The 288358-nt window shown below is 47.7% G+C and overlaps 1 protein-coding gene and 1 long non-coding RNA gene across 7 annotated transcripts; both read right to left on the bottom strand.

Annotated features, from left to right (window-relative positions):
• Positions 1-105081: 105081 nt before the first annotated feature.
• LARP1 (La ribonucleoprotein 1, translational regulator) lies at positions 105082-250368 on the bottom strand. Of its 6 annotated transcripts, none has more exons than XM_063928359.1 (19): positions 249880-250368; positions 199187-199248; positions 180886-180951; positions 164411-164582; positions 158333-158461; positions 147231-147380; positions 146759-146921; positions 145520-145664; positions 145172-145346; positions 144638-144810; positions 143500-143886; positions 140698-140821; positions 118219-118424; positions 117457-117563; positions 117052-117209; positions 116818-116962; positions 116537-116646; positions 116299-116426; positions 105082-108700 (listed from the first exon to the last, which is right to left on the bottom strand). In XM_063928359.1, exons 1-19 carry the CDS (start codon positions 250115-250117, stop codon positions 108494-108496), a joined length of 3045 nt encoding a protein of 1014 aa, XP_063784429.1. In that variant the 5' UTR covers positions 250118-250368; the 3' UTR covers positions 105082-108493. The 6 variants fall into 6 exon arrangements, with proteins under 6 accessions (XP_063784429.1, XP_063784430.1, XP_063784431.1 ...); XM_063928360.1 differs by having other exon boundaries at positions 143500-143883; XM_063928361.1 differs by having other exon boundaries at positions 164423-164582; positions 249880-250367.
• A 33021-nt stretch (positions 250369-283389) lies between these two features.
• LOC134935601 (uncharacterized) lies at positions 283390-285717 on the bottom strand. The gene is made up of 3 exons (XR_010180281.1): positions 285606-285717; positions 285319-285532; positions 283390-284723 (listed from the first exon to the last, which is right to left on the bottom strand). It is a non-coding gene; the product is annotated as an uncharacterized LOC134935601 (long non-coding RNA).
• Positions 285718-288358: the final 2641 nt, after the last annotated feature.

Genomic DNA, 288358 nt, shown 5'->3' with positions numbered 1-288358 from the left:
GTAGTAAAGTGGAATAAAATCTTTACAATAAGACAAAAAGAAAGTGAATCCACACCAGAGTATTTTCATCGGGCTCTGCGGGATATGGCTAGGTACACTGGTATAGATGACATTGAAACTAATGTACACCACAGAGAGGTAGCTGTGTCTGTATTAATGGACGGCTTAAAAGACACACTAAGAGTCAGGGTACAAACATCTATACCTCACTGGAGAGGTATCTCGGTGGCTGCATTAAGAGAGTCCGCTATCGAGCATGACCGCAATATCCAAAGAACCAGGGAAGCGCAGGGAGAGCGGTTGATGGTAATGAGCATCCAAGCACTAGAGGAGGCATCAAGTCGACCGAAACCCCAGGCCCCTAGCACATGGAGGAAGCCAAGGATTTGTTATCTTTGTAAAAGAGAAGGGCATTATGCCAGCAACTGTAACAGCACACATAAAGTCAGACCCCCTAGACAAAGAAATGAGCAAAGTTATGACACACCAAATTATAATCAGGGATCATATAGGAAGAATTTTGGGCCACACTCATAATATATAGTCAGGAAAGGTGATCATTAGGACTGATGGTAAACCTGAGGTAACGGTTAATAAATTGGGAGGTCATTCCCTGAAGACACAGGAATGACCGGGTGAAACGTTGTAAATGTATCTGTAAAATGTTTTCTTCTCTCCCCATCTCTGACGATTATTGGTAGGACTCAAACATTGCATGTCTACTTGGTCTTTGCAGAAGTCTACCAAACCCCAGCATGACCTACCCACATCAATGTATCCGGGCCAGATACAAAGGGTGGAGTATGGAGGTGCTGGTGGGTGGGACTGCGCAAGGAAACCATTGGACATGTAGATATGACAGCCTGATGAACAATGTTTTAAAGTGTTGAAAAATTTTTTTTTTTCCTGTGGTTGTTTATTGTTGGTTTATGTGATATATACATATATGAATTGTTCTCTCTTTCTTTGTTTTTTTTTTATTTTCTCTCTCTTCTCACTCATGTTTTCATGTTTTAAAGATGGTATGTCACACACCAGTTAGACAAATGGTAATGCAAGATTTTTGCTCCTTACAGAAAGATCGCTGGTTTGGAAGGAATATTGCATCACCGGAATGTTCGGTTGGAAGACTGAGAGACAGCACCTTTGAGATGACAGCAGAACAAGAAGAACAACAAGACTAGAGAACTAATTATCGTAACAAGTTTCTCTCCCCCTCAAACTGTTTTTCTGTACCCCCATTACAAATTTCTTCTTTTCTCCTCCTGTAAGATGGACTTGCCCCAAGAGACTGTGATACGGATTTTCCTGTTGACCATGATGTTAACCAGAGCAGTCTGTTTCGGTGAGAGTACCAGTGAGGTCGAGAAAGGATCCAGAAAGGTTCTGATGACTGAGACGGAGGTGTAAAGTTCCAATAGCAACACAATCACCAAGCAAAGGCGAGTACCGGAAACGATCTAGCAGCCATGTTATTTGTAAACATTGTGAAGGATTGTTAGCTAAAAAGAACTGTATCTGTAGACTCTGTGACAGTGTAGTAGAGGATGGGTGCATCAAGAAATGTCAGTCCAGTTTTAATATCCACATGGACCGGCATCCATTGAGTGACTATCACTCCTTAGTGGGTAAAGTGTTAAATCAGACAGATTGTTGGGTATGCTCTCAAGTACCTCAAGGCCATAGTAAATCAGGCTTAGTACCATTCCCTTTAACGATAGGGGAGGTACTTGAGCTAAAGGGTGGGAGACCGGTGGACAGGAGGTTTAATATCTCCAGCCCTCCTAGTTTGAAGCTCCACCAATATCATGTGGATAGATCCCTAATATGTTTCAACATCTCCAATCCCCGAAAGCCGGGAAATTGGGAAGTGTCATGGAGTAACCAAACCATGACCTTTTCATATAGAGCAGATAGAATGCCTACAGATACAGAGCTTATACGCCACATAGCCAGTAGAGAAAAATCTTTCCGATATAGGTATACCCTAGGAAGTAGGATTACGAGAGTTGGAGAGGTATCACCAGGATACTGTGCACATATCATACAAACTGATACGTGTACTAGACAGATGGGAGAATTAGGGTTAGGAGATTTCACATGGAAGATGTGTAATATGGTTATGTCCTACTCCGTCCCATATGTTCTCCCCGATGATGCATATTTCATATGCGGGAGGAAGGCGTATAAGTGGCTTGCCCCAAACTCTGAAGGATTGTGTTATATTGGAAAAGTACTGCCTGAGGTAATGACTGTATCACATACCAAAATGAAAGATATACACCGTGGTGCCCAAGCTCCTTATACTCACACTCATTACGAGCACGTCGTTAAAAGGCAACTGACAGAAAGGACAGAGCACCCGGCCTCTGCTCTGATCCATGAATCCACCGGTATTCAATTCCTAATCGCGTTAGATATCACTCGCACCGCTAGAGGAGTGCTGAACTATAGATATATATCTGCGCTTGCAAATTTATTAGACAATATCACTGAAATGTATGACGACACTTTTAGGTATACTGGAAGGGAGCTTCAAGCTTATAAAACAGAACTGGTTCAGCATAGAATGGTTCTTAATTATCTCACAGCAGTGACAGGTGGATATTGTGTCACACTGGCAACGCAGTACGGCGTGAAATGCTGCACTTATATTACAAATAGTACCGAGGATCCGGTCGAGGTCATAGACCAAAAGATGGACGATATTCTCCAATTAAAGTGGGAATTTCGCAGGAGACACAATCTCACCCTTGCTGCTGTGGGTAATGAGCTGACTGGTTGGGTGTCATGGTTGAACCTGCGAAATTGGTTCTCTGGTTTAGGAGAATGGGCTCAAGGAGTCATAATGGATGTAGGGAAGTTTCTCCTATGTATCTTGGGTGTCGTCATATCGATTGGCTTGATATTTAGATGCGTTCAGGCTTTAACGAAGTGCAAACGTAGTACCAGGGTAATGAGTCTAAGGAGTGAGGAAATTGTAATTCCAACGGATTTGATTTATGACCCAACGGTAGAGACAATGATGTGATGAAAATGCGATTATACGGTCCGTTTCTTTCACCTGTTTCTCCGTTTTCTCCAAGGTAAAAAGACCCACTTGGACGAGGAATTTGACGATCCTGTATACAGACAACAGATGGATTAAAGAAGAAGTTTTGACAACCTTGTACACAGATAATTGATGAACTATGCCATAGACCCCCAGTTTCCCTAGAAATTTTAAATTTACGCTAGCCCAACACTTTTGTAAGTCTATGGACATTGACAAAGCTTTTTGCTCGCACTTTTTGGCAAAAGCCCAAAGAAGACTGCATTCAACAGACACCAGACAAGACTTCAACCGACAAATGTTCATTAACCTGACATAGAATACCACTGCATTTACCATAATTGTTTCTTATCTTCATCTCTACAACCTTCAGGTAATGACACACATAGTCGATAGGGAATACAGGCACAGATATCAGCAATCACATATTCCCCCCCATTCATGTATCATCAACTAAAATGTGCTCCCCCATTTTGTTGCAACCAAAAGCCGAAAAGAGCTCGGTAACGTTTGACAGCCCATCCACAGACCCGTACCGCGGGATAAGAAGGAATTCAAATGTATACTTCGCAATACCTCGAAGCTTGATTTAAGACACGTACGGCACGATGATACATGACCCCCCAAACATGGATTCATACACACATGCTTCTGCTATCTCACTAGGTCATACCCTTTTCTCTCCTTCTCCTCTCCTCCCCTACCCAACCATAGAAATGTATTTACACATGACATATATTTTTCTCTTTTTGAAATGTTTTAGGAAGTGGCAGTTATTGGTGACTGCCAAAGGGTGGACTGTCAAAGTCAGAAAAATATCATGATGCACACTGCCATATTTGCACCTCATACATGTCCGCGCTGCGCATGCGTGCGCTCTCCTGTGCGTACGCATACCCACTGTTACGTGCACCCGCAGGCGCACGGTATGCGCATTTACGGTACAGTTTATGTGCGCCTAGCGTGCGACTCGATCGTTACATATTTTAACCATATAATGTATTTTGTAGATTATGGTCCCTTTGATAGAATCTGAAAGTTTAGTTAATGTAGCATGTTCATGAACAAAGAGATCCCTCTTTGTTTGATACGAAGGGTTGGACAAGGGTTATACAGTGGAGTTTAGTATCCATCGGAAGAGTATTTAATTAGCAATATTCCGGTGTTGGTTTGAAGCGGATTAATCGCTCGTGCGAATAGTTATGGACATAAGAAGTTTATGGACTTTTACTATTATTTGCACTTTATTATCCATGCGGCGGGAAACCTAGTTTCCCACCCACCTGAGCAGTTGGAAATAGTCACAGCCCACCTGTATGAATCAACCTATGACCTTTTGTTATAATGCGAAGACGAATTCCTGTGTCCAATGAACAATGAGATTGTAGGGACCATTGTACTGTATTGTGTGTAGTGTATAAAAGGACAAGCCGATCTGATCCAGCTCTCTATTCTCTTCAACGGTTCTCACCACTGATAATCGGGAGCTGGATATCCAGAGGCGCATGCGATTGTTTCCTTTGTGCGTAAGTTTTCTCCGCAATCATATTGTCTTTATTGTTATTGTGAGCCATATCTCTCTCTCGTCTCCTCTTTCTCTCTCATTTTCCCTTAAACGTAATTGTATTGTATTGTATTTCATTTGTAGTTATCTGGTTAGTTAGTCTATGTTATATTGGTAGTGTATGACTTGTATTGTATTATTCTTTTGCAAATAGAACGTTCATAGAAGGTGTTAGAACCTAAGATCGGTATCTGTGTATTTCTTATATTTCTAAGTATTCTCAGAGCGTCGGAGACGCTCGAACAGCTTTTAAGTTAATAAGGTTACACTGTGTTACATTTACACCCTATCACTACACCAAGGTTTACTGCATAATACATTGTTTTATGGTATAGATATAAAGGTTTTACACTGTGAGCGTCAGCGCCGCTTGTGATCTCCTCGTGGTCCCGAGCGTCCGCTACGCTAATAGCGTATCATTACGTTAGTCGGCAGCCAATAGCGTGCCTGCCTGTGATCTCTTGGCCGTGAGCGAACGTGACGCTTGAGCGTCTCGACTACGGCTAAGCGATTGTTACGCAACGTGCGTACCCTTACGGTATTCCATACGTCAATAGCGTACAGTGTTCTTAGACCTCTTAAAGGGTTTTAAGTAAGATAAATATTTAGCTTTATCAATATATATATATATACATACATATACAGTGGGGCAAAAAAGTATTTGAACAGCCACCGATTGTGCAAGTTGACCCACTTAAAAAGATGAGAGAGGTCTGTAATTACCATCATAGGTACACTTCAACTGTGAGAGACAGAATCTGAAAAAAAAAAAAAAAAAAAAACTAGGAAATCACATTGCATGATTTTTAAACAATTTATTTGTATATTCATGCGGAAAATAAATATTTGGACAATCAAAAAGTTTAACTCAATACTTTATAATATAACCTCGGTTGGCAATTACAGAGGTCAAACGTTTCCTGTAGTTCTTGACCAGGTTTGCACACACTGTAGCAGGTATTTTAGAGCACTCTTCAATGCAGATCTTCTCTAGATCTGTCATGTTTTGGGGCTGTCGCCAGGCAACACAGACTTTCAACTCCATCCACAGATTTTCTATTGGGTTGAGGTCTGGAGACTGGCTAGGCCTCTCCAGGACCTTGAAATGCTTCTTACAGAGCCACTTCTTAGTTGCCCGGGCGGTGTGTTTGGGGTCATTGTCATGCTGGAAGACCCAGCCACGTTCCATCTTCAATGCTCTTACTGAGGGAAGGAGGTTTTTGCCCAAAATCTCACAATACATGGCCCCATTCATCCTCTCCTTAATAGTCGTCCTGTCCCCTTTGCAGAAAAGCAGCCCCTAAGCATGAGGTTTCCACCCCCATGCTTCACAGTGGGTATGGTGTTCTTGGGATGCCATTCATCATTCTTCTCCCTCCAAATACGGCGAGTGGAGTTTATACCAAAAAGTTTGATTTTGCTCTCATCTGACCACATTACATTCTCCCAATCCTCCTCTGGATCATCCAGATGGTCACTGGCAAACTTTAGACGGGCCTGGATATGTGCTGGCTTAAGCAGGGGGACCTTTCGGGTGCTGCAGGATTCAATCCATGACGACGTAGTGTGTTACTAATGGTAACCTTTATGACTGTGGTCCCAGCTCTCTTGAGGTTATTGACCAGGTCCCCCCGTGTAGTTCTGGGCTGATTCCTCACCGTTCTCAAGATCATTGATAACCCACGAGGTGAGATCTTGCATGGAGCCCCAGGTCGAGGGAGATTGTCAGTGATCTTGTATTTCTTCCATTGTTTAATAATTGCACCAACAGTTGATCTCTTCTCACCAAGCTGCTTGCCTATTGTCGAGTAGCTCATCCTAGCCTTGTGCAGCTCTACAATTTTGTCCCTGGTGTCCTTAGACAGCTCTCTGGTCTTGGCCATGGTGGAGAGGTAGCAGTCTGACTGTTTGAGGGTGTGGACAGTTGTCTTTTATACAGATAACCAGTTCAAACAGGTGCCATTAATACAGGTAACGAGGGGAGCATAGAAGAGCTTCTTAAGGAAGAAGTAACAGGTCTGTGAGAGCCAGAAATCTTGCTGCTTGGTAGGTGTCCAAATATTTATTTTCCACAAGAATATACAAATAAATTGTTTAAAAATCATACAATGTAATTTCCTGTTTTTTGTTTTTTTTTCAGATTCTGTCTCTCACAGTTGAAGATTACCTATGATGGAAAATACAGACCTCTCTCATCTTTTTAAGTGGGTCAACTTGCACAATCGGTGGCTGTCCAAATACTTTTTTGCCCCACTGTGTGTGTGTATATATATATATATATATATATATATATATATACACAAATACACCTGTGTGGCTAGCAAACCCCTAATTTGGAGTTGGGGGTGGACTTGGACGGGATGAGAGGGGGGCAAAGCATTTTGTTGCACCTGGGCCCACCGTTCGCTAGTTCCACCACTGTGTCAGCCTGTGTCAGGAGGCTCTTGCAATTCACCCCCAGAAGCTCCACTAGTTTGTGAGGGCTGACTGCATTGTTTACACATGAGGGAATCTGCAGGAGAGGGGAAAATCTGGTGTGACAAACAGCACACACAACTTTTTTCACCATGCTGACAGAGGACGTTTACACACACACACACACACACACACACACACACACACACACACACACACACACACACACACACACACGGTACAAGCAAGCCTGCCCAGCCTAGTATGTGTGGAGAGACACAGAGATGAGGAACCAGCACACAGCCTGATACTAACAAATGAACTGCTAGGAGAAGGCAATTTAGTGTACAGTGTGTGAGGAGCTGTTATGCACACCAGTGCCTGCAGGAAAGTACTGGTGTCAGAACAGTTACGCTCTCCAGTGCCTGCAGGAATGTACTGGTGTTTGAACTGTTATGCAAAACAAATGGACTAACAGACAGACTGGGGAATATGACATAACGTACACAGAAGGTGATAGGGTAACAAAATACACACAAAGTGAACAGAGAAGCCCAGAGGCTAAGGAACTGGGTATCTCCCTTGTATTAGAACTGCTCAGATGGGAAAAGCAAGATGTTGTGTTTTAATACGTAGAGAACCCAAAATGCTGTTGCTAAGGGCAACAGCAAAACCCTAAAGGGTTACCAACGGGTGTGGCAGTAAACTCCTTGGTCAGAGATGGAATGATAGACACAAGGAGAGTCTCCACAATCCTAATTCTCACTTGCAGGGCCCAGGTTCAGCTTACTGCCACTAAACTGACCCCTGACACCTAGCACAGTGAGACAGGATTAGACAGGCAAGTCTTAGAATACAGCCGCAAACTTGCTAAATTCACAGAGTAGTAACAGAACCCCAGCAAGCTAAATGACTGACTCCAGTCTTACTGCTAGGTCTGGATTGGCAGAGTGTAATACCAAATCCCCAGGCCTATTTGCAGTAAGCAACAAACAAATACAAAGCTACACAGTACTGGCTAACTTTCAGAAACTGACTAACCAACAAAGATTCAGCAGCATCTGCTTACCCTGAGAAGAGGCCTTATAAAGCAGGTGCTGTCCACGCCCCACTCAGACCTCACAGACTGTGAGCACAAAAACCAGCACCGGATCCCCTGCCGTGCACAGAGCCTATAACCACTGCACAGCAAAAGACCCGAACCGGAGTATCAGCTGCGCTCAGGTTACTCCGCTAGCACTTGTCTCCCGGTTGCCATGACGACGTGGCAGCACAGGGCAGGAGACCCTAACAGTATACCCCCTCTGACGAGGGGTCAAAGAACCCCTACCACCGGGTTTATCGGGGAACTGCGAGAAGAAAGAGCGTATCAGTCTGGGGGCATGAAGATCACAACTGCGCACCCACGACCGCTCCTCCGGGCCATACCCCTTCCAGTGCACCAAAAATGACAGCCGACCCCGAACCACCTTGGAGTCAAGAATCCTTTCAACAACAAACTCCCTCTGGCCACGTATCAGAAGAGGGGAAGGTCTTCCACTGGAAGAAGGATTACTAATCGCCCGTTTTAAAAGGGAACAATGAAATGTTTTATTGATACCCAAAGAACGGGGCAGATATAACTGAAATGCCACCGGATTGATAACCCTGGTGATCTTATAAGGGCCGATGAACCGGGGGCCTAACTTAGGAGATGGCTGTCTCAACTTCAAATTCTTGGTAGACAACCAGACGAAGTCTCCTAATTTGAAGCTGCAGGGTCTTTTCCGCTTATCAAAAACCCTTTTGGTCACTAATGACACAGACACAAGGGCTTTCTTCACTTTCCGCCAAATACCTCTAAGGACCGAAACCACAGAGGAACCACCAGGCGTGGAGTCCAGGGGGTCAAAAGAATTGGCCTTAGGATGATGCCCATACACACAAAGGAAGGGAGAGATCCCTGTAGCAGAGTGAGCCGCGTTGTTATAGGCAAACTCCGCCATGGACAGATGAGTAACCCAGTCAGTCTGACACTTGGAGACATAACACCTGAGGAACTGCTCCAAGGACTGGTTCACCCTTTCAGTCTGCCCATTAGACTGCGGATGGTAGCCTGACGACAAGCTGACAGAAATCTGGAGATCGGAACAAAATGCCCTCCAGAATTTGGCCACAAACTGGGATCCGCGGTCAGAGACCACATCAAGTGGCAACCCGTGGAGACGCACAACATGCAGCATAAATAATTCAGACAGGCGTCTGGCCGATGGCAGCCCAACCAGTGGAACGAAGTGCGCCATCTTCGAAAACCTGTCAACGACAACCCAGATGGCTGTCATCCCCGAGGATTTGGGCAAGTCCACCACAAAATCCATTGAAATGTGGGTCCATGGCTTAGATGGGATAGAGAGTGGATGTAATGGGCCAACAGGAACCCCTCTAGGAGTCTTATTTCGGGCACAGATGTCACATGCCCGAACCCACTGATCCACATCCTTAGCCACCGAGGGCCACCACACCGCCCTAGATAGCAACTCCCGAGTTCTGGCAATACCCGGGTGACCTGCCGACTTCTTGGCATGGAATTCCAGGAACACTCGCTGTCTTAACCTAGGAGGCACAAACAAAAGACCTACCGGAAGGTCTGGAGGAGCCTGCTCCTGTGCTCTAAGGACTAATGATAAGAGGTCCTGGGTAATGCCCACTTTAATACATGATGGGGAAACAATGGACAACGGCTCCTCGGTGGTCTCCTGGATTGGAGCAAAACTCCGCGAGAGCGCATCAGCCTTGATGTTTTTTGACCCAGGGCGATATGTTATCAAAAAATTAAAGCGAGCAAAAAACAAAGCCCATCGTGCCTGCCTGGCATTGAGACGCTTCGCTGACTCTAAATATGCCAGATTCTTATGGTCAGTGAGAATTGAGACCACAAACTTAGCCCCCTCAAGCCAGTGTCTCCACTCCTCGAGTGCATCCTTAATAGCCAACAATTCCCGGTTACCCACGTCATAATTCATCTCGGCAGGCGAAAATTTACGGGAAAAGTAAGCACAGGGATGAAGGCGATTATCAGACACTCCCATCTGAGAAAGCACCGCCCCAATACCCATCTCAGAGGCATCCACCTCCACCACAAAAGGACGCTCTGGATCTGGGTGTCGCAGCACCTTGGCCGAAACAAATGCCCTTTTGAGACGGGCAAAAGCCGCTTTAGCCTCACAAGACCAGTGAGCAACATCCGCCCCTTTCTTAGTGAGTGCCACCAAGGGCGCCACTATAGACGAAAATCCAGCGATAAATCGTCTATAAAAATTCGCAAAGCCCAGGAAACGCTGAAGCGCCTTCAAACTAGTGGGCTGCACCCAATCCAGGACTGCCTGTACCTTGGAACCCTCCATTTGGAAACCTTCTGGGGAGATAATATATCCTAGAAATGCGATTTGCTGAACTTCAAATTTGCACTTCTCCAGCTTCGCCCCAAGCCGGTGGTCTCTGAGTTTCTGGAGGACTAAGCGTACATGCTACCGATGTTCCTCCAGGGAATGGGAGAAGATTAGGATGTCATCTAAGTATACAACTAAGAATCTATCCAAATATTCCCTGAGCACATCATTCATGAAATCCTGGAAGACTGCCGGGGCATTACAGAGCCCAAAAGGCATCACCAAATATTCATAATGCCCTGAGTGGGTATTAAAGGCAGTCTTCCATTCATCCCCCTCTCTTATTCGGATTAGATTGTACGCACCGCGTAGGTCAATCTTAGAAAAAATGGTGGCAGTACGAAGCTGGTCAAACAAGACCGAAATGAGAGGCAGTGGGTATGAGTTTTTAATCGTGATACGGTTCAATTCCCTGAAGTCGATGCAGGGTCGCAACGAACCGTCCTTTTTACCCACGAAGAAGAACCCCGACCCAACTGGAGACTGTGAAGGTCTGATAAATCCCTTAGCCAAGTTCTCCTGAATGTACTCTGCCATAGCCTGAGTCTCAGGACGTGACAGGGAGTACAACCTGCTCTTGGGAAGCTTAGCATTTGGCAACAAATCAATGGCACAGTCATAGGGGCGATGGGGAGGTAGTACCTCTGCAACTTTTTTGGAGAACACGTCCGCAAAATCTGCATAACACCCTGGCAATCCTGGCAAACTTAGCTGCGAGAGCCTGACTGGAAGGCTCAAGCAACTCCTGAAACAATCAGTACCCCAACTAAGAATCTCCCCAGAGACCCAGTCAAATTGAGGATTGTGGGCCCTTAACCAGGGTAACCCCAACACCAATGGGGCAAAAGTACAGACAGTCACATAAAAGGACAATTTTTCAGAGTGTGTGGCTCCAATAAACAAAGAAATCTGGCTAGTGCAAGAGGTAATTTTACCTTGGGATAATGGTTCCCCGTTTAACCCACAAATCTCAATTCCCGATGCCAAGGGTACTAAGGGAACAGAGTGTTTCAGGGCGAATTGGCGGTCCATAAAAACCCCGTCGGCCCCACTGTCCACAAAGGCCTCAGTCTTGACAGTTTGACCGAGGATCTTCAAGGTCACCGGAATGATAAAAGTCTTCTTGGGAAATTCTGACTTCTGGCCTGACAGGATATTTCCCATCACCCTCAGGCCCTGAAGTTTTCCGGCTTTTCTGGGCATGATACTACCACATGACCTTTATTCCCACAGTACAAACACAACCCCTGCTGTCTCCTCCGCGTCTTCTCACGCGAGGAGAGGCGGGTAGCCCCAATCTGCATAGGCTCCTCGGAAAATTCCTCAGAGTCTGAGATTTCCTTGGGAAGGAAATCTCAGTCTCCCTTTCAAGCCTACGCTCTCTCAGCCGTCTATCCACCCGGATGGATAACTGCATGAGCTGATCCAAGCTATCAGGCAAGGGATATTGTACCAGTTGGTCCTTTATCTGGTTAGAAAGACCTCTTCGGTACTGGTGTCTCAGGGCTGGGTCATTCCACTGGGTATCATGGGCCAACCTCCGAAACTCCGTACAGTAAACCTCAACTGGCCTTCGCCCTTGCTTAAGGATCGAAATCTGAGCCTCGGCTGAGGCCGTCTTGTCAGGGTCATCAAACAACATGCCCAGTGCCGTAAAAAAAGCATCAACACTTTTAAGCGACGGACAGTCAGGCTGCAACCCATATGCCCAGACCTGTGGGTCTCCTTGTAGCAAGGAAATCACTATGCCCACCCGCTGAATCTCCGACCCAGAAGACTGAGGCCTAAGCCGGAAGTATAGCTTGCAGCTCTCCTTGAAACAAAAGAACTGCGAGCGATCTCCAGAAAAACGATCCGGGAGATTTACTTTCGGCTCCTTAACCCCTGCAGGTGCTGCTGCTGCGGGAGCTCCGCCAGCAGCCTGGGAGGTGTGCATTTTAATGGACAAATCATTAAATTGTCGAGTCAGGACCTGCACCTGATCGACCACCTGTTGCAACGTATTTTGAGGGGTATGCTCCATATTCCCACAAAATTTCAACAGGAGTATTAGGCTGCTGAATATGTTATGCACACCAGTGCCTGCAGGAAAGTACTGGTGTTTGAACTGTTATGCAAAACAAATGGACTAACAGACAGACTGGGGAATATGACATAACGTACACAGAAGGTGATAGGGTAACAAAATACACACAAAGTGAACAGAGAAGCCCAGAGGCTAAGGAACTGGGTATCTCCCTTGTATTAGAACTGCTCAGATGGGAAAAGCAAGATGTTGTGTTTTAATACGTAGAGAACCCAAAATGCTGTTGCTAAGGGCAACAGCAAAACCCTAAAGGGTTACCAACGGGTGTGGCAGTAAACTCCTTGGTCAGAGATGGAATGATAGACACAAGGAGAGTCTCCACAATCCTAATTCTCACTTGCAGGGCCCAGGTTCAGCTTACTGCCACTAAACTGACCCCTGACACCTAGCACAGTGAGACAGGATTAGACAGGCAAGTCTTAGAATACAGCCGCAAACTTGCTAAATTCACAGAGTAGTAACAGAACCCCAGCAAGCTAAACGACTGACTCCAGTCTTACTGCTAGGTCTGGATTGGCAGAGTGTAATACCAAATCCCCAGGCCTATTTGCAGTAAGCAACAAACAAATACAAAGCTACACAGTACTGGCTAACTTTCAGAAACTGACTAACCAACAAAGATTCAGCAGCATCTGCTTACCCTGAGAAGAGGCCTTATAAAGCAGGTGCTGTCCACGCCCCACTCAGACCTCACAGACTGTGAGCACAAAAACCAGCACCGGATCCCCTGCCGTGCACAGAGCCTATAACCACTGCACAGCAAAAGACCCGAACCGGAGTATCAGCTGCGCTCAGGTTACTCCGCTAGCACTTGTCTCCCGGTTGCCATGACGACGTGGCAGCACAGGGCAGGAGACCCTAACAGGAGCCTAATACAAGGGTCCCACAGCAGTCTCTCCCCCTTAACTACATCCCTGTACCAGTGTCTGGCCGTCGAGTATCACTTGGAGGAGCTGGCAGTCCTGCAGCAGCGCTGTGAGTGCAGGAAATGGCGCCAGGAATCCGCTGGTCCCGCTCTGATGAAGCTCCGCCCCCTGTAATGGTGCCAGAGCTAAGCTTAAGCTGGGTCCCCGGTTATCACTCACCACTCCGACGACCTTCAGGCTCTGTACTGGGGGTGTGCGGCGTGCTGCGTGTGTGTGTGCGAGAGTGCAATGCCTGCGGTACACGAACCCTCAGGACCATTGTCCTGTCAGCGGGATCCAACTCAGCACCTCCAGGAGGCCGGTGTCGGTTTCCCCTGGTGTCCCTCGGTGCAGGTAAGCTGTTGCCCAACAGCTTACCTGAAAATAACAAGCAGAAATTAAACTGAAGAAAAACTCTCTCTGGATTCCAGTGTGTGCATCCTCTCCTGATGGCACATTTTTCTAAACTGAGCTGTGAAGGAGGGCATAGAGGGGAGAAGCCAGCACACCCTGTTGAAGAAATTTAAAGTGCACCATCTCCTTTGGACCCCATCTATACCCCATCGTAATCAGTGTTCCCAGTATCCCTTATGGATGATAGAGAAAATACTGCCAGTGGGGATCCCGGCGGTTACAATACCAACAAGAGGTGAAATATCGTCGACACAGGCTATTCTCCCTCTGTGGGTGTCCATGACACCCATAGAGAGAAAATATAACCTTTGGCGAGCGCAGCCAATAAGAGGGAACTGTACTAGCAACTTGGTAGACCTGCACATTTGATAACACAGTTCTCCCTGCTGTGTGTAGAAGTCACTCACTTGGGCTATTGAGGTACACAGAAAAGTAATCACTTTTTCACTACTTCTGAGACAGGGGGGTAAATTTACTAAGATTCGTGTTTTCCCGTTTGAGGTCAAAGTTCAATCACGAATGACATCGAAAGTGTAAATATGCAACTTTTTGAATTGATTACGACTAATTTACTAAGCTGCCGTATTCTGCATTTTCGGGTTTTCCGATGTCGATGTCATTCGTTTTTTTTTGGCAGTGTTTTACGTGAGTGACTTGTAAAACACTGCCGACTTTAATACAATGAATCTCGGCCGGATCTGAGAGATCCGTGCTGGGCTTCATTGTGCACTTTGTTAAAAAAATAAATAAAGTTTAAATGTAAAAAAAAAATTGCGTGGGGTCCCCCCTCCTAAGGCAAACCAGCCTCGGGCTCTTTGAGCCGATCCTGGTTGCAGAAATATGGGAAAAAAATGGACAGGGGTTCCCCCATATTTAAGCAACCAGCATCGGGCTCTGCGCCTGGTCCTGGTTCCAAAAATACGGGGGACAAAAAGAGTAGGGGTCCCCCGTATTTTTGAAACCAGCACCGGGCTCCACTAGCTGGACAGATAATGCCACAGCCGGGGGTCACTTTTATACAGTGCCTTGCGGCCGTGGCATCAAATATCCAACTAGTCACCCCTGGCCGGGGTACCCTGGGGTAGTGGGGACCCCTTCAATCAAGGGGTCCCCCCCCCCAGCCACACCAGGGGTGAAGCCCGAGGCTGTCCCCCCCATCCAATGGGCTGCGGATGGGGGGCTGATAGCCTTTGTGATAAGTGTTTGATATTGTTTTTAGTAGCAGTACTACAAGGCCCAGCAAGCCTCCCCCGCAAGCTGGTACTTGGAGAACCACAAGTACCAGCATGCGGCGGAAAAACGGGCCCGCTGGTACCTGTAGTACGACTACTAAAAAAATACCCCAATAAAGACAACACACACACCTTGAAAGTATAACTTTAATACATCCATCCACACCTCCATATACACATACTTACCTTATGTTCTCACGCAGGTCGGTCCTCTTCTCCAGTAGAATCCATGGTGTACCTGTAGAAAAAATTATACTCACATAATCCAGTGTTTTCGGCTCCTCGGTAAATCCTTTTGTAATCCACGTACTTGAAAAGATAAAAAAACGAATACCCGACCACGAACTGAAAGGGGACCCATGTTTTCACATGGGCCCCCTTTCCCCGAATGCCAGAAACCCACTCTGACTGATGTCTAAGTGGGTTTCCTCAGCCAATCAGGGAGCGCCACGTTGTAGCACCCTCCTGATTGGCTGTGTGCTCCTGTACTGTATGACAGGCGGCACACGGCAGTGTTACAATGTAGCGCCTATGCGCTCCATTGTAACCAATGGTGGGAACTTTCAGGTCAGCGGTTGACCGAAAGTGACCTCACCGCTGACCTGAAAGTTCCCACCATTGGTTACAATTGAGCGCATAGGCGCTACATTGTAACACTGCCGTGTGCCGCCTGTCAGACAGTACAGGAGCACACAGCCGATCAGGAGGGTGCCACAACGTGGCGCTCCCTGATTGGCTGAAGAAACCCACTTAGACATCAGTCAGAGTGGGTTTCTGGCATTCGGGGAAAGGGGGCCCATGTGAAAACATGGGTCCCCTTTCAGTTCGTGGTCGGGTATCCGTTTTTTTATTTCTCTGACGTCCTAGTGGATGCTGGGGACTCCGTAAGGACCATGGGGAATAGACGGCTCCGCAGGAGACTGGGCACATCTAAAGAAAGATTTAGGACTATCTGGTGTGCACTGGCTCCTCCCCCTATGACCCTCCTCCAAGCCTCAGTTAGATTTCTGTGCCCGGCTGAGCTGGATGCACACTAGGGGCTCTCCTGAGCTCCTAGAAAGAAAGTGTTTGTTAGGTTTTTTGTTTTCAGTGAGACCTGCTGGCAACAGGCTCACTGCATCGAGGGACTAAGGGGAGAAGAAGCGAACCTACCTAAGTGGTGGTAGCTTGGGCTTCTTAGGCTACTGGACACCATTAGCTCCAGAGGGATCGAACACAGGACCCGACCTCGTCGTCCGTTCCCGGAGCCGCGCCGCCGTCCCCCTTACAGAGCCAGAAGCAAGAAGGTGGTCCGGAAAATCGGCGGCTGAAGACTTCGGTCTTCTCCAAGGTAGCGCACAGCACTGCAGCTGTGCGCCATTGCTCCTCATGCACACCACACACTTCGGTCACTGATGGGTGCAGGGCGCTGGGGGGCGCCCTGAGCAGCAATACTGACACCTTGGCTGGCAAACTGGCACCATATATAGCCCCAGAGGCTATATAGGTGCTTTTTAACCCCTGACAGAATCCATAAAAATGCGGGAGAAAGTCCGCGAAAAAGGGGCGGAGCTATCTCCTTCAGCACACTGGCGCCATTTTTCCCTCACAGCTCCGTTGGAGGGAAGCTCCCTGGCTCTCCCCTGCAGTCAATAGACTACAGAAAGGGTTAAAAAGAGAGGGGGGTCACAATTTAGGCGCAGTATACAATATATATAGGCAGCTATAAGGGAAAACACTCTTATATGTGATATCCCTGTGATATATAGCGCCCTGGTGTGTGCTGGCATACTCTCCCTCTGTCTCCCCAAAGGGCTTTGTGGGGTCCTGTCCTCTGTCAGAGCATTCCCTGTGTGTGTGCTGTGTGTCGGTACGGCTGTGTCGACATGTATGAGGAGGATAATGATGTGGAGGCGGAGCGAATGCCTGTAAATGTGATGTCACCCCCTGCGGGATCGACACCGGTGTGGTTGGACTTATGGAAGGATTACGTGAAAGTGTCAACTCCTTACACAAAAGGTCGACGACACAGAACAGCCGGCTACTCAGCTTGTGCCTGTTCCAGCGTCTCAAATGTCATGGGGGGCTCTAAAAACGCCCGCTACCTCAGATGGCAGAAACAGATGTCGACACGGATACCGACTCCAGTGTCGACGACGATGAGACTAGTGTACCCTCCAAATAGGTCCACCCGTTACATGATTGAGGCAATGAAAAATGTATTACACATTTATGATAATACCCCAGGTACCACATAAAAGGGTATTATGTTTGGTGAGAGAAAACTACCAGTAGTTTTTCCTGCATCTGAGAAATTAAATGAGGTGTGTGGGGAAGCGTGGTCTTCCCCCGGTAAGAAATTGATAATTTCTAAACGGTAATTGGCAGCGTACCCTTTCCCCCCATAGGGTAGATACAGCGCTTACACGCTTATCAGAAAAGGTGGCACTACCGTCTCCGGATACGGCCGCCATGAAGGAACCTGCTGATAAAAAGCAGGGGGTTACCCTAAAAGATATAGTCACACACTTGGGCATTATATTGCGACCAGCCATTGCTTCGGCATGGATGTGCAGTGCTCCCGCTGCGTGGTCAGATTCCCTGTCGGAAAATTACTATGGATAGGGACAATATTTTGCTGACAATAGAGCATATAAAAGACGTGGTCTTATACATGCGTGATGCACAGAGGGATATTTGCCGGCTGGCATCAAAAATAAGCGCTAGGTCCATTGCCGCCAGACGGGGGTTATGGACGCGGCAATGGTCAGGCGATGCCGACTCGAATCGGCACATGGAAGTTTTGCCCTATAAGGGGGTAAAACTGTTTGGGGATGGTCTTTCAGACCTCGTTTCCACAGCTACTGCTGGGAAATCGACTTTTTTGCCACAGGCTACCCCACAACAAAAGAAAGCACCGTATCATCAAGTACAGTCCTTTCGGCCCCAGAAAAGCAAGAGGGCTAGAGGCTCATCCTTTCTGCCGAGAGGCAAAGGTAGAGGAAAAAGCTGCAGCACACAGCTAGTTCCCAAGAGAAGAAGTTCTCCCTGCGTCCGGTAAGTCCACAGCATAACGCTGGGGCTGCTCAGGCGGACCCGGGTACGGTGGGGGCCCGTCTCAGAAATTTCAGCGCCCAGTGGGCTCTCTCACATGGATCCCTGGGTCCTTCAAGTAGTATCTCAGGGGTACAGGCTGGAGTTCGAGACGTTCTTCCCCCCGCCGTTTCCTAAAATCTGCCTTACCGGCACCTCCCTCTGCCAGGGAGGCGGTGTTGGTGGCTATTCAATACTATAATCACAACAAGTGATTGTCAAGGTGCCCCTCCTTCAGCAAGGAAGGGGGTTACTATTCCACAGTGGTTGTGGTACCGAAACAGAACGGTTCGGTGAGACCCATCTTAAAATTAAAATACTTGAACTTTTATATCAGAAGATTCAAGTTAGAGATGGAATCGCTCAGGGCGGTTATTACGAGCCTGGACGAGGGGGATTACAGGGTCTCCCTGGACATCAAGGATGCGTACCTGCATGTCCCCATTTACCCTCCTCACCAGGAGTACCTCAGATGTGTGGTACAGGACTGTCACTATCAGTTCCAGACGCTGCCGTTGGAGTTGTCCACGGCACCGAAGGTCTTTACCAAGGTAATGGCCGAAATGATGATACTCCTTCGCAAGAAGGAAGTTTTTATTATCCCGTACTTGGACGATCTCCTGATAAAGGCGAGGTCCAAAGAACAGTTGGTAGTGGGGGTAGCACTCTCTCGGGAAGTGCTACAACAGCACGACTGGACTCTCAATATTCCAAAGTCACAGCTGGTCCAGACGACACGTCTTCTGTTCCTGGGAATGATTCTGGACACAGACCAGAAAAGAGCGTTTCTTCCAGTGGAAGCACACGAGTCCTGAAAAAATATGGTAGCTTCGTACGAAGCATAATTCCATTTGAAAGGTTCCACGCAAGGACGTTCCAGTGGGACCTGTGGGACAAATGGTCCGGGTCCCATCTACAGATACAACAGCGGATAACCCTGTCTGCAAGAAACAGGGTGTCGCTGCTGTGGTGGCTGCAGAGGGCTCATCTACTAGAGGGCCGCAGATTCGGAATACAGGACTGGGTCCTGGTGACCACGGAGGCCAGCCTTCGGGGCTGGAGTGCAGTCACACAGGGAAGAAATTTCCAAGGAGATTTCGCTTCACATAATTATCTGGAGCTAAGGGCCATTTACAATGCCCTAAGCCAAGCAAGGCCCCTGCTTCAGAACCAGCCGGTACTGATCCAATCAGACAACATCACGGCGGTCGCCCATGTAAACAGACAGGGCGGCACAAGAAGCAGGATGGCGATGGCAGAAGCCACAAGGATTCTCCGATGGGCGACCTACACCCGGGAGAATGGGGACTTCTTCCAGAAGTTTTCCAAATGCGGGTAAACCGTTGGGAATGACCACGGGTGGACATGATGGCGTCCCGCCTCAACAAAAAGTTGAAAACATATTGCGCCAGGTCAAGGGACCCTCAGGCGATCGCTGTGGACGCTCTAGTGACACCGTGGGTGTACCAGTCGGATTATGTGTTTCCTCCTCTACCTCTCATACCCAGGGTACTGAGAATAATAAGAATGCGAGGAGTGAAAACCATACTCGTGGTTCCGGATTGGCCAAGAAGAGCTTGGTACCCGGAACTTCAAGAGATGCGGGCAGAGGACCTTTGGCCTCTGCCGCTCAGACAAGACCTGCTGCAGCAGGGACCCTGTCTGTTCCAAGACTTACCGCGGCTGCATTTGACGGCATGGCGGTTGAACACCGGATCCTAAAGGAAAAGGGTATTCCAGAGGAAGTCATCCCTACCCTGAGCAAAGCCAGGAAGGATGTCACCGCAAGACATTATTACCGCATTTGGCGGAAAAATGTTGCTTGGTGTGAGGCCATGAAGGCCCCGAAAGAGGAATTTCAACTGGGTCGATTCCAACACTTCCTGCAAGCAGGGGTGACGTTGGGCCTCAAATTGGGGTCCATCAAGGTCCAGATTTCGGCTCTGTCGATTTTCTTCCAGAAAGAACTGGCTTCACTGCCTGAAGTTCAGACTTTTGTCAAAGGAGTTCTGCATATTCAGCCTCCTTTTGTGCCCCCAGTGGCACCTTGGGATCTCAATGTGGTTTTGGCATTCCGGAAATCACATTGGTTCGAACCACTTAAGACTGTGGAATTAAAATATCTCACGTGGAAAGTGGTCATAAGATGGATATGGCAGAATTGAGGACTAGTCCTCAGTTTCTCCCGAAGGTGGTCTCAGCTTTTCACTTGAACCAACCTATTGTGGTGCCTGCGGCTACTAGGGACTTGGAGGATTCCAAGTTGCTGGACGTAGTCAGGGCCCTGAAAATTTATGTTTCCAGGACGGCTGGAGTCAGAAAAACTGACTCGCTGTTTATCTTGTATGCACCCAACAAGCTGGGTGCTCCTGCTTCTAAGCAGTCTATTGCGCGCTGGATTTGTAGCACTATTCAGCTGGTGCATTCTGCGGTAGGATTACCGCAGCCTAAATCAATAAAAGCCCATTCCACAAGGAAGGTGGGCTCATCTTGGGCGGCTGCCCGAGGGGTCTCGGCTTTACAACTTTGCCGAGCAGCTACTTGGTCAGGGGCAAACACGTTTGCTAAATTCTACAAATTTGATTCCCTGGCTGAGGAGGACCTGGAGTTCTCTCATTCGGTGCTGCAGAGTCATCCGCACTCTCCCGCCCGTTTGGGAGCTTTGGTATAATCCCCATGGTCCTTACGGAGTCCCCAGCATCCACTAGGACGTCAGAGAAAATAAGATTTTACTCACCGGTAAATCTATTTCTCGTAGTCCGTAGTGGATGCTGGGCGCCCATCCCAAGTGCGGTTTGTCTGCAATACTTGTACATAGTTATTGTTACAAAAATCGGGTTTTGTTGTGAGCCATCTCTTCAGAGGCTCCAATTGTTATCATACTGTTAACCGGGGTTCCTATCACGTGTTATATAGTGTGATTGGTGTGGCTGGTATGAGTCTTACCCGGGATTCAAAATCCTTCCTTATTGTGTCAGCTCTTCCGGGCACAGTTCCTAACTGAGGCTTGGAGGAGGGTCATAGGGGGAGGAGCCAGTGCACACCAGATAGTCCTAAATCTTTCTTTAGATGTGCCCAGTCTCCTGCGGAGCCGTCTATTCCCCATGGTCCTTACGGAGTCCCCAGCATCCACTACGGACTACGAGAAATAGATTTACCGGTGAGTAAAATCTTATTTTTTCAAATACGTGGATTACAAAAGGATTTCAAGCAGAGGAGCCGAAAACACTGGATTATGTGAGTATAATTTTTTCTATAGGTACACCATGGATTCTACTGGAGAAGAGGACCGACCTGCGTGGGAACATAAGGTAAGTATGTGTATATGGAGGTGTGGATGGATGTATTAAAGTTATACTTTCAAGGTGTGTGTGTAATGTCTTTATTGGGGTATTTTTTTAGTAGTCGTACTACAGGTACCAGCGGGCCCATTTTTCCGCCGCATGCTGGTACTTGTGGTTCTCCAAGTACCAGCTTGCGGGGGAGGCTTGCTGGGCCTTGTAGTACTGCTACTAAAAACGATATCAAACACTTATCACAAAGGCTATCAGCCCCCCATCCGCAGCCCATTGGATGGGGGGGACAGCCTCTGGCTTCACCCTTGGGTGGCTGGGGGGGACCCCTTGATTGAAGGGGTCCCCACTCCCCCAGGGTACCCCGGCCAGGGGTGACTAGTTGGATATTTGATGCCACGGCCGCAAGGCACTGTATAAAAGTGACCCCCGGCTGTGGCATCATCTGTCCAGCTAGTGGAGCCCGGTGCTGGTTTCAAAAATACGGGGGACCCCTACTCTTTTTGTCCCCCGTATTTTTGGAACCAGGACCAGGCGCAGAGCCCGATGCTGGTTGCTTAAATATGGGGGAACCCCTGTCCATTTTTTTCCCATATTTCTGCAACCAGGATCGGCTCAAAGATCCCGAGGCTGGTTTGCCTTAGGAGGGGGGACCCCACGCAATTTTTTTTCTGAAAATTTAGAACATTTCACCCCCCTTCCCACTGAAAAACATGCACGGATCTCATGGATCCGTGCATGCCTATACAAACACGGGATAAAAAAGCAGGTCTGTTTTTTTTTTTAGCACTTTTTCACGATTTGTATTTTATCACGGCAGTGTTTGGCTATTGTCGGCAGTGTTTGTGTTTTGCACTTTTTAGTAAATTCCCGATTTCTAGCAAATTGCAGGCGTATTTGACCGATGGTGTATTGATTCGTGATTTTTTCCTAGGACTTCCAAAATATTACGAATGCCCTCATCACTGCCGTGATTTTTGCTTAGTAAATTACCGAGATGACACTTTGATGAAAAAACGGCATCTCGGTCCAAATCGGGACCTTAGTAAATATACCCCAGGGTGGTTGGCTCACATTTGCCTGTGCATTGCAAGTCTTTACGGAGAATGGGGTATATGGGGTATATCATTATACAACCTTGTACCTCACTGTTTCTGCACCTGTCTCAGCCTCACTGTCAAGTCCCTAGCACACTGTATGCTGCCTTTGTGTTTCCTTGCACAGCTGCACTGGCTTTCATGAAGACTAGTCAGAGAATACAGAAGGTGTGTGGCACTGTAAGTACCTGTCTGCGTCGATACTGCTCCTGTCCTTGCTCTCACTCCCCACTTTCTAGGCTGTCTGTAAGGCTGGTCCCGGCAGGATGTTACTAACTGGCTGTAAGTAACAAGGGGACCGATTCAGACCTGATCGCTAGGCTGCGTTTTCTCACAGCCTGCGATCAGACCTGAACCGCGCAAGCACACGCAGGCGCGACGGATCGTAGCAACAGGGATCACCGCTCAGCGACGAGATGGTGCAAAATTTCCAAACGCACAGGCGATCGCAAGGAGATTGACAGGAAGAGGGCGTTTGTGGGTGGCAACTCCAAAACATTGGTCTCTCTAGCACTGTCCTTGACTGGTTTACCTCTTACCTCACTAACCGCTCCTTCTCTGTGTCTTCCTCCGGCACCACCTCACAGCCTTTCATCCTTCCTGTCAGTGTCCCTGAGGGTTCTGTACTCGGCCCCCTTCTGTTCTCCCTGTACACCTCTTCCCTTGGTGTGCTCATTAACTCCTTTGGCCTTCAATACCACCTCTATGCTGATGACACACAACTCTTACCTCTCTCCCCCCTCCTGATCTGTCCCCCTCTGTCCTCTCTCAGGTTTCCATCTGCCTCTCCGCCATCTCCTCCTGGATGGCTGAGCATTCTCTGAAGCTCAACATGGACAAAACTGAACTCATTATCTTTCCAGCCGGAGTAACACCCCCTACCAATATCTCTATCACTGTTTACAACACCATCATCTCCCCGATTCCCCAACTCCACTGCTTGGGCGTCACTCTTGACTCCTCCCTCTCCTTTGCACCCCACATCCCAGCTCTTGCACCTCATGTCATCTGTCTGTCGACGCTTCCTGCTAGATTGTTAGCGCCTCAGAGCAGGGCCCTCTTTCCTCTTGTTGTCAAAACCCTCTTCTCGACACATATCACTCACAGCCCTCTCCTACTAAGCGACCATCTTTACCCGCTTTTTCTCCTGCTGGTAAAGGCTCATCTCTATCTATGGCCACCAGCTCCTAGTAATACGATGATCACTCCCTCACTACTTAGATCCAAGATGTATAGTGTTTTAAGAATTGTGGTGCTCTTTGTTACCTGTACTGTATTTTGTTAGTTATTTACTGTAATGTTAAGTATTGTCTCCCTGTGCCGTCCTTTGTACGGCGCTGCGAAACACTTGTGGCGCCCTATAAATAAATTGTAATAATAATAATAATAATAATCATAATAATAACTGACCGTTTTCTGGGAGTGTTTGGAAAAATGCAGGCGGGATCAAGTGTTTGTAGGGAGGGTTCCTGACGTCAATTCCGGTCCCAGACAGGCTGATGTGATCGTAGCGGCTGAGTAAGACCTGGGCTGCGCAGAGACTATGCAAAATCTGTTTGTGCAGCTCTGCTACACATGCGATCGCACACTTGCACAGCTAAAATACACTTCCCCCCCATAGGCGGTGACTATCCGATCGCAGGGCTGCAAAAATCGTTTCCCAGCGATCAGGTCTGAATTACCCCCAAGGCCTCGTGCTGACTGGGATCAGGGTCTCTCAGTATAGGCTGAGCGCTAGCTGACGGGTAGCCTCTCACTGTCTGGCTAAAGCTGGAGGTAGTGGCCACAGACTGACTGGCTGCTGGGATAATGAGTAACTGGCTGGGGTGAACGATGCCGTGGTTTTGCACTATATTTCCTGTGAAGGGGCAGGTACCCTACTCATTGACAGTCTTTCCACCTGGGTTGACACCCTGAGGGTTCTCTCTCTCGCTCTCCCACACAGCTCCCCTCCTCCACTTACTCAACTCCCCTCAGGGCTCTACTGGGAGGAATTGGCCAATAGTGGGGCGCCAGTCCTCCCACTCTCCAGGCACCGGATCCTAGTGTCTGCCGGGTTATGTTGTTCATGTCACGGGAAAGGAGGGATTTGTTAACCCCTGCAGCGTCAGTCTGCTTCCTGACGCTGGGAGCACAGGATCCATACAGGGCTTGTATGACCTGACCATGAGAGTGAAGTAAACAAGGAGACCAGAGACCATTTTTCTCTCTGGAGACAAGCTGAGGCAGGCAGTTTCTAAAATGGCTGCTCAGCATTTCTGGTAGAGAGGGGAGAGGGAGGAGAAACACAGTGGTGGAATGCCTGCATAGAGAGAAAGCACCAAACAGGTGGAGGTCCTGCCTCCCGATTCCAACATAGACACCAGAGCAAATGGTCGCCTACCATGTCGTGCCCTGTTGCCTAACTGCCCTGGTGGTCTAGTGGGGGTGCAGGCAACTTGGACGCCCACTGTCCGCACCACCTTTGCACTTGCTCACTGGCAGTAAGAGCCACAACAATATGGCTCCCTTCAAGTAGGGAGCTGCTTTAACTGTCCTGCTGCGGCTCCTGGAGAGTGCTCTGGAGCCTGGCCGAAGCCAGTGACACAGTCGCCAGGAGCTGGAGAGGACAGAAGGAAGAATGGTACACTCAAGAAACACACTCTAACAGGAGACTGGAACTGGTGACCAAGAAGAGTAACCATTGAAGCTAGGAGCGTCAGGGTGGGTGACATGTTGATGCTATGAACCTCGAAGAAAAACAGTTAACAAAGGTAAGTTTTACCGTAACTTATTTTCTTCTTCAAGGTTCATAGCCACCCACAGGTAATATGCTGGGATGTCCCAAAGCAGTTGAATTAGGGAGGAGACGCTCTTAAGCTGAGAGGAGAACTTTGCGTCCGAACGAGGCATAGAACCTAAGAAACGTATGGACAGTGTACCACGTGGCTGCTTTGTATAGCTGTTCAGCAGACGCACCATGACGTGCTGCCCATGAAGGTCCCACAGAGTGAGTAGAGTGAGCAGAGACTGTATCCGTTATGGGTAGGGCAGCCTGCGTGTAAGCCTGTGACATAGTCATGAGAAGCCATCGGGACAGAGTCTGCTTGGTAGCTGACCAGACCAGCTTATGGAATCCATAGAGGATGAAAAGTGAATCCATTCTACTAATATCACTAGAATGGTCCATGTAGATTTTGAGAGGCCGGACTACATCCGAGGAGGCCTCATCTACCGTGAGGTTTGGAGACTGGAAAGCAGACACTAATATTTCTGCATTCAAATGGAAGCATGAGAGGTCACCGCAGTTTGTCCTTAGTACTGCTCTGTCTTGATGAAAGATTTGGCGCTCCCAAGTCAGATACCCTTCTCGTTGAGGCTATAGCCAAAAGTCTTTGCCTATAACCACTTGAGGTCAATAGAATCCAGAGGTTCAAATGGTGACAAATCCCCTGTGGCCACTGGAGGCACAAAGGGAGGTTGAATGCACAGTACTCCCTGTAAGACGGTACACACATCTGGCAAGCAAGCTTTTCTCTTCTGGAACCAAATAGACAGAGCTGAGACCTGCACCTTGAGGGAAGCAAGGTGGAGGCCTACTGTATAAGAGAAACCCACCTGGAGAAAGGCCAGTATTCTAGAGATCCAAAATCTTTGCGAATCATATGGTTGTTGAGCACACCATCGAAAGTAAGTATGCCAAATCTGGTAATCGATCTGGACTGAAGCAGGTTTCTGTGTCTGGAGCATAGTCTGAACCACTGAACAGGAGAACCCTTTAGATCCTAGGAGGGATGATTCAAGAGCCACCCCAACAAAGAGAGACGAGCCAGCTCTGGGTGCAGACAGGGACCGTTAGACAAGAGGTCTGGTCGTAGTAGAAGTGGAAAAAGAACGTCTATGGAAAGACCATGAAGATCCATGAATCAGTGATGCCTGGGCCAGGCCAAAGTTATCAAGGGGTGCTGCCTTCCTGTTTAAACTTGCAAAGCACTGTGAGTGCCTCCTTGTTGATTGATATAGGCTACTGTTGTGGCATTGTCTGACTGAACTTGGACAGGACAGCACTGAAGAATGTTCTGAGTCAGAATGAGACCCCTGTAGACAGCCCTTAGCTCCAGAACATTGACTGGCAATTCACTGAGTCCCATTGGGTTTTCTGTTGACTTAAACCCTTGGCCTCGTTGTGACGTTGGTACAGGAACAATGACGCCACCCTGCTGCAAGGAGTGAATAGCCGTCCGGAGAGCCTGAGCTTTGAGTTCTTCGGGAGGTCTTGTAAGAAATTATTGTCTGGTGGGGGGGGTCTTCTCCTAAAGAAGTGAGCGTACCCGTGAGAGACTACTTCTTGCACTCAGGCGTCTGATGTGATCTGATGCCAACTGAGTGCAAACTGCAGAAGGCAGCCTCCCACCTATGAGGGGGCCCATCCCATTAGGCCAAGGGTTTATCCTCGTGGTTTGCCCTTTGGCGCTACCTTGGGGGCAAAAGGAACAAAAGAGGAAGTCCTAGGCCATGAGGAGGAGGCTGAAGGCAGGAAGACTGTTCTGTAGACAGCTCGTAGTTCCAGGACGTTGATTGGGAGTCAACTTTAGGTGGGAGTCCAACGGCCTTGAAAGGAGTGTTGGATGGTCACTGCCCCCATCCGCGAAGACCGCCATCCATTGTAAGGAGCACCCAATGTGGTGTCCAGAAGGGGTGACCCTTGTTCAAGTGAGACGTCTGGAGCCACCAGGCTAGGGGCAGTCGAACTTCCAGAGAGAGGACCTGATGAGATACGGTTGTCCATTCTATCTGGACAGGATTAGGTGTTGCAGAGGTCTGGAGTTGAACTGGGCATACTCCACCATGTTGAAGGAGGATACCATGGACCCAAAGACCGGCATGGCTGAGTGAATCGACACACTGCGATTGAAGCAACTTGCATACTCGTTGCTTTAGTGAGGAAATCTTGTCTGCTTGCAAGAAAAAATATTTGTACCCGAGAATCCAGAGGAGCTCCCAGATGTAACATCCTTTGAGAAGGCGTAAGGCATGGGACTTCAACCTGCGGCCCTCCAGCTGCTGTGGAACTACACATCCCAGCATGTGAGCTATCACCGAGGTAACCAATGCCTTGGAAGCCAGGATACCAGTATCCAAAACCGCTTCACCTAGGTAGGAGGCTGCATCTTTGAGTGATGTGGGACAGATGTTCCCGGGTAACCTCAGAGGGTAGGGACTCTGCCCAGCGCTCAATAGCATTAGCCAACCAGGCTTTGGCAATAGCTGGCCGAGTAATAGCTCCTGTAAGAGAATAGACAGATTTGAGACAGGCTTCAATCCTCCTATCCGTAGTCTCCTCTAAGGAAGATGCAGTAGGGATAAGTAAAGTAGACGTTTTAACCAGATGTGCCACATGGGAATTCACAGCTGCGGGAACCTCCCACTTAGCACAACCAGCCACTTGAATAAGGTAAAACAAGGCCAGGTGCTTAGGTAGGTGGAACTTTTTACCAGGGGTATTCCATGCTTCCCGCATGAGTCCAGTAAATTGCTCAGAGTGAGGAATTTCAGCCTTAACTCCGTTCTGCTCCCCTGGAGGTTTCTGTCCTCCCTGAGCTCGCCTTAGGACACCTGCGTTACGGTTTGACAGGTGTGCCAGAGGACTCAAGTGAGAGACATCTGCCTCTACAGATAATGCCAAAGCTGCGTAGACTGATGATGACACAGCACGCTTAGTGGCTTCAGTGGGCAAGGGACTTTCACCCTGTAACATCTGTTGAAAAGCCGTAGAGGTAGTTGCAAGACTGAGGTAGAGCGCACATCCACCCAGGGAGGGGGCATAGCTATGGCTGGTATAGCAGGATGCACCTGCTGGGGAATTCCTATAAGGGTAACCACTGCAGGGGTTGCTAGACGGTCTGCTATCTGTGCCAGCAACTGTGTAAAAGAATCCCAGGGTGATCCTGCACAGGAGTTTGCTGATTAGGTGGGATATAGCAAGACGCACACAAACCATCCTGTACCAAGTCCTGAGGGGATAATCCTGCTGAACAGGACTTGCATGAAACCAGCATAGGAGCAGCAGCCTCCTTGTGACCCTTGCCTTTGATAGACTTAGCTGCAGGGATAGTATAACAAACAATATGGCACTAGACAGTGTGCAACAACAGCAGTACTGTGACAACCTTCACAAAACTGTATATGTGAAGTATAATGAACCCCTATACACCTGTATCTTATAGATTTTGGGAAGCAAAGGAAATAGAAAAAGCAGACAGCAGAGCTAGCACAAGTCACAGACAATGCAGAATACTATATATAACTGCAATGGGCACTAAATCAACTACACAGACCGCAGTGGCTGGTAGGATACAGCGCTGTATCACCTGGCTCCTAAGAGAGGTATACAGGGAGACTGGACCCAGCGTTCCCAGAGAATTGTAGCTGCTTTGAAGAAAATGGCTACTGTGGGTCTCTGAGGGAGAGGAGGGTGAGGGAGGAGCAGCTCAGAGGCAGGGCTGTAACTACGTGTGTGCCAAGTGGGCTTGGCACACAGCGCAGTTGCCCTGAGGGCGCACGGCCAGCGGCATGTAATGAGTCAAATTGACCCATTACATGCCGCCTCTGCTGTGTGCGCCGTGAGCCGCGCTGTGGAGGGAGAAGAGACTAGCGCCGGGCAGCGGAGAAGGAGGAGGAGGGAGGGGGAGCAGGGAGCCGCAGCAGCGCTATTTCATTGGTAGTAAGCGCCGCTGCAGCATCCCCCTCTCCTTCTGTATTGGCTGCCCGGCGCTGCTGTGGATGCTGGGATGCGGTTCCTCCATCCCAGCATCCACAGCAGCGCCGGGCAGCCAATACGGAAGGAGAGGGGGATGCTGCAGCGGCGCTTACTACCAATGACATAGCGCTGCTGCTGCTCCCTGCTCCCCCTCCCTCCTCCTCCTTCTCACCTCACTGCCTGCACCGAGGGAGCTGCACGAGGAGCCTGACTGCCAGCAGGGAGATGGTAAGTATCTCTCTCTCTCTCTCTGGGACACCGTCTACCGCAATGTGTAAAAAGGGGGACTGGCTGCCGCAATGTGTAAAAAGGGGGCCTGGCTGCCGCAATGTATAAAAAGGGGGACTGGCTGCCGCAATGTGTAAAGAGGGGGCCTGGCTGCCGCAATGTGTAAAAAGGGGGACTGGCTGCCGCAATGTGTAAAAAGGGGGACTGGCTGCCGCAATGTGTAAAGAGGGGGCCTGGCTGCCGCAATGTGTAAAAAGGGGGACTGGCTGCCGCATGTGTAAAAAGGGGGACTGGCTGCCGCAATGTGTAAAGAGGGGGCCTGGCTGCCGCAATGTGTAAAAAGGGGGACTGGCTGCCGCAATGTGTAAAAAGGGGGCCTGGCTGCCGCAATGTGTAAAAAGGGGGACTGTCTGCCGCAATGTGTAAAAACGGGGACTGTCTGCTGTAATGTGTAAAAAGGGGGACGCTGTCTGCTGTAATGTATAAAAGGGGCTCTACCTGGTGTAGTGGCGCTACTGTGCAGCGTAATTTGAATAATGTAGACTACTGTGCACCGTAGTATGAATTGCTATTATTTTGTGGCCACGCCCCTTCCCCGTGAAGCCACACCCCTATAAAATTTGCACGCGCCTACGGCGCGCACTGCCCCTGTCTTCCATGGGGGGGGGGGGCGCCACTGTCGTTTCTTGCACACAGCGCTAAAATGCCTAGTTACGGCACTGCTCAGAGGTGTTAAGACTGCAATGGAATGGCACCTTGATCTGTGGAAGGGGCCGCTGGAAGAAAGATGGCTTCCCCTATGCGCACATCAACCACCAGGTTCCCTGGCCTCAATAAACTTCCCGGCACCGTATAGTTAGTCCTGCTGCTCTATTGGGGATTAACTGGGGCACACATCAGCACCTCCGATCTGTCTCCAGTCCTCCCACTCAGTCTGTAGTCCGTGGTTTTTCCGTGTAGCCATGTCCCGCCGGAATCACCAGAACGATTATTGGTGTTGCGGTGTCGGAAGGACGTTGATGGAGCAGCAGCACTGACATCCTGAGGACTGCCAGCGCTGCTAGCTGTCTAGTAGTAAAAATAAAAGAAATCATAAAATTAAAGCTAGGGCTGCTTAATAGCAGCCTAACTGTTTGAAGGCGAACCAGCTCCTGCTGGCACCAAAACTAAACGGAATAGCCTGGGCTGTGGGCGGGGCATGGGGGAAAAGGACTGGAGAATCCTGGGATATGATAAAGCTTTAACTGTTTGGTAGATATTTAAAACATCGCGCTGTGTGTTACTGATTGTTTTGCTTTCATAAATATAGGCAGTATTGAATTATATATATATATATATAAATAAAAATATAAACATATATTATAGGAGTGGCTCTGTATAAATCAGTGATGAGATCGGGAGACGTCCGCAAATATCTCAAATAACATTTATTACATATACATACATAAAAACATGCATCTAAAATGTAAAACAATAATCACCTTTCATGCATGCATATAGCCAGTTTTAACTTGAACAATGGAATAATCCTTAATTAGCATAAAAAATGTATGATTGATTAAATAGCTGCCTTGGTGACACTTTATGTGAATATATGCTGAAGTCCTTCACCACCGGGTGAAGAAAAGGGACGGATACGTCATCCTAGCAGGGAGAATCAGTGGTAACTATAAATACTGCTTTCAGTTTCACACTGAACTGTTTCTATCACAGCCGGGACGCCGGCATACAAAGTAGCAATTCCGTGTGTGGACCCAGTATTAAAGACTGTTCAATACAGTGTTACACACTGTTTATTCAGGACTTCAGCATATATTCACATAAAGTGTCACCAAGGCAGCTATTTAATCAATCATACATATTTTATGCTAATTAGGGATTATTCCCTTGTTCAAGTTAAAACTGGCTATATGCATGCTTGAAAGGTGATTATTGTTTTAGATTTTAGATGCATGTTTTTAGGTATGTATATGTAATAAATGTTATTTGAGATATTTGCGGACGTCTCCCGATCTCATCACTGATTTATACAGAGCCACTCCTATAATATATGTTTATATTTTTATTTATATATATATATATATATATATATAATTCAATACTGCCTATATTTATGAAAGCAAAACAATCAGTAACACACAGCGCGATGTTTTAAATATCTATCTATGTATGTACCTGTATGCCTAAGACTCTAACTAAGTCTTAAAAACATACGCTGTAGTGTGTTGAATTTTTCTTTTATATACATATTCATTTGTGAGATATCTTTAATTAGTGCCGGGAGGGTGGAATTGGCATACCACCAAGAGACAAGTTCTCTTTATCCTTTCCATTTAACTGTTTGGTGCCAGGTCCTCTCCACCACCTACACCCCCTCCTCTCCAATTGAAAAAAGAAAAGGTAACCATTTGGTGCCCAGACATCTACTCGCCAGATTATACCCAGCGTAAAGTCTGTATCCCCTGTGGCGGAGGAAGAAATCTCTAATTTATTCTGCAATGTCTATTTTCATCTAATTGTGTTACCCCAATCACAAGTTTGGGGAAAGTGATACATCCATCAACAAGGACCGTAATTCATAAAATGACAGTAAATTCATTTTACTGCAAACTGTGGGGGGAAAAAATCAGATCATCTCAAGATGGAAAAATGACACAGAAGGAGGACAGCTAAGTGCATATTCTTACTGCTTCCTACAGTTCTTGGCACTGAAGTGAATATTAGGCAGTAGCTGGTAAAAAGAAGCATTATGGTAAACTTAACCTTGTTAACTCTCTCTTCGAATTTCATAGGTTCCACAGGGGACATCAGGGTTGTAGGTGGTGAATGAGTTTCAGGCACCAAACAGTTAAAGCTTTAGCTTGTCCCAGAATGCTTGGCTCCTCTCTCCTATAACCCCACCTCCATGGTCAGGGATTCCGTTTTTGTTAACCAGCGCAAAGCAGGCAGAGGAAAGGAGAGAAGAAAGATATTAGGCATATAAGAACACATTCTCTCAGACAGGAGAAATGAACCAGAGGCCAATGCCACAAAAAACCCAGAGAGGCCATGTTACTGGAGTTAACAAAGGTACGTCTACTATAACTTTCTTTTCTTCCCACTGAGAGGCCCTGGAGATCGGATAACCAATGTCATCTGGGCCACCGGAATGAGGTTGCTTCCTACTTGTTTGAATTTCCGAAGGACCCGAGGTAGAAGGGATACTGGAGGGAAGATATATGGTAGATGAAGGGTTCACAGGCCGGACAGGGAGATGAATGCTGACTGAGGATCTGTGGTTCAGGATCCAAAGACTGGAACCTTGTGGATGTGGCGTGAGGCCATGAAATCCACGTCTGGTAGGCCCCATTTCTCCACCAGAAGTTACGTCTGCGTGAAGAGCCCATTCTCCTGCGTGAACATCCTAACGACTGAGGAAGTCCGCTTCCCAGTTGTGTACGCCTGGAAGGAATACCGCTGATATGGCTGATAGATGATGTTTGGCACATCAGAGAATTTTGGAAACTTCCTGCATTCACCATCTTGCTGCGAGTGCCTCCCTGATGATTGATATATGCCACTATTGTGGCGATGTCTGACTGAACCTGGACTGGTCTGTCTTTGAGGAGTGTGTGGGCTAGAGTCAGTTCCCTGTACACCGCCCTCAACTCCAACACAATGATTGGCAACTGTAACTTCGCTAGGCTCCTTCATCCCGAAAACGAATGTTGTTCAGTTACCGCTCCCCAGCCACGAAGGCTGGCATCTGTTGTGAACAGGACCCATTGGGGGACCCAGAAGGGGTATCCCATGTTCAGTTGCTGGTCTTGGAGGCACCAAGTCAGTGACAGCCGAACCTTTGGAGTCAGAGTTATCAGTTGGGATCTAATGCGATGAGGCTGGCTGTTCCACCTGGAAAGAATCAGTCTTTGCAGAGGACGAGAATGAAACTTTTTTTTGAATAGAGTATTTTTATTCAACAAGAATGAACTTATTACAGACATTTCAGTTTACACCAGGAGCTTCAATTGTTGTTATACAATATAGTCATGCACAGATCCTTCTCAAACAATATGTGCATATGCGTGGTTTAGCAAGTGGTCGCAGATCCATAGAATGTCAACCCACAGATGCCAGTGTCTCTGAAGTCTGCAAGCAAGGTCAAAACACATACTAACATTTCTTGTTTTCTCTCCGAAATACTTCGGTAAACCCCCCCAACTATGGGGCCTAGTAAAGCCTGCCCGAAGAAAAAAAAAATATATAAAAAAAAAAGAAGGAGATGGAAAGCAAAAAAAAACATAAATAAAACAGACCAAAACAACACCAGCAATCCTAGATACCTACAGTTGTGGGAGATGAGGTGCATTATCCCTACAGTGTAGAGTACGGGAGAAGAGCCTGGTTCGTCCCCGCGGGTCCAGAGTAGCCGGGCCGCCGTAAAAGACATACGACAATTTAAGTTAAGTTATAAATCTTCAAATTCTAAGGGCAGGGGAGGAGTATGTAGAGTTAATCCAGGAGGACCATATCTTCTCATGTTTAGAAAGGGCATTATTTTTCATATAAATGTACCGATCCTTCAATACTGTGTCATTCACAAGGGCTTTAAATGCAGACATCTTAGGGGAGTGTGAAGCCATCCATGTCCGCGCAATGCACACCTTGGCGAGGGCGCATATACTGCGAGCATACAAGTCCTCCCACTTAGTCCCAAAGTCAGTTCCTCCTACTCCCAGAATGCAAAATCTTTGAGTCAGCATGCCACTCGGTATCCCCGTGTGTTCCAGAATCGACCCGACCCTAGCCCAGAACGCCTGCAAGGATGGACACTCCCACACCAGGTGCCAGAATGATCCGCCAGCGGTCCCGCACTTAAGACAGGCGGCGTCGCCACCGGCCCCAAATCTGGCCAGCCTGTTCGGAGTCATATATGATCTATGCAATATAAAGAGTTGGATTTGTTGGAACCGTAGTGATTTGGTGACTTGGCTCGAGTTCCCCAGCGCCACCTCCCAGTCCTCCACATCCATGGGGCCCACGTCACGCTCCCAGCGTTCCCGAAGGTTCGAGCGCGGGTCAGCGTGCATTGTTTTTAAAAGGTACGAGTAAGTGAAGGAGATCACCTTGACCCGACCCAATGGTGGTCATTCCGAGTTGATCGCTCGTTATTTTTTTTTCGCAACGGAGCGATTAGTCGCTAATGCGCATGTGCAATGTCCGCAGTGCAACTGCGCCAAGTAAATTTGCTATGCAGTTAGGTATTTTACTCACGGTATTACGAGGTTTTTTCTTCGTTCTGGTGATCGTAATGTGATTGACAGGAAGTGGGTGTTTCTGGGCAGAAACAGGCCATTTTATGGGAGTGTTTGAAAAAACGCTACCGTTTCTGGGAAAAATGCGGGAGTGGCTGGAGAAATGGAGGAGTGTCTGGGCGAACGCTGGGTGTGTTTGTGACGTCAAACCAGGAACGACAAGCACTGAACTGATCGCACTGGAAGAGTAAGTCTCGAGCTACTCAGAAACTGCACAGAGAAGTCTTTTCGCAATATTGCGAATCTTTCGTTCGCTATTTTGATAAGCTAAGATTCACTCCCAGTAGGCGGCGGCTTAGCGTGTGCAAAGCTGCTAAAAGCAGCTTGCGAGCGAACAACTCGGAATGAGGGCCAATGAGCATAGAAAGGTCTTTATAGGAAAGGGGAGAAGCACCGGGGGGGAATCCCCGAACTGTGATTGTAAAGCGTGCCTGAACTGTAAAAATCTATAAAAGTAAGAGTTCGGGAGACCAAACTCTTCCTTTAGTTGCTGAAAGGACTTCATTGTACCATTGTTGTACAACTGGAATATGGAAGTTACTGAGTACGGGGCCCACACCACCACCCCCTCCAGAGACCCCAGTTCATGGAGTGATGCAGAGTGCCAAAGGGGAGTATCCGGGTCCATACCATCATACCCAAGCATACGTATCAAAGCCATCCAGATCTTCATGGCCTGAAAAACAATAGGAGGGGACAGCCGAGAGGCGCTCCCCCCCACTAGAATCTGTGTCGGAGAAAGGTCCGGGTAGTAACATTGGAGAAACGCCCAGCACAGACCGGCCTCCACTCCACCCCGCAACCAGATACCGATGTGTGCCAGCTGGGCCCCTTAGTAGTATAACTGGAAGTGAGGCAAGGCCAAGCCGCCATCAACTTTTTGTCTAGTGAGGGTATTTAACTTTATTCTAGGCCTTTTATTGGCCCATATCAGAGATGATAGTATACTGTTTAATTTCTTAATGAAGGCCGGGAATATGTATACAGGGGATTGCGAAAGAACATACAGTAGTTTGGGCAAAACTATCATCTTAATAAGGCTAACCCTACCTGTCATTGTCAGCGGGAGTTTACACCAGGCCCTCGACTTGCGTACAATCAGCTGTACAAGTGGGTCAAGGTTCAAGGGTATAAAATCCGAGGGGTCATTAGTAACCTGGATCCCAAGATATTGAAACTGGCCTGTCCAGCTCAGCGGTAGGGAAATCTTTGGGACCCGGGGAGGAGAGCCCAGAATGGGCATTATAAATGATTTGGACCAGTTGATGCGGAGACCAGAAAAGCCGCTAAAGGTCTCTATGACCTGCAACACTACAGGCATATCCACACTGTAGTCGTGTAAAAAGAGTAATAGGTCGTCTGCATAAAGGGCTATTTTGTCAGTACATGGGCCCGTGTCAACTCCCCCAATGTCCGGGTGCGATCTGACCAAACAGGCCAAGGGTTCGATGGCTATGGCAAATAAGGCTGGGGAGAGGGGGCATCCCTGTCTGGTGCCCCGAGTCAGAGTAAAGGAGGAAGAGACATAGCCATTAACCAAGATCCTGGCGCGTGGCTTTGATATAGCAGTTTGATCCATCGTATAAAATTGGGGCCGAAGCCCATACATGTCATGACCCCCCACAGATATGGCCATTCAACACTGTCGAATGCCTTAGCCGCATCTAAGGAAACCACAACCGCGTCCGAGGGGAAGTCATGAGGAGCCTGCCAAATAGTGTATAGCTTGCGCAAATTAATGGACGTGGATTTCCCTGGCATGAAGCCAGATTGATACTGGTGTATTATAGATGTAATGACCAAGTTGAGCTGGACCGCAAGGATTTTTGCCAGGATCTTGGCATCGGTAGCGATAAGGGAGATCGGTCTATAGGACTCTACTAGTTTGGGGTCCTTGCCGGGCTTTGGCAGTACTACAATTACGGCCTCGGACATTGAGGGAGGAAGTTGATTAGTGGAAAATATGTATGTATACATCTCATGCAGCTTGGGACCAAAGAACTGTATGTATTATTTATACAGCTCAGTGGGGATGCCATCGCTTCCCGGAGACTTGCCACTGGGAGACAAACCCACCGCTGCAGTCACCTCCTCCAAAGTTAAGGGCACGTCTAGAATATCCCTAGCCTCGGGGGAAAGCTTGGAAAGGGGTATATTGGACAGGTACAGTTCTAGGTCCTCCATGGAGCACGTCGACTGAGAGTCATAGACCTCTTTAAAGTATGAAAAAAACATCTGTGCTATGTCGGGGGTATTATCTACTATGGAGCCATCAGGGTCAGACATCTGCACTATCGTGGACCCAGGACGGTCATAGTGCACCAAATGGGCCAATAAACTACCTGGCCTGTCCGCCTGCATATATATATTGGTGGCCCTGAACAAAAGGGAGCGCGCATTTCTATCCGAGAGGTGAGCTAGCCAGGCCTCTTGAGCTAGTAGCCAACTTGCCTTTAGCGCAGAGGTACCCTGAGCTAAGTAGCGGGTCTCTAGATCCCTATATTCAGATTCAAGCCGTCTCTCCGTCACTTTGTACTCTATCTTGCGGGCAGCTATTTTGCCTATCAGCGTACCACGTAAATAAGCTTTGAATGCATCCCATATAACCGGTGTCGGGGCCGAGCCCACATTATCCTCAAAGAAACCCTCCCACCTAGGCGGTAATTCCGGGCACTCTCCCAGCTGAATCAGCCAGGACGGGTGTAACTTCCAATAAGACTGTCCCCTCCGGCACTCCACATCGAGAGACAGTAACAGGGGCGAATGGTCGGACACCCCCCGTGCCTCATAATGAACATCCGTTATACTAGGTAGGAGCACGGGCGAGAGCAGGGCCAGGTCGATTGTGGAGAAGGAGCCATGCGTACCGGAGAAACATGAGTACTGCCTAAGCGTAGGGTAGCGAGCCCTCCATACATCCACCCACTGCATGCTATCTATAAAATCCGCAAACTTAGATTCAGATATAGATTGGCCACCCCCCGCCCCCGAATCCCGAGAAGACCTCCATCTATCCAGAGAGGCATCCAGCACGTTGTTAAAATCCCCAACACAAATAACAGGAGTATGCGGAGAGGCAGCAATAAATGAGGCCGCCTTCTGCAGGACATCATACGAGAATGGGGGAGGAACATAGACAAAATAAAGAAACTACGGGAGTTCAGCTTGCATTCCAGAAACACAAACCTACCATTTGGATCCATGTTTACCGTAATTAATTCAAACTGTACAGTTCTCTTTATCACGACTGACACCCCCCTGGAAGAGGAGGAGAGAGAGGAATGATACGCCCAGCCTACCCAAGGCCTGCGGAGCGACAATAGTCTATTCCCCTCCAAATGAGTTTCACTCAGACAGATAATATCCGGGCCATATTTCTTAATCATTTGAAATACTAAGGATCGCTTTACTTTATTATTAATGCCCCGGACATTCCATGCCAGAATCTTTAAGGCAGACATGTCGTCCTTTGTACCATCTGGGACACAGCGTGCAGAGACCCTACAAGGTGAGAAAGGAGACCCCCATCACCATTATCCAAGTTTCTATCTGCCCGTACACGGTACCATCCCTGGAACCATATCGCCCGCAGGCCCCGGGCCCCGAGCCAAACCCCTCTAAATAGCACAACATCACCTCGCAGTTTGATAAATGGTCATATGAAAAACAAAAAATTGAAAAAAAGAGAAATAGGAAAACAGAAAAACAAACATCATCCCAACAACAGCCCCCCTCCCCGTATACCTCCCCGAACTGTGGCATACACATATCCCTAACAGAGCTCTAACCTTGGCGATCCGAAAGCCTACGGCAGTGCTATGCGTATCATACAGATTCAAACAAAAAACCCCAATACAAAACCCAATGTGTAAAAGTCACTACCCAACAAAGTCCAGAACAACTAGTACAAAAGGAAGCTCCCCGGACTTATACTTGCATATCGTAGGCCCATATAGAACGGACACTGGATGTCAGTCCGGAGCCATCTGGCGGGCACCCGGAGCGTATCTGTCCAGCCAGGCCGCCGCCTCCCTCGGAGAACTGAAGAACTTAGTTTCTCCGTCCGACACCACACGCAGCCTGGAGGGAAACAGCATCGAATAGGGAAGATTCAGGTCACGAAGACGCCGCTTGATGGGCAGAAACTGGGCCCGATCCTTCTGGACATCCGCTGCAAAATCTGGAAATGCCAACACCCGAACACCATTTCGAAGCAGGGGGCCCTTCACGCGGCCCAGGCGCAGGACGGAGTCCCGGTCTTTGTAGTGCAGAAACTTGGCTATAAATGTTCGCGGAGGTGCACCCGGAGGCAGAGGCCGGAATGGCACTCGGTGCGCCCACTCCACCGCAAATTGAGGCGTAAAGGATTCAGCGCCATACGCCTCTTTTAGCCAGGACTCCAGGAAATCCTCGGGATGTGCCCCCTCCTCCTTTTCAGGCAGGCCCACGAATCTCACGTTGTTTCTGCGAAGGCGTCCCTCCATATCCAGGAGTTTAGTTTGCATAGCCGAAACTTGCTGGGAGACAGCCGACACAGACCGCTGCAAGGGGCCAGTGAGGTCCTCTAGGTTGGAGACCCGCGTCTCGGTTTCGCCCACTCTCTCTCGGACGCGCTGGACATCCTGGCGTAACAGTGATAAATCGCACTGCACCTTCTCCATTTTGTCTGACAGGCGTTGTTCGCTGGCCGCTATGGCCTCCAACACTTGTTGAATGGAAGGAGCAGACGGCTGCATGTCCGCACCCGTATCGGCCCCAGCCGGGGGAACGGGTCGGGTAGATGGGGAGGTTTTAGGAGAGGATTGCGTCGGCTGGGTGGGAGGCTGACGGGCGAACTTCTCCAATTTAGCCGTCGCCGCGCTTTGACCACCCCTCACCATAATATCAATGTTCAAGCAGCACTCAAAGCCCAGGTAATTCAGTGTCAGGAGGTGCAGCAAAGGACAGTAATTGCAGTGTCAGCAATGTACCAGGGCCCCAGGTGTCTTATAGTGAAACAGAGGGGGGATGGGGGCCAGGGGGACCCAAGAGGAGGTGTTATAATATAATATAGGCTGGGCAAAGAAAGAAAAACAGGGCAGCGTGTCCTGGGTCACTTTATTCAGCCCTGCAGCTCCTGTAAAGTCCCAGAGCAGTGCAGTGCAGAAAGGGTTAATGCAGGGAGGAACTTCCAAAATGGCCGCCGGGCCCACTGCCTCACCTCCCTCACTCAGGGACACGGATCTCGGGCTCCAGGGGACAGGAGCAGTCAGGTATGGAATCCAGGTGGTGCAAGGGGAGGGCGCCGCTCACCCCACGCCGCCGGCAGCGGCAATCTTCACCGTGGGTCCGCGCGCGCCCGCGGCAGTGTCCCGCAAATCGAGGCCGGGGATGTGCTGGCAGCCTAGGCTTGAGAACCGGGCGGCAGCCGGCGCTGGCCGGAGACACGGGCAGAAGTCTCACAGTGATGCCCGCCGCCTCCCCAGAGAGACTGTGAGAGTTAGGAGCCGGAAAGCAGGTTTAGGGGAGCCCAAGGAGTTGATCAGGATTAATTATCCAGGGAGCTCCTGTATCCTGCTTCCTACCCGCTTGCCGCCGTGGCCCCGCCGACGAGAATGAAACTTAGCGAATTCGACTATGTCGAATGTTGACACCATTAGCCCAAGGATTTGCATTGCTGAACGCACCGACACTTGAGGACGGTGAAGGAAGGGCCGTACTTTGGTCTCCAGTTTCAAAATCTTGTCCAGGGATAGGTAAAGTCATCGACAGTGACCGTCTATAAGTGCTCTCAGATGCAACAACCGTTGTGACGGCGTAAGGGAGAACTTTTTCCAATTTATTAGCCATCTGTGACGTTGTAGGAAGGCTACTGTCAGTTGGGAAATGACTGAGGAGAACATTTGTGAATTTGCCAGGATCAGCAGATCGTCCAGGTGCGGGAGAATTCAAATACCTTGGCAGATGTGTGCTGCCATGACAGCCATGACTTTGGTAAAAGTTCTGGGTGCCGTAGCTAGGCCAAACCGCAGTGCCTGGAACTGATAATGTTGGTTGCATATAGCAAACCGCAGGAATTACTGGTGGGAAATAGCAGTAGGAATATGCATATATGCATCCTGTATATGCAGGGTAACAATGAAGTCCCCAGGTTCCATGGCTAGAACTATGGTTCACAAGGTTTCCATGCAAAACTTGTTTAAAGATTGAGGTTGAGAATTGGCCGTGTGACCCGTTTGGTTTTGGGACTACTTGGGACTAAGAACAGGGTCAAATAGTAGCCTCTGCGCCATTGGGACGAAGGAACCGGCACCATCACTCCTAAATGTAGAAGGAAACTGACCACGTCTTGGGAGTATTTGAGCCTTTATCGGATCTGAAGGTAGGCCTGTATTGAAATACTGTCGAGGGAAGCGCCCCTTGAAAGAGACGGCATACCCACCAAGAGACATTTTCTTGCACCCAAGTGTCTGAAGTGGTCGTGATTCAAACCTGCGCAAAGTGCAGAAGTCGGCCTCCCACCCTGACAGGCTGCAGGTTGACGAGCTGACCGGGGTTACTTGACCTTGGGCTTAGAGGGCTTTGCTGGGCACATTGGTCTAGGAAATGACTGTTCTTTAGCTTTTCCTTGAGGACAAAAGGAACAAAAAGTGGTACTTTTTAGTAGGGGCAAAAAGGCTGTTTTGGCAGCAGCCAAGGATGTCGAAGTTTTATTTAGTTCCTCACCAAAGAAAACGTCACCTGTGAAGGGAAGGATTTCCAAAGTTTTCTTGGAATACAAATCCACCTTCCAATAACACAGCCAAAGAATACATTGTGCCAACACAGATGTAGCAGACGCCTTTGCTGTGATAGGGTATATTAACCTATTCAGGTCTGATTATGAACTCTCTTCAGTCATCAGTCAGAATGCTGTTCCCCTTTAGCAACCGGTTGGAGGTCAATGAATGATAAGATGACACAAATTTATGCGTAACCGAAGCAAATCATAAGTGACCCGCTCGGGGGCCGTCATGGCTTTATTATTTATAGCTTGAACACAAAGGGTTTATGCTTGCCAATACATTTTAGCCAATCAGAATACACCATGTATGTCTTGAATACATCGATTGTCATACAATGTTAGAAGTGGCAACTAGGACAGCCTTGAAAATGGTTATTATTTCGTTTATCAGTCTTTCGGACATAAACTCAAAAGATTTCTTTCTTTATTCTTCTCAATTAGCCTTGGATATATCTGGTGTTGCTTTGTCCGTCTTGGATACATTTCCAATACATTTAATGTTGCATTTGTCTTGTACAAGTCATGCCTTAAAACAAGATTATTCAGCAAATATAGTATTCTGACCAGCTCTGCACATTTTTCTTAAGGACATATCAACTCATTTTGTGATTAACAGTAAATATCTTAATAAATGCGAAAAACGTGAATCAATATATATATATACTATACTGCGGAAGCTCCTACACTATCAGCTGCTAAAACAACAGCCTCAGATAAGGCTGACTTAACATGCGTGAGATACTTCCTGCATTCCTCAGACATATCTAAAGGCAGTTCTCTTTAACTGCCTGCACCCATGCTTCAATAGCCTTAGTTGCCCATGAAGCTGCCACTGTGGGTCTATGTATAGCCAATGCGAGCGAATAAATAGATTTCAAACAGTTTTCTATACATCTACAGTATCTGTAGGGTCCTTCAATGAGAAGCCAGTGGTGACAGGCAAAGTGGACGACACTACAAGATGTGTAACATTAGAGTCCACCAGAGGCGAAGTTTTCCACTTTGCATATACAGGTGCTGGTAAAGGATAGCGCGCCAATGCACGCTTAGACAAAGAAAACTTTTACCAGGAGTATTCCTGGGTTCCTGCCTAATTTCCATTAAATGATCAGAATATGGGGATTCAGTTTTAATTATCTTTTTTGCTTTTTAAACAAATCAGTTTTCTTAGAAACAGGTGTGGGTTCCTCCTCATCAGAAAGTTGAAGAATATTTAATAGCTTCAATTAGCGCAGGTACATCCACCAGAATGGGAGCTTCCTCCTCTGCTGCACAGGAGTCTATGGGGTTCATTCCGAGTTGATCGCTCGCTAGCAGTTTTTAGCAGTCGTGCAAACGCTAAGCCGTCGCCCTCTGGGAGTGTATTTTAGCTTAGCAGAAGTGCGAACGAAAAGATTGCAGAGCGGCTACAAAAAAAATTGGGCAATTTTAGAGTAGCTGCAGACCTACTCAGCGCTTGCGATAACTTCAGACTGTTCAGTTCCGGATTTGACGTCACAAACACGCCCTGCATTCGGCCAGCCATGCCTACGTTTTTCCTGGCATGCCTGCGTTTTTTCGAACACTCCCTGAAAACTGTTAGTTGACACCCAGAAACGCCCACTTCATGTCAATCACTCTGCGGTGGCCATTGCGACTGAAAAGCTTCGCTAGACCTTGTGTAAAAAAACATCGTCTGTTGTGAAAGTACGTCGCGCGTGCGCACTGCGCAGCATACGCATGCGCAGAAGTGCCTTTTTTTTACTTAATCGCAGCGCGGCGAACATTTTCAGCTAGCGATCAACTCGGAATGACCCCCTATGTCAGAGAGCTGTATTTTACCCCTCTTCCTCAGATGACACATCTGGTAAAGACTGGGATTGAGGGGATGAAGTAGCCTGCCTCGAGAAACCAGTGGTATATTTATGCCCCGTCAGAACCTTTTATCTCGTCAGTTTGCGTTAGTTGTTGCACTTGAGTAGACAGCGTATCCACCCAAGGTAGATTAACTATTGGTACTATATTAAGTGACATGGGGGGGCGCAATGGTAGGAGTCAGTTGGTCCTCCAAGTACCAGTTAGGGAAGGTTCGCCGAGGGAGGCTCCTGCGTGGTGGCAGGAGGTGTGGACTGACTAGGAGGTGTATAACAGTTTGCATAGAGACCATCTTGTATAACATCCTCTGCAGATAACCCTGGTGAACAAACTCTACATAGGAATAACACGGGATTGCACTTGTTTGCGACCCTTTTTGTTAGACATATTAGTGAAACAATGTAGGCGCCCCTGAACTCTGAATACAAGGATATAAACAGTGCGGAATGTGGTATGTGTCTGAACACAGCCAATATGTGCTGTGAGAAATAACCCTGGTAGCACCTGTGCCCTGGGTACAGAAACAGACAGTAATATACAGTACAGCTGAAAAGAGAACTCAGAAAGCAGAAGAAGCACACAGTCACATACAATGCAGATAAAACGAGATTTATGGTAAGAACTTACGTTGTTAAATCTCTTTCTGCGAGGTACACTGGGCTCCACAAGGATTAACATCGGGGTGTAGAGTAGGATCTTGATCCGAGGCACCAACAGGCTCAAAGCCTTTGACTGTTCCCAAGATGCACAGCGCCGCCTCCTCTAAAACCCCGCCTCCGTGCACAGGAGCTCAGTTTCGTTAACCAGCACAATGCAGTAGCAGGTACCAGAGACAACAATCGCTCATAGCCAATTACACCACACACTCACCACAGGAGAGGGTGTCAGTGGCTATGCCAATACCAACCCAAAGAAGCTAAGTGCGTCAGGGTGGGCGCCTTGTGGAGCCCAGTGTACCTCGCAGAAAGATATTTAACAATGGTAAGTTCTTACCATAAATCTCGTTTTCTGCTGCGGGGTACACTGGGCTCCACAAGGATTAATATCGGGGATGTCCTAAAACAGTTCCTCATGGGAGGGGACGCACTGTAGCGGGCACAAGAACCCGGCGTCCAAAGGAAGCATCCTGGAAAGCGGCGGTATCGAAGGCATAGAACCTTATAAACGTGTTCCTGGAGGACCACATTACCGCCTTGCACAATTGTTCAAGGGTCGCAACCACGGTGGGCCGCCCAAGAAGGTCCAACCGACCGAGTAGAATGGGCTTTAATGGTAGCAGGAACCGGACGATCAGTCTGTACATAAGCATGTGCAATAACCATTCTAATCCATCTGGCCGTAGTCTGCTTAGAAGCAGGCCAGCCATGTTTGTGAAAACCAAACAATACAAAAAGAGAATCAGATTTCCTAATGGAGGAAGTTGCAGATTTCCTAATGTTCTCTTCACATAGATACGGAGAGCCCGTACCACATTCAAAGATCGCTCTTTGGAAGACAACTGAGGAGAATTAAAGGCCGGAACCACAATCTCCTGGTTAAGGTGGAAGGAAGAAACCACCTGAGGTAAATAACCTGGCCGCGTTCTAAGAACCGCCCGGTCACGGTGAAAAATCAAATAGGGAGACTTACAGGATAAGGCACCCAAGTCCGAGACCCTTCTAGCTGAAGCGATCGCCAGCAAGAATAGGACCTTAAGGGAAAGCCACTTAAGGTCAGCAGAGGCAAGAGGCTCAAACGGAAACTCTTGCAATGCCTCCAAAACCACCGACAAGTCCCAAGGGGCCACAGGTGGCACATAAGGAGGCTGAATCCGCAACACACCCTGAGTGAATGTATGGACATCAGGTAGGGTAGCAATTTTTCTCTGAAACCAAACCAACAAGGTAGAGATGTGAACCTTGAGGGAGGTCAGACGCAGGTCAAAGTCCAGGCTGTACTAAACTTGAAAACGTCATGATTGTGAGACGCAAACCAAGTAAAGTAAGCATTCCAGACCCTATGGTAGATCCGAGCAGAAGCCGTCTTACGGGCCTTCAACATAGTTTGAACGACCGCCTCAGAAAAACCCTTGGCCCTCTGGACAGAAGCTTCAAGAGCCATGCCGTCAAAGTCAGACGGGCCAAATCCTGGTAAACGCAAGGGCCCTGAATGAGGAGATCTGGTCATTGTGGAAGCAGAAGGGGACGATCCCACGAGAGACCCAGGAGATCGGAGAACCAGTGCCGTCTGGGCCATGCTGGAGCGACCAGAAGCAGGTTTCCTCCTTCTTGCTTGAACTTCCGTATTACTCTAGGCAGGAGTGACACAGGAGGGAACACATACGGTAGCTGAAAGTTCCATGGAATTTCCAGAGCATCCACGAACGCAGCTTGAGGATCCCTTGTCCTTGCTCCGAAGACCGGAACCTTGTGATTGTGTCGAGAAGCCATCAGATCCACATCTGGAAGACCTCACGTGTCCATGAGAAGTTGAAACACCTCCGGATGGAGGCTCCACTCTCCGGCGTGTACGTCCTGACGACTGAGATAGTCCGCTTCCCAGTTCAGGACGCCCGGAATGAACACTGCGGATATGGCCGGCAGATGGCGCTCCGCCCACTGAAGAATCTGTGAAACTTCCCTCATTGCCATGCGGCTTCGTGTGCCGCCTTGATGATTTATGTACGCCACCGTTGTGGCGTTGTCCGACTATACTTGAACAGGTATGTTCTGTATCAGATGCTGGGCCATTGTCAATGCATTGAACACTGCCCGCAGTTCCAGAATATTGATCGGGAGTAGAGACACCTCCTTGGTCCACCGACCCTGAAGAGAGTGTTGTTCCAACTCCGTGCCCCAACCTCTCAGACTGGCATCCGTCGTCAGAAGGACCCAGTTGGATATCCAGAAGGGCCGGCCCCTGCTCAATCGTTGGTCCTGAAGCCACCAGCTCAGTGACAGGCGGACCTCCGGAGACAATGAGATCATGTGAGATCTGATCCGGTGAGGCAGGCCACCCCACTTGGTCAGAATTAACTTCTGAGGAGGGCGAGAGTGGAATTGAGCATACTCCACCATGTCGAAAGCCGACACCATGAGACCCAGCACTTGCATTGCGGGATTGGCAGGTCTGGAAGCACGAGCTTGCTTTGGGTATGCCTGACCTTTTGCTCTTCTTGGAGGACGAAAGGGCCGAGGGAAAGTACTTTTAGCCTTCTGAACGGAAGGAGCTGTACTAGGTAGGCAAGCTGTTTTAGCAGTAGCCAGATCAGCCACAATCTTATTGAGGTCTTCTCCAAAGAGAATGTCGCCCTTATAAGGGAGCACCTCCAGGGTTTTCTTGGAATCCATATCCACCGACCAGGATCTCAACCAAAGGATATGTCTGGCCAAGACGGACGTAGTAGCAGCCTTGGCCGCGAGCACCCCGGCATCGGAGGCCGCCTCCTTAAGTTACAAAGAAGCCATGGCAATATATGAGAGACATTGTCGAGCATGCTCAGATGCTTTGGAAGGCAATTCCGCCTCAAGCTCCTGAGCCCACGCCTCAACAACTTCAGCAGCCCAAGTTGCTGCAATGGTCGGCCTATGCACAGCCCCCGTTAGGGTATAAATCGCTTTTAAACAACCCTCCACACGTCTATCCGTCGGTTCCTTCAGAGAGGTGACGGTAGTTACTGGCAGAGCAGAGGAAACAACCATACGCGCCACATGAGAATCTACAGGCGGAGGAGTTTCCCAATTCTTACATATCTCCGCAGAGAGGATAGCGAGCCAACAGTCTCTTATTCGGTGTGAATTTTGTCCCCGGATTTTCCCAGGAATCTTGACGTATGTCAAAGAGGTGTTCAGAGTGAGGTAAAACTTGGTTAACCACCTTCTTACGCTTAAACCTATCCGGTTTCTTAGAGACAGCCTCAGGCTCAGGATCATCAGACACCTTAAGAATGAGCCTAATTAATTAAATCAAATCCGGGACATCCACCAATGACTTCCCTTCCCCATCAGAAACATCTGTGTCAGTGTCTGTGGGATCAGTATATGCACCATCCTCCTCAGAGGACGTGTCAGGGATAGCGGTGGATTGGGAGGAGGCAATGGCACATTTAGAAGACGACTTAGTCTTAGGCGGGCAAAAGTGACATTTAGATTTAGTCAGTGACCGGTTCAAATGCTGTAACTGAGAGGAGATTTGATCTGCCCATGGCAGATTAATAGCAGGGACCATAAACTGCTGCATTGGCACAGGTGATCCCACAGGTGGCGCCAATTTAGTTACAAGCGTGTTTAACAGCGTGGAAAACGTAGCCCAAGGTGGGTCCTGTGATGTCCCAGGTGCTACCGACCCACTGGGGGGTAAGCAACCCCCTGAACCTGAACTCTCAGCTGCCATATTTTCCTCCATCACATCTGCGGCCTCACTGCCACGCAATGTGGGAGAAGCCCCAGCATCGTTGCAACGTGTAGCAGACATAAGACTGTGCACAATATAGGGCAACCTGGTACAAGGTGTAGCAGCAATACACCTAGCAAGAACACCCGGTGAAATGTGACTATGACAGCACAAACCGGGAGTCCAAGAGATATATAGGGCGACTATGAATCACAAGTAAAAATACACAGCAAGTATATTTTGTGATACAATCCTATGTCATACAGAAAGAAACCTGAAACACTTAGCCCCCTCAGGTATAGCAATATAGGAGTAGCCCACTGAGTGCAATACCCTTCAATAAGGCAACCACGCAGCAGCTACATGCACACACACATAGTCACAAGCGTACCATGCAGAAATTATGTACCATAAAACTGCACTGGACTAGCAATACAAAGTAATACTCAGTATGGCTATATGTGTCAACAATACATATAACAAAGCACAGTATATACTGGATGTATATCCAGTGCCGTAACTAGACATTTTAGCGCTGTGTGCAAGAAACGGCATCAGCGCCCCCCCTTTAACGGAAACCGGCGGCAGTGCGCTCCGTAGGCGCGTGCAAAAATATATAGGGCGTGGCTTCACGGGAAAGGGGTGTGGCCACAAAATAATACCAATTCATATAATGGTGCACGGTAGTCTCCATTATTCAAATTACGCCGCACAGTAGCGCCACTACACCAGGTAGAGCCTCTTTTACACATTACGGCAGACAGCTTCCTCTTTTTACACATTACGGCAGACAGCGTCCTCTTTTTACACATTACGGCAGACAGCGTCACTTATTATACATTACGGCAAACAGCGCCCCCTTTTTTACACATTACGGCAGACAGAGTCCCCTTTTTTTACACATTACGGCAGACAGAGTCCCCTTTTTACACATTACGGCAGACAGCGTCCTCCTTTATTACACATTACGGCAGACAGCGTCTCATTTTTTTTTTACACATTACGGCAGACAGCGTCCCCCTTTTTACACATTATGGCAGACAGCGTCCCCTTTTTTAAACATTACGGCGGACAGCGTCCCCTTTTTTACACATTACAGCAGACCGGGTCCCCTTTTTACACATTACGGCAGACAGCGTCCCTCTTTTACACGTTACAGCAGACAGCGTCTCCTTTTTTACACATTACGGCAGAGAGCGTCTCCTTTTACACATTACAGCAGAGTCCCCCTTTTACACATTATGGCAGGCAGAGTCCCCCTTTCCCCCTTTAATACAGTATGGCAGCCAGTCCCACTTACACCCCCCCTTCCTACCCTTACGGTGTAGTGTAGTATAGTGAAGTGTACTGTGGTGTAGTGTAGTGTAATATAGTGTAGTAGTGTAGTGTTCTGTAGTGAAGTGTAGTGTAATATAGTGTAGTGTAGTCACTTACATGCTGTTGCGGGCGGGTAGCGGCGGCTTCATGGGGACACGGGCGGGCAGGTGGCGGCTTCAGCAGCAGGAGTCTGGTGTGCGGCAGCAGATTCTGTATTGCAGGGGAGGGGAGCCGGGCTGCCGCTGGGCCATTGAGAAGGCTGCACAGACGCCGCAGCGGCTTGAAAACTTCCTCTGAACTTGAAGCCGCCCGCCTGCCTGTGTCCAGCGCTGAAGCTGTACACAGGCGGGCGGGCGGCGGCTTCAAGTTCAGAGGAAGTTGCGGAACACAGTTGGGCGGGTGGCTTCAGCGGGACACGGTTGTTTCCAGGCGGGCGGGTGGCGGCTTCAGAGGGACAAGGGCGGGCGGCGCCGCCATCAGCGGGACACAGGCGATGCCGCCTTCAGCAGTCTGGGCTCGGAGCTAGCAGGTGTGATGCCCGATGGTGCGCCCTCAGTGCATTTGCGCTGTGGGCATGGCACCATCGGCACACACCTGCTAGCTCCGAGCCCAGACCTAGTTACGGCTCTGTGTATATCACAGGGTGTTTGTACCACACAACCCTGAATGTATGCACTCTTTCTTAACTAACACTGTCCCAGTGACAGGTAGAATACTTAAGTGTCCTGTATGAAGCACAGCGCTGGCAATCAGGCGGTTCTACCGAGGAGGATTTGCCTCAGCAGTCCCAGGAACAGTTCAGCTCTGTCTGTAATGGCTGCTGGCCGGGAATGAAGGGGAGAAATGCAGCTCCAGGGCGGGAACATTTGCAGAAATGGTGCCCTGGGGCTGGGGGGAGGGGCCACAGGTCCGACCTGCTCCCCCTGCTGGCGTCCCCACCGGGCGCTGCAGGCAGTGAAAAGCGGGGTTTATGTACAATACAAAAAACCCCAGACCTGTGCCCATTAATTGTCCCTGGAGGCCAGTAGTCAGTGTCCACGGCCGCGTTGGATTGCGGTAAAGTGCGGTCAAAGAGACCCCTTACCTCCCCCGTACCTGCGGCCCCACGATCCAGGAGGACGGCGGCGTGTGTATGACTGATGTTGTGAAGGAACCAGAGCATCCGCTGCAGTGACCCGGCAACCAGGGCGCGGGGGTATACAGCGCCGCTGGGGGCGACAGAGCTGCAGACAGAAAAGTCTATGAGACTGTGCCTGGTGCAGCACTTGTAGTCTGTCAGAAGAATCTTCAGTTCTTTTCTTTCAAATAAGCTATCAATAGGCTGCCTAAGGCAGCCCACCTGTTGAGTGCTTGCTTACTGCATGGCACCAACTTACAAACCGAGCTCCTGTGCATGGAGGCGGGGTTATAGAGGAGGCGGCGCTGAGCATCTTGGGAACAGTCAAAAGCTTTGAGCCTGTTAGTGCCTCTACACCCCGATGTTAATCCTTCTGGAGCCCAGTTTACCCCGCAGCAGAAATATACAATATTTTTGCAATGAACACTTGAATAAACTACTCAGCTTATTTTGAAGCAGGAAGGATATAAGTGGATGTAAAACCTGGCGTGCTGCTGACGTTTTTACAGGGAGAATGAGCCCAGTGTTCCCGCAGACCTTGCTGCTGCCTGTGCTGTAAGATTACTGCCCGGGTCTCTGAGGGAGAGAGACAGCTCAAAGGCATGAAGACTGCTGTAGACTCCAGCCCAGACCAGCACCGCCTACCCCCTACCCTATGCTGGTCTTCCACCCCAGGTACTTTGTGGGCCTTATGAAATAAGAGTTTGCATACCCAGACCTGTGCCCTATATTGCCATGGTGGTCTTATGGAGTCCCTGTTCGGTGACAGCGTCCACACTAGTGCCGCGGTCCGTCGCCCCGATTTGTATGCGTGTCCCGGGAGAAGGTACCCTCTTACCTGCCCCCTGATTTGCCAGCCACGCAGTCCTGGGGTCCCCACAGGCAGCGGTGCTAGTCGCCCTGTATGCCCCCTGCCGCAAGTTCCCAACTGAGGTCAAGCGGGAATTTTCACGCCAGCAGAGGTGGTGATGGAGTTGCAGCGCTGAATCACACTGACTTACATCGCTGACAGCCCAAGACAAAAATACAAAGTAAAATAATGAAAAATAAAAAGCTTTGGGGCTGCTGAGTAGCCCCGTCATGGTGCATCTGCTTCTTGCAGGCACCAAGTTAAAACTGAATCCCTGAGCATGGAGGCGGGGTTATAGGAGAGTGGAGACAAGCTAAAGCTTTAACTGTTTGGTAATCTACAAAAAAAAAAAAAAAAGTGATACTATAGTAACATCAGACATACAACGCAATTAATGTTACAAGAAATGTTCTATGCTATTATTGTGTACACTAGCTGTGACTAATTAGCTCCCGGAAGTATTATTTGTATTTTTATACGTGATTTTTATATTAATAAAACATTTATTTTATTGTCCTGTGGATTGTGCCTTACTGAAGCACCAGGTGTAACACTTTTTTTTTTTTTTTTTTTAGAGATTACCTTAGTTTGGGAGGTTAGACACACATTGCCTGCATCAGGAATCAGGCATACCAAAGTTTTCTTCTCTGTGCAGGTATTAGCGCCGCAGGGTCAAATTTCTTTTAACTGTTTGGTGCCTGACTCTCATTCACCACCTACAACCCCGATGTTCCCTGTGGAACTTATGAACCCTGATGAAGAAATAAACGTTATGGTAAGAACTTACTGTTGATAACGTGATTTCTCTTATGTCCACAGGTATCCACAGGATAACATTGGGATATTGTCGAGCGACAGCGAAAATGGCACCAACACGGTCACGAGCTTTCTGGCCTCCCAGGATGCATTGGGGCCTCCACTATATAGTCCCGCCCACTGACTCAGTCAGATCAGTTCTTTCCACAGCGAATTTAGGCAGGAACATTAGGTAGAGACCTGTACAGGCGATAAGAACACACATGCACACCCTTCCATACAAGAAGGAAGAGGTTTTTAGTGTTTGTCTAGATCCTCAAATCAGATGCGTCAGGGTGGGATCCCTGTAGATACCTGTGGACATAAGAGAAATCACGTTATCAACGGTAAGTTCTTACCATAACGTTTATTTCTCTGGCTGGGTCCACAGGATTATCCACAGTATAACATTGGGATTCCCAAAGCCATTTTAGTGGTGGGGACGCTCCTGATTGCACAGGAGGACCTTTCGCCCGAAGTCTGCGTCATGAGAGGCAAAAGTATCCAAGGCATAATGTCTGATGAATGTGTTTATGGAAGACCATATGGCTGCCCTACATATCTGTTCTGCTGATGCTGTTGTGCTGCCCAAGAAGGACCTACCTTACGTGTAGAGTGTGCAGAGACATTAGCCGGAATAGGGAGATCTGCATGAGAATAAGCTTCTGATATTACCATTCGGAGCCATCTCGCCAGCGTCTGTTTACTAGCAGGCCAACTTCTCCTATGGAATCCGTAGAGGATGAAGAGGGAATCTGTTTTCCTGATGGCACTAGTACGATCTATGTAGATTTTTAAAGCCCGGACCACGTCCAGTGACGCTTCTCCCGCAGATAGTCCCGATACCTGAAAAGCTGGGACTACAATCTCTTCATTCAGGTGAAACTTTGACACCACCTTTGGAAGATAACTAGATCTCGTTCTGAGAACTGCTCTGTCTGGAAATAAACTTAGGAAAGGAGACTTACATGATAATGCTCCTAAATCTGACACTCTTCTGGCTGACGCCATTGCCAGTAAAAAAAGAACTTTAACCGTTAACCACTTAATATCCGCTCTCCCAAGTGGTTCAAACAAAGGACCCTGGAGAAATTTAAGAACTAAATTCAAATCCCAGGGAGCTGCAGGAGGAACAAATGGAGGTTGAATATGTACTACTCCTTGGAAAAATGTACGTACATCCTGTAGGTCAGCAATCTTCTGCTGAAACCATACAGTCAACGCCGAGACTTGCACCCTCAAGGAAGCAATCTTCAACCCTTTATCCAATCCTGCCAGCAGGAAATCCAAAATTCTAGCTACTTTAAAAGATCTCGGATTGTAATTTTTTCCAGAACACCAATGAATATAGGCTTGCCATATTCTATGATATACACGGGCCGAAGAAGGCTTTCTTGCTCTAAGCATGGTTTGGATTACCTGCTTTGAAAATCCTTTAGCCTCTAAGATAGAGGTTTCAACAGCCACGCCGTCAAAGACAGGCGATCCAGATGACTGTGACAACAAGGACCCTGCATTAACAGATCTGGACGTTGAGGGAGCAGTATCGGTGCTTCCACGGACATTCTCAACAGATCTGTGTACCAATGCCTTCTTGGCCAAGCTGGAGCTATTAGAATGATTGCTCCTTTTGCCTGTTTTACCTTTCTCACTACTCTGGGTAACAGAGATATTGGAGGGAACAGATATGCCAGCCGAAACCTCCATTCTACTGACAGTGCGTCTACCAGGATCGCTCCTGGGTCCCTTGTTCTTGATCCGTACCTCGGAACTTTGTTGTTTAGACGAGACGCCATATGGTCTATCTCCGGTAGACCCCATCTGTTCACCAGTGTCTGAAACACTTCTGGGTGTAGTGCCCATTCGGTTTCCTGAATGGTGTGCCGACTGAGAAAATCCGCTTCCCAATTTAGTACACCCGGGACAAATACTGCTGACAATGCTGGGAGATGGAGTTCCGCACATTTTAGAATGGGAGTTACTTCCTCCATCAGACTCTTGCTGTGAGTTCCTCCTTGATGATTGAGGTATGCTACTGCCGTCGCATTGTCTGAGCGGATCTGGACTGGTCTTCCTTGTAAATTGTTCTTTGCCTGAACTAGGGCCAAGTAAATGGCTCTTATTTCTAACAGATTTATCGGCAGGCGACTTTCCCTTGTGGTCCATTTTCCCTGGAACCATAGGCTTCAGAGTACCGCCCCCCAGCCTTGTAGGCTGGCATCTGTCGTCAGGACTTGCCACTCTTTTATCCAAAAGGGTCTCCCCTTGTTTAAATGGTCTGTCTGTAGCCACCATGCTAGAGACCTTTTTACATTTACTGGAATCTTTATCATCTGCTTCTTTATTGTTTGATGATTTCCTTTCCATTTGGTCAAAATGAGATGCTGCAACGGTCTGGAGTGGAATTGCGCATATTCCACCATGTCGAACGTTGATACCATCAGACCCAACAGTCGCATTGCTGCATGGACTGACATTGTCTGGGCTTGCAACACTTCCTGAGCCATGACCTTCACCTTGACTATTTTCTTCTCTGGTAAGAGAACTCGCTGTAGGTCTGAATCCAATATGGCTCCCAAATGAACCATCCGCTGTGACGGATTCAGGGACGACTTCTCCCAATTTATGAGCCACCCGTGTCTCTGTAAACAAACTATCGTCTGTTGGAGATGGCTCAACAGTAAATCTTGCGACTGTGCTAAGATTAATAGGTCGTCTAGGTATGGGAATATTCTTATCCCTTGTTTGCGCAGACAAGCTGCCATAACCACCATGATCTTGGTAAACACCCTGGGTGCTGTAGCTAGCCCGAAGGGCAGAGTTTGGAACTGGAAGTGTTCCTTGAGGATGGCAAACCTGAGGTAACACTGATGTGATAGTGCTATAGGCACATGTAGGTAAGCATCCCGTACATCCAGAGATACCATATAGTCTCCCGGTTCCATAGCCAACATTATGGAGCGTAACGTCTCCATGTGGAACTTCGGGATCCATATGTAATTGTTCAACATCTTCAGATTTAAAATTGGTTGATATGACCCATTTGGTTTCTGGATTAGAAACAGATTGGAGTAATACCCCTGTCCCTTTTGTGATGGAGGTACTGGGACAATCACACCTGACTGCAGTAATTTTTGGACTGCTTCTTGCAGGGCATTGGCCTTCGACTCTATACGAGACGGGCTGGTGCAAAAAAATCTTTGAGGAGGCTGCCTCCTGAATGGGAACCCATACCCCTGAGATACTACCTTCTGCACCCAGGCATCTGCTGTTGACTGTTGCCATATGTGTGCAAATTGCAGGAGTCGGCCCCCAACCCTGGAATCCTCCAGGCGGAGGCCCGTCTCTTCAGGCTGAGGGTTTCTGTTCAGGTTTGGAAGCAGGCTTTTTGCTAGCCCACTGCTTCCTACCCCTGGATTTAAACTGGGGTTGTTTAGGCTCCTCTTTACCTTTCACTTTGCTTTGCCAGCGAAATGAGCGAAATTTTAAACCCTTGGACTTAGGGTTATAGGTAGCCGGAAATCTGACCTTCTTCGATTCAGCCTCTGACTTTAGGATATCCGATAAAGGTTTTCCAAATAATATATTACCCACGAAAGGCAATGCTTCCAATTCCTTCTTGGACTCCGCATCTGCCTTCCAGGTCCGTAGCCAGACTGCTCTGCGAGCGACTACTGCCAGGGCTGAAGCTTTAGAAGCAACAGTGCCTACATCAATGGCTGCTTCTTCTAAATACTGGGCAGACTGTCTTAAACGGCAAAGACGATCCTCTTGCTCCCTAGTAGGAGAGGGGATGTCATTCTCTAGTTCCTCTATCCATTCGCCCATTGCCTTTGCTACCCAGGCCGAAGCCATAGCAGGTCTTACCACTGCACCCACAAGAGAAAAAATATTTTTCAATAGGCTCTCTACCCTCCTGTCTGTGACATCATTCAAAGAGGTAGATGACAGTGGCAAAGCAGATTTATGCACGAGTCGCAGAACATGTGCATCTACTTTTGGAGGAACTTCTCTCTTCGAACAATCTCCAGTAAGAAATGGATAATAAGTGTCACAATCCTGACTGTAGGTTTTATATTTGGTGACTTACCCCTGCCATCTGTCCTGGATCCTGTGTCTTTTCACTCACGGAGTTAAACAGCTTGTCAGCACTATGAGTTTTCCTGAGTTCTCTGCCTGAGAGGTAATAGTTAATTAGCTCCACCTGTGGTGATCTCCTGTGTGAGGCTGAATTCAGTAATCTGAACTTTAGGTCTAAAAGCAAGCATCCTGTGTTTTGCAGAAGTTCAGGCTTCAGTGTTCTCTCGGCCTGCTAGGCCTCATTCTACATCACAGCCTTGGCTAGAGTAGTCACATGACAGTGACTGTTCACCTGACCCAGAGTTGTTCAATCCTCTGCCAGCCTGAGACTCTCTGCATCACCTAATCCTGCTCACCAATCACCAGGAAGTATAAATCAGGAGGCTGAGTTAGAAACTGGGCCAGTTCCTCGTGTCACACACAGCTTTGTGTGAGTCTTCAAGCTGAGCTCTCTAAAGGTAATCTTTGTACCTAAGTTCCTGTGGAAACTCTGTTCCCTTGTTACCGTTTGGTTTACTTTTGTGTTGCCATTGATTTCACCATTTCCATGAGTCTCAATTTAAAGGCACAGTACTGTATTCCGTATTCTCCACTGAAAACCACAGCTGTCGTGTTTCAGTTTTACTGCTGTTGTAGTTGTGATCTCCAGAGCTCCCGTATCCCTGTGGCTTCTGTGTCTCTGCACCTCCGTGCCTCAGTACCTCCGTGCTTCCAGCATCTCCGTGACTCAGTACCTCCGTGCTTCCAGCATCTCCGTGACTCAGTACCTCCGTGCCTCAGTACCTCCGTGCTTCCAGCATCTCCGTGACTCAGTACCTCCGTGCTTCCAGCATCTCCGTGACTCAGTACCTCCATGCCTCAGTACCTCCGTGCTTTCAGCATCTCCATGACTCAGCACCTCGTGCTTCCAGTACCTCTGTGCTTTTGGCATCCCGTGCCTCAGCACCTCCGTGCTTCCAGCATCTCCGTGACTCAGTACCTCCGTGCTTTCAGCACCCCGTGCCTCAGCACCTCTGTTCCCCCCAGCATCTTCGTACCTCCAGCACCTCGTGCCTCCAGCACCTCCGTGTCTCTACGCACCCCAGTGTCTCTACGCACCCCAGTACCTCCAAGCACCTCAGTGCGTCCAAGCACTTCCGTGCCTCCAGTACCTCTGTGCTTTCAGCATCCCGTGCCTCAGCACCTCGTGCCTCCAGCACCTCCGTGTCTCTACGCACCCCAGTGTCTCTACGCACCCCAGTGTCTCTACGCACCCCAGTACCTCCAAGCACCTCAGTGCATCCAAGCACTTCCGTGCCTCCAGTGCCTCTGTGCTTTCAGCATCCCGTGCCTCCAGCACCTCCGTGTCTCTACGCACCCCAGTGTCTCTACGCACCCCAGTGTCTCTACGCACCCCAGTACCTCCAAGCACCCTCAGTGCGTCCAAGCACTTCCGTGCCTCCTAGTACCTCAGTGTCTCCAAGCGCCTCCGCGCCTCCTAGCACCTTAGTTTCTCCAAGCATCTCAGTGTCTCCAAGCAACAGTGCACTTTAGCACAGTTGTACCTGGTATCTTCACTGATTCATCAGCACCTTTCCAGTTCTGTCTTTCAGGAGACCTTCAGCGTCCACACGTGCCTCCTGTCTGCCGACCTAATCCTGCATGAGGAGAACCTAGATTCGGCCATCTCTGCTGCGGTTCCTCTTCCCAGTCACCGGAAGAAACCCCGAGTTCACAACACTCCCAAACCAGGTCAGTGGTAGTATTCATATAATCCTCCAGTCGCCCGCACAGACTTCACTAACACCGGGTTCACAAAACCACAGTCATGACAATAAGAATCCCATCTCCTAGGAAACTTATACTTTTTACCGGGCGCTGCCCAAGACTCATCCATCATTTCCGTCAACTCCTCTGACACTGGAAATTCAGCTTTCACTGACTTTGTTCGTTTGAATACAGGTGCTTTTGCTTTTAACGCTGTCTTGGCTGGTTCTTCCAGAGAAAGCACAGCCTTTACTGCATTAATGAGTTCAGCTACATCATCTGAACTAAAGCTCTGCGACTGATCATCATATGGAGTTGAATCTATTGTTTCCGCATCATCATCCGATGTATCCTCTTGTGTAGTCTGCCATACAGACGTATCTGTCTTAGTCTTACCTGCCCCTTGGTTGCTTGTAGAGGCTACTGGAACCAAACCATAGGAAGGGAGCTGCATGTATGGGTTCATAGTGTAACCTAACCCTTGAGGTGGTGCTACTGGAGCTAACCTGTCCGCTATTGAAGACAGAGTCTTTGCGAACATATTCCATGGTGGCTTTACTGGAGGTTGAACTAACTCCTGTTTTTTACTTCGCTGAAAAACAAAACAGTTTGCACACAAACCCTCATAAGTGACCAATTGATTCATATCAATTACCCCTGACTTACAAGATAAGCATGTTAGGGCTATGGGAGGGCTTGACAAATTCTCCTCTTCACTTTTGCCGCTCACAGACATTTTTTATGATATTGACTACACAATTTTGTGACTGAAAAACACCCTATAATCAGTATATAGAGGTGAAATCAATCTGACCACAGTGCACCTGATTTGAGGGTCAGAACAGGACTGACATTACACAGAAAAGTAAGCACGCATACTAGCAGTCAGTCACATGTTAAAGCATTAGACATTGTCATATGAGAATACAACCTCCATAATAACTTATACATAAGTAGGAAAATTGTACTTCTGTTTAACTGGTTCTTTTTTCAACATTACATGCAGAAAACACAGTAATATACAGGTCTCATATGCAATAGGTACTAAAAATTAACAATGCACACTAAGAAGTAGAAGGAATTTTTAGTACTGTATACCCTGCCTCCAGAGAGCGGGATACAGGGAGACTCACCACACTTCCATATCCAAGCAAAGACTCTCGTAAGACGCTGAGTGGATTCAGATGCTACTGGTGTACACTGCCGCTTTTGGTAACTGATAACGGACACGGACGCTGAGCGACTCCACGTGCATGCAGACGCTAAAGGCCTGCGACTCGGTCTGGGCGGGTTTATATCCAGTGTACACAACCGCAGCGTCTAAGCTGCGATCGAGTACCCCCGTGGTAGCGTCTGACCGGAAGTGAGGTCATTCAGTTCATGAAACGAGAGACACGCGGGAACTGGCCATGAACTCGGAGGAAGGACGGCCAGGAGAGCGTCTGAAACCCCCTGTTGACTTAAACTCCCAGGATCGCGGCCTCACCTAGTCCTGGCGCCTATGATCCCCAGAGCGTAGCGCTGTCACACTCGAGATGTTCGGCGCATCAACACACTGTTTGCAGTCTCCACCAAATCAGTGTAGCTGTGTCCTGACCCCTCTAGTAAGAGGAAGCCCATATACTCACTGTCTCCCCATGCTCCGGCCACAGCCTGGTAACGTCTGCTGGACCTGCTAGAACATCCGACACAGACGCCCATCGAGACAGCACTGTACCGCGAAGGTAAGCGTTGTTGCGACCCGGTGGGGAGTTGTTGGAGCAACGCTGTCTAATATGCGTTTAAAACGCTGTTAAGAGAAGTCGCTCAAAAACCAAAACTGTAAGTCTATAAAAATAAAGTAATGAAAACTTGAGGCTGCTTTCTCAGCAGCCCTGTGACCATGCGGCTTCCTGCCGCACCAAGCAAAAAACTGATCTGACTGAGTCAGTGGGCGGGACTTTATAGTGGAGGCCCCAATGCATCCTGGGAGGCCAGAAAGCTCGTGACCGTGTTGGTACCATTTTTGCTGTCGCTCGACAATATCCCAATGTTATCCTGTGGACCCAGCCAGAGAAAGATTTTTCACTTTTCTACCCTAATTTTAACCTTGAAAAATTTTGTGGTATCAGTGACAGGCTTTTGAGTTTAAAAAGTGCACAGGATATCACAATTTAGGTGGAAGACCCCACTACCCTAATACAACTTTAACACTGAACCACAGACCCAGGATATTGACGGGTCAACTCGGGTTGTGCGTTATGGGACCTCGACGAGGGTAATTTTCGGGACTAATCCGGGTAGGCTATGGCATGAAAGTGGGGGTCAAGGTTACGTTAATGCCACTGTAACATTAGAAATATAGAATTTGACAGCCAATAAGAACCACTTTGGCCCATCTAGTCTGCTCCTGTTTTTTTTTTTTTAACCTTATGGTAATCTGTAACAATTTTTGATCCTTATTTCTTTGTAAGGATGTACAGTACTTATGTCTAGCCCAAACTTATTTTAAATGCACTATTGTAAAAGCCTCTACCACCTCTGATGGGAGGCTATTCCACTTGTCCACTAACATTCTGTGAAATAATTGTCACATTTCCCCTGAATCCATCTACCTCCGGTTTCAGTGCCTGTCCTCGTGTTCTATTTCTTCTCTAACCTGGGTCAAAACTATTCGCACAATGCTGGTTGCCCTGGCAATATCAGACCTAAATCCTGGGTCCTTGCTGCTGTGTGAAAGGGTCTGAAACAGGTATCAACGCAGCTTGAAAGCAGGATCAAGACCCAATATTTTGGCCTCTAGTACATGTCCACGTTTCACAAGGTGATTTGTATTCTCATATGCTATGCCACAGCTAGTCACTTAAAGGTGACAAATGTTAATGGGGCCTGCCATGTAAGATGCTGTCAGCAACAGTAGTTTACGTAAAACTCCCATATTTGCTTAAACACATTCTGCACATGTGCAGATCGGGTCTCGTCTGCCGTTTGAGGGCAGGGAATGGGTGGCACTGACCAGCATAAAAATAGGATTTTAATTACCTACCGGTAATTCCTTTTCCCGTTGTCCGTAGAGGATACTGGGGTCCATTTATAGTACCATGGGGTATAGGCGGGTCCACTAGGAGCCATGGGCACTTTAAGAATGTGATAGTGTGGGCTGGCTCCTCCCTCTATGCCCCTCCTACCAGACTCAGTCTAAGAAACTGTGCCCAAGGAGACGGACATACTTTGAGAGAAGGATAGATAAGGATAATGGCGAGATACCGAACCAGCACACACACAACAAGAGGAAAGCCAAGCTAACCAAACTTGAAACCGAAACAGCAGCGGCTGAACCAACATTACTTAACCAAGTAACATTGCAGGAAGATTGAAGCACTGGCCGGGCGCCCAGTATCCTCTACGGACTATGAGGAAAGGATTTACCAGTAGCTAATTAAAATCCTATTTTCTCTTACGTCCTAGAGGATACTGGAGTCCATATTAGTACCATGGGGATGTACCAAAGCTCCCAAACCGGCTGGGAGAGTGCTGAGGTTCCTGCAGAACTGATTGACCAAACTGAAGGTCCTCAGAGGACAAAGTATCTAACTTGTAGAACTTAGCAAACATGTTTGAACCTGACCATGTAGCTGCTCGGCAGAGCTGTAAAGCAGACACACCCCGGGCAGGCACCCAGGAAGAACCCACCAACCTAGTAGAGTGGGCCTGTACAGATTTTGGACATGGCAAACCTGCCATGGAATAAGCACGCGGGATAGTAAGTCTGATCCAGTGTGCAATTGTCTGCTTTGAAGTAGGACACCCAATCTTATAGAGATCATAAAGAACAAACAGCAAGTCAGTTTTCCTGTGATGAGCGGTTCTCTTCACATACACCTTCAAAGCCCTCACAACATCCTAAGACTTTGAAGCAGCAGAAGTGTTTATGACAACCAGAACCACAATAGGTTGGTTGATGTGAATTGCAGACACCACTTTAGGAGGAAATTGCTGATGAGTTCTGAGTACAGCTCTGTCCTCATGTAAAATTATATAGCAAATTTTATGAGACAAAGCACCCAACTCCGACACACGTCTTGCTGAAACCAAGGCCAACAGTGTGACGGTCTTCCACGTAAGATATTTTACGTCCACCTCCTGTAACGGTTCAAACCAGTCCGATTGGAGGAACTGCAGCACCATGTTGAGAAGCCAAGGTGCTGTGGGAGGCACAAAGGGAGGTTGGATGTGCAGAACACCTTTCAAGAACGTCTGGACCTCAGGGAGAGAAGCCAATTGTTTCTGAAAGAAAATGGACAAGGCCGAAATCTGGAGTTTTATGGAGCCCAGACGCAGGCCCACATCCACGCCTGCCTGCAGAAAAAGCAGGAAATGCCCCAGATGAAATTCCACCGCAGAATAATGTCTGCTCTCACACCAAGAGACGTATTTCTTCCAAATACAATGGTAATGCTTAGACGTTACCCCCTTCCTGGCTTGGATCATAGTCAGGATAACCTTTTTAGGGATCTCACTCCTGGCTAGAATCAGCCGTTCAACTAACATGCCATCAAACGTAGCCGCGGTAAGTTCTGATAGACGAACGGGCCCTGTTGCAGAAGATCCTAGCGAAGAGGTAGAGACCACGGATCTTCGAGGAGCATCTCCAGAAGGTCCGCGTACCAGGCTCTTCTTGGCCAGTTGGGAGCAATGAGTATTGCCTGAACCTTTTCCATTTTTATTCTCTTTAGAATTCTTGGGATCAGAGGAAGTGGAGGAAACATGTACACCATCTGATAGACCCATGGAGTCGTCAGGGCATCTACTGCCACCACTTGTGGGTCTCTCGACCTGGAACAATACCGCTTGAGCTTCTTGTTGAGCAGAGAGGTCATCATGTCGATCTGTGGATATCCCCATAGACCTGTCAAGCACCTGAACACTTCCGGGTGAAGGCCCCACTCCCCCCGGGTGCGGGTCGTGTCTGCTGAGGAAGTCTTCTTCCCAGTTGTCTACTCCCAGAATGAAGACCGCTGACAATGCCACAGTGTTTCTTTCTGCCCAGAGGAGAATCCTTGACACCTCTGACATTGCTGCTCTGCTCTTTGTTCTGCCCTGTCAGTTTATGTACATCACTGCCATCACATTGTCCGACTGGACCTGAATGGCCCAATCTTGAAGAAGATGTAAGGCCTGCAGAAGGGCGTTGTATATGGCCCTGAGTTCCAGAATGTTGATTGGAAGAACGACTTCCTGACTTAACCATCTTCCTTGAAACTGCACCCCCTGAGTGACTGCTACCCAACCTCTGAGGCTTGCATCTGTTAACAGAATCCAGTTCTGAATTCTGAACCTCCGACGTGTTGAGAAGTCTGTAGCCACCATAGAAGGGAGATCCTGGCTTTTGGCGACAGACAGATCCTCTGGTGCATATGAAGATGCGATCCGGACCAATTGTCCAACAGATTGAGCTGGAAGGGTCTTGCGTGAAACCTTCCGAATTGAAGAGTCTCTAAGAGGCCACCATTTTCCCCAGAAGGCGAATGAACAGGTGCACCAACACCAGGGTTGGCTTCAGGATGTCCCGAACCATCGACTGGATCACCAATGGCTTCTCCAATGGAAGGAACAGTTTCTGCGACTCAGTGTCCAGTATCATTCCCAGGAATGAGAGCCTCCTTGTTGGCTCTAGGTGAGATTTCGGAAGGTTCAGAATCCACTCGTGATCCTGGAGGAGTTTGGTTGAGAGACTAATGCTGTCCAGCAACCTTTCCCTGGATGGTGCTTTTATCAGGAGATCACCCAGGTACGGAATTATGTTCACTCCCTGTTTTCAGAGTAGAAACATCATCTCTGCCATCACCTTGGTAAACACCCTCAGTGCTATGAAGAGACCAAAGGGCAGGGCCTGGAACTGGTAGTGAAAGTCCTGCAGTGCAAACCGTAGATAAGCCTGATGAGGCGGCCAGATCGGAATGTGAAGGTATGCATCCTTGATATCCGGAGACACTAGGAATTCCCCCTCCTCCAGACCTGAGTTTACCGCTCTCAGAGACTCCATCTTGAATTTGAACACCCGTAAGTACGGGTTCAAGGACTTGAGGTTCAGAATCGGTCTTGCCAAACCGTCTGGTTTCAGTACTATAAACAAGTTGGAATTGTATCACTTGTTCAGCAGGTGAGGTGGAACTGGAACAATGACCCGAGTCTGTACCAGTTTTTGGATGGCATACTGTAAAGTTATATTTGCCTCTTGTGAAACTGGCAAGCCTGATTTGAAGAATCTGTGAGGTGGGAGCTCTTGAAACTCCAGTCTGCAGCCCTGGGAAATAAGATCTATGACCCAGGGCTCCTGGCACGAACTTGGCCAGATCTGACTGAAGAATTGTAGTCAGGCTACCACCTGACAGTCTTCCAGGCATTGCGGTCCACCGTCATGCTGAAGTCTTTGAGGAAGCAGAGCCTGAGCTCTATTCCTGAGCACCTGCAATGGCTGGTTTGCGTGCTGGAGGACGTAGAAGCACCTCTGGATTTGCCCTTGAACTTGGCCGTCCGAAAGGACTAACTTAGAAGCTGAATAAGTTGATAATGTCGATATTATCTTAGACCGCAAAGCTATACCTCTAAATACACTTTTACCGTGGAGCCGTTATGGCCGCTGGACTGACTACACGTGCTACGCACTTTGCACGCTATTTGCGTACAGAGTCCCGCACGTGGTACGTACTTGGCGTACACACGCCGCGCTGAGTATACAGAGTACACACAGCGAGCGCACACACAATTGATAACCTTTAAACCTTGTTAATGATACAATGTAATGATATGCTTACACTTTAAACCCTTAACAGCGAAGTACTGTAATGATGTAATACCTTTAAACCTTAAGTGGCGGTACAAAGTACCCGCAGTGCGTACACCTTATCAATGCTTATACAGATTATACAGATTAATACACTATAAAGCCCCTGCAGGAAAGTGAAAACACCACACTGATTTGTAGTTGCAACCACAGGGTTCTAAGGCCACAGTGGATTAATTCCAAAAAGGTAAAACAATACAAATCATACACTACAGGCTAACAAGTAAATCTAAACCGAATAATGGCTACAGAGAATGTACATACGTGAGAATGTTCGCAAGCGCAACCCGGACGGTCCTCCGCTGGTCATACAGATAGCGTTCAGAGTCTTCTGATCGGCCAGGCAACAATGGTCTTTTTATACACTACATGCATACACAATACAATGGTCACTGTAATCTCATTGTCCATTGGACACAGGGATGTGTCTTTACATTACAGAAGAGGTCATAGGTGGATTTGAAAGGGTGGGCGATGTCTTTCCCCAACTGCTCTTACCGGTTGGTATCCTCTGGATTCCCGCCGCATACATAATAAACAGTAAATACAGTTAATGTTCATATTCTACTTTTGTACATAACTATACGCAGAAACAAGCAATCTTTCTCTAACCAACACCGGAATGTTACCCTCAAAATACCCTACAGCTGGATACTAGGCATCACCTTCCAACCTTTATCTGACCCTTCCTATCATGCAAAGGCGAATCTCTCTGTCCAGGAACTGTTTAAACTATTAATACTCGCTGACATGGTCTAGGGGAACTATATCTAAAATGTACACTATTTGGGTTAAATATGTAATGTTCTAATAACCCTCTATGCGTTCACAAACTCTACCGTAAATGCGCATACCACGCGCTAAGGCGCATGCCATGAAAAGCTCCGTTACGCAAATTGCGGATATGCACACGCACGGCAGACTGATTGCACGCACAGCGGGCATGTGCCTGGGGTTAGTACGTGGGGCATGCATTACAATATTTTTCGACTTTGACAAAGTCTTCTTGGTTGGGGGGGCTGCGGAAGGAGGATACGTAGACTTACCCGCAGTAGCTGTGGAGATTCATTTGTAAAGTTCATCTCCAAACAAGGCCTTTCCTGGAGTCCGCATCAGCAGTCCACTGGCTTGGCCACAAGCCCCTGCGTGCGACACTGCCATAGCGGTGGTGCATGCGTTAAGCAAGCCTCTCTCTTTTATGGCTTCCACCATAAAGTTAGCAGAGTCCTGTATATGCTGCCGGAGTAAAACATCTCCCCTAGACAAGGAATCTAATCTCTCAATTAGGTTACCTGACCATTTTGCAATGGCTTTTGTGATCCACACACATGCAATAGTGGGCCTTTGGGCCACCCCAGCAGCTGTGTACAATGATTTGAGTGTAGTCTCCGTTTTATGATCATGTTATGCACACCAGTGCCTGCAGGAATGTACTGGTGTCTGAACAGAGAGGGATGCAAAACAAATGAACTCACAGACAGACTGGGAAATATGACATAACGTACACAGAAGGTGATAGGGTAACAAAACCAACACAGAGTGAACAGAGAAGCCCAGAGGCTAAGAAACTGGGTGTCTCCCTAGTATTAGAAATGCTCAGATGGAAAAAGCAAGATGTTGTGTTTTAATACGTAGAGAACCCGAAATGCTGTTGCTAAGGGCAACAGCAAAACCCTAAAGGGTTACCAACGGGTGTGGCAGTAAACTCCTTGGTCAGAGATGGAATAATAGACACAAGGAGAGTCTCCACAATCCTAATTCTCACTTGCAGGGCCCAGGTACAGCTTACTGCTGTCACAACTGAGGGCCTGAGCTGACGGGAGGCAGCCTCAGTTGTAGGGGCTGAGATGTAACGGAACCTGGGAGGTTGTATCAGACCCCTAGACATGTAAGTAACATGTAGAATAACTGCCCGAAGGCGTGACCACGACAACCAGGATAAAAGTCAATGATGTTTATTATGACAAACTCCGTAACACAGCAGCAGTAAAAGGAAACATAAAAGTCAACAGAGGATAAATACTATTCCTGGGTACTACAGGGTGGCAAGGGCCACAGGCACTGGTAGTGTGAGACAGTTCTTATAATCTTCTAGTTGGAAAGTCCTTACCAGGCCTGACTGTAGCAATGGAGAGAACCCAGGATCGTACCAGCTGATGTTCCAGGAAAGGCTGGGCTGCTGAAGGTAAAACGGCTGCTGTGGATACTGGCTGGAACCAGACTGTTGTTGGTACGGAGTGGATACTGGCTGGAACCAGTTAAATAATAAACGAACTTGAGAGCGATGAAATAATAATGAAGTTTGGAGTTTGAGAGCGGTGAAATAATAATACCGGTGGAGAGTGGTAAACTGCAGAAAAGGACACCGGCCCTTTAAGAGAAGCTATACACTGCTGGAAGCTGGGCTGGAAGCAGGTGATTGTTTGAGAGCGGTGAAATAATAATACCGGTGGAGAGTGGTAAACTGCAGAAAGGACACCGGCCCTTTAAGAGAAGCTGTACACTGCTGGAAGCTGGGTTGGAAGCAGGTGATTGTTGTAGCTGGAAACAGGTGAGTCCAGAATGGATCGGGGAGTCAGGCTACACCGCAGATGGAATGCTGGTGCGGGTCTCTATAGCAGAAGTCTGGAGACAGGAGCTGGAACCTGGAAGACAACCACAGGAGAGAGACAAACTGGAACTAGGTTAGACAACCAAAGCACTGACGCCTTCCTTGCTCAGGCACAGCATACTTATACCTGCAGCAAGGAAGGGGTTGGCTAGGCAATTATGCAAATCAACAATACAGACAGCAGATTGGTGGAAATAATCAGATGACAAAATCCAAGATGGCTGCGCCCATGCAGACACTTGGAGGGAAGTTTGGTTTGTAATCCATGTGAGAATTGAAACAGTAATGGCGACGCCGGCCACAGGAGACAGGAGACGCCAGACTGACAAGCGCACATTTAACCACGCGGGCACAGCGGAGGCCGCGGCTGATGAAATCACCACTCTGACATTCTGCATGTGGAAACTCAGGAACAGCGGAATCCGGTCCTGGAACGCTGAGCCAGCCTTAGGAGGCATCTGAAGGGTAAGTAATGGCGTCCAGATACCCGGATCGTGACAGCACCCCCCCCTTTAGGAGTGGCCCCAGGACACTTCTTAGGCTTTAAAGGAAACTTTGCGTGGAAATTTCGGACCAAGGCAGGAGCATGGACGTCTGAGGCATTGGTCCAAGAGCGTTCTTCAGGACCATAGCCCTTCCAGTCAATGAGGTATTGTAACTGACCGTAACGGAAACGTGAGTCCAAAATCTTGGCCACCTCGTACTCGACTCCCCGTTGAGTCTGAACTTTGGGAGCTGGAGGAAGTGCGGAATGAAACCGATTCAGGATCAGCGGTTTCAACAAAGAAACATGAAATGTCCTGGGTATTTTCAAGAAGGATGGTAACTGTAACCTGTAGGCAACAGGATTGATGACTTGTTCAATCTTGAAGGGTCCGATGTAGCGAGGTGCAAATTTCATGCTGGGAACTCTCAACCTCAAATTCTTCGTGGACAGCCACACACGATCACCCACCTTGAGAGCAGGAACCGCTCTACGCTTCCTATCGGCAAACTTCTTATACCTGAATGAGGCTTTAAGCAGGGCTGCGCGGACGTTCCTCCAGTTATTTGAAAACTGACGCAAGGTGACATCCACTGCTGGAACAGAAGTTGCGGGAAGTGGTTGGAATTCTGGGACTTTAGGGTGGAATCCATAATTAATGAAGAATGGTGTAGAAGAAGATGAGGAATGGTATTGATTGTTGTGGCTGAACTCGGCCCAAGGAAGGAGTTGAACCCAGTCATCTTGAGAGGAAGACACATATATACGGAGGAAGGCCTCCAAGTCCTGATTCACCCTCTCGGTTTGACCATTGGTCTGAGGATGGTAAGCCGTGGAAAACTTTAACTTGACTTGGAGGGCTTGACACAAACTTCGCCAAAATTTGGCTACAAATTGTACTCCACGATCCGAGATGATCTCTTCAGGAAGACCGTGAAGTCGGAAGATCTCTTGTATAAACACTTGAGCCAACTTGGAAGCTGACGGAAGACCGGTGAGAGGGATGAAATGTGCCATCTTGGTGAACCGGTCAACTACCACCCAGATGGTATTAAACTTGTTGCAGATAGGTAGATCGGAAACAAAGTCCATCGACAAATGGGTCCAAGGTCGACGGGGAACAGATAATGGAACCAGTTGCCCCGCAGGCGACTGGCGGGAGACTTTGTGTTGGGCACACTTTGGGCAGGAGGCAATAAATTCCATAACGTCCTTCTTCAGAGTTGGCCACCAGTAGGACCTAGAAATAAATTCAAGGGTTTTCTGAATGCCTGTATGTCCAGCAAAACGGGAAGCATGGGCCCAATGCATGAGCTTCTTCCTTAGAACTGGCTTAACAAAACTTTTCCCTGGTGGAGGCGTAGAGTCCATCCCTACCGTGGAGAATGCCAACGGATTAATAATAGGATGCTTGTCTGCAGACTCGGACTCATTTTCTTGCTCCCATGAGCGGGAAAGGGCATCGGCCTTACGATTCTGAGAACCCGGACAGAACTGGAGTTTAAAGTCAAACCTAGAAAAGAAAAGTGCCCATCTGGCCTGACGAGGATTCAGACATTGTGCGCCTTTGAGATATAAAAGATTTTTGTGGTCGGTAAGTATGGTGATTGAGTGGGAAGCTCCCTCCAACAGGTATCTCCACTCCTCCAGAGCGAGCTTGATGGCTAGCAACTCCTGATCGCCAATGGCATAGTTGCGCTCAGCTGGGGAGAACTTCCGGGAGAAGAAACTGCAAGGATGTAGATGTCCATCTTTGGCCCTCTGGGATAACACCGCTCCTACTCCAACGGAGGAGGCATCTACCTCTAAGATAAAAGGAGAGTCGGTGTCGGGCTGTTTCAGAACTGGTGCAGAGATGAACCGTTGCTTCAGAAGGTGAAAGGCCTGTGTAGCTTCCTCGGACCACTTGGACGGATTAGCACCTTTCTTGGTTAATGCAGTGATAGGCGCCACGATGGTGGAAAAGTCTCGTATAAATTTTCTATAATAATTGGCGAACCCTAAGAACCTCTGGACCCCTTTGAGGCTTAAGGGTATAGGCCAATTCTGGATTGCTTGGAGTTTCTCAGGATCCATCTCTAGTCCGGAACCGGACACAATGTAACCTAGAAACGGAATGGTTTTAACTTCAAACACACACTTCTCCAATTTACAATAGAGGTGATTGACACGGAGACGGGAAAGAACCTCTTTTACCCAGAAACGATGATCTTCGAGATTATTAGCAAAGATGAGGATGTCGTCTAGATAAACCACGACATGGCGGTACAAGATGTCCCTGAAAATCTCATTCACGAAGTGCTGGAAGACTGCTGGAGCGTTGCTCAATCCGAAGGGCATGACGAGGTACTCATAATGTCCGTCACGGGTGTTAAAGGCGGTCTTCCACTCGTCACCCTCACGGATTCGGATGAGATTGTAGGCACCCCTCAAGTCCAGCTTTGTGAAAATAGTTGCACCACTAACTCTATCAAAGAGCTCGGTAATCAGGGGTAAAGGGTATCGGTTCTTGACGGTAATGTCGTTCAGACCTCTGTAATCGATGCACGGACGCAGACCACCGTCTTTCTTCTTAACGAAGAAGAAGCCTGCGCCGGTTGGAGAAGAAGATGGTCGGATGAAACCCTTCGCCAGATTCTCTTTGATGTACTCTTCCATGGAGTGTGTCTCAGGCAGAGACAACGGATAAGTTCGACCTCGCGGTGGAACCTTCCCTGGAATGAGGTCGATTGGGCAGTCCCATTCTCTATGAGGAGGAAGGATATCAACAGAGGCTTTACTGAACACGTCCGTGAAGTCTTGATATGGAGGAGGCGGAACATCAGATGACCTGGGGAAGGAAGAACAAACAGGAAGAACTTTGGCTAAACAAGTCTCAGCACAGGAGGGACCCCATGCCAGTATTTGCGTAGTCGTCCAGTCAATTGATGGGTTGTGGAGACGGAGCCATGGAAGGCCTAAAACCACTGGATGTGTGGCTCTTGGAATCACTAAAAAAGAAATATACTCAGAATGAAGAACTCCCACTCTCAGACGAACTGGAAGAGTCCTTAAGGAAATGACTGCGTCAAAAATCTTGCTGCCATCCACGGCAGTCAAAGAGATGGACGAGGACAGTCTCTCGGTGGGTAGGGACCACCGTTTAACATAAGCTTCGGTTATGAAATTCCCAGCTGCTCCGGAATCAAGGAGGGCAATGACGTTCCTGTAACGTTGAGCAATTTGGAGCGACACTGGGAGGTTACAGTCATGAGGAGATGGAGAGGAGATCATTACTCCTAGCCGGCCCTCTCCTTGGCGAGCTAGGATCTGGAGTTTCCCGGACGTTTGGGACAGGCATTGATAGTGTGCGACGGAGCTGCACAGTAGAGACAGAGAGACTCAGAGAGACGTCTTCGGCGCTCAGCGGGAGATAGACGGGAACGACTAATTTGCATAGGCTCATCCTTGGATGGAGATGGTTGACGAGGAGGAGGAGCAGAAGATTTAGGAGTAGATGATCTTCCTCGCTCGGTTGCTCTCTCTCTGAAACGTAGATCAACCTTCGTGCAAAGAGAAATTAGCTCATCCAACTTAGAGGGCAAGTCTCTGGTAGCTAACTCATCCTTGATGCGTTCTGATAAGCCATGCCAGAATGCAGCATACAGGGCCTCGTCGTTCCATGCCAGTTCGGATGCCAGGATTTTAAACTGTATAAGATACTGTCCCACAGTACGTGTTCCCTGGCGTAAACGGAGAATCTCAGATGAAGCAGATGTTATCCGGCCTGGCTCGTCGAAGATGCGCCTGAATGTAGCTACAAAGTCAGTATAGGAGGATAGCAGGGGATCAGACTTCTCCCATAAAGGTGATGCCCAGTCAAGGGCTGAGCCACTGAGAAGGGACATGATATAGGCAATTTTGGTACGGTCACTGAAGAAATTGCCAGGTAGAAGCTCAAAGTGGATTTCACATTGATTGAGAAATCCCCTGCAGAACCTTGGAGATCCATCAAATTTTGCTGGCGTTGGAAGATGAAGATGTGGACTGGAAATGGGTAAGGTGGGTGGGGTTACAGCTGGTGTCACTGTAGTGGACGCACCGGACGTGCCAGGTCCACGGAGGGTTGTCTGAATCCCATCCAGCCGAGTAGAGAGATCCTGGAGACAGCGGATGATGTGGCCCTGTGCAGCCTCCTGATGTTCAAGTCGGCCTGCCAGTTCTTGCATTGGCCTAGCCGCTTGATCCTGGTCTCCGGCTGGATTCATTAGGTCAGTGCTTACTGTCACAACTGAGGGCCTGAGCTGACGGGAGGCAGCCTCAGTTGTAGGGGCTGAGATGTAACGGAACCTGGGAGGTTGTATCAGACCCCTAGACATGTAAGTAACATGTAGAATAACTGCCCGAAGGCGTGACCACGACAACCAGGATAAAAGTCAATGATGTTTATTATGACAAACTCCGTAACACAGCAGCAGTAAAAGGAAACATAAAAGTCAACAGAGGATAAATACTATTCCTGGGTACTACAGGGTGGCAAGGGCCACAGGCACTGGTAGTGTGAGACAGTTCTTATAATCTTCTAGTTGGAAAGTCCTTACCAGGCCTGACTGTAGCAATGGAGAGAACCCAGGATCGTACCAGCTGATGTTCCAGGAAAGGCTGGGCTGCTGAAGGTAAAACGGCTGCTGTGGATACTGGCTGGAACCAGACTGTTGTTGGTACGGAGTGGATACTGGCTGGAACCAGTTAAATAATAAACGAACTTGAGAGCGATGAAATAATAATGAAGTTTGGAGTTTGAGAGCGGTGAAATAATAATACCGGTGGAGAGTGGTAAACTGCAGAAAAGGACACCGGCCCTTTAAGAGAAGCTATACACTGCTGGAAGCTGGGCTGGAAGCAGGTGATTGTTGTAGCTGGAAACAGGTGAGTCCAGAATGGATCGGGGAGTCAGGCTACACCGCAGATGGAATGCTGGTGCGGGTCTCTATAGCAGAAGTCTGGAGACAGGAGCTGGAACCTGGAAGACAACCACAGGAGAGAGACAAACTGGAACTAGGTTAGACAACCAAAGCACTGACGCCTTCCTTGCTCAGGCACAGCATACTTATACCTGCAGCAAGGAAGGGGTTGGCTAGGCAATTATGCAAATCAACAATACAGACAGCAGATTGGTGGAAATAATCAGATGACAAAATCCAAGATGGCTGCGCCCATGCAGACACTTGGAGGGAAGTTTGGTTTGTAATCCATGTGAGAATTGAAACAGTAATGGCGACGCCGGCCACAGGAGACAGGAGACGCCAGACTGACAAGCGCACATTTAACCACGCGGGCACAGCGGAGGCCGCGGCTGATGAAATCACCACTCTGACATTCTGCATGTGGAAACTCAGGAACAGCGGAATCCGGTCCTGGAACGCTGAGCCAGCCTTAGGAGGCATCTGAAGGGTAAGTAATGGCGTCCAGATACCCGGATCGTGACAACTGCCACTAAACTGACACATGGACACCCTGCACAGTGAGAGAGGATTAAGCAGGCAGGTCTGAAAGTACAGCCACAAACCTGCTGGGTTCACAGAATATCAAAAGAACCTCAGCAGGCTAAACGACTGACTCCAGTCTTACTGCTAGGTCTGGATTGGCAGAGTGTAGTACCAAATCCCCAGGCCTATTTGCAGTAAGCAACAACAAATACAAAGCTACACAGTACTGGCTAACTTTCAGGAACTGACTAACCAACAAAGATTCAGCAGCATCTGCTTAACCTGAGAAGAGGCCTTATAAAGCAGGTGCTGTCCACGCCCCCCTCAGACCTCACAGACTGTGAGCACAAAAACCAGCACCGGATCCCCTGCCTGTAACCACTGCACAGCAAAAGACCCGAACCGGAGTATCAGCTGCGCTCAGGTTACTCCGCTAGCACTTGTCTCCCGGTTGCCATGACGATGTGGCAGCACAGGGCAGGAGACCCTAACAGTACCCCCCCTCTGACGAGGGGTCAAAGAACCCTTACCACCGGGTTTATCTGGGAACTGCGAGAAGAAAGAGCGTATCAGTCTGGGGGCATGAAGATCACAACTGCGCACCCACGACGGCTCCTCCGGGCCATACCCCTTCCAGTGCACCAAAAATGACAGCCGACCCCGAACCATCTTGGAGTCAAGAATCCTTTCAACAACAAACTCCCTCTGGCCACGTATCAGAAGAGGGGAAGGTCTTCCTCTGGAAGAAGGATTACTAATCGCCCGTTTTAAAAGGGAACAATGAAATGTTTTATTGATACCCAAAGAACGGGGCAGATCTAACTGAAATGCCACCGGATTGATAACCCTGGTGATCTTATAAGGGCCGATGAACCGGGGGCCTAACTTATGAGATGGCTGTCTCAACTTCAAATTCTTGGTAGACAACCAGACGAAGTCTCCTAATTTGAAGCTGCAGGGTCTTTTCCGCTTATCAAAAACCCTTTTGGTCACTAATGACACAGACACAAGGGCTTTCTTCACTTTCCTCCAAATACCTCTAAGGACCGAAACGACAGAGGAACCACCAGGCGTGGAGTCCAGGGGATCAAAAGAATTGGCCTTAGGATGATGCCCATACACACAAAGGAAGGGAGAGATCCCTGTAGCAGAGTGAGCCGCGTTGTTATAGGCAAACTCCGCCATTGACAGATGAGCAACCCAGTCAGTCTGACACTTGGAGACATAACACCTGAGGAACTGCTCCAAGGACTGGTTCACCCTTTCAGTCTGCCCATTAGACTGCGGATGGTAGCCTGACGACAAGCTGACAGAAATCTGGAGATCGGAACAAAATGCCCTCCAGAATTTGGCCACAAACTGGGATCCGCGGTCAGAGACCACATCAAGTGGCAACCCGTGGAGACGCACAACATGCAGCATAAATAATTCAGACAGGCGTCTGGCCGATGGCAGCCCAACCAGTGGAACGAAGTGCGCCATCTTCGAAAACCTGTCAACGACAACCCAGATGGCTGTCATCCCCGAGGATTTGGGCAAGTCCACAACAAAATCCATTGAAATGTGGGTCCATGGCTTAGATGGAATAGAGAGTGGATGTAATGGGCCAACAGGAACCCCTCTAGGAGTCTTATTTCGGGCACAGATGTCACATGCCCGAACCCACTGATCCACATCCTTAGCCACCGAGGGCCACCACACCGCCCTAGATAGCAACTCCCGAGTTCTGGCAATACCCGGGTGACCTGCCAACTTCTTGGCATGGAATTCCAGGAACACTCGCTGTCTTAACCTAGGAGGCACAAACAAAAGACCTACCGGAAGGTCTGGAGGAGCCTGCTCCTGTGCTCTAAGGACTAATGACAAGAGGTCCTGGGTAATGCCCACTTTAATACATGATGGGGACACAATGGGCAACGGCTCCTCGGTGGTCTCCTGGATTGGAGCAAAACTCCGCGAGAGCGCATCAGCCTTGATGTTTTTTGACCCAGGGCGATATGTTATCAAAAAATTAAAGCGAGCAAAAAACAAAGCCCATCGTGCCTGCCTGGCATTGAGACGCTTCGCTGACTCTAAATATGCCAAATTCTTATGGTCGGTGAGAATTGAGACCACAAACTTAGCCCCCTCAAGCCAGTGTCTCCACTCCTCGAGTGCATCCTTAATAGCCAACAATTCCCGGTTACCCACGTCATAATTCATCTCGGCAGGCGAAAATTAACGGGAAAAGTAAGCACAGGGATGAAGGCGATTATCAGACACTCCCATCTGAGAGAGCACTGCCCCAATACCCATCTCAGAGGCATCCACCTCCACCACAAAAGGACGCTCTGAATCTGGGTGTCGCAGCACCTTGGCCGAGACAAATGCCCTTTTGAGACGGGCAAAAGCCGCTTTGGCCTCACGAGACCAGTGAGCAACATCCGCCCCTTTCTTAATGAGTGCCACCAAGGGCGCCACTATAGACGAAAATCCAGCGATAAATCGTCTATAAAAATTTGCAAAGCCCAGGAAACGCTGAAGCGCCTTCAAACTAGTGGGCTGCACCCAATCCAGGACTGCCTGTACCTTGGAACCCTCCATTTGGAAACCTTCTGGGGAGATAATATATCCTAGAAATGCGATTTGCTGAACTTCAAATTCGCACTTCTCCAGCTTCGCCCCAAGCCGGTGGTCTCTGAGTTTCTGGAGGACTAAGCGTACATGCTTCCGATGTTCCTCCAGGGAATGGGAGAAGATTAGGATGTCATCTAAGTATACAACTAAGAATCTATCCAAATATTCCCTGAGCACATCGTTCATGAAATCCTGGAAGACTGCCGGGGCATTACAGAGCCCAAAAGGCATCACCAAATATTCATAATGCCCTGAGTGGGTATTAAAGGCAGTCTTCCATTCATCCCCCTCTCTTATTCGGATTAGATTGTACGAACCGTCCTTTTTACCCACGAAGAAGAACCCCGACCCAACTGGAGACTGTGAAGGTCTGATAAATCCTTTAGCCAAGTTCTCCTGAATGTACTCTGCCATAGCCTGAGGACGTGACAGGGAGTACAACCTGCTCTTGGGAAGCTTAGCATTCGGCAACAAATCAATGGCACAGTCATAGGGGCGATGGGGAGGTAGTACCTCTGCAACTTTTTTGGAGAACACGTCCGCAAAATCTGCATAACACCCTGGCAATCCTGGCAAACTTAGCTGCGAGAGCCTGACTGGAAGGCTCAAGCAACTCCTGAAACAATCAGTACCCCAACTAAGAATCTCCCCAGAGACCCAGTCAAATTGAGGATTGTGGGCCCTTAACCAGGGTAACCCCAACACCAATGGGGCAAAAGTACAGACAGTCACATAAAAGGACAATTTTTCAGAGTGTGTGGCTCCAATAAACAAAGAAATCTGGCTAGTGCAAGAGGTAATTTTACCCTGGGATAATGGTTCCCCGTTTAACCCACAAATCTCAATTTCCGACGCCAAGGGTACTAAGGAAACAGAGTGTTTCAGGGCAAATTGGCGGTCCATAAAAACCCCGTCGGCCCCACTGTCCACAAAGGCCCCAGTCTTGACAGTTTGACCGAGGATCTTCAAGGTCACCGGAATGATAAAAGTCTTCTTGGGAAATTCTGACTTCTGGCCTGACAGGATATTTCCCATCACCCTCAGGCCCTGAAGTTTTCCGGCTTTTCTGGGCATGATACTACCACATGACCCTTATTCCCACAGTACAAACACAACCCCTGCTGTCTCCTCGGCGTCTTCTCACGCGAGGAGAGGCGGGTAGCCCCAATCTGCATAGGCTCCTCGGAAAATTCCTCAGAGTCTGAGGTTCCCTTGGGAAAGAAGGAAACCTCGGTCTCCCTTTCAAGCCTACGCTCTCTCAGCCGTCTATCCACCCGGATGGATAACTGCATGAGCTGATCCAAGCTATCAGGCAAGGGATATTGTACCAGTTGGTCTTTTATCTGGTTAGAAAGACCTCTTCGGTACTGGTGTCTCAGGGCTGGGTCATTCCACTGGGTATCATGGGCCAACCTCCGAAACTCCGTACAGTAAACCTCAACTGGCCTTCGCCCTTGCTTAAGGATCGAAATCTGAGCCTCGGCTGAGGCCGTCTTGTCAGGGTCATCATACAACATGCCCAGTGCCGTAAAAAAAGCATCAACACTTTTAAGCGACGGACAGTCAGGCTGCAACCCATATGCCCAGACCTGTGGGTCTCCTTGTAGCAAGGAAATCACTATGCCCACCCGCTGAATCTCTGACCCAGAAGACTGAGGCCTAAGCTGGAAATATAACTTGCAGCTCTCCTTGAAACAAAAGAACTGCGAGCGATCTCCAGAAAAACGATCCGGAAGATTTACTTTCGGCTCCTTAACCCCTGAAGGTGCTGCTGCTGCGGGAGCTCCGCCAGCGGCATGGGAGGTGTGCATTTTAATGGACAAATCATTAAATTGACGAGTCAGGACCTGCACCTGATCGACCACCTGTTGCAACGTATTTTGAGGGGTATGCTCCATATTCCCACAAAATTTCAACAGGAGTATTGGGCTGCTGAATATGTTATGCACACCAGTGCCTGCAGGAATGTACTGGTGTTTGAACTGTTATGCACACCAGTGCCTGCAGGAATGTACTGGTGTCTGAACAGAGAGGGATGCAAAACAAATGAACTCACAGACAGACTGGGAAATATGACATAACGTACACAGAAGGTGATAGGGTAACAAAACCAACACAGAGTGAACAGAGAAGCCCAGAGGCTAAGAAACTGGGTGTCTCCCTAGTATTAGAAATGCTCAGATGGAAAAAGCAAGATGTTGTGTTTTAATACGTAGAGAACCCGAAATGCTGTTGCTAAGAGCAACAGCAAAACCCTAAAGGGTTACCAACGGGTGTGGCAGTAAACTCCTTGGTCAGAGATGGAATAATAGACACAAGGAGAGTCTCCACAATCCTAATTCTCACTTGCAGGGCCCAGGTACAGCTTACTGCCACTAAACTGACACATGGACACCCTGCACAGTGAGAGAGGATTAAGCAGGCAGGTCTGAAAGTACAGCCACAAACCTGCTGGGTTCACAGAATATCAAAAGAACCTCAGCAGGCTAAACGACTGACTCCAGTCTTACTGCTAGGTCTGGATTGGCAGAGTGTAGTACCAAATCCCCAGGCCTATTTGCAGTAAGCAACAACAAATACAAAGCTACACAGTGCTAGCTAACTTTCAGGAACTGACTAACCAACAAAGATTCAGCAGCATCTGCTTAACCTGAGAAGAGGCCTTATAAAGCAGGTGCTGTCCACGCCCCCCTCAGACCTCACAGACTGTGAGCACAAAAACCAGCACCGGATCCCCTGCCTGTAACCACTGCACAGCAAAAGACCCGAACCGGAGTATCAGCTGCGCTCAGGTTACTCCGCTAGCACTTGTCTCCCGGTTGCCATGACGACGTGGCAGCACAGGGCAGGAGACCCTAACAGATCAGCCACATCTTTTAGGGAGGCTGCACCAGGGACAGGCAACACAATTTTTCGTGACAGCCTAGAGACTGACGCGTCCACTATCGGTGGATTTTCCCATTTTTTTCCTATACTCCAGAGCAGGCATTCCCAACCACGGTCCTCAAGGCACACCAACAGTGCAGGTTTTAGTGATATCCAGGCTTCAGCACAGGTGACTTCATTAGTACCTCAGTTATTTTGATTTAATCATCTGTGCTGCAGCCTGGATATCACTAAATCCTGCCCTGTTGGTGTGCCTTGAGGACCGTGGTTGGGAATGCTTGCTCCAGAGGAAAGGGAAAAGATGAGAGTAACCTTTTAGGGATCTGAAATTTTTTATCAGGATTAACCCACGGTTCTTCAAACAGGGTATTCAATGCCTTTGACACAGGAAAAGTGACTGAGGACTTCTTTTTTTTACATTAAAATAAGTTTCCTCACACTCCTCTGACACCTTATCAGGAATATGCAGAACATCTCTGATAGCGTCTATAAGAGCCTCTATTCCCTGTGACAGAGCCGCATCCCCCCCTACAAGTCTACCTCTCCCTCCTCCAAGTCTGACCCTTCAGCGTCAGAGTCAGACTGCAGGATATGGGCCAGAGATCGCTTTTGCGGACAAATAGTAGGGGATTGAGTCTCTGCTCATAAACTCATCCAGTCTTTAAGTATTGCATCTCTTTCTCATTGCGGGACAATTTTGTAGAAAGAGTGGAGATCATTCCGTTCAGAGAATTAACCCACTCTGGTTCAGTCCCACTATTCTGTAAACCCCGAGTTCCCAGTATTGAGCCCCCTGGTGAAGAGGAACACTCCGCTGTGCAAGAAACTGACCTTTTGCCTGACAATGTAAATGTGACAACACACACACACACACACACACACACACACAAAGAATAAACACAATTAACCCACAAAGAGCCCTTCAGGGAAGAGTTGTTTGGAGCCAGCCCCCACTGTGCCATTACCGCTAATGCCAAGCTTAGCCGGGTCGCAGACTAAGTACCCTGATAGGGGACTTAGTACACTAGTAATCGCTCCCCCCCTTCTATGGTACCGCTGAGGTAATTTGGAGTCATACTGGGGGAGCAGCGCGTCCTTGTCAGTCGGCGTCTGTGTCCACTGCAGAGGGAAAATGGCGCTGGTGAGCTGCTGGATCCTCTCATAGTGAAGCCCCACCGCTTCAACTGTACGCGGTCTTCACGCTTTTTTTATACTGGCTGAGGAACTTGGTGCTTAAAATGGACAGAAACCGTTTTAAGGCTGTGTTGCCAGTATGGTTACTGTGTGCAATGTACCGAGACGCAGTTGTGTACTGCGTCTGGAGACGCATTCCGCCCCATTTAGAAGCCGTGCGTCTCCGTACCCTCGTGCTGACATAATGGCCGGTGCCCCGCTAACCGGGACGCCGGCTCAGTACTCACCACTCTTCTGGCTCTGTTAGTGGTGGCGGCGTGCCGCGGGAATGTATGCTCGCCGTGGTGGGGCTTGCGAATAGTTCCCTCAGAAGCTCAGTGTCCTGTCAGCGGGGAAAGGGACCACTAACCCTTCAAGAGGTTGGCCCGTTCCCCGCTCCTAAGTCCCACGGAGCAGGCAGGCTGGTGCTACCCAGCCCTGCCTGAAAAGAGGATTTTGGTACTTACCAATAAATCCATTTCTATGAATCCACTCGGGGACACTGGAACAGTCTCATACAGTAGGGGTGTGAAGCTTGCAACCGGAGGTGTGGCACAATCTAAAAATTAGCATTGTCTGTACAGCAGGCTCCTCCCCCTTCATATCCCTTATGCCTCAGTTTGGAAAATTTGACTGAGAGAATAGGACATGAAACTATAGCACATGGCGAGGAACCGAACCATACAACATATCTAACAGCATCCAAGAAACTCTTTTAACAGAAAACCTAACGCTGTTTGCACGAACTGTTGTAACAAGAACCTTGAACACAGCAGGTTGACAGCACCGAGGCGGGTGTCCAGTGTCTCTGAGTGGATTCAGAGAAATAGTTTTATCGGTAAAATCCTCTTTTCTCTTTCATCCACTAGGGGACACTGGAACAGTCTCATACAGTAGGGGACGTCCCAAAGTTATCCCCCAGGAAGGGAGTGCTGTCAGCGGCCTGTAAAACTAAACGTCCGAACTTAGAATCCCCGGACGCAAAGGTATCAAACTTGTAAAATTTCGCGAACGTGTGGGCTGAGGATCACGTCGCCGCTCTGCAAAGTTGAGTAGTGGAAGCACCTCTGGCAGCCGCCCAAGAGGTACCCACTGATCTGGTGGTATGAGCACCCGTCTGAACCGGAACCTGTTTACCACAGTAAATATAAGCTTGCCGAATGGCAAGTCTAATCCATCTAGACAAAGACTGTTTAGATGCAGGCCAACTCTTCTTTGGCCCATCATAAAGAACAAACAAATGGTCCGACTTTCTGAAGGACAACGTAGCTTTTACATATAGTCGTAAAGCTCGGACAACATCCATAGACACGTCCCCATCTGCAAAACCCTGAAAAGATGGGACTACAATTGGTTTACGTGAAACCCCGAAACAACCTTAGGAAGGAAATCCGCTCTTGTTCGAAGTTCTGCCCTATCTTCATGGAAAATTAAAAAAGGACTCTTACATCATAAGGCTCCTAACTCAGAAACCCTTCTGGCCGAAGCCAAGTAATAGCGTGATCTTCCAAGAAAGAAATTTCAGGTCTGTTCTTTCCAACGGCTCAAAAGTTGGTGACATCAAAAATTCCAACACCAACTTTAAGTCCCACGGCGCAGTGGGAGGGCGGAAAGGAGGCTGTATCCTCAGAACCCCCTGTCAAAAGGTTTGAACCTCTTGTAAGGATGCTAACCGCTGTTGAAATAGGATGGAGAGAGCCGAAACTTGAACATTCAAGGAATCTAGTCTTAGTCCTACATCTAAACCAGCTTGAAGAAAAAGTAGAAGTCTGGATAAGTGGAAGTTTGTTGAATTCCAACCACGTTCCTGACAGCAATCCATGTACTTCTTCCAAATTCTGTAGTAGTGCATGGCTGTAACCGGCTTCCTAGCAGCAATCATCGTAGGAATAGCCATCCGTGGGATCCCTCTGTTTCTTAAGATCCAGGTTTCAATAGCCACGCCATTAAATGCAGCCTGTTCAGGTCTGGGTGTAGGAACGGTCCCCGAGATAGCAGGTCCTCTCTCTGAGGTAACCGCCAAGGATCTTCCGCTAGTAACGCCCGCAAGTCCGAGTACCAACTCCTGCGGGACCAATCTGGTGCTATTAGAATTGCCCATACTCGCTCTTGTTTCACCTTTTTCAGAACCATGGGTATGAGTGGGAAAGGAGGAAAAATGTACACCCTTCTGTAACACCAAGGAAGTGCCAATGCGTCCACTCCTCCTGCTACTGGATCTCTTGTCCGGGACACATCTGGGCAGCTGATGATTGTGTCGAGATGCCATGAGGTCCACTTGAGGTAGACCCCATCTCCTCACCACCATGTTGAAAATCTGTGGATTTAGGCACCACTCTCCCGAGTGCATGTCCTGGCGACAAAGATAATCTGCTTCCCAGTTCTCCACACCTGGAATGAACACTGCAGAGAGGATGATGTTTCACCTTTCTGCCCACAACAAGATCTTTATGGCTTCCTTTAAAGCCATCCTGCTCTTTGTTCCTCATTGACGGTTTATGTAAGCCGCCGTCGTGACATTTGCCCTCATTCCGAGTTGTTCCCTTGCTAGCTGCTTTTAGCAGCCATGCAAACGGTAAGGCGCCGCCCTCTGGGAGTGTATCTTAGCTTAGCAGAAGTGCGAACGAAAGGATCGCAGCGCGGCTCCAAAAAGATTGTGCAGTTTCTGAGCAGCTCCAGACCTACTCCTAGCTTGCGATCACTTCTGACTATTTAGTTCCTGTTTTGACGTCACAAACACGCCCTGCGTTCGGCCAGCCACGCCTGCGTTTCCCCCGGCACGCTTGCGTTTGTATCTGACACGTCTGCGTTTTTCCACTCACTCTCCGAAAACGGTCAGTTACCTCCCAGAAACGCCCACTTCATGTCAATCACTCTGCGGCGAGCAGTGCGACTGAAAAGCGTCGCTAGACTTTGTGTGAAACTACTATGGCTGTTGTGAAAGTACATGGCGAATACGCATGCGCAGAAGTGCCTTTTTTTGCCTGATCGCTGCGCAGCGACCGAAAACAGCTAGTGAACAACTCGGAATGACCACCATTGTCCGACTGTATCTGTAAGTGTTGACCCATGACTAGGTCTTCGGCTAAGAGAAGCGCATTGTAAACTGCTCTCAGTTCCAGAATATTTATGGGTAGTCTGCTCTCCTGTAACGTCCATCTGCCCTGAAACGGACCTTCCTCTAGGACAGCACCCCAACCTCTGAGACTGGCATCCGTTGTCAGGATTCTCCAGTCTCAAATGCTGAATCTCTTGCCTGCTGAGAGATTTTTGTGCAACGACCACCAAATCAAGATGTTCATATGCGCGGTGGAAGTCGGATTCTTCGATGTAGAAGCCAGTGCGAACCTGGTCCCTGAGTAATGAGGTTCATCTGGAATGGTCGGGAATGAAGTCTGCCGTACAGGAGAGCTTTGAATGACGCCACCATCTTCCCGAGAAGTTGCACAGAGATGTGTAGAGAAACAGTCTGTGTTCTTAATACCTGAGCCACTAATCTCTGTAGGTCCTGGATCTTGTTTTCTGGTAGGAATACTCTCAATTGTATCATGTCCAAGATGAGACAGAGGAATTGAATCCGTTGAGTTGGCATGAGGTTGAATTTCTGGAAGTTCACAATCCACCCATGTTGAATGAGAAGTTGATGAGATGTCTGAGCATCCTTTAGCAGCTGTTCCTGAGAGGAGGCCTTGATCAGTAGATCGTCTAGATAAGGTATTATCGTGACCCCCAACAGTCTTGTAACCATTATTGCCATGATCTTCGTAAAGATTCTTGGGGCTGATGATAGACCGAATGGCAGGGCTCTGAATTGGTAGTGATCCTTCCCCAGTGCAAACTTTAAGTAAGTCTGGTGAGGAGTCCAGATTGGGATATGCAGATATGCATCCTTTATGTCCATGGATACCATGAACTCACCTTGTTCTAAGCCTGCTATGACCGACTGGATTGATTCCATCTTGAATTTGTAGACCCTTAGAAACTGGTTTAAAGCTTTTAAATTGAGTATCGGTCCAACCGTCCCGTCTGGCTTTGGCACAACAAAAAGATTGGAATAGAAACCCGTTCCTCTCTTGAGAGGCGGGAACCGGAATAATGACCTCTGACCGTAGCAATTTTTGAATCGCTGTCAGTAGTGCTTTTGCTTTGTGAGGGCACAGAGGCAATTCCATTGTAAAAAACTGACTGTGAGGTCTCTGTTGAAACTCCATTTTGTACCCCTGGGAGATTATGGGGTATATGCAATTCACGGCGAATCGCGGCAAATTATCGCCATTTTTTTAATTAGACACAATTCGACAGGTGAATTCCGGCAGGTGGCTGCCGGAATTCACCATATTCAATGAAAAACGGATTCGACATTCCCGCGGGCGAAAAACGGCCGATTTGCCGGATTTTGCCGCAATTTAAAAAAACGGGAAAAAACGGCGTGGGGTCCCCCCTCCAAAGCATAACCAGCCTCGGGCTCTTCGAGCTGGTCCTGGTTCTAAAAATCCGGGGGAAAATTGAGCAGGGATCCCCCGTATTTTTAAAACCAGCACCGGGCTCTGCGCCTGGTGCAAAAAATACGGGGGACAAAAAGAGTAGGGGTCCCCCGTATTTTTCACACCAGCATCGGGCTCCACTAGCTGGACAGATAATGCCACAGCCGGGGGTCACTTTTATACAGTGCCCTGCGGCCGTGGCATTAAATATCCAACTAGTCACCCCTGGCCGGGGTACCCTGGGGGAGTGGGGACCCCTTCAATCAAGGGGTCCCCACCCCAGCCACCCAAGGGCCAGGGGTGAAGCCCGAGGCTGTCCCCCCCATCCAATGGCTGCGGATGGGAGGCTGATAGCCTTGAGAAAAATGACAAGAATATTGTTTTTTCCAGCAGTACTACAAGTCCCAGCAAGCCTCCCCCGCAAGCTGGTACTTGGAGAACCACAAGTACCAGCATGCGGGAGAAAACCGGGCCCGCTGGTACCTGTAGTTCTACTGGAAAAAAAATACCCAAATAAAAACAGTACACAGACACCGTGACAAGTAAAACTTTATTACACACTGCCGACACACACATACTTACCTATATTGACACGCCGACTGCCACGGTCTCCGACGATCCGAGGGTACCTGTGAAAAAAATTATACTCACCTTCCAGCGTCCAGAGGTACATCCACGTCCAGAGATACATCCACGTACTTGTTAAAAAAAAAAAAACGAACCCCCGTACCACCGGACTGAAAGGGGTCCCATGCTTTCACATCAGACCCCTTTCCCCGAATGCCGGGACACCACGTGACTCCTGTCACTGAAGTCCCTTCAGCCAATCAGGAAGCGCTACTTCCATGGCGCTCACCTGATTGGCTGTGCGCTGTCTGAGCTGTCAGACAGCGCATCGCAAAGCCTCTCCATTACTTTCAATGGTGGGAACTTTGCCGTCAGCGGTGGGGTTACCCGCGGTCAGCCGCTGACCGGCGGGTGACCTCACCGCTAGCTGCTAAGTTCCCACCATTGAAAGTAATGGACGGAGCTGTGCGATGCGCTGTCTGAGTTCAGACAGCGCACAGCCAATCAGGTGGGCGCAACGAAGTAGCGCTTCCTGATTGGCTTTAGAGACCTTTCTGTGACAGCTGTCACTCTGAGAGGTCTCTCTGCATTCGTGGAAAGGGGTCTCATGTGTCAACATGGGACCCCTTTCAGTTCGCTGGTCGGGTGTCCGGTTTTTTATTTTGCCAAGTACGTGGATTTATCTCTGGACCCTGGTTGAGGTGAGTATATTGATCTTTTCTTTTCAGGTATCCGTGGATTCTACTTGGAGATCCGTGGATTCTACTTGGAGAAGAGGACCGATGTCGGCGTGTGAACATAGGTAAGTATGTGTGTGTCGACGTATGAAATAAAGTTTTACTTTCACGGTGTGTGTGTCCTGTTTTTATTTGGGTATTTTTTTCCCAGTAGTACTACAGGTACCAGCGGGCCCGTTTTTCTCCCGCATGCTGGTACTTGCCATCCGCAGCCCTTGGATGGGAGGGACAGCCTCGGGCTTCACCCCTGGCCCTTGGGTGGCTGGGGGGGGGGGACCCCTTGATTGAAGGGGTCCCCACTCCCCCAGGGTACCCCGGCTAGGGGTGACTAGTTGGATATTTAATGCCACGGCCGCAGGGCACTGTATAAAAGTGACCCCCGGCTGTGGCATTATCTGTCCAGCTAGTGGAGCCCGATGCTGGTGTGAAAAATACGGGGGACCCCTGCTCGTTTTGTCCCCCGTATTTTTTGCACCAGCACCAGGCGCAGAGCCCGGTGCTGGTTTTAAAAATACGGGGGATCCCTGCCCAATTTTTCCCCGCATTTTTAGAACCAGGACCAGCTCGAAGAGCCCGAGGCTGGTTATGCTTTGGAGGGGGGACCCCACGCCATTTTTTTTACCATTCCAGCAATAAATAAAATTAATTTTTTTTTTAAATATATAAATAATACTTGTGCCTCCAAAAAAAAAAAAAAAAAAAAAAAAAGTACCTAATCCCTTCTAATATAAATAGATATGCAATTCCCCCCAAAAAAAACATGTTTAAATTTTTTTTTATTGTTTTCACCCTCCAAAGTGTGGCGGATTGAAAATGACGAATTTACTGTCTAAAAGCACTGCTGTCGAATTTCCAAACTTGAATTGAATATGCTTTTGTCGAATTGCAGCACTTGTATCATTGCAGAAAAGTCGAATTTGCAAAAAGTCGAATTTTGAAAGTCCGTTTTTTTGACGGAAAGCACTGAATTGCATTGACGAATTTTTTTTTTTGGCGAAAAATACCCGAAATTCGACAATTTCGGGAATTCGACCGCAATTGCATATACCTATGTTGTTTATCCAAAGTTCTGTTGAGTTTTTGGCCAAGACGTCCAGAAAACCTTCCAGACGCGCGCCCACCAAGGGGGACCCCAGGTGAGCGGAGAGGCCGTCATGCCACGGTCTTGTCAGCAGGTTTATCCTGCATTCTGAACGTTGCCTGTGAGCGGCCTCTACCTCTGCCTCCACGTGCTTGTGTACCGAAACCTCTTCCTCGGGCTCGAAAGGACTGTGATCTAAATGAATTGAACATTGGTCCCGAATAACCTCTCCTAACCTGTGGAGTGTTCCTCATATAAGGAGTAGGTAGGAAGGGGGACTTCCCTGCCGTGGATTGTGAAATCCACTTGTCCAACTCTGGACCGAAAAGCATTTCACCCCCAAAGGGGATGGATTCTACCACCTTCTTGGTCTCGGATTCTCCTTGCCATTCTCTGAGCCATAAATTCCGTCTAGCCGATATGGCCGATGCGGAGATGCACAATGCTATCCTGCTAATATCCTTTGAGGCTTGACACAAGTATGAAACTGATTCTCGAATGTGTTCCGCCAGTTGGGTAATTTCTTCCAAGCTATTTTCTTCCTCAATATAATACGTCCAGACCATGCTCCCATGGCCTTGTTAACCCAAGCACAGACGATCGTAGGTCTCTGTGCTGCACCTGCTGCAACAAAAATGTACTTTAAAGCTGTGTCGACCTTACGATCTGAAGCATCCTTTAAAGTTGTTACATTAGGTATTGGTAAGATTGTCTTCTTTGACAACCTTCCTAAGGAAGCATCCACTACAGGTGGGGTCTCCCACTTATCCATTACACCTCTAGGTAAAGGGTAGATTACTTGAAACCTCTTCCGAAATTGAAAGCGTTTATCAGGTTGCTTCCAAGCCTCCTCCATTTGAGATTGGAGAGATTTGGGAATGGGAAAAACCGCTGAACGCGGTTTTTGGGATTCGAATAATTCGAAATTTTTCTACTATAAAGTTTAGGATCTCTTTTACCGCGTCAAAGACCCGAGATTGCCGCGTCCTCCTCCGGAGAATCGGCGTCTAGGTTAGATTCAATCAACTCACCTTCCTCTGTATCAATAATAAGACCTTTCTCCTCCTCTGATTCTGGTACAATAGGACGAGGTCGTTTAACTGCCTTGCGCACATTCGTCTCTGCTTGTGCGGGCGGGGTTAACCTGATGAGAAATTCTTCCATCGTCTTTGAGAATCCTGCAACACATTCAGATTGCTGCTTGCGGGATTCCGCCATCTCTTTGGAGATTCTATCTGCAAGGTTTTCTTCCCATGACCTAGACGGAGCACTGTTCCCCGCTGGAGCATCCTCGTTTAAGCAGGAGTCACACACCCTGCAGCTGCCAACCAGTGTGCTCTTCTTGTTACATTTCGTACAAACATAATAGGTCTTAGAGATCTTGGTTGGTGCTTTAGACATGTTGTTTAAACCCCCTACCAGGGTACTATGCGGCGCTTTCACCCTTTAAACTAGGAAGAGAAAGGCTGTGAGAGATGACAGAAGCAAAGGTATCGGATCCAGCTGGAATTACTGTTCCCTTCCTTACATAGAAAAAGGAACAGGACAAAAAAAGAATCAAACAATAAATGAATTTTTAAACACCAGCCGACATGCAACCCTCACACTCCAACCGTAAAGTAGGTAGAGTTGGTATCCGCTTGCTTCCTTGTATTTTCTGCAGGATCTTTATAATAGAATTCTCTTGAAAATATAAATAGTAAAATAATTATTTAATAGTAAAATAATTATTTTGTTCAGGAGATCCTCACATTACTTCACTTTTACATATATTTTTATATATTGTATACTTTTACCAGCAGAGGGAGCTATTGCTACACTAAACTACACTCTTGTAACTATACGAGGGGGAGGGCTTATCTCTTCTCCATAGAATAGCGCCAGTTAGGGATAATGAAAATGGCCGCCCCTGAAACATTGTCAGTTCATAAGCCATTTTCTCATGAGTGGAGGCGCGCTATGTTTTTCCCTCAGATGCGCAGTATCACTTTAACGTCTCAGCCCCCTGACACGCACGCTCCAGGACCGCTCTCACTAAGTCCCGTAGCGGCGCTGGACAGTGTCTCCCCTCACGCAGCTTGTATGTGCTACCTGATGTGCGCGCTAAGGGACCGCTCTCACTAAGTCCCGTAGCGGTGCATCTCCTCACGCGGCTGGATGTCTACGGAGCGGCGCTTGCATATCTGGGTGGGCTGCTCATATCCCCCAGGTGCGCTCCTCCAACCCCACGCTACAACTGGTGGCCGCTTGTTGTGATTACCTAGAAAGGACTTAAGCTGCTGACAGGGGATAAAATAATAAAAATCGTAACATGGCCATTATAATAAAAACCAGTACTCACTCTGGATTTGAGGATCTCTTTGTAGAGAGATGCAGGTCCCTTCAAAAGGGATCTTTGTCTCTCCGATGGTAATTAGCCTTGTCCCCCTTTTCAGTAGGTTGACGCAGCTCTTATAGTTTTAGTCAGGAGCTCAGTGCTCCCACGTGCTGCACCTCCGGCACAATTTTTCAAACTGAGGCATGAGAGATGTGAAGGGGGAGGAGCCGGCTGTGCAGACAATGCTAATTTTTAGATTGTGCCACACCTCTGGTTGCAAGCTTCACACCCCTACTGTATGAGACTGTTCCAGTGTCCTCTAGTGGATGAAAAAGAAAATAACAAACTTATAAAATGCAGTAAACTCTTCAGGAGCTTCATTCAGCGTGACCGGCTCCTCCGGGCACATTTTCTAAACCGATTCGGGTAGGAGGGGCATAGAGGGAGGAGCCAGCCCACACTATCAAATTCTTAAAGTGCCCGTGGCTCCGTCTATACCCCATGGTACTAAATGGACCCCAGTTTCCTCTAGGATGTAAGAGAAAAACGGGTAATGTCTGCTGTTGTCTGGGAGTGCCAAGGAAAGTGTCCTTATCTTACAACAAAGATTTACTGGCCTAGGCTACGGATTCTTGACTGCCATTCCGAGTACCCTTAAGCTGGGTACACACTGGAGCAATAGGGATTCATTCAGACATCGTAACGAATCCCCATCATCTTGGATTGCCTGTACACAATGGGTTAACTGTAATAAAGGACAGACGGAAAGAAAGTGCAGCAGGGAGACATACAGCCTCCATCTCTAAATCAGGCCTCAGACAAAGCAGAGGTAATATTAGAATTTGACATCAAAACAGATGCTGTTAAATTTTACATGGTTTGTAAAGAATGTGTTAGGTTACATATACAGTTACACTACAATATTCTATGTGTAGGGCAGCAGCAGGGTGGAATGGATCACACACTACAGGTAACAAAGACAGAATAAAGGCAGTTAAATAAATGGATAGTTTCAACATCCTAATAGAATAGTTTATAGAATTCTAGCAAACATAAAAAAAAAATAGGATTTTATATATCTACCAGTAACTCCTTTTCTGGTAGTCCATAGAGGATGCTGGGGTTCCATTTAGTACCATGGGGTATAGACGGGTCCACTAGGAGCCACTGGCACTAAGAGTTTAATAGTGTGGGCTGGCCCCTACCTCTATGCCCCTCTTCCAAGACTCAGTCTAGAAACTGTGCTCGAGGAGACGGACATACTTCGAGATAAGGAAATACACAGATAGTGGTGAGATTCACACCAGCTCACACATAATAAAAGGAAAGCCAAGCTAACCAACTTGAAACAATTCAGCAACGGCTGAACCAACAATACTTAACCAAATAATGCAGGAATACGAAGCACTCGGCGGGCGTCCAGCATCCTCTACGGACTACGAGAAAAGGATTTACCTGTAGGTATATAAAATCTTATTTTCTCTTACGTCCTAGGGGATGCTGGGGTTCCATTTAGTACCATGGGGATGTACCAAAGCTCCCAGTACAGGAGGGAGTGCGATGAGGTTCCTGCAGAACAGATTGACCAAACTTTAGGTCCTCAGAGGCCAAAGTATCGAACTTGTAGAACTTAGCAAACGTGTTCGACGCTTTCTCCAGTGGTAGAAACACCCTCTGCACTTCCGTGTCGAGTATCATCCCCAGGAAGGGCAGTCTCCTTGTCGGCTCCAAATGTGACTTTGGAAGGTTCACGATCCACCCATGATCCCAGAGTATTTGAGTTGAGAGAGCAATACTCTGCAAGAGCCTCTCCCTGCTTGCTGCGGAGGAGCATCATCTCTGCCATGACCTTGGTGAACACCCTCGGTGCTGTGGAGAGGCCAAATGGCAATGTCTGGAACTGATAGTGACAGTCCTGTAGTGCAAACCTTAGACAGGCCCGGTGAGGCGGCCAGATCGGAATGTGAAGGTACGCATCCTTGATATCTAGGGATACTAGGAATTCACCCTCCTCCAGACCTGAGATTACCGCTCTCAGAGACTCCATCTTGAAATTGAATACCCTCAAGTAGGGGTTCAATGACTTTAGGTTCAATATTGGTCTTACCGAACTGTCCGGTTTCGGTACCACAAATAAGTTAGAGTAATAACACCTGTTTTTTAGGCGAGGTGGAACTGGAACAATGACATTTGTTTGCACCAATTTTTGAATGGCTTCCTGCAGGATTGTATTTTCTGTCAGCGAAGCTGGTAAGCCTGATTTGAAGAATCTGTGAGGCGGGAGTTCCTGAAACTCCAGTCTGTACCCCTGGGCAACAATATCTTTAACCCAGGGGTCTAGGCAGGATGACTCCCAGACGTGACTGAAATCTTTTAGTCTCGCTCCCACGTGCCCGATTTCCAGGCTGGGAAGTCCACCGTCATGCTGAAGATTTTGAGGAAGCAGAACCTGGTTTCTGTTCCTGGGAACCTGTTGGTGCAAGTTTTCTGGATTTTCCCCGACCTCCCCTAAAGGTGGTGGGGGATCCTTTGGATCTTTTACATTTTGCAGTCTGAAAGGACTGCAGTGTAGTTGGAGGATATGATTTCTTAGCCAGGGCAGCTGTGGAAGGAAGAAAAGTAGACTTATCCTCAGTTGCCGTGGATATCCACGCATCCAGTGCGCCCCTAAATTGGGCCTAACCTGTGAAAGGTAAGTTCTCCACACTTTTCTTTGATACTGCATCCGCAGACCATTGGCGTAGCCAGAGTCCTCCTCGTGCCGAGACTGCCATGGATGTAGCCCTTGCATTAAGCTGGCCAATGTCCTTCATGGCCTCTACCATGAAACCTGCAGAATCCTGTATGTGACGTAAAAACAAGTCAATGTCACCCCTATCCATAGAATGTAATTCCTCAAGTAAGGTGCCTGACCACTTTACTATGGCTGTAGAAATCCACGCACAAGCAATAGTGGGTCTCAGAGCCACTCCTGTAGCAGTGTATAGTGATTTGAGCGTAGTCTCAATCTTGCTGTCAGCCAGCTCGTTTAATGAGGTTGAGCCAGGGACAGGAAAAAATAGGATTTTGGTACTTACCAGGTGAATCCTTTTCTTTGAATCCATAGGTGGCACTGGAGTACTGTTGGGATATGGACGGCTTCCGCAGGAACAGGGCACTAACACTCCACCCCTCCATATCCCAGAGTACCTCAGTGTTTTTTACTGAGCCGAACAGGAGCTATAGAGAGGTTGACAATGGAGAATTACATATAACATAACGGACAACAATAAAGTTGACACATAACGTTACGGACAACTAAACAGTTGACACCATAACCGATAGAACTTGATCATTTGAACCAGTCGGTGAGCGTGTGTTACCATAAGATCCCCTGAACTTACCACAAACCAGGTAAAACTGCTCTGGGTGGGCGTCCAGTGCCTCCTATGGATTCAAAGAAAAGGATTTACCTGGAAAGTACCAAAATCCTATTTTCTTTTTCATCCACTAGGGGTCACTGGAGTACTCTTGGGACGTACCAAAGCTTCCCCCGTGGGCGGGAGAGCTGTTTGGCACCTGTAACACTAGGCGGCCAAAGCTAGATGCTGATGCCGCAAACGTATCAAACTTGTAAAAGCGCACAAACGTGTGCACTGAAGACCATGTAGCCGCACGGCAAAGCTGCGTCGTAGAAGCTCCACGACCAGCTGCCCATGAAGTTCCCACAGAACGTGTGGAATGAGCTGTTACTGATGTAGGCGGCTGTAACCTAGCATGAAGGTAAGCCTGACGTATAGTCAGTTTTATCCATCTGGATAAGGTCTGCTTAGAAGCTGGCCAACCCATCTTGGCAGCATCATAGAGAACAAACAACGTATCCGTCTTACGAACTGTAGATGTTCGGGATACATTAACGCGTAGTGCGCGTACCACATCTAAAGTTCCAGAATCTCCTGTTAACACAGGAACTACTATTGGTTGATTGATGTGAAAAGATGACACTACCTTTGGTAAGAAAACGAGATCCGGCCGAAGTTCCGCTCTGTCATCATGAAACACCAAATACGGTGGCTTGCATGACAAGGCACCCAAATCTGAAACACGCCTTGCCGAAGCTTAGGCTAGGAGAAAAATTGTTTTCCAAGTGAGAAACTTAATATCCACTTGTTGTAAGGGTTAAAAATATGAAGACTGTAAGAAATCTAAAACCAGATTCAAGTCCCATGGCGCTGTAGGTGGAATGAATGGAGGCTGTACTCTGAGGACACCTTGCAGAAAAGTGTGTACCGACGGCAATAGAGCCAATCGTCTTTGAAAGTAAATTGACAACGCAGATACCTGCACCTTTAGTGTAGGATTATTTTAAACGCAGTCCTCCATCTAACCCCGTCTGTAGAAATAACAAAAGACGGGATAACTTGAAAGATGATGTCGGAAACTTCCGAGCTTCACACCAACCTATATAGGCACGCCAAATTCTGTAATAATGAGCTGCCGTAACCGGCTTCCTAGCTCGTAACATGGTTGGTATAACCGATTCTGGAATGCCCTCTCTTCTTTAGAGGGCGGTCTCAACAGCCACCCCGTCAAACGCAGCCACGCTAATTCGGGGTAAAGGAACGGACCCTGTTGTAACAGGTCAGGAGCGGCCAAGGATCGTCTGCGAGTAGTCCGCGGAGATCCGAGAACCAAGCTCTCCGAGGCCAATGAGGCACCACTAGTATGACTGTGACGGACTCTCTTTTGATCCGTTTTAGCAACAGAGGGAGCAGCGGAAACGGTGGAAACAGATACACGAGGCTGTACGGCCACGCGATTGTGAGAGCATCCTCCGCCACTGCCTTTGGATCTCTCGTTCTGGACACATACTGGGGCGTTTGGTGATTGTGGCGAGATGCCATCAGGTCCACTTGAGGGTAACCCCACCTCTGGACCAACATGTGAAACACTTCTGGATTTAATGCCCATTCTCCTGGATGAAAATCCCGACGGCTGAGATAATCCGCCTCCCAGTTGTCCACTCCCGGAATGAACACTGCCAACAATATCACTTGGTGATGTTCGGCCCAATTGAGGATTCGAGCTACTTCCCGCATTGCCATGTGGCTTCTTGTTCCTCCTTGTTTGTTGATGTACGCAACCGCCGTGGCGTTGTCTGTCTGCACCTGAACAGTCTGAGACCGAAGCATGTGTACTGCTTGTCGTAATGCATTGTAAATTACCCAGAGTTCCAGGACATTTATAGACAGCAATCTTTCGTGATCCGCCCAGAGACCCTGGAGCTGACAATTTTGAACTACAGCTCCCCAACCTCTGAGACTCGCGTCCGTCGTTAGAATTATCCAATTCCAGGAGCCGAACCGTTTCCCTGCGGTTAGATTGTGTACTTTGAGCCACCAGAGTAGAGATACCCTTGCTCGTGGCGACAACCTCACCCTGTGGTGAATCTGCAGATGCGAGCCCGACCACTGTGCGAGCACATCCAGTTGAAATGGACGTGAGTGAAATCTTCCGAACTGAAGCGCTTCGAAAGCTGCCACCATTGTGCCTAAGAGGCGAATGCACAAATGTACCGAGACTGTGCGTGGCTTGATCACTAATTGTACCAGATGACGAATAATCTGTACTTTCTGTTCTGGTATGTAAATTCTTTGATTTACCGTATCGAGAATCATACCTAGGAATTGAAGTCGTTGAGACGGAATTAGATGTGATTTCTTGAAGTTGACAATCCAACCGTGGTGAACCAATAAATTGTACGTTAGCAAAGCATGTTGGAGGAGCATCTGTTGAGACGGAGCTTTGATGAGCAGATCGTCTAAGTACGGAACTATTGTCACTCCCAGGGATCTGAGATGAGCTATCACCACAGACATCACTTTGGTGAATATCCGAGGAGCTGACGAGAGGCCAAACGGTAGAGCCTGAAACTGGTAATGGTTCTGCCGTATTGCAAAACGCAAGAACTTCTGATGAGGTGGCCAAATCGGAATGTGTAAGTACGCATCCTTGAAATCTAGCGCAATCATGAATTCCTGTGGCTCTAAACCTGCAATTACTGACCGCAGAGATTCCATCTTGAATCTGTAGTAAGTGAAGTACTGATTGAGACCCTTTAAGTTCAATATTGGCCTGACGGAGCCATCCGGCTTCGGTACCACAAACAGACTGGAATAATAACCCTGACCTTGTTGTTGTACCGGGACCGGAATCAAAACTGCTGAATCCAGCAGGGACTGAATGGCAATTTGCAGAACTGCCCTCTTGTTGTTCGAGAGAGGCAGTCCTGTCTTGAAAAATCGCAGTGGCAGAAGACGGTCGAACTCTATTTTGTAACCTTTTAACACTAAATTGCGGATCCACCCATCTGTGGATGTCTGGAACCACGCCAACTGGAACGTCTGAAGGCGTGCTCCCACAATTGGAGATCCGAGATGGGCTGGGGGCCCGTCATGCCACTGGCTTGTCGGTGACCTTAGCGTCCTGACGACTGGTGTTGGTTTGTTGGAAACCACGTCCTCGACCTTGTCTACCAGGCGTGGCTGTTCCTCTGCCACGCCTGCGAAAGGGCTGAGGTCTAAAGGATTTGAATGCAGGTCCAGAGTATCTCCGTCTTGGTACCGTTGGAGACAATGGTAAGAAAACAGACTTTCCTCCCATGGCCTCAGAAATCCATTTGTCCAATTCAGGACCAAACAACTTCTCGCTACCGTAGGGTAACGCCTCTATACCTCTTTTGACCTCTGCCTACGCTTGCCAAGAACGCAGCCAGAGTGCTCGTCGTACTGTAACCAGTGACGATGAAATGCGAGAAGTGAGCTGACAGACGTCAGTAGAAGCTGTACATAGATACTCCGCAGCCTCACAGATTTGATCAGCCAGAAGTATAAGGTGATCGTCATGTAGGGCAGACTTGAGTTCTGTTATCCATACTATGAGCGCCTTAGTGACCCAAATGCCAACCAACCCAGGTCTCAGCAGCACTCCTGCTGCTATATACATGGACTTTAGCATAGTTTCTATTTTGCGGTCTGAAGGGTCTTTAAGCGTTGTAGCAGTTGGCACTGGTATGGTTAATTTCTTTGTAAGTTTTGACACAGACGAATCAACCATTGGCGGATTCTCCCATGTACATGTCACCAAGTCTGGAAACGGGTAACTAGACTTAAATCTGCAAGGTATAGAAAACCGTTTATCTGGATTCTTTTATGTTTCTTCTAACATCTTATTAAGAGACTCCAAAACAGGAAAACACCTTGGAGATCTCTGTCGTTTAGTAAATACGACTTCATCATTTGTCAGAGGCTCCTCCGTTTCTGTAAACTTCAGAGACTGACGCACCACTCTGATGAGATTATCAATGCCTGGGCTGTTAAAATCATCACTATCTGACTGCTGGTCCACATCGCCCTCCTCACCCTCATCTTGCGCAGTGAGGTCTGGCATGGAATCGTCAGAATGCAACATAGCAGAAACTGGTAAATCATAAGACATATGAAATTTATCCCGTCTACCCAAAATGGATTTGGAGCTTTCCCAAGGCTTAGAGGCCTCCGGTAGTTCTGGCGGTCTCACCCTAGACTCAGATCATGCCGCTTCCCGCTCTTGTCGAGCGGCAGCCAATTCTGATTGCAACCCAGCCAGTACATTGGCTAGCATTTCCCATGGAGGGTCCGGGGAGGAAACTGGCTTTAAAACCGGAGCAGAAATTGTATTCGTAGCTGAATTCACAAAACATTCTTTACATGTGGTAGATCCATCCGGTAACACACTGTTACAGACATTGCAGTGAAACTGCTTTTTAGTTTTTGCAGGTGTCTTACTCATTATGCAGACAGACAACACAATACGCAAAAACAGACAACTTGCACGACTCAGTAAAATAATACTAAGGTGTGTGTGATATATATATGTGGCCAAGTGCAGTACACGTACCAGACCTGTGAAATGTGATCCCAAATTCCCACTAACACCCCTGCGCCTCCGGTGGAGTAGAGATGTAGGACAGGAACGTTCTGGAATCACAACAGGAAGAACAGGAAGCATGGTTAAAATGGCCCCCATGCCATGCTTAAACTTATAATCACAGTACAGGTTATAATGTTTTAAAACAGATATATAACCTGGGATAGTGTTAACAAAAGCCTAATAGTCTATGCTTTTCTATATAATCTATGCAACCTAGCATACTGCTGCTGATTCCCCCCCCGTGTGCTCCGTGTACTGGAACACCAGGCACATCTAAAAGGGTCCGGGGAGCGGGTAGCGGTAGCCGGCCAGCGGGAGCCAGGGAGCGCGCTCCATAGAGCCGTGAAGCGGCTCTATGAATGAAAGAACATGCGGCCGGTGCGGCTCTGAGCGGCGGGGCATTAAGCAGCGGCGGCGCTCTCAGAAACAGTGTCCCCACACAGCGGGGCGGCAGCGTGAGCTGACCGCCCCGTCCTCCAACATACCTGGACTCCTGTGGTGAGGCTATGACGGGGCTTCTCTGCAAGCACCGTCCAGCCTTTTCTGCTGGTAGTCTGCTCTTAGCTGCGAGGGTGCTCTTTAGTGAGGACCGACACGCCACAGCTACTTGTAGCAGCTTCCACTATCCCGAACCCTCGCCTTTTGGAAGGGGGGAAGGGATGTGGAGAAAGTGAAAAAATCAAAATCAAAAATAATAGGATTTTGGTACTTACCAGGTAAATCCTTTTCTTTGAATCCATAGGGGGCACTGGAGTACTCTTGGGAAATGGACGGCTTCCGCAGGAAACAGGGCACTGAATATTTAAATTTAGAACTCTCCACCCCTCCATATCCCCGAGTACCTCAGTGTTTTTTACTGAGCCGAACAGGAACTATAGAGAGGTTGACAATGGAGAATTACATATAACATAACGGACAACAACAAAGGTGACACATAACGTTACTGACAACTAAACAGTTGACACCATAACCGATAGAACCTTATAATTTGAACCAGTCGGTGAAAATGTGTTACCATAAGATCCCCTGAGCTTAATACAAACCAGGTAAAACTGCTCTGGGTGGGCGTCCAGTGCCCCCTATGGATTCAAAGAAAAGGATTTACCTGGTAAGTACCAAAATCCTATTTTCTTTTTCATCCACTAGGGGTCACTGGAGTACTCTTGGGACGTACCAAAGCTTCCACCGTGGGCGGGAGAGCTGTTTGACACCTGTAACACTAGGCGGCCAAAGCTAGATGCTGATGCCGCAAACGTATCAAACTTGTAAAAGCGCACAAACGTGTGCACTGAAGACCATGTAGCCGCACGGCAAAGCTGCGTCGTAAAAGCTCCCCGACCAGCTGGCCATGAAGTTCCCACAGAACCTGTGGGATGAGCTATTACTGATGTAGGCGACTGTAACCTAGCCTTAAGGTAAGCCTGACGTATAGTCAGTTTTATCCATCGGGATAAGGTCTGCTGAGAAGCTGGCCAACCCCACTTGGCAGCATCATAGAGAACAAACAACGTATCCGTATTACGAACTGTAGACGTTCGGGACACAAACGCGTAATGCGCGTACCACATTCAGAGTTCCAGAATGTGCTGTCAACACAGGAACTACTATTGGTTGATTGATGTGAAGAGATGACACTACCTTTGGTAAGAAAACGGGATTCGTCCGAAGTTCCGCTCTGTCATCAGGAAACACCAAATACGGTGGCTTGCATGACAAGGCACCCAAATCTGAAACACGCCTTGCCGAAGCTAAGGCTAGAAGAAAAAATTGTCTTCCAAGTGAGAAACTTTATATCCACTTGCTGTAAGGGTTCAAAATATGAAGACTGTAATAAATGTAAAACCAGATTCAAGTCCCATGGCGCTGTAGGTGGAATGACTGGAGGCTGTACTCTGAGGACACCTTGTAGAAAAGCGTGTACCGACGGCAATAGAGCCAGTTGTCTTTGAAAATAAATTGACAACGCAGATACCTGCACCTTTAGTATAGATAAACGCAGTCCTCCATCTAACCCCGCCTGCAAAAATAACAAAAGACGGGATAACTTGAAAGATGTCGGAAAACTTCCGAGCTTCACACCAACCTATATAGGCACGCCAAATTCTGTAATAATGAGCTGCCGTAACCGGCTTCCTAGCTCGTAACATGGTTGGTATAACCGATACTGTAATGCCCTCTCTTCTTAAGAGGGCGGTCTCAACAGCCACCCCGTCAGACGCAGCCGCGCTAAATCGGGGTAAAAGAACGGACCCTGTTGTAACAGGTCTGGACGTAGTAGGAGCGGCCAAGGATCGTCTGCAAGTAGTCCGCGGAGATCCGAGAACCAAGCTCTCCGAGACCAATGAGGCATCACTAGTATGACTGTGACAGACTCTCTTTTGATCCGTTTTAGCAACTGAGAGAGCAGCGGAAAACGGTGGAAACAGATACACGAGGCTGTACGGCCACGCGATTGTGAGAGCATCCACCGCCACTGCCCTTGGATCTCTCGTTCTGGACACTTACTGGGGCGTTTGTAATTGTGGCGAGGTGCCATCAGGTCCACCTGAGGGTAACCCCACCTGTGGACCAACATGTGAAACACCTCTGGATTCAATGCCCAGTCTCCTGGATGAAAATCCCGACGGTTGAGATCATCCGCCTCGCAGTTGTCCACTCCCGGAATGACAATATCACCTGGTGGTATTCTGGGCAATTGAGGATTCGAGCTACTTACCGCATTGCCATGCGGCTTCTCGTTCCTCCCAGGTTGTTGATGTATGCGACTGCCGTCGCGTTGTCTGACTGCACTTGGACAGTCTGAGAGCGAAGCATGTAGTGCATTGTAAATTGCTGTCTATAAATGTCCTGGAACTCCGTGCAATCTGTCGTGATCCGCCTAGAGACTCTGTCGCTGACCATTTTAAACTACAACTCCCCAACTTCTGAGACTCTCGCCCAGAGTAGAGACACCGTCGCCCCTGGCGACAACCTCACCCTGTGGGGAATCTGCCTATGCGAGGGCTACCACTGCTGTTGAAATGAACGCGAGTGAAAACTTCCGAACTGAAGCGCTTCGAAAACCACCACCATTGTTCCTAATAGGCGAATACACAAATGTACCGATAGTGTGATTGGCTTGAGCACTAATTGTACCAGATGGCGTATAATCTGTACTTTCTGGTGTAGTAGGTAAATTCTTTGATTTACCGTATTTGGAATCATACCTAGGAATTGAAGTCGTTGAGACGGAATTAGATGCGATTTCTTGAAGTTGACACTGCAACCGTGGTGTACGTTAGCAGCGCAAGTAGGAAGAGCATCTGTCGAGACGGAGCTCTTATGAGCAGATCGTCTAAGTACGGAACAATTGTCACTGCCAGAGATCTGAAATGAGTTATCATCACAAACATCACTTTGGTGAATACCCCAGGCGCTGACGAGAGGCCAAACGGTAGAGCCTGAAACTGTTAATAGTTGTGGCGTATTGCAAAACGCAAGAACCTCTGATGAGGTGACCAAACCGGAATGTGTAAGTACGCATCCCGGAGATCAAACGCAATCATGCAATCTTGTGGCTCCAAATCTGCAAATACTGACCGCAGAAATTGCATCTTCAATCTGTAGTAAGTGACTTACTGATTGAGACTGTGACGGAGCCCTCCGGCTTCGGTACCACAAACAGACGTGAATAATAACCCTAACCTTGTTGGTGTACCAGGCCTGGAATTAAAAACTGCTGAATCCAGCAGAGACTGAATGGCAACCTGCCAAAACGCCTTCTTGTCGTCCGACAGAGGCAGTCCTGTCTTGAAAAAATGCAGTGGCGGGAGACAGCTTTCTTTTAACACTAAATAGCGGATACATCCATCAGTGGATGTCTGGAATCCCGGCAAATGTAACGTCTGAAGACGCGCTCCCACAATTGGAAATCCGAAATGGCCTGGGAGGCCGTCAAGCCACTGGCTTGTTGGTGACTTTAGCGCCCTGGCGTTACAAGGCGTGGCTGTACCACAGCCTTGACAGGACTGAAGTCTAAAGGATTTGAACGCCGGACCAGAGTATTTCCGTCTTGGTACCGGTGGAGGCAATGGCAGGAAACTAGACTGTGTCCCCCCCCCCCCCCGCCTCTGACTCCGCTTGCGAAAAACGCAGCCAGAGAACTTGTCGTGCTGTAACTAGCGACGATGAAAGGCGAGAAGCGAGCTAACAGCCGGCAGCAGAAGCTGTACATAGATACTTGGCAGCTTCTCAAATTTGATTAACGATAAGTATAACGTGATCGTCATTGTTTCCATACAAAGAGCGCCTTAGTGACCCAAATCTATCTTACGTCTGAAGGGTCTTTATAAGGTTTGACACAGACGAATCCACCAATGGCGGATTCTCCAATGTAGATGTCACTGTGTGGAAACGGGTTAATAGACTTAAATCTGTGAGGTATAGAACGGGTTATTCGCTTATTTCTACTAACATCTTAGTAAGATAACCTAAATAAGAAGCCCATTGGAGATCTCTGTCGTTTAGTAAATACGACTGATTATATGTTAGAGGCTCCTTAGTCTCTGTAAACTTCAGCAACTGACGCACTGGTCATTATCAATGTCTGGGCTGTCAAAAACCGCACTGACTGCTGGTCTTTCCCTCCTCACCCTTATTTAACGCCGTGAGGTTTGGCATAGAATTGTCAGACTGCAACATAGCAGAAACGGTTAAATTATAAGACCAATTAAATTAATACCCTGTTACCCAAAGTGAAGTTGGACTTTTGCAACGGCTGAGACTCCTCCGTTAGATTTGGCGGTCTTCTTCGAACGGTGGCCAATTCTAATTGCAACCCAGCCATTACATGTGCGTAACATAGGAATGAAACCGGGTTCTGGAGTGGAAACCTACAAAATATACGGAACTTGTGGTAGATTCATGTACAGACATTGCAGTAAAACTTCCTTTTTAGTCTTTGCTGGTGCCGTACTCATTATGCAGACAGACAACCCAATAAACAAAGACAGAGACTTGCACGACTGAGTAAATCACTTAAGGTGTGTAATATACATATATATATGGCCGAAGTGCATTCACATGGCCAGCCTATATAAAACCTGAAGCAAAAATTCCCACTAACACCCCTGCGCCTCCGGTGGAGTAGAGATGTAGGACAGGAACGTTCTGGAATTAGAAACGGGAAGAAAACAGGAAGCATGGTTAAAATGGCCCCCATGCCATTGCTTACACTGATAATCACAGTACAGGTTTCAATACATGCCTCCAGTGTTAATATAGGCTCAATAGTCTATTATACAGTGATAATCACAGGCAGGTTACAATACATGCCTCCTGACTGCAGATTAATATAGGCTCTCTATTAATATCTATAGATATGGCAGCCTGTCATACAGGCTATTCTTCCCCATTATGTAATCAGCCATGTCCCTCCCTTCCCCCTGTACTCCCTGTAGCGCTGTGTCTCAGCGGGGAGCGTTGCCGGGAAGCTCATTGCAGGGAGGCGAGGGACACTTATTGCAGAGCAGCGGAGGTCGGCTGGCCGGAGCGGCGCGTAGCGGCTTCCGGCGTCGCTAGCCGAGCTGCGGCGGTTCCCCTCTCAGCGCTGGCATCTTGCCATACAGCGCTGACGGAGCGGCTGGGGCGGGCGGCTGTATGAGCGGCGGGTGCGGGCGGCATGACAACACGGACCCCACACAGCGGGGCGGCAGCCTGCGCTGACCGCCCCGTTCCCCCCCAGCATACCTTGTTGTAGGGAGCGCTGCGACGGGGCTTCTATCTGTAAGCTCCGTCCAGCTTTTCAGTTCATGGCTGCGACGGGGCTTCTATCTGTAAGCTCCGTCCAGCTTTTGCAGTAGGCAGTGGGCTGCGTGTGGCTGTGAGGGTGCTCTTTGTGAAGACCGACACGCCATGCTCTCCGTGCAGCGTCACTATCCCGGACCCATGTTTTTACAGAAACTGGGAAGGGATGTGCTAAATGCAAAAGGAAAAATAAAAAATTAATAAAATATTCAACTAAGTGTGGGAACTCCACACAAGCCTTGTTAGTGCTGTGAGCACAGAAAAAACACTGAGGTACTCGGGGATATGAAGGGGTGGAGAGTTCTAAATTTAAATATTCAGTGCCCTGTTTCCTGCGGAAGCCGTCCATATCCCAAGAGTACTCCAGTGACCCCTAGTGGATGAAAAAGAAATAAAAATATATTCAAAAGAAGTGTGGATGAGCCACACAAGCCTGTTGCTACGATGAGCACAGAAAAAACACTGAGGTACTCTGGGATATGGAGGGGTGGAGTGTTCTAAATTTAAATATTCAGTGCCCTGTTCCTGCGGAAGCCGTCCATATCACAAGAGTACTCCAGTGACCCCTTGTGGATGAAAAAGAAACACCCTTTTTTGACAACCTAGATACAGAAGCGTCCGCTATAGGTGGGTTTTCCCACTTCTTTCTATCCACTTCAGGAAAAGCAATGAGAATTCTTTTAGGGATCTGGAATTTTCTCTCTGGGTTTTCCAAGTACTTTTCAAACAAAGAGTTTAACTCCTTAGAAGCAGGGAAGGTCAGCAAGGATTTCTTATTTAAGGTGTTAGACTCCTCTGTCTGCTCAGGTACCTTCTCAGTAATATGCAAAACATCCCTAATGGCATCAATCATTAGTTGCACCCCTTTAGCAAGGGTTGCATTGCCCCCCCCCCCCCCCGCATATCCCCATCACCGTTCCCTGTATCAGTCAGTATCCGTGTCAGCTTGCATTATCTGGGCAAGTGTACATTTTTGTGGGTATGTAGGTGGGTTTTTAGACAAAGAAATGGGGGCTGAATACATCATATCCTCCACAGATTCTCAAAAACTGCATCTCTTTTTCAGTATGTGACATCCTTGTTGAAATCTGGGACATCATCCCCTGTAAAGAATCCACACATGCGGGTTCGGATTCAGAAGGCTGAGAAACTATATTGCAGTCTTGAGTACAAGGAATAGACTCCTCAGGAGAAGATAAACATTCTGCAGCACAGGACACATAGACCTTAGACATGGTAATGTGGGATATGTACACTTACACACACAGGAAAATGTTAGACACAGTTTACCCCAGAGTACCTTCAGAGAGTCACAGAGTATAAGGAGACAGCCAACCCGAGCCCTTGTAGGCTGTTCTGATAAAAGCCCGGCGCTAACTAGTTAACCTTAAATAGGGTGGCTAGTACTGTTATCACACCCCCGTCTATAACACCCTGGTACCGCAGAGGTATTGTTGGAGTTATGTGGAGGGCAGCGCTCCCTGTCAGCGTCCTGTCTTATGATCTGCAGGGAAAAAATGGCGGTGGTGAGTGCTGGATCTGCTCTGAGAGGAAGCCCCGCCCACTGTAAAGGCGCGTGGCTTCCAGCACCTATTCTTTATACTGGCCTGAGGTTTTTTGTGTGTGTTAACAGCGGGATTAGCCCCTGTAAACTAATGTGACCAGTGTAGGGTTAATGCGCTGGCTCAGGACACCCCTCCAGCGCAACATGTACATGTTGCTGAGCCTTCCAGGAGCGCAGTTTGTCAGAGCTGTGCTCCAACCCTTGTGCCGCCATACCAGCCGGCGACCCGCTAATCGGGACGCCGGCGCTGTACTCACCACTCTTCTGGCTCTGTTAGGGGGTGGCGGCCGTGCTGCGGTAGTGGGCAGTCACCTCGTGGGCTTGCGATCATTTCCCTCAGGAGCTCAGTGTCCTGTCAGCAGAGTAGAGAACCATTAACTCTAAGTTGGTTCCTACTCCCCTCCTAAGTCCTACGAAGCAGGGAGACTGTTGCCAGCAGCCTTCCTGTAAAATAAACTCTAGAAATAAAAAACCAAGAGAACTCCTAGGAGCTCCCCTAGCTGTGACCGGCTCCTCTGGGCACATTTTCTAAACAGAGTCTGGTAGGAGGGGCCAGCCCTAAACTCTTAAAGTGCCAGTGGCTCCTAGTGGACCAGTCTATACCCTATGGTACTAAATGGAACCCAAGCATCCTCTAGGACGTAAGAAGTAAATTATTCTCAAAACAGTGATTTAAGTTTAACTATTTTGTGCGTAGGGGCTGGCAAGTCACGCTGGACCTGAAGTAATACAAATTCCCCAGCACAAATGATCTAGTTCAGTCACTGAAAACCCTTCTAAGATGTAAAAATTAAGAAAAATAATTCAAAATAACTGCAACATAGAATTGGTCTTTAAGTTTTTATTTTATACATTTTTTTTGTATTAAAAAGGAAAAAGTAGAATTACCACAAATTACCATGACTAAAGCACAGCTATAAAGCAAATCATAAACGCAATAAGAATGGATACTCTGAATAATATTAATGTTATAATACAAGCGCTCATTCAAGTATTTTACATTTTATATATATTTCTTTCTTTTTTTATTTTTTTTTTTTAAAGGTTTTAAAATTTTTCTTCTGTACTCTTATGATTTATTGGAGTATAACGGGCAAGATTATGTACTTGTAGCATTCCATGTTGGGAGGCAGCAGCTTGCATGGATTAAGTCAAATCAGTGACCTTTGCGTGTGTGGTATTTCAGTGTTGAAAAGGGATTTGTGAGGGGGGGTAATTGGGATTATTTAAGAAGCCAAGTGCATGATGCTTTGAGAATGAGTCTAAGGCCCAAAGCGTTGTGAAACCTAGAACGTCTGAACATGTGCTCACTCTCTGTCAACATCTGGGAGCCAAAAAATAAAAATAAAAAATAATAATTGTCAGAATGCATCAACTACGTGTCTTTTTTTGGAGGAGAAAGCTAAAATTCAGAAAATTGTATGAAGAAGTTCCTGTGCTGACGCTAGGTAGCCTGGTACCGTTATAGAGTGAAGGTCACCAGTACTAAAGAAATTAAAAGTTTCTTATAAGGAGCAACAAGGTGAGGAAATTTTTAATTCCTTCCATTTGCCTAATGCCAAATACAAATCAAGGGAGGAGCAGTTTAAGCCAAAAAACTGCAGTCAAATTTCCAACATAAAAACAAGACGTAGGCTAGGGAAAAAAAAGGATGCGAGCAGCTATCATGTCTGAAATATATATATAATATTTATATCTCTATACATATTAGGAGATATAAGTTCCTTATCACAAACAGACCCCAAAACCACATTTTGGGCTACGATTACCCTTTCCTCTGCATTCAATATAAATGAAGGAGGCGGTATTGAGAGGTTTTCTTAAAGCACCATCAAGATGTCTTTGAAAGGATTCCAAGATCTCTTCCCACACCTGTACTCCCCTCCCCCCCCCCAGTGGACCACGCTACTATAAAAAGTAGGGAGAAATGGCATGCTGGCAACTAAACACCAGCAATGGTGATTGCTTTGGGTGAATTCATTTTTAACAGCAGGCAAAATAAAGGGAACCATTAGCATTTGTTATGTAATCAACAAAAAAGTATTTCCTTAAGGATCCAGCCCTAAATTTATTTGATGCAATCAAACCATATTGCATGAATATCGACTTTGTACTTGTTGAGGGACAGGGGTAAAAACAATTAAACCAAAGAAAAAACAACCACCTCCAGCGTGATTCAATCCAGCAACTGCTGATGCACAAAGAGGTTCTTCTAGCTTGCCATTAAAGCATACCTGTTGCCAAAAGGCAGCGGGGCAGCCATTCTGTGGGCTAAATCAATATTTAGCCTATCAATTCCCTCAGTGCACCATGATAGTGATTTTACCAATGCCTAATTCATTGACTGGGTGCATTACGAAGAATTTTGGCTCCACCTATAAAATGGCTGCATTCTTTTGCATGCAGGAGGCAGGTATATTTTAACCATCACTAAATGGAGATCACTTTTATAAAAGGTTAATGGTGAAACAAAGGCTTATGGGTCATCTCTCTACATGAACAGCTCAAGGCATCTTTGCCTTGGTCATCACAACTATATTACCCTATACTTAGGGTACCCTGGCCACCTTACACCTTTCCCTGACTCTCCCTATATAATGCAATGAAAATTCTCCGTGCACGAAATGGCAGTATAGGTCATGCCGCTACACAAAAAATAAAAACATTTTTACCTTTTTTTTTTTTAACTTCTCTCAGGTATCCATAGTGTGAGTGTTAACACCACATTCTTACTTCAATTTGAGAACCAAGGCCTTACTTACTAAACCGTGGCAGTGATTATGGCTAACCAGTCAAAATGGGTCTGTTTATTGGTGCTCTAAACTCACACCTAACCTACAAAGACGCCAGGTCGTACAATGTAGGATCACCATGCTAGCCACCATGCCAACATTTGGTAGAATTAAGCCCTGTAGATGCCCAAAGACACAGCAGATGCAAAAACTATATATATATATATATATATATATATATATATATATATATATAAAAAAAATACAGATAAGATAACCTTAAATCCATACGTCCCACAAAGAAGTGAAGGGAAAGGGGGGTTAAAAAAAAAAAAAAAAAAAAGTTCTCTCTGCATTTACTGGAACATAGTTTTATAAATGCCCAGAAACGCACTGGGCGGGGGGTAAGCAAACATGAAGAAATCATCTCCGTTGAAATAAGTGGCAGTGATGAGAGGAACAAAAAAATCAAGCCAAAAAAACCCCCAAAACTGCTTGCTTGTCGTCACCGATCTGCAGTCCTTGTTTTTATTGGCTGCCACCATATCTGAAAAGAAGGTCAGCTCGCTGCGAGTTTCAAGGTTACAATAAGGCAACTTTTTGTACTGTTTGCTTTGTCATTTCCTAGTATAACTTTAAGGGGAAAGTAAAGGCAGTCATTTTTTGTTTTTACGTGTTTTTTTTCCTTTTTTTTATATGCATCCATAGTTTTTTTTTCTGTAGTTATCTTTCACAGTCTGAAGTAACAATAAAACAAAAAAAATAAAAATATATATATATATCTTTAAAAATAAAAGAAATGAACGCAGGGCTGTTGTGAAAGTGGTGAGCTGTGTGTAAAGGTGTTCAATGATCATGCTGTGGGAAGAAATCAAGCCAAGAGAAACTTTGTCACCAAGTGGACAGCCAGTCCCTCTACATTGCGTCCAGGAGAGGAATCGATCGCAACCACCCACACACCAGGTGGACCCCAGGTGGCTTCAAAGCACTTGATTGTTTTCTTTTGCCAGTGATGATATTTTGTCCTTCCAAGCCTGTAACAGCCAGTCCAGCAATCAGCAGAGATGAGTCCTGCACTCAATCCACCACCCAGAGTGCCCCTGCTCAGAGGGGAGGGTAGCAATTTCAATAATTTAAAAGAACGAAAAGGAAAATAAAAAAACAAAAATTCTCCCTCCCAACTCGAGCCCCTTCCACCAGGTTCCTGCTAAAAGAAAAATAAAAAAATAAAAAAGAAGGGAGAGCCTAAAATTTTATACCCCTAAGCAAACTAAGATTTTCTTCCTTTTTTTGGGTATAAGCAATGCCACCCTTACAGGAAAGCCGCGGGAACAGTCAGTCTGCTCCAAAACATGGAGTCTCTGCTTTTTGTAGAATGAAAGCCCGTGAGATGTGGCGGGGAGCCCATTCTGTTTGTGAACCACAAATTCATCGCACATCCAGGAATTCACCCTTGTGTTCCCTCCCCCAAAACAATCATTCTTTTCCAATGTAATCCGCTTTACTTCCCCCCTCCTGGTGTTTGGGAATCCAATGTAGCAAATGAGGGGTGGCTATGTCCTTTGGCGTCCTCCTTTGTTGGGTTATGGGATGAAGCTTGGGCCTGATGAGTGGATCCTTTGCTGGAAGACTGAGAAGGGTATCTTTTTCTGCCCTCGCCTGTTGATGAATGGCGCCTTCGGGATCCTCCATCCTCTCCCATTGGTGGCTGAAAAGGAAGGGGTTTGAAAAATGTATTAGTTACACAATCACCATGAGCAAGTCTACAGATACAGTGGTTAGTGGCATACAATCTCTACAAAAGCCTTGTACCACTCTTGCCCTCGTAAACAGCAGCTATTGGACATCACTGAGCTACAGAAAAATGTCTGCCTTCCCTGCTTGTACAAGACAAGTGTTGTAAGATCTCTTGCCCCAGAACAGTAGTGGAAAAAAGACAAATTCACAATACATGTGGCTATTGGGGCAAAAAATATTAAAAAAAGAACAAAACGATATTTCTCCTTCATCCACTAGGGGACACTGGAGCACAGTTACAATGGGGAAATAGTAGGCATTAACTGGGAGCTGGCACTATAAAACTCTTATACTGTGGCTATCTCCTCCCCTACTATGTCTCCCCTCCAAGCCAGTCTTTGTTTTGTGCCCAAGGGAGCTGGTCACTCTTGGGTTCTCTCTTAAGAATTTTTTTTTTCTTTTCTTTCTTCACAGACTGGCAGCTCTGCCTCTGCCAGTCTGCACCGCGGGAGCTGCCGGCGGGGTCCCATCACAGCTGCGTGCAGCTCGGGATGGTCCCCGGCTGAAGGAGACACTGGCTCTCCGGAGCTGGCCGGACATCGCTGCGTGTGGCACGTGTCGGGGACGTTCAGTCAGCGGTGAGTATTGTGGCAGGACACCGCTGCGTGCGGCGCGTGTCGGGGCCACTCCATCAGTCAGCAGCAGCGGTGGTATGAAAGAGCTTGTACTATTAAATAGTCACTCATTTTTAGGTCTGGGGAAGCTCACTGCTTAAATTACTTTTTATGCAGAGTTGTTGAAAAGACACAGCCGCGGCTTCTCCCCGCGCTGGTCTTAGGCGGCTCACATCCCCCTAATCTCCGGCCGCTCCCCGGCCTCTGCTCACTTTCACTCAAACCCCCTTCCCCCCAGCGCGGCTCACGGAGCCGGCAAGGAGATACCGCTGGAGGCAAGCAGCAAGTTCAAATCTGGCGCCATTATGGGAGGGGGCGGAGCTTAATCCAGCTCTGTACCGCCGGGCTCAGCGCGCGCTGGCAGCCATTTTACAATGCTGCAGCGCGGAGAAGGGGACAATCGGAGGCACAGTGAGCTGTTTCAGTGGGGACAGGGGGCAAACTAGAGTGGCACCTGTAGTTTGTGTATAGTGACCTTACTCTGCACAGTAACGTGCAGGATTAATAGGGCTGCTGTGGCTGCGCTTCTCCCTGCTCCCCCTGCCTATTGCTGTGTGTGTGTGTGTGTGTGTGTGTGTGTGTGGGGGAGTGTGACAGGTGCTGCCATGGCTGGAAAGGGTTCAAGTGTTCTGTAAAGTTCACCCAGGGACAGTCTGATAATTCCCTTTTATGTGAGGATTGTGGGTCAGAGCCTTCTGCGCAGCCCTCATCAGAACCCCAGAGCACCCGTTTGGACAACACAGCTTACAGAGGTTATGTCCCTGATGACTGGGGTACTGAAGGCTTCTCGGGAAGAGAGAGAGAGGCGGCCCGGTTCCGACAGCTTGTCCTGGTACCGGAGCCTGAACCAGCATGGGCTATTTCCCTAGCGAAATCAGTTGAAAGGCTCTCTAGGGCCATAATCCCTTCCCAACACCGTCCTTTAGTCCCCCCCCACAGGCTTCTAAAAAGAGATTGCTAGCCTCTGTGTTGCAGGAATCAGACGATGATATGCCTCAATTAGATGAGGCGGTGGTAGATATACAGGATACTGACGACGATCAGGTGTACGAGGACTCTGAACCAGTAGCTCAGGGTATTGAGGCTCTTATTACTGCTATTCGCTCAGTTTTACAGGTGGAGGAGACGGAGCAGGACGCCTTACGCCCTTCAAGGTTTGGCACCAACCAATGCCTGCCAGTGACCTTTCCAGTTTCGTAGGAGCTAGATGCGCTCATAACAGCAGCCTGGAAACATCCAGATGCGAAGTTTCAGGTATCAAGGAAAATTTTGTCTTCCTATCCTTTTCCCGTAGATAGCCGGAAACGCTAGGAAACCTCTCCGATTGTGGATCCTTCGGTGTCTCATCTGTCCAAGAAGACTGTTCTGCCGGTTCCTGGAGAGACTTCGCTGAAGGAAGCATCGGCTAGGAAGTTGGAAACCACCTTGAAGACTATTTACTCGGCGGCGGGGGTGTTACATCGCCTGGCGCAGGTAGGTTGTTGGGTCAACAATGCGATGGAAGCTTGGGCGGAGCAATTGTCCTCTGGAATTTGTGAGGATTTGCCAGCGGATCAGCTGATACAGTTGGTGGAACACAATCGTGAACCAGCCCTTTATCTTTGCGAGGCTTCCAAGGACATCTGTATCCTTAGGGCTAGGATTTCCGCTTTAGCAATTTCGGCCCGCAGAGCTCTCTGGCTGCGGCAGTGGCAGGCGGATACGGAGTCCAAAAGGGCAGCAGAAGTGTTGCCCTTTACGGGAGAGGTCCTGTTCGGTAAGGATCTGGATGCCTAGATTTCTCAGGCCACTGGAGGTAAGTTGACTTATCTTCCTTCTGCTGCTCCAGCCCCTCGCAGGCCATATAGGGGTCCCTCCTTTCGTGCCCCTTCCAGGTTTCGAGGACAGGCCAGGGGAGGAGCTTCCGCCTCCCGTGGCCATAGGGGTAGAGGTTCCACAGCCTTAACCCAGTAAGAGGTTAAGTCCTCCACCACTACCACCGCATGACGGGCTTCCCTCCCACCTGGGAGACCACAGGGTGGGAGCTTGTCTGTGGGATTTCAGGGAGGTCTGGGTACAGTCCTGTCCAGATGCTTGGGTCAGGGATCTCATCATTTGCAGTTACAAGCTCAACTTTCAAGGACGACCGCCCCAGTGGTTTTTTACCACGTGTTTACCAGTTTCCGACAACAGAAGAGTTGCTTACAGGCAGCGGTCCAGAAGCTTCTATCCGCAAAGGTACTGATCCCTATTTTCTCTCATCATCGGAAGCAGGGCTATTACTCAAGCCTGTTTCTCGTACCGAAGCCGGACGGCTCGGTCAGGCCAATCCTGAACTTGAGGGATCTCAATCCGTATTTGTGGGTATTCAAGTTCAAGATGGAGTCCCTCCAGTCTATTATTGCGGGGTTGGAGCAAAACGAGATTCTGGCGTCCTTAGACATCAAGGATGCATACTTGCATGTTCCCATTTGGCCTCCTCATCAGGCTTTTCTCCGGGGCGCGATACGGGACGCTCATTTCCAGGCCCTTCCGTTCGGTCTCTCTTCTGCTCCCAGAGTGTTCACAAATGTCATGGCGGTCATGATGGCCCTACTTCGGAAGCAGGGTGTGACGATTGTTCCCTATCTGGACGATCTGCTAATAAAGGCACGCTCGGCAGACCTGTTACTTCAGAATATCCGGATAACGCAGGAGCTTCTGATTCGGCACGGGTGGATCCTGAACTTCCCGAAGTCTCACCTATGCCCCTCACAACGGTTGCTGTTTTTGGGGATGATTCTCGACACGGTCCGTCAGAAGGTTTTCCTTCCTCAGGACAAGATCCTGTCTCTGCAGACACTGGTAAGGTCGGTACTTCGACACAGTTAGGTGTCAGTGTATCTGTGCATTCGCCTTCTGGGAAAGATGGTAGCGGCATTCAAAGCTCTTCCACTCTCGACTGCTTCAGCTGTGTCTTCTCCATCAGTGGTCAGGATCTCATCTGTTCCTTCATCAGCGGGTGACGCCATCTCCAAAGGCACGGTTGTCACTCCTCTGGTGGCTCCAGTCGGCACATCTGTTGGAAGGAAGGCGGTTCGGCGTGTGGGATTGGACTCTCACCACAGACGCAAGTCTGCGAGGCTGGGGGGCAGTGACCCTCGAACATCGGTTTTAAGGGGCGCTGGTCGATTCACGAATCCGCTCTCCCCATAAACATTCTCGAACTACGGGCAGTATACAACGCCCTACTTCAGGCACATTACCTGCTGCGCGGTCGAGCGGTCAGAGTTCAGTCCGACAACGCCACGACGGTAGCGTACATCAACTGTCAGGGCGGCACTCGCAGCCGTGCGGCAATGAGGGAGGTCACCAACATCCTTCTCTGGGCGGAGGAGTATGCTCTGTTCTTCTCTGCGATATTCATTCCAGGAGTGGACTATTGGGAAGCCGATCATCTCAGCCGACAGGACATGCACCCAGGAGAGTGGTCATTCCATCCCCAGGTGTTTTCTCAGCTGGTCCGCCGGTGGGGAAAACGACAGATCGACGTCATGGCGTCCCGCCTGAACCATCAGCTGCCTCTTTATTACTCTCGAATGAGGGACCCGGCGGCGGCGGGCGTGGATGCCTTCACGGCTCCTTGGAATTTTCGGATCGTTTACCTCTTTCCTCCTCCTTCCCCGCTGTTGCCTCGGGTTCTGCAACGCATCAAGAGAGAAAACGCTCTGGTCCTCCTGGTGGCTCCAGATTGGCCACGCAGGGCTTGGTACTCCACCCTACACCTGTTGTCAGTAGCCGAGCCTTGGCCCCTGCCACTACGGGACGATCTACTACAACAGGGTCCTTTTCTTTATCCAGGCTACGTTTGACGGCGTGGCTGTTGAGAAGGCCATCTTGAAAAGGAAGGGGATTCCTCGTACGGTTATACCTACTATGCTTCGGGCTAGAAAGTCAGTCACATCGTCTCACTACTACCGCATTTGGAAGGCTTATGTAGCCTGGTGTGAACATCGAGAATTTTCTCCTTCAGTTTTTCGCTTGGCCCGCCTTCTCAGTTTTTTGCAGGCGGGTTTCTCGGCAGTCTTAAGACTGGGTTCACTAAAGGTGCAGATCTCTGCTCTTTCGGTTTTCTTCCAGAAGAAGTTAGCCTTGCTGCCGGAAGTTCAGACTTTTTCAGGGGGTTCTACGAATACAGCCTCCCTTTCGCCCTCTGACAGCACCATGGGACCTCAATCTGGTCCTTTCTTTTCTGCAGTCTTCGTCGTTTGAGCCTCTGGAGTCAGTGGAGATGAAATATCTAACCTGGAAGGTGGTCCTTCTCCTGGCTCTGGCCAGAAGGGTGTCGGAACTTGGGGCTCTCTCTTGTCGACCTCCTTACCTGGTGTTTCATGCGGATAGGGCCGAGCTCCGTACTCGCATGTCTTTTCTACCTATGGTGGTGTCTGAATTTCACATCAATCAGCCACTTGTGGTTCCGGCCCTCTCGGTGGACTCTCCGGATTCGATATCATTGGACGTTGTCAGGGTGCTCAAGATCTATGTGGATAGGACTTTGGCTATTCGGAAGTCCGACTCTTTATTTGTTCTATACAATGCTGCCCGCCGTGGTTGTCCGGCTTCTAAGCAGACTTTGTCACGATGGATTCGGCTGACCATCAGACAAGCTTATTTGGCAGCTTCTCGGGAACCTGAGTCTTCAATTTCAGCGCACTCTACGCGCTCTTTGGGGCCTTCGCGGGCGGCTGCCCGTGGGGTCTCCATGACTACTTTATGTTGGGCGGCTACTTGGTCGGGCCGACATACGTGTCAAATTCTACAGGTTTGACACTTTTGTGGCCTCTGCATCACAGTTTGGCCGAGCGGTTTTACAGGACTCTCGGCGCTCTCCCTCCCGTCTTGGGAGCTCTGGGACGTCCCCATTGTAACTGCGCTCCAGTGGCCCCTAGTGGATGAAGGATAAATCAGGATTTTGGTACTTAACGGTAAATCCATTTCTCCTATTCCACAGGGGACACTGGAGGATCTTTATGGTAGGGTAAAGATTGATGACAAGTGGAGGCGGGGCACTTTAAATTCTTTCGAATTGTGACTGGCTCCTCCCCTCTATGACCTACCTCCAGATCAGTTTAGAAAATGTGCTCGAGGGAGCCGGACCTCTCTCTCTGTGCTTCTCCAGAGAAATCTTCAATAACTCTGAGGACAGACAGGCAGCCTACTGCTCCTGCCTGTCTGCATCGTGGGAGCTACTGGAGGGACCCTATCACAGTTTCTTTAAACTGCAGTCAGGGTTCTCTGGGGTGCGTTCAGAGCTGCATGCAGCTGTTAGAATCCCCTTAGCCAGTGCCCATTCGGTCAGCAAGGCAGGAGGGCGAGTAGAACCCAGGGCCATTTACATAGAAGCATGTTTGAATTAGGGACCATAATGGAGGGGGCGGAGCTACGCGCCGCACGGCTTCTTCCTTTGGTTATTCCCCGCACAATGCTCTCACCACGAGGCAGTAGCCATCTTCCTGAGCGGTGACAGCTGTAACGGGGTGTTCTGGTAGAGTGTGTTACTGTGGGATTGTAGTGTTGATAAAAGTTTGTGTAGATAAGATGCCAGTGCATTTACACCTATAGCTGTATCAGCGCTCATAGGGCATATGTGGCTTCTCCTTCCCTCTAATTAGTTTAACTGTTTCCTTTCTGTCTTTTTCTCACTTGACAAGATGACAGACAGAAGCACTTCTTTTAAAGCTTCAATCATGTAAAAGGTGCAACACAAAATGTACCCAACAGACAGATGTCATATTTTGAGGCTTGTGAGGATGTTCCATCTGCAGAGCCTACTACAGTACTACAAGATTCCACTTCAGCATGGCTATCACAGCTAACTGGGGTTATGTCTGACCTTTCTGCAGAACTGGCTGCTTCTTGCAAGGATAGGGAGGCAGACAGAACGCAGATTCAGATGTCAGAACCAGAGTGGGCACAGAATTTAGCTAAGTCAGTGGAAGCACAGACTAAAACCATGGGTTTAGCTAAATCTCCTACTTCTTTTAATCCACAAATGTGTTCAAAGAAGAGACTATTTTCTCTAGTATTACAGTCTGATGAATCCGACCCAGAGGATATGCCCACATTGGAAGAAAAGGAGGATTTACATACGGACTTAGTTCAGGATGAAGCAGAGAATGAACAAGAAGGCTTAGACGCACTAATCTTAGCAGTGCATCAGGTTTTACAGGTTTCGGAATCAGACCCGACTCCTCCTCAACCTTCCTTTTTCAATATTACCTTTCTAGCTTCAACAGAACTAGATGACCATTTAGGTCCGGCATGGAAAAATCCTGATAGAAAGTTTCAAGTGACACGCAGACTTCTGCTTTCTTCTCCCTTCCCTGAGGAAAATAGAGTTAAGTGGGAAACCCCACCTCTGGTAGATCCTTCTCTATCTAGATTACCTAAGAAGATTATTCTACCGGAAGCAGGTGCTACCTCGTTAAAAGAACAAGCAGATCGCAGGTTAGAAACTAATCTGAAGTCGATTTATTCGGCAGCAGGATTGCTTCTTCATCCTACTCTTGTAGGTCTATGGGTAAATAAAGCTGTAGAAGCCTAGGCAGAACAATTGGTAGCTGCTTTACAATCTGGTCTCTCCACAGATCATCTAATTACACTGGCGGAACATATACGGAGTGTGCAGGGTATTTGGGAGAAGCATCTAAAGATGCAGGAACTATTGGATCCAAGATACCCCGGTTTCCCTTAGTGGATGAAGGAGGAAAAAAACTATTTCAGTCTGCCATGGAGAAGAGGATCAAGGTGGCCAAACTTTTTGAAGAACTTTTTGACAAAGTACCGTACTCTACACCACCAAACAGTAGACAACAGGCACATTTGGATACAATGTTTTGCAATATCCTGGTAAAAGCCATCAAACTACATTACTTACATCGACTCTGAAATCCTCTAGCCGGCGGAACTTGCTCAGGTATTCCTGCAGCTTTGGATCAATGTCCAGGTGTTTGGCTTTGGAATATTTCAAGAAGGCCCAAAATTTTTCAAGTCCGTATAGCTGACCTTTAGTAAGAACAAGACAGCGATTACATTATGGGTGGAAGCAGCAAAATGGCATCTATTTAAAAAACCCTAAACCACTAGTAAAAATAAGGTGGGAAGGAAAAAATTACCAGTTTCATAGTCCCTTCTGGTCTCTTCCTGAAAGTCTCGGAAAATGTCCACCCGGAACTTCTTCTCTAGACCGTAGCTGTAATATCGGAAAAGGCACTCCAATCCGTACCTTTAAGGAAAACGTAAGTGTTACACCACGAAGTACAAAAACGCCTGGGTTTTATCACCTCAGGACGCCTCCTGTGTGATGGAGTACACATGAAAACTATAACAAATCTGCCTTGCTCATCTACTTTATTAAAGAAATTATAAAATGATGACCCAACTAGCAGATACCGACCTGTATCCTTCCTTCCCGTCCTCCACAGCAAGCTGTCGAAATTCTTCATACATTTTCTTGTTGAAGTGATCTCGGAGGAAGAAAGACCAGAAACGGAAGAGGGTGTTCATTTCCTGGGACTGGCCGATGCCTAGCCGTTTCCTCTCTGGGGTGGGTGTGGAAAATAAATGTAATTGTTGCACAGAACAGACTACACAAATCAAATCAGAGGTGCATGCACTTGGCACACCTTACCATTAAGGCAACGTCGGCGGTACTTGTGGTAAACGTGTTGTGTAAATCCATTCTCCTTCAGTAACTCATGGGAAGGATGCTGGAACTTTGGCAGAGATTGAGGTGTACATCCATAGTTGCTCAAGGCTGGTGCCCCCTCCGATGGACTGGCGTTCGAGCTGCAACAAAAACAAAAAAACAACCAACAAATAAGAAAACAACCTTTACAGTGAACTTGTTGCCTACATGACATAGACAATGAAGACATAACCTATCAGCTTCAAGCTATAAATTACCCAACAGTCTATAAAATTAGGTAGAAGCTGATTGGCTTCTATGGACAACTTAATTTATCCTCTTTAGGAGGTTGGATACAATTGTTCCACTATTGCCCTATACAACCTGTTGCGAACACACGTGTCTTACCTCACAGACGCAGTTCGTGGCCGGTGTTCTCTTGAGTCCATCACCCACCCAACGTGGCATTCCATGGGTGGGTTAGAACTGTGACGCGTTTTCCTCTTTCGCGGCGTCTGCCAACATAAAGCATGCATGATGGTTTAGCTATTGGGAAGCAGCTTCTTTCTTTATTTAATACATTTAATAGACAAATGGGATTGTGCTTTTATTAGCAAATGAATAGAGATACATCAAACCCTATGAAAACAAGTTGCCCATAGCAACCAGCTTCTAGCCTATAAAATGATAGCTAATTGGTTGCTATTGGCAACTTCACCTGTCCTCTTTAAAGGTTTGATACATCTCTACCTAAGCGATAGATGTTTTCACACTATGACACATCTATAGGTCGTCCAGATGTCCTTCAATTTATAGAACCTGGATTATCTGTAGGTTCAATTGTACATTGCAGCAAGCATTGTACATGTAAATGAAATAGGTAGATCAGTCCCAGGAATTTAAACACCATCCTGCTCTGATAAGAGGAGACATCCTGGCTTGTGTGTTTGGGTAAAATTAGTACTGATCCGACCACCTCCTATTTGCATCAGTGTGGATGAGAGAGATAAGAAGGGTTAACCCGCTAGTAAAAAAAACCAAAAAAAAACCCAACACAAATTCCCATAGCATGTAGCATGCCTGTGTTTAATACACAGTGCACAGCCAAATGGAGTCACTATGTATACGTAGCCCAGCGCCTACAAAGCATGGAAAAGGGATAAGCCTTACCTTTGCGTCAATCGTCCTGCCCTCTTTCACTACAGGGTAAAACCGAGGAGTCAGCGTCGGGTCTTTCAGCCTGGGCGTTCGTGGTGTGCGTGGAGTCCGAGCGTTACGGTAATTTGGGGATTCAGGGACAGTGGTTGGTAAGGACCTGGCAATGGTGGAAGGTTCAGGAGCACCAAATAACTTGTTAGCCAAGGCATCTGTGGGAACTGTGGGAGAACCAGGTGGACAATAAGAAGTATGCACTAGAATGTAGACAGCAGATAAAGGTGGAGAAGTCTGGTCTACATTCCTATATATTGTCTCAGTAGCAGAACTAGCCAATGCACAGCTATTAAGCAGAATATAACAAATCAACGGGTCTATTCATGAAGCAGTGAAAAGTGTGGAGAAGTGAGCCAGTGGCGAAGTTGCCTATGGCAACCAATCAGCAATGACGTAACATTTATAATTTGCATACTAAACAATTTTACGGAGCAGCCAATTGGCTGCCATAGGCAACTTCTCCACAGACTCACTTCGAGTCTTTTCACTGCTTCATGAATAGACACCATTCAAGAGTCGTCTCCTGGCACCAATGTCTGAAAAACATCTACACAAGAAAGGCTATCTAGACATACCTGGGTGGTGGCTTGATAAATATTATAGCTAAATGTTGCTTTTCCTGCATGCGTGAAAAAATGATTTTAATTACCTACCTGTAAATCCTTTTCTCGTAGTCCATAAGGAATATTGGGGAAACGTAGTACAATGGTATAGACGGGGTCAAAAGGAGCCGGTACACTTTAAATTGGGTGTGCTGGCTCCTCCCCTCTATGCCCCCTCCCACAGGCAGTTATAGGTAAAACAGTGCCCAAAGGAGAAAGGACATACATGAGAGAAGGAACATAATAACAATGAGTGGTGAGATTTATACACCAGCATACCACAAACATACAAACAGCAACTGCTGAACAGCAGCAACAGCTGAACAGGTAACCACATAAAGAGAACCTGCAGAAAAGTCAACGCATTGAGGCGGGCGCCCAATATCCCTTATGAACTACGAGAAAAGGATTTACAAGTAGGTAATTAAAATCCTATTTTCTCTAGCATCCATAAGGGATATTGGGGAGACTTAGGGGTCTATTTACAAAACCTTGAATGGAGATAAAGTGGATGGAGATAAAGTCCCAACCAACCAGCTACTAACTGTCATTTTTCAAACGGCTGGTACTTTATCTCCATGCAAGGCTTAGTAAATAGACCTGTTAGTACGACGTCCCAAAGCTTCCAGAACAGGCGGGAATGTGCGGAGACTGCTGCAGAGCCGCCTGCCCAAACTGGATATCCTCTTTGGCCAGGGTATTAAACTTGTAGAACTTAACAAAAAAAGTGTTCTTCCTTGACCAGCTAGCAGCTCGGCATAGTTGCAAGGCCAAGACTACACGGGCAGCCGCCCAGAAAGAAGCCCACCGATCTTGTAGAGTGGACCTTCAGAGACTTAGGAACAGGTAAGGCTGCCGACACAGGCCTGTTGGATAGTAAGCCTAAGCCAACGAGCAATGGACTGCTTCGAAGCAGGACAACCCTTTTTGATGCGCATCATAGAGCATGAACAAGGAATCCGTCTTTCTGATCCGAGCCCTTCGCTTGACATAGATCTTCAAGGCTCGCACAGCATCCAATGCCTTCGGAGGAGCAGAAAAGTGTCAGAACTTGACGGAACCACAATAGGTTGATTCAGGTGAAACACAGAGGCAACCTTCGGCAGGAACTGCTGCATAGCCCTGAGCTCCGCTCTGTCCTCGTAAAAGACCAAGTAGGGACGTTTACACGATAAGGTCCCAAATTCTGAGATACATCTAGCAGAAGCCAGGGCCAGCAACATCACAGTCTTCCACGTGAGGTACTTGTCTTCTACAGTCAGCAGAGGTTCAAACCAGGAGTACTGTAGAAATTCCAACACCACATTCAAATCCCAGGGTGCCGTAGGCACAAAAGGAGGTTGTATGTGGAGCAACCCTTGCAAGAAGGTTTGAACTTCTGGCAACACTGCCAATTTCTTCTGAAAGAAAATTGAGCGCGCTGAAATCTGGACCTTAATGGAACCCAGACGGAAGCCCTTATCCACACCAGCCTGCAGGAAACTTAAGAAATGTCCCAAGTGGAACTCTGCAGGCGGATAATAGGATTTTGGTACTTACCAGGTAAATCCTTTTCTTTGAATCCATAGGTGGCACTGGAGTACTCTTGGGATATGGACGGCTTCCGCAGGAACAGGGCACTGAATATTTAAATTTAGAACACTCCACCCCTCCATATCCCAGAGTACCTCAGTGTTTTTTACTGAGCCGAACAGGAGCTATAGAGAGGTTGACAATGGAGAATTACATATAACATAACGGACAACAATGAAGTTGACACATAACGTTACTGACAACTAAACAGTTGACACCATAACCGATAGAACTTGATAATTTGAACCAGTCGGTGAGAGTGTGTTACCATAAGATCCCCTGAACTTACCACAAACCAGGTAAAACTGCTCTGGGTGGGCGTCCAGTGCCCCCTATGGATTCAAAGAAAAGGATTTACCTGGTAAGTACCAAAATCCTATTTTCTTTTTCATCCACTAGGGGTCACTGGAGTACTCTTGGGACGTACCAAAGCTACCCCCTTGGGCGGGAGAGCTGTTTGGCACCTGTAACACTAGGCGGCCAAAGCTAGATGCTGATGCCGCAAATGTATTAAACTTGTAAAAGTGCACAAACGTGTGCACTGATGACCATGTAGCCGCACGGCAAAGCTGCGTCGTAGAAGCTTCACGACCAGCTGCCCATGAAGTTCCCACAGAACGTGTGGAATGAGCTGTTACTGATGTAGGCGGGTGTAACCTAGCATGAAGGTAAGCCTGACGTATAGTCAGTTTTATCCATCTGGATAAGGTCTGCTTAGAAGCTGGCCAACCCATCTTGGCAGCATCATAGAGAACAAACAACGTATCCGTCTTACGAACTGTAGATGTTCGGGATACATAAACGCGTAATGCGCGCACCACATCCAGAGTTCCAGAATGTCCTGTTAACACAGGAACTACTATTGGTTGATTGATGTGAAGAGATTACACTACCTTTGGTAAGAAAGCGGGATTCGTCCGAAGTTCCACTCTGTCATCATGAAACACCAAATACGGTGGCTTGCATGACAAGGCACCCAAATCTGAAACACGCCTTGCTGAAGCTAAGGCTGTTTTCCAAGTGAGAAACTTAATATCCACTTGCTGTACGGGTTCAAAAATAGGATTTTGGTACTTACCAGGTAAATCCTTTTCTTTGAATCCATAGGGGGCACTGGAGTACTCTTGGGATATGGACGGCGTAGCAGAAACAAAGGCACTGAATATTTAAATTTAGAACTCTCCACCCCTCCATATCCCAGAGTACCTCAGTGTACGAACCCAGTGTTTTTACTGAGCGAACTACTATAGAGAGGTTGACAATGGAGAATTCCTATAACATAACGGACAACAACAAAGTTGACCCATAACGTTAATGTCAACTAAACAGTTGACAGCATAACCGATAGACCTTTATAGTTTGAACCAATCGGTGAAAATGTGTTACCATAAGCTCCTTTGAGCTTAATACAAACCAGGTAAAACGTGTTACCCTAAGCTCCTCTGAGCTTAAAACAACCCAGGTAAAACTGCTCTGGGTGGGCGTCCAGTGCCCCCTATGGATTCAAAGAAAAGGATTTACCTGGTAAGTACCAAAATCCTATTTTCTTTTTCATCCACTAGGGGTCACTGGAGTACTCTTGGGACGTACCAAAGCTTCCCTCGTGGGCGGGAGAGCTGTTTGACACTTGTAACAGTAGGCGGCCAAAGCTAGATGCTGATGCCGCAACCGTTTCATAACGTGTAAACGTGCACAAACGTGTGCACTGAAGGCTATGTAGCCGCGTCGTAGACGCTCCACGACCAGCTGGTCTTGACATTCCCACAGAACCTGTGGAATGAGCTATTAGTGACGTAGGCTATTGTAACCTAGCCTTAAAGTAAGCCTGACTTGTAGTCATTTTTATCCCACTGGATAATTTCTGCTGAGAAACTGGCTAACCCCAGTTGGCAGCATCATAGAGAACAACCAACGTATCCGTATTACGTACTGTAGACGTTCGGGACATATAGACGCGTAATGCGTGTACCACATTCAGAATTCTAGAATGTGCTGTCAACACAAGAACCACTGTTGGTGTATTGATGTGAAGAATAAGAAGTCGGAATTCGTCCGAATTTCTGCTTTGTTATGAGAAAACTGAAATACGGTGGCTTGGAATACAAGGCACCGAAATATGAAAACAAAACCCTTGCCGAAGCTAAGGCTAGAAGACAACGTTTTCCAAGTGAGAAACTTAATCCCAATTTGTTGTAAGGGTTCAAAATATGAAACTGTAAGAAAATCTGAACCCAACCTCAAAGTCGCCTGGCGCTGTAGGTAGGATAAATGGAGGCTGCCCTTTGATGACACCTTGTAGAAAGGTGTGTACCGATGCAATAGATTCAAACGTCTTTGAAAATAACTTGACCACACAGATACCTGCACCCTCAGTGCAGATAAACGCAGTTCTCCATTCCACCCAGTCTGTAAAATAACAGAATACGGGTAACTGGAAAGATGATGTCGGAAACTTCCGATCCTCACCACCTATATAGGCACACCAAATTTTTTTATTAATGAGCTGCCGTAAGCGGCTCCTAGCTCGTAACATGGATGGTATAACCGATACTGTAATGCCCTATTTCTTTTCTTAAGATGGCAATCTGAACCCCCCACCCCGTTAACCGCAGCCGCGGTACCTAGGTAAATAGGGGTAAAAGAACGGTCCCTGTTGTAACAGGTTGGACGTATTATGAGCAAGCCAAGATCGTGTGCAAGTATTCCTTGGAGCTTCGAGAAGCAAGCTTTCCGAAGCCCATGAGATCTCACTAGTATGACTGTGACGAACTGTCTTATGATCCGTTTTAGCAACGGAGAGAGCAGCGGAAAACGGTGGAGCCAAATACACAAGGCTGTACTACCACGCGAATGTGAGAACCTCCACCGCCACTGCCCTTGTGATCTGTCGTTCTGTACACATACTGAGCGTTTGTAATTGTGGCGAAATGCTATCATGTACACCTGAGGGTAACCCCACCTGTGGACCACATGTGACACCTCTGGATTTAATGGCCAGTTTTCTGGATGAAAATCCCGACGGGTGAGATCATCTGTCTAACAGATGTCACTCCAGGAAAGAACCCTGTCGACAACATCACCTTATGGTGTTCTGGGCAATTGAGGATGCGAGTTACCTCCCGCATTGCCATGCGGCTGTATGCAACTGCCGTTGCGTTGTTTGACTGCACTTGGACAGACTGAAAGCGAACATGTAGTGCATTGTAAATTGCACGGAGTTCCAGGACATTTATAGACAGCAATCTGTCGTGATCCGTTTTCGAACCCCTGTCGCTGATCTTTTTTAACTACAACTCCTTAAACTCTGAAACCCTCGGCCAGAGTATAGACACCCTCGCCCCCCTGTGGGAAAATGCGAGTGAAACCCAGCGAATTAAAACGCTTCGAAAACACATAATTGTTCCTAATAGGCGAACACCCAATGTACCGCTAGTGTGCGTGGCGTTTGCACTAATTATACTAGATCAGGCATGTCCAAACTGCGGCCCTCCAGCTGTTGTGAAACTACACATCCCAGCATGCCCTGACACAGTTTTGCTGTCAGAGAATGCAATAGCTGTGTAAGGGCATGCTGGGATGTGTAGTTTCTCAACAGCTGGAGGGCCGCAGTTTGGACATGCCTGTACTAGATGGTTCTGGTGTAGTAGGAAAATCTGTTTGATTTACCCTATCTATAAATTATACCTAGGAATTGAAGTCGTTTGAACTTGACACTGCAACCGTGGTGTACGTTAGCAGCGCAAGTAAGAGGAACCTCTGTTGAGACAGAGTTCTTATGAGCAGATCGTCTAAGTATGGAACGATTGTTACTGCCAGGACTCTAAGATGAGCTATTATCACCAACATCACTTTTGTGAATACCCGAGGCGCTGACAAGAGGCCAAACGGTAGAACCTGAAACGGTTAGTGGTTGTGGCGTGTTGCAAAACGCAAGAACCTGTGATGCAGTGACCAAACCGGAATGGGTAAATACGCATTTGGAAAATCAAGCGCAATTTTGCAATCTTGTGGCTCCAAATATGCAAATACTAACCGCAGAAATTCATTTTCAATCTGTAGTAAGTGACTTGCTGATTGAGACTGCGATGGAGCCCTCCGGCTTTTGTACCCCAAACAGAGGGGAATAAGTAACCCTGAGTCTGTTGGTGTACCAGGCCTGGAAATAAAAACAGCTGAAAACCAGCAGAGACTGAATTCCAACCTGCCAAAACGCCTAATTGCGTCCGACAGAGGCAGTCTTGTCCTTAACCTTTAAATAGTGGATACATCCATGATTGGCTGTCTGGTAACCCGGCAAATGTAACGTGTAAAGGCGCGCTTCCACAATTGGAAATTCGAGATGGCCTAAGAGGCCGTCAAGCCGCTGGCTTGTTGACTTTAGCGCCCTGGCGTTACAAGTCGTGACTGTTTTTGTACCACAGCCTTGAAAAGACTGAAGTCTAAAGACTTTAAACACCGGACCAAAGAATTTCCGTTTTGATACCGGAGGAGGCAATTTATATGATGCATTGCTGACCTTTTGGCTGCAGGACTGCTTTAGATGCAGGAGTTGCGTTAGCGTGTGCTCCCGAATACTGCTCAGCTCAGCTTGCTGTCTGCGCAGTTTGATTAATAAGAGTGTCAGCTCCTCAGGCAGGAGTGCATCATAAAGAAGCCAGAGAAAATAGGATTTTGGTACTTTTATTTGAATCCATAGGTGGTTGGCCAAACCCCCTACTATCTGACTGCTGGTCTAATGTACCCTTCTCACGAGTAGTTATTGCTGTGAGGTCTGACATAGAATTTGTCATTCTGTATTAAATGATAAGACCAGTTAAATTAACACCCAAAAGGAAGCTGGACCTTTGGAAAGTCTGAGACTCCTCCATTAGAGCTGGCGGAGTAACTTCGGAGACTCCGATCTTACCGCTTCTGTCGAACGGAGTCATTTTGAATTGCCAATGCTTAACATAGGTCTGGGAATAAACAGGCTTCCCCTGAATATCAAATATAGTACCAAACAACTTCTGGCCTTGTCGTGCTGATAAAAAACGAGAATCGAGGTAACAGACGTCAGCAGAAGCTTTACAGAGATACTCTGCAGCTTCTTATTAACGATAAATCCTAATGACCCAAATGTATGTTGGGTCTTTATAATGTTTGCACTGACAAATTCAGCAATGGCGGATTCTCCCATTTAGATGTGGAAACGGGTAAATAGACTTAAATCTTAGTCAGATATTCTAAATAAGAAACTCATTGAAGATCTGTCGTTTATTAAATTCGACGGATTAGATGTAAGAGTCTCCTTAGTCTCTGTAAATTTGAGACATTGACCTACTGGTCATTTATTGTTTTTATAGTCTGTGTTGGAGTTATACATACAGACAACACAATAAGCAAAGGGCAGACCTGCACATGTGTAATATATATATCTATATATTTATGTCGAAATACAGTTTACATGGCTAACTTATGTGAAACCTGAACCAAAATTCCCACTAACACCCCTGCGCCTCCTTGTGGAGTAGAGGTGTATGGCCGGAATGTTCTGGAATTATAAACTGGAAGAAACAGGAATGATTAAAATGGCCCCCATGCCATGCTTACACTGAAATTCACAGGACAGGTTACAATACCTGCTGCAGTGTTAATATAGGCTTAATAGCCTATTATACAGGTAATATAGGCTTAATAGCCTATTATACAGTGATAATCACAGGTCTAGTATACAGTAAAATACATGCAGTTTACAATACATGCCTTCAGCTAGCCTTCCAGTTAATATAAACACTGCCTGCAGTGAATTTTGTATTAACATTATATGGCAGCCTTAACAGAAAAACAGGAAACATGTTAAAAATGGCTGCCATGCTTACAGTTAGAAACATAGTTTAGGTTATGACACTGATAGCCTATAACTAACTGCCTGTTTAAAAAGCTGAACAGCCTATGACTTCTTAACCCATGCAGCCTTGCTATATGGTGCTGCTGCTATGGGCATTTACTCCCCCTCACCCCCCCTGCAGCTGCGCTGCTTGTGAGGTAGCTTCTCCCCCCTATACCTGCAGCGGACGGGAGCGGGTGCAGGGAGCCTAGCGGAAGCAGGGGAGCGCTGTGTATAGCGCCGGGGAGCTGCGGTCCGGAAGAGCGGCGGCGTGTCTAAGTGACGTGCGGCCGCTCCGAGCAGTGTTTCTCGTACAGCAGTGGCCGGGTAATCAGCGGCGGGCTGCGGTGGCCGGGTAATCAGCGCCGGAAGAGCGGCCGGTGTCTCTGAGTGACGTGCGGCCGCTCCGAGCTGTGTCCCCCTAGATAGCGGCAGTGTAGAGCGGCTGGCTCGGGCGGCCTCGTACAGCGGTGGCTGGATAATCAGCGGCGGCACCTGTAAGCAGCGGCGGGTGTATGTAATCAGCGGCGGGCCATCGGTAAAGGAGCACTTTCCCCACACAGCAGGGCGGCAGCGTGAGCTGACCGCCCTGACACCCCACCATACCTTGCTCGTCGTGCCGCATGTAGTGAGGGCTATGACGGGGCTTCTTCAGTAAGCTCCGTCCAGCCTTTCCAGCAGGTGTGAGCTGCGTGTGGCTGTGAGGGTGCTCTTTGTGAGGACCGACACGCCATGCGCTGCCTCCGTGCAGCGGCACTATCCCAGACCCATGTTTTTACAGAAACTGGGAAGGGATGTGATAAGTGCAAAAATTAAAAAGTCAAAATGAAAAATTAATAAAATCTTCCACCAAGTGTGGGAATCCCACAAGCCGATGTTAGTGCTTTGAGCACAGAAAAAACACTGGGTTCGTACACTGAGGTACTCTGGGATATGGAGGGGTGGAGAGTTCTAAATTTAAATATTCAGTGCCTTTGTTTCTGCTACGCCGTCCATATCCCAAGAGTACTCCAGTGACCCCTAGTGGATGAAAAAGAAATATGAATACTGTAAGAAATCTAAAACCAGATTCAAGTCCCATGGCGCAGTAGGTGGAATGAATGGAGGCTGTACTCTGAGGACACCTTGCAGAAAAGTGTGTACCGACGGCAATAGAGCCAATAGTCTTTGAAAATAAATTGACAACGCAGATACCTGCGCCTTTAGTGTAGATAAACGGAGTCCTCCATCTAACCCCGTCTGTAGAAATAACAAAAGACGGGATAAGTTGAAAGATGATGTCGGAAACTTCCGAGCTTCACACCAACCTATATAGGGACGCCAAATTCTGTAATAATGAGCTGCCGTAACCGGCTTCCTAGCTCGTAACATGGTTGGTATAACCGATTCTGGAATGCCCTCTCTTCTTAAGAGTGCGGTCTCAATAGCCACCCCGTCAAACGCAGCCGCGCTAAATCGGGGTAAAGGAACGGACTCTGTTGTAACAAGTCCGGACGTAGTGGGAGCGGCCAAGGATAGTCTGCGAGTAGCCCGCGGAGATCCGAGAACCAAGCTCTCCGAGGCCAATGAGGCGCCACTAGTATGACTGTGACCGACTCTCTTTTGATCCGTTTTAGCAACAGAGGGAGCAGTGGAAACAAATACACTAGGCTGTACGGCCAAGCGATTGTGAGCATCCACCGCCACTGCCTTTGGATCTCTCGTTCTGGACACATACTGGGGCGTTTGGTGATTGTGGCGAGACGCCATCAGGTCCACTTGAGGGTAACCCCACCTCTGGACCAACATGTGAAACACTTCTGGATTTAATGCCCATTCTCCTGGATGAAAATCCCGACGGCTGAGATAATCCGCCTCCCAGTTGTCCACTCCCGGAATGAACACTGCCGACAATATCACTTGGTGGTATTCGGCACAATTGAGGATTCAAGCTACTTCCCGCATTGCCATGCGGCTTCTAGTTCCTCCTTGTTTGTTGATGTACGCGACTGCCGTCGCGTTGTCTGACTGCACCTGGACAGTCAGAGACGGAAGCATGTGCACTGCTTGTCGTAGCGCATTGTAAATTGCGCGGAGTTCCAGGACATTTATAGACCGCAATCTTTCGTGATCCGCCCAGAGACCCTGGAGCTGACAATTTTGAACTACAGCTTCCCAACCTCTGAGACTCGTGTCCGTCGTTAGAATTATCCAATTCCAGCCACCGAACAGTTTCCCTGCGGTTAAATTGTGTACTTTGAGCCACCAGAGTAGAGACACCCTTGCCCGTGGCGACAACCTCACTCTGTGGTGAATCTGCAGATGCGAGCCCGACCACTGTGCGAGCACATCCAGTTGAAATGGACGTGAGTGAAATCTTCCGAACTGAAGCGCTTCGAAAGCCGCCACCATTGTTCCTAAGAGGCGAATGCACAAATGTACCGAGACTGTGCGTGGCTTGAGCACTAATTGTACCAGATGGCGAATAACCTGTACTTTCTGTTGTGGTAGGTAAATTTTTTGATTTACCGTATCGAGAATCATACCTAGGAATTGAAGTCGTTGAGATGGAATTAGATGTGATTTCTTGAAGTTGACAATCCAACCGTGGTGAACCAGTACATTGTACGTTAGCAGCGCATGTTGGAGAAGCATCTGTTGAGACGGAGCTTTGATGAGCAGATCGTCTAAGTACGGAAATATTGTCACTCCCAGGGACCTGAGATGAGTTATCATCACAGACATCACTTTGGTGAATACCCGAGGCGCTGACGAGAGGCCAAACGGTAGAGCCTGAAACTGGTAATGGTTCTGCCGTATTGCAAAACGCAAGAACTTCTGATGAGGTGGCCAAATCGGAATGTGAAAGTACGCATCCTTGAGATCTAGTGCAATCATGAATTCCTTTGGCTCTAAACCTGCAATTACTGACCGCAGAGATTCCATCTTGAATCTGTAGTAAGTGACGTACTGATTGAGACCCTTTAAGTTCAATATTGGCCTGACTGAGCCATCCGGCTTCGGTACCACAAACAGACTGGAATAATAACCCTGACCTTGCTGTTGTACCGGGACCTGAATCAAAACTGCTGAATCCAGTAGGGACTGAATAGCAATTTGCAGAACCGCCCTCTTGTCGTCGGAGAGAGGTAGTCCTGTCTTGAAAAACCGCAGCGGCGGAAGACAGTCGAACTCTATTTTGTAACCTTTTAACACTAAATTGCGGATCCACCCATCTGTGGATGTCTGGAACCACGCCAAATGGAACGTCTGAAGGCGTGCTCCCACAATTGGAGATCCGAGATGGGTTGGGAGCCCTTCATGCCACTGGCTTGTCGGTGACTTGTTCACGACTTGTGTTGGTTTGTTGGAAACCACGTCCTCGACCCCGTCTACCAGGCGTGGCTGTTCCTCTGCCACGCCCGCGAAAGGGCTGAGGTCTAAAGGATTTGAAAGCAGGTCCAGAGTATCTCCGTCTTGGTACCGTTGGAGGCAATGGTAAGAAAACAGACTTTCCTCCCGTGGCCTCAGAAATCCATTTGTCCAATTCAGGACCAAACAACTTCTCGCCACCGTAAGGTAACGCCTCTATACCTCTTTTGACCTCTGCCTCCGCTTGCCAAGAGCGCAGCCAGAGAGCTCGTCGTACTGTAACCAGCGACGATGAAATGTGAGAAGTGAGCTGACAGACGTCAATAGAAGCTGTACATAGATACTCCGCAGCCTCACACATTTGATTAGCAAGAAGTATAAGGTGATCGTCATGTAGACCAGACTTGAGTTCTGTTATCCATACTATGAGCGCCTTAGTGACCCAAATGCCAACCAACCCAGGTCTCAGCAGCACTCCTGCTGCTATATACATGGACTGTAGCATAGTTTCTATTTTGCGGTCTGAAGGGTCTTTAAGCGTAGTAGCAGTTGGCACTGGTATGGTTAATTTCTTTGTAAGTTTCGACACAGACGAATCAACCATTGGTGGATTCTCCCATGTACATGTCACCGAGTCTGGAAACGGGTAACTAGACTTAAATCTGTGAGGTATAGAAAACCGTTTATCTGGATTCTGTCGTGTTTCTACTAACATCTTATTAAGAGACTCCGAAACAGGAAAACACATTGGAGATCTCTGTCGTTTAGTAAATACGACTTCATTTGTCAGAGGCTCCTCCGTTTCTGTAAAATTCAGAGACTGACGCACCGCTCTGATGAGATTATCAATGCCTGGGCTGGTAAAATCATCACTATCTGACTCCACTTCGCCCTCCTCACCCTCATCTTGTGCCGTGAGGTCTAGCATGGAATCGTCAGAATGCAACATAGCCGAAACAGGTAAATCATAAGACATATGAAATTAATCCCGTCTACCCAAAATGGATTTGGACCTTTCGCAAGGCTGAGACGCCTCCGGTAGTTCTGGCGGTCTCACCCTAGACTCAGATCTTGCCGCTTCCCGCTCTTGTCGAGCGGGGGTCAATTCTGATTGCAACCCAGCCAGCACATTGGCTAGCATTTCCCATGGAGGGCCCGGGGAGGAAACTGGCTTTAAAACCGGAGCAGAAATTGTATTCGTAACTGAATCCACAAAACATACTTTACATGTGGTAGATCCATCCGGTAACACACTGCTACAGACCTTGCAGTGAAACTGCTTTTTCGTTTTTGCTGGTGCCTTACTCATTATGCAGACAGACAATACAATATACAAAAACAGACAATTGCACGACTCCGTAAAATAGTACTAAGGTGTGTGTGATATATATATCTGGCCAAGTGCAGTACACGTGGCCAGTCCTATGAAATGTGATCCCAAATTCCCACTAACACCCCTGCGCCTCCGGTGGAGTAGAGATGTAGTACTGGAACGTTCTGGAATCACAATAGGAAGACACAGGAAGCATGCTTAAAATGGCCCCCATGCCATGCTTACAGTATAATCACAGTACAGGTCATAATCTTTTAAAACAGATATATAACCTTGGATAGTGTAACAAAAATCCTATGTATATTATCCATGCAGCCTAGCATACTGCTGCTGCTTGCCCCCCCTCGTGCAGCTGCTTGCTACTTATAATGGTGCTGTGATTCTCCCCCCCCCCGTATGCTCCGTGGCAATGAGCATGTAAAAGGGCCGGGGCGCGGGTAGTGGCAACCAAGGGACGGCCAGCGGTAGTGCGGGCGGCCAGCGGGAGCCGGACGCGCCGGAGAACAGACAGCGGGAGGCGGGGAGCGCGGTCCCTCAAAGTGGCTTTGAGCAGCGGCGGCGGGCGCCTGTATGCTGTAAGAAACAGTGTCCCCACACAGCGGGGCGGCAGCGTGAACTGACCGCCCCGTCCCCCAACATACCTGGACTCCTGTGGTGAGGCTCCGACGGGGCTTCTCTGTAAGCACCGGCCAGCCTTTCTGCAGGATGTCTGCTCTGGCGCTCTTTTGGTGAGGACCGACACGCCACAGCTGCTTGTAGCAGCTTCCACTATCCCTGACCCTGGCCTTTTGGAAGGGGGAAAGGGATGTGGTATGAAAAAAAAAAAATATTAACAAAAAAATAAAAATATTCAAAATAATTGTGGACTAAGCCACACAAGCCTGTTGCTACTTGAGCACAGAAAAAACACTGAGGTACTCCGGGATATGGAGGGGTGGAGTGTTCTAAATTTAAATATTCAGTGCCCTGTTCCTGCGGAAGCCGTCCATATCCCAAGAGTACTCCAGTGACCCCTAGTGGATGAAAAAGAAACGTGTGTTCCTCGCACCAAGAGACATATCTTCTCCAGATATGATGATAGTGTTTTGACGTCACAGGTTTCCTGGCCTGAACCATGGTAGCAATAACCTTTTTGGGAAGGCCCTTGTGAGCTAGGATGTTCCGCTCAATCTCCGGGTAGACGAACGGTCCTTGCCGAAGATCTCTCTTCTTAGTGGTAGAGGCGAAGGGCCTTCGACGGACATGTCCTGAATATCCACGTACCAAGCCCTCCGAGGCCAATCCGGGGCAATCAGAATTGCCTGGACTCCTTGATTCTGATTTGCTTGAGCACCCTTGGGAGCAACAGAATGGGAGGAAAACAGGTAGACCAGCCAGTAAGGCCAAGGCGACGTCAGTGCATCCACTGCCCTTTTCTGAGGGTCCCTGGTTCATGAGCAATATCAGCGAAGCTTCTTGTTGAGTCGAGAAGCCATCATGTCTATTTGTGAGCAGCCCCACCGGTGGATGATCTGCTGGAACACCTGATGGTGGAGTCCCCACTCCCCCGGGTGGAGATCGTGACGACTCGAAAGTCCACTTCCCAGTTGTCCACTCTCGGAATGAAGATTGCGGACATTGCTCTTGCATTTCTTTCTGCCCAGAGGAGTATCTTTGACACCTCTCGCATGCAGGCTCTGCTTTTTGTCCCTCCTTGCCAATTGACGTACGCCACTGCTGTGGCGTTGTCAGACTGTACTTGGATCGCGTGATCCTTGAGGAGAGGCCTGAAACAGAGCATTGTAGATCGCCCGAAGTTCCAGAATGTTGATCGGAAGGAGGGCTTCATGGGCTGACCACCTGCCCTGGAACTGCGCCCCTTGGGTGACAGCACCCCATCCTCTCAGACTCGCATCCTTTGTGAGGAGGGTCCAATCCTGAAACTCCGGCCTTCCAGGAGATTGGAGGATTTCCTACCATAGGAAGGAAATCCTGGCCTGAGGTGACAGCCGAATCATCCGGTGCATCTGGAGATGTGATCCGGACCACTTGCTCAGGAGATCCAATTGAAACGTTCTGGCATGGAACCTTCCATATTGGATCGTCTCGTATGAGGCGACCATCTTCCCCAACAATCTTATGCAAAGATGGATGGATACTAAAGCAAGTCGGAGCACCATGCACACCATCTCCTGAAGTGTTCTCGCTTTGTCCTCCGGGAGGAACACCTTCTGGGCCACAGTATCCAGTAACATCCCCAGGAACAGGAGCTGCTGAGTTGGTTCCAGGTGGGACTTCTCCAAATTGAGAATCCACCCATGGCGTGACAGAAGTTGGATAGTGTGGTCGATATGGAGCAATAAATGCTCCCTGGATCTTGCTTTTATCAGAAGATTGTCCAGGTAAGGGACACCATTGACCCCCGGACCCGGAACATCATCTCCGCCATTACCTTTGTGAATACCCTCGGAGCGGTGGACAGGCCGAAGGGTAGTGCCTGGAACTGGTAGTGAGCGTTGTGAGCGTCCAGGAGGGCAAACCTCAGATAAGCCTGATGATGTGGCCAAATCGGAATATGAAGGTAGGCATCCTTGATATCCAAGGAAACCATTAATTACTGTTCTTCCAGGCCCACAAACACTGCTATCAAGATTCCATTTTGAACTTGAAAACCTTTAGTTAAGGGTTCAAGGACTTTAGATTCAAAATGGGCCTTACTGAACAGTCCGGCTTTGGTGCCACCAACAGATTGGAGTAATACCCCCTGCCTCGTTGTGGTATTGGTACTGGAACAATGACGTGGGACTGGACAAACTTTTGGATGGCCTGTTGCAACGTATCTTGCGTATCCTCCAAAGCTGGTAAGCTTGATTTGAAAAATCGTTGGGGAGAGGCACCGTCAAACTCCAGCTTGTAGCCCTGAGAAACGAGGTCCCTGACCCAGGTATCCTGGTAGGAAACCTCCCAGACGCGGCTGAAGTGACGCAGACGAGCTCCCACCTCGAGATCCCCTCGGGGTGGGTGGGCACAGTCATTCTGAGGAGTTAGTAGAAGCAGAACTGGTGCTCTGTTTCTGAAATCCGGTGTTTGCAGGTCTTTTTGTCTTGCCTCTATATGCATCGGAGGCACTAGATTGAAATCTGTTAGACCGAAAGGACTGAAGAGATGGCCCTGGGTAGGAATGCCTAGCCGGCGGGGCACCGAGGGGAGAAACGTGGATTTCCCCAGCAGTGACTTTGGAAATCCACGTATCCAACTCATCCTCAAAGAGCCATTCATCAGAAAAGGGGAGGGATTCCACACTGCGCTTGGATTCTGCGTCCGCTATCCACTGAAGCAACCACAAGGCCCTGCGCGCCGACACCGCCATGGCAGAAGTCCTAATATTGCCCATATCCTTGAGCGAGTCACACAGGACACGTGCAGTGTCCTGAATGTGCTTCAGGAGAGTCACCGTAGCAACCAGAGGCATACCCCCAGAGAGGCCATCCTGAATTTGAGTAGCCGACGAATGCATGGCATGGGTCATCCAGCAACCCGTTATGACCGGCCTTTGCGATACACCTGCGCTGCTGTGTAGATAGACTTCAGTGTAGTCTCTATTTTTCTGTCCCCGGGGTCCTTTATGGTAAAGGAGCTCGGGGCAGGCAGCACCACCTTTTCTGCCAGTCGAGAGACTGATACATCAACCCCCCGAGAGTTCTTCCCAGAATTTCCTACCGTCACGAGCACATGGGTAAGTGTGCAAAAATCTTTTTGACACTTGCCATTTTTTGTCTGGATTTTGAGAGGCCATCTTAAATAGGTCATCTAACTCTGCAGAATCAGGGAAAGTGACTGATTCCAGAGTTCCTCCCATGGAATCCTCATCATTTAACTGAATAGGGACACTGTGCTCAGTACAGACCTCTGCTGGCCAGTTCCTGTACTGCTTCGGTAGCTCTGGAAGGAAGAATCCAAATTCAGCAGAAGGTAGAGAGCTAGCTGCTGACTGGAGTGGAAGGGTTCGTTTGGAAATGTCTACATACAAAATACAATAAAACACTTCTAAAATACATATAAGAGGAATTCCAGATCTCTAGCTACAAGGTCCTTTCTCCTTCATCCACTAGGGGACACTGGAGTGCAGAAACAATAGGGATATACTAGGCAGTGACTGGGAGCTGGCACTTTAAATTTATAACCATGTGACTAGCTCCTCCCCTACTATGTCCCCCCTCCAAGCCAGTCTAATGTGTGCCCAAGGGAGCTGGTCACTCCTGGGACTAATGAAGATTTTTTATTTTTATTTATTCTTCTTTTTACACTCACAGACTGGCAGCTCTGCCTCTGCCAGTCTGCACCGCGGGAACTGCCGGCAGGGTCCCATCGCAGCTGCATGCGGCTTGGGATGGATCCCCGGCTGAAGGAGACGCTGGCTCTCTGAAGATGGCCGGCATGTGTCGGGGCCACTCCATCAACACAAGAACCGGCAGCGGTAAGTATACCCCCCCTCCCCCCCGGCTCGCATTGGCATTGCTGGTGGGGGATGCAGGGCTCTCCCCGCTACGATTGCGCTTCTGGAGTTTAGACTGGGCGCCATAACCGGGGGAAGGGGTTTGGGGAGGAGATTGGGAGTTGGGGTCGTCCCCTCAGTCGCCCGGCCAGCACGGTGAGTATAACCCTGGCTTCAGTTACCAGAAGCCAGGGCTTTTCAGTTCCCTGTGTTAGCGGTACCGCTAGCGCTGTTAGTTTTAATAATAGGCGCCATAGTGGGGGGGGGGGGGGGGGGGGGGGGGGGTTCTACCAGACTTCAGCTCTCAGGTCTCCAGTGCCCCATTAAAAAGAGACTAGTGTTGTTAGTACAACACAGAGGCCGCTGGTTTGGACATATAAAGCCACTGTGGCTCAGCACAATAGCAAATCATAGGATATAGTGGTTAGAGCTACAAACCAGCATCCCACCACTTCCACCGCAATTTATTCTAATAACAGGGACATCCAAGTACAGACCTGTGTTTAAGTCCCACATATCTTTACCTTGCCACTTAGAATTTTCCCCCGGCTTTTCTCACAGGCTGGCCGCCATTTTATGCAACCAGCGGAGTTTACAAGAAACCGGTATTGCACCTGTTTTACTAATTTAGCAGTACACTACATAAGGGGGGGGAACTGCCCTACCTTTATTATTCCTTTGTTTCACACCTTTTTCTTGTAGTGGGCGAAGACCAGAGTCTATTGAAAACACCACAGGTGGTACGAATACTGTTTGTAATTTGGGGAATGTGTGTGGCATCAGATAGTGAAACGTGCTTGTCACTGCACGTTATAGTGCAGGGATTACATAGGGCTACACTTCTTTAATCCCCCTTTTCTTTTAGTTTAACTAAAAGGTGCTGGCATGGCTGGAAAAGGTTCCAAGGCAGCACAAACTGTTTTCACATGTCAAAAACGTTCTGCGAGGTTCACTCAGGACAGGACAGTCAGAGAATTCCCCGTTATATGAGGATTGTGCGGCGGAGCCATCTGTTCAGCCCTCAACACAGCTGTAGGACGCTCCTGTTTGGGCAGCTCAGCTTACACAGGTAAGGTCGCTTTTAACCAGAGACCCCCCGTCCGTCATTTCTCCTCCCCAGGTTTCAAAAAAAAAAAGAGCTGGCTAACCTCAATGTTATACGACTCTGCTGATGAGACGCCTCTCTTGGAGGAGGCGAGAGATGTCCAGGATACTGATGACGATCGGTTTTCTGTGGAATCTGAACCAGCGTCTCAGGGTATCGAGGCGCTTATTGCAGCAGTTCGTCTGGTGCTGCAGGTGAAAGTCGGAACTGGACACTTCACGTCCCTCGGGGTTCGGAAACGGACAGAGAGTTTTCCAGTTTTGGATGAGCTGGATGCGCTGACGGCGGCCTGGAAAAATCCAGATGCACAATTTCAGATATCAAACAATTTTGTCTTCCTATCCTTTCCCCGAAGATAGCAGGAAACGATATGAGCACCTCCCCTTGTATACCCCTCGGTGTCTCGCCGGTCCAAGAAGCTGCCGGTTCCTGGAGCAACCCCGCTGAAGGAGCAGTCAGAGAGATATGCGGCAGCAGGGGTTCTACTTTGCCCGGCGCAGGTAGGTTGTTGGGGAACAATTGTCCTCAGGGCTACAGGATGCTTTGCATCAGGATCAACTGATACCTTGGGCAGTTCATATTGGCGAATTTGCTTTGTATCCTTTTGAGATCTCCAAGGATGACTATAAACTCGGGCCTGATTTTCCGCTTTGTCTATTTTGACCCGAAGAGCTCTCTGGCTGCGACAGTGGCAGGCAGATACTGGATCCTAGAGGGCAGCTGGGGCATTGCCCTTTACGGTCCTGGTTGGGAAGGATCTTACCCCCAGTTGCCTGAGAAATCCAGGCAGTAAGTCCACTTATCTTCCCACTGCAGCTCCAGCTCCTCGACGGCCTTATACCGGTCCTTTTGTGCCTCTTCCAGGTTTCGAGGCCACGCCAGGGGCGGTGCCTACGTCACCCGTGGATCGAAGTATGAGGCCGAGGTTCAACAACCTCGGCCCAGTCTGATGGTAGGTCCTCCACCACACCCATCGCATAGCGGGCCTCCCTCCCACCTGGGGGATCCTACGGTGGGCGCTTGTCTGTGGATTTTCAGGGAGAGCTGGGTACAATCATGTCTAGATGCTTGGGTTTGGTTTCTCATCACTTGCAGTTACATGCTCAATTTTAGAATCCAACCGCCTCAGTGCTTCTTCACCACGGGTTTGCCGGTTTCCGACGACATGAGGGTCGTCCTACAGGCGGCGTTCCTGAAGCTTCTATCCGCAAGGGTGCTGATCCCTGTTTCCTCACATCGGAAACGGGGTTATTTTTCTGGCCTTTTTACCGTACCGAAGCCGGACGGCTTGGCCAGTCCTATTCTGAACTTAAAGGCTCTCATTCCATTTTTGAGGAATCCCTTCAGTCTGTTATTGCCAGTTTGGAGCAAAACGATTTTAGGCGTCCTTGCACATCAAGGATGCCTGCTTACATGTTCCCATTTGGCTTCCTCATCAGGCTTTTCTCCGGTTCGCAATACAGGTTGCTCATTTCCACTTTCAGACCTTTCTGTTCGGTCTCTCTTCTGCTACCAGAGTGTTCACGAAGGTCATGGCAGTCAGGATGGCCCTACTTCAAAGGCAGGGAGTGACGATTGTCCCCTAGCGGGAAAATCTAATGCTGGAGACCCACTCTGCAGACCTGTTGCTTCAGAATATCCGGATAACCCAGGATCTTGCGATTAGGCACGGGTCTCATTTATGCCCCTTGCACAGTTTCTGCTCTTCGGGATGATTATCAACACGGTCTGTCAGAGGATGTTTCCTTCCTCAGGACAAGCTCCTCTCTCTTCAGACACATGTGCGGTGCTGAGATAGGTCACCAATGCCATCCTCTGGGCAGAGAAAAACAATCCATGCCAGGGAACCCGATTTTCTCAGCCGCCAGGTCAGGCACCCGGGTGAGTGGATACTCAATCCCGTGTTTCGTCAGCTGGTCCGCTGATGGGGGTGACCTCTTTCGACCTTGTGGCGTTCCGACTGACTCTTCAACTGCCCCTTTACTACTCAGACGAGAGCCCTAGCGGCAGTAGCCGTGGATGCCCTCACAGCTCCTTGGAACTTCTGGTTAGTTTATCTTTCCTCCTTTCCTGTTGCTACCTCGTTTTCTGCAACGCATAAAGGGAGAATAAGCGCTAGTCCTCCTGGTGACTCCAGATTGGCCACGCAGGACTTGGATGTCCGCCCTACACCTGTTGTCAGTAGAGGAGCCTTGGCTCCTGCCTCTCCGGGACAATCTACTTCAACAGGGTCCTTTTCTTTGTTCAGCCTTACGCAGGCTTCATCTTACGGCGTGGCTGTTAAGACCTTCTAAGAAGGAGTTCCCTCGTTCGGTTATACCTACTATGCTCAGAGTTCGGAAGGTCAGTCACATTGTCTCACTATTACCACTTTGGAAACTTTATGTGGCCTGGTGTGGACGACGAGAGGTTTCCCCTTCGGTTTTTCATTTAGCCGCCTTCTTCATTTTCGCCAGGCGGTTTTCTCGGCAGAGATTCAACTAGGTTCACCTGAGGTTCAGGTCTCTTACGGTTCTCTTCCAAAGGAAATTGGCTTTGCTGCTGGAAGTTCGGACTTTCTTGCAGGGAGTTCTCTGAATGCAGCCTCCCTTTCGTCCTCCAACAGCATCATGGGACCTCAAACTGGTTCTCACTCTTCTGCAGCCTCCGTTATTAAAATGTCTGGAGTCGGTGGAGCTGAAATCTCTCACCTGGAAGGTGGTCCTTCGCCTGGCTCTGGCTTCGGCCAGATGGGTGTCGAAACTTGGGTCTCTCTCTCGTCAGCCTCCTTACCTGATATTCCATGAGGTTTCGGCTGAGCTCCATACTCCAATGTCGTTTCTTCCGCAGGTGGTGTCAGCTTGTCACATAAATCAACCACTTGTGGTTCCGGCCCTCTCGGCGGATTCACCGAATTTCGAGATCTTTGGATGATGTAGCACTCCGAATCTATGTGGATAGGACTTTAGCTATTCGGAGGTCTGATTTCTTGTTTGTTCTGTACGATGCCCCCGTCCTGGATGGCCGGTTTCCAAGCAGACGTTCGCTACGTCTGACCATCAGGCCGGCTGCTCTGACGGTTTCTCGAGAGACACTGTCTTCCATTTCGGCGCACTCTACGCACTCTGTGGGACATTCGTGGGTGGCCACCCGCAGGGTTTCCATGACTACTTTATGTTGCGCTGCCACTTGGTCGGGCCGACATACGTTTGTCAAGTTTCACAGGTTTGACACTTTTGCTGCCTCTGTGTCACGGTTTGGCAGAGCGGTTTTGCAGGACTCTCAGCGCTCTCCCTCCCGTCTTAGGCGCTCTGGGACGTCCCCATTGTATCTGCACTCCAGTGGCCCCTAGTGGATGAAGGAGAAGTCAGGATTTTGGTACTTACCGATAAATCCCTTTCTCCGATTCCACAGGGGCCACTGGACGCCCACCCTGCGCTGTTTTTCCTCCTACTTCACTTATCGGTTTGCATGTCACTGTGTGACTGTGCGTTTTGTTCATGTTACCATTTCACTAGGTTTCCTTCGTGTTATCCTGTTTTAAATGGCTTAGCAAACCTCCTATACTTTAACGTTGGTCTTTTCCAGCTCTCGTCGGGCACAGTTTTAACTAGACTGGCTTGGAGGGGGACATAGTAGGGGAGTAGCTAGTCACATGGTTATAAATTTAAAGTGCCAGCTCCCAGTTACTGCCTACTATATCCCCATCGTTTCTGCACTCCAGTGGCCCCTGTGGAATCGGAGAAAGGGATTTATCGGTAAGTACCAAAATCCTGATTTCTAGGAGAGACGCAACTGCCCAACATGTATAGATGTGGAATTTTTCCTTTATATTTGAGCATGCCACCGGAAAATGCATTTCCATTTGAAGAAAATGTATTTGTTATACAACTAGACATATCAGATAGGGATACGTCTCAGGTCCTTTAAAAGTGTAACTCAATGGTGAACGATGGCCCAAGATCTAGTGTGCACCTAGGCTGGCACTTATGTAGCTTTAAGAATACATTTTAATACGTACCACTATGCACCTGGAAGCAAAATAACAAAACACTGTTCAACAGCACATCGCCTGCAATTGAACTGACCTCTTATAGTCACAGATAAGCACCAGCTACAAAGCCTGTGCACATACAGATCATTGCTTGAACTCACCTTGCTGAAATCTTGGGGGTCCAGGGGGAACTTCCTGATTAGGATCCACAGGGGGTTCCGGGGTTAAAGTGACAAACTGCTCCCGGCTGATCATATTCACCTTTTTGAAATTCTCCACCTCTTGCTGGAATGAGAAAGGGAGTGGATTGAGGACATGAGCACAGTGGGTCTGAGATCACTTTAATAAAAGTTGCTATTAGGGTATGCTAAAATTGTGACTGGATACGCTGGGACGGTTATTTCCACAACCGCTGGAGGGCCGCATGCTGGATACCCCCTTAGGAAGATTATACAACAAAGAGGGCCAAAGCATCGGAAACTACAAACATTCAAATCAATTGGAAGTTCCATAACCTTAACACAAGAACATTTTACCACCAGGTAAAATCCTTGTAACAATAAACCTGCAGCATTTCAAACCTTTTTATTGCACCGCACTTTAATAATCTGAATAGTAAATATTGTACAACAAATTAAATTGAAAATTGTGTTTCAAGTCACTTAATACAAATGTGCCAACAATTTGGCCCACAAAACATAGGTTAATTAAAAAAAAAAACTCCCAAAAAATGGATACAAGAGTCACGCAGATGATAGAGAAATAGGGGTGAGCTTTCCACTAGCAAAATAAGGAAGACGACAGACAAGCAATATATTCTATTTACTGCTCTGCTTGCATGCAAACAAAATGACATTTGGGTAACACAGAGAACAGAGAATGTCCTACGCTGACTTCACAACAGCAAACATTGGGTACAGTGTAAAAACTATGTGGCAATGCGGCTTTAATAGGTCATGCAACGGTCGATTATTCTGGACAATTAGGGTGTGCAGTCACTGGCAGTTATACAACCATCCTAAGGGTGAGCGGTTTAAGCGAAACTCAAAATAGAGATCAATTATCAGGAATGCACCATAGTCACCCTTATAATTAATTGTTTGCTTGTACAAACAGTTACATAAGGTTTCCTCCTTAAAGATACCAGAAGAGAAATGGCAATACACTAATCTCTATTAAAGACATTAAAACATAGGTCTTCAACCTGCGACCCTTTAGCTGCTGTGGAACTACACATCCCGACATGTCCTGCCACAGTTTTGGTATCAAGTCATGCTAAAACTGAGGTAAGGCATGCTGGGATGTTCAGTTCCACAGCAGCTGGAGGGCCACAGGTTGAAGACCCATGCAATAAAACTTTTACACCACCTGCTTACTCAAGATAACTCACTATTTTTAATGGGAGGTGTACTAAGACTTGAAAACTAGAGAGAGATAAGTACCAGCCAACCAGCTCCTGTCATGTTACAGACGATGTTTGAAGAAAAAGAAAAACCTAAAAAAAAAAAAAAAAAAAAAAAAAAAAAAAAAGAGACAGGAGCTGATTGTTTGTATTTATCTTTCTCCACTTTATCACTCTCAAATGCTTAGTAAATCTGCCCCATGAGATTCAGACTACTGTAAATTACCTAAACAGTAGCAAACATCACAATCTTTGCCAAGATGACCCTAAAATGACACCTAGTCACTTACATTCACTGACAGATGATGAAAGCACTTCCCTTAGTTGTGTAGAGGGACTGTTCTGTGCTGGGAATCCTTCACTTATACATTATGAGGACAATGCACTGTGAGCCGCTCTACATCCAACTGGACATACCCAGAAGTCACACCCCATCAACAGGCCTAGAATATGTCCATAGAGAAGTCACAGGACTGTACTATCCTATGTGCACGGCAGGACCCAGAACTATCACGTGACAGGCACCTGGGCAAGCAGTCACAGGTTACACTACCTGTTCTATACAGAAAGATACTCAGACAAACTACATCATCATGACATTCACGTTTAACCAGCTTTATACAGTATTATACATTGCAATAAGCATTACAGCTTGGTGTGTAATAAGTAGTGTATTCACCCTTGTAAGTTACATGTAGTGTTCATTACTTGGCTGTTTTAGCAGGGTTCCGCACCATGCTGGATTTAAAAATGGCAAAATGCTCCCAAGGCTCTTTTAGCAGTGCCCTGCTAAAACAGCCTGCCTGTGCCTTCCAACCGGCGGGACTCTGCAGTCCACAGGTAGGAAGGCACATTGATGATCAGCGGTGGCGGGTGAATAGATTGCATGCACGTGTCATCCATTTAGTGAGGGAAAGGCTTGGGGGCAAGACCAGCGTGTTTGTAAGTGCTGGGCACGCACCCAGGCGTGAAAGCGATGAGGCCACACCTCCCTGCCACACCCACTTCTTGGGCACACACGTAGGATCCCTGTCCTGTTAACCTAATATAGGCTACCAGAAGCCTATGTTCACATATAGGCACCAGATCACAGGTACTGTGCTTTTACACAGGTCAAAGAATGCAGACATCAAAATCCATAAGTGACTGACAGTATGGGGTGAGAGATTCCATGTGTAACACACAGACAGACACTCTAATGATGTCAAAATTCTAAAGATATTACAAATTTGTTTTTTTACATTTTATATGCTGTCTTTATAGGACTGCACCTTACACAAAGGCTCCAAGATAAAGGTTTATTACTGGTCCCTGAAGACGTAATATGCAATTTAAAATGATTTGCCTCTCAGGTCATACATTACAACTTGCCAAGAAAATGTCCCTCATGGCCCAACTTACTGTAACATGTACTATAAATGGCACAAGAATGTTTACGTGTACAAATGAGTTCCTTGTTTCCAACCTACAGATGTCACGGAGGCCTTAGAGTGGTGCAGATGAAGTAAAAAAGACTGGCATGAATAGATTTGTAGTACTATCATTTCTCCCCTTTACTCACCTTAATCTGTGAGTACTCAGGCTCAAACTGCTCCGTCCACAGGTCCTGTTCATAGTAGAACAGACCGTCGTTAATCACTTTCGCCCATTCTGAACTCATCTTGGCCCGAGATGTGTGGTTGCCGGTACGGTCTCCGCCGGGGTGCTTGCGAAGTGAAGGTGGGGTCTGCGTGACAATTAGGATTTTGTTTACATCCCGGTCGTCAATCTCGTAATCAGAGTCCTCGTCTGACCAATCCGTAAAGGTGTTCTTCCTGCCGTCCATCTGCTCCATCTCTTCGTCGAACATGAAATCCAGCTCTTCTGGCTCGTCCTGCTCTTTGGGTGGTTTTGGAGGAGTCACTGGGGTAGGGGTGGTCTGCTGTGGGGACTTCTCTTCCTCCAGCTTCTAGGTTAATTTAAAAGAGGGATTACTACTAGCACCAGCCTAGATTTCCTAGAGCTGGAACAAACAAGGAGGGGGGAATCACAGTCATTCCTCCATGCTTACAGCACAAATTGCTACATTCATCTTAACCACATAACTGGTAAAGCATAAGACACAAATTCTAGAATATTGATAAAAAAAAGTATGACAAATCAGAAAAAGGAAAGCAGTAATCTATAAGATTAGGGATTCAAATGACCCTTATCTAAAATGCACCCGGGACGATATATCAATACATACATCTATAGCGTCCAAATTGACTTGTATGTATAAACGAGGATACGAAGACAGACTGCGAGGCCGTGCATTGTTCATCGTTGATGCATACACACTGAACGATATGAAAGATTGTTCATTTTAGAATGAGATCGTTCATATCATCGTTATCGCCAAGTGTGTAGGGACCTTAAGTCCAATAGTTATCAGACACTGGCCTAGCAAACTGGGCCCAAATGGCTGCAAGTAAATGACGGACTTGTGTTTATCTCACAATGGCCCAAATGGATTAAGCCTTAACAAGAGAAAGTGGAAATGGATAAAGATTGATAAATAACCAGCCAATCAGCTTCCTAACTGCCATGTTACAGGTGGTGTTTGAAAAAGGATAGGAGCTGATTGGCTGGTCATTTATCACTCTCTCTGTCTCCACTTTATCTCGTTAAGGCTTAATACATTTGGGCCAATGCGCCTACTGACCATCCCTAGACCTAACCTTTGTTCTGGCTGGAGAAGGCCGTGGTCTTTTTTTGACTTCTATCCAGCTCTCAGAATCCAGGTCTGGCAAACTGGCAGAAAGCCCTTTTGGCATAGTCTTCAGGTTGCTGACTTCCTTGGACTTTGTGGCCATATTGGGGCTGGAGGTACGTGGGGATCCAGGTGCAGATTCTAGAAACAAATAGTTGTCACAAAGCAATAAAACACAGCAGCCATCACACTATTAAGAGATCCACAAGGTAGAGGACTTTACAAATGGCAACACCCTAAAGCAATGGTCTTCAACCTGTGGCCCACCAGCTGTTGTGGAACTACACATCCCAGCATGCCTTGCTCAGTTTTAGCATGCCTCAATAGCAAAACTGTGGCAGGGCATGCTGGGATGTGCAGTTCCACAGCAGCTGGAGGGCCGCAGGTTGAAGAGCCATACCCTATAGGGTCTTCCATATTCCAGTGGTACAAAAGGCCTAATACAGTCAAGGATACAATTCACCCATGCAATATAAAGCATTATATGGTGGAAAGTGCTCACCTGTCTCTTTCTGGAATCCTTGCCTGGGAACAAACTCTGGACAGTTGATAAGCTGAGAGAAGTCCGTCTGAGAAGCGTCACCAGTAGACTGACCAGGCAGGGGCCAGATATCTGGCTGCTCCTTCCGCCTGATCTTCTCATCAATTATTTCCACAACTTTGCTGTCTTTTAGTGCCTGAAGGACAGATTTTCATCTTTTTGTTTAAACGGCGACAAAGCAACTTGGAGAAAAAAAACTCTAGATCGTGTTAGACAACAGTAACATACATTGAAATGACTCGCTTCTAAGCGATCCCGTTTTCTTGTAACATGGTGCTAGATGTGATAAATCCAGACCACCCAACTCACCTTGACAATCAACCCAATGTCAGTGGTCAGAGCCTGTACACGATGAAAACTAGCTATTAACCCAATAGGCAGGAAGCCCTCGGTATCCATCTTTTTCCGCAGGAAAAAGTCTCTCTGTAGATTGTCCACACTGAAGTAATATTCTCTGCAAGACAGGAAATGTGAGAAGATTGAGAATTTCAGAACAAAACTGGGAAGAGGCGGTCAGTTACAACCACTTAACCATTGTTTTAAATATTTAAAATACTAAAATTCTCTGCAGAAGATTGCATATATAGGGGGAGATGTACTAAGCAGTGAAAAGAATGGAGACGTAAGCCAGTGGAGAAGTAGCCCATAATTTTATAGTATGCAAATTATAAATGTTACTAAAATGCTGATTGGTTGCCATGGGCAACTTCTCCACTGGCTCACTCTCTTATCACTGCTTAGTACATCTCCACCATAGTCATTTATGGCCTGCTGTTTATGGTAGGTCAACTTGAGGTCCATTTTGCACATCAATGACAGTCTATAGCAAGTAATAAAGATACACCCTGGGGACGATTAAAAATGTTTTTATTGGGTGCCCATCACAGCAATTCAATAGTTACTCTGATCGAGCGCCCATTACTTTTCAAGCACCAAAGAGCATTGGGTGTAACTGCAAATAGTGCCTGCAGCGTGCAAAGTCCCATTCAGATGCCCAAACGTAACACTTTTCACTCTTCTGCTCGCCATGCAAGTAGAAATGTTGGCGCTGGCGCCTGAACAGCAGTACAAATGTATTACTGCAGTCGGGCGCCCTCTAGTGGCAGAGCACGGGTGGGGAACGTCCTGTCCGCAAGCCATATAAAGTAATTTGGTCTGGCCCGGCCGAGCCACCTAGGCAACTGCAAGTGGAACTAGGGGATGGGTTGGGGGAGTTTAGCCTGAATGCAGAGGAGTTCCCTATAACATCATTTCTAAGTGGCCGTGCCGAGGCACCAATCAACTGCAAGCAGGACTAGGAGGGGACATAACCTGGCTGGCTTAACTCACAAGGATCGTGAAGCTGCAGCAGCATCCCCTCCAACTGGAGGTGAAGCCGCAGCCTAATTTGGAAGCTCCCATTTTCAAAATATTGGCATAGATGACAGAACCGCTGCCTATACTGTGTAAAATCAGCAAGCGCCTTAAGAAAGCTTATAACCCATATAGATCACCGGTTCAGAAACTCCGTATCATTACAGGCTTTTCTGAAGACAAGAGGCAACTTACATTTGCCGCTTGATGTAATCTTTCAGCAGTTCCTGATCAACGCTGTAGAGCTCCGAGCTGCTCATGTTGTCGTAGTAATAGGTGATATTACTGGGATACTTTGGACCTCGAGACCCATCTGTACCGTCAAATTTCCTGTATCCATACTGGTAGTCGAAATGAGCTGTGAAAGAAACACAGATGTTGAATGCAACATACAGTGGTCATGTAGCAGAATTCTCTCTAGCTGGAGGAGGTACTACGTAATGTTTAGTCTTCAGACTGTTCAATGACACTTTACTAAAAAAGCAAAGTTTAAATGAGCATGCCCTCCCCCTCTGGACACCTTTCCTTCAAAACGTATGTGAACAGCAGTGCAGTGGGAACTTAAGGTAAGTCTTCACAACAGAGGAGAAAACTTCAAAGAAAATGAAAGTTTAAAAAACACACGTGTTTCAGTATAACAGGGTAATGTATATAGATATATACTTACAGCGCGTGCCTCCTCTCCCACGTCCTCGCCCCCTCCCTCGTCCACGACCTCTTCCTCTGAAGCCACCGCGGACTGCTCCCTCACTTTTTACACTAGAGGTGTCATCGTAGTCTGGCCAGTCCCTCTCCTGCTTATTATCTGGATACCAAGCTGTGGGCAGAGAAGTACGATTAGAAGCGCAAGACACTTATATGGGATTGCGCCCACTACTGCGCTTGGCACGCAGCGGCGGGCTTGGTAGCTCGCCACAGGTTCTATTCCCACTCTATGGGTGCCGTGGACACCCACGAGTGGGAATAGTCCCCGTTAGTCGGCATGTCCAACATCGGTATAGTGACCGGCGGTCAGGACTACATACCCACTACACAATTATCTGGCGATATTCAATTGTGCATTTTTTTTTTTTAATCGCGCCCAGAGAGGTCGGGTTTAGCTGAGTAAAAGTAATGGGCGCAGAGCGAAAAGTCCAGATTGGGCACCCAACCAACTGGTGCCTTTTCGGACATTTCAGCTCGCCATCCCCAGATACAAGCTGAAATGTAGGTGGTGGCAACTGACTGGGCACAAACAAAGCAAAAATTGAACAGCTCCGTTGGGCGTCATCTACTGCTAGCCAGCGCTTTAAATAATTGAATCTCATCACATCTGTCCAATCTGGCTGGTTGGAATGAAAAGCTGGTAAGTGGAGCAGACAGTTGAGCATTTGTTCCCAAACACTGAAAAACGGACACACACTGTTGTTCAGGCAAACTGGTTAAGTTCATGATTTAACCAATTGGTCTGAAGTATTGTTTTTGTCCGTTTACCAGAGTTTGGATCAAATGGTTGATTGTCATTTGCATCCACACATTACCAGTTTTTTTTATTCCAAACAGACAGATCCTCTGTAAGATAATTGTATAGTGTATGTCCCGAGATTGGAAACAGAACTAAGGGGGACATGTGTTAAGCAGTGATAAAGTGGAGAACTAAGCCAGAGGAGAAGTTGCCCTTGGCAAAGAATCAGCTGCTCTGTATACTTTTATAGTATGCAGATTATAAATGTCACGTCAATGCTGATTGGTTGCCATGGGCTACTTCTCCACTGGCTCACTTTTCCACCTTTATTACTGCTTAGTACATGTCCCTCTAGTGACAGTAGTCTAGGATAGTGCCCCATACTCCGACAGACAGTAGTGAAAGCCATTTTGCAGCTAACCCAATAGATATACGAATACAGTCAATCCATGATCTACAACATAGCCATCACTCAATGCACGGCTGGAAAAAAAAAAAAAAAATGAAACCCCAAGCTAACAAATGCGGTCTGCAGTGTGCATCTGGACTTTACACTAAATTTAATTGAATCAGTCTATTAGAGATGAGATCCCTAACTTTTACATTACCCATCAGCAAGGGAACGCATAAGACAACACACTGATCGAAAAGAGGGGAGCTGCTTAGTAAGCCACAAAACTAAACATCTCTTATTGCCTAACAGAACTCGTGTCGGTCAGAAACACAGGGTAGACTTGGTGCTCCATATTGGTTTGCACACCATATAACAAAAAACATAACTGTCCCTGGCCTGCAGTAATCACACAAGCATTAAGGTCCTACACACTACTGCAACTTCTCCGGGGAGAGAAGTCGCATAGGTCTCCCTTGAACTGCACCGCAGCTTCCCAGCCTGTAGGATCACATACGATACATCGTGTGCAGTCCTTTTGCATACAATGTATCATATGCTATCCCAGCCAAGGCTACCAGACCCGAGAAATCTATAGTGCAAAAATATACTGGTACGTAATTGGTTCCAGCTAGAAACTGGATTTTGAAACTTACCAGTAAATCCCTTTCTCCGATTCCATAGGGGACACTGGAGTGCTCTTTACAATGGGTATAGAGTGTGTGCTAACCGGGAGCTGGCACTTTAAGAATTTATAAGGGTGGCTAGCTCCTCCCCCTCTACACCCCTCCTACAAGCCAGTCCCGAGTGCCGGGATACAGAAAACTATTCTCCCTCTTGGGGCGTCCCATGAGGGAGAATAAATAGCATGCACCGTGCCCGCAGCGTGGAGAGTGCAGTGAGGCCGCAAGGGGCTCTTTTGCGCTTGCCCCGCTGCCGGCACTAAGGCTGTCGGGATCGGCACCGGGATCCAAAGCGTCGGTCTACTGTAGTAGACCCAAAGAACACAACAGTGTTAAACATAATGAAAGAGTCAAAAGAAGAACTGAAAATAGTAAAACACATAATGACAATAACCATGGCAGGAAGGAGCAGCCCAGGGTGGGCGTCCAGTGTCCCCTATGGAATCGGAGAAAGGGATTTACCGGTAAGTACCAAAATCCTGTTTTCTCCTTTATCTACTAGGGGGCACTGGAGTGCTCTTTACAATGTGGACATCCCTAAGCTCCCATCACGGGCAGGAGAGCGCTGAGTACCCTGCAAAACAGCATAGCCATATTGAGAAACAGAGGCTGCAAACCCGTCAAACCAGTAAAACCGGACAAAAGTATGCCGGCCGGACCCAGTGGCTGCTCAGCAAAGTTGATCCATGGAAACCCCGTGGGCAACCGTCCACGAGGGATCAGAGAGTGTACAATGCACTGTAATTGAAGCCGGAGGCTCCCTGGATAAGGCCACACAGGCCTGATGGCCAGACGTATCCATCGTGCAAGCATCTGCTTTGATGCCAGCCAACCAGGCTGGGCGGCATTATACAGGACAAACAATGAGTCTCATTTTCTAAGAGTAGCAGTCCTGTCCATATAGACCCTGAGAGCCCTGACAACGTCCAGAGATCTGGGAGCAGGAGTCTCTTTTGGAAGAACCGGTACCACAAGAGGTTGTTCAAGTGGAAAGCAGAGACCACCCTTGAAAGGAATGACATTTCCTTGAGGAGTTCGGCCCTATCTTCCTGGAAGATCAAGACTGGAGGGCAACAGGACAGAGCTCCGAGCTCTGACACTTTTCTGCCAGAAGCCAGGGTGAGTAGAAGTACCACTTTCCATGATAGGTACTTCAACTCCACCTTCTCCAATGGTTCGAACAGAGAGGACTGTAAGAACGAAAGGACAATCTCCAGGTCCCACAGTGCGTGGGAGGAACAAAAGGTGGCCGTAAACAGACATCCCCCTAAAGAAAGGTTGTAACATCTGGAAGCAAGTTTCTTCTGGAAGGAGATGGACAACGCAGACACCTACACCCTCCTAGATGTAATCTGGCTGAGAAACCTGCATGCAGGAAAAAAGGAGGAGCAGTGACATCTTGAAGGTAGTGGAAACGATCCACGACGTTCACAACAGTATTCCAGATGCGGTGATAGAGGCTGGAACTAACTTCCTTTAGGTCCGGAGCATAGTAGGAATGGCTGCCGGGATCCCTCTTTGCCTTAGGATTGACCTTTCAACAGCCACGCTGTCAAATGAAGTTGCCTTAAGTCTGGATAGACGAAAGGCCCTTGTTGCAGCAGATTCTCTTGCAGCAGTAGAGGCCACGGATCATCTATCAGAAGCAAGCAAAGGCTGGAATACCAAGCTCTGTGTGGTCTTCTCTCTCATGGTGCATTGAAGACGAGGCAGCTAAAGGAATGGTGAAAACAGGTAAACAAACTGGAACCGCCAGGATGTCGTGAGTGCATCTACCGCTACGGCTGCCGGGTCCCTTGTTCGAGAATACAGCAACAGTTGATGATTCTATCTGAACGCCATAAGGTCAAATTGTGCCCCACCGATGGACCAGATGTCGAAAGACCTAAGAATGGAGAGCCTACTCTCCGGGATGTATGTCCTGAAGACTTCGGGAGTCGGCCTCCCTAAGTCTCAGACTTAGGGAGTCTGCCAGGAATGAATCATGCTGATATTGCCACAGAGTATTCCTCGGCTGAGAAAAGGATGCAGCTTACCTCCCACATAGCCGATCGACTTCTGGTGCCGCTTTTTCAGTTTATGTACGCCACAGCCGTGGCGTCCTCCGACTGGACTCGGACAGCTTGGCCCTGCAACAGGAGATGTGCTAGCTGTAAATCCTAGAACACTGCCTGCCGTTCCAAGATGTTTATAGGCAGCCCAGTTTCCTGTGGAGTCCAGCGGCCTTGGAAGCGAGTGTCCTGAGTCACTGCCCCCCACTCTCGTAGGCTTGCTTTTGTGGTGAGAAGAGTCCAATCCCACACGCCGTACCGCTAGTGAGGTTAACCAACAGAGTAGAGCGATATCAGAGTTCTGGAGGCCAATGTCACTCTCTGGTGAAGGAACAAGTGGGATCCCGAACACTGAGACAGGAGATCCAGCTGAAAAGGTCTTAAGTGGAAATGGCCATAAGGAATTGTTTCTAAAGCCGCCACCATCCACCAGAGTAGTCGTATGCATAAATGCACAGACACTCGCCTGTGTTGTAGGACCAACCAAAGCCTATTCCTGAATGACTTTCACCTTGTCCTGAAGGATGAAGATCCACTGTCTCACTGTGGCACGGAACATACCCAGAAACTGAAGCTGCTGCGTCAGTTGTAGATGGCACCTTGGAAAAGTCAGGATCCACCCATGTTGTATGAGGAGCCTGTGAGTCACCCCTATTTCTAATAATGGAATAATTGGTTTCTGGAAGAAGTCTTCCAGGTAGGGAATGATCGTGATCCCCCTTGTCCTTAGGAGTGCCATCATTATTGCCATGACCTTCGTGAAGCCCCTGGGGCCCATTGCAGGCTGACCTGGAACTGATGAGTTGAGTCCCAAATAGCGAGTCGCCGATACATTTGGTGAGGTGGCCAGATAGGTATGTGCAGGTAAGCGTCCTTGATGTCCAAGGATACTAGGAACACTTTTTCCTCTAATCCTGCAATGATTAAATTAAAGTATTCTATACTGAACTTGAAAAAACTCAGAAAAAGGATAGAGATCCTTTAAATCCAGAATAGGTCTGACCGAGCAGTCCTGCTTCAGAACCATGAATAAACATAAGTAAAACCCTTGCTTCAGGTCATGTGTGGGGAACACTTGTGCTGTCATGAGTTTGTCTATAGCCTCCTGTAAAACATGCCTGTAGTCTGAAGCTGGAAAACCGGTGGTGAAACACAGAGGAGGAGGCTGGAACCAGAAATCGAGCTTGTACCCCTCAGTGATGAGGTCCCATATGAAGCCCAGGATGTGACCAGCTCCCTCGGGCACTAAACTAAGATTGGCTTGTAGGAAAGGTATAGAGGGGGAGAAGCTAGTCACACTTTTAAATTCTTAAAGTGTCAGTTCCTGGTTAGCACACACTCTAACACGTTGTAAAGAGCACTCCAGTGTCCCCTAGTGGATGAAGAAGAAAATAAGATTTTACTCACCGGTAAATCTATTTCTCGTAGTCCGTAGTGGATGCTGGGACTCCGTAAGGACCATGGGGAATAGCGGCTCCGCAGGAGACTGGGCACAACTAAAGAAAGCTTTAGGACTACCTGGTGTGCACTGGCTCCTCCCTCTGAGACCCTCCTCCAGACCTCAGTTAGGATACTGTGCCCGGAAGAGCTGACACAATAAGGAAGGATTTTGAATCCCGGGTAAGACTCATACCAGCCACACCAATCACACCGTATAACTCGTGATACTATACCCAGTTAACAGTATGAACAATAACTGAGCCTCTCAACAGATGGCTCAACAATAACCCTTTAGTTAAACAATAACTATATACAAGTATTGCAGACAATCCGCACTTGGGATGGGCGCCCAGCATCCACTACGGACTACGAGAAATAGATTTACCGGTGAGTAAAATCTTATTTTCTCTGACGTCCTAAGTGGTGCTGGGACTCCGTAAGGACCATGGGGATTATACCAAAGCTCCCAAACGGGCGGGAGTGCGCGGATGACTCTGCAGCACCGAATGGGCAAACTCTAGGTCCTCCTCAGCCAGGGTGTCAAACTTGTAGAATTTAGCAAATGTGTTTGACCCCGACCAAGTAGCTGCTCGGCAAAGTTGTAGAGCAGAGACCCCTCAGGCAGCCGCCCAAGAAGAGCCCACCTTCCTCGTGGAATGGGCTCACACTGATTTAGGATGCGGCAGTCCAGCCGCAGAATGTGCAAGCTGAATCGTACTACAGATCCAGCGAGCAATAGTCTGCTTTGAAGCAGGAGCACCCAGCTTGTTGGGTGCATACAGGATAAACAACGAGTCAGTTTTCCTGACACTAGCTGTCCTGGAAACATAAATTCTCAGGGCCCTGACTACGTCCAACAACTTGGAAGCCTCCAAGTCTTTAGTAGCCGCAGGCACCACGATAGGTTGGTTCAAATGAAAGGCTGATACCACCTTAGGGAGAAACTGGGGACGAGTCCTCAATTTTGCTCTATCCATATGGAAAATCAGATAAGGGCTTTTACATGACAAAGCCGCCAATTCTGACACACGCCTGGCCGAAGCCAAGGCCAACAGCATGACCACTTTCCACGTGAGATATTTTAATTCAACGGTTTTAAGTGGCTCAAACCAATGTGACTTAAGGAAATCCAACACCACGTTGAGATCCCAAGGTGCCACTGGAGGCACAAAAGGGGGCTGAATATGCAGCACTCCCTTAACAAAAGTCTGAACTTCAGGTAGTGAAGCCAGTTCTCTCTGGAAGAAAATCGATAGAGCCGAAATCTGGACCTTAATGGAACCCAATTTTAGGCCCATAGTCACCCCTGACTGTAGGAAGTGCAGAAAACGGCCCAGCTGAAATTCCTCCGTTGGGGCCTTCCTGGCCTCACACCACGCAACATATTTTCGCCAAATGCAGTGATAATGGTTTGCGGTCACTTCTTTCCTAGCTTTAATCAGCGTAGGAATAACTTCCTCCGGAATGCCCTTTTCCTTCAGGATCCGGTGTTCAACCGCCATGCCGTCAAACGCAGCCGCGGTAAGTCTTGGAACAGACAGGGCCCCTGCTGCAGCAGGTCCTGTCTGAGCAGCAGAGGCCATGGGTCCTCTGAGATCATTTCTTGAAGTTCCGGGTACCAAGCTCTTCTTGGCCAATCCGGAACAATGAGTATAGTTCTTACTCCTCTTCTCCTTATTATCCTCAGTACCTTTGGTATGAGAGGAAGAGGAGGGAACACATAAACCGACCGGTACACCCACGGTGTCACTAGAGCGTCCACAGCTATCGCCTGAGGGTCTCTTGACCTGGCGCAATATCTTTCTAGCTTTTTGTTTAGGCAGGACGCCATCATGTCCACCTGTGGCCTTTCCCAACGGTTTACAATCAGTTGGAAGACTTCTGGATGAAGTCCCCACTCTCCCGGGTGGAGGTCGTGCCTGCTGAGGAAGTCTGCTTCCCAGTTGTCCACTCCCGGAATGAACACTGCTGACAGTGCTAACACGTGATTTTCCGCCCATCGGAGAATCCTTGTGGCTTCTGCCATCGCCGTCCTGCTTCTTGTGCCACCCTGTCGGTTTACATGGGCGACTGCCGTGATGTTGTCTGACTGGATCAGTACCGGCGGGTTTTGCCTGACTTAGGGCATTGTAAATGGCCCTCAGTTCCAGAATATTTATGTGTAGGGAAGTCTCCAGACTTGACCATAGTCCTTGGAAGTTTCTTCCCTGTGTGACTGCCCCCCAGCCTCGAAGGCTGGCATCCGTGGTCACCAGGACCCAGTCCTGTATGCCGAATCTGCGGCCCTCTTGAAGATGAGCACTTTGCGGCCACCACAGCAGAGACACCCTGGTCCTTGGAGACAGGGTTATCAGCCGATGCATCTGAAGATGCGATCCGGACCACTTGTCCAACAGGTCCCACTGAAAAGTCCTTGCATGGAACCTGCCGAATGGAATTGCTTCGTAGGAAGCTACAATTTTCCCCAGGACTCGCGTGCAGTGATGCACCGACACCTGTTTTGGTTTCAGGAGGCCTCTGACTAGAGATGACAGCTCCTTGGCTTTCTCCGGGAGAAACACTTTTTTCTGTTCTGTGTCCAGAACCATCCCCAGGAACAGTAGACGTGTCGTAGAGACCAGCTGTGACTTTGGAATATTTAGAATCCAACCGTGCTGTTGTAGCACCTCCCGAGATAGTGCTACCCCGACCAACAACTGCTCCCTGGACCTCGCCTTTATCAGGAGATCGTCCAAGTACGGGATAATTATAACTCCCTTTTTTCGAAGGAGTATCATCATTTCGGCCATTACCTTGGTCAATACCCTCGGTGCCGTGGACAGACCAAACGGCAACGTCTGGAATTGGTAATGACAATCCTGTACCACAAATCTGAGGTACTCCTGGTGATGATGGTAAATGGGGACATGCAGGTAAGCATCCTTGATGTCCAGTGATACCATGTAATCCCCCTCGTCCAGGCTTGAAATAACCGCCCTGAGCGATTCCATCTTGAACTTGAATTTTTTTATATATGTGTTCAAGGATTTCAAATTTAAAATGGGTCTCACCGAACCGTCCGGTTTCGGTACCACAAACATTGTGGAATAGTAACCCCGTCCTTGTTGAAGGAGGGGCACCTTGACTATCACCTGCTGGGAATACAGCTTGTGAATTGCCTCTAGCACTGCCTCCCTGTCTGAGGGAGTTGTTGGCAAGGCAGATTTGAGGAAACGGCGGGGGGGGAGACGTCTCGAATTCCAGCTTGTACCCCTGAGATACTACTTGAAGGATCCAGGGATCCACCCGTGAGCGAGCCCACTGATTGCTGAAGTTTTTGAGACGGGCCCCCACCGTACCTGGCTCCGCCTGTGGAGCCCCAGCGTCATGCGGTGGACTTGGAGGAAGCGGGGGAGGACTTTTGCTCCTGGGAACTGGCTGTATGCTGCAGCTTTTTCCCTCTACCTCTGGGCAGAAAGGACGCGCCTTTAACCCACTTGCCTTTATGGGGCCGAAAGGACTGTACCTGATAATACGTGCTTTCTTTGGCTGTGAGGGAACATGGGGTAAAAATGCTGACTTCCCAGCTGTTGCTGTGGAAACGAGGTCCGAGAGACCATCCCCGAACAACTCCTCACCCTTATAAGGCAAAACTTCCATGTGCCTTTTAGAATCTGCATCACCCGTCCACTGCCGAGTCCATAATCCTCTCCTGGCAGAAATGGACATTGCACTTATTTTAGATGCCAGCCGGCAAATATCCCTCTGTGCATCTCTCATGTATAAGACTGCGTCTTTTATATGCTCTATGGATAGCAATATAGTGTCCCTGTCTAGGGTATCAATATTTTCCGACAGGGAATCTGACCACGCAGCTGCAGCACTGCACATCCATGCTGAAGCAATAGCTGGTCTCAGTATAATACCTGAGTGTGTATATACAGACTTCAGGATAGCCTCCTGCTTCCTATCAGCAGGCTCCTTTAGGGCAGCCGTGTCCGGAGACGGTAGTGCCACCTTTTTTGACAGACGTGTGAGCGCTTTATCCACCCTAGGGGATGTTTCCCAACGTGACCTATCCTCTGGCGGGAAAGGGTACGCCATTAGTAACCTTTTAGAAATTACCAGTTTCTTATCGGGGGAAGCCCACGCTTCTTCACACACCTCATTTAATTCCTAAGATGGGGGAAAAACCACTGGTAGTTTTTTCTCCCCAAACATAATACCCTTTTTTGTGGTTCCTGGGGTAATATCAGAAATGTGCAACACATTTTTCATTGCCTCAATCATGTAACGTGTGGCCCTATTGGAATGTACATTTGTCTCATCGTCGTCGACACTGGATTCAGTATCCGTGTCGACATCTGTGTCTGCCATCTGAGGTAGCGGGCGTTTTAGAGCCCCTGATGGCTTTTGAGACAGCTGGGCAGGCACAAGCTGAGAAGCCGGCTGTCCCACATCTGATATGTCGTCAAACCTTTTATGTAAGGAGTTGACACTTTCACGTAATTCCTTCCACAAGTCCATCCACTCAGGTGTCGGCCCCGCAGGGGGTGACATCACATTTATCGGCACTTGCTCCACCTCCACATAAGCCTCCTCATCAAACATGTCGACACAGCCGTACCGACACACCGCACACACACAGGGAATGCTCTGACTGAGGACAGGACCCCACAAAGCCCTTTGGTGAGACAGAGAGAGAGTATGCCAGCACACACCAACAGCGCTATATAACACAGGGATTAACACTATAACTGAGTGATTTTTCCCAATAGCTGCTTGTATACACAATATTGCGCCTAAATTTAGTGCCCCCCCTCTTTTTTACCCTATGTAGTCTGGAAACTGCAGGGGAGAGCCTGGGAGCGATCCTTCCAGCGGAGCTGTAAGGGAAAATGGCGCCAGTGTGCTGAGGGAGATAGCCCCGCCCCTTTTTCGGCTGACTTCTCCCGCTTTTTTCTATGTATATCTGGCAGGGGTATTTTACACATATATAGTCTCTGACTATATTATGTGTTTTTTTTGCCAGCCAAGGTACTTAATATTGCAGCCCAGGGCACCCCCCCCCCCCAGCACCCATCAGTGACCGGAGTGTGAGGTGTGCATGGGAAGCAATGGCGCACAGCTGCAGTGCTGTGCGCTACCTTGTTTGAAGACCGAAGTCTTCTGCCGCCGATTTCCAGGACTCTTCTTGCTTCTGGCTCTGTAAGGGGGACGGCGGCGCGGCTCCGGGAACGGACGATCGAGGTCGGGCCCTGTGTTCGATCCCTCTGGAGCTAATGGTGTCCAGTAGCCTAAGAAGCCCAAGCTAGCTGCAAGCAGGTAGGTTCGCTTCTCTCCCCTTAGTCCCTCGTAGCAGTGAGTCTGTTGCCAGCAGATCTCACTGAAAATAAAAAACCTAAAATAAACTCTCTTTTTCTAGGAGCTCAGGAGAGCCCCTAGTGTGCATCCAGCTCAGCCTGGCACAAAATTCTAACTGAGGTCTGGAGGAGGGTCATAGAGGGAGGAGCCAGTGCACACCAGGTAGTCCTAAAGCTTTCTTTAGTTGTGCCCAGTCTCCTGCGGAGCCGCTATTCCCCATGGTCCTTACGGAGTCCCAGCATCCACTTAGGACGTCAAAGAAACTAAAATTAAGCTTGTGTACATGTGTTTGGGGCAGACCAGATGGGCCAATTGGTTGCTATATGCCGCCAAATTCTATGTTTCTATGAGTACAGTCGCAAGGGTTTCATCCTCCTGTGTCACTGGGAACTTAGATAGCTGCATACCCGCCCATACCTTTAGGGTCACTCCGATTTAAAGTGTGACGCTGCTGCTCATTCTGACGGTTGTTCCTTGTAGTTGTTTTGTCTCTTTGTCCATCCTGTTTCATCTCAATCTGCAGGGGAACCCATTTGTGTTTATTTCCTGTGGTGGGAAAAGAAGTAGAAAGGAGGTGAGAGAGTGCCGAGATTGTGATGGAACGTTTCAGATCTTATAAGAGATAAATGCCATCTCTACCAGGACACTTGATTCGGTCGTTGGGTAGACAAATTATCATTTAAATATACAGTACCAACAAGAATGGTGGACATTTATATTTGCTAGTTAAGTCAACTGCATGGTGGTAGAATGCTAACTGAGCTGCATAAATTTGTCTTCAGAAAATGTCCCAAGAACAAACACAGGGCATGTGGCCCGGGGAATAAGAGTTTTGTTTTAGACTGCGTGCTCTAACTTTCAGAATTAGATTCTAAGTGGACGTTTTTTTGATAGCCATGAAGTTTTCCAGGCCATTTTAAATAAGATTTTACTTACCGATAAATCTATTTCTCGTAGTCCGTAGTGGATGCTGGGGACTCAGTCAGGACCATGGGGATTAGCGGCTCCGCAGGAGACAGGGCACAAAACTAAAGCTTTAGGATCAGGTGGTGTGTACTGGCTCCTCCCCCTATGACCCTCCTCCAAGCCTCAGTTAGGATACTGTGCCCGGACGAGCATACACAATAAGGAAGGATATTGAATCCCGGGTAAGACTCATACCAGCCACACCAATCACACCGTATAACTTGTGATCTAAACCCAGTTAACAGTATGACAAACGTAGGAGCCTCTGAACAGACGGCTCACAACAATAACAACCCGATTTTTTTTTTTTTTTTTTAACAATAACTATGTACAAGTATTGCAGACAATCCGCACTTGGGATGGGCGCCCAGCATCCACTACGGACTACGAGAAATAGATTTATCGGTAAGTAAAATCTTATTTTCTCTGACGTCCTAAGTGGATGCTGGGGACTCAGTCAGGACCATGGGGATTATACCAAAGCTCCCAAACGGGCGGGAGAGTGCGGATGACTCTGCAGCACCGAGTGAGAGAACTCCAGGTCCTCCTCAGCCAGGGTGTGCCCCTGACCAAGTAGCAGCTCGGCAAAGTTGTAAAGCCGAGACCCCTCGGGCAGTCGCCCAAGATGAGCCCACCTTCCTTGTGGAATGGGCATTTATATATTTTGGCTGTGGCAGTCCTGCCACAGAATGTGCAAGCTGAATTGTACTACACATTCAACTAACAATCGTCTGCTTAGAAGCAAGAGCACCCAGTTTTTTGGGTGCATACAGGATAACAGCAAGTCAGTTTTCCTGACTCCAGCCGTCCTGGAAATCTATATTTTCAGGGCCCTGACAACATCTAGCAACTTGGAGTCCTCCAAGTCTCTAGTAGCCGCAGGTACCACAATAAGCTGGTTCAGATGAAACGCTGACACCACCTTAGGGAGAAACTGGGGACGAGTCCGCAGCTCTGCCCTGTCCGAATGGACAATCAGATATGGGCTTTTGTGAGACAAAGCCGCCAATTCTGACACTCGCCTGGCCGAGGCCAGGGCCAACATCATGGTCACTTTCCATGCGAGATATTTCAAATCCACAGATTTGAGCGGTTTAAACCAACGTGATTTGAGGAATCCCAGAACTACGTTGAGATCCCACAGTGCCACTGGAGGCACAAAAGGGGGTTGTATATGCAGTACTCCCTTGTCAAATTTCTGGACTTCAGGAACTGAAGCCAATTCTTTCTGGAAGAAAATCGACAGGGCCGAAATTTGAACCTTAATGGACCCCAATTTGAGGCCCATAGACACTCCTGTTTGCAGGAAATGCAGGAATCGACCGAGTCGAAATTTCTTCGTGGGGCCTTCCTGGCCTCACACCACGCAACATATTTTCGCCACATGTGGTGATAATGTTGTGCGGTCACCTCCTTCCTGGCTTTGACCAGGGTAGGAATGACCTCTTCCGGAATGCCTTTTTTCCCTTAGGATCCGGCGTTCAACCGCCATGCCGTCAAACGCACCCGCGGTAAGTCTTGGAACAGACATGGTACTTGCTGAAGCAAGTCCCTTCTTATCGGCAGAGGTCCTGAGTCCTCTGTGAGCATCTCATGAAGTTCCGGGTACCAAGTCCTTCTTGGCCCATCCGGAGCCACGAGTATAGTTCTTACTCCTCTACGTCTTATAATTCTCAGTACCTTTGGTATGAGAAGCAGAGGAGGGAACACATACACCGACTGGTACACCCATGGTGTTACCAGAACGTCCACAGCTATTTCCTGAGGGTCTCTTGACCTGGCGCAATACCTGTCCAGTTTTTTGTTCAGGCGGGACGCCATCATGTCCACCTTTGGTCTTTCCCAACGGTGCACAATCATGTGGAAACAACTTCTCGATGAAGTCCCCACTCTCCCGGGTGGAGGTCGTGCTGAGGAAGTCTGCTTCCCAGTTGTCCACTCCCGGAATGAAAACTGCTGACAGTGCTATCACATGATTTTCCGCCCAGCGAAGAATCCTTGCAGTTTCTGCCATTGTCCTCCTGCTTCTTGTGCCGCCCTGTCTGTTTACGTGGGCGACTGCCGTGATGTTGTCCCACTGGATCAATACCGGCTGACCTTGAAGCAGAGGTCTTGCTAAGCTTAGAGCATTGTAAATTGCTCTTAGCTCCAGTATATTTATGCGGAGAGAAGTCCCCAGACTTGATCACACTCCCTGGAAATTTTTTCCCTGTGTGACTGCTCCCCAGCCTTTCAAGCTGGAATCCGTGGTCACCAGGACCCAGTCCTGAATGCATAACTGTGGCACTTTAGTAGATGAGCACTCTGCAGCCACCACAGAAGAGACACCCTTGTCCTTGGAGACAGGGTTATCCGCTGATGCATCTGAAGATGCGATCCGGACCATTTGTCCAGCAGATCCCACTGAAAAGTTCTTGCGTGAAATCTGCCGAATGGAATCTCTTCGTAAGAAGCCACCATTTTTCCCAGGACCCTTGTGCAATGATGCACTGACACTTTTCCTGGTTTTTGGAGGTTCCTGACTAGCTCGGATAACTCCCTGGCTTTCTTCTCCGGGAGAAACACCTTTTTCTGGACTGTGTCCAGAATCATCCCTAGGGACAGCAGACATGTCGTCGGAGACAGCTGCGATTTTGGAATATTTAGAAACCACCCGTGCTGTCGTAGAACTACTTGAGATAGTGCTACTCCGACCTCCAACTGTTCTCTGGACCTTGCCCTTATCAGGAGATCGTCCAAGTAAGGGATAATTAAGACGCCTTTTCTTTGAAGAAGAATCATAATTTCGGCCATTACCTTGGTAAAGATCCGGGGTGCCGTGGACAATCCAAACGGCAGCGTCTGAAACTGATAGTGACAGTTTTGTACCACGAACCTGAGGTACCCTTTGTGAGAAGGGCAAATTTGGACATGGAGGTAAGCATCCTTGATGTCCAGGGACACCATATAGTCCCCTTCTTCCTGGTTCGCTATCACTGCTCTGAGTGACTCCATTTAGAATAGGTCTCACCGAGCCGTCTGGCTTCAGTACCACAATATAGTGTGGAATAATACCCCTTTACTTGTTGTAGGAGGGGTACTTTGATTATCACCTGCTGGGAATACAGCTTGTGAATTGTTTCCAATACTGCCTCCCTGTCGGAGGTAGACGTTGGTAAAGCAAACTTCAGGAACCTGCGAGGGGGAGACGTCTCGAATTTCCAATCTGTACCCCTGGGATACTACTTGTAGGATCCAGGGTTCCACTTGCGAGTGAGCCCACTGCGTGCTGAAACTCTTGAGACGACCCCCCACCGCACCTGTTTGTACGGCCCCAGCGTCATGCTGAGGACTTGGCAGAAGCGGTGGAAGGCTTCTGTTCCTGGGAATGGGCTGCCTGCTGCAGTCTTCTTCCCTTACCTCTATCCCTGGGCAGATATTATGGGGACGAAAGGACTGAGGCTGAAAAGACTGTCTTTTTCTGCTGAGATGTGACTTGGGGTAAAAAAGGTGGATTTTCTAGCTGTTGCCGTGGCCACCAGGTCTGATGGACCGACCCCAAATAACTCCTCCCCTTTATACGGCAATACTTCCATGTGCCGTTTGGAATCTGCATCACCTGACCACTGTCGTGTCCAGAAACATCGTCTGGCAGATATGGACATCGCACTTACTCTTGAGCCAGAGTTTTGCATATATAGAAATGCATCTTTTAAATGCTCTATAGTCAATAAAATACTGTCCCTGTCAAGGGTATCAATATTTCCAGTCAGGGAATCCGACCAAGCCACCCCAGCGCTGCCCATTCAGGCTGAGGCGATCGCTGGTCGCAGTATAACACCAGTATGTGTGTATATACTTTTTAGGATATTTTCCAACCTCCTATCAGTTGGCTCCTTGAGGGCGTCCGTATCTGGAGACGGTAACGCCACTTGTTTTTATAAGCGTGTGAGCGCCTTATCCACCCTAAGGTGTGTTTCCCAACGCGCCATAACTTCTGGCGGGAAAAGGTATACCGCCAATAATTTTCTATCGGGGGAAACCCACACATCATCACACACTTCATTTAATTTTATCTGATTCAGGAAAAACCACATGTAGTTTTTTCACACTCCACATAATACCCTTTTTTGTGGTACTTGTAGTATCAGAAATATGTAACATCTCCTTCATTGCCCTTAACAAGTAACTTGTGGCCCTAAAGGAAAATACGTTTGTTTCTTCACCGTCGACACTGGAGTCAGTGTCCGTGTCTGTGTCGACCGACTGAGGTAAAAGGACGTTTTAACGCCCCTGACGGTGTTTTAGACGCCTGGACAGGTACTAATTGGTTTGCCGGCCGTCTCATGTCGTCAACCGACCTTGCAGCGTGTTGACATTATCACGTAATTCCTTAAATAAGCCATCCATTCCGGTGTCGACTCCATAGAGAGTGACATCACCATTACCGGCAATTGCTCCGCCTCCTCACCAACATCGTCCTCATACATGTCGACACACAAGTACCGACACACAGCACACACACAGGGAATGCTCTGATAGAGGACAGGACCCCACTAGCCCTTTGGGGAGACAGAGGGAGAGTTTGCCAGCACACACCAAAAACGCTATATTATACAGGGACAACCTTTATATAAGTGTTTTTCCCTTATAGCATTTTAATATATATATATACATATCGCCAAATAAGTGCCCCCCCTCTCTGTTTTAACCCTGTTTCTGTAGTGCAGTGCAGGGGAGAGCCTGGGAGCCTTCCCACCAGCCTTTCTGTGAGGGAAAATGGCGCTGTGTGCTGAGGAGAATAGGCCCCGCCCCCTTTTCGGCGGGCTTCTTCTCCCGTTTTTCTGAGACCTGGCAGGGGTTAAATACATCCATATAGCCTCCAGGGGCTATATGTGATGTATTTTTAGCCAGAATAAGGTATTATACATTGCTGCCCAGGGCGCCCCCAGCAACGCCCTGCACCCTCCGTGACCGTTGGTGTGAAGTGTGTGACAACAATGGCGCACAGCTGCAGTGCTGTGCGCTACCTTCATGAAGACTGAAAAGCCTTCTGCCGCCGGTTTCTGGACCTTCAATCTTCAGCATCTGCAAGGGGGGTCGGCGGCGCGGCTCCGGGACGAACCCCAGGGTGAGACCTGTGTTCCGACTCCCTCTGGAGCTAATGGTGTCCAGTAGCCTAAGAAGCCAATCCATCCTGCACGCAGGTGAGTTGAACTTCTCTCCCCTAAGTCCCTCGATGCAGTGAGCCTGTTGCCAGCAGGACTCACTGAAAATAAGAAACCTAAAAACTTTTTCTAAGCAGCTCCTTAAGAGAGCCACCTAGATTGCACCCTGCTCGGACGGGCACAAAAACCTAACTGAGGCTTGGAGGAGGGTCATAGGGGGAGGAGCCAGTACACACCACCTGATCCTAAAGCTTTAGTTTTGTGCCCTGTCTCCTGCGGAGCCGCTAATCCCCATGGTCCTGACTGAGTCCCCAAAATCCACTTAGGACGTCAGAGAAAAAAGGTTATAACAGACAACAAAGAAGGATTTAATGAAACCCACCCGACACAGTACCTTTCTTTTTGTGGGCTGAACGTGACCCATCATCATCCCCATTCTTCTCCTCGCTGGACTCATCAGATTTTACTCTTTGGTTCTCCTTCCCGTCTGCACTCTCTTCTTTCATTTCCTTCCTTACAAATGATCTCCGGGATGGCTGTAACTTTGTAGGGGGCTACAAACAATGAAAAATGTAATTCAATGGGTGACTTGAATTTTAGACTTTGACACATATGTATGTATATGGCGGATCTATGGTGATCTACAATGATGTCCGCACAACAATACTGTAGCCAGGATGGGGCAACTAGCACAGATTTCACAAAGTGGCCCGTAAACATTTGACGGCAGATAAACAACTCAAAGGGATCTACACTGGACGTAACAGTGTAGGGGGATTTCAATTGTTTAGTCTGAAGTGACCGGGAGCTATACAATTGTTGATGCCAAGGGAGCCCATTATTTCTGCTCACACTTTCCTGATGTGGGGAGCAGGAAACTTGCAAAAGTCTGGCTTTTGGGCGCCCAAACAGCGGTGCACACAGTTTGCATGGGTTTAGCTGCTTTACACGTCTAATTCATGTGCATTTGGGTGTGACATGTGCAATAAGTAACGGGTGCAACCATGCAGCCCATCGACTGAGATGGGATCGGCAGACAGGAGAAAACATTTGAAACCTCTTCCCCTCCCCCCATGTGTGCAATCAACGTCTAAATCTCACTCACAGAATGCATCTATACTGAAGAGTTCCAGCTTCATGCCCTGAGAGGCTGTTAAGCATAGTCTGTTCCACGTATTGGTCAAGTTAAAAATACAACCACATGGTCAGTGTGTGGCTGGCCAGCTTTAAGTAAATGAAAACTGCCTGGAACCACGTGGGAAGATAGGGCTCTCCGCTGACTAAGTTTTAAAGAACAGAACACTGGTTCTTATCCAGATCACAGCACATAATACACAAACTGAAGAGGTTTTATTTGAATGTGATCTTTCTATGATCATAATGCAAATTATGCACAAATTTTACATGAAGAAATATTTATCTCAATATTACCCAGATACAGCCTGGCTACTTCCATCGAATGAGGCATGCACCGAGCAGCACTCCTGCAACATTTCTCCATTGGAGGATTGCTGTCATGTGACTGCTGATACTGGATCACATGATCAGACACCCATATCTGTGCTAAACGTATGTCCCTACTAAGCCAGAAATCCCACAATGGAGACCACACTAATCTCCCCACACTACTCTCCTAGACTGAAAGCTGTAACCTGCTACTGACGAGAAATGTTAAATGTCGACTGACTAAAGAGATTACTGCACATCAGAAATTCTGAATGGTGTAGCAACACAAAAACAAAACACATTTAACATATTAATAAACTAAACTGATTTAACATAACTAAAAAATAAAAAAATCACATCAATGACTACAAATTAAAAAAACAGCAAACAGCCACAGGCCAACAAAGGACAGCGAATGTGGTACAATGTATGAAAGTAAAAGGTTTACTATTTGGCTTAGAACAAATGACGCTACACATCAGGAAAGACGTCATCGCTAGCCTTTCTACTATGGACTGACATTATTAATGATGAAGATTAACTGGCAACAGTTTTGTGGTCAACAATCTCTTCCATAAACACAGTAAGCCTGCACACATGAAGACTCATTCATGAAAGTGGTGAAGTGCAGACGAAATGCTGTTTAGTGAAGTCACATGTCCACATTTACACGATTGCAATTAAAATAGGGGGAATTACATTGTTTTGGGCGTCTAAAAAACCCGTCTAAACGTTACTGTTTAGACGCCCAAACAATTGTCACAATTCATTTGTTGTTTGGCCACCCATGCACATTGCGCATGTTGCGCCCAAACAGACAGGGTGTAAAACAACTATAACCATCTAAACTCCTGCTTTGGACGTCCAAATGCCCGTTTGGACGCTCAAAGTGCCAGGTTTCGACACTTTCTCGCACCTCAAGAGGCTGAGAGAAAAAAAAAAAAAGGGTCCTTCACGGGAACCTGAACAGCAGAAAAATTTAATTGCTGTCGCTAAATTTATTTATTTTTTAATCGGCCCCAATAAGTATCTTCCTTGTGACCACATCAGGATGCAAAAATAAGATTTTAAACCTACCGGTAAATCTTTTTCTCGTAGCCCGTAGAGGATGCTGGGACTCCGTAAGGACCATGGGGATAAACGGGCTCCGCAGGAGACATGGGCACTTTAAGAAAGACTTTGACTCTGGGTGTGCACTGGCTCCTCCCTCTATGCCCCTCCTCCACACCTCAGTTAGAGAAACTGTGCCCAGAGGAGACGGACAGTACAAGGAAAGGATTTTTGTAATCCAAGGGCAAGATTCATACCAGCCACACCAATCACACCGTATAACTTGTGATATACTACCCAGTTAACAGTATGAAAAACAACATAGCATCAGTCCAAGACCGATGAAACTATAACATTACCCTTATGTAAGCAATAACTATATACAAGTCTTGCAGAAGTAGTGCGCACTTGGGACGGGCGCCCAGCATCCTCTACGGACTACGAGAAAAAGATTTACCGGTAGGGTTAAAATCTTATTTTCTCTAACGTCCTAGAGGATGCTGGGGACTCCGTAAGGACCATGGGGATTATACCAAAGCTCCCAAACGGGCGGGAGAGTGCGGATGACTCTGCAGCACCGATTGAGCAAACAGGAGGTTCTCCTCAGCCAGGGTATTAAACTTATAGAACTTTGCAAAGGTGTTTGACCCCGACCAAGTAGCAGCTCGGCACAGCTGTAGTGCCGAGACCCCTCGGGCAGCCGCCCAATAAGAGCCCACCTTCCTAGTGGAATGGGCTTTAGCCGATTTCGGTAACGGCAATCCTGCCATAGAATGAGCCTGCTGAATCGTGTTACAGATCCAGCGAGCAATAGTCTGCTTTGAAGCAGGGCCGCCAACTTTGTTGGCTGCATACAGGACAAACAGTGCTTCTGTTTTTCTGATCCTAGCCGTTCTGGCCACGTACATTTTCAAAGCCCTGACCACATCAAGGGACTCGGAATCCTCCAAGTCACGTGCAGCCACAGGCACGACAATAGGTTGGTGCATATGGAAGGATGAGACCACCTTAGGCAGGAATTGAGGACGGGTCCGCAATTCCGCTCTATCCATATGGAAAACCAGATAAGGGCTTTTATGTGATAAAGCCGCAAATTCCGACACTCGCCTAGCCGAAGCCAGGGCTAACAACATGACCACCTTCCAGGTGAGATTTCAACTCCACTGTCTTAAGTGGTTCAAACCATTGTGACTTAAGGAAACTTAACACCACGTTAAGGTCCCAAGGCGCCACCGGAGGTACAAATGGAGGCTGAATATGCAGAACTCCCTTCACAAAAGTCTGTACTTCAGGTAATGAGGCCAATCCCTTTTGAAAGAAAATGGATAAGGCCGAGATCTGAACTTTAATGGAGCCTAATTTTAGGCCCAAATTCACTCGTTTGTAGGAAGTGAAGAAAACGGCCCAGGTGGAATTCTTCCGTAGGAGCATTCCTGGCCTCACACCAAGAAACATATTTTGATAATGTTTAGATGTCACGTCCTTCCTAGCCTTTATTAGCGTAGGAATGACCTCACCCGGAATACCTTTTTCCGCTAGGATCCGGCGTTCAACCGCCATGCCGTCAAACGCAGCCGCGGTAAGTCTTGGAACAGACAGGGCCCCTGTTGCAACAAATCCTGTCTTAAAGGCAGAGGCCATGGGTCCTCTGTGAGCATTTCTTGCAGCTCTGGATACCAAGTCCTTCGTGGCCAATCCGGAACAATGAGTATTGTTCTCACTCCTCTTTTTATTATTATCCTCAGCACCTTGGGTATGAGAGGAAGAGGAGGAAATACATAGACCGACTGGAACACCCACGGTGTCACCAGGGCGTCTACAGCTATCGCCTGAGGGTCTCTTGACCTGGCGCAACACCTCTGTAGCTTTTTGTTGAGGCGGGATGCCATCATGTCCACCTGTGGCAGTTCCCACCGACTTGTAATCTGTGCGAAGACTTCCTGATGAAGTCCACACTCTCCCGGGTGGAGGTCGTATCTGCTGAGGAAGTCTGCTTCCCAGTTGTCCACCCCCGGGATGAACACTGCTGACAGTGCGCTTACGTGATTCTCCGCCCAGCAAAGAATTCTGGTGGCTTCCGTAATCGCCACTCTGCTCCTTGTGCCGCCTTGGCGGTTTACATGAGCCACTGCGGTGATGTTGTCTGACTGAATCAGAACCGGTTGGTCGCGAAGCAGGGTCTCCGCTTGACGTAGGGAGTTGTATATGGCCCTTAGTTCCAGGATGTTGATGTGAAGGCAAGTCTCTTGACTTGACCACAGACCTTGGAAATTTCTTCCCTGTGTGACTGCACCCCAACCTCGGAGGCTTGCGTCCGTGGTCACCAGGACCCAGTCCTGAATGCCGAATCTGCGGCCCTCGAGAAGGTGAGCGCTCTGCAGCCACCACAGGAGTGACACCCTGGCCCTGGGGGATAGGGTGATTAACCGATGCATCTGAAGATGTGATCCGGACCACTTGTCCAGTAAGTCCCATTGAAAAGTCCTCGCATGGAACCTGCCGAAGGGAATGGCCTCGTATGATGCCACCATCTTTCCCAGGACACGAGTGCAGTGATGCACTGACACCTGTTTTGGTTTTAATAGGTTCCTGATCAGTTCCTGAGCTTTCTCCATCGGGAGATAAACCCTTTTCTGGTCTGTGTCTAGAATCATGCCCAGGAAAGGCAGACAAGTCGTAGGAACCAACTGCGACTTTGGAATATTTAGAATCCAGCCATGTTGCCGTAACACTTCCAGAGAAAGTGCTACGCTGATCAGCAACTGCTCTCTTGATCTCGCTTTTATGAGGAGATCGTCCAAGTATGGGATAATTGTGACTCCTTGCTTCCGCAGGAGTACCATCATTTCCGACATTACCTTGGTAAATATTCTCGGTGCCGTGGAGAGACCAAACGGCAACGTCTGAAATTGGTAATGACAATCCTGTACCACAAATCTGAGGTACGCCTGATGAGGTGGATAAATGGGGACATGAAGGTATGCATCCTTTATGTCCAGAGACACCATAAAATCCCCCCCTTCCAAGCTTGCAATGACCGCTCTCAGCGATTCCATCTTGAACTTGAACCTTTTCAGGTATATGTTCAGGGATTTTAAATTCAATATGGGTCTGACCGAACCGTCCGGTTTCGGGACTACAAACATGGTCGAATAATAACCCCTTCCTTGTTGAAGGAGGGGAACCTTGACCACCACCTGTTGAAGATACAATTTGTGAATTGCAGTTAACACTATGTCCCTCTCGTGGGGGGAAGCTGGCAGGGCCGATTTGAGGTATCGATGAGGGGGCATCTCCTCGAATTCCAGCTTGTATCCCCGAGACACAATATCTATTGCCCAGGGATCCAACTGGGAGTGAACCCACTTGTGGCTGAAATTTCGAAGACGTGCCCCCACCGGGCCTAGCTTCGCCTGTGGAGCCCCAGCGTCATGCGGTGGATTTTGTAGAGGCCGGGGAGGACTTCTGTTCCTGGGAACTAGCTGTGTTGTGCAGCTTCTTTCCTCTGCCCCTGCCTCTGGCAAGAAAGGACGCACCTCGGACTTTGTTTTTCTGTGATCGAAAGGACTGCATTTGATAATACGGTGCTCTCTTAGGCTGTGAGGAAACATATGGCAAAACATTTGACTTTCCAGCAGTAGCTGTGGAGACCAGGTCCGAGAGACCCTCCCCAAACAATTCCTCACCCTTGTAAGGTAAAACCTCCATATGCCTTTTTGAGTCGGCATCACCTGTCCATTGCCGAGTCCACAGGACCCTTCTGGCAGAAATTGACATACCATTTATTCTAGAACCCAGTAGACTAATGTTTCTTTGAGCATCTCTCATATATAGGACAGCGTCTTTAATATGCCCCAAGGTCAACAATATAGTATCCTTGTCTAAGGTATCAATTTCCTCAGACACTGTATCCGTCCATACTGCTACAGCACTACACACCCAGGCCGACGCGATCGCCGGCCTCAGTAAGGTACCTGAATGTGTATAAATGGACTTCAGGGTAACCTCCTGTTTGCGATCCGCAGCATCTTTGAGGGTAGCCGTATCCTGTGACGGCAGGGCTACCTTCTTGGATAAGCGTGTTAAAGCTTTGTCCACCCTAGGGGAGGATTCCCAGCGTAACCTGTCCGTTGGCGGGAAAGGATACGCCATAAGAATCCTTTTGGAAATCTGCAGTTTTTTATCTGGAGATTCCCAAGCCTTTTCACATAACTCATTTAGCTCGTGTGAGGGGGGAAAGGTTACCTCCGGCTTCTTTTCCCCATACATATGAACCCTCTTGTCAGAGACTGGGATTTCCTCTGTGATGTGCAACACATCCTTAATTGCTATAATCATATAACGGATGGATTAAGCCAATTTTGGCTGTAACTTTGCATCATCGTAATCAACACTGGAGTCAGAATCCATGTCGGTATCTGTGTCAACAATTTGGAATAGTGGGCGCTTCTGAGACCCTGACGGCCTCTGCGACATAGGATCAGGCACGGGTTGGGACCCTGACTGTCCTGAGGCTTCAGATTTTTCTAACCTTTTATGCAAGGGATTAACATTATCATTTAAAACCTTCCACATATCCATCCAATCAGGTGTTGGCGCCGTCGGCGGAGACACCACATTCATTTGCTCCCGCCTTGCTTCCACATAGCCTTCCTCATCAGACATGTCGACACAAGCGTACCGACACACCACACACACAGGGAATGCCCTTTTTGAAGATAGTTCCCCCACAAGGCCCTTAGGAGAGACAGAGAGAGAGTATGCCAGCACACACCCCAGCGCTATAAACCCAGGAGTAACTTAATGTTAACCCAGTAGCTGCTGTTTATATATTGTTTTTTTGCGCCTAATAATGTGCCCCCCCCCCCTCTTTTTACCCTCTTCTACCATGTATCTGCAGGGGAGTGCCTGGGGAGCTTCCTCTCAGTGGAGCTGTGGAGAAAAAATGGCGCTGGTGAGTGCTGAGGAAGAAGCTCCGCCCCCTCGGCGGCGGGCTTCTGTCCCGCTTAAATATGCAATTTTTGGCGGGGGCTCATACATATATAGTGCCCAGCTGTATATATGTTTAACTTTTGCCAAAAGAGGTCCCAAATGCTGAACAGGGCGCCACCCCCTGCGCCCTTACAGTGACCGGAGTATGTGAGGTGTGTGGGAGCAATGGCGCACAGCTGCAGTGCTGTGCGTTACCTCAGTGAAGAACGGAGTCTTCTGCCGCCTGTGAAGTCTTCTTTGCTTCTCATACTGACCCGGCTTCTGTCTTCCGGCTCTGCGAGGGGGACGGCGGCGCGGCTCTGGGATCGAACGGCGAGGGTGAGATCCTGCGTACGATCCCTCTGGAGCCAATGGTGTCCAGTAGCCTAAGAAGAAGGACGTAGCTTCAGAGAGTAGGGCTGCTTCTCTCCCCTCAGTCCCACGATGCAGGGAGTCTGTTGCCAGCAGAGCTCCCTGAAAATAAAAAACCTAACAAAATACTTTCTCTCAGCAAACTCAGGAGTGCTCACTGAAAAGCACCCAGCTCGTCTGGGTACATTATCAAACTGAGGTCTGGAGGAGGGGCATAGAAGGAGGAGCCAGTGCACACCAGAACCTAAATTCTTTCTTAAGTGCCCATGTCTCCTGCGGAGCCCATCTATCCCCATGGTCCTTACGGAGTCCCCAGCATCCACTAGGACGTTAGAGAAATGCTTTCTTACAGGAAACTCAGAGCTCCTGAAATGCACCCAGCTCCTCTGGGCACAGTATCAAACTGAGCTCTGGAGGAGGGGCATAGAGGAAGTAGCCAGTGCACACCGAGAGTCAGTGTCTTTCTTAAAGTGCCCATGTCTCCTGCGGAGCCCGTCTATCCCCATGGTCCTTACGGAGTCCCACATCCTCTAGGACGTTAGAGAAAATGAGTACAGATTGGTGGGAAAGATTACGGGGTTCGGGAGGAGGGGGTAGGGGTGGAGTACATTTTGTGGATTGAATAAAGGTGGCCAAGATGGGTTTGTCTATATAGGGTCTGGCCAACCTGTTGTTCTCTAACTGTTATGAAGCCGTACATCCTACCATACCCTGAAAGTTTTAGCATTCACTAAAAGCAAACTGACAGGGAATGCTGGGACTTGTAGTTTGACAATAGCTGGAGACCCACAGGTTGGTCAAGAAACTTGCCAACCTGTAAAAATAAGATTTTACTCACCGGTAAATCTATTTCTCGTAGTCCGTAGTGGATGCTGGGGACTCCGTAAGGACCATGGGGAATAGACGGGCTCCGCAGGCGAATGGGCACTCTAAAGAAAGATTTAGTACTACCTGGTGTGCACTGGCTCCTACCTCTATGCCCCTCCTCCAGACCTCAGTTAAGGAAACTGTGCCCGGAAGAGCTGACATTACAAGGAAAGGATTTTGGAATCCAGGGTAAGACTCATACCAGCCACACCAATCACACCGTATAACTCGTGATAAACTTACCCAGTTAACAGTATGAACAACAAACAAGCATCACTCAACTGATGCCACATAACATAACCCTTTAGTAAGCAATAACTATATACACGTATTGCAGAAAATCCGCACTTGGGACGGGCGCCCAGCATCCACTACGGACTACGAGAAATAGATTTACCGGTGAGTAAAATCTTATTTTCTCTAACGTCCTAGTGGATGCTGGGGACTCCGTAAGGACCATGGGGATTATACCAAAGCTCCCAAACGGGCGGGAGAGTGCGGATGACTCTGCAGCACCGAATGGGCAAACTCAAGGTCCTCCTCAGCCAGGGTATCAAACTTGTAGAACTTTGCAAATGTGTTTGAACCCGACCAAGTAGCAGCTCGGCAAAGCTGTAACGCCGAGACCCCTCGGGCAACCGCCCAAGAAGAGCCCACCTTTCTCGTGGAATGGGCTTTCACTGATTTTGGATGCGGCAACCCAGCCGCAGAATGAGCCTGCTGAATCGTGCCACAGATCCAGCGAGCAATAGTTTGCTTTGAAGCAGGCGCACCCAGCTTGTTGGATGCATACAGGACAAACAGCGACTCCAGCCGTTCTGGTCACATAAATCTTCAAAGCCCGGACTACGTCAAGCAACTTGGAATCCTCCAAGTCACCAGTAGCCGCAGGCACCACAATAGGTTGGTTCAAATGAAAGGACGCCGCCACCTTTGGCAGAAATTGCGGACGAGTCCGCAATTCTGCCCTATCCATATGGAAAACCAGATAGGGGCTTTTACATGACAAAGCCGCCAATTCTGACACACGCCTAGCCGAAGCTAAGGCCAACAGCATGACCACTTTCCACGTGAGATACTTTAGCTCCACGGTCTTAAGTGGCTCACACCAGTGGGATTTCAGGAAACTCAACACCACGTTAAGATCCCAAGGTGCCACTGGTGGCACAAAAGGGGGCTGAATATGCAGCACTCCCTTAACAAACGTCTGAACCTCAGGCAGTGAAGCCAGTTCATTTTGGAAGAAAATGGATAGGGCCGAAATCTGGACCTTTATGGACCCTAATTTCAGGCCCATAGTCACTCCTGACTGTAGGAAGCGCAGGAATCGACCCAGCTGGAATTCCTCTGTAGGGGCCTTCCTGGCCTCACACCAAGCAACATATTTTCACCATATACGGTGATAATGCTTTGCTGTCACATCCTTCCTAGCCTTTATCAGCGTAGGAATAACTTCATCCGGAATGCCTTTTTCCGCTAGGATCCGGCGTTCAACCGCCATGCCGTCAAATGCAGCCGCGGTAAGTCTTGGAACAGACAGGGCCCTTGTTGTAACAGGTCCTGTCTGAGAGGCAGAGGCCACGGGTCCTCTGCGAGCATTTCTTGCAATTCCGGGTACCAAGTCCTTCTTGGCCAATCCGGAACAATGAGTATTGTTCTCACTCCTCTTTTTCTTACAATTCTCAACACCTTTGGTATGAGAGGAAGAGGAGGAAACACATAGACCGACTGGAACACCCACGGTGTTACTAGTGCGTCCACAGCTATCGCCTGAGGGTCCCTTGACCTGGCGCAATATCTTTTTAGCTTTTTGTTGAGACGGGACGCCATCATGTCCACCTGTGGCAGTTCCCATCGATTTGTGATCTGCGTGAAGACTTCTTGATGAAGTCCCCACTCTCCCGGGTGGAGGTCGTGCCTGCTGAGGAAGTCTGCTTCCCAGTTGTCCACTCCCGGAATGAACACTGCTGACAGTGCTAGTATGTGATTCTCCGCCCAACGAAGAATCCTGGTGGCTTCTGCCATTGCCACCCTGCTTCTTGTGCCGCCCTGGCGGTTTACATGGGCCACTGCCGTGATGTTGTCTGACTGAATCAGCACTGGTTGGTTTCGAAGCAGAGGCTCCCTTGACTCAGGGCGTTGTATACGGCCCTTAGTTCCAGGATATTGATGTGCAGACAAGTCTCCTGACTTGACCACAGCCCCTGGAAGTTTCTGCCTTGAGTGACTGCCCCCCATCCTCGGAGGCTTGCATCCGTGGTCACCAGGACCCAGTCCTGTATGCCGAACCTGCGGCCCTCGAGGAGGTGAGCACTTTGCAGCCACCACAGAAGAGACACCCTGGTCCTGGGGGACAGGGTGATCAGCCGATGCATGTGAAGATGCGTTCCGGACCACTTGTCCAACAGATCCCACTGAAAGATCCTCGCATGGAACCTGCCGAAGGGAATGGCTTCGTATGAAGCCACCATCTTTCCCAGGACACGCGTGCAGTGATGCACCGATACCTGTTTTGGTTTTAGGAGGCCTCTTACCAGAGTCACGAGCTCCTGAGCCTTCTCCTCCGGGAGAAACACCCTTTTCTGGTTTGTGTCCAGAATCATGCCCAGGAAGGGCAGACGCGTCGTAGGAATCAGCTGCGACTTTGGAATATTCAGAATCCAGCCGTGCTGTTGCAACACTTCCTGAGAGAGTGCTACGCTGATCAGCAACCGCTCCCTGGACCTCGCCTTTATGAGGAGATCGTCCAAGTATGGGATAATCGTAACCCCTTGCTTCCGAAGGAGCACCATCATTTCCGCCATCACCTTGGTAAATATTCTCGGTGCCGTGGACAGGCCAAACGGCAACGTCTGGAATTGGTAATGACAGTCCTGTACCACAAACCTGAGGTACTCCTGATGAGGTGGATAAATGGGGACATGCAAGTACGCATCCTTGATGTCCAGAGACACCATAAAATCCCCCCCTTCCAGGCTTGCAATGATCGCTCTGAGCGATTCCATTTTGAACTTGAATCTTTTCAGATAAATGTTCAGGGATTTTAAATTCAATATGGGTCTGACCAAACTGTCCGGTTTCAGTACCACAAACATTGTGGAATAGTATCCTCTTCCACCACCTGCTGGAGATATAACTTGTGAATTGCCGCTAACACTACTTCCCTTTCTATGGGGGAAGCTGGCAGGGCCGATTTGAGGTAACGGTGAGGGGCCATCACTTCGAATTCCAGCTTGTATCCCTGAGACACAATCTGTATAGCCCAGGGATCCACTGGTGGCTGAAATTTCGGAAAAGCGCCCCCACCGCTCCTGGCTCCTGTGGAGCCCCAGCGTCATGCGATGGATTTAGTGGAAGCCGGGGAGGACTTCTGTTCCTGGGAACTAGCTGTGTTGTGCAGCTTCTTTCCTCTACCCCTGCCTCTGGCCAGAAAGGACGCACCTCTGACCTTCTTGCTTCTCTGTGATCGAAAGGACTGCATTTGGTAATACGGTGCTTTCTTAGGCTGTGAGGGAATATATGGCAAAAAGTTTGACTTCCCAGCCGTAGCTGTGGAAACTAGGTCCGAGAGACCGTCCCCAAACAATTCCTCACCCTTGTAAGGTAACACCTCCATGTGCTTTTTGGAGTCGGCATCACCTGTCCATAGGACCCTTCTGGCAGAAATTGACATTGCATTTATTCTAGAGCCCAGTAGGCAAATGTCCCTCTGGGCATCCCTCATATATAGGACAGCGTCTTTTATATGCCCCAGGGTCAATAAAATGGTATCCTTGTCTAAGATATCCATTTCCTCAGACAGATTATCTGTCCATGCTGCTACAGCACTACACATCCAGGCCGACGCAATAGCCGGCCTCAGTATAGTACCTGAGTGTGCATAAACAGACTTCAGGATACTTTCCTGCTTCCTATCTGCAGGATCCTTTAGGGCGGCCGTATCCTGTGACGGCAGGGCCACCTTTTTAGATAAGCGTGTGAGAGCTTTATCTAATTCATTTAACTCATGTGAAGGGGGAAAAGTCACCTCTTGCTTTTTCTCCCCATACATATATACCCTTTTGTCAGGGACAGGGTTTTCCTCCGGTATGTGCAATACATCCTTCATTGCTATAATCATGTATCGGATGGCTTTAGTCATTTTAGGCTGCAACTTTGCCGCATCGTCATCGACACTGGAGTCAGAATCCGTGTCGACATCTGTGTCAACCAACTGGGATAGTGGGCGCTTTTGAGACCCTGACGGCCTCTGAGCTGCAGAATCAGACACGGGTTGAGACCCTGACTGATTATCCAATCTTTTATGCAAGGAGCTTACATTATCATTTAACACCTTCCACATATCCATCCAATCAGGTGTCGGCGCCGTCGGCGGCGACACCACAGTCACTTGCACTTGTTCTGCCTCCACGTAACCGTCCTAGTCAAACATGTCGACACAAACGTACCGACACACCGCACACACACAGGGAATGATCTAATTGAGGACAGGACCCCACAAGGCCTTTTGGGGAGACAGAGAGAGAGTATGCCAGCACACACCCCAGCGCTATATAACCCAGGGATTACACAGTAACTTAGTGTTTACCCAGTAGCTGCTGTTTATGATAATTTTGCGCCTACATTTATGTGCCCCCCCCCTCTCTTTTTACCCTTTTTCTACCTTGATACTGCAGGGGAGAGCCTGGGGAGCTTCCTCTCAGCGGAACTGTGAAGAGAAAATGGCGCTGGTTAGTGCTGAGGAAGAAGGCCCCGCCCCCTCAGCGGCGGGCTTCAGTCCCGGGTCTGTGTAATAAAATGGCGGGGGTTCGTACATATATACAGTGCCCAGCTGTATATATGTGTCTTTTTGCAAAGAGGTATCCTAATTGCTGCCCAGGGCGCCCCCCCCTGCACCCTACAGTGACCGGAGTGTGTGGGTAGTGTGGGCGCAATGGCGCACAGCTGCAGTGCTGTGCGCTACCTCATGTGAAGACAGGAGTCTTCTGCCGCCGATTTCGATGTCTTCTTGCTTCTGCCGGCTTCTGGCTCTGCGTGGGGGACGGCGGCGCGGCTCCGGGAACGGACGACAAGGTCAGGTCCTGTGTTCGATCCCTCTGGAGCTAATGGTGTCCAGTAGCCTAAGAAGCGCAACCTAGCCGCAGTTAGTAGGTTTGCTTCTCTCCCCTCAGTCCCACGATGCAGGGAGTCTGTTGCCAGCAGAGCTCCCTGAAAATAAAAAAACCTAACTAAAATACTTTATCAGCAAGCTCAGGAGAGCTCACTAAAAGCACCCAGCTCTGGCCGGGCACAGATTCTAACTGAGGTCTGGAGGAGGGGCATAGAGGTAGGAGCCAGTGCACACCAGGTAGTACTAAATCTTTCTTTAGAGTGCCCAGTCTCCTGCGGAGCCCGTCTATTCCACATGGTCCTTACGGAGTCCCCAGCATCCACTAGGACGTTAGAGAAAGGGACTTGTTCTTCCTACCTTCTTCCAATGGCAGTATCCATATCTCATTCTAGAGTATAAAAAACCCTGCATTCTGCACCGGGTGTGTATTGCGTGACTGGTGGTCAGGAGACTGCTCGCCACACTGCAGTCACTACGGGTTCCATTCCACTCTATGGATGTCGTGGACATCCACGAGTGGGAATAGTCCCTGTTGGTCAATATGCCGACCCTCTGGATTGTGAGGGTGCGGGATGTCATAACTACATCCCTCTGTACCTTGCACTTGCTCTCCGCAGCGTAGTTTTCTAGCACCACACTTTCAACCATTATAATAAAAAGATTAACAATTTATACAATTTACACGTGCACAATGCAATACAGACTCCCCTAGATTATATACAGCCATTTATTCAATTGTTTTTTGGTGCCCTCCTGAGGTAGCAAGCAGAAATTCATAGTTGGCTTTTAGGTGACCAGATTGTTGTTTTGGCAGCGCGCCTAATAATTTGAGCGGGTTTAGCCACTTTATGAATCTACATATGGTGCATTTGGGAGCAACTAGCGCGATCCGTAACAGGTGTCCGCAGTACTCGCGACCATCTGCGACTATCATAGCCGCCCAAGCATCCATTGCTTAAAAAGTAGCAAAACCAATTTATCTCCACCTTATGAAAGCAATCTGTCCAATATTTTTAATGATCGAAAATTAAATTAAGTGGTCATAGGATCATCTTCGCAAACCTAGACGTATACTGATTGTCCAAGCGCAGTCCCATTCACCTTGGAAGACATGTAGATGCCCTTGTACAAAATAAAAAAAAAAAAATAAGTTATTTGTGTGCTTGAAAATGGAGATCTAATAGATTTGAAAACGAACCAGAAAAATAGAAAATCCGCTTCTCTAAAATGGATTTATAGTATGAGACCATCCTTTATTTAAAAGCAAAATATCAGCAGATCCACAGATGTTTTCATTTATTCAGTAAATAACCCCCCCCCCCCCCACAAATTTAGGTGCAATAAGTTTGTACCCATTACATTTAAATTCAGCATCACACACAACAGCCACAGATTAAGACACAAAGCCATGAGCTGCAAACGTCCAGTTATCAAAGGCTGAAGCCAGGGTGATTGCTACAGTCAGGAGATTCAGCCTTTTGGTGCACCTGCACCTCAGTAATTATCTGCCGGTCCGGGAAAGAACAAAATAAAAGCTGGAAGCAGAGCCATTCAATTTATGGAGACTGATTATTCATTCCTAAAAGGTACATGTACACAAACACTACACTGCAGTCTGGGCAAATAATCTACATAGAACCAGGAGGTAAGAGGATGCATAATCTGCAGATTAGCCTGCAGATAAAAAGGCAGTGTCATCAAAGCTTAGGTTATGTCAATAAAATGAAAAACCAAATCCGTCCAATTACCAATGAAATGACTCTGCTGCTGCGGGGATATTATTCTGGGGTGTATATAAATAGATTGGAACGGAGCCTCCCCCCACTCAGTTTGTAAACTACAGGTAACAGAGTATAAAGACAGATTCTCTCTAAACATGTCTCCCTTACCTGTTATCCACAAAGAGCTAGGGAAATCCGAAACCTTCACATGTCCCAGGCCAGCTACTCTACCCAGGATCCTAAAAATAAATCCTGGGGTGAAGCACCCGATCACTGCGAGCTGCCTGGGAGGCTGTCAGTCCCAGAATAGAGACTGCAGGCAATGGGCATGGCAGGAGTGAGAAAGAGGGCATCCCTAAATGGAAATCCTGCTAGGGGGGACCTGTCTGTGCTATTCCTGGTGTCACACAGCCACACACCAGGAGAGAGATGGTTAATTACCACCAATAACACACAGTTTATACATTCTAAGGCAACACATTAAGAGCACTGAGGCTACCTAACTAAACGTGCTGGTTTGCCGCTTTCAGCTGACTGAGCTTGTATGTACCCCCCTGCAACTTTTACCAAGGACTCAGCTTTTTATTTAGAGTTCCATTACATGATTTACAGTTATCTTTGTATCATCAGGAACAGCTGTTTATCTTCTGATGCCCAGGAACGCAATACGACGCTACACTGACAGCAACGGTATTCATGACTGTGAGCACAACAGGGCAACAAAGACAGAAAGCGTACAGGAACTTTGATGTCTTTAGTACCCTATTATATTACCCCCCCCCCCATTACTATTTGTGTGTATTGCCAAAGTGGGTCTGCATGTACCTCACTGATAAAGGTGATCTGGGTGCCCGCAAGGGACTGCTGCCATTACGGTAAGGGAAAAGTTTGTGTCAACCCGTCACCCACTTGTACATTAAACCAAGGATCATGAAAATGCATTAAACGTAGCGGACCTGGACCGAACCCATGCAGCAATCAATGAATACACATTGGTTTGTTTGTTTTGGGTTTTTTTTTTACACTGGAACAAGACCCTCACTCCATACAGTGTACCAGACACACCTGCAGCAATATTTGTGTCTTAAATACACATTGAAAAACCAGAACATCTGTAAAGTCCCACTCTCAAAAATGCACTTTCATCTTCTAGCACCGTGGATATACGCATCCTCCCCTATTTACATGCAAGGGCTGAAATGAGCGGCCCAGCTGCCACTACTCAAAACTTAAACGGGACTTTATGATGTACAGTAGAAACCTGCATGGCAATCGGGTACCCAGCCGCGGAAACACAACAAAGGATATTTAGGCTCTTACCGGTGTGCTTTTGTGGGCAATTTCTCCAGGCGTAGGCCAATTGGTGGCATCACCAAAATCTCCAACCTGCAGAAAATGAAAGAGTAATGATGCATATATGCGCTGTAGTTTTAATGTTGGTACACAATGCTGCAAACCTAAACTAACATAACAACTAATCAGCTTCTGTTTGAAAGACTGTTAGGAGCCAACTGGTTGAGATTTTCGGCCAGATGTACTAAGCCTTACAAAGAGGTCCAAGTGGAAAGCGATAAAGTACCAATCAATAGGCTCCTAACTGCCATGTAATAGGTCCTGTTTGAAAAAATGTAAGGAGCTGGTTGGCTGGATTCCGGTATGACTGGTCGACAATGTTAAGGTCAGCAGTCATTAGGCCGACACGCCAAAAGGCAGACACATATTTTTGCACTGTTTTTGGTGTCATTTTTTCCGTAACATGACCAGGAACCCCAATTAGTATACCGCGTCCCCTTGCATGGCGAGCGTACTGCGGGCCACTGCGCTCGGCACGTTACCATTCCCAATCGTAGTCCACGTGGATGGTAAAGTAAGAAAATTAAAATAAGATTTTACTTACCGGTAAATCTATTTCTCGTAGTCCGTAGTGGATGCTGGGGACTCCGTAAGGACCATGGGGAATAGACGGGCTCCGCAGGAGACATGGGCACTTTAAGAAAGACTTTGGATTCTGGTGCTCTGGCTCCTCCAGACCTCAGTTAAAGAAACTGTGCCCAGAAGAGCTGACAGTACAAGGAAAGGATTTTGGGAATCCAGGGTAAGACTCATACCAGTCACACCAATCACACCGTATAACTTGTGATAACTTTACCCAGTTAACAGTACGAATAATAACAGAGCATCAGATAAACCCTGATGCAACTATAACATAACCCTTATTTAAGCAATAACTATATACAAGCATTGCAGAAAAAGTCCGCACTTGGGACGGGCGCCCAGCATACACTACGGACTACGAGAAAAAGATTTACCGGTGAGTAAAATCTTATTTTCTCTAACGTCCTAGTGGATGCTGGGCACTACGTAAGGACCATGGGGATTATACCAAAGCTCCCAAACGGGCGGGAGAGTGCGGATGACTCTGCAGCACCGAGTGAGCAAACGATAGGTCCTCCTCAGCCAGGGTATCAAACTTGTAGAACTTTGCAAACGTATTTGCACCTGACCAAGTAGCAGCTCGGCATAGCTGTAATGCCGAGACCCCTCGGGCAGCCGCCCAAGAAGAGCCCACCTTCCTAGTGGAATGGGCTTTCACTGATTTTGGCTGCGGCAATCCAGCCACAGAATGAGCCTGCTGAATCGTGTTACAGATCCAGCGAGCAATAGTCTGCTTTGAAGCAGGAGCACCAAGCTTGTTGGATGCATACAGGATAAACAGTGACTCCGTTTTCCTGACTCTAGTCGTTCTGGCCACAAACTTTTAAAGCCCTGACCACATCTAGTAACTCGGAATCCTCCAAGTCACGAGTAGCCACAGGCACCACAATAGGTTGGTTCATATGAAAGGATGAGACCACTTTTGGCAGAAATTGGGGACGTGTCCTCAATTCCGCTCTATCCATATGGAAAATCAGATATGGGCTTTTATGAGACAAAGCCGCTAATTCTGAAACGCGCTTAGCCGAAGCCAAGGCTAATAGCATGACCACCTTCCACGCAAGATATTTCAACTCCACTGTTTTAAGTGGTTCAAACCAGTGTGATTTCAGGAAACTCAACACCACGTTAAGATCCCAAGGTGCCACTGGAGGCACAATTGGAGGCTGAATATGCAGCACTCCTTTCACAAACGTCTGAACTTCTGGCAGAGAAGCCAACTCCTTTTGAAAGAAAATGGAAAGGGACGAAATCTGGACCTTAATTGAGCCTAACTTCAGGCCCAAATCCACTCCTGACTGAAGGAAGTGAAGGAAACGGCCCAGCTGAAACTCCTCAGTAGGAGCATTGCTGGCCTCACACCAAGAAACATATTTTCGCCATATCCGGTGATCATGTTTAGCCGTTACGTTCTTCCTAGCCTTTATCAGCGTAGGAATGACTTCCTCCGGAATACCCTTTTCTGCTAGGATCCGGCGTTCAACCGCCATGCCGTCAAACGCAGCCGCGGTAAGTCTTGGAAGAGACAGGGTCCCTGTTGCAACAGGTACTGTCTTAGAGGAAGAGGCCACGGATCCTCTGTGAGCAATTCTTGCAGATCTGGATACCAAGTCCTTCGTGGCCAATCTGGAACAATGAGAATTGTTCTTACTCTTCTTTTTCTTATTATCCTCAGTACCTTGGGTATGAGAGGAAGAGGAGGAAATACATAGACCGACTGGAACACCCACGGTGTCACCAGGGCGTCTACAGCTACCGCCTGAGGGTCCCTTGACCTGGCGCAATAGCTCTGTAGTCTTTTGTTGAGGCGTGACGCCATCATGTCTATCTGTGGTAGTTCCCACCGACTTGTAATCTGTGTGAAGACTTCTTGATGAAGTCCCCACTCTCCCGGGTGGAGGTCGTGTCGGCTGAGGAAGTCTGTTTCCCAGTTGTCCACTCCCGGGATGAACACTGCTGACAGTGCACTTACGTGATTCTCCGCCCAGCGAAGAATCCTGGTAGCTTCCGCCATCGCCACTCTGCTCCTTGTGCCGCCTTGGCGGTTTACATGAGCCACTGCGGCTATGTTGTCTGACAATCAGAACTGGTTGGTCGCGAAGTTAGGACTCCGCTTGACGTAGAGCGTTGTATATGGCCCTTAGTTCCAGGATGTTGATGTGAAGGCAAGTCTCCTGACTTGACCACAGGCCTTGGAAATTTCTTCCCTGCGTGACTGCCCCCCACCCCCGGAGGCTTGCATCCGTGGTCACCAGGACCCAGTCCTGAATGCCGAATCTGCGGCCCTCCAGAAGGTGAGCACTCTGCAGCCACCACAGGAGAGACACCCTGGCCCTGGGGGATAGGGTGATTAACCGATGCATCTGAAGATGTGATCCGGACCTCTTGTCCAGGAGATCCCATTGAAAGGTCCTTGCATGGAACCTGCCGAAGGGAATGGCCTCGTATGATGCCACCACCTTTCCCAGGACTCGTGTGCAGTGATGCACCGACACCTTTTTTGGTTTTAATAGGTCTCTGACCAGTGTCATGAGTTCCTGAGCCTTCTCCATCGGGAGATAAACCCTCTTCTGGTCTGTGTCCAGAATCATGCCCAGGAAGGGCAGACGAGTCGTAGGAATCAACTGCGACTTTGGAATATTCAGAATCCAGCCGTGCTGTCCTAACACTTCCAGAGAGCGTGCTACGCTGATCAGTAACTGCTCTCTTGATCTCGCTTTTATTAGGAGATCGTCCAAGTATGGGATAATTGTGACCCCTTGCTTCCGCAGGAGTACCATCATTTCTGCCATCACCTTGGTAAATATTCTCGGTGCCGTGGAGAGACTAAACGGCAACGTCTGAAATTGGTAATGACAATCCTGCACCACAAATCTGAGGTACGCCTGATGAGGTGGATAAATGGGGACATGAAGGTATGCATCCTTTATGTCCAGAGACACCATAAAATCCCCCTCTTCCAGGCTTGCAATGACCGCTCTGAGCGATTCCATCTTGAACTTTTTCAGGTATATGTTCAGAGATTTTAAATTTAAAATGGGTCTGACCGAACCGTCCGGTTTCGGTACCACAAACATGGTCGAATAATAACCCTTCCCTTGTTGAAGGAGGGGAACCTTGACCACCACCTGCTGAAGATACAATTTGTGAATTGCAGCTAACACTACTTTCCTCTCTAATGGGGAAGCTGGCAGGGCCGATTTGAAGTATCGGTGAGGGGGCATCTCTTCGAATTACAGCTTGTATCCCTGAGACACAATCTCTATTGCCCAGGGATCCACCTGGGAGTGAACCCACTTGTGGCTGAAATTTCTGAGACGCGCCCCCACCGGGCCTAGCTCCGCCTGTGGAGCCCCAGCGTCATGCGTTGGATTTAGTGGAAGCCGGGGAGGACTTCTGTTCCTGGGAACTAGCTGTGTTGTGCAGCTTCCTTCCTCTGCCCCTGCCTCTGGCAAGAAAGGACGCACCTCGGACGTTCTTGCCTTTTTGTGATCGAAAGGACTGCATTTGGTAATATGGTGCTTTCTTAGGTTGTGAGGGAACATATGGCAAAAAATTTGACTTTCCAGCAATAGCTGTGGAGACCAGGTCCGAGAGACCCTCCCCAAACAGTTCCTCACCCTTGTAAGGTAAAACCTCCATGTGCCTTTTTGAGTCTGCATCGCCTGTCCATTGCAGAGTCCACAGGACCCTTCTGGCAGAAATCGACATTGCATTTATTCTAGAGCCCAGTAGGCTAATGTCTCTTTGAGCATCTCTCATATATAGGACAGCGTCTATTATATGCCCCAGGGTCATTAATATAGTATCCTTGTCTAAGGTATCAAGTTCCTCCGACAAGGTATCCGTCCATGCTGCTACAGCACTACACACCCAGGCCGACGCAATTGCCGGCCTTAGTAAGGTACCTGAATGTGTATAAATGGACTTCAGGGTACCCTCTTGCTTTCTATCCGCAGCATCTTTTAGGGTGGCCGTATCCTGTGACGGCAGGGCTACCCTCATGGATAAGCGTGTTAGAGCTTTGTCCACCCTAGGGGAGGATTCCCAGCGTAACCTGTCCGTTGGCGGGAAGGGATACGCCATAAGCATCCTCTTGGAAATCTGCAGTTTTTAATCTGGAGATTCCCAAGCCTTTTCACATAACTCATTTAGCTCATGTGAAGGGGGAAAGGTCACCTCCTGCCTTTTTTCCCCATACATATGAACCCTCTTGTCAGGGACTGGGGTTTCCTCTGTGATATGCAACACATCCTTCATTGCTATAATCATATAACGGATGGCTTTAGCCAATTTAGGCTGTAACTTTGCATCATCGTAATCGACACTGGAGTCAGAATCCATGTCGGTATCTGTGTCAACAATTTGGGATAGTGGGCGCTTCTGAGACCCTGACGGCCTCTGCGACATCGGATCAGGCATGGGTTGAGACCCTGACTGTCCTAAGGTTTCAGCTTTGTCCAACCTTTTATGCAAGGAATTAACATTATCATTTAAAACCTTCCACATATCCATCCAATCAGGGGTCGGCGCCGTCGGCGGAGACCCCACATTCATTTGCTCCCGCTCTGCTTCCACATAGCCTTCCTCGTCAAACATGTAGACACAAGCGTACCGACACCACAAACACACAAAGGGTGCTCTTTTTTGAAGACAGTTCCCCCACAAGGCCCTTTGGAGAGACAGAGAAGAGAGTATGCCAGCACACACGCCAGCGCTATATGTCCCAGGAATCACACAGTAACTTAGTGTTAACCCAGTAGCTGCTGTATATTATGTTTTTGCGCCAAATTTATGTGCCCCCCCCCTCTCTTTTTACCCTCTTCTACCGTGAATCTGCAGGGGAGAGCCTGGGGAGCTTCCTCTCAGCGGAGCTGTGGAGAGAAAATGGCGCTGGTGAGTGCTGAGGAAGAAGCCCCGCCCCCTCGACGACGGGCTTCTGTCCCGCGTTTCTGTACACTATTATGGCGGGGGCTCATACATATATACAGTGCCCAACTGTATATGTGTAACTTTTGCCAAGAGGTCCTAATTGCTGCCCAGGGCGCCCCCCCCCCCCCCCCCACCCGGGCCCTGCACCCTACAGTGAACGGAATATGTGGGTGTAGTGTGGGAGCAATGGCGCACGGCTGCAGTGCTGTGCGCTACCTCAGTGAAGACTGGAGTCTTCTGCCGCCGATTTCGAAGTCTTCTTGCTTCTTTCACCCGGCTTTTGTCTTCCGGCTCTGCGAGGGGGACAGCGGCGCGGCTCCGGGATCGGACGACAAAGGGTGAGATCCTGTGTACGATCCCTCTGGAGCTAATGGTGTCCAGTAGCCTAAGAAGCAGGACCTATCTTCAGAGAGTAGGGCTGCTTCTCTCCCCTCAGTCCCACGATGCAGGGAGTCTGTTGCCAGCAGATCTCCCTGAAAATAAAAAACCTAACAAAATACTTTCTTATAGCAAGCTCAGGAGAGCTCACTAAATAGCACCCAGCACTTCCGGGCACAGATTCAAACTGAGGTCTGGAGGAGGTACATAGAGGGAGGAGCCAGAGCACACCAGAATCCAAATTCTTTCTTAAAGTTCCCATGTCTCCTGCGGAGCCCGTCTATTCCCCATGGTCCTTACGGAGTCCCCAGCATCCACTAGGACGTTAGAGAAAAATCTATTTATTTATTTTTAAAACCATGTCGACCATTTTTCATATGTCGACCATGCCAATGTCGACCAGTAGTGGTCGACCTTAACATGGTCGACCATCCAAACGGATACAGGTTGGCTGGTAGTTTATCCCTCTCCACTTTTCAAGGCTTAGTACATCTGCCCCTTTACCTCTCGACAAGCTCTGATACATCTTCCCTTTAGTGATTAGTGTAATGGTGTGTACACACGGTGCGATGCAATGTACAGCCAGACATTGACTATTTGACGTGGCCGGAGCCCGGCACACAGGTATAGCCAATTTTGGGCTGCCTGTCGGTATTTATCCTTGCGATGCCGATCCTGCGGGAAGACCCAATTTGCTGCATTTTACTCTGCAGATCACAGAAAACTTTGCCTCCTGAGTAGCTCTACAAATCAGCTGAGGCGGCACAGACCGAAATCTCTCCACTAGGTTAAATAAATTTTAGATCAGCACAAGCCCACCTGCGCTAATACACAGCAATTGGCAGCCAAGAATCTGTTAAAGAATGTTGCGTTACTCTGATACTAAGAAGAAACTTAACATTTACAACAGAATATCTGCACTGACCCTGATGCATACTGTCTGCGTGTAAAAGATTATCCATCACAAAAAGGAGATTTATGGTAGATTTACAATTGTTAAATCTCTTTCTGAGAGGTACACTCATTCCACAGGGAATATATCGGGGTGTAGAGTTGGATCTTGATCCGAGGCACCAAGAGGCTAAAGCTTTGACTGTTCCCAGGGTGCACTGTACCGCCTCCTCTATAGTCCCGCCTCCAGACACTGGCACTCAGTTTTGTTAACCAGTCCAATGCAGTAGCAGGTAAGAGAGAAGGTAGATGTTGGTCACATAGAACCACATTCTCACGACAGGAGAAGGGACTAGCGGCTAATGCCATACAAACCCAAAGAAGCTAACTGCGTCAGGGTGGGCGCCTTGTGGAATCCAGTGTACCTCGCAGAAAGATTTAACAATGGTAAGTCTACCATAAATATCCTTTTCTGCATCGGGGTACACGGATTCCACAGGGAATACATCGGGGATGTCCTAAAGCAGTTCCTCATGGGAGGGGACGCACTGTAGCGGGCACAAGAACTCTGCGTCCAAAAGGTAGCATCCTGGGAGGCGAAAGTATCAAAGGCATAAAACACTGAGGACCACGTAGCCGCCTTGCACAATTGTTCTGCGGACGCGCCACCCAAGAAGGTCCAACAGACCGAGCAGAACAGGCTTTGATAGCAGCAGGAGCTGGGAGCCCAGCCTGTGCATAGGCTTGTGCAATCACCATTCTAATCCATCTGGCCAAGGTTTGCTTATTCGCAGGCCAGCCACGTTTGTGAAAACCAAAAAAGTACAAAAAAGGAATCTGACCTCCTGATAGAGGCAGTCCTTTCCACATCCAAAGATCGTTCTTTGGAGGACAAACCAGAAGAGATGAAGGCCGGAACCACAATCTTCTAGTTAAGGTGAGAAGATACCACCTTAGGCAAATAACCTGGGCGAGTTCGAAGAACTGCCCGGTCACGGTGAAAAATGAGAAAGGGTGGATGACAGGACAAAGCGCTTAAGTCCGACACCCTCCTAGCAGAGGCAATAGCCAGCAGAAACACGACCTTAAGCGTAAGGCATTTAAGGTCCACAGACTCAAGAGGTTCAAATGGAGACTCTTGTATGGCATTCAGAACAGACAGATCCCATGTAGCCACAGGAGGGACATAGGGAGGCTGAATCCGTAAAACATCCTGAGTGAAAGTGTGAACGTCAGGAAGAGGTGCAATTTTTCTCTGAAACCACACCGACAAGGCAGATATATGGACCTTGAGGGAGGCCAGACGAAGGTCCAAGTCTAGGCCTTGTTGTAGAAAAGGCAAAAGCCTGGAAGTTCTGAAAGTATATGCATCATAACTCTTAGCAACACACCAGGTGAAGTAAGAATGCCAGGCCCTGTAATAAATCCAAGCCGAAGCCGATTTACGGGCTTTCAACATAGTTTGAATGACCGCCTCTGAATCCTTTCGCTCTCAGGAGTGATGCTTCAAGAGCCACGCCGTCAAAGCCAGTCTGGCCAGGTCTGGGTAGACACAAGGGCCCTGAATGAGGTCTGGGCATTGAGGAAGTAGAAGAGAACTCTCTACCGAGAGACCCTGCAGGTCTGAGATCCAATGCCGTCTGGGCCACGCTGGAGCGACTAAAAGTAGTATTCCTCCTTCTTGCTTGAACTTTCGTATTACCCTGGGCAGAAGTGACACTGGAGGGAACATGTATGGCAGCCAAAAATTCCATGGTATTGTCAGTGCGTCCACGAATGCTGCTTGAGGATCCCTTGTCCTTGCGTCGAAGACCGGAACCTTGTGCTTGTTTCGAGATGCCATCAGGTCTACATCTGGTAGGCCCCGCTTGTCCACTAGGAGTTGAAAGACTTCTGGATGAAGATTCCACTCTCCAGCGTGCACGTCATGACGACTGAGGAAGTCCACTTCCCAGTTGAGGACTCCCGGAATGAACACTGCCTATATTGCTGGCAGATGGCGTTCCGCCCATTGAAGGATCTTTGACACTTCCATTATTGCCATGCGGCTTTGAGTGCCGCCTTGATGACTTATGTACGCCACCGTGGTGGCGTTGTCCGATAGTACTTGAACAGGCCTGTTCTGTACCAGAGGCAGAGCAAGTGTCAACGCATTGAACATTGCCTGCAGTTCCAGAATGTTTATCGGGAGGAAAGATTCCTCCTTGGTCCATCGACCCTGGAGTGTTGCTCCAACACTGCGCCCCAACCCCGCAGACTGGCATCCGTTGTCAGTAGAACCCAGTTGGAGATCTAGAAGGGACTGCCCCTGCTTAACTGTCAGTCCTGTAGCCACCAGCTCAATGACCAACGTGCCTCGAGAGTCAAGGAGATCATTTGAGACCTGATCCGATGGGGCAATTCGTCCCACCTGGCAAGGATTAACCTTTGCAGAGGGTGGGAATGAAATTGAGCATACTCTACCATGTCGAAAACAGACACCATGAGGAAGTATCTGATCTTGTCCTGAAGTTTCAGGACCTTCACTGGAGACAGAAACAGTCTTTGGCTGTGGGCGTCAAGCAGTGCCCCCAGGTGCACCATGCTCCGGAGCAGGGACCAGCGAGGACTTCTTCCAATTGATGAGCCACCCGTGGGCTTGTAGGAATTGGACTGACATCTCCAGTTGACTGAGGAGGACATCTTGGGAGTGCGAGTCGTCCAGATACGGCAGGATCCCGATTCCCTGACGACGGAGGAAAGCCATCACGGCCATGACCTTGGTAAAAATCTGAGGTGCCGTGGCCAGTTCAAAAGGCAGAGCCTGGAATTGAAAATGAAGGTTGCCAATAGCAAACCGCAGATATTGCTGATGTGAAATGGCAATAAGTATGTGCAGGTAAGCATCCTGTATGTCCAGGGATACCATATAGTCCTCTGGTTCCATGGCCAGAATTTGGACACACTCAAACTTGTTCAATGATTTGAGGTTGAGGATAGGCCGGAAAGACCCATTTGGTTTCGGAACTAAAAAACAGGGTTGAATAGTAGCCCCTGCCTCTCTGAGACAGAGGTACCGGCACTACCACTCCTGTTTCCAGGAGGGATTGTAATACCAGGTGTAGAGCTTGCGCTTTCAACGGATCCGAGAGGATAACCATTGAACAGAACTAGCGAGGGCGACATCTCTTGAAAGATTGCATACCCGCCTAGTCATGCAGCAGGCTTGTCTGGTTTGTAAGCAGGCTGACGGGCGGCCCAAGATTGTTTCGATTTGTTTAGCCTTCGGAGCAGAAGGATTAGTACTTGGGAGAAACGAAGTCTTGGCCTTTGCAAAGTCAGACACAATCTTGTTCAGATCCTCCCCAAATAGTAGGTCTCCCTTAAAAAGGAAGCACCTCCAAGGTCTTTTTAGAGTCTAGATCCACTTTCCAGGACCTCAACCACAGAATCCGGCGAGCCAGTATAGACGTAGTAGATGCCTTGGCCGCCATGACCCCTGCATCAGAGGCCACCTCCTGAATATAGTGAGAGGCTGTGGTAATATACGACAGATATTGTCTGGCAGTGTCAGAAAAATCCTGAGGTAGCTCATCCTCAATTGCCTGAACCCATGCTTCAATTCCTTTTGCCGCCAAAGAGGCAGCCATAGTGGGTTTATGTACAGCACTAGTAGGAGTATAAATAGACTTCAGGCATCTCTCCACACACTTTTCTGTAGATTCCTTCAGTGAGGTGACAGGCAGAGTAGATGACACCACAAAATGGGCGGACATAAGAGTCCACTGGCGGTGGAGTTTCCCACTTGTTACTCAACTCCGCCGGGACAGGATAACGAGCTAGCATCTTTTTAGACAGGGAAAACTTCTTTCCTGGAGATGACCAGGATTCCTGACGTATGTCAATTAAAAGGTCAGAATGTGGTAAAACTACTTTAGCAACCTTCCGACATCTACACTTATCAGGTTTCTTAGCCGTAGCAGGGGGCACAATCTCACCATCAATTTGGAGAATCAGCTTGATAGCCTCCACAAGGTGGGTTGTAGATTCCTCATCAGAAGCAACTGCATCAGTGTCTGATGGATCAGTATATTCTCCATCCTCATCAGAAGAATTATCAGAATTATTAGTGGATTGTGAGGAAGAAATGGCCCGCTTAGATGACCCCTTAGCCCCAGAGGGTGGACTTTTGTCTAATCAAAGACTGATTTAATTGTTGTAAATGGGTAGACAGAGTATACGCCCATGGCGGATTAACTACAGGGACAATATGTGCCTGTAACGGCACTGGAGGTCCCACAGGGGGCATAAGACGCGTTACAAACGTAGTCAGCATATTTGAAAAAGCTGCCCAATGTGGGTCCTGATTGGCCACAGGTTCCGCAGGCGGACTGGGGGATGTATGACACCCAGCGCCTGAACCAGCAGCTAACACTTTCCCCACTGGTGAATCTGTGGCAACAGCACTGCATAATGCAGGAGCATCCACGGATGTCCCGCCCTGTGTAGCAGACATTGTATGGGATGTAGCCTTAGGGCGTAACAGTACAATATAGCCACACAAAACACAAAAAACAGCAAATAATCCTGTGTTTTTTGACAGTAAACGCAGAGCACAGACAGAGGATTTAAGCGGTGTGGGGTGACTGAGAAACACAAAAAACAGTATACCCTGTGTAGCACTATATATTATTTGAAACTCTGATGCACCTAGTTCCCCAGGGTACAGAATATAATGATAGCAAAACGTGTGATACACAAAAAATAAGAATTTACTTACCGATAATTCTATTTCTCATAGTCCGTGGTGGATGCTGGGGACTCCGTAAGGACCCTGGGGAATAGCGGCTCCGCAGGAGACTGGGCACATCTAAAGAAAGCTTTAGGACTACCTGGTGTGCACTAGCTCCTCCCCCTATGACTCTCCTCCAAGCCTCAGTTAGGATACTGTGCCCGGACGAGCGTACACAATAAGGAAGGATTTTGAATCCCGGGTAAGACTCATACCAGCCACACCAATCACACCGTATAACCTGTGATCTGAACCCAGTTAACAGCATGATAACAGAGGAGCCTCTGAAAGATGGCTCACAACAATAATAACCCGATTTTTGTAACAATAACTATGTACAAGTATTGCAGACAATCCGCACTTGGGATGGGCGCCCAGCATCCACTACGGACTATGAGAAATATAATTATCGGTAAGTAAATTCTTATTTTCTCTAACGTCCTAAGTGGATGCTGGGGACTCCGTAAGGACCCTGGGGATTATACCAAAGCTCCCAAACGGGCGGGAGAGTGCGGATGACTCTGCAGCACCAAATGAGAGAACTCCAGGTCCTCCTCAGCCAGGATATCAATTTTGTAGAATTTTACAAACGTATTTGCTCCTGACCAAGTAGCTGCTCGGCAAAGTTGTAAAGCCGAGACCCCTCGGGCAGCCGCCCAAGATGAGCCCACCTTCCTTGTGGAGTGGGCATTTACAGATTTTTGGCTGTGGCAGGCCTGCCACAGAATGCGCAAGCTGAATTGTACTACAAATCCAACGAGCAATAGTCTGCTTAGAAGCAGGAGCACCCAGCTTGCTGGGTGCACACAGGATAAACAGCGAGTCAGATTTCCTGACTCCAGCCGTCCTGGAAACATATATTTTCAGGGCACTGACAACGTCTAGCAACTTGGAGGCCTCCAAGTCCCTAGTAGCCGCAGGCACCACCAATAGGTTGGTTCAGGTGAGACGCTGAAACCACCTTAGGGAGAAACTGAGGACGAGTCCTCAATTCCGCCCTGTCCGAATGGAAAATCAGATAAGGGCTTTTTCAGGATAAAGCCGCCAATTCTGACACGCGCCTGGCCCAGGCCAGGGCCAACAGCATGACCACTTTCCATGTGAGATATTTTAACTCCACAGATTTAAGTGGTTCAAACCAATGTGACTTTTGGAACCCAAAACTACATTGAGATCCCAAAGTGCCACTGGAGGCACAAAAGGAGGCTGTATATGCAGTACCCCTTTTACAAACGTCTGAACTTCAGGGACTGAAGCTAGTTCTTTTTGGAAGAAAATTGACAGGGCCGAAATTTGGACCTTAATGGACCCCAATTTCAGGCCCATAGACACTCCTGTTTGCAGGAAATGTAGGAATCGACCCAGTTGAATTTCCTCCGTCGGGCCTTACTGGCCTCGCACCACGCAACATATTTTCGCCAATTGCGGTGATAATGTTTTTGCGGTTACATCCTTCCTGGCTTTGATCAGGATAGGGATGACTTCATCCGGAATGCCTTTTTTCCTTCAGGATCCGGCGTTCAACCACCATGCCGTCAAACGCAGCCGCGGTAAGTCTTGGAACAGACAGGGTCCTTGCTGGAGCAGGTCCCTTCTTAGAGGTAGAGGCCACGGATCCTCCGTGAGCATCTCTTGAAGTTCCGGCTACCAAGTCCTTCTTGGCCAATCCGGAGCCACGAATATAGTGCTTTCTCCTCTCCATCTTATCAATCTCAGTACCTTGGGTATGAGAGGCAGAGGAGGGAACACATACACTGACTGGTACACCCACGGTGTTACCAGAGCGTCTACAACTATTGCCTGAGGGTCTCTTGACCTGGCGCAATACCTGTCGAGTTTTTTAATCATGTGGACGACTTCTGGGTGAAGTCCCCACTCTCCCGGGTGGAGGTCGTGCTGAGGAAGTCTGCTTCCCAGTTGTCCACTCCCGGAATGAATACTGTTTACAGTGCTATCACATGATTTTCCGCCCAGCGAAGAATCCCTGCAGCTTCTGCCATTGCCCTCCTGCTTCTTGTGCCACCCTGTCTGTTTACGTGGGTGACTGCCATGATGTTGTCCGACTGGATCAATACCGGCTGACCTTGAAGCAGAGGTCTTGCTAAGCTTAGAGCATTGTAAATGGCCCTTAGCTTCAGGATATTTATGTGAAGTGATGTATCCAGGCTTGACCCTAAGCCCTGGATATTCCTTCCCTGTGTGACTGCTCCCCAGCCTCGCAGGCTGGCATCCGTTGTCACCAGGACCCAGTCCTGAATGCCGAATCTGCTGCCCTCTAGAAGATGAGCACTCTGCAACCACCACAGGATGGATACCCTTGTCCTTGGTGACAGGGTTATCCGCTGATGCATCTGAAAATGCGACCCGGACCATTTGTCCAGTAGGTTCCACTGGAAAGTTCTTGCGTGGAATCTAACGAATGGGATTGCTTCGTAGGAAGCCACCATTTTTACCCAGAACCCTTGTGCATTGATGCACTGAGACTTGGTTCGATTTTAGGAGGTTCCTGACTAGCTCGGATAACTCCCTGGCTTTCTCTTCCGGGAGAAACACCATTTTTCTGGACTGTGTCCAGGAACATCCCTAGGAAACAGAAGACAAGTCGTCGGAACTAGCTGCGATTTTGGAATATTGAGAATCCAATCGTGCTGCCGCAACACTACCTGAGATAGTGCTACACCGACTTCCAACTGTTCCCTGGATCTTACCCTTATCAGGGAATCGTCCAAGTAAGGGATAACTAAAATTCCCTTCCTTCGAAGGGATATCATTTCGGCCATTACCTTGGTAAAGACCCGGGGTGTCGTGGACCATCCCTACGGCAGCGTCTGAACTGATAGGGTACCTCAGGTTTATGGTACAGAACGGTCACTTGGTGAGAAGGGTAAATTTTGACATGAAGGTAAGCATCCTTGATGTCCCGAGACATCATGTAGTCCCCTTCTTCCAGGTTCGCAATCACTGCTCTGAGTGACTCAATCTTGAATTTGAACCTCTGTATGTAAGTGTTCAAAGATTTTAGATTTTAGATTTAGAATCGGTCTCACCGAGCCGTCTGGCTTCGGTACCACAATAGTGTGGAATAATACCCCGTTCCCTGTTGCAGGAGGGGTACCTTGATTATCACCTGCTGGGAATACAGCTTGTGAATGGCTTCCAAAACTGCCTCCCTGTCAGAGGGAGACGTCGGTAAAGCCGACTTTTGGAAACGGCGAGGGGGAGACGTCTCGAATTTCAATATGTACCCTTGAGATATTACCTGAAGGATCCAGGGGTCTACTTGCGAGTGAGCCCACTGCGCACTGAAATTCATTGAGAACGGGCCCCCACCGTGCCTGAGCTTGTAAGGCCCTAGCGTCATACTGAGGGCTTTGCAGAGGCGGGAAAGGATTTCTGTTCCTGGGAACTGGGTAATCTCTTCAGCCTTTTTCCTCTCCCTCTGTCACGAGCAGAAAAGAGGAACCTTTTGTCCGCTTGCCAACAAAGGACTGCGCCTGATAATACGGCGTCTTATTTTGAGAGGCGACCTGGGGTACAAACGTGGATTTCCCAGTTGTTGCCGTGGCCACCAGGTCTAAAAGACCGACCCCAAATGTCCCCTTTCAAAGGCAATACTTCCAAATGCCGTTTGGAATCCGCATCACCTGACCATTTTACTGGTAGAATTGGACAACGCACTTATACTTGATGCCAGTCGGCAATTATTCCGCTGTGCATCCTGCATATATAGAAATGCATCTTTTAAATGCTCTATAGGCAATAATATACTATCCTTATCTAGGATATCAATATTTCCAGTCAGGGAATCCGACCATGCCAACCCAGCACTGCACCTCCAGGCTGAGGCGATTGCTGGTCGCAGTATAACACCAGTATGTGTGTGAATACATTTTTGGATACCTTCCTGCTTTCTATCAGCAGGATCCTTAAGGGCGGCCATCTCATGAGAGGGTAGAGCCCTTGTTCTTACAAGCGTGTGAGCGCCTTATCCCCCCTAGGGGGTGTTTCCCAACGCACCCTAACCTCTGGCGGGAAAGGGTATACAGCCAATACTTTTTAAGAAATTATCAATTGTTATCGGGGGGAAACCCACGCATCATCACACATTTTATTTCTCAGATTCAGGAAAACTACAGGTAGTTTTTCCCTCACCGAACATAATACCCCTTTTTGGTGGTACTCGTATTATCAGAAATGTATAAAACATTTTCCATTGTCTCAATCATGTAACGTGTGGCCCTACTGGAAATCACGGTTGTCTCTTCACCGTCGACACAGGAGTCAGTATCCGTGTCGGCGTCTGTATCTGCCATCTGAGGTAACGGGCGCTTTAGAGCCCCTGACGGCCTATGAGACGTCTGGACAGGCACAAGCTGAGTAGCCGGCTGTCTCATGTCAACCACTGTTTTTTTTTTTTTTTTATACAGAGCCGACACTGTCACGTAATTTTCAACAGTACATCCACTCAGGTGTCGACCCCCTAGGTGGTGACATCACTGTTACAGACACTCTGCTCCGTCTCCACATCATTTTTCTCCTCATACATGTCGACACAAACGTACCGACACACAGCACACACACAGGGAATGCTCTGATAGAGGACAGGACCCCACTAGCCATTTGGGGAGACAGAGGGAGAGTATGCCAGCACACACCAAAGCGCTATATATATATATATATATATATATATATATATATATATATATATATATATATATATATATATATATATATATATACATATACATATATATATATACATACACAGGGATAACCTTATATAAGTGTTTTTCCCCTTATAGCTGCTGTATGTTCTAATACTGCGCCTAATTAGTGCCCCCCTCTCTTTTTTTTTAACCCTTTCTGTAGTGTAGTGACTGCAGGGAAGAGCCAGGGAGCTTCCCTCCAACTGAGCTGTGAGGGAAAATGGCGCCAGTGTGCTGAGGAGATAGGCTCCGCCCCCTTTTCGGCGGCCTTATCACCCGTTTTTCTGTATATTCTGGCAGGGGTTAAATGCATCCATATAGCCCAGGAGCTATATGTGATGTATTTTTTGCCATGTAAGGTATTTTTATCATGATTTATTGCGTCTCAGGGCGCCCCCCCCAGCGCCCTGCACCCTCAGTGACCGGAGTATGAAGTGTGCTGAGAGCAATGGCGCACAGCTGCAGTGCTGTGCGCTACCTTATTGAAGACAGGAACGTCTTCTGCCGCCGATTTTTCCGGACCTCTTCGCTCTTCTGGCTCTGTAAGGGGGCCGGCGGCGCGGCTCCGGGACCCATCCAGGCTGGGCCTGTGATCGTCCCTCTGGAGCTAATGTCCAGTAGCCAAGAAGCCCAATCCACTCTGCACGCAGTGAGTTCGCTTCTTCTCCCCTTAGTCCCTCGATGCAGTGAGCCTGTTGCCAGCAGGTCTCACTGAAAATAACAAACCTAAACTAAAACTTTCACTAAGAAGCTCAGGAGAGCCCCTAGTGTGCACCCTTCTCGTCGGGCACAGAAATCTAACTGGGGCTTGGAGGAGGGTCATAGGGGGAGGAGCCAGTGCACACCAGTTAGTCCTAAAGCTTTCTTTAGATGTGCCCAGTCTCCTGCGGAGCCGCTATTCCCCAGGGTCCTTACGGAGTCCCCAGCATCCACTTAGGACGTTAGAGAAATAGAAAACCACACAGCAGCTACAGGCACACTCAGTCACAGGTACACTGCAGGAATTACATATAAACAATAAAACTGCACTGGACTAGTAAATTACATATAGGCATAACAATGCACAGTAAACACTGGATGTATATCACAGAATACTTGTACTAAATATTCAGCTAGCAGTACACTTGTTCTTAACTAACACCGTCTAAAATGACATATAGAATACTTAAGTGTCTGTAAATGCACAGCGCTGATGATACAGGCGGATTTACAGAGGAGACCGTGCCCAGCAGTCCCGGAGATCAGCCCAGCTATGTAATGGCGCCAAAATCTCAGTCAGGGAGTGAGGTAGAGAGAACTGCAGCTCCAGGGCGGGAACACCAGCAGTAGATGACGCCTGGGGCTGGGGGAGGAGCTACAGGTCAGCGCCTTATCCCCTCTGCTGGACTTCACCACCGGGTACTGTGGAGCCTTTTATAAACAAATTTTAATAAATCCGACCTGTGCTCCTTGCCCTGGTGGATATAGTGGGGTAGGATATAGTGTGACAGTGTTCACGCCAGCTGCGCGGCCCGTCTCCCGGGACCGAATCGCGATTTATCGGCGGGTTTCACCTGGGGGAACCCTCTTACCTCCTCCCTTTAGTGCAGCCACCCGATCCTGGAGAGCAACAGCGGTGGTGTGCCTGAAAACCGGTGCGTCTCCGCTGCAAGTACCCGGGAACTCGGCCGCGGGAGTATGCAGCGCTGCTGAGGGAGGTGATGGAGCCACAGGACAGCATGTCATAAGGACATAGAAAGTGCTGTGGCCCTTGGAGTCTTCTAAAAAGATCTTTTCAGGGCTGCCTAGCGCAGCCCCACCTGCACTGCAGACAACTCACAAACTGAGCTCCAGTGCCTGGAGGTGGGGCTATAGAGGAGGCGGTACAGTGCATCCTGGGAACAGTCAAAGCTTTAGCCTGTTGGTGCCTCGGATCAAGATCCAACTTTACACCCCAATGTTATTCCCTGCGGAAGCCCAGTGTACCCCGCTGCAGAAAAAAGGTTTTGAAAATGAACATGGAGGTTACCTTGCTGCCTCGCCGTGGCCTAGGAATACCAGCTTTCACCACTTTGGTAGGAAGAGGAGGGTCTGAAAAAGAAAGAAAAGAAAAACCATGACACCCATGCATTTAGACTAACAGATTGGAGAAAACCTCATTCTTCATCAGCATACTATAAAGTCACCAGCATTATCTTTGCAATGACAACAGAGAACTATAGTGATGGGCATTACTTTTTTTTTTTTTTTCACACGGCTACAGCTCTCATCTAAATGGAGCAATTCAATTGTTTACACTGATGGGCGCATGATTTCTGCTCAACCCTCCTATGGTGGCAATCAAAAACCAGTCCAAGGTCTGGCTTTTGGGCGCCCAAACGCAGTGCGCACAATGAGTGTTGAAATGCGCAATAAGTAATGGGGATCCAGAAACTCCTGTCCATCAGCACAAACAATTGAATATTGCCTGACAAGCTGTGGGCTCTAGAAAACAATTGAATTCTCCCCTAAGAATTAAGTGCTCTACTATGAACCAAATATTAGTTACCAAATGAACACGAAAGACCATGGGGGGTCAATTCTATTCAGCGACAGTTGAATAGCGCCGGGAATTAGCTCCCATCGCTATTCAATTCAGCTCACGTTAAGTCGGCGAAGGCCCGTTCTCGCCGACTTAACAAGCTGAATTGTCGGGAGAACGGGCATTCTCCGACTCAACTCCCCGGCGCGGCCCGACAGAATCAGCCTCGCGGCAGCACTTTTGTCAGTTTTCTTCTTTCATCCCCCGGTGGTGAGAGAATAATTCCCGACAATTGGTGTCACTTGGCGCTGTATTGAATAGTGCCGGGAGCTAACTCCCGGCGCTATTTAACGGTCGCTGAATAGAATTGACCCCCATAAGAATTGATTAGCAAAGAAAAAACACTTTCACGCGAAAAATGAAAACACAAAATATATAGCCACATATTTCCGTATTGCACAGTAATATGCACCTAAACACAAGGGACCGGGAAATATATAAAAGCCAATTCAAGCTATTTACTGTTGGTGATATAGAAAGCAGGGAGCGGTGGGGAGGTTTGTTTCTTTCAAGGATACAATGTATGTATGCATTACACAGACCACCAACATCCAACCTGAAAGAATATTGCTTAAAATATTACATTGTTCCCCCACACTGCACACCTGGCTATTTCCTTTATTTAATTATACTATTCTCTCATATTAGTACAAAATCTAACATAGGCCAGATGGGAGAGAGTGATAAATTGCATGGTGAAAAATTAACAGCCAATCAGCTCCTAACTGTCATTTTTCAAAACCCGCATGTAACAAGGTAGTTAGAAGCGGATAGGCTTTCACTTTATCACCGTGCTATTTATCACTCTCCAATGCTTGATAAATCTGGGCCTTGGTATGCAAACTGAAAATACAATTTAAGCCCACTTGGTATCACCCATCTGAGGTCTAAATAGCTATAGGTGTTTAATGGTAAACAGTCCGTAAATGTCATCAGGTAAACTGTTTAGCCACTAAAAGACATTATATATATATATATATATATATATATATATATATATATATATATATATATATATATATTATATATATATAATTATTATTATTTTTTTACCATACTGACTTAAAAATAAATAAATAATAATCCTCTCAGATTAGGTCACCAGTCAACCAGATTTAACGTCGTTCAAAGGCAACATACTTGAGGGAGTTATTCTGCTAGTAGTCGGACATATTGTGCCAAAAGTGTTGATCAGTCCAGTGTATTAATGCACCAAAAAACTGACTCAATAAAGCTTAGTGATGATCAAGATGCCTAGATAACAAAGTTACTGTGGGTACCCAATGTGTGGCACAATTACTGCCTACATTTTGCAGAGTCACACACAGCAGGAGGCCAGCTGCACACTTGAAGTCAGAGGGCCACACAATGCAACTAAACCTGTCTAAAGCAGTGGTTAGGGCGCCCAAACAATGGACTTTGCACACATTTCTTCTCACACCTCATGAGGCAGCGAGAAAAAGGTCTACCCCGCGACTAACAGCGTCTAAATGGAGCAATAATTGAATTGCTTTGGAAAACAATTGAATCCTCCCCTAAGAGCCTTCTAACCAGGGTTTACTGCTCCTATTGACTGATTGCAGATCAGAAAATTGTTCCAGCAATTGAATATTCCTATGTGGACTTTGGCATTCTGTGAGCTTGCCAAAATGGAGGGAGACTTTGGGCTTTGCCCCTAGCTCGTTGGTACAGCACTCCGGCAGAATGGTAAGGAGGTTCTTTCAAATTATATATTCGGTTTGGTTCTGTGAACCGACTGGTGATTATAAAAGTGCTATAATCTGTGGTTTCTCCTTTTTACAATTATAGACTCTAAAGTTTGGTATATTGTACTATACACCCAGATAATTTCGTACAAAGAAAGACTGGGTCTGCCAGATGGTACATAAAGCTGCTGCCTCTGAGCAAAGCAGCCGGCATGTGCAGCCAAAGAAACATTAACCCAGTATCCAGATTACTTCCCGATAACAAAAGTAAAATCAAAGAAGTAAATGCTGGTCCTGGGATAAGGCCAGAACCTAAACACTGGCACAACTTTTCTACAGGCCAAATTATAAGCCAACACTACAGGAAGACTTTTAGGGGATGATTCAAATGTTTTTCCCCAACAAACGACAAAGCAATTCAATTAGTGCTGTCTGTACACAGGTGCTGCAGAGGGGACACTTTCTTCTCTCAGCCCCCTGAGGTGACGAGAAAAATTGTGCGAAAAGTCTGTGGCCAAATGTCTGTCCGAGTGTCCTAACCAGTATTTAAGAGGGGTTTAGCCACTGCACACGACTAAACCCTATGTATTTGGAATTAATGGGCAACTGAATTGCTCCATCGCGTGTTCATAATAATTGAATTCTCACCTTGGTGCTACGTCCTTCACAAGGCACAAGCACCTTTGTACAGTTATAGCCAAGGGGTGATATTAGCTATACTTATGTGAAAAAAAACAGAGATAAATGACAGGGTGAACTGTCGGCAACCTCTAAATTATTTGCTCAATTCTACAACATTACCAATTAATTACTTTTACACCAATCTCATCCAAAAAGCATCCACCATAGCAGCGAAATCTAGAGTGGAAAGGAAAACTAGGAAAGTTAAGGGATTGGTGTTCTGCAACTCCAAAGATTTTTGTGTAATATAAAAAGTAGAATTTTTTTTTTTTGCTTTTACGAACAGGTGGAAATCCAGCAGTGCAACACTAAGTTACGCCTGCACTTACCAAATGTTGGCAACCAGGAATCTTAATTCTCAAAGTTAATTTTGCAAGGACTAAAAATAAATAGCATTATCCTACAATACAGCCCTATACAAAGTGGTATCCAATTGGCTGTGGTAATTTACTGCGGATAACTGGTTCGCAAAGGGGGCTATTCTATTAGCCCCAATAGCTGGCACTTATCCATCGATGCTGGCACGCATTGAGGATTGGTTTCGAATGCCTCAGGCGGGCAAAGCCAAACTGCTGATATGAGACTTTTTCCCCACGATAAAATCAGCGAAAATACATACAACCACAGCTTTTCGCAGACCCTATGTATTTTCGGAAGACAAATGGTGGCTATTCAAACAATGTAATTGGATTCTGGTAATATATAAATTTATAAAAAAAAAAAAATCAGTAATAAAATAAAAAGAAACCTCGAAATCCCCCGTTTTTCATGTCCGCTGCATTATTGCAGTTAATTGGATACCCCCCTAATATATTTATTTTATGAATCTTAATTTGTCCACATACATTCCAAACAGAGTATTGTAGTTACCAAAATAGAGGATGGGATTCAGTTAGCTGCAGGCCTCCATAGTAGCCATGATGTTCATAAAAAAGGTCTATGGCGGTAACGAAAACCAAAATATCCTGTGGTTACCTGATTTGCCCTATTAGTGAGGCACAAGCTTTCTAGGAATTCTAGTTCATAACATAAGAAAAAGTATCAGATACAAAATTAAGTACAAAAATATTACAAAATAAACAATAGTTTATAATAAAATTAGTGTGTACGGTTACCAATCACATCACATTAGCCATAGTTTGCATGTTCAAACCATGCACTTTGTCTGAAGGTGTATGCATGTGTGGCTTTCACTGCACACTGTCGCAGCACAGGCCCGGCTGTGTATCGGTCGCCTGCAGCATATTCGGTGATAAGGTGTCCTTCAGAAAACATATGGGATAAGTTCATAGTGTGACGTGGCCTGCAGACAATCCACTGTGTGATAGTGCCAGGGGCGGGTCGGCAGCACACATGGCTGGAAGGAGTGATCAGCAGTATAGAGGAGGACTAGCAGCCACTGAGCACTCTTGCACAGGAGCACTGCCGAGACTAATAACTACCGAAACATGCAGGCTTAATACAGAACGTAATGGCATGCACAGGCCACGACTGGTTTATCCGTTTCCGTAAGGCAAAAAAAAAGTAACTCAGGGAGGGTTGAACAAAGCAGGATCAGCCCATGTGATCTATCTCACACGCTCACTTGTGACAGTACTGCTATTCCATGCCCTGCAGCTAAAAGATGGGAGAGATTCCTTATCAGAGCAGCCATTTACAGCTTTTAGTACATTTAATAAATGTGCGTCTCAAAACTAAAGGCTTTCAATTTGTAAGTGTTCCCCTCCTGTGCAAAAGTTACACTTTATTTTTATTTTTACAAATCTAGGTAAAATAAGAATTTACTTACCGATAATTCTATTTCTCGGAGTCCGTAGTGGATGCTGGGGTTCCTGAAAGGACCATGGGGAATAGCGGCTCCGCAGGAGACAGGGCACAAAAAGTAAAGCTTTAGGATCAGGTGGTGTGCACTGGCTCCTCCCCCTATGACCCTCCTCCAAGCCTCAGTTAGGATACTGTGCCCGGACGAGCGTACACAATAAGGAAGGATTTTGAATCCCGGGTAAGACTCATACCAGCCACACCAATCACACTGTACAACCTGTGATCTGAACCCAGTTAACAGTATGATAACAGCGGAGCCTCTGAAAGATGGCTCACAACAATAATAACCCGATTTTTTGTAACTATGTACAAGTAATGCAGATAATCCGCACTTGGGATGGGCGCCCAGCATCCACTACGGACTCCGAGAAATAGAATTATCGGTAAGTAAATTCTTATTTTCTCTATCGTCCTAGTGGATGCTGGGGTTCCTGAAAGGACCATGGGGATTATACCAAAGCTCCCAAACGGGCGGGAGAGTGCGGATGACTCTGCAGCACCGAATGAGAGAACTCCAGGTCCTCCTCAGCCAGGGTATCAAATTTGTAGAATTTTGCAAACGTGTTTGCCCCTGACCAAGTAGCAGCTCGGCAAAGTTGTAATGCCGAGACCCCTCGGGCAGCCGCCCAAGATGAGCCCACCTTCCTTGTGGAATGGGCATTTACATATTTTGGCTGTGGCAGGCCTGCCACAGAATGTGCAAGCTGAATTGTATTACACATCCAACTAGCAATAGTCTGCTTAGAAGCAAGAGCACCCAGTTTGTTGGGTGCATACAGGACAACAGCAAGTCAGTTTTCCTGACTCCAGCCGTCCTGGAACCTATACTTTCAGGGCCCTGACAACATCCAGCAACTTGGAGTCCTCCAAGTCCCTAGTAGGCGCAAGGCACCACAATAAGCTGGTTCAGGTGAAACACTGACACCAACTTAGGGAGAGAACTGGGGACGAGTCCGCAGCTCTGCCCTGTCCGAATGGACAAACAGATATGGGCTTTTTTGAGAAAAAAAAGCACCAATTTGACACTCGCCTGGCCCAGGCCAGGGCCAAGAGCATGGTCACTTTTCATGTGAGATGCTTCAAATCCACAGATTTGACTGGTTTTAAACCAATGTGATTTGAGGAATCCCAGAACTACGTTGAGATCCCACAGTGCCACTGGAGGCACAAAAGGGGGTTGTATATGCAATACTCCCTTGACAAACTTCTGGACTTCAGGAACTGAAGCCAATTCTTTTTGGAAGAAAATCGACAGGGCCGAAATTTGAACCTTAATGGGCCCCAATTTGAGGCCCATAGACACTCCTGTTTGCAGGAAATGCAGGAATCGACCGAGTTGAAATTTCTTCGTGGGGCCTTCCTGGCCTCACACCACGCAACATATTTTCGCCACATGTGGTGATAATGTTGTGCGGTCACCTCCTTCCTGGCTTTGACCAGGGTAGGAATGACCTCTTCCGGAATGCCTTTTTCCCTTAGGATCCGGCGTTCCACCGCCATGCCGTCAAACGCAGCTGCGGTAAGTCTTGGAACAGACATGGTACTTGCTGAAGCAAGTCCCTTCTTAGCGGCAGAGGCCATAAGTCCTCTGTGAGCATCTCTTGAAGTTCCGGGTACCAAGTCCTTCTTGGCCAATCCGGAGCCATGAGTATAGTTCTTACTCCTCTACGTCTTATAATTCTCAGTACCTTAGGTATGAGAAGCAGAGTAGGGAACACATACACCGACTGGTACACCCACGGTGTTACCAGAACGTCCACAGCTATTGCCTGAGGGTCTCTTGACCTGGCGCAATACCTGTCCCGTTTTTTGTTCAGACGGGACGCCATCATGTCCACCTTGGTATTTCCCAACGGTTCACAATCATGTGGAAAAACTTCCCGATGAAGTTTCCACTCTCCCGGGTGGAGGTCGTGCCTGCTGAGGAAGTCTGCTTCCCAGTTTCCACTCCCGGAATGAAACACTGCTGACAGTGCTATCACATGATTTTCCGCCCAGCGAAAAGTCCTTGCAGTTTTTGCCCTTGCCCTCCTGCTTCTTGTGCCGCCCTGTCTGTTTACGTGGGCGACTGCCGTGATGTTTTTCCCACTGGATCAATACCGGCTGACCTTGAAGCAGAGGTCTTGCTAAGCTTAGAGCATTATAAATTTACCCTTAGCTCCAGTATATTTATGTGGAGAAAAGTCTCCAGACTTGATCACACTCCCTGGAAATTTTTTCCTTGTGTGACTGCTCCCCAGCCTCTCGGGCTGGCCTCCGTGGTCACCAGCATCCAATCCTGAATGCCGAATCTGCGGCCCTCTAGAAGATGAGCACTCTGTAACCACCACAGGAGAGACACCCTTGTCCTTGGATATAGGGTTATCCGCTGATGCATCTGAAGATGCGATCCGGACCATTTGTCCAGCAGATCCCACTGAAAAGTTCTTGCGTGAAATCTGCCGAATGGAATTGCTTCGTAGGAAGCCACCATTTTTACCAGGACCCTTGTGCAATGATGCACTGACACTTTTCCTGGTTTTAGGAGGTTCTTGACTAGCTCGGATAACTCCCTGGCTTTCTCTTCCGGGAGAAACACCTTTTTCTGGACTGTGTCCAGAATCATCCCTAGGCACAGCAGACGTGTCGTCAGGATCAGCTGCGATTTTGGAATATTTAGAATCCACCCGTGCTGTTGTAGCAGTATCTGAGATAGTGCTACTCCGACCTCCAACTGTTCCCTGGACTTTGCCCTTATCAGGAGATCGTCCAAGTAAGGGGTAATTTAAGACGCCTTTTCTTCGAAGAAGAATCATCATTTCGGCCATTACCTTGGTAAAGACCCGGGGTGCCGTGGACAATCCAAACGGCAGCGTCTGAAACTGATAGTGACAGTTCTATACCACGAACCTGAGGTACCCTTAGTGAGAAGGGCAAATTTGGGACATGGAGGTAAGCATCCCTGATGTCCCGGGACACTATATAGTCCCCTTCTTCCTGGTTCGTTATCACTGCTCTGAGTGACTCCCTCTTGCTTTGAACCTTTGTAAGTGTTCAAATTTTTTAGATTTAGAATAGGTCTCACCTAGCCTTCTGGCTTCAGTACCACAATATAGTGTGGAATAATACCCCTTTCCTTGTTGTAGGAGGGGTAATTTGATTATCACCTGCTGGGAATACAGCTTGTGAATTTTTTTCCATACTGCCTCCTTGTCGGAGGGAGACCTTGGTAAAGCAGACTTCAGGAGCCTGCGAGGGGGAAACGTTTCGACATTCCAATCTGTACCCCTGGGATACTACTTGTAGGATCCAAGGGTCCTGTACGGTCCCAGCGTCATGCTGAGAGCTTGGCAGAAGCGGTGGAAGGCTTCTGTTCCTGGGAATGGGCTGCCTGCTGCAGTCTTCTTCCCTTTCCTCTATCCCTGGGCAAATATGACTCTTATAGGGACGAAAGGACGGAGGCTGAAAAGACGGTGTCTTTTTCTGCAGAGATGTGACTTAGGGTAAAAACGGTGGATTTTCCAGCAGTTGCCGTGGCCACCAGGTCCGATGGACCGACCCCAAATAACTCCTCTTCCTTTATACGGCAATACACCTTTGTGCCGTTTGGAATCTGCATCACCTGACCACTGTCGTGTCCATAAACATCTTCTGGCAGATATGGACATCGCACTTACTCTTGATGCCAGAGTGCAAATATCCCTCTGTGCATCTCGCATATATAGAAATGCATCCTTTAAATGCTCTATAGTCAATAAAATACTGTCCCTGTCAAGGGTATCAATATTTTTAGTCAGGGAATCCGACCAAGCCACCCCAGCTCTGCACATCCAGGCTGAGGCGATCGCTGGTCGCAGTATAACACCAGTATGTGTGTATATACTTTTATATGATATTTTCCAGCCTCCTGTCAGCTGGTTCCTTGAGGACGGCCCTATATATAGACGGTACCGCCACTTGTTTTGATAAGCGTGTGAGCGCCTTATCCACCCTAAGGGGTGTTTCCCAACGCGCCCTAACTTCTGGCGGGGAAGGGTATACCGCCAATAATTTTCTATCGGGGGGAACCCACGCATCATCACACACTTCATTTAATTTATCTGATTCAGGAAAAACTACAGGTAGTTTTTTCACATCCCACATAATACCCTCTTTTGTGGTACTTGTAGTATCAGAAATATGTAACCCCTCCTTCATTGCCCTTAACGTGTGGCCCTAATAAGGAATACGTTTGTTTATTCACCGTCGACACTGGATTCAGTGTCCGTGTCTGTGTCGACCGACTAAGGTAAACGGGCGTTTTAAAACCCCTGACGGTGTTTTTGAGACGTCTGGACCGGTACTAATTGTTTGTCGGCCGTCTCATGTCGTCAACCGACCTTGCAGCGTGTTGACATTATCACGTAATTCCCTAAATAAGCCATCCATTCCGGTGTCGACTCCCTAGAGAGTGACATCACCATTACAGGCAATTGCTCCGCCTCCTCACCAACATCGTCCTCATACATGTCGACACACGTACCGACACACAGCACACACACAGGGAATGCTCTGATAGAGGACAGGACCCACTAGCCCTTTGGAGAGACAGAGGGAGAGTTTGCCAGCACACACCAAAAAACGCTATAATTATATAGGGACAACCTTATATAAGTGTTTTCCCTTATAGCATCTTTTTATATATTTCTAACGCCAAATTAGTGCCCCCCCTCTCTGTTTTAACCCTGTTTCTGTAGTGCAGTGCAGGGGAGAGCCTGGGAGCCTTCCCTCCAGCCTTTCTGTGAGGGAAAATGGCGCTGTGTGCTGAGGAGATAGGCCCCGCCCCTTTTTCGGCGGGCTCGTCTCCCGCTCTTCAACGGATTCTGGCAGGGGTTAAATATCTCCATATAGCCCCCGGAGGCTATATGTGAGGTATTTTTTGCCAAAAAATAGGTTTACATTGCCTCCCAGGGCGCCCCCCTCCCAGCGCCCTGCACCCTCAGTGACTGCTGTGTGAAGTGTGCTGAGAGCAATGGCGCACAGCTGCAGTGCTGTGCGCTACCTTAAGAAGACTGAGGAGTCTTCTGCCGCCGATTCTGGACCTTCTTCTCTTTTCAGCATCTGCAAGGGGGCCGGCGGCGAGGCTCCGGTGACCATCCAGGCTGTACCTGTGATCGTCCCTCTGGAGCTAATGTCCAGTAGCCAAAGAAGCCAATCCATCCTGCACGCAGGTGAGTTCACTTCTTCTCCCCTAAGTCCCTCGTTGCAGTGATCCTGTTGCCAGCAGGACTCACTGTAAAATAAAAAACCTAAGCTAAACTTTTCTAAGCAGCTCTTTAGGAGAGCCACCTAGATTGCACCCTTCTCGGCCGGGCACAAAAATCTAACTGAGGCTTGGAGGAGGGTCATAGGGGGAGGAGCCAGTGCACACCACCTGATCCTAAAGCTTTACTTTTTGTGCCCTGTCTCCTGCGGAGCCGCTATTCCCCATGGTCCTTTCAGGAACCCCAGCATCCACTAGGACGATAGAGAAAATGGGTTATATGTAAAATGGATTTTCGTTTATTTTGCTTTTATAGGGGTCAATTCAATGTGGCTTGAATAGCGCAAAGAATTAGATCTATTAGATCTATATATCCCGGTGCTATTCAATTCAGCACGATGACACCCGATAAGAGGCTTTATCATCGCACCCCTCCGGCCGTGCGAGCAGAAATCCGACAAAAGTGGTGGAGCAGTGCTGTTTTCTACCCTTAGCGCAGTAGAAACAGCTTCGTGCTGGGCACTTAAGTCGGAGAATGCCGGTTCTTGTGACAAAACACCCTGTTTAGTCTGCGAGTACCGGCCTTCAACATAACAATGTGCTAATTTCCGGTGCTATTCGATTAACGCTGCATTTTTAAAAAAAAATTTTAAATAATGTAACGCTCAGCTGCCATCAATTCTCAGCTCTCGATGTGTAACTGTGCGTAGCAGCATTCCGGTACAATACCATCCCACGTAATCCAGCACACTTCTATGAGTTCTGGGGCATTCAGAAATCTTGGTGTTCGCCAGGTGTTGGAATGAAAATAGTAAAAACTGGCAATTCGCGCTCAGTGCCACGAACTGTATACCATCTTAAATATTATTAATCAACACCATATAAATGCTTAATTTTTATTATATTAAGCAGGACCTTTGTTTAAAAGCACCGCTATGTGCAGGTCAGGTGTCTCTATAAAATCCAAGTATCCCTTATGAGGCCAAGAGAGACTAAACAAGGCAGTTTTAATATCTAATTCCATTGCCGTTCTAAATCCATCGGTCAAAGCTTTCGATGATCAGTGGCTTTAACAAACCGTGTGTTAATAAATCAGGCTCCAAGTCAGTCTTTAAAAAGAAAAATAAATTCATTAATTTACTGGAGGGTTAGGTCGTGTCTGAAGTTGCATCAGTATCTCACGGAAAACTTCAATTTTATATTACAGCTCAATGGCATCAATGTTACTAAAGGTAGTGTGCCCTGTATAATTTAAAAACATGTTTATAGAATGGACCCATATTAAGCATCACGTGGTGCTACGGAGGATACTATGGGAGCGACAAAATAGTTTTTGTGCCCACACTCGTGGCCTATCATCCCTTTACACTGAACTTGATCATGACGGTTGGCACACATAACTGGATGCCCACTGCTTTTTCCCGTATGTTATGCACAATACAAGTGGGTGTGCTGGTAAAACGCACCCAAAAGCCAGACTGCTTGCACGTCTGCTCACTACCTCAGGAGGTGGTGAGCAGAAATAATGGGCATCTGCGGTAATCTCATCCAATCGGGACAACAATTAAATACCCCACAATGGAACCAAAAAGTGCCAAATACCCCACACACTATTAACTGGCAAAGGGTGTCAAAGAAAATTACAGACATCCCCAAATAATTTGAGGGGAACAGGTACAAGAACTGTACGTTCAGTTAAAGGGTTAATCACTTGCATTTAACTTCTGTGCACAAATAAGAGATAAAAGCTTCCACCTGAACAGTCACCACCCGGAAAAGTCACCTATAATGAGGGAAACGTGTCTCAAATACATTGGAGGACTCTCAAACTAAAACGGCTTTTTAAGGAGAAGCTATTTTAAAAGGTAGCTGGAAAAGTGACAGCTCCTTACACAGGAGGAGTGACCCTGAAAACCAGCACCTGAGTCAACAAAAGATTTTTCTCCCAGCTTCTGTAACAAAAAGATAAATAAAAAAATACAAAATGAATAATGTTTTTTTTTTCTCTTTACAGCGTGAATGCTTTCTAGCTGTGACTTTGGTCAAGGTCTAAGCTATATTTAAGAGGAGATTAATGGAATTTCATGGTGCAGCCCTTCTCCCCACACAACACCGCTCCTGTGACAGCAGGTTACATGTAAACATTAGGCTTTGGAGAGATGACATCTAACAGGTACAGGTGACAAACTTGTGTTACAAAACTCTAGAACCTCTCTGCAGATACACAAGTGAAGGGTAAACCTAGCGCAGAACCCAAACTCCGGTATGTACAGATAGGCCTTTTGTGGATCTCCAGCTGTTCTTTTTAAAAAAATGTGTTTCTGAATAGTCCTACAAAAGGTACAAAATAAATCACATGAATTTACGGATATAAATATTAAAATCTGTAACATTGCCGCCTCCCTGTGCAGCAATCATTCTACCCAACTGGATTCCTACCCGAAAGCCTGAAATATCATGTCCACAGAAGACCACATTTGCTTGGTGTCTTCAGCCACCACAACACTCAGATGTTAAGCCATGTGCATCACTCCCAGGGGGAGATGTGTCAAACCTTGGAGATGCAGATAAAGTGGATATAGATAAAGTACCAGTACTTGTCATTGTACAGGCAGTGCTTGAAAAATGACAGAAACCGACTGATTAGTACTTTGGGGTCTTATCACCGCCCGATCTCCCGTCTAAATTTGCAGGAGACTACAGGGGCGATATTCAATTGATGCTTGTTAACACGCAGATCACACCCATTAGTGTTGGGTTTAGCAACGTAAATGGGTGTGAATGCTTAAAGTGCTGTTTGGGTGCCCAAACAGGTTACTTCGCTCACATTTCAGCTCTCCACCCCCAGGGGGGTTTGAGCTAAAATGCCATCACCGGCAGCTGGTCACGCTCGAAAGGAGCCAACAATTGAATAGGTACACCAAGTGCGCAGGAGGGTCAGCTGCAGGGATAACAATTAATTTCCTCCATATGTACTAAGCCTTGGAGAGAGATAAAGTGAATGGAGATAAAGGGGCAGCTTTAACAACCAGTGATATTCTTATCACTTGTTAAATCTGCCCTGAAGTACCAACCAACCAGTTCCCGTCATTCTTCAAACATAGGGCTAGATGTGTCATCACTTGGAGCAAAAAAATGGAGAGAGAATTATAGTACCAGCCAATCAAGTCCTAAATACCATGCTACAGGCTTTGTTGGAAAAATGGCAGATAGGAGCTGGTTGGCTGTTTCTCTCTCAATTTTATCACTCTCAAAGCGACGACGTATCTAGCCCTAGACTGTAACACGGTAGTTAGGAGCTTATTGGCTGGTACTTTATCTCTCCAAGGTTTTGTAAACAGACCCCTTTAAATCTTCCCACACCCAATATCACTAGCACCTTTAGCATAGCTCCTTGTTCGCGGGAAAGTATTGGACAATGCATTTCCCCTTTTGAAGTTTGTGTATAATCACAATTACATTTCACCTTGGATTTATGGAACATCCATCAATTTGCAAGTAATGCAAACTAATTAACTTTGAGTTTGCACTATTCCCGACATTACAGAACTACAAGGTCAGTATTTTTTACTTGATCAGTTCATAAAATACACCCGTCTCTGGCAGTATTTGGGGCAGTGGGGGAGGTTGCTGATACTGCTTGGATGCCAGAGTTAATGATAAAATAAATATACTACACACTAAAATAGACGTTGTATACAATCTTTCCATAAAATAAGAATGCGTTCGAACAGAGTTTTGAACGCAACAAGGGAGGTTTAATGGACATGAGAAGCCTAATCAAATTACAGGCCTCATTCTCGCCAGAATGTGCTCAGCATACAACAGCGGTCCCCAACTCCAGTCCCCAAGTACCCCCAACAGATCATGTTTTCTGGATGTATTTACAAATGCGCAGGTAAGTTTATCGATTTTGCAGAGTCCTTAATTAACCCACCTGCTTCCATAGGAAGAAATCCCTGAAAAACATGCCGTGTTGGGAGTACTTGAACACTGGAGAACCACTGGCATGCAACACTGTTGATACCCAGGGGGAGATTAAATAGTTTTTCTTGCCGGCAGTCACTAGATGGTACCAAACGGAGCTATTGAATTGTAGCTTCATTCAGGCGACATGACTGCATTTCAGCAAGGGGGGGGGGGGGGGGGGGGAGGAGAATGGGCTGACATGCGCAAAAAGTGACCCGTTTCGGCGCCCATAATTCCCTTTTTACGATCATGGCCAGCACTTTGGTCGTGTTAAACTTGACCTCTGTGGTTGCTGTAAGGGCGATATAATAGATCAATTGAATATAGGCACGCAATCTGTCACTTTAGACGGACGATTAGGAGCAATAACACAACTGAATATGGGCCCCAATGTTACAAAGTAGCCCTCTGGCATGGGCGAACAAAATAACAATGAAATCAAGCATGATCTGAAAAATCTAGGGGCCAGGTAAGCTGTGCACCCACTTGCATTTAGTGAAACAAGCCCAGAAGGAAGGGACTTTAGGGACAGGTTTCTTGACACTCCACAGCAGTGCGCGCATAGATGATTTCACAGAATTACGGGAAATAAGTAGCTTATGTTGATAATTTAGATTAAGCCATTAATGCACTTTTTCTCCTGACAAGAAATCCAGAAAACATGCAGGGAAGGGGGGTGGGGGGTGTATTTACTGACAGCAACCAATGATGAATCTAGCAAAATGCAGACTGCAGTAACAGCAATATAACAGCCATGAAACAGCCATGGGGTGTGGGAAAACATTCATTAAAAGAAGGAACATTGCAGTTAGAGAACAGGCACAAGAGAGCAGCTATTTGCTGTCGCTCCTGGCTGCACATGACGACCTCTGCTAGCTGGGAAGAACGACTAATCCTCCATAGTATAGCAGGCAGTGAGCCAAGCCAATCCCAGGGAGACAGCTCACACTCTACTCTCATATCTGAGAACTAATGCTTCTCGCTTGATTAAAATCCATGTGATTCTCTCGCAGGTATCATGAAAGTTTCAGCGAGCCCACAAGGGTCTTTCTTGCGCTCGCCCCGCTGCCGGCATTCTGGCGGTCGGGATCCCGGTGCTGGTATGCTGGGCACCGGGATCCCTACAGCCGGCAAAGTGTAGTAGACACTTTCTAACATTATGTTTAACCCTTCCCATCACCCTATACAAAAACGTATAATTATTCACCAACACTTCTTCACACATTACGCAATTGGACCATCACATATGGGTTTACATCTTTTGCCCCATTTGGCAGGTCAATGCGCCACATTAAGGCATTAAGTGGAAATTCAACTGTTTTCGGGTGTGTGTAAGGTAATGATGACCGACAGGCAATATTTAATTGCTCCGCAGATGAGCGCAAGTGCAGCAGGCACCCAGAATGCACTGGCTTTAAATCTGTAAATGGCCTCAACCAGTGCAAACTACTGGGCGCACTCCTGAAATGGCTACTAGTGTACACTGCCGCTCCAGGAACTTTTAGTGGACACAGACGCATGCAGACGCACCGGTCATACAGACGCCTGTACTGCAACCGGATCTCTTAGCGGTAGTGCTTAGTGTATACAGACGCAGCGGCTACGCTGCGACAGAGAACCCCTCGTGGTAGTGTCTGAGACGGAAGTGAGGCATTCAGTTCATGGTGGGAGACCGACGGAAACTGGTCATGAACTGGGGGGAGGGGCGACCAGGAGAGCTTCTGACTCCCCACCACTGAAATCAACCCTAGGGATCGCAGCCTCCTACTACTCCTGGTGCTTTATGATCCCTAAGGCCTAGTGCTAGAGCACCCGTGGTGGTGGCGCGCCAGCTACTGTTTGGTAGTCTACTCCCAAACAGAGCGGCTGTGTCTGGATTCCCCTTTTAAGTGGAACCGATGCCTTACCTTCTCCCCGTGCTCCGGCCACAGCCTGGTAATGTCTGCTGGACCTGCTAGTAACATCCGACATAGACGCCTGTCGAGACAGCACCAGTACCGTGGGTAAGCGTTGTTGCGACCCGGCGGAGAGTTGTTGGAGCGACTCTTTCCAATATGCGTGTAAGACGCTGTTAGGAAAGATCACTCAGAAAACGTAGTAAGACTATAAAAATAAAGAAAGCTTAGGGCTGCCAAAAACAGCAGTCCTCTGACCATGGTCCGGCTCCTGCCGCACCAAACAAAAAAATAAGAATTTACTTACCGATAATTCTATTTCTCGGAGTCCGTAGTGGATGCTGGGGTTCCTGAAAGGACCATGGGGAATAGCGGCTCCGCAGGAGACAGGGCACAAAAAAGTAAAGCTTTTACCAGATCAGGTGGTGTGCACTGGCTCCTCCCCCTATGACCCTCCTCCAGACTCCAGTTAGGTACTGTGCCCGGACGAGCGTACACAATAAGGGAGGCAATTTGAATCCCGGGTAAGACTCATACCAGCCACACCAATCACACCGTACAACTTGTGATCTAAACCCAGTTAACAGTATGATAACAGAAAGAGCCTCTTAAAGATGGCTCCTTAACAATATAACCCGAATTTGTTAACAATAACTATGTACAGTATTGCAGATAATCCGCACTTGGGATGGGCGCCCAGCATCCACTACGGACTCCGAGAAATAGAATTATCGGTAAGTAAATTCTTATTTTCTCTATCGTCCTAAGTGGATGCTGGGGTTCCTGAAAGGACCATGGGGATTATACCAAAGCTCCCAAACGGGCGGGAGAGTGCGGATGACTCTGCAGCACCGAATGAGAGAATTCCAAGTCCTCTTTTGCCAGGGTATCAAATTTGTAGAATTTTACAAACGTGTTTTCCCCCGACCACGTAGCTGCTCGACAGAATTGTAATGCCGAGACCCCTCGGGCAGCCGCCCAAGATGAGCCCACCTTCCTTGTGGAATGGGCCTTAACAGATTTAGGCTGTGGCAGGCCTGCCACAGAATGAGCAAGTTGAATTGTGTTACAAATCCAACGAGCAATCGTCTGCTTAGAAGCAGGGGCACCCAACTTGTTGGGTGCATATAGTATCAACAGCGAGTCAGATTTTCTGACTTCAGCCGTCCTTGAAATGTATATTTTTAAGGCTCTGACAACGTCCAACAACTTGGAGTCCTCCAAGTCGCCAGTGGCCGCAGGCACCACAATAGGTTGGTTCAGGTGAAACGCTGATACCACCTTAGGGAGAAAATGCGGACGAGTCCTCAGTTCTGCCCTATCCGAATGGAAGATTAGATAAGGGCTTTTATAAGATAAAGCCGCCAATTCAGATACTCTCCTGGCGGAAGCCAGGGCCAGTAACATAGTCACTTTCCATGTGAGATATTTAAAATCCACCTTTTTCAATGGTTCAAACCAATGGGATTTGAGGAAATCTAAAACTACATTTAGATCCCACGGTGCCACCGGAGGCACCACAGGAGGCTGTATATGCAGTACTCCTTTAACAAAAGTCTGTACCTCAGGAACTGAGGCCAATTCTTTTTGGAAGAATATTGACAGGGCCGAAATTTGAACCTTAATAGATCTCAATTTGAGACCCATAGACAATCCTGATTGTAGGAAATGTAGGAAACGACCCAGTTGAAATTCCTCCGTCGGAACACTCCGATCCTCGCACCACGCGACATATTTTCGCCAAATGCGGTGATAATGTTTCGCGGTGACTTCCTTCCTTGCCTTAATCAAGGTAGGAATGACTTCTTCTGGAATGCCTTTCCCTTTTAGGATCTGGCGTTCATCAAACGCAGCCGCGGTAAGTCTTGAAAGAGACAGGGACCCTGTTGTAGCAGGTCCCTTCTCAGAAGTAGAGGGCACGGGTCGTCCGTGACCAACTCTTGAAGTTCCGGGTACCAAGTCCTTCTTGGCCAATCCGGAGCCACTAGTATTGTTCTTACTCCTCCTCACCGTATAATCTTCAATACCTTTGGTATGAGAGGCAGAGGAGGAAACACATATACTGATTTGTACACCCAAGGTGTTACCAGTGCGTCCACAGCTATTGCCTGTGGATCTCTTGACCTGGCGCAATACTTGTCCAGTTTCTTGTTGAGGCGAGACGCCATCATGTCTACCATTGGTCTTTCCCAACAGTTTATTAGCATGTGGAAGACTTCTGGATGAAGACCCCCCTCTCCCGGGTGAATATCGTGTCTGCTGAGGAAGTCTGCTTCCCAGTTGTCCACGCCCGGGAAGAACACTGCTGACAGTGCTATTACGTGATTCTCCGCCCAGCGAAGAATCTTGGCAGCTTCTGCCATTGCACTCCTGCTTCTTGTGCCGCCCTGTCTGTTTACATGGGCGACCGCCGTGATGTTGTCCGACTGAATCAACACCGGTTTTCCTTGCAGGAGTGGTTCCGCCTGGCTTAGAGCATTTTGGATTGCTCTTAGTACCAGAATGTTTATGTGAAGAGACTTTTCCAGGTTCGTCCATACCCCCTGGAAGTTTCTTCCTTGTGTGACTGCTCCCCAACCTCTCAGGCTGGCGTCCGTGGTCACCAGGATCAAATCCTGTATGCCGAATCTGCGGCCCTCCAATAGATGAGCCTTTTGCAACCACCACAGAAGATATACCCTTGTCCTTGGCGACAGGGTTATTCGCAGGTGCATCTGAGGATGCGACCCTGACCATTTGTCCAACAGATCCCTTTGGAAAATTCTTGCATGGAATCTGCCGAATGGAATTGCTTCGTAAAAAGCCACCATTTTTCCCAGGACTCTTGTGCATTGATGTACAGACACCTTTCCTGGTTTTAGGAGGTTCCTGACAGGTCGGATAACTCCTTGGCTTTTTCCTCGGGAAGAAAAACCTTTTTCTGAACCGTGTCCAGAATCATCCCTAGGAACAGCAGACGTATCGTCGGAAAACAGCTGCGATTCTTGGAATATTTAGAATCCAGTCGTGCCGTCGAAGAACTACTTTAGATAGTGCTCTTCCGACCTCCAACTGTTCTCTGGAACTTGCCCTTTTTAGGTCGTGCAAGTAAGGGATAATTTAGATGCCTTTTTTCTTTGAAGAAACATCTTTTCGGCCATTACCTTGGTAAAAAGGCCCGGGGTGCCGTGGATAATTCAAACGGCATCGTCTGAAACTGATATTGACAGTTCTGTACCACGAACCAGAGGTACCCTTGATGAGAAGGACAAAATTTGGACATGGAGGTAATCCTTGATGTCCAGGGACACCATATAGTCCCCTTTTTTCCGGTTCGCTATCACTGCTCTGAGTGACTTTATCTCGATTTGAACCTTTTATGTAAGTGTTCAAAACATTTTAGATTTAGACTATGTGTCACCAAGCCGTCTGGCTTCAGTACCACAATATAGTGTGGAAAAATAATACCCTTTTCCTTGTCGTAGGAGGGGTACTTTGATTATCACCTGCTGGATATACAGCTTGTGAATTGTTTCCAATGCTGCCTCCCTGTCGGAGGGAGCCGTTGGTAAAGCAGACTTCAGGAACCTGCGAGGAGAAGATGTCTCGACTCTCCAATCTTTACCCCTGGGATAATACTCGTACGATCTAGGGGTCAACTTGCGAGTGATCCCACTGCGCCCTGAGACTCTTGAGACTACCCCCCCACCTTGAGTCCGCTTGCACGGCCCCAGCGTCATGCTGAGGACTTGGCAGACGCGGTGGAGGGCTTCTTTTCCTGGGAAAGGGCTGCCTGCTGCAGTCTACTTCCCTTACCTCTATGTCTGGGCAGATATGACTGGCCTTTTGCCTGCATGCCCTCATGGGAAAGGAAAGATTGAGGCTGAAAAGACGGTGTCTTTTTTAGCTGAGATGTAACTTGGGGTAAAAAAGGTTGGATTTCCCAGCTGTTGCTGTGGTCCCCAGGTCCGATGGACCGACCCCCAAATAACTCCTTCCCTTTATACAGCAATACTTCCATCTGCCGTATGGGATCTGTATCACCTGACCACTGTCGTGTCCCTGACATCTTCTGGGAGATATGGACAACGCACTTATCTTGATGCCAGAGAGCAAATATCCCTCTGTGCATCTCACATACATATATATAGAATGCATCCTATTAAATGCTCTACATGAATAAAATATTTTCAGTCAGGGAATCCGACCAAGCCAACCCAGCACTGCATCTCCAGGCTGATGGCGATCGCTGGTCGCAGTATAACCACCGTATGTGTGTATATACTTTTTAGGATATTTTTCCAGCTTCCTATCAGCTGGCTCCTTGAGGGCGGCCGTATCTGGAGACGGTAACGCCACTTGATAAGCGTGTGAGCGCCTTATCACCCTAAGGGGTGTTTCCCAACGTACCCTAATTTCTGGCGGGAAAGGGTATAACGCCAATATTTGCTATCGGGGTAACCCTACGCATCATCACACACTTCATTTTATTTTATCTGATTCAGGAAAAACTACAGGTAGTTTTTTCCACTCCCACATAATACCCTTTCTTGTGGTACTTGTAGTATCAGAAACACGTAACACCTCCTTCATTGCCCTTAACGTGTGGCCCTAATGAGAAATACGTTTGTTTATTCACCGTCGACACTGTATTCAGTGTCCGTGTCTGTGTCTGTGTCGACCGACTGAGGTAAATGGGCGTTTTTTAAAAACCCCTGACGGTGTTTCTGAGACGCCTGGACCGGTCCTAATAGATTGTCGGCCGTCTCATGTCGTCAACCGACCTTGCAGCGTGTTGACATTCTCACGTAATTCTCTAAATAAGCCATCCATTCCGGTGTCGACTCCCTAGAGAGTGACATCACCATTACAGGCAATTTCTCCGCCTCCTCACCAACATCGTCCTCATACATGTCGACACACACGTACCGACACACAGCACACACACCGGGAATGCTCTGACAGAGGACAGGACCCACTAGCCCTTTGGGGAGACAGAGGGAGAGTCTGCCAGCACACACCAAAAACGCTATAATTATATAGGGACAACCTTATATAAGTGTTTCTCCCTTATAGCATCTTTTATATATATACAATATCGCCAAAATCAGTGCCCCCCCTCTCTGTTTTAACCCTGTTTCTGTAGTGCAGTGCAGGGGAGAGCCTGGGAGCCTTCTCTCCAGCTTTTCTGTGAGAGAAAATGGCGCTGTGTGCTGAGGAGATAGGCCCCGCCCCTTTTACGGCGGGCTCGTCTCCCGCTATTTTTGAAGTTAGGCAGGGGTTAAATATCTCCATATAGCCTCTGTGGGCTATATGTGAGGTATTTTTTGCCTCTAATAAGGTTTTTATTTGCCTCTCAGAGCGCCCCCCCCAGCGCTCTGCACCCTCAGTGACTGTTGTGTGAAGTGTGCTGAGAGGAAAATGGCGCACAGCTGCAGTGCTGTGCGCTACCTTTATGAAGACTCAGGAGTCTTCAGCCGCCGATTTTGGACCTCTTCTCTCTTCAGCATCTGCAAGGGGGCCGGCGGCGCGGCTCCGGTGACCATCCAGGCTGTACCTGTGATCGTCCCTCTGGAGCTAGTGTCCAGTAGCCAAGCAGCAAATCCACTCTGCACGCAGGTGAGTTCACTACTTCTCCCCTAAGTCCCTCGTTGCAGTGATCCTGTTGCCAGCAGGACTCACTGTAAAGTAAAAAACCTAAGCTAAACTTTCTCTAAGCAGCTCTTTAGGAGAGCCACCTAGATTGCACCCTTCTCGTTCGGGCACAAAATCTAACTGGAGTCTGGAGGAGGGTCATAGGGGGAGGAGCCAGTGCACACCACCTGATCTGGTAAAAGCTTTACTTTTTTGTGCCCTGTCTCCTGCGGAGCCGCTATTCCCCATGGTCCTTTCAGGAACCCCAGCATCCACTTAGGACGATAGAGAAAAACTGATTTGCCTGAGCCAGTGATATATGGACGGGCCCGTTACATCCTGGGAGGATTGAAAGCTTGTGATTGTTTGGTGCCAATCCGCTATCGCTCCATCATATCCCATTGTTATCCTGTGGATAACCTGTGTACCCTGCCGGAGAAATGGCAGTTTGGGCGGCCAAGCCCGACTTTGGTTGATATTCCGCTTGTCACCTCAGGAGGGTGTGAGCAGAACTAATGGGCACCCATCGGAACAACCTACTAAACAGTTCACTTCAGACCGCAACTATGGGTGACCAAAAACAACTTGATACCAAGTAACGTATCAGTTTTCATTCACTCGGTACATTTAAAATATCATACTAATCACATTAGTGGGCAGACTAAATTAAGACACGAGTTTAAACATATCCTGAAAGCCATTCTAGTGTTTGCTTGCTGTTAATTAAGGGGAGTATTCAATTAGTGTCATTTATTCGCCTTTTTTAGAGCTAATGGGGATTTGCCCTATGCAATAGCAGGGACGTTTTTTCACCTAGGCGAAACATTTGACAGGAGCGTAACACTGATGATTTTGAGGCATTTTTGGCTAATGCCTTTGCACTAAAATGAAAAAAGTTTAAAGGCATTGGCGAAAATGGCCCGCAACAAACTATGCAGTGGGAGGGGGGTAAATTCCATAGGTCCGAAATTGCCGGAAACCAATTGAATACCCCCTAAATCTGCCACCAGTAATTTCCGCATTATAACACTTCCAATTTTCCTACAAAACACTTTTGGCCAAGTCAACTTATACATTTTTTTTTTACTATTGTGTGACCCACTGCTACTTAATGACCATCCTCATGCCATCGTAACAGCTTATATTTTGATGATTTCTGTGAGAGGAACCAGTTGGATAACTGCCGATTCCGAAAAAACATCAAAGAATCCAAAAAACCATCAGCTGTTGGGGGCGCAGGGGGACTGCTGCTAAGAAACACTGCAGCAGGACCAACTACTGTACTTGTGGCTACTCCTGCATGAGTTAGGCCTGGGTGTGCACTGGGCCTTTTAGTCCAGTGCAACCAGCCACAAGGCTGCACTTATTGCAGCTTTCTGCTTGCACCCTCCCGAGGTGTACAATTCCACATCACTTGTCATGCAGCACAGTACCCGGATCATCTTTATGACAAGACGCAACGATTCTGCATCACAGTAACGCTTTCACTCCTGGGAATGAGCGCAATGGAAATTAGTCTTTTAAATGAAAAGGCTTTCAGGGAGAGAAAGCAAGACAATTATGGGATTTCATTGTCAGGTAATTCAAAAGACAAACTACACAAAAGAACGCCACTGTTCTAGTGTTCCTTCTGGAGTCTTACCTTATTACGAGTCATGCGCAGGAAACAAACAGACAAAACAATGCCATAAATATGCCAGCTTTCACAGCCACGAACACACCAAAAAGATCAGAGCACCAGAATAGCTACTGTATGTCTGTGTGATCGTAAGTCGGTAATATACACACACCATATGCTCCGGCAAATGTTATAAAGTCTACATATACCACAAATTACATAACCTTTACCTTGCGCAGCTGAAGATCCCCCTTTACTGAACACTTCCGGGGCTCAGTTATAACTCTTATCTTTTTACATAAAGCTCCAGGCGACAGTAGCACCAACTTAATGCTAGGTTCCTTTATAATTAAATGTCCATGTGACTCAGGAACTACAATGAATTCCCTATGAATAATACAGAAAGTACAAGGCAACAGAATCATACTAGTGGGCTATGCTACAGTTTGCACAACACACAACTAACAACCACTGGACAGGATAACACACACAGCTTATTTAAGGGAAAATAAAAACTAGCAGCAAGAATGAAGTGCAGAAATGCATTTATCCTGGACATCTGAACCACAAGAAGTCTCCTCCACCCTTCATCTTTACTTCTAGAGATTAGAACGCCCCTCCTCTACAGACCCCACCCTACCATGAGTGATGGCTTCAGGTCTTCATCAATGGGCAGCTCTGCACAGACCCAGATACAGGAGATTGTGCACAGCAGCTTGCGAGGTGACGCTCCACCTCTCTGTTCCCCTCACCCATTGGTTTAGCTACAATGTACTCTGACTCCTGACAATAAACACACGCACATGCACTCCAACCGCAGTCACACAAGGGAGCCTCACAGCTGGCAAAATCCATGTTTCAGCAGCGTTCTCCCACAGCGAGGTCCAAGCCTGCGTCTCATGCCAGGAAGCTACAAACTCGGATTCCTCACGGCTCAGAATACCAGCTACATCAGTCGTCTTTAGCCCTGTAATGCGACCAGTTAATCCAGCACGATCTCTCTTCGTAATCTTGCCTGGCAGCTTTGGTAATTGCAGCGCATGTATCCCAACATACCTCAGTGCTGTTCCGTGGTGTAACCTGCACTAGCCCAACTTAACCCCACAGGTACAGCCGCCAAAGAGGCCGGATGCACAACTAGACCCATGACACTCGCAGCTGTGTCAATATGCCTGCGGCTCAGGCACAGAACACATTACTTATATACACCTTCAAATACAATACTTCTCATGAGTACTAGATGTCCCATACCTGGGTTGTATAAAAAGTGTACCTGTCACCTACACTAGTCGTTCTCAGCCTTAACCCTGATGTTTCCCCAACAGGTCATGTTTTGAGGATTCTCTGCCTGTGGAAGCAGGTGGGATAATTACTGACCCAGCAAAAATCAATTTACCTGTGCAGGATTAAAGAAATCCAGAAAACATGACCTGCTGGTGGTCTTTGAGGACTAGACTTCAAATTGAGGACACGTTACCCATGTTATGGTTTCAGAAATCTGGATATACTAAGACAAGTCGAGTAAGAAACACTCTGGGGTGATTCCATTGTTGAAACGGGCCCTTCACATTTTTTCTGGCTCTGAGCTCGACGAAGAAAAATGTGTGAAAAGCTAGACTAATATCACATTTCAGCTCAACTCTCCAGGCTTTTGGTGGGGGGGAGGGGGGGGGATTTAGGCAACTTCAGCTAGCACCTCAGGAGGCTGCAAGCTGAAATGTGTCTCCCCAGCTGCACGTGCACCCAAACGGAGCAACAATTGAATTGCTCTATTGGCCGCCATCTAGGGACGGCCAGGGAGAACAATTGATTCAGCCCCAGTCTGTCTTTGACAGCTTTGCCAGACAATTTTTTGGTTCTAGCTACCTACATGGGAAGCATAAATTGCTGCACCTGCTGAAAGTTAAACTACCTGAAAAGTTTAGACCAGGGGTATTCCATACCTTGCCAGTTTTACGTGCTAGGACTTGTAGTTCCGTAACAGCTAAGGTCATCATTTTGAATACCCCCGGTTTAGACACCCGGGGCGGGATGTGTCATGCACTGCATTTTGAATGCAATACATGCCGCCACTTAACACCTGCACGTCGTTCATTTTTCAGTATTTACAAAACACATCTTCTGATATGAGCTGTCCTTTGCATTCTGTGGACTTCTGATGCATAACGTCACTTAGCAGCCCTATAGAATTCTACAGGGACAGCAGTGCCGACAGGCTGTAGCCGATATCTAATGTTCACTGTAGAGTGCACTACAGGCAAGGCGCCACTGTGGGAAATTGGGCACTTCTGAGCGAGTCAAAGAAAGAAAAGGGCATGGCTGGCAGGAGGGGGCGTGACCTCAGTTGTCACTTTTGGGGGCGTGCCCAGATTACTGGGCTGCCCCCAAGACTTCCCCTTCACTCTGAATAGATGCACATGGAATCTATTCACCTACCGTGATTGCAAACCGCAACTGTTCCCACAGTGTCCCATGGATGGGGATGGCACAGGGCAAGCTGTTCCAGAAGGGTGCTGGCATTTAAAATAAGGCAGGGTGCTGCCCCCTGCTGAAACAGTCTAGCATGAGGACTAGATATCCACTGCAGACTACTTTAGTGACTACAGATGTGGGAAACCAAAGAAAACGTCAGTTTTCAGAGTTAATACATCAACTCCCAAGAGCAGATATTTTCATTGTTAAGGTTTATTCTTGAGCAAGAATCACCTTGCCCCCAAAAGTGAATGAAAATTAAATAGGAAAGCTTCATCAGTCTTCAACTATCCAAAGATACACAGTATGGGGGCAATCTGTATAGCCTCCAAGGAGAATTTGGATCACCCGCTATAGTGTGGCAAAATTTGTTAAGAAAATAAACCCGCTTCCTCCGGTATTGCCTGGGCCAAACGCTGGAATCTCAAACAGGGTACAAATAACACCATGGTCATTCTAATTTCACACCATCCTAGAACACACAATATAGAGCATATACACAATGCAATTTTCGAATGACCACACAACAGTACTGTGCGAGAGGACTAACCCCAATTGTTCCTCCTGTACAGCATTTGCACGACATTCATTACATCGTCCCATCTGAGGTGCTGATCAAATGGCATGTGGACATGAACAATCAGCATGATTCCGATTGACTTCAAAAGAAATACTGCACCGGGATCCCAAAACAGATGAAATGCTACTTACAGTGACGGTATTTTAACTTTTAATGTGCCCCTTTAGGAGCATGTTTAAAGCTATGGGGGTATTCAATTTTCCGCAGGCTTTACCACAAGGCTTAAACTCATAGGTAAATTGCCAAGAGCTATTTAAAAAAGCGGCCTGCGATAAGCCCGCAACTAGCCCCAAGGCACTACTTCCCACAGATCTTTTTATGGTGGGTGCAAGTACAAATCCGCTTAAGTGCTGCCTCGGGGATAGTCAAGGGCCGCCATCAGCTGGAAAAGACCAAAACCCAGATTGATTTCCAATGCTCCCAGGTGTTTTTTGGTGGTCGATAAAGCCCCAGACAAACAAAACACTGCAACAGTGAGACTCAAAATTGCTGTAAGTTTGGTAGGCAATCATATTTGGGTGGAAAAAATTGGAGCAATGTACATGAACACCTAACAATTTTAAACAGTCTATATCCCGTTAAATAAATGCACATCTATAACAAAAATGAGACCTAAATCAAAGACATTCAAAGACATCATTGCATACCATGAGGTAGCAGGTTTAGTACAAGTTTCATTCCTTTACATGGCTGACACTTTCCAACAGAGGGTGATAACGACGCTCCAGTAACAAACACGTTCTTTGCCATATCCAACGTGTTATAAAAACAGGTGTGTCCACCTTACACACACACACACACACACACACACACACACACACACACACACACAAGGGCTGCTGACAAGAGACGGTGACATACTAAGTAGTAAGAAGCAGATGTTAATTAATCCATGTTCACTTTTCAATGTGAACTTTTACGTTGTACAGTAAGTTCTGGGCATCAACAGAGTAAGTACATATACTACATATCCATGGGGTCGATTCTATTCGGCAACTAATGAATAGCGCCGGGAATTAGCTCCCGACGCTATTCAATTCAGCAACTAATTACCTGCAATTGTCGGGAATTCTTCTCTCATCCCCGGGGGATGAGAAGAGAAACCCGACAAAAGTGCTGCCTCGCGGCCGGCGCGAGGCTGATTCTGTCGGGAATCAGCCTCGCGCCGGGGAGTTAAGTCGGAGAATGCCCGTTCTCCCGACAATTCAACCTGTTTTGTCGGCGAGAACGGGCCATCGCCGACGTAACTAGTTGCTGAATTGAATAGCGTCGGGAGCTAATTCCCGGCGCTATTCATTAGTTGCCGAATAGAATCGACCCCCATGAGTCTGTGCTTGTTGAACATCTCAGTCTGGGATACGGTCATTAGGTCGACATGTACTAGGTAGACAGGTCAAAAGGTTGACAGGAGTTATTCACTTTTTTTCTCTTCATTTTTGGACTTTCATACTTTACGATCCACGTGGACTACAATTGGGAACGGTAACCTGTGCAGAGTGCAGCGGAAGCGGAGCGAGGCATCTTGCCCAAAGCACGGCGAGCAAAGACGGTGCACTAATTGGGGTTCCCCATCACTTTACGAAGAAAACGACACCAAAAAAGGTACAAAAACTCATGTCGACCTTTTGACATGTCGACTTAGTACATGTCGACCTAATGACCCTGTTGACCAATAGTGGTTGACCTAATGAATGTCGACCCAACGACCCATACCCCTCAGTCCAAACAATGACATTAATGTGGCTGGAGCCCCTTTGCTCCAGCAACTTCCTCCACTCTTCTGGGAAGTGTCCTCCAGATCTTTTCAGCCACAAGAGCATTATGAGGATAGACATTGGGGACGATTCAATTCAGCAACAGTTGAGAATTAGCTCCCGACGCTATTCAATTCAGCTAAAGTTAAGTCGGAGAATGCCCGTTTTTGCCGACTTAACAGGTTGTTTTGTCGGGAGAACGGGCATTCTCCGACTTAACTACCCGCGGCGATGCTGATTCCCGACAGAATCAGCCTCGCGCGGCAGCTCTTTTGTCGGTTTTTTTTTTTTTTCTCCTCTCACCCCCCCGGGGCTGAGAGAAGAATTCCCGACAATTGAGGGTACCTAGTCGCTGTATTGAATAGCGCCGAGAGCCAATTCCCGGCGCTATTCAACTGTTGCTGAACTGAATCGACCCCATTGTGTTGTGTTGAATTGGAACACTGACTGTGAGCCAGACCTCATCACCCAACACCAAAGGTTTTCGAAGGGATTGAGGCGAGAACTATGGGGCCTATTTATCAAGGTGTTTTCCCTAAAATGATGCAGAAACTGCCGTTCTGTATCTGTGCTTTGCACTAAGAGCCTAATGCAGGAAACTTCACAGAAGTCTACTGAAGAAGGCTCCATAGCACTGCAGACTGCAATGATCTGACCCTTATGTACCAATTTACAAAAAAGTAAACCTTTTCAGAGTTTGACCCAGATGGTGTAATCTGCTTTATGCCTAGGGAGGCATATTCACAGGAGGTGGATCTTCCAATCCCCCACCTGCAGCCTCCGGCCGGCACAGGAAGCTCACGGTAGGCATGCCCCACAAATGTGAAGGCTCCTCCGATGAAGCTATGACCTAACTTGCAGGGACATCGCCTATTGCTACCAACATCCCTGCAAGTTACACTCCGTACATAGCATGGGCATTTTGTTTTAAAACTAAATTATCTATTGTAGGCATGTCCAAACTGCAGCCCTCCAGCTGTTGAGAAACTACACATCCCAGCATGCCCCGACGCAGCTTTAGCATTCTTTGGGGTCGATTCTATTCGGCAACTAATGAATAGCGCCGGGAATTAGCTCCCGACGCTATTCAATTCAGCAACTAATTACCTGCAATTGTCGGGAATTCTTCTCTCATCCCCGGGGGATGAGAGAAGAAACCCGACAAAAGTGCTGCCTCGCGGCCGGCGCGAGGCTGATTGTCGGGAATCTGCCTCGCGCCGTAAAGTCGGAGAATGCCCGTTCTCCCGACAATTCAACCTGTTTTGTCGGCGAGAACGGGCCATCGCCGACGTAACTAGTTGCTGAATTGAATAGCGTCGGGAGCTAATTCCCGGCGCTATTCATTAGTTGCCGAATAGAATCGACCCCTCTGACAGCAAAACTGTGTCAGGGCATGCTGGGATATGTAGTTTCACAACAGTTGGAGGGCCGCAGTTTGGACATGCCTGATCTACTGTGATACGGACCTTTAATAACTGTGGCAGTGTTGTTAATACATAGACCCCTATGTCCCCGTATCTCCAGTGAATGGAAATCCTAAAGCTAGAGCATACAATAACATTCCACGGCATTGTCTGCTCCCAACATTGTGACTACAATTTATTTTTTATTTATTTATTTTTTTGGGGGGGAGGGAATCATGTAGAACTGTACCAAACTTATTCCTCCTCCCACAAACTTTACAGTGGGCAGAAGGTATTTGTGCTGGAGGCTTTCTCTGGCATAACTAAACTGACAGGTGTTCAAGTGTAATTTACTGCCCCAGAGCAAAATGGCGGTGAGCACCAGTCCAGCCAATGTCAGGCATGGCACATGGTGATCTGATGCACGAGTGTGGCTGCTCACCCATGGAAACCTAACCCATTAAATCCCAAACAGTTCTGCAACTGACGTTGCTTCCAGAGGCAGTTTGGAACTTGGCAATCAGCATTTGGTGGTCACATTCGCTGGACTTGTGTAGTCCTCAACTTAGTGGGTGAGCTATTGTTCCTCCTAGATGTTTCCACTTATTCCACAACAACACTTACAGTTGGCCAGAGCAACTCTAGAATGGCAGGACAGTCCTACTGGAAAGGTGGCTTCCTGGGACAGTCCACGTTTAAAAAGTTTTCAGTTTAATTAAATCTATAGCTAATGTTTGACTATTGAGATTGCAAGTATGCATGCTTCATTACATGTGCTTGTTAGTAATGGCAAACGCAGTAATACAGTGAATCCATATGCCATATAGCAAAGTATAAACATTAATGGGGCACTTAGTTTTTTGGGCGCCATTCACAAGACAGATCAATTAATTTGTTGCTCCGTTCAGGCGCAAGCAGAAATGTGCAGCAAATTTGGGCTTTGTGCACATTTTCCTTGTTGCCAAATAGTTTAGATGTATTTAGCCACTTTACGCAACTAAATCCTGTTTATTTGGGTGCGCTCAGCGTGAAATCATAATGAGCGGGGCGATATGGTGTACTAAAACAATTGAATTCCCCCTAAAGCCACCTATTATGTAAAACTCTCCATAACAAAGTTAGGGGCAGTACCGTAACTAGGAATGCGTCGCACAGAGCGCATACCCTAAAACTGTACCTTTTTAATAGGTACAGTACCTTTTTTTTTATTATCTGTACCGATTTTTGGCTCTCTAAACTTCCATTTAAAGTATAGGAAAAGGCTATACCCGTGACCACGCCCACTTTTCTAATCTGTACCGATTTTTATGTGTAAAATGTTGGAGGGTATGAGAGCGCAGGGCAGCGCTTATACTTCCTGGTGCTAGCGGCACCAACCCCTCAGCATGACGGCATGCGTCTAAGGGGCGTAGGTAGCACAGGGAACACTACTGCCCTGTTACACAGCTGCCCAGGGGCTGTTCTATGGGGCTCCTCATTCTTCTCTAATAGCCCCAGGCAAAAACCACACCAGCTCGTATTGCAAGTTTGAGAACACGCTGCTCCATTTAATCTGAAGCCAAACTTTAAAGAATTGTAAGACTTATGCCCATTTCCCAGATACAGCACCAAGTCATTCATTCACACAGTTCTCATTATAGAGACAAGCCATATAGACATGCTTCTAATCTCAAATTTCTTTAAGGGTGACAGCCCCCCTCCCCCTTAACCACACCTAGGAAAAGGCACTCAGTAGCACAAGCAACCTCCACCTAAACACACACACACACACACACAATCCTCTACAAACAGAACATGTACAGCAGAATGCCTCTATGCCAAGCTCCAGCATACAAACTGACTGCCAATATCATAAGGCAACACCTCCCCATGGTAAAGTCACCTCGGAGTAGCTACAAATGAGTCAACATGACTGGTATGTGTTGTGAGAAGAACATGGTTACCCCTGAAAAGGAAATTAAAGGGTGTACACAAAGAAAACGGTCCTGACACAATCAAGGACCAGTAACCCCTGCAGTGTCATAGGGATGACAAACAAAACAAGCAAGACTTGCAGGCCAGTCAAACACAAGCCAGTCACCAGGGAGGCACTGTCCCAAACAAAAATAAGAATGTTTATTCTTTACACGGACATCACCATGTGTTTATTATCTGCATATTTTTATTTTTTTGTATGTGTGTGTGTGTGTGTGTGTGGGGGGGGGGGGGGGGGGGGGGGTGATGATTTAATTCCAAGGGAAGGCAATGTGAAGTTTAGTGATAGCACAATGCACCCACCTGCATTTCAAGGCAGCACTGCCATATGTTCACAGCCGGGCACCACACTGAGGGCGAGATGTTCTAAAGGGAAAATGCTCTAAAACCTCCTCTGGCTTCAGAGACCCTCAGGGTCCACCGTAGCGATGCTAATCGCATATGTACTAACACGTGATTAACATCACAGTGCGGTGACGGAGGCCCCCAGCAATACCTGTGAGAAGGTGTGCGGGGGTGTCCGTCACCTCCGGGAAGCAGGCAGCAGTCAGTCCCGGGCGCTGCCTCCTCCTCCTCCCTGCAGCCAGAAGGAGCAGTTTATCTTCCGGGAGCAGGGCTGCCTGGACGGAGGTATGCCGGGGGGATGGGTGTCGGCGTCAGCGGCGATGGGATGAAGCCCATAGGCTTCTATAGGGTATCGCCAACTTAAAACGCAGCGGCCGGGGGTTAGTACATATGAAAATGCTGTAAAAATCTGAGTACGGGTGTTTTACAGCATTTTCGCTTTAGTACATCCCGCCCTTAATCGGCCCCTTTAGGATTTAGGACCTGCTCCAAAAATCTGGTTCATCCGAGTTCAGGAAGGTGAAACTACTCTGATATACAACTAGAAGATTTGAGGTCACTAAAGCCAGTTAGATCTCCATATGGAAAGCTCAAAAAATAAATAAAAAAATTATAGAATATAAATAGATAGAGATATATATATATATATATATATATATCTCTCTCTATCTATATAGATCTATCTATCTATCTATATATATATATATATCTCTATCTATCTTTTACACTTACCGGTAAATCTATTTCTCGTAGTCCGTAGAGGATGCTGGGACTCCGTAAGGACCATGGGGAATAGACGGGCTCCGCAGGAGACCTGGGCACTTTAAGAAAGACTTTAGACTCTGGGTGTGCACTGGCTCCTCCCTCTATGCCCCTCCTCCAGACCTCAGTTAGAGAAACTGTGCCCAGAGGAGACGGACAGTACAAGGAAAGGATTTTTGTTAATCCAAGGGCAAGATTCATACCAGCCACACCAATCACACCGTATAACTTGTGATAAACTACCCAGTTAACAGTATGAACAAACAACATAGTCTCGGTCCAAACCGATGAACTATAATATAACTCTTATGTAAGCAATAACTATATACAAGTCTTGCAGAAGAAGTCCGCACTTGGGACGGGCGCCCAGCATCCTCTACGGACTACGAGAAATAGATTTACCGGTAAGTGTCAAATCTTATTTTCTCTAACGTCCTAGAGGATGCTGGGACTCCGTAAGGACCATGGGGATTATACCAAAGCTCCCAAACGGGCGGGAGAGTGCGGATGACTCTGCAGCACCGATTGAGCAAACAGGAGGTTCTCCTCAGCCAGGGTATCAAACTTATAGAATTTTGCAAAGGTGTTTGAACCCGACCAAGTAGCAGCTCGGCACAGCTGTAGTGCCGAGACCCCTCGGGCAGCCGCCCAAGACGAGCCCACCTTCCTAGCGGAAGGGGCCTTAACCGATCGTGTTACAGATCCAGCGAGCAATAGTCTGCTTTAAAAGCAGGCCCGCCAACTTTGTTGGCTGCATACAGGACGACCAGTGCTTCTGTTTTACTGATCCTAGCCGTTCTGGCCACGTAAATTTTCAAAGCCCTGACCACATCAAGGGACTCTAAATCCTCCAAGTCACGTGCCAATAGGTTGGTTCATATGAAAGGATGAGACCACCTTAGGCAGGAACTGAGGACGGGTCCGCAATTCCGCTCTATCCATATGGAAAACCAGATAAGGGCTTTTATGTGATAAAGCCGCCAATTCCAAAACTCGCCTAGCCGAAGCCAAGGCTAACAACATGACCACCTTCCAGGTGAGATATTTCAACTGCACTGTCTTAAGTGGTTCAAACCATTGTGACTTAAGGAAACTTAAGACCACGTTAAGGTTCCAAGGCGCCACCGGAGGTACAAAAGGAGGCTGAATATGCAGTACTCCCTTCACAAAAGTCTGTACTTCAGGTAATGAGGCCAATTCCTTTTGAAAGAAAATGGATAAGGCCGAAATCTGAACTTTTAATGGAGCCTAATTTTAGGTCCAAATTCACTCCAGTTTGTAGGAAGTGAAGAAAACGGCCCAGGTGGAATTCTTCCGTAGGAGCATTCCTGGCCTCACACCAAGAAACATATTTTCTCCATATTCGGTGATAATGTTTAGATGTCACGTCCTTCCTAGCCTTTATTAGCGTAGGAATGACCTCATCCGGAATACCTTTTTCCGCTAGGATCCGGCGTTCAACCATCATGCCGTCAAACGCAGCCGCGGTAAGCCTTGGAACAGACAGGGACCTTGTTGTAACAAGTCCTGCCTTAGAGGAAGAGGCCACGGATCTTCTGTTAGCATTTCTTGCAGATCCGGATACCAGGTCCTTCGTGGCCAATCTGGAACAATGAGAATTGTTCTCACTCCTCCTTTTCTTATTATCCTCAACACCTTGGGTATGAGAGGAAGAGGAGGAAACACATATACCGACTGGAACACCCACGGTGTCACTAGGGCGTCCACCGCTACCGCCTGAGGGTCTCTTGACCTGGCGCAATACCTTTGTAGCTTTTTGTTTAGACGGGATGCCATCATGTCTATTTGGGGTAGTCCCCACCGACTTGCAAACTGCGCAAAGACTTCCTGATGAAGTCCCCACTCTCCCGAATGTAGAGCGAAGTAAGATCTCCGCTTGACGTAGGGCGTTGTATATGGCCCTTCGTTCCAGGATGTTGATGTGAAGACAAGTCTCTTGACTTGACCAAAGTCCTTGGAAATTTCTTCCCCGTGCGACCGCTCCCCAACCTTGGAGGCTCGCGTCCGTGGTCTCCAGGATCCAGTCCTGAATGCCGAACCTGCGGCCCTCTAGAAGGTGAGCACTGTTTAGCCACCCCAGGAGAGATACTCTGGCCCTGGGGGACAGGGTGATCCGCTGACGCAATTGCAGATACGACCCGGACTAATTGTCCAATAGGTCCCATTGGAAGGCCCTTGCCGTATGGAATGGCTTCGTATGTTGCCAGCATCTTTCCCAGAACTTGAGTGCAATGATGTACGGACACTTGTTTTGGTTTCAACAAGTTCATGACTAGAGTCATGAGTTCCTGCACTTTTCCCTTCGGAAGAAAAACCCTTTTCTGGTCTGCGTCCAGAATCATGCCCAAGAAGGGCAGACGAGTCGTAGGATTCAGCTGCGACTTTGGAATATTGATAATCCAGCCGTGTCGCTGTAACACATTCAGTGAAAGTGATACGCTGCTCAGCAACTTCTCCCGTGATCTCGCTTTTATGAGATCGTCCAAGTACGGGATAATTGTGACACCCTGCTTGCGCAGGAGCACCATCATTTCCGCCATTACCTTAGTGAAAATTCTCGGGCCGTGGAAAGCCCAAACGGCAACGTCTGAAATTGGCAATGACAATCCTGTACCGCAAATCTCAGGTACTCCTGATGAGGATATATGGGGACATGCAGGTATGCATCCTTTATGTCCAGAGATACCAAAAAATCTCCCCCTTCTAGGCTGGCGATGACCACCCTGAGTGATTCCATCTTGAACTTGAACCGTTTTAAGTAAAGGTTCATGGGTTTTAAATTTAAAATGGTCTGACCGAACCGTCCGGTTTCGGAACTACAAACAGAGTTGAGTAGTACCCCTGCCCTCTGAAGCAGGGGAACCCCTACCACCACTTGTTGCAGACACAATTTTTGAATCGCATGTAACACTATCTCCCTTTCTCTATCGTCCTAGTGGATGCTGGGGTTCCTGAAAGGACCATGGGGAATAGCGGCTCCGCAGGAGACAGGGCACAAAAAGTAAAGCTTTTCCGATCAGGTGGTGTGCACTGGCTCCTCCCCCTATGACCCTCCTCCAGACTCCAGTTAGATTTTTGTGCCCGGCCGAGAAGGGTGCAATCTAGGTGGCTCTCCTAAAGAGCTGCTTAGAGAAAGTTTAGCTAGGTTTTTTTATGTTACAGTGATTCCTGCTGGCAACAGGATCACTGCAGCGAGGGACTGAGGGGAGAAGGAGTCAACTCACCTGCGTGCAGGATGGATTGGCTTCTTGGCTACTGGACATCAAGCTCCAGAGGGACGATCACAGGTACAGCCTGGATGGTCACCGGAGCCGCGCCGCCGGCCCCCTTGCAGATGCTGAAGACAGAAGAGGTCCAGAATCGGCGGCTGAAGACTCCTGCAGTCTTCTAAAGGTAGCGCACAGCACTGCAGCTGTGCGCCATTTTCCTCTCAGCACACTTCACACGGCAGTCACTGAGGGTGCAGGGCGCTGGGAGGGGGGCGCCCTGGGAGGCAAAATGAGTACCTATAAAGGCTAAAAATACCTCACATATAGCCCTAGAGGCTATATGGAGATATTTAACCCCTGCCTGATTTCTCAAAATAGCGGGAGACGAGCCCGCCGGAAAAGGGGCGGGGCCTATCTCCTCAGCACACGGCGCCATTTCCTCTCACAGCTCCGCTGGTCAGGACGGCTCCCAGGTCTCTCCCCTGCACTGCACTACAGAAACAGGGTAAAACAGAGAGGGGGGGCAAATTTATGGCGATATTTTTATATAACAAAGCAGCTATAGGGGAGCACTTATTATAAGGCTATCCCTGATATATATATAGCGCTTTTGGTGTGTGCTGGCAAACTCTCCCTCTGTCTCCCCAAAGGGCTAGTGGGTCCTGTCTTCATTAGGAGCATTCCCTGTGTGTCTGCTGTGTGTCGGTACGTGTGTGTCGACATGTATGAGGACGATATTGGTGTGGAGGCGGAGCAATTGCCAAATATGGGGATGTCACCTCCTAGGGGGTCGACACCAGAATGGATGCCTTTATTTATGGAACTACGGGATAGTGTCAACACGCTAAAGCAGTCGTTTGACGACATGAGACGGCCGGACAATCAATTAGTGCCTGTCCAGGCGACTCAAACACCGTCAGGGGCTGTGAAACGCCCTTTGCCTCAGTCGGTCGACACAGACCCAGACACAGGCGATGACTCCAGTGGTGACGGTGACGAATCAACCGTATTTTCCAGTAGGGCCACACGTTATATGATTTTGGCAATGAAGGAGGCGTTACATTTAGCTGATACTACAGGTACCACTAAACAGGGTATTATGTGGGGTATGAAAAAACTGCCTATAGTTTTTCCTGAATCAGAAGAACTAAATGACGTGTGTAATGAAGCGTGGGTTACCCCTGATAAAAAGCTGATAATTTCAAAGAAATTATTGGCATTATACCCTTTCCCGCCAGAGGTTAGGGAGCGCTGGGAAACACCTCCTAGGGTGGACAAGGCGCTAACACGCTTATCTAAACAAGTGGCGTTACCCTCTCCTGAGACGGCCGCACTTAAAGATCCATCAGATAGGAGGATGGAAAATATCCAAAAAAGTATATACACACATGCAGGTGTTATACTACGACCAGCTGTAGCAACTGCCTGGATGGGCAGTGCGGGGGTAGTTTGGTCAGAGTCCCTGATTGAAAATATTGATACCCTGGACAGGGACAATATTGTACTGTCGTTAGAACAAATAAAGGATGCGTTTCTTTATATGCGTGATGCACAGAGGGATATATGCACACTGGCATCACGGGTAAGTGCTATGTCCATTTCGGCCAGAAGAGCTTTATGGACGCGACAGTGGACAGGCGATGCGGATTCAAAACGGCATATGGAAGTTTTGCCGTATAAGGGGGAGGAGTTATTTGGAGTCGGTCTATCAGATTTGGTGGCCACGGCTACAGCCGGGAAATCCACCTTTCTACCTCAAGTCACTCCCCAACAGAAAAAGGCACCGACTTTTCAACCGCAGCCCTTTCGTTCCTTTAAAAATAAGAGAGCAAAGGGCTATTCATATTTGCCACGAGGCAAAGGTCGAGGGAAGAGACAGCAACACGCAGCTCCTTCCCAGGATCAGAAGCCCTCCCCGGCTTCTACAAAAGCCTCAGCATGACGCTGGGGCTTCTCAAGCGGACTCGGGGACGGTGGGCGGTCGTCTCAAAAATTACAGCGCGCAGTGGGCTCACTCGCAAGTAGATCCCTGGATCCTGCAGATAATATCTCAGGGATACAGGTTGGAATTAGAGACAGATCCACCTCGCCGTTTCCTGAAGTCTGCTTTACCAGCGTCCCCCTCCGAAAGGGAGACGGTGTTGGAAGCCATTCACAAGCTGTACTCTCAGCAGGTGATAGTCAAGGTACCTCTTCTGCAACAAGGGAAGGGGTATTATTCCACTCTTTTTGTGGTACCGAAGCCGGATGGCTCGGTAAGGCCTATTCTAAATCTGAAGTCCTTGAACCTGTACATAAAGAAGTTCAAGTTCAAAATGGAGTCACTCAGAGCAGTGATAGCGAACCTGGAAGAGGGGGACTTTATGGTATCCTTGGACATCAAGGATGCGTATCTCCACGTTCCAATTTACCCCTCACACCAGGGGTACCTCAGGTTCGTTGTACAAAACTGTCACTATCAGTTTCAGACGCTGCCGTTCGGATTGTCCACGGCACCTCGGATCTTTACAAAGGTAATGGCCGAGATGATGATTCTTCTTCGAAGAAAAGGCGTATTAATTATCCCATACTTGGACGATCTCCTAATAAGGGCGAGGTCCAGAGAACAGCTAGAGATGGGATTAGCACTGTCTCAAGAAGTGCTAAAACAGCACGGGTGGATTCTGAATATTCCAAAATCCCAGTTAATGCCGACAACTCGTCTGCTGTTCCTAGGGATGATTCTGGACACGGTTCAGAAAAAGGTTTTTCTCCCGGAGGAAAAAGCCAAGGAGTTATCCGAGCTTGTCAGGAACCTCCTAAAACCAGGAAAGGTGTCTGTACATCAATGCACAAGAGTCCTGGGAAAAATGGTGGCTTCTTACGAAGCGATTCCATTCGGCAGATTCCACGCAAGAATTTTCCAAAGGGATCTGTTGGACAAATGGTCAGGGTCGCATCTTCAGATGCACCTACGGATAACCCTGTCTCCAAGGACAAGGGTGTCTCTTCTGTGGTGGTTGCAGAGTGCTCATCTATTGGAGGGCCGCAGATTCGGCATACAGGATTGGATCCTGGTGACCACGGACGCCAGCCTGAGAGGCTGGGGAGCAGTCACACAAGGAAGAAACTTCCAGGGAGTATGGACGAGCCTGGAAACGTCTCTTCACATAAACATTCTGGAACTAAGAGCAATATACAATGCTCTAAACCAGGCAGAACCTCTGCTTCAGGGAAAACCGGTATTGATCCAGTCGGACAACATCACGGCAGTCGCCCATGTGAACAGACAGGGCGGCACAAGAAGCAGGAGGGCAATGGCAGAAGCTGCAAGGATTCTTCGCTGGGCAGAGAATCATGTGATAGCACTGTCAGCAGTGTTCATCCCGGGAGTGGACAACTGGGAAGCAGACTTCCTCAGCAGACACGATCTTCACCCGGGAGAGTGGGGACTTCATCCAGAAGTCTTCCACATGCTGGTAACCCGTTGGGAAAGACCAATGGTGGACATGATGGCGTCTCGCCTCAACAAAAAACTGGACAGGTATTGCGCCAGGTCAAGAGATCCGCAGGCAATAGCTGTGGACGCGCTGGTAACGCCTTGGGTGTACCAGTCGGTGTATGTGTTTCCTCCTCTGCCTCTCATACCAAAAGTATTGAGAATTATACGGCAAAGAGGCGTAAGAACGATACTAGTGGTTCCGGATTGGCCAAGGAGGACTTGGTACCCGGAACTTCAAGAGATGATCACGGAAGATCCGTGGCCTCTACCTCTAAGGAGGGACTTGCTTCAGCAGGGTCCCTGTCTGTTTCAAGACTTACCGCGGCTGCGTTTGACGGCATGGCGGTTGAATGCCGGATCCTAAAGGAAAAAGGCATGCCGGAAGAAGTCATTCCTACTTTGATTAAAGCAAGGAAGGAAGTAACCGTGCAACATTATCACCGAATTTGGCGAAAATATGTTGCGTGGTGCGAAGATCGGAGTGCTCCGACGGAGGAATTTCAACTGGGTCGATTCCTACATTTCCTGCAATCAGGATTGTCAATGGGTCTCAAATTGGGATCTATTAAGGTTCAAATTTCGGCCCTGTCGATTTTCTTTCAAAAAGAATTGGCTTCAGTCCCTGAAGTCCAGACCTTTGTTAAGGGAGTGCTGCATATACAGCCTCCTGTGGTGCCTCCAGTGGCACCGTGGGATCTAAATGTGGTTTTGGACTTCCTAAAATCTCATTGGTTTGAACCACTAAAAAAGGTGGATTTGAAATATCTCACATGGAAAGTAACCATGCTTCTAGCCCTGGCTTCGGCCAGGAGAGTGTCAGAACTGGCAGCTTTATCTTACAAAAGCCCATATCTGATTTTCCATTCGGACAGGGCAGAACTGCGGACTCGTCCGCATTTTCTCCCTAAGGTGGTGTCAGCATTTCATCTGAACCAGCCTATTGTAGTGCCTGCGGCTACAAGTGACTTGGAGGACTCCAAGTTACTGGACGTTGTCAGAGCATTAAAAATATATATTGCAAGGACAGCTGGAGTCAGAAAATCTGACTCGTTGTTTATATTGTATGCACCCAACAAGATGGGTGCTCCTGCGTCTAAACAGACGATTGCTCGTTGGATCTGTAGCACAATCCAACTTGCACATTCTGTGGCAGGCCTGCCACAGCCTAAATCTGTAAAGGCCCATTCCACAAGGAAGGTGGGCTCATCTTGGGCGGCTGCCCGAGGGGTCTCGGCATTACAACTTTGCCGAGCAGCTACGTGGTCAGGGGAGAACACGTTTGTAAAATTTTACAAATTTGATACTCTGGCTAAGGAGGACCTGGAGTTCTCTCATTCGGTGCTGCAGAGTCATCCGCACTCTCCCGCCCGTTTGGGAGCTTTGGTATAATCCCCATGGTCCTTTCAGGAACCCCAGCATCCACTAGGACGATAGAGAAAATAAGATTTTACTTACCGATAAATCTATTTCTCGGAGTCCGTAGTGGATGCTGGGCGCCCATCCCAAGTGCGGATTATCTGCATAAATTGTACATAGTTATTGTTAACTAATTCGGGTTATTGTTGAAGGAAGCCATCTTTCAGAGGCTCCGCTGTTATCATACTGTTAACTGGGTTTAGATCACAAGTTGTACGGTGTGATTGGTGTGGCTGGTATGAGTCTTACCCGGGATTCAAAATCCTCCCTTATTGTGTACGCTCGTCCGGGCACAGTACCTAACTGGAGTCTGGAGGAGGGTCATAGGGGGAGGAGCCAGTGCACACCACCTGATCGGAAAAGCTTTACTTTTTGTGCCCTGTCTCCTGCGGAGCCGCTATTCCCCATGGTCCTTTCAGGAACCCCAGCATCCACTACGGACTCCGAGAAATAGATTTATCGGTAAGTAAAATCTTATTTTCCAGGGGTTGTTTCGGTAGGGCCGATTTGAAAAACCGGCGAGGAGGCACTACTTCGAATTCCAGCTTGTAACCCTGGGAAACAATTTCTATTGCCCATGGATCCACCTGTGAGTGGACCCAGACGTGGCTGAACAGTCGAAGACGTGCCCCCACAGGAGCTGACTCCCTCAGGGGAGCCCCAGCGTCATGCGGTGGATTTAGCAGAGGCCGGGGAGGACTTCTGTTCCTGGGAACTAGCTGTGTTGTGCAGCTTTTTCCCTCTGGCAAGAAAGGACGAACCACGTGCTCTCTTGTTTTTATTGGAACGAAAGGACTGCATTTGATAATGAGGCGCTTTCTTAGATTGTGAGGGAATATATGGCAAAAAAATTCATTTACCTGCCGTAGCGACGAGATCCGAGGGGCCCTCTCCGAACAATTCCTCACCCTTGTAAGGCAACAACTCCATATGCCTCCTTTAGTCGGCATCACCTGTCCATTGCATGTGCAACAGGACACTTCTAGCAGAAATCGACATAGCGTTGACTCTAGAACCCAGTAGACGCGCGCGTGCGTGTGCGTATATATATATATATATATATACACACACACACACACACACACACACACACACACACACACACACACACACACACACACCAATAGTAGCAGCACTCCAGGACAGCAGAACAATTTCAGAATAACTGTGTTGTTTTATTGCATATTATCAACGTAACACCCCGAAACGTTGATAATATGCAATAAAACAACACAGTTATTCTGAAATTGTTCTGCTGTCCTGGAGTGCTGCTACTATTGGTGTGTATATCGGAGAGGTGCTGTCCTCTCATAGAAGGCACCCAGGCAAAGTATCCCAGCTATACAGGCGGAGTGCCGGACCTGGATAGATATATATATATATATATAAAAGCCGTGGCACTCCTGGTGTCTCAAATAATAGCACTTTAAGGCAGGTAGTGTACAACGTTTCAATTACTTTATTCCGTCATTTTCCTCAGGTTAAATCCTGAGGAAAATGACGGAATAAAGTCATTGAAACGTTGTACACTACCTGCCTTAAAGTGCTATTATTTGAGAGGGAGTGCTGAGTGCTGAGGGAGAAGCCCCACCCCCTCGTGGGCGGGCTTCAGTCCCGCTAAAAGTGTAAAATTGGCGGGGGGCTCATGCATATATACAGTGTCCAGCTGTATATATGCTCTCTTTTGCCAAATAAGAGATTTATATTGCTGCCCAGGGCGCCCCCCATGCGCCCTGCACCCTTACAGTTACCGGAGTATGTGAGGTGTATGGGAGCAATGGCGCACAGCTGCCGTGCTGTGCGTTACCTCAGTGAAGCTCACGAAGTCTTCTACCGCCTTTTGAAGCCTTCTTTCTTCTCATACTCACCCGGCTTCTTTCTACTGGCTCTGTGAGGACGACGGCGGCGCGGCTCTGGGACAAACGTCCAGGGCAAACCTGTGTTCTGACTCCCTCTGGAGCTAATGGTGTCCAGTAGCTTAAGAAGCAGAGCCTATCATATAAGTAGGTCTGTTTCTCTCCCCTCAGTCCCTCGATGCAGGGAGTCTGTTGCCAGCAGTGCTCCCTGAAAATAAAAAACCTAACAAATATACTTTCTTAGCAGGAAACTCAGGAGAGCTCCCTGCAGTGCACCCATCTGCCTCTGGGCAGAGTCTCAAACTGAGGTCTGGAGGAGAGGCATAGAGGGAGGAGCCAGTGCACACCCAGAGTCTAAAGTCTTTCTTAAAGTGCCCATGTCTCCTGCGGAGGCCGTCTATTCCCCATGGTCCTTACGGAGTCCCAGCATCCTCTAGGACGTTAGAGAAAACAGCTCTATGTAATAGTACATTTAAATCCTTGAACTCAAACAGCTATAGTATATTTGTCTTTTAAACTTGAGTTACATGAGCAGAGTTAATTCTGAGTCATCCTCTCTTAGGTGTGGGGGAAGGGGGACCTGTTTGTCCAGCCAGCCCTCATTCAAGAAATTCTCAGGCGATTCAATTGTTGTCGTCCTCCACAGCTGCCACCAGATGGCCCCCGATGGAACAATTCTATTGTTGCTTCGGTCGGGCGCGCGTGTGGAGATAATTTAACTGCACCAGTTGGCGCCCACAAATTAATTGAATCCTCCCCCTGAATGCATACTGTAAGTGTGCACAAGGTCTCTGAAGCCAGAACACACCATTGTGCATCACGTGTACCAATATTCCCCTCCTGGCTGGCAGAATACAGTAGATTAATTCCATTCAAAATGCTTGGTTTCTAGGTAGAAAAGCCTTCACCATTGACCATGTGACATTCTCGCTGAATATACTGTGTAATACAGTTCATGTGATTGGACATTATGTTCTAAATTAGCACACATGCAAGAATCCATTTAAGTTAGCAGTCTGTGTATGTTTAGCTACCTATGGGGTCGATTCAATTCGGCTACTTATGAATAGCGCCGGGAATTAGCTCCCGACGCTATTCAATTCAGCTGCTAGTTACCCACAATTGTCGGGAATTCTTCTCTCATCCCCGGGGGGTGAGAGAAGAAAACCGACAAAAGTGCTGCCGCGCGGCCGGCGCGAGGCTGATTCTGTCGGGAATCAGCATCGCCGCGGGTAGTTAAGTCGGAGAATGCCCGTTCTCCCGACAAAACTACCTGTTAAGTCGGCGAGAACGGGCTTTCGCCGACTTAACTTTAGCTGAATTGAATAGCGTCGGGAGCTAATTCCCGGCGCTATTCATAAGTTGCCGAATTGAATTGACCCCAATATATATATATATTTTTTTTTTAAATGTTGGAGGGAACCAATGTAAACAGTGGAACCATATGGCTGACAGCAGTGCTTTCCAACCAAGCCACCATGCTGTCAAATGGACTTGGCCCTAAAATGTGAACAGTAAATGCATGTCTCAATTCAGTACAAGACAGCATGTTTACAGGTAAGCAACTGTGCAGTCTATTTAAAATTTCAAACTCATGCAGGCAGCAACATTAATAATGGGAGGAACTTTGATAAACCCACTGTACATTACACACAAAAAGGTCATACAAAGACAATTATGAATGGTGGTTTGGAGAATGTCATGAAAGAAGCGACAGACAGCCTCTGAACTCTCCTCAGTCCCAGTTACACAGCAGATGTACTTGACTGGAATGAGGAGATTAAGTGCTTAACCGAACAAAACATGTAATCAGGGTTCCCACTATGTAAAGCACCTGTAAGGATCTACTGTTGACTTTTTCCGAAAGACAAGTCTGTTTTGCCCTCACATAAGATGGCCCTACATATGAGAGGTCAATTTCTAGGTGCATGTTGAATGTCCAGGAAAAATAAAACAAGCATTTCAAAGCACAGGTTTTGCCTACACTTTTTTTTTTTAGAAACAATTATCTGTCAGAGTAGACATAAAATAGGCTGTGGTTACGTCTATGTGACTTTGTTGGGGCTACTCAATTGTTTGCAGCTCCCAGGGAAGCTATGCAAATGTTTGTGCGACTGGCCCTTTTCCCACGTGAGAATGCCAGGCATTAGCTGCATCAAGCAGCTTCTACAGTGTCAAGTGTGCTGCAATTATAGCTGCCCAGGGAACGGAGACCAGCCTAAAAGCCCTAATGTTCGCTGAACTCTGCTCCCATCTCAGTAGGGTGTGGGCAGAAATTTGCGATAAGTGTAGTCTCGGGGCTGGTTGTGCAAACAATTGAATAGGTCCCATGCAGTTTTATACGGGAGCTACAAAGAAATGAATCGCCACCTTGGTTGTGAAATAAATGCATAAGGCAAATTGCTTGTTTTAGACCACTGATACAGATTCTGAGATTCAGCCTGCTTGGTTAAACTGCATACAGTGTTAAGGCTTATACCAATACAAACTTTTAGATATTAGTGATTGCTTTTATACAAATTCCTACAGGTACTTTATATTTAGTGATCCGATAGCACAATAGTCAGCCTGGCTCACATATCGCCCCTTTAAATTTTGCTGGTATGTCTTAACAAATGCTAACTACTAACAGAAGTATCCGACAAAAAGGTTAATGTTATGAGCAGCAAATATATATATATATATATATATATATATATATATATATATTTTTTTTATACACACACTCACCCCTCCCTTTCGAGCACCTGAATGATATCACTAAGCTAATTGAGCATCTACACACTATATATATATATATACACATACATATACACACACACACACATATACATACACACACAGGTTGAGTATCCCTTATCCAAAATGCTTGGTACCAGAGGTATTTTGGATATCGGATTTTTCCGTATTTTGGAATAATTGCATACCATAACGAGATATCATGGTGATGGGACCTAAATCTAAGCACAGAATACATTTATGTTACATATGCACCTTATACACACAGCCTGAAGGTCATTTTAGCCAATATTTTTTATAACTTTGTGCATTAAACAAAGTGTGTCTACATTCACACAATTCATTTATGTTTCATATACACCTTATACACACAGCCTGAAGGTCATTTAATACAATATTTTTAATAACTTTGTGTATTAAACAAAGTTTGTGTACATTGGGGTCAATTCAATTCAGCAATTTATATACCGGCAGCTGGGCGAGCGCAAATTAGTCCCTTGCGGGCACTGTGGCACGCTATCTATTCTCCCTCCAGGGGGGTTGTGGACCCCCAAGAGGGAGAAAAGATGTCGGTATGCCGGCGGTCAGGATTCCGGCGCCGGTATGGTGGTCGCCAGCAACCTGAAGACCACCCGGTCGAAACCAGCATCCCAACATGAAGGGGGCAACTAAACTGTTTTATGGGCGCCCGTGTTTGCATGCTGCCCGCAATATCAAAGCGATGTGCTGATGTTTGTTCTGACTGTGGACAACCATTTTTTTTTTATTTATTTTATTTTTTTTGGGGGGGGGGGCATTCAGAACAAACTGTAAAGCGCAACGGAATATGCTGCGTTATATAAGAAACTGTTAATAATAATAACAGTGTGAAGAGCTAGGCAGTATTGCCCCTTTTAATCAGGAGGGAACGAGCAGAAATAATGGGCACCCACAGCATGCACCCCCAATTGGAGCAACAATTAAATTGTTCCATCAGGCACAGTGTGCCCAAAACATATTTGAGGCGATAGTCATTTGTCGCACTGAAATTCCGGTGCTGTCAGCTGATCGTGCACAGACGCAGCTACAATTGAATAGCTCCGCTGGGCATCATCTGCTGACTGCCGTCAGTTCAAACAATTGAATACTGCACTTGAAGTCTTAACTTGACATCTTCAAATATGAGAAATCATGTTTGAAACTGTAAAGCCTGCACTGTTAAAATGCTTTCAAATCGCATTATTTATGGGTCGTCTTGCAGTCTTCGACATACCAGTGTGCCTATTCCCATTATAGCCCTTCTGATTTGTGACAAGGTGTCTACATCGGCTTGAGTCCTGTTTAGAGAGCGCGCTAAACACCACTATTATTATTATTATTATATGCAATGAAAGAGAAAGCTTGTGTCATTAGCACAGGGTGTAGCTGCACATTTCACGTCATGCTTTATTTTGCTTGATAAGAAAGAAGATTCAGGTTTTCGGGAATCGGTCTTTAGGTCGACAGTACGTAGGTCGACAGGGTCTTTTGGTCAACATGTTCTAGGACGACATGAGTTTTTCACATTTTTTTTTTTTTACTATTTCATACTTAACGATACATGTGGACTACGATTGGGAATGGTAACCTGCCCGAAGCATGATGAGCGAAGCGAGCCATGCGAGGGGACACGATGCACTAATTGGGGTTCCCGGTCACTGTACGGAGAAAACGACACAACCCCCCCATCAAAAACGCATGTCGACCTAGACCCTGTCGACCAATAGTGGTCGACCTACTTACTGTAGACCTTACATACCACACCCCAGGTTTTCATAAGCTGTATCACACTCAAAGTGTAATTGCTAACACCCTCTCTCTCTGTCTATGGATGACGGGCCCACAAGAACATGATCAAGTTTCTATGGCAGAACTAGAAACATTTCAATATCTTCAGCAACTTTAAATGCAGCTTTCCCCAGAAGAGTCAACCAACCAGTAAATGTTCAGGAACTCTGGGAGATTTAACTCAGCAGCTGCTGGTGGCCGTTGTATAGTATTTCATATTCAAAGTTCTATTTTGATATTTACTACTGACCGTGTACTTGCAGACCAAGTAAAATAAAAAACTGGTTGACATACTGGGGTCGATTCAATTCAGCAACAGTTGAATAGCGCTGGGAATTAGCTCCCGGCGCTATTCAATACAGCGACTAGTTACCCTCAATTGTCGGGAATTCTTCTCTCAGCCCCGGGGAGTGAGAGAAGAAAACCAACAAAAGAGCTGCCGGGATTCTGTCGGGAATCAGCAGTGCCACGGGTAGTTAAGTCGGAGAATGCCTGTTCTCTTGACAAAACAACCTGTTAAGTCCGCAAGAACGGGCATTCTCCGACTTAACTTTAGCTGAATTGAATAGCGTCGGGAGCTAATTCAGGCGCTATTCAACTGTTGCTGAATTGAATCGACCCCACTGAGAATAACGGAGAGACGCTGGACCCAAAGGATGAACCCAGCATTATCAGAACCTGTCACCTGACATTGTGAGGGCGATTCAATTGTTATAGCCAACCCCCGCACCCGTGCGTGCAGCCGGCAGCTATTCAACTGTGTCTGCAGATGGGCGATCTAATATTTCAGCTCGGACACCCTGTGCTGGCAAGACGAAGTGTCTGAAAAATTACCCGTTTCGGAACCCAAACTGCACTTTTCACAGCACTTTAGTCGGGTTTAGCCATTTTATGCAGCTAAACCCAGCACTGCAGGATGCGAATAATCAAAAGAATTGCATATTGCCCCATCTAAAGTGACAGGGAAAGTGCAATTTTGATCACCTATTAAACAAATGCCCCATAGGAGGGGGGGGGGGGGGGGGAGGGGGGGGGGACATGTCAAGTTTCAGAATGGCACATCAGGCCCCTAAGCAACAAAAAATTTTCCTCACACCCAAAGAAGTGATATCCACGCCACCGTATATGGCAAATAGGAGATCAGCCGGGCACCGCAGCGATGCCGGGCGGCACATCGCATTGGGTTATTTTTGTGAGAATGCAATTTACATGCTGATATGTTTTTGAATGGTTGGTGTAAACCAGGGATGGGGAATTTTCGGCCCTCCAGCTGTTGAACTACGCATCCCAGCATGCCCTGCAACAGTTTTAGCATGGCCAAATAGCAAAACTCTAGCAAAGCATGCTGGTATGTGTAGTTCAACAGCTGGAGGACCAAAGGTTCCCCATCCGTGGTGTAAACCCTCACAAAGGGAGGACATACAAACTCCACACTGATTGGTACCTAACCCACAAACCCAGGGCTTCGAGATGGCAATGCTGACCATTGCTCCTCCGTGCTGCTCTATAAATTATATACAAACACATACACCAATAAACTACAGAAGTGGAATATTTCAGTCCAAAATATTTTAATTACATAATCTAAATCACAAGCAGCATAGTTATACAAATAAAAACTGCAAAACTGAGAAATACAGGTTGAGTATCCCATATCCAAATATTCCGAAATACGGAATATTCCGAAATACGGACTTTTTTGAGTGACAGTGAGATAGTGAAACCTTTGTTTTTTGATGGCTCAATGTACGCAAACTTTGTTTAATACACAAAGTTATTAAAAATATTGTATTAAATGACCTTCAGGCTGTGTGTATAAGGTGTATATGAAACATAAATGAATTGTGTAAATGTAGACACACTTTGTTTAATGCACAAAGTTATAAAAAATATTGGCTAAAATGACCTTCAGGCTGTGTGTATAAGGTGTATATGTAACATAAATGCATTCTGTGCTTAGACTTTGGTCCCTTCACCATGATATCTCATTATGGTATGCAATTATTCCAAAATACGGAAAAATCCCATACCCAAAATACCTCTGGTCCCAAGCATTTTGGATAAGGGAGACTCAACGTTTACTAACTAAAAAAAAACAAAAACATTAAAACAAGTTACTTCAGAACTTAGCTAAAAGAAAAAAATATATATACTTAAGATAATTTTCTTTGGCAAACAATCCTATGGAAAATACAAGTATCTTATTAACTTAGTTGGTCCTTTAATCACATTAAATATTTGCATTTGATACAAAAAATAAAAGGATATACTAAGTAACCTAAACACCAGGACACCTAAGACTAGATCCTTTAGTCCGCATTCTCTCAACTCAAAGTTTGCGACATGTTCAGCAGCTACTGTAGTTTTAATTGGGGCTTTACAGTGTAATGGAGTTGGTGTGTTAACAGGGAAGTACCAAAACCAATGAGCACATGCTCTGTCCCAGTGAGCAGCAGTCACTCACACTGCTACACAAACATCAAGATTTATGCCCACATGCTCTCCACCAGGTCGCACTGCCACTTATAGCTGGGAGTGTAGCAGCCAGGGCTATTTTTATCAGCACGGAGGGGAAGAGGAATGAGCTCTGCAGACCCGCAGGGTGCCAGCAAAGCATGGGAGACTCGCCAAGGCCTAACTAACCCCCATGGTGCTGCATGCTCCCAAGTGAGGAGAAAGGGAGGGTTGCATTTAAAGCAGGGATCGGCCTGGCACAGCAACACTGGGACGTTTGGTAGATGCCGATTATTATTTTAGTCACTAGTGCTCATGTTTCTCAGCGCTTTACTGAGAGTTTGGGTATTCACATCAGCCCATGCGCCAGGGAAGTTTACAATCTATATTCTATTCCCACACACAGATTATTATTTATTTATTTTTATTATTATTGTCAGATTCCAATTAGCCTACCACTGTTTTTGAATTAAACCCACATGGCTCAGAGGGAATGAAGAGGGAGGGTGAAGTGGCACCGGATCCCGCACCCAGTATAGCCGGGGCTGAACAGCGTGTGCATGGTGTACAGAGAGGCCCTTAGGCCTAGGACAGGAGACCCACGTTGCCTGTCTGAATGGGGAATGCTGGGTAGTAGCAGGGGGTGGGCGGGGCCAGTGGAACGTTGGACCATGAACATTCTGAAATTGGAACGTTGGACTTGGACAGTTCATTAACCCCTCAGCCGCCGGGCGCTGTGCAGCCGCCACACGGTATCACACCGTATCATCTTCTCCCACCTGTCCGCCTCGCAGGAGGGACACATGCATAGTGTGGAGCCACCGATCCTCCACCCACTAGGCCAGACTGCAGTGTCATCAAAGGGTGTACTAGGCAACCCCTTCCCCCTTCTGTCACCGCCCCCCGTTTCTCTCTCCAGTGTCACAAGCCTAGTACTGGGAGGGGGAAATCAAGCAGGTGACCTTATAAGCACCCCCTAAAAGACATAAAAGCTGGGGGGCAACCACAACAAGGATGATCCCTATACATTTAAAAATAATAATACAGTAGCACATTTCACCCACATGGTGCTCAGATCCCTAATGAGAGACACTCCCAGCACCGCCCGCACACAGTCCCGAGATCGGAGCTGCAGAACAGCATGAGCGGCACACTACACATGATCTGCCCCTACTGCCGGGAATATGGGACACAGAGATAGCACATTACAGTGGGGAAGACATGCAAGTGGCATTATACACCTCCCCCTCGTTATTACACCCCATCCAGGAGTAACCCGGGCTGCAATCCGTCAAACAGCCCATCTACCCGGATAGCACGGCGGATCTGCTGGTGCACGTACCTGCCGGGAGCTGCCCATTGACCGGCCCTCCGTGGCCACCGCTCGCCTTGATCCATGGGTTCACCTTGGGCGGAGGAGCTTCCACAAACTCCTTGCGCCCCAGCGCTTCATCGCCCTCCTGCCCCAGCTCCTGCTTCCCTCCCTCCGGCGGCCGCCTTTCTTCCACCTCGCTGTCCGCTGGAGGCTGCTGTTGCAGGGGCGGCGGTGGCAAGAGCGGAGCCTCTACCTGAGTCGCCATGTCCCCCACCACCACCCGGGCGGGGATGAGGTGTCAGACCCCCGGGCTTTCCTGTTCTCACAGGGCGTGCAGGGACGCGGGCAGAGCGCTCTGGGCAACAGGCGTAGGGTAAGCAATCACCGGGCGGCCTCCCGAAGTCACCGCGGCTGCTGCAATATGGAAGCCAAGGAAGACCACGCGATGGGACTGTGCGGGGACGCGCTCTGAGACACGCCGACGTGCGCGCTCCCTGCAGGGAGGGGGGAGGAGGTGGGACTGTGTGTGTGTGGTGAGGGTCAGCAGGGGAACCAGGCCCATTCATTCTTCTTACGTTACTTTCGATCTCAGGGTTTGGCAAAGGGTGCAAATCCAGCTGCTGTGGGACTACACATCCCAGCATGACCTGTAAAACGTTGCCAGGGCTGCTGGGATGTATAGTTTCACAGCAGCTGGAGTGCTTCATGTTGCTTACCCCAGCTGTACACTTTGCTAATCCCCAGACCTTACTCCTCAATGGTGGTCATTCCGAGTTGATCGCAGCCAGCAACTTTTTGCTGCTGCTGCGATCAACTAGCCCACGCCTATGGGGGAGTGTATTTTAGCTTAGCAGGCAGGGCCATTTCTTGGGGCAGGCGAGCAGTGCAACCGCACTGGGCGCCCGCCGCGGCACTAACTGTGGCTCCCTACTTCCCCTCCTATTTCTCCCCGAGTAACCCGCTCGGGGGGCGGAATTTCACGGAATGACGCGGTTGCGTCGTTACGTCACAACGCAACCCCGTCACTCCGCGAAACTCTCCCCCCTCCGAGCGGAGTACAGAGGGGGATCGGGGGATCCAAGTTAGGAAGAGGGAAAGCCCGGCGCGAGGAGCGACTGGTGAGGCGGGCCGAAGAGCGGTAATCGCCTCTGTAAGTATTCTCTCAATGTGTAAAATGGGGACACCTGCCGTAATGTGTGAAATGGGGACTCTTGCCTGCCGTAGTGTGGGGATTTAATGTATCAAGGGCATTGCGGTGTGTGGCATAATATGGTGCAGGGGGCATTACTGTGTGGGGCTTAATATGGTAGAATTTTTTTTTCCTGTGGTGGTCGTGATCTGTTGGAGCAGGGTCAAAAACTGGATTGTTAGGTAGTATTTTCAGACGAGGCCATGCCCATTTAAATGAGGCCACACCCATTTAGATGAGGCCACGCCCCCTTGCCAGGTGCGCGTGCACATTTTTTTTTTATCTAGGTGTGTGTGTGGGGGGGGGCGCATTTTTAAATCTCGCACTGGGAGCCAAATTGGCTAGAAACAGCCCTGTTAGCAGGGCTGCGATCGCTTGTGCAGCCCTGCTAAGCTAAAATAATTTAAAGCAAAAGAAGACTAGGCCTATACCTACTTGCCCTGTGCGATGATCCCTGCGATGCTGGAGCCGGCTTTGACGTCAGACATCCGCCCTCTGTTCTTCTGGACACGCCTGCGTTTTACTCACCACTCCCCGAAAACGGCTCCAAACGGTCCGGATCCGCCCTGGCACGCCTCCTTCCTGTCAATCTTCTTTGCGGTGGGCTCTGCGACCGCTTCCTTTGTAAGTCGCGACGTAACGGGTCACCGGGCAACGTCGCGCACGCGCACTGCGGCAGCCACGCATGCGCGTTCCGCACCCGTTCGCACCGCAGCTATAAACCGCTGCGTGCGAACGGGTCGGAATGACCCCCAATGACACCTTCCTCTCTAACCTACTATCATTCTGAGACTTGAAGTTTCCCAGCTTCCTGCCTAACCCTGCTTCCCTGTGTATACACAATTATCATATACGTGCATCTTGAATAGAGATGTGCACCGGAAATTTTTCGGGTTTTGTGTCCTGGTTTTGGATTGGGTTCCGCGGCCGTGTTTTGGATTCGGACGCGTTTTGGCAAAACCTCCCTTAAAAAATGTTGTCGGATTCGGTTGTGTTTTGGATTCGGGTATTTTTTTTTTCCAAAACCCCCTCAAAAACAGCTTAAATCATAGAATTTGGGGGTAATTTTAATCCCATAGTATTATTAACCTCAATAACCATAATTTCCACTAATTTCCAGTCTATTCTGAACATCTCACACCTCACAATATTATTTTTAGTCCTAAAATTTTCACCAAGGTCGCTGGATGACTAAGCTAAGCGACCCAAGTGGGCGGCACAAACACCTGGCCCATCTAGGAGTGGCACTGCAGCGTCAGACAGGATGGCAGTTTTAAAAACTAGGCCCCAAAGAACACATAATGCAAAGAAAAAAAAGGGTGCAATGAGGTAGCTGGATGACTAAGCTAAGCGATACAAGTGGCCGACACAAACACCTGGCCCATCTAGGAGTGGCACTGCAGTGTCAGACAGAATGGCACTTAAAAAAAATTGGTCCCAAACATCACATGATGCAAAGATAAATAAATGAAAAAAAGAGGTGCAAGATGGAATTGTCCTTGGGCCCTCCCACCCACCCTTATGTTGTATAAACAGGACATGCACACTTTAACAAACCCATCAATTCAGCCACAGGGTCTGCTACACGATTGTGACTGAAATGACTGGTTGGTTTGGGCCCCCACCAAAAAAAGAAGCTATCAATCTCACCTTGCTCAAACTGGCTCTACAGAGGCAAAATGTCGACCTCATCATCATCCTCCGATTCCTCACCCCTTTCACTGTGTACATCCCCCTCCTCACAGAGTATTCATTCGTCCCCACTGGAATCCACCATCTCAGGTCCCTGTCTACTTTCTGGAGGCAATTGCTGGTGAATGTCTTCACGGAGGGATTGATTATAATTCATTTTGATGAACATCATCTTCTCCACATTTTGTGGAAGTAACCTCGTACGCCGATCGCTGACAAGGTTACCGGCTGCACTAAACACTCTTTCGGAGTACACACTGGAGGGGGGGCAACTTAGGTAAAATAAAGCGAGTTTGTGCAAGGGCCTCCAAATTGTCTCTTTTTCCTGCCAGTATACGTACGGACTGTCTGACGTGCCTACTTGGATGCGGTCACTCATATAATCCTCCACCATTCTTTCAATAGTGACAGAATCATATGCAGTGACAGTAGACGACATGTCAGTAATCATTGGCAGGTCCTTCAGGCCGGACCAGATGTCAGCACTCGCTCCTGACTGCCCTGCATCACTGCCAGGGGGTGGGCTCGGAATTCTTATCCTTTTCCTCGCAGCCCCAGTTGCGGGAGAATGTGAAGGAGGAGCTGTTGACGGGTCACGTTCCGCTTGACTTGACAATTTTCTCACCAGCAGGTCTTTGAACCTCTGCAGACTTGTGTCTGCCGGAAAGAGAGATACAACGTATGCTTTAAACCTAGGATCGAGCACGGTGGCCAAAATGTAGTGCTCTGATTTCAACAGATTGACCACCCGTGAATCCTGGTTAAGCGAATTAAGGGCTCCATCCACAAGTCCCACATGCCTAGCGGAATCGCTCCGTTTTAGCTCCTCCTTCAATCTCTCCAGCTGCTTCTGCAAAAGCCTGATGAGGGGAATGACCTGACTCAGGCTGGCAGTGTCTGAACTGACTTCACGTGTGGCAAGTTCAAAGGGTTGCAGAACCTTGCACAACGTTGAAATCATTCTCCACTGCGCTTGAGTCAGGTGCATTCCCCCTCCTTTGCCTATATCGTAGGCAGATGTATAGGCTTGAATGGCCATTTGCTGCTCCTCCATCCTCTGAAGCATATAGAGGGTTGAATTCCACCTCGTTACCACCTCTTGCTTCAGCTGATGGAGGGGCAGGTTCAGGAGTGTTTGCTGGTGCTCCAATCTTCGGCACGTGGTGGCTGAATGCCGAAAGTGGCCCTCAATTCTTCGGGCCACCGACAGCATCTCTTGCACGCCCCTGTCATTTAAAAAAAAAAATCTGCACCACCAAATTAATTGTATGTGCAAAACATGGGACGTGCTGAAATTTGCCCACATGTAACGCACGCACAATATTGGTGGCATTGTCCGATGTCACAAATCCCCAGGAGAGTCCAATTGGGGTAAGCCAATCTGCGATGATGTTCCTCAGTTTCCGTAAGAGGTTGTCAGCTGTGTGCCTCTTATGGAAAGCGGTGATACAAAGCGTAGCCTGCCTAGGAACGAGTTGGCGTTTGCGAGATGCTGCTACTGGTGCCGCCGCTGCTGTTGTTGCTGCGGGAGGCAATACATCTACCCAGTGGGCTGTCACAGTCATATAGTCCTGAGTCTGCCCTGCTCCACTTGTCCACATGTCCGTGGTTAAGTGGACATTGGGTACAACTGCATTTTTTAGGGCACTGGTGAGTCTTTTTCTGACGTCTGTGTACATTCTCGGTATCGCCTGCCTAGAGAAGTGGAACCTAGATGGGATTTGGTACCGGACACACACTACCTCAAGAAATTCTCTAAGTCCCTGTGAATTAACGGTGGATACTGGACACACGTCTAACATCAACACAGCTGCCAACGCCTGAGTTATCCGCTTTGCAACATGATGACTGCTGTGATATTTTATCTTCCTCGCAAAGGACTGTTGGACAGTCAATTGCTTACTGAAAGTAGTACAAGTGGTCTTCCGACTTCCCCTCTGGGATGACGATCGACTCCCAGCAGCAACAACAGCAGCGCCAGCAGCAGTAGGCGTTACACTCAAGGATCCATCGGAGGAATCCCAGTTAGGAGAGGACTCGTCAGACTTGCCAGTGACATGGCCTGCACGACTATTTGCGTTCCTGTCTAAGGAGGAAATTGACACTGAGGGAGTTGGTGGTGTGGTTTGCAGGAGCTTGGGTACAAGAGGAAGAAGGGATTTAATTGTCAGTGGACTGCTTCCGCTGTCACCCAAAGTTTTTGAACTTGTCAATGACTTCTGATGAATGCGTTCCAGGTGACGTATAAGGGAGGATGTTCCTAGGTGGTTAACGTCCTTACGCCTACTTATTACAGCTTGACAAAGGCAACACACGGCTTGACACCTGTTGTCTGCATTTCTGTTCAAATAATTCCACACCGAAGAGGTGATTTTTTTTTTGTAATTTGACCAGGCATGTCAATGGCCATATTCATCCCACGGACAACAGGTGTCTCCCCGGGTTCCTGACTTAAACAAACCACCTCACCATCAGAATCCTCCTTGTCAATTTCCTCCTCAGTGCCAGCAACACCCATATCCTCATCCTGGTGTACTTCAACAGTGACATCTTCAATTTGACTATCAGGAACTGGACTGTGGGTGCTCCTTCCAGCACTTGCAGGGGGCGTGCAAATGGTGGAAGGAGCCACCTCTTCCCGTCTAGTGTTGGGAAGGTCAGGCATCGCAACCGCCGACATAATTAGACTCTCCTTGGGGATTTGTGATTTAGAAGATCGCACAGTTCTTTGCTGTGCTTTTGCCAGCTTAAGTCTTTTCATTTTTCTAGCGGGAGGATGAGTGCTTCCATCCTCATGTGAAGCTGAACCACCAGCCATGAACATAGGCCAGGGCCTCAGCCGTTCCTTGCCACTCTGTGTCGTAAATGGCATATTGGCAAGTTTACACTTCTTCTCAGACGCTTTTAATTTTGATTTTTGGGTAATTTTACTGAACTTTTGTGTTTTGGATTTTACATGCTCTCTACTATGACATTGGGCATCGGCCTTGGCAGACGACATTGATGGCATTTCATCGTCTCTGCCATGACTAGTGGCAGCAGCTTCAGCACTAGGTGGAAGTGGATCTTGATCTTTCCCTATTTCACCCTCCACATTTTTGTTCTCCATTTTTTAATGCGTGGAATTATATGCCTGTAATATTATTATATCAATAGCAATGGCCTACTGTACTGTACAACTATATACTGTTGGTCACCAAAATGCTGCACTGTACTACTATATATACTGTTGGTCACCAAAATGCTGCACTGTACTACTATATATACTGCTCACAACAATGCAGCACAGATATGGATACTTGAAGTGACACGGAGCTGCAAGATACAGCAATGGCCTACTGTACTGTACAACTATATACTGTTGGTCACCAAAATGCTGCACTGTACTACTATATATACTGCTCACAACAATGCAGCACAGATATGGATACTTGAAGTGACACGGAGCTGCAAGATACAGCAATGGACTACTGTACTGTACTACTATACTGGTGGTCACCAAAATGCTGCACTGTACTACTATATATAATATATATAGTATATACTGGTCACACAACAATGCAGCAGATATTGAGCACTGATGATCAGGATACTGTCTAGAACTGAGTCTGACACGGAGCTGCAAGATACAGCAATGGCCTACTGTACTGTACTACTATAATTATATACTGGTGGTCCCCACAATGCAGCACACTGAGCACAGATGTTTGCAGCACACTGAGCACAGATATGGAGCTTTTCAGGCAGAGAACGTAGATATTTGCAGCACACTGAGCACAGATATGGAGCGTTTTCAGGCAAAGAACGTAGATATTTGCAGCACACTGAGCACAGATATTTGCAGCACACTGAGCACAGATATTTGCAGCACACTGAGCACAGATATGGAGCTTTTCAGGCAGAGAACGTAGCCACGTCCTCTCCGTTCAATCTCCAATGCACGAGTGAAAATGGCAGCGACGCGCGGCTCTTTATATGGAATACGAATCTCGCGAGAATCCGACAGCGGGATGATGACGTTCGGCCTCGTTCGGGTTAACCGAGCAAGGCGGGAAGATCAGAGGCTGCCTCGGACCCGTGTAAAATAGGTGAAGTTCGGGGGGGTTCGGATCTCGACGAACCGAACCCGCTCATCTCTAATCTTGAATTTACATTTTCTAAATCAATAAAAAAAATACACTTTCAAACCTGCAATAATTTTACCATAGCCACATTTTAAGCAACAGCTTGCTTCCAGTTGTAAACTACAAGGTATTATGCTGGCACCGGATAAGTACATGTCAATAATTAAAAATAAATAATAATAAATAAGGGCTCTTTTTAAATCTAAAATGAGCTACTGCGGTACTTAACATATTCTGCTATACATAGTTAAGCACTGCTGACATTTATGTACAATATTACAGCCGCTGAAGCGTTGGTTAGAAAAACACTCTCTCCTGCAGTGGTTTCATTCCTTGCTGTCATTGGGACGCTGACTGGGATCTCCTTCGCTATTTCTTCTTTACTTACTGTTCTGTGCATGTGCAAGCCGAAAAAGGCCACAAGTAAAACTGCAGCTTCTCTGAGGCGAAATTCTCTGACATCACTGAACTGTTAATTGGTTCTGCGTGTGCATGAGGCGGCAGACCTTGGATGTGAATTGCGCGCTAAGTATACATGACGCCATTCTGAAATGGCGTTTTTTTTAAACCGTGAAAAGATTAACAGTTTAATAAATTGATTCCACTTCACTGTTTTTGTAGAAGGCTGTGCAATGCACATACAGGGGCTTGTGATGTTCAGTCTGCATATGCGCATGACACTTTCACCCAGCGTCAATGTCTAAGGCTTTGCTGAAGCCGGAAAGGCTGTTGCTGGGTCCCATTGTCAGCAATGGTGACTCAAGCAATGCAGTGACCCCCCAGCCCCCTCCACAACCACATAATGCCAGTCTTCTTTATGTACCTCATGGAGTAGGGCACATTTTCAGGAGCTATACAGCAGCCCTTATTATAGCTAGTTTTATTTTAACGTCTTTAACCAGGAATCGTCCTTTCCATCACCAAGATGATCTATCTGACTCTACTAGACTTAGTTCGAGCTCAGCAGATTTACTTGGACAAGACTTTTTCTGTCCTTTACACAGATTCCATGCGTGATACTTACAACGCACAAACATAGTGTGGGGCGACCAACAACAAATGTGGTGTCTGCGCATTCCGCAAGGGAAGCGGCAATCTCCGGGGCAGCACGATGAAGCTGTGGTGGAACAGGCCCTCTCTCCACACGTTTTTACTGTTTTCAGTTTTTTTCCTCCGGCAATACCCACCTTGGGTGTACAGTTCTCCAGTCAGGCAGCCTGAGTGTTCCCTTCCCTGAGAGTGGCTGTTGAACGTCCCATGGTCCTGTATTCCCCGGCCTTGCTGAAAGAGAAAAGAGGATTTTTGATCACTTACCATTGAATCTTTTTCTCTGAAGCAGGCTGCGGAACACTGCAAGGTTTGGTTCTTGACTGTCTTTTCCCTACTGGTTTGCTTGATTATTATAACAGTTTCACTGGGTTACCTAATGCTAATTCTTTCCGAACTCTTTTAAAGAAGTACTGCATACCTCCCAACTGTCCCAATTTTTGCGGGACAGTCCCGTTTTTTGGGGACTGTCCAGCTATCCCACCCGCAGGCAGCAGTGTCCCGCGCGGGGGGGCAGTTGGGAGGCTCTGTCTCTCGCTGCTCTGCTATTCACTGGAGTCAGAGGGAGAGGGGGCATGCCAGCGGCTCAAAGAGCGCTGGGCATGCCCCCTCAGTGACGGAAACGGGGTCGTGGCTCGCGATCGCGGGTCCTCCGCAAAGCCACGCCTCCTTTCCTTCGGCCACGCCCCTTTTCTGGGAGCGCACGCGGCTTCGCCGCGCGTGTGTCCCTCTTTCACCATATGGAAAGTTGGGAGGTATGGTACTAGCATTATAGGGCTGCAGGGGAGAGGAGCTTAGAATTGAAAATTACAGTTCAGTCTAAGTGCCAACTCCTCCAGCCAACCTGCAATCCCATGGTCCAGTGTTCCCCAGCCTGCTTCAGAGAAAAGGATTAAACGGTAAGTAACCGAAAATCCTCTTTTTGTATAAAGGAAATTTTATGTTCACAAAAATTTGTTTCCAAAAATAGCTTCTTCAGGGGCCTAACTATAGGCCAGAATTGGGGAACCTTTGGACCTCCAGCTGTTGCTGAACTACACATCTGATCCCATCATGCCCTGCAACAGTTTTAGCATGGCCAAATAGCAAAACTGTAGCAGGGCATGCTGGTATGTGTAGTTCAACAACAGCTGGAGGGCCAAAGGTTCCCCATCCCTGTTATAGGGGGTCATTCCGACCTGATCGCACGCTGCCGTTTTTCGCAGCGCAGCGATAAGGTCACTACTGGGCATGCGTATGCACCGCAATGCGCAGGCGTGTCGTCTGGGGACAAAGCGGATCGTTGCTAGGCGATAGATTTAACAAAGAATCCATTCGCACAGCCGATCGCAAGAAGATTGACAGGAAGAAGGTGTTTATGGGTGTCAACTGACCGTTTTCAGGGAGTGGTTGGAAAAACGCAGGTGTGTCCAAGCGTTTGCAGGGCAGGTGTCTGACGTCAATTCCGGAACCAGACAGGCTGAAGTGATCGCAGCGGCTGAGTAAGTTCAGACCTACTCAGAAACTGCACAAACTATTTTTGTACCACTCGGATGCACAGGTGTTCGCACACTTGCAAAGCTAAAATACACTCCCCAGTGGGCGGCAACTATGCGTTTGCACAGCTGCAAAAAGTAGCTAGCGAGCGATCAACTCGGAATGACCCCCATAGACCATACTTGCCTACTCTCCCAGGAATGGCCAGGAGGCACCCAAAAATCACACTTCCGGAACCTGGAAAAGTGGACAAGTCTCCCACAACTTGCTTGCAGTATAGCCAGAGCCGGATTAAGAGGGGGGTCCCGGGGATAAGTACCCCGGGCCCCCTTTTTTCAAAGGGCCCCCCTTCGCTGCCGCAGATTGGAACAGAGATCCGATCTGCGGTATTGCGCTGCGCTCCCAGGAGCCGGCGCCACACGCAGCGGCAGGGCAGCTCAGCGACTGCTGTCCCTGGCGCCTCTGGCTCCCGGCTCCCGACAGCGGCTCCACTGGCTGCACTGCCTGTGATGGAAGGACAGCTGAGCGACGGCTCAGCTGTCCAATAGTGTGAGGAAGCAGCAGCCTGCGGCTCAGTCATTGGCTGGGCGCGCAGGCTGCAGGGAAGGAGGAGGGAGGAGTCGGACAGCCGCGCGTGGACTCCGTGGAGGCAGCAGCCAGCCCAGCACCCGTTCTCAGCCAGCTCAGGGGACTCCTTGGCTACCTGTACCAGTGCAAAAGCACATCAGAAAACGTAAGGCTGCATTACAGTATGTTCTGGGTTTTAATATATATTATATATATATATATATATATATATATGTGTATATGTAAATATATGTGTGTGTATATAAAATATAATAAGAATTTACTTACCGATAATTCTATTTCTCGGAGTCCGTAGTGGATGCTGGGGTTCCTGAAAGGACCATGGGGAATAGCGGCTCCGCAGGAGACAGGGCACAAAAGTAAAGCTTTCCGATCAGGTGGTGTGCACTGGCTCCTCCCCCTATGACCCTCCTCCAAGCCAGTTAGGTACTGTGCCCGGACGAGCGTACACAATAAGGGAGGAATTTTGAATCCCGGGTAAGACTCATACCAGCCACACCAATCACACCGTACAACTTGTGATCTAAACCCAGTTAACAGTATGATAACAGCGGAGCCTCTGAAAAGATGGCTCACAACAATAATAACCCGATTTTTGTAACTATGTACAAGTATTGCAGATAATCCGCACTTGGGATGGGCGCCCAGCATCCACTACGGACTCCGAGAAATAGAATTATCGGTAAGTAAATTCTTATTTTCTCTATCGTCCTAGTGGATGCTGGGGTTCCTGAAAGGACCATGGGGATTATACCAAAGCTCCCAAACGGGCGGGAGAGTGCGGATGACTCTGCAGCACCGAATGAGAGAACTCCAGGTCCTCCTTAGCCAGGGTATCAAATTTGTAGAATTTAGCAAACGTGTTTGCCCCTGACCAAGTAGCTGCTCGGCAAAGTTGTAAAGCCGAGACCCCTCGGGCAGCCGCCCAAGATGAGCCCACCTTCCTTGTGGAATGGGCATTTACATATTTTGGCTGTGGCAGGCCTGCCACAGAATGTGCAAGCTGAATTGTATTACACATCCAACTAGCAATAGTCTGCTTAGAAGCAAGAGCACCCAGTTTGTTGGGTGCATACAGGATAACAGCAAGTCAGTTTTCCTGACTCCAGCCGTCCTGGAACACATTTTCAGGGCCCTGACAACATCCAGCAACTTGGAGTCCTCCAAGTCCCTAGTAGGTGCAAGGCACCCCAATAAGCTGGTTCAGGTGAAACACTGACACCACCTTAGGGAGAGAACTGGGGACGAGTCCGCAGCTCTGCCCTGTCCGAATGGACAAACAGATATGGGCTTTTTTGAGAAAAAACCACCAATTTGACACTCGCCTGGTCCAGGCCAGGGCCAAGAGCATGGTCACTTTTCATGTGAGATGCTTCAAATCCACAGATTTGACTGGTTTTAAACCAATGTGATTTGAGGAATCCCAGAACTACGTTGAGATCCCTCAGTGCCACTGGAGGCACAAAAGGGGGTTGTATATGCAATACTCCCTTGACAAACTTCTGGACTTCAGGAACTGAAGCCAATTCTTTCTGGAAGAAAATCGACAGGGCCGAAATTTGAACCTTAATGGACCCCAATTTGAGGCCCATAGACACTCCTGTTTGCAGGAAATGCAGGAAACGACCGAGTTGAAATTTCTTTGTGGCGCCTTCCTGGCCTCACACCACGCCATATTTTCGCCACATGTGGTCATAATGTTGTGCGGTCACCTCCTTTCTGGCTTTGACCAGGGTAGGAATGACCTCTTCCGGAATGCCTTTTTCCCTTAGGATCCGGCTTTCCACCGCCATGCCGACAAACGCAGCTGCGGTAAGTCTTGGAACAGACATGGTACTTGCTGAAGCAAGTCCCTTCTTAGCGGCAGAGGCCATAAGACCTCTGTAAGCATCTCTTGAAGTTCCGGGTACCAAGTCCTTCTTGGCCAATCCGGAGCCATGAGTATAGTTCTTACTCCTCTACGTCTTATAATTCTCAGCACCTTAGGTATGAGAAGCAGAGGAGGGAACACATACACGACTGGTACACCCACGGTGTTACCAGAACGTCCACAGCTATTGCCTGAGGGTCTCTTGACCTGGCGCAATACCTGTCCCATTTTTTGTTCAGACGGGACGCCATCATGTCCACCTTTGGTATTTCCCAACGGTTTACAATCATGTGGAAAAAACTTCCCGATGAAGTTTCCACTCTCCCGGGTGGAGGTCGTGCCTGCTGAGGAAGTCTGCTTCCCAGTTTCCATTCCCGGGATGAAACACTGCTGACAGTGCTATCACATGATTTTCCGCCCAGCGAAAAGTCCTTGCAGTTTTTGCCATTGCCCTCCTGCTTCTTGTGTCGCCCTGTCTGTTTACGTGGGCGACTGCCGTGATGTTTTTCCCACTGGATCAATACCGGCTGACCTTGAAGCAGAGGTCTTGCTAAGCTTAGAGCATTATAAATTTACCCTTAGCTCCAGTATATTTATGTGGAGAAAAGTCTCCAGACTTGATCACACTCCCTGGAAATTTTTTCCTTGTGTGACTGCTCCCCAGCCTCTCGGGCTGGGCTCCGTGGTCACCAGCATCCAATCCTGAATGCCGAATCTGCGGCCCTCTAGAAGATGAGCACTCTATAACCACCACAGGAGAGACACCCTTGTCCTTGGATATAGGGTTATCCGCTGATGCATCTGAAGATGCGATCCGGACCATTTGTCCAGCAGATCCCACTGAAAAGTTCTTGCGTGAAATCTGTCGAATGGAATTGCTTCGTAGGAAGCCACCATTTTTACCAGGACCCTTGTGCAATGATGCACTGTTTTTAGGAGGTTCCTGACTAGCTCGGATAACTCCCTGGCTTTCTCTTCCGGGAGAAACACCTTTTTCTGGACTGTGTCCAGAATCATCCCTAGGCACAGCAGACGTGTCGTCGGGATCAGCTGCGATTTTGGAATATTTAGAATCCACCCGTGCTGTTGTAGCAGTATCCGAGATAGTGCTACTCCGACCTCCAACTGTTCCCTGGACTATGCCCTTATCAGGAGATCGTCCAAGTAAGGGATAATTAAGACGCCTTTTCTTCGAAGAAGAATCATCATTTTCGGCCATTACCTTGGTAAAGACCCGGGGTGCCGTGGACAATCCAAACGGCAGCGTCTGAAACTGATAGTGACAGTTCTGCACCACGAACCTGAGGTACCCTTAGTGAGAAGGGCAAATTTTGGACATAGAGGTAAGCATCCCTGATGTCCCGGGACACTATATAGTCCCCTTCTTCCTGGTTCGTTATCACTGCTCTGAGTGACTCCATCTTGATTTGAACCTTTGTAAGTGTTCAAAAAAATTTTTTAGAATAAGTCTCACCTAGCCTTCTGGCTTCAGTACCACAATATAGTGTGGAATAATACCCCTTTCTTGTAGTAGGAGGGGTAATTTAATTATCACCTGCTGGGAATACAGCTTGTGAATTTTTTCCCATACTGCCTCCTTGTCAGAGGGAGACCTTGGTAAAGCAGACTTCAGGAGCCTGCGAAGGGGAAACGTCTCGACATTCCAATCTGTACCCCTGGGATACTACTTGTAGGATCCAGGGGTCCTGTACGGTCTCAGCGCCATGCTGAGAACTTGTCAGAAGCGGTGGAACGCTTCTGTTCCTGGGAATGGGCTGCCTGCTGCAGTCTTCTTCCCTTTCCTCTATCCCTGGGCAGATATGATCTTATAGGGACGAAAGGATTGAGGCTGAAAAGACGGTGTCTTTTTCTGCAGAGATGTGACTTAGGGTAAAAACGGTGGATTTTCCAGCAGTTGCCGTGGCCACCAGGTCCGATGGACCGACCCCAAATAACTCCTTTATACGGCAATACACCTTTGTGCCGTTTGGAATCTGCATCACCTGACCACTGTCGTGTCCATAAACATCTTCTGGCAGATATGGACATCGCACTTACTCTTGATGCCAGAGTGCAAATATCCCTCTGTGCATCTCGCATATATAGAAATGCATCCTTTAAATGCTCTATAGTCAATAAAATACTGTCCCTGTCAAGGGTATCAATATTTTTAGTCAGGGAATCCGACCAAGCCACCCCAGCTCTGCACATCCAGGCTGAGGCGATCGCTGGTCGCAGTATAACACCAGTATGTGTGTATATACTTTTTATGATATTTTCCAGCCTCCCGTCAGCTGGTCCTTGAGGACGGCCCTATCTATAGACGGTACCGCCACTTGTTTTGATAAGCGTGTGAGCGCCTTATCCACCCTAAGGGGTGTTTTCCAACGCGCCCTAACTTCTGGCGGGAAAGGGTATACCGCCCATAATTTTCTATCGGGGGGAACCCACGCATCATCACACACTTTATTTAATTTATCTGATTCAGGAAAAACTATGGTAGTTTTTTCACATCCCACATAATACCCTCTTTTGTGGTACTTGTAGTATCAGAAATATGTAACACCTCCTTCATTGCCTTTAACGTGTGGCCCTAATAAGGAATACGTTTGTTTATTCACCGTCGACACTGGATTCAGTGTCCCTGTCTGTGTCTGTGTCGACCGACTAAAGTAAACTGGCGTTTTAAAACCCCTGACGGTGTTTTTGAGACGTCTGGACCGGTACTAATTGTTTGTCGGCCGTCTCATGTCGTCAACCGACCTTGCAGCGTGTTGACATTATCACGTAATTCCCTAAATAAGCCATCCATTCCGGTGTCGACTCCCTAGAGAGTGACATCACCATTACAGGCAATTGCTCCGCCTCCTCACCAACATCGTCCTCCTACATGTCGACACACACGTACCGACACACAGCACACACACAGGGAATGCTCTGATAGAGGACAGGACCCACTAGCCCTTTGGAGAGACAGAGGGAGAGTTTGCCAGCACACACCAAAAACGCTATAATTTTATATAGGGACAACCTTATATAAGTGTTTCTCCCTAATAGCATCTTTATATAGATATTTATATCGCCAATTAGTGCCCCCCCTCTCTGTTTAAACCCTGTTTCTGTAGTGCAGTGCAGGGGAGAGCCTGGGAGCCTTCTCTCCAGCCTTTCTGTGAGAGAAAATGGCGCTGTGTGCTGAGGAGATAGGCCCCGCCCCTTTTCCGGCGGCCTCGTCTCCCGCTCTTTAGTGAAGTTTGGCAGGGGTTAAATATCTCCATATAGCCTCTGAGGGCTATATGTGAGGTATTTTTAGCCAGTATATAGGTTTACATTTGCCTCCCAGGGCGCCCCCCCCCAGCGCCCTGCACCCTCAGTGACTGCGTGTGAAGTGTGCTGAGAGGAAAATGGCGCACAGCTGCAGTGCTGTGCGCTACCTTTAGAAGACTGCAAGGGTCTTCAGCCGCCGATTCTGGACCTCTTCTTACTTCAGCATCTGCAAGGGGGCCGGCGGCGCGGCTCCGGTGACCATCCAGGCTGTACCTGTGATCGTCCCTCTGGAGCTGATGTCCAGTAGCCAAGAAGCCAATCCATCCTGCACGCAGGTGAGTTCACTTCTTCTCCCCTCTGTCCCTCGTTGCAGTGATCCTGTTGCCAGCAGGACTCACTGTAAAATAAAAAACCTAAGCTAAACTTTCTCTAAGCAGCTCTTTAGGAGAGCCACCTAGAATTGCACCCTTCTCGGCCGGGCACAAAAATCTAACTGGCTTGGAGGAGGGTCATAGGGGGAGGAGCCAGTGCACACCACCTGATCGGAAAGCTTTACTTTTGTGCCCTGTCTCCTGCGGAGCCGCTATTCCCCATGGTCCTTTCAGGAACCCCAGCATCCACTAGGACGATAGAGAAATATATATATATATACACACACACGCACGTGTGTATGTATATATATATATATATATATATGTGTGTGAATATATATGTGTGTGTGTGTGTATATATATATATATATATATATATATGCACGTTAGGGGGTGCACACAGGCACCCCCTAATGTCCAGCACCCCCTCACACACGACTGTAGCTGACTCATTGCCGAGCGTGCAGTTCTATTCCTGACTGTGACTACACTGTACGCCCGCACACGCTCTACGCCCGACAGCACTGACAGCCCGCTCTCTACAGCCGTCCGCCCGCACAGACTTCCTGCGTGCAGAGACATCCCGATACCTATGGCCGCTCGCTACGCCCGCCCACACCCGCTCACTACACCCGCGCCCGTCATCCACCCGACCCTTCCCTCTCTACACTCGCCCTCTATGCCCGGTCAGCATGCCTGGCGACAGACATGCCGCTGCAGGGGCAGTAGAGGGTACATTTGTCAGCAGCACCTGCTACCGGAACCCACATATGAACAGGACTGCACCCACAAGTAATGTATAATGTGTGTTATATAATGTATTTGGAGGGGCACCATGTGTCACATAATGTGTTTGGGGGCACTGTGTATTATATAATGTGTTTGGGGGGTACTATAGGATCTATTCAGGCCGGGCATCAGCCGCTCATTCGCACGTGGCGTAATGTGAATTTTGCCTCATACCGTGTGGTGTAATGTGAATTGCGGCTCATGCAGTGTGGCTTAATGTGAATTTTATCTCTTGGTGTGTGGCGCAATGTAAATTTTGGCTCATACTGTGTTGCGTAATGTAAATTTTGGCTCATACTGTGTGGCGTAATGTCAATTTTGGCTCATACCATGTTACTTAATGTGAATTTTGGCTTAAACCATGTGACGTAATGTGATTTTTGGCTTATACCATGTGGCGTAATGTGAATTTCTTTTTCATCCACTAGGGGTCACTGGAGTACTCTTGGGATATGGACGGTGTTAGCAAGGACTGGGCACTGAATATTCAAATTTCAGTAACTCTCCTCCCCTCCATACTCCCAGAATACCTCAGTGTTTTTTCGGTGCTCACATGGACAGGAAGCACAAGTGTGGACCTCCAGAGGGAGACATACATTTTTTACTTTTAAATATTTTTATACATTACAATCCTTTCCCAGCTTACACAAAAGCACTGGGTACGGGATTACAGAAGCTGCTGCGTGCAGCTCTTGGCGTGTCGGGCCTCACAAAGGAGCCCCCTCACAGCCACAAGCAGCTCAGCTAACAACAGCTGAGGCTGCAGAAAGGACTGGACGGAACTTGTTGGAGAAGCCCCGTCAGAGTCCAGGAGCACTGGATCGCAGGTATTTATGTCCGGGGCGGTCAGCTCCCGCTGCCGCCCCGCCGTGTGTGGTACTGGGCACCGCCATCTGCTGCCTGCCTCCATAGCGCCCGCACTACCCGCCGCTCCCGACCCGCCGGCCAGTGTAACAATCCGGCGCAGAGGGGAGCCGGAGAGAGCCCGTCACAGCATCATGCCTGTTGCCGCCACTACCAGCCCCTGACTGATAGTACTAGCAGCCGCAGCTAGGCGCTCCCCACCGCTCGGCTCCCTGCACTGCTGCTCTTCCCCTCCCTCCCGTTTCAGAGCTCCGGGCCGCGAACGGCGGCTGGCGCGGCTCTGTCTGCAGGGGGAGGAGAGAGGGGAGACTGGCCGCGGACAGTGCTTGCTGCCGTGGTCCGTCTGTGAGGGGGAGGTCGCGCGGGAGAGGGGAGGATTGTGCTCGCATTGAAGCGAGAGGCCCTATAAACTAAGCTGCATTTTAATGCAGCAGCACATGCACAGCACACGTTCAGGTTTTTAAGCCTATATTGCATATAGCTTTAAATGGGTATATGCTTGTGTATTTGGATATATATATATGTATATGTGTAGATATATATATATATATATATATATATATATATTGGATGTAGGTATATATATTTTTGTATATATTAAGCACATGGCAGGATGCCATTTTAACTCTACTTCCTGTTTCTTTATTCAGGAAGTTGCTGTCCTACTACACTCGGCCATCGGATGGAGCATGGGTGTTACTAGGAATTTTGCACAGATCAGGTTTCATGTAGTGTAACCCATGTGCACTGCACTTCAGGCTTATATACACTTTAGTAACATTTACTGAGTCTTGGGACTTGTTATCTTTGTCTACTTGTCTGTATCTGTACATAATAAGTCAGGCTAATGCTAACTCAAAGGCAGCTTAACTGCAACGTCTGTGCGTGTGTGACACAATATGTTTGTAAATACAACAAATACGTTCCCTTCCCCTCAGCCTCCATACCAAGGCTGGAGGATGTTGTCGGGTTTACAATCAAAAATGGCCACGGCAGGTAAGGAACATGAGACGGTGAGATCTGAGGCTAGGACAATGCCTCCTGAGATACCAGTAGGGGCTCAGGAGTCGTCCAGCACTTTGCACAAAAGTCTAGCTCTATTCCGAAAAATAGTTATGACGATTCAATGCCATACCTCATATTGCAAGAAGAAAATGAGGAGGGTGAGGTGTGCCAGTAGTCAGATAGTGAGGGTACTATTAGCCCCGCCAGTGATGATCTCATCAGGGCAGTACGTCAGGTTCTAGATTGTACAGACTGAAGAACCTATTTCAAATGAAGTGTTATTTGCTAAACAACAGAGATCTTCAGTGTGTTTTCCTTATTCAGATTCTCTTAATAAACCAGAGTCTATGAATGGGAAAATCCACCGGCTGTGGATTCGCTGGTGTCAAAACTTTCACAGTTACCCATTCCATCTGCTACTACGCTTAAAGACCCGTCAGAGTGTAAGCTAGAAGCTATACTAAAGTCAATGTATACAGCAGCCGGGGTGTTGCTTAGACCTACTTTAGGGGGAATTTGGGAGAATAAGGCTATAGTTGCGTGGAACACAGCTCAGGTCAGCCTACAGAAAGATGATCATGCGGCACGATGTGCCCTCTGGCTGCGTTCTTGGCAGACGGAGGCAGAGGTTAAATGAGGTATAGAAGCGTTACCTTATGCTGGCGAGAAATTGTTTGGTCCTGAAGTGGACATATGGATTTCTGAGGTACCTAGACGGTAATACTCTGAACCAGCGTTCCAATCCTTTAGACCTCAGCCCTATCAAGGCCGTGATACAGGAACAACCACACATGGTAGACGTGGTAGAGGACGTGGTTTCAACAAACCACTAACCGTCGTCAGAACGCTAAGACCATCAACAAGCCAGTGGCATGACGGGCTCCCAGCCATCTCGGATCTCCAGTTGTGGGGGCACGCCTTCAGACGTTCCATTTGGCGTGGTTCCAGGCATCCACAGATGGGTGGATCCGCAATTTAATGTAAAAAGGTTACAAAATACAGTTCGACTGTCTCCCGCCACTGTGGTTTTTCAAGACAGGACTGCCTGTGTCGGACGACAAGAGGGCGGTTCTGCAAATTGCCATTCAGTCTCTGCTGGATTCCGCAGTTTTGATTCCGGTCCCTGTACACCAACAAGGTCAGGGTTATTATTCCAGTCTGTTTGTGCCACTAAAGCCGGATGGCTCGGTCAGGCCAATATTGAACTTACAGGGTCTCATTCAGTACGTCACTTACTACAGATTCGAGTTGGAATCTCTGCGGTCAGTAATTGCAGGTTTAGAGCCACAGGAATTCAGGATTGCGCTGGATCTCAAGGATGCGTACTTACACATTCCGATTTGGCCACCTCATCAGAGGTTCTTGCGTTTTGCGATACGGCAGAACCATTACCAGTTTCAGGCTCTACCGTTTGGCCTCTCGACAGTGACTCGGGTATTCACCAAAGTGATGTCTGTGATGATAGCTCATCTCAGATCCTTGGGAGTGATAATAGTTCCGTACTTGGACGATCTGCTCATCAAAGCTCCGTCTCAACAGATGCTCCTCCAACATGCGTTGTTAACGTACAATGTACTAGTTCAGCACGGTTGGATTGTCAACTTCAAGAAATCACATCTAATTCCGTCTCAACGACTTCAATTCCTAGGTATGATTCTCGATACGGTAAATCAAAGAATTTACCTACCAGAACAGAAAGTACAGATTATTCGTACAATTAGTGCTCAAGCCACGCACAGTCTCGGTACATTTGTGCATTCGCCTCTTAGGCACAATGGTGGTGGCTTTTGAAGCGCTTCAGGTCGGAAGATTTCACTCACGTCCTTTTCAACTGGATGTGCTCGCACAGTGGTCGGGCTCGCATCTGCAGATTCACCACAGGGTGAGGTTGTCGCCACGGACCAGAGTATCTCTACTCTGGTGGCTCAAAGTACACAATCTAACCGCAGGGAAACGGTTCAACGCCTGGAATTGGATAATTCTAACGACGGATGCGAGTCTCAGAGGTTGGGGAGCTGTGGTTCAAAATTGTCAGCTCCAGGGTCTCTGGGCAGATCACGAAAGATTGCTGTCTCTAAATGTCCTGGAACTCCAGGTAATTTACAATGGGCTACGACAAGTAGTGCACATGCTCCGGTCTCAGACTGTCCAGGTGCAGTCAGACAACGCGACGGCGGTCGCGTACATTAACAAACAATGAGGAACGAGAAGCCACATGGCAATGCGGGAAGTAGCTTGAATCCTCATTTGGCCCAAGCATCACCAAGTGATATTGTCGGCAGTGTTCATTCCGGGAGTGGACAACTGGGAGGCGGATTATCTCAGTCGTCGGGATTTTCATCCAGGAAAATGGGCATTAAATCCAGAAGGGTTTCACATGTTGGTCCAAAGGTGGGGTTACCCTCAAGTGGACCTGATGGCATCTCGCCACAATCACCAAACGCCCCAGTATGTGTTCAGGACAAGAGATCCAAAGGCAGTGGCGGTGGATGCTCTCACAATCGCGTGGCCGTACAGCCTCGTGTATCTGTTTCCACCGTTTCCGCTGCTCCCTCTGTTGCTAAAACGGATCAAAAGAGAGTCCGCCACAGTCATACTAGTGGCGCCTCATTGGCCTCGGAGAGCTTGGTTCTCGGATCTCCGCGGATTACTCGCAGACGATCCTTGGCCGCTCCCACTACGTCCGGACTTGTTACAACAGGGTCCGTTCCTTTACCCCGATTTAGCGCGGCTGCGTTTGACGGGGTGGCTGTGTAGACCGCCCTCTTAAGAAGAGAGGGCATTCCATAATCGGTTATACCAACCATGTTACGTGCTAGGAAGCCAGTTACGGCAGCTCATTATTACAGAATTTGGCGTGCCTATATAGGTTGGTGTGAAGCTCGGAAGTTTCCGACATCATCTTTTAACTTATCCCGTCTTTTGTTATTTCTACAGACGGGGTTAGATGGAGGACTGCGTTTATCTACACTAAAGGTGCAGGTCTCTGCTTTGTCAATTTACTTTCAAAGACGATTGGCTCTATTGCCGTCTGTACACACCTTTCTGCAAGGTGTCCTCTGAGTACAGCCTCCATTCATTCCACCTACAGCGCCATGGGACTTGAATCTGGTTTTAGATTTCTTACAGTTGTCATATTTTGAACCCTTACAGCAAGTGGATATTAAGTTTCCCACTTGGAAAACAATTTTTCTTCTAGCCTTAGCTTCGGCAAGGCATGTTTCAGATTTGGGTGCCTTGTCATGCAAGCCACCGTTTTTTGGGGTTTCATGATGACAGAGCGGAACTTCGGACGAATTCCGTTTTATTGCCAAGGGTAGTGTCATCTTTTTCACATCAATCAACCAATGGTAGTTTCTGTGTGAACAGGTAATTTGGGAACTTTGGATGTGGTACGCGCATTACGCGTTTAGGTATCCCGAACATCTACAGTTCGTAAGACGGATACGTTGTTTGTTCTCTATCATGCTGCCAAGATGGGTTGGCCAGCTTCTAAGCAGAACTTATCCAGATGGATAAAATTGACCATACGTCAGGCTTACCTTCATGCTAGGTTACAGCCGCCTACATCAGTAACAGCTCATTCCACACGTTCTGTGGGAACTTCATGGGCAGCTGGTCGTGGAGCTTCTACGACGCAGCTTTGCCGTGCGGCTACATGCTCATCAGTGCACACGTTTGTGCGCTTTTACAAGTTTGATACGTTTGCGGCATCAGCATATAGCTTTGGCCGCTTAGTGTTACAGGTGCCAAACAGCTCTCCCGCCCACAGGGGAAGCTTTGGTACGTCCCAAGAGTACTCCAGTGACCCCTAGTGGATGAAAAAGAAAATAGGATTTTGGTACTTACCATGTAAATCCTTTTCTTTGAATCCATAGGGGGCACTGGACGCCCACCCAGAGCAGTTTTACCTGGTTGTGGTAAGTTCAGTGGATCTTATGGTAACACATTCTCACCGATTTATCGGTTATGGTGTCAACTGGTTAGTTGTCAGTTACGTTATGTGTCAACTTTATTGTTGTCCGTTATGTTATAATGTTATAGGTAATTCTCCATTGTTCATCCTCTCTATCCTGTTCGCCTCAGGAAAAAACACTGAGGTATTCTGCGAGTATGGAGGGGAGGAGAGTTACTGAAATTTGAATATTCAGTGCCCAGTCCTTGCTAACACCGTCCATATCCCAAGAGTACTCCAGTGCCCCCTATGGATTCAAAGAAAAGGATTTACCTGGTAAGTACCAAAATCCTATTTTTGTTTCATATCGTGTGGTGAAATGTTCATTTTGACTCATACTGTGTGGTGTAATGTGAATTTTGGCTCATTCCATGTGAATTTTGCTTCAGACCGTGTGGAAAAATGTGAATTTCGTCTCATTCTGTGTGAATTTTAGCTCATTCCATGTGGCATAATGTGAATTTTGGCTCATTCTATGTGGCATAATGTGAATTTTGGCTCATTCGATGTGGCATAATGTGAATTTTGGCTCATTCGATGTGGCATAATGTGAATTTTGGCTCATTCTGTGAATTTTGGCTCAGTACATGTGGCATAATGTGAATTTTGGCTCATTCCATGTGAATATTGGCTCATTCTATGTGGCATAATGTGTAATGTGTAAGGAGCACCATTACTAGATTGTATAAGTGGTCCTACTATTGTGGTGCATAATGTGTATAACAGGTATATGGTGTGGTACACTACACTTAAGCCACGCCTCCTTTTGAGTGACCACACCCCCTTTTCCAGAGCACGGCGCACACTTAACAACAGCCTTCACTTTTCTATACCCCCACTTCAAAATTTCCACTTCGACCACTATGTTTGTGTGTGTTGGTGTGTGTATATATACATACACATACACACACATATATTATATATACACATCTGTGTGCTTCTTATTTGAAAGAATCTTTAAAATTTACCACCTAATTGTAATTTTCTTTGTATTGATTGAAGATGTTATGATTTTAAATTTAGATTTTAGGGCCCCACTGTCTTAAGAACCCCGGGCCCCCCGAAGCCTTAATCCAGCTCTGAGTATAGCAGATACAGAGCTGAAAGTCCGTTGGTGCAGCGCATGTCGCGTTTTTCACTCCATGCTCCGGAACTAATCATCCACAAATACAACTGATGCAGATCGTACACAAACTGATCGCTTCTCACTTCCCACTGAAGCAGCGCAAATGGGATTTCTCATGCACACTAAGGTCAGGGAGGGCATGTAGACAGAATTGACGGCAATGCACAGTTGTGTGTACACATCATTACGCCTGTTTTCAGATGGCTCTTTTGAACCAGGAATAGGGCATGCAAGAACGCACTAATAATTATTATCCCTATACAACCAAGCATACGGAAATGGGCGCTCCAGCCACAGATCTGCTTTTAACTCGAATGTGCGCATTTAGGGCTCGATTCAGACCTGATTGCTGTGCGGCAAATTTGCAGAGGTCTGCGATCAGATAGTCGCCGCCTAGGGAGACTGAAAACCCGCCCGTGCAAGTGTGCGAATGCATGCGTACGCCGTGCGAAAACTTTGCCAGTCATCGGACAGCTGCAAATCCATTCGCATTTTACCATCAAATGTTTTTTTCCAGTTTGTGCAGTCTGTGCGCAGCCCAGGACTTACTCCTCCAGTGCGATAGAATCACACACCCTCCCTGAAAACGCTTGGAAACGCCTGTGTTTTTCCTGACACTCCCAGAAAACGGCCAATTACCACCAACAAACGTCCTCTTCCTGTCAATCACCTTGCGTACACCGTGCAATCTAAATTTTCATACCATTTTGTCGCATTTTGGGCTCGTGCCTGCGCATTGCAGTACATACGCATGCACAGTCATTCAATAATCGGCCGCTGTGTGATTTCGCACAACAGCGATCAGGTCTAAATTAGACTCTTAGGGGGACATGTACTAAGCAGTGATAAAAGTGGAGAAGTGAGCCAGTGGAGAAGTTGCCCATGGCAACCAATCAGCTGCTCTGTATACTTTTATAGTATGCAAATTATAATTGTTACGTCAATGCTGATTGGTTGCCATAGGCAACTTCTCCACTGGCTCACTTTCACCACTTTTATCACTGCTTAGCACATCTCCCCCTTAGTTCCATGGGGCACATGTATGAACCTGGTGAGGTGATAAAGCAGTGATAAGCACAAGGTGATAACGCACCAGCCAATTATTAAGGATTTGAAAAATGACAGGAGCTGATTGGCTGGTGCGTTATCACCTTCCACTTATCACTGCTTTATCACTTCTCCAAGGGTAATACATCTGAACATTTTTGGAAAACAAACTGACAACCCTTTTTACATATAGGGTCCTTAAAAGAACAACTGAGGAGATGTACTAAGCCTTGGAGAGAGCTAAAGTGGAGAGAGATATAGGAGTCTATGTACTTAGCTTTGTAGAGAAATAAAGTGGACGGATATAAAGTACCAGCCAATCAGCTCCTAACTGGCATGTTACAGGCTGTCTTTGAATGACAGTTAGGAGCTGATTGGTTTGCAGTTTATCTCTCTCCACTGTATCACTCTCCAAGTCTTAGTAAATCTGCTCCAATATACCTCATGCTAAGTAGAGGGGACAATTTAGAATATGTTGGATTTGGGGGGTGGAGGGTAACACAGATGTTCTAATACATAAGTTACTTGGACAAAGGCTTGGTTTTTAGGAACCAATAGCAAAGCAGTGAGAAGTCACAAAATATCTCTGAGCTTTGAGCAATGCACAAGATCTGCGTCTCTCACCTACACTCATTACCCTCTCCCATTTACATTTACAAGAATCCAACTCCCACGCACAAGACTTTCTTCTAGCCTCCAGACATTCAAACGTTCACTGAAGACTCACCTATTCAGACAGCTTATCAAATTCCTGAACCGCCTTCATAACCTTCCTACGCTTTAAGATACCCAGTCCACACATAACTTTACATATTTTATCTTTCTACACTTATACATCCCAATGACCTCGGGCCAACATTGATGTATGATTGGATCACTCAGCCCACCAAGAACCTCCAATGGGGGTCATTCCAAGTTGTTCGCTCGCTAGCAGATTTCAGCAGCATTGCACACGCTAGGCCGCCGCCCTCTGGGAGTGTATTTTAGTTTAGCAGAATTGCGAACGAAAGATTAGCAGAATTGCGAATAGAAAATTCTTAGCAGTTTCTGAGTAGCTCGAGACTTACTCCTAAACTGCGATCAGCTCAGGCCGTTTCGTTCCTGGTTTGACGTCACAAACACGCCCAGCGTTCGGCCAGCCACTCCCCCGTTTCTCCAGACACTCCCGCGTTTTATCCTGGCACGCTTGCGTTTTTCAGCACACTCCCTGAAAACGGTCAGTTTCCGCCCAGAAACACCCACTTCCTGTCAATCACACTCCGATCACTTCAACGATGAAAATTCGTTGTTTTGTGCTAAAATACTTAGCGCATGCGCACTGCGTACCATGCGCATGCGCATTTTCGCCTTAATCGCTCCGTTGTGAAAATCGGCAACGAGCAAACAACTCGGAATGACCCCCAATATGCGATATGTAGCACCTATCCTTGTGTGTCACATGAATATTTCCCTATAGAGGGTAAACTTGTAAACAGGATCCTCTTACCTCTTTATTTATCTGTTATTACTAGAGATGAGCGGGTTCGGTTCTCGGGGAACCGAACATACCTGAACATTGAGATCTGAGTCCGGCTCGGGATTTCCCGCCTTACTCTGATCCCAAAGCGAGGCCGAACATCATCTTCCCACTGTCGGATTCTCGCGAGTTTCGGATTCTACATATGTCCCCGTGCATCGGATTCGGTGCCATCTTCACTCCGGCTGTGGAGAGTGTACTGGACGGAAGTGTCCGTCTTAGTACTGTGTTGTCTGGCGTGGGGTGGGTGCTTTGTCTGCTGTATCTGAAAGTGGTGCCCTGTCTGCTGTATCTGAAAGGGGTTCTCTCTCTGTCTGCTGTACCTGAAAGGGGTGCCCTGTCTGCTGTATCTGAAAGGGGTGCTCTTTCTGTCTGTTGTATCTGAAAGGGGTGCTCTCTGTCTGCTGTACCTGAAAGGGGTGCCCTGTCTGCTGTATCTGAAACGGGTGCTCTTTCTGTCTGCTGTATCTGAAAGGGGTGCTTTATCACTGTATCTGAAAGGGTTGCTCTCTCTGCTGTATTTGAAAAAGGGGTGCTGACTCTGCTGTATCTGAAAGGGGTGCTCTCTCTGCCTGCTGTATCTGAAAAAGGGGTGCTCTCTTTGTCTGCTTTATCTGAAAGGGGTGCTCTCTCTGTCTACTGTATCTGAAAAAGGGGTGCTCTCTCTGTCTGCTGTATCTGAAAGGGGTGCTCTATGTGCTGTATCTGAAAGGGTTGATCTGTCCGCCCATCCAGGGGCTCCGCTCCAATGTAAAATTAAAATAATAACAGCTAAAAATAGGATTTTAATACCTACCGGTAAATCCTTTTCTCCTAGTCCGTAGAGGATGCTGGGGACTCCAAAAGGACCATGGGGTATAGACGGGATCCGCAGGAGACATGGGCACACTAAAAGACTTTGACTGAGTGTGACCTGGCTCCTCCCTCTATGCCCCTCCTCCAGACCTCAGTTATAGGAACTGTGCCCAGGGGAGACGGACATTTCGAGGAAAAGGATTTTTGTTAAACTAAGGGTGAGATATATACCAGCTCACACCACAAACACACCGTACAACTGGATTAACAGGAATACCAAATAACAGTATGAACGAAAAACAGCAACAAGCTGAACATAACCGATACACAACCTTCGTGTAACCGAAACCAACAATACAACTGCAAGTAACAGTACGCACTGGGATGGGCGCCCTGCATCCTCTACGGACTAGGAGAAAAGGATTTACCGGTAGGTATTAAAATCCTATTTTCTCTTACATCCTAAAGGATGCTGGGGACTCCAATAGGACCATGAGGTCTATACCAAAGCTCCAGACCGGGCGTGAGAGTGCGGACGACTCTGCAGCACCGTTTGAGTAAACATGAGGTCCTCCTCAGCCAGTGTATCAAACTTATAGAACTTAGCAAAAGTGTTTGAACCCGACCAAGTAGCTGCTCGGCAAAGTTGAAGTGCCGAGACCCCTCGGGCAGCCGCCCAAGACGAGCCCACCTTCTTGGTAGAATGAGCCTTTACTGACTTCGGCAATGGCAACCCAGCCGTAGAGTGAGCCTGCTGAATCGTATTACAAATCCAGCGTGCAATAGTCTGCTTGGAAGCAGGATTACCAATCTTGTTGGAAGCATACAGGACAAACAGTGTTTCAGTTTTCCTAACAAGAGCCGTTCTGGCAACATAAATTTTTAAAGCTCTTACGACATCAAGAGACTTTGGAACCGCGACAGCCTCCGTAGCCACGTGTACCACAATAGGTTGATTTATGTGAAACGAAGAAACCACCTTCGGCAGAAATTGTTGACGAGTCCTCAATTCCGCTCTATCCACATGAAAAATAAAATATGGGCTCTTGTGAGACAAAGCCGCCAATTCTGACACTCGTCTGGCAGACGCCAAGGCCAAGAGCATGACCACTTTCCAAGTGAGAAACTTTAACTCAACCTTTCGCAAAGGTTCAAATCAGTGAGACATAAGAAACTTTAACACCACTTCAAGATCCCACGGGGCAACGGGTGGCACAAACGGGGGATGGATATGCAGCACTCCCTTCACGAAAGTCTGAACCTCAGGAAGGGCGGGCAATTCTTTTTGAAAGAAAATAGATAAAGCCGAAATCTGCACTTTGATGGAACCCAATTTCAGGCCTGCATCCTCGCCTGCCTGCAAAAAATGGAGGAAACGACCCAACTGAAACTCCTCCGCAGGGGCTGCTTTGGTTTCACACCACGACACATATTTTCTCCAAATTCGGTGATAATGTTTTGCCGTGACCTCCCTAGCCTTAAGGAGAGTGGGGATGACTTCCCTGGGAATACCTTTCCGAGCTAGGATTTGGCGTTCAACCTCCAAGCCGTCAAACGAAGCCGCAGTAAGTCCGGAAACACGCATGGCCCCTGCAGTAACAGGTCCTCTCTTAGAGGAAGCGGCCAAGGATCTTCTACGAGTAATTCCTGAAGATCCGGATACCAGGCCCTCCGTGGCCAATTCTGGAACGACGAGAATTTGCTGAACCCTTGCTCGCCTTATAATCCTCAACACTCTTGGAATGAGAGGAAGTGGAGGGAACACATACACCGACTGAAACACCCACGGAGTTACCAGTGCGTCCACTGCACTGGCTTGTGGGTCCCTCGACCTGGAACAATACCTTGGGAGCTTTTTGTTGAGGCGAGACGTCATCATGTCTATTTGAGGAATACCCCAACGCCTTGTCACTTCTGCAAATACCTCTTGATGAAGGGCCCACTCTCCTGGATGGAGATTGTGTCTGCTGAGGAAATCTGCTTCCCAGTTGTCCACTCCCGGAAGGTGGACTGCTGGCAGAGCGCTCACGTGCTGTTCCACCCAGCGGAGAACTCTTGTGGCCTCCGCCATTGCCGCCCTGCTCTTTGTTTTACGTACGCCACCGCTGTTACGTTGTCCGACTGGATCAGGACAGGGAGACCTTGAAGAAGGTTCTTCGCTTGCAGGAGGCCATTGTAAATGGCTCGTAACTCGAGAACATTTATGTGGAGACAAGATTCCTGGCTTGACCATTTTCCCTGGAAACTTCTTCCTTGTGTGACTGCACCCCAGCCTCGGAGACTTGCATCTGTGGTCAGTAGGACCCAATCCTGGATTCCGAATCGGCGTCCCTCTAGAAGGTGAGAACCTTGCAGCCACCACAGGAGAGAAATTCTGGTCCTGGAAGATAGACTTATTTTCCAGTGCATGTGCAAGTGAGACCCGGACCCACGGACCATTTGTTCAGCAGATCCCACTGAAACACCCGGGCATGAAACCTGCCAAACGGAATGGCTTCGTAAGCCGCAACCATCTTCCCTAGCACTCGAGTGCGTTGATGAATCAATACACTTGCCGGTCTCAGAATTTCCTTGACCATGGTCTGGATTTCCAGAGCTTTTTCCACCGGAAGAAACACCCTCCGTAGTTCCGTGTCTAGAATCATGCCCAAGAAGGGCAACCGAGTTGTCGGAATCAAGTGAGACTTTGGCAAATTTAGAATCCAACCATGATGTTGCAGAACCGTCAGGGAGAGTTCCACATTTCGTAGCATCTGCTCTTTTGATCTCGCCTTTATCAGGAGATCGTCCAAGTACGGGATAATTGTGACCCCCTGCTTGCGTAGGAGTACCATCATTTCTGCCATCACCTTGGTGAAGACCCTCGGGGCCGTGGAAAGCCCAAATGGCAACGTCTGAAATTGGTAATGACAATCCTGCACCGCAAATCTTAGGAAGGCCTGATGAGGAGGATATATCGGGACGTGTAAGTAGGCATCCTTTATGTCGACTGACGCCATAAAATCCCCCCCCCCCCCTTCTAGGCTGGAGATCATAGCTCGAAGAGATTCCATCTTGAACTTGAAAGTTTTCAAGTATGGATTGAGGGATTTTAGGTTCAGAATCGGTCTGACCGAGCCGTCCGGCTTCGGCACGACAACGAGGCTCGAATAGAACCCTTCCCCCCTTTGGGACGGAGGAACCGGGACAATGACCCTCTGTTGACACAGCTTTTGTATCGCAGCATTTACTACTTCTCTTTCTGGAAGAGAAACTGGCAAGGCCGATACGAAAAAGCGGGTGAGGGGGGGGGGGGCATCTCCTGAAACTCCAGCTTGTACCCTTGGGACACTATGTCTAAGACCCAAGGATCCAGTGCCGATTGAAACCAGACCTGACTGAAGATTCGGAGATGGCCCCCCACCGGCACGGACTCCCGCAGGGGAGCCCCAGCGTCATGCGGTGGACTTGGTAGAGGCGGGGGAGGACTTTTGGTCCTGGGCGCCAGACACAGCAGGCAACCTTTTTCCCCTTCCTCTACCCTTTGAAGCGAGGAAGAACGAGCCCTTTCCTTTTTTGTATTTAGTAGGCCGAAAGGACTGCATCTGATCAGGGCCGGTCCTGGCGCTCTGTGCGCCCCGGGCTGCAATAGGGGGCGTGGCTTCGTACAGGGGGGCGTGGTCATTTACGCCCCCTGTACAGACTGAAATGATGTGCGGTGCGCGATGACGTCATCGCGCACTGCACAGCAAAGGTCCTCTCCACGAAGGGAAACTAGACGCGTAGCGTCTAGTTCCCTTCGTGGAGAGGACTGTTGCTGTGCGGTGCGCGATGACGTCATCGTGCACCGCACAGTAAAGTACCTCTCCACGAAGGGAAACTAGATGCGTACGTGTCTAGTTTCCCTTCACAGCGGCAGCGGGGGGCAGCGGCCAGCGGCAGCAGGGGGGCAGCGGGGGGCACACAGCAGCAGCGGATCTTGCCCTGGTGCGGCGCCCTCCGGATGGCGCCCTGCGCCCTCCGGAAGGCGGCGCCCCGGGCAAAAGTCCTGCTTGCCCGTGGCAAGATCCGCTACTGCATCTGATAATGTGGCGCCTTTTTCTGTTGTGTGGGAACATAAGGAAGAAAAGATGACTTACCCGCAGTAAGGTAGACACCAGGGCCAGTATTTACTAAGAATCCGAGTTTGTCCGATTTGTGTTTTTTTTTCTAAGTCCCAATCCGGGAATTCACTAAGCACAAATCTCGGCAGTGTTTGGACTATTCGTAATGGTTTGAATGACAATGTTCACAAATACGAATAAATAGACCATCGGTCAAACGCGGCTGTTATTACATAGAATACGGGAATTCACTATTCATTCGTATTTGGGTGTTAGTCTCTGAGTGCTCAAATGCGGTCGTATTTTTTTGCGATTCGTTAAAAAAAGCGGCAAAAAAATAGACCTGCTTTTTTCAGTCGTGTTTACATGTGTTGCAAATAAAAAATCACTCACACCTGAATTAGGATGCCTATAAAAGGATGTTAGGCCCATTTCAATACACCTACACTCAGAAATGGCAGCAGGACTGTGGGCCAGTGATCTTTTGTGTGCTGTGGGATTCCTCAGACTCAGACATCAGCCTGTAAGTAACCATGGCCAAGAAACTGAACATGGTCAGCAGGTTGTACAGGTTCCGCGGAGGCTGCGCAGGCCTCGTTTTTTTAGGGGGCGTTTAAACTTGAACGCATTGTCCGATGATAAGGTCATACAGATGTTCCGTCTAAATCGTAACAACATTTTCCGTCTGTATGACCTTGTCAAACTGGGCCTAGACCCTGAGACAGCACGATCTCGCTCTGTCTCAGGCCTGCAAAAACTCCTGGCTGTGTTGCACTTTCTGGCTACTGGCAGCTTTCAGGCTGTGTCTGGGGATGTCATAGGAATCTCACAGCCCTCATTTTCCAGAATCTTAACACAGGTGATGTATACCTAACTACCTCTTCTGTTTTGTGTTTGTTTTAATTTCTCGGTGGCCAGTTCTGTCCTAAAATCTCATGTTTATTGTTCTTTAAAATATACACACAGGTGTTGGCTGTTTTGCAGCCCCACATCGAGGCCTCAATCTGCTTCCCTACCCAGGAGTCTCAGTGGCATGCCGTCAGGGTAGATTTCTATGAGCTGGCTGGCATGCCCAATGTGCTTGGAGCCATAGATTGCACACACATTCAGCTGAGACCACCTAGGGGCAGGCAGCACATATATACAAATCGCCATTTCGAACACTCCACAAATGTGCAGGTGGTTTGTGATGCAAATCTAAAAATAATGAGTGTTGTTGCTGGTTACCCTGGGGGCTGCCATGACTCCTTCATCCTCAGTCAGTCATCCCTTTTTGATAAGTTTGAGGATGGACAAATGCCAGATGGATGGCTGCTGGGTATGTAATTTGATATGTGTAGGCCTGCGTATACTTTGTCCAAATACAGGTGCAGATGTATTAACCTGTAGAAGGCATAAGGAAGTGAGAAACCAGTGATCTGTGCAAGGTGATAAAGGCACCAGCCAATCAGCTCCAATATGTAAATGAACATTTAGGAACAGATTGTCTGCTGCCTTTATTACCTTGCACATATCACTGGTTTTTCACTTCCTTATGCCTTCTACAGGTTAATACATCTGCCCCACAGTGTGTTACTTATGTGTTGCTGTATCTTAACATGAATCACGTTACTATATCTGTCTTTTAGGTGATGGAGGATATGGCTGTTTCTCTTGGCTTCTAACTCCATTGTCCCGACCTGATACCCCTGCTGAACACAATTACAATCATGCACATAAGTCCACGCGGAATGTGATAGAAAGATGTTTTGGTGTGCTGAAATCTAGGTTTCGGTGTCTGGATAAGTCTGGTGGCCTTTTGTTGTATAGTTCCTCCAAGGTGACTCAAATTGTGTTCTGCTGCTGCTTTCTTCATAACATGTGTTTGCAACAACATCTGCCACATGTTGAGGAGGAGGAGGAGGAAGAAAGCAGCCAGCAAGCAGAGGAATTAGAGACATCTGGTGATACTTGGGAGTACAGATATAGGGAGGCAGGTTAGGCAAGAGATCATCAATCGCTATTTCTAAGGTAAGTTTGGTTTGCTTATTTCATTTGTTGTGTAATCATAAATAGATGTTTTGCCTTTTTTTCCCCAAAACCATTACTCAGAATGTGTCTGTCTCCTTGACACATACAACCATACCCTCGCTTTATGAAAAACAAATGTCGCATGTGTATTGTGTGTATTTTTATACTCAAAACAACAGATTATGAGTGGCATGCATTAAGTCTGGATAAGTGATCGTAAACTTGCAGTGCTAATTTCTTACAAGCCCACATAATCCATTTAGTATTTCACTTTATCATTGTGTGTAACGTCCTAATGCACAGGTTCACAAACTCGGCCCTCAGGACCACACACAGTGCATGTTTTTCACGTAACCCAGTAGAAACACAGGTGTATGAATTACTCACAGACATATGTTAAAAGGTTCACAGGTGGAGCTAATTATGTCACTTGTGATTCTGTGAGGAGACCTGCAAAATATGCACAGTGTGGGTTCCTGAGGGCCGAGTTTGAGAACCTGTGTTCCCAAAAAACACTCCTCAACATATAATATGTTAGCCTTGAGGAATACATGTGTCCCTATGTGTGATGCACCATCATGTTTAAGACACACAAACTTACTGTAATCAGGAATAATTTATTTCCTAATGTTTGATGCTGTAAACTTGATGATGTGTAAGTAAATACACAGTTTGCCACACATATACATTATTATACACATTCTTTGATTTTTGTGGTAAAAGTACATATTTGTTTGTTTCAGCATCATGTGTAAAAACATTCTTACTAATTTTTAACACACACAAACATGTCCCAACAATACTGACATTCATTTTGTCAATGTTTTTAAAACAAAACAAAGCCAACATATTACAAGCTTTTTACACAACTCAATTGTGTTCTTCTTGTAATGTTGTATAGAGAAGAAAGCTAAAATATGTATCAATAACATTGTAATTTGGATTGTCTGCAGGAAAAGAGAATGATTGGATTCTAGAAAGAGTAATGATTAGAAAAAAAATCAAGTGGTCAGTTTACTTCCTGCTAAAGACATTCTGCCTGGCTGGCAATTATTGGGTCTGCAGGAAAAGAGAATGATTGGAATCTAGAAAGAGTAATGATTAGAAAAAAATCAAGTGGTCAGTTTACTTCCTGCTAACATGTATGTGTGGCTCCATCAACATTTCCCTCCTCCAATACCAAACAAAAATGGTAAAGAATAAATGTGCGTACAAATTTTATGTTTTTGTTTGTACCACTTATAATTAATGATGTTGAAAAAATTGTCAAGGAGCTAAGTGTTATATATTTTTTGCCAAAAATACACTTACTAACTATTTTGAGTTACTTATCACAAATGTCTAACTTGTATTTTTTTCACGTTTTTTTTGGTGGCTGCTTGTCCTACCCTTTGCCTTTAGCACTGTCATGTTGTCGTGCTCTGGTGGAGCGTCTTGGTGGTGATGAGACTGGCGTGATATTTGGAGTAGTCGTACCAGAACTGCTGCTTGTTTGCTGTTGGTGCATGCATCTGAGTGTTTCATTCAGGTTAGTGAGGGTGGCATTGAGTTCACGTGTAGCAGCATTTTGATTGTCTACTATTCGGAATAAACTTTCATTAATCTTTTGATTGTTTTGAAAAATGCTCATATAACTTTGCTGTTGTCTGTGCTGTTCTTCCATTATGTGCTGTAAGTTGCCCATGACCTGTGTAATGTCTGTACGCATGAGTTCCATGGTATTGCCTATTCTGGTTGTTTGTTCATTTTGTCTACTCAGATTTCTTGATATTCTTCTGAGGTGAGATGGTAGGCTTGCAAACATTTGTGTCTGCTTACGCAGGCAATCTTCATTAGTGGCCTGCTGTCTAGCCCAAATGGACCAAAACACCTGATCAGGGCCTTGTGTTCCTGGTATTGTTGGGCTGTGTTGTGGTGGTGGTGTGCTTTGCTGTGGTGGTGTACTCACAGGTGCTGGGGGGCTCATTCCTTGCATTAATGGCTGCATTTCTAAGATGTTTGTCTCCTCCATGTCACTGTGTTGCTGTTGTTGCGGAGGGATGCTGTACCCAGGACTAGAAGCTGAAATGTTAAACAAATCTCCGTTAGCTATCCATATGTTTGAGAAATGTAAACAAATCACTACACATGGAACACATGTCATTCACTGTTGCTTTCAACTATTCTGCCTAGCAACATCATCACTCATAGCTTAAATACATACATATGCCTGTTTGTGGCAAATGTGTCTGGTTACTTAATTGTGAAAACAAACACTTTAGTTTTATTGTAGCTCACACATACTCCACCATAAAAACACATTGGAATACATAATGTGTTACCTTATAGCTTTGTTCAAACAAACATAGTAATGTTTTTATATGTATTTTGCAATGTTACCTCAAACACACATGTGAAATTTGGAAAAACAACCTTACTTTTTGCAATAAAACCAACATGCTTTTTTGTTGCAGCATCTTACACACAATGTCATACTGTATGGCTCAAGTGGACATACATATCTTTACTGGATGTGGACAAGGCCATTTAGCTTGGATTCCATTTCAGCTTTTACTTACTGCGGTAAGCATTTAAGTTTTTGATGTGTTTTGTGTGGTTATGAAATATTTTGATTACGTTCTGAAATTTTTCACATTTATTTCAGTTTGATACTCACAATCAAGATGAGGGGAGTGTGGATGACGTCTTGGAGGTGTGTCCAAAATTTGGAGTGGGGGGACAGAACATACGGACGATAATCTTCGTGGCGGGGTAGCCTGATGTGTTTGGGCCGGGACATACGACCTTGCTTTCTTTTCGGCCACAGGTTTTTTTGTGGTGATGTCTTACAGAAGTGCCACTTCTGCTGCTCCATACTTCTTTTGATGGACCTTTTAATTAAAGTGCAATTTTGTTATGGCCATTCCTTTACAAGCATACCCTATACTACAATGGACACTTTACCTGCTTCCGCAGCGTCATCATCATCAGATGTGATAGGAGTTACTGGCCGACGAGTAGTACTGCTTTTTTCTAACACTGTATAAAATTTAAAAAAAAATGTTTTTCATGCTATTGTGTATACATCCACCCATTATGCTTATAAACATTTATTCTTTTAGAAATGCTTGGTTTTTATTTATAAAAAACATAAGGACCAGAAATACAAAAATAAAAAACAAAAAAATAAAAACATTGTCCAATACACATATGCACTATGGCAACATCAACACAGGAAAACATGTACAGGACACTGACAAAGGCCACAAGTTAAAGGAAAAAACAAAAACACACACATCTTCATTTTGTATTGAAAGGATAAATATTACAGATGCAATATATAAATTGCTCTGTGATGTGGCACTCCAAAGACACTGTCAAAGTCAGAAAAATATCACGCTACACACTGCCATATTTGCACCTCATGCGAGTGCCTGTTGCACGTTCATGAGCCCTGCCGTGCGTGCACATACTCGCCGCTGCGGGCACCCGCAGGCGCGCGGTGTGCGCATTTACGGTAAAGTTTATGTGCGTCTAGCGGGCGACTCGTTCGTTACATATTTTAACTATATAATGTATTTTGTAGATCATGGTCCCCTTGATAGATTCTGAAAGTTTAGTTAATATAGCATGTTCATGGACAAAGAGATCCCTCTTTGTTTGATACGAAGGGTCAGACATGGGTCATACAGTGGTGTTTAGTATCCATCGGAAGAGTATTTAATTAGCAATATTCCGGTGTTGGTTTGAAGCAGATTAATCGCTCGTGCGAATAGTTATGGACATAAGAAGTTTATGTACATTTACTATTATTTGCACTTACTTATCCATGCGGCGGGAAACCTAGTTTCCCACCCACCTGAGCAGTTGGAAATGGTCTCAGCCCACCTGTATGAATCAACCTATGACCTTTTGTTATAATACGAAGACGAATTCCTGTGTCCAATGAACAATGAGATTGTAGAGACCATTGAATTGTATTGTGTGTGGGGCATAAATAGACAAGCCGATCATATCCAGCTCACTCTCTTCAACGGTTCTCATTGCTGATAATCGGGAGCTGGATATCGAGGCGCATGCGATCGTTCCCCTTGTGCGTAAGTTTTCTCCGCAATCATATTGTCTTTATTGTTATTGCGAGCCATATCTCTCTCTCTCTCTCTCCTCCTCTTTCTCTCTCATTTTCCCTTAAACGTAATTGTATTGTATTGTATTTCCTGTGTAGTTATCTGGTTAGTTAGTCTGTGTTATATTGTAGTGTATGACTTGTATTGTATTATTCTTTTCAAGTATAACATTTATATAAGGCGTTAGACCCTAAGCCCAGTATTTGTGTATTTCTTATAGTGTTAAGTATTCTCAGAGCGTCGGTGACGCTCGAACAGCTTTTGAGTTAATAAGGTTACACTGTGTTGCATCTACACTCTATCATTTCACTAAGGTTTTCCTGTATAATACATTGTTCATGGTTTACATATAAAGGTTTAACATTTGTGAGCGTTAGCGCCGCTGGTGATCTCCTCGTGGTCCCGAGCGTTCGCTACGCTATAGCGAAACATTACGTTAGTCGGCAGCCAATAGCGTGCCTGTCTGTGATCTCTTGGCCGTGAGCGAACGTGACGCTTGAGCGTCTCGACTACGGCTAAGCGATCGTTACGCAACGTGCGTACCCTTACGGTATTCCATACGTCAATAGCGTACAGTGTTCTTAGACCTCTTAAAGGGTTTTAAGTAAGATAAATATTTAGCTTTGTCAATTGGCGGCTCGTCCATCCTTCACATATCTGCACTAGGTAATTTCAGCAGACATTATCCATCAGCAAAGGGCGGGAGGTCATATTCCTCGTAGTGCTGTCTGGATAAGCGTCTGCTTTGCTTAGTAAAGGGTGCTGAGGGAATCCGGAACCGGAGGTAAGAACAAAACGCTAGTGTCTTTTAAAACTGTTTATTTCTGTCTTGCGTACGCACACACGCATATCTGCATTTCTTTTATTCGTGTATTTTCATATATCACTCTCCTGTTTGCCATTTTATAATTGATAAACGTGCTAAGAGAGATTTGTCGCTATTTCATAGTTAAAGTGTAAAAGTAATACATTAAGGGATAAAGTGCAAAGCACGCACGCAGCTCTACCTAAAGATACAAGGAGAGATTGGTGTGGTGTTCGGTAGATGATCGAGGATCATCTACATTGATAAACGTGTAAATTGTGTTACGGTGGATATTTGCTTTGCGTACATGTGTCTCTAACAAAGGGTGAGACTCGCGTACGCAACTCAATGGCCGACGCACGGAGCGTATATTACGTAACGGAGCGTCCGGATACGCCCACGTAACTCAAATCACACACTAGTGTTATTGTAACAGGCGAAAAGGTGGCAACGCGATAAATAGCGCAAATCGATTTTAGTGTCCGAAATTTAGACTAACAGATCCTTCTCCAAATTTACAACACATCTGGTCTAAAGGAAAGAAAATTTCTGCGCAAAAATAGAAATAGAAACAAAAGTGTACATGTGATGAGTGAGTGTTTTGTATATATAAGTTTATACAATTTTTGAGGTTGAACCACAAGAAGTCGAGTTCTCGCAGGGTACATGCATGTAAGTGACGTACATGGTGGCTAGGGAGGCATCCCTTGTTAAACATAGAATCTGAGCATTAGAGTATAGCAGACCAGGAGGTCACACTGTAGCACAGACCAGGAGGTCCAGAA

Source organism: Pseudophryne corroboree, chromosome 6 (assembly GCF_028390025.1).
Source record: "Pseudophryne corroboree isolate aPseCor3 chromosome 6, aPseCor3.hap2, whole genome shotgun sequence".
Lineage (NCBI taxonomy): Eukaryota > Metazoa > Chordata > Amphibia > Anura > Myobatrachidae > Pseudophryne > Pseudophryne corroboree.
Note: the sequence above shows the minus strand (reverse complement) of the source record. Positions and strands in the feature narration are given on the sequence as shown.

Bases quoted from the DNA above. Each gene is read 5' to 3' on its own strand.
- LARP1 (XM_063928359.1), bottom strand. From the start codon at position 250,117: ATGGCGACTCAGGTAGAGGCTCCGCTCTTGCCACCGCCGCCCCTGCAA. The intron at 145,347-145,519 runs GTGAGTTGGGTG...TCTGTCCTTCAG, and splicing joins ACATTGGGTTGATTGTCAAG to GCACTAAAAGACAGCAAAGT. The intron at 117,564-118,218 runs GTAAGGCTTATC...TTATGTTGGCAG, and splicing joins GCAGGACGATTGACGCAAAG to ACGCCGCGAAAGAGGAAAAC.